Source organism: Ixodes scapularis, unplaced genomic scaffold (genome assembly GCF_016920785.2).
Source record: "Ixodes scapularis isolate PalLabHiFi unplaced genomic scaffold, ASM1692078v2 PGA_scaffold2__306_contigs__length_199485367, whole genome shotgun sequence".
Lineage (NCBI taxonomy): Eukaryota > Metazoa > Arthropoda > Arachnida > Ixodida > Ixodidae > Ixodes > Ixodes scapularis.
Genome location: NW_024609857.1, coordinates 197690422 through 197978779, shown reverse-complemented (window position 1 = coordinate 197978779; position 288358 = coordinate 197690422). Strand labels below are relative to the sequence as shown.

At 46.6% G+C, this 288358-nt stretch overlaps 1 protein-coding gene and 1 pseudogene across 1 annotated transcript; both read left to right on the top strand.

Moving 5' to 3' along the window:
- Positions 1-35496: 35496 nt before the first annotated feature.
- LOC115320283 lies at positions 35497-36151 on the top strand (annotated as a pseudogene).
- Positions 36152-50699: 14548 nt separating this feature from the next.
- Positions 50700-215817, top strand: LOC8025706 (protein 5NUC). The gene is made up of 9 exons (XM_040208991.3): positions 50700-51420; positions 85813-85950; positions 134188-134404; positions 142839-143039; positions 161028-161222; positions 196491-196750; positions 209362-209533; positions 212987-213190; positions 214734-215817. Exons 1-9 carry the CDS (start codon positions 51217-51219, stop codon positions 214940-214942), a joined length of 1800 nt encoding a protein of 599 aa, XP_040064925.1. The 5' UTR covers positions 50700-51216; the 3' UTR covers positions 214943-215817.
- Positions 215818-288358: the final 72541 nt, after the last annotated feature.

Genomic DNA, 288358 nt, shown 5'->3' with positions numbered 1-288358 from the left:
TGAATCATCTGACATGCGGCGATTCATTCCGCGTGGACGCCGCAGAATGTACGCTAAAGCTTGATTCACATGATGAGATTTCGCTCGCAATTTTCACTAGCGACGTCGCTCGGACTGCAAAAGCGTGAACCGTAGCTGAGATGTCGACGTCGATACTGAAAATCGCAAGCAGAATCTAACCAACTGAATCAGGCATAACAAGTCGGTGATGACCACTGGTAACAATGATCAACATCTCCTTGTATCTACTGTTTACGTCCAGCCGGCTTACCAACCTTCAAACTTAAGTCTTTTGAGGCCTGCACTTACTTCTTATCGCAAGTACCGGGCCCACGTTTGGTCTACGGGCCGGTGTCCTCTAAAAGAACAGACGACAAGCAGAAACGTTTGAAAGAACAGACGACAGTTCGAATGATCAGGCGGCCGTTTGAACTTGAAGGCGCACTGAACGTAGTCCGCAGGGGGTCCGCACAACTTGACGGTTTTCCGGCGTTCATTTTGGAACGAAACAAATAAATTTGATGTCAGAAGTATCCGTGAATTCAACCCAAAATGCATCCCGCCCAAGCAATCGTGGTCCGACGGCGTCTGGTTTTCCCTTTTCACGGCACATATCCACGGTCTCGGACGAACCGAGCGCATGAAAATTGACTTTCAAATCTTTCTCGGCACTTTTGGTACAGCCCCAGTCGCAGCATTTTGACGAGAAGGCAGGTTTTTGTCTGGTTCCTTTCAAAACAACGCAGGAATACGTCTCACATGGGCACTTCCGCCCACAGCCCCGGACTATGGTGGCTGGAAGGGGAAGTGTGGCGGCCGGGAGCGGAGGGCTGCACAGAGTTGCGATGAAAATAATAGAGGGCGCTGCGCGCAGCAGGCGAGTTAGCGCTGGCGTGCGGAGGATAGGAATAGTGCGCTTCGCGATATTTTCCCCTTGCTGCGAATACTGTAAAATAGTTTATACGCAAATAAAAGACAACTAGACGTTTTCTTCGAAAGCTGAGTCGACTGACGCCTTGTTACGCAATAGAAAGGAAGGAAAAAAAAACTATTTTTGATTTACATTTAGAACAAATGCGCTGGAGCAGGTGAACGTCCACTGGGAAAATTGGACTTTTTTTTACTTGATAACTTTATTAATCGTGAACACTTCATATGCTTCAAAGTGCAGCCGAAGAAAAATGTGACGAACAAGACTACAACAATGTAGAACTCACTTTTATTTACTGTTTCAGATATTGCGTCAAGAATACAAGCCAAAGGAAGAAACTACTTGCTTCTGAAGCAGCCTTTGTTTTGACATTTTTCTTTCTCTGAAGAGTGTAGGGACAAGCGTTAGTAAGCGCGCCGAGTATTTTATTTCAATAAGTTAGCAAAAAATGTACAGGAAAAGTGCGCATGCAGACACATGTTTGATTGCCGCTTGATGTGGAGATGCCACACGCTGAACTATATACAGGTTTTCCCGCTCATCCTAATCCAAACGACGTCCAATTTAATCCAAGTACCACCCAATTTAACCCAAGCGCCACACAATTTAATCCTTGCGCTACCCACTTCAATCCCGGGGTCAGTCATTTTAATCCACGATATATAGTATATGCACTAATTGCATTCAGTGGTCGTGTTTTGCTTACACATCTGGTAACTTAGAATAATTGTTTATACTCTCAGATTTTGTGGGGAACAACTGATCATTTGATTACTATTGTGACTACTTGGAGTTACTGTCCCACTTTTGACGAGGCAAAATTGTTATGTTTATTACTCTTTTTGTAACCTGGAGTTATTATGGCGCACTCGAATTTATTTTAGCTTGCAATTTATGATTACTTTTTTGATTACTTCGTGCTATTATTGCTCCAATTGATCTATAATAAGCTCAGTTGATATTGTTATTCCTCTTTTGATTACTTCAAGTTACTTTTGACCCATTGGCCATAAATTCAAATTAAACTCCATTGTAATGACTCTTCATTACTTTCAGCTAATATTGAGCAAATTGAATTTTTATCTGATTATTGGCATTATGATTACTCTTGATTGCTTTGAGTTATTCTGAATTCAATTGACTTTAATTCGGCCTAAATGACATTTGGTGACTCTTGTTTACTTTGTATAATTATAGCGCTAATTTATCGGTTGTAGCTCAGTCAGTCATTATTATTTGTCTTTTGATTACTTCGAGTTACTTTTATAATTTTTGGGGCTAAGATTTAATAAAAATATTTATCATTCGCTCAACTAACATTGCAATTACTTGTTTTATTACTTTAAGTTACTATTGACCAAATGGACTTTAATTCCGCCTAATTGACATTTTGGCTACTCGTTTGATTACTTCCTGGTATTATACCACCAAATGACCTATAATGAACTCAGTTGAATTATTTATTACTCTTTTTATTCATTTGAGTTACTTTTAAACCAGTAAACTTGAATTAGAACCAAATGACATTAGGACGACTCTTGATTACTTTGAATTTATCTTAATACACTTATTTATTATTAGCCTAATGTATATTATGATTACTCACAGCCAAAACAGCAGAACAACCAAAACAGCAGAACTTGTAGCAGCCTCAGAAGAGCGCCGGCGCCCGCGAACCAACAGATCACCCGATACCGCTGACTCTCCTGCAGACTGCAGCGCCCCTCGCGGTGGCGAAGATTTTCATCGCAACTCGCGCCCCTCTGAAGGGGTGTCCAAACAGGACACTACAAAACGCACGACTCCGACAAATCGTGAAAATTGAAGCGGACGCGCCCGCTTCGCGCCCGCTTCAATTTTCACGATTTGTCGGAGTCGTGCGTTTTGTAGTGTCCTGTTTGGACACCCCTTGACACGGCGCGCATACGGTGCCCGTCACACTTCCCCTTCCAGCCACCATACCCGGACCGGAAGTGCGTCCGACGCGCCACCACAGCGGCGTGAATTAACAGACATGAGTTCGTGTATATGCGCAATGCCCCCAGTTTTCGCGTGATTGCACGCTTGTTTATCATTATTGTTTTCGTTTCCCACAGCGATTCAGTTCGTGCTCTTTTGTGTGCTACATGAATTATTAGAGACCAAGGTAACCCAAGAGCATTTTTTTTCGCGGATTCTAAAAAAAAAACCTATACAACTTGCCACGTGTGCCACAACCAAAAGAAAATATTCTAAGCTTCACATATGACCGCTAGCCTGACTAAACATTGTTGTTTGTGAAGAACAATTGCGATCATATGAAATCACGTGGGAAGAACTCGTTCTAAGCATGCGACCGTTGGCATGCAGTGAATACTCATAACCGGCGCCGAGATGACTGGTGGCCGTCAGCAGGTGGAGTTTTTCTACCAACCCAGAGATAGAATGTTTCTTTCTTTCTGTTGCAAGCAATCAGGAGACAACTTACACCAGATCTGAGGGTAATAAATTACTATGAGCATTCAAACACAATGGCCTGTGCAGTAAATGTGTACAAGCTTTAGCTTTTGATGCACCCTTAACTTTCAACACGCTCAACGCTAGTGTAAAACGTAGGGCTGTTTCATTCTTAATCAGCGTACCATGTGCGTGCTTACACTATATTTTATACAACGTCAAAGCCTACCCGTTTGCATCGTTTTCATTTTTGCACACCACTACTTGCGCGCATGAATCACCAAATTAAGACTGGCACAGGATGTCACAAGAACAATTTACAGTTTTTTTTTTTTACCGCAAAAATAAACTACGCATTGCCTAACGCTCATTCTCCGCCCAAAGGTAGCGCTAGGTCATAACCAGATTCCAAAGTTTCATCCCGAACGGACACCTTATTCAAAAGTTATAAGGGATTTTCTGAAAATTCTAATGGGAAAAATGGAGCCCATTTTTTGCCTGTTTTTCGTTTCTGGCGCCATAGAGCTCTACGTATTCGAAAACTTCGTCGGCCGCTATTTTCCCATTTAACTTTTCAGAAAATCACTTTTTTTAAGAAGGTATCGTATTGGGCTGAAATTTTGACATCTGGTTGTACTTCTAGCGCTACCTATGGAGAATGAGCGTTCGGCGATGCCTAGTTTATTTTTGCGGTAAAAAGAAACCCTGTATTTTTTTCTTTTGTGACACCCTGCAAGTTGCTTAAACTATGGGCAAAAGCTATCAACAAACCCAGAATCTTTGCATGGTCAGTCATTGCATTTATCACCGAATTCGCATTAAAATTATTAATTGTTCTTTATTGCTGTGAGTTTATTTTTAACCTCGGCATTTTTTATTATGACCCCCGCACCAGTCCTACTTTGGGTTTACCAAACTCAACATCTAAACCTGAGTGTCATTTTTTGTGTTTTCCAGTCTCGTGGTTTGGGTCAAAATAAACACCCAGCTACCTAAATGAGACACCTGACCGCCCAAAAAAATAGTCTTTTCTTTTAGGTAGTTGATTCCTCAAGCCAGAATTTTGAAAACCAGACTATGGCGTCATCACATTTTGCTGGAAATCCACAAAGAGCCAAACACATGCACGACAAAAGTGCCGGCCCGTCATATTGCCGCCCGCAGAGCCGAGAAAGCAACGCTCGGTCACGGACTTCGGAAGATTCGCGTTCATTCTTGCACCAGACGGAACTTTCGCCGTTTTCTTGTCCTCGAAAGTGTCAGTTCATCCTCGCCCCGAACGCGCGACGCTCGAGCCTTCTTTGCCGAACTTTCGAGATGGTGACGTGACGCACTCTAGATAAGCAGCTGCCAGCGACCTTGTCGAGTCAGTCTCGCTCTCGCTCTTTGGTACGCTGCCGAATTGCCGCCTGCTTTTCTGCTGCCTCGAAGCTCTTTGTTTAATTTTTTTTTGGGACAAGTTCGCCGATTAAGTCATTTTTTTCAGTTTACTGTTTGTCCTCTCGTCACCTTCATTCGTATCAGTATAAATCTGATCACATTGTAATATGTGTCATTGGCCTCTGAAATCTCCGATAACGGCGCACAGGCAATTTTATATTTTTCAACGCGTCGGTAGTTTTGTTGTGCATGTGTCTCGCCATTTGGCTCAGGACGATTTTCGCGTTTTGTTCTGCCCACATTTGCTGGAGACGTGAGCTCGAAGCGCGGCAACTGGCCCCCTTGCACGAGAACTGGCGCAGCCGTGCGCGTTCTAAAGAAAGCGCGTGCAGAGAAAACCAAGCAAGGGACCAGGGATGTCAAATTCTGGATATAGAAGAATATCCAACTGTATCGATGCGCCACCACACACGATTTCTCACATTGATGTGCAGGCTTGGAAGGCGATCCCACCGCCATCTGTTGGTTCAGAATCACACTAACCAGGGGGGGGGGGGGGGGGTTGCACCTTAAAGGGGTACTCCACCGATTTTTTGAGCTACCTCAACTAACTATATTTTCCGACTCCCCGGCCTTTACCCTTTGTGGTATGGTATTTAGAATCCCGAAATTCATAATAGTTATTGCGAAATCGGCAAATGAAAATGATGCAAAAACCAACATTCAAATATACGCGCGCTTTTCAGGGCCGTGACGTCAGTGGCAGGCAGGCTTGCCAGTCGAGCAAGCAGCCAAAAAATAGAATATGCCAATCATTTGTTCCGTGCTGGAGCGCGGGTACTGCAGCGAGCTTCCCAGGCATTCATTTGACACCATGAAACTGCTTCGAATCAGTTTAAAACAAAATCTACAGCCCAAAGAGTGAACCCCTGCCTTCCACTGACGTCACTTTTTCATTGTTGCCAGTAGAGACTTCGAGCTTGAAAAGCACGGTGAGGACAAAAACTGTAAATTCAATAACTTCGCGAAAAAACAATATTTTGACCTAATATTCGCGATACTATTTTCGCGATGTTTGTTGGTTAGTTTAGCAAAATTTCAAGCAAATCGGAGACAATGAAAAAATCGGTGGAGTAGCCCTTTAAGGGGTATTCACACGAGGGAGAAATCCCGGGGATTTCTCCCCGGCACGCGCGCATCACGAGATAAAAACGCGAGGCTTTTGCACATCGCAAAGCCCGACGTTTTCGTCGTGGGATGCGCGTGCCGGGGAGAAATCCCCGGGATTTCTCCCTCGTGTGAATACCCCTTTAAAGGGGGGAGAATGCCACAGTTAAGAAACACCTCGATTGTTCGCGCATGACGGCGCGCCTCGGTCTTTTTCGGCTCTGCACGGGGCCCGCGCCTGGCGCTCTCTCGTGCCCCGCGCAATCTCGAAGAGCTGCCAGCAGATCGACCGGACCGGCCATTCGCCTTTTTTTTTTTTTGATCCTGCTTTGCAGTACGCTCATTAAACCCTTTTTGGGTCCTACTAGGGTGCCTCAATGTCCTTCTGTTTAGAGTGATGCCACCCTTTGTAGTACCCGATGCCGACAGCACGCGCCCACGGGGAAAATACAAAGAAATCGACGAAAACAAAATGCCGCCATAGCACAGTCAGCGCCACAAACGCGTGCAAAGACACGCTCTTTCACGCGCTTCTGAACAAAAAATACAAATAAACGTGTGGGACAAAATGGCGAGATGCCACCACCCTAAACAAAGCGCACATTAAGGCACCCTAAGTCCTACCACTGCCAACGTCTCCTTCGCCTACGTGACAATATATACTATAAGGTGGCTTCAATTTGGTTGGTTTCGGTGTCAGCGGGCTTGCGGCTGTGTTAGTACGCTATGATTATGATTCAATTAAATGCAAAGGTGCAAGCGAGCTGGACAAGAATGACGAAAATAATTTCTGGAGAAGGTGAACAAGAGAGACAAAGGACAAACACAAATCTCCAAGCACAGATTGGTAGCTGGTGCGCGACCGAAAAAATCCGCCTGGTCCGGGTATCGAATCCGGGACCTCTCCATTTCCAGTGGAGGGCTCTACCATCTGAGCTAACCAGTGGTTAGACGCCGTAGAGCAAACGGGTTTTATCAGCTGCCACCAGTCTTACACTCACAAGGGTGAAAGGCTTGCATTTTAAGGTTATAATTATAATGCAATTAAATGCAAAGGTGCAAGAGAGCTGGACAAGAATGGCGAAAATAATCCCCGGGGAAGGGATTATTCACATAGCTGCGTTACTAGATTTGTGTTTGTCTTTTGTCCCTCTTGTTCCCCTTCTCCAGAGATTATTTTTGTCATTCTTGTCCAGCTCTCTTGTACCTTTTCATTTAATTATCGCGAATCATTTGTCCGAATGCCTGCGAAGCCGTAACGCCGCTCGGCATATCCAACGCTGCGGCGTCAGACAACTGCACGCAGTTGTCTTCACCCAAAAGCTTCGCAGGACGCTGTATTTTGGAAAGCGGTGGCAGGGAACATGCTGTGCGCTGGCAGTATTGTTTCCACAGCCTGGCACACAGCAAACTGTACTGTCGGGCATGTTGCTGCTGAAGGGGATTTAAAGAAATAATATACCTTGAGCTGACACCTTGACAAGAGAAATAAAATTATCGAAGGAACTATACGAGTTCCAAGATAACTGCGTGGGTTACAGCACATTTCTGCACTTTAAAAAGGGTGTTTGCAACTGACAACCGCTTAGCAGGTAGATTAAGAAGGTATATACCATAAGCGCATACAAGCCGCGACGTCGGGCCACCGGCGCTTGCGAAGGGCTCGCGCCGCTGCGCGCAGTTTGTCAGGCACCGCAGCGTTGGATATGACGAAAGGTGTTACGGCTTCGCAGGCATTCGGACAAATGATTCGCGGCAACACATCTCTGCGCTTAAAAAAGGACGTTGGCAACTGACAACAGCTAAGCAGATAGATTACGAAGGTATGCCATAGGCGCATTCGAGCCGCGACATTGAGCCGTCGGCGTTTGCGAAGGGACCGCGCCGCAGCGCGCAGTTGTCGGGCGCCACAGCGTTGCATATGTCCCAGCTTCGCAAACATTCTGACAAATGTTGCGCGGCGACAAAGCGCCGTGCTGTATCTTGGTTAGGTAAGCGGCACTCGAAGGCATACGCTGCAGTGCGAGTCAATGGAGCGAGCGCGGGCGGCCAAATCACAGTGCACTCGGCTCTCGCGTCGCGATTGTTGATTAAGAGCTCTGCCTACTCCAATGACATGTGCGCGGGAGTTCATAAACGACTCCTCTCGACTGCATGCGGGTCAAATGAACCAAAATGAACAGCTAACAGCGCGATAGGAATCGGTAGCAACGGTAGTACTCACCCGGGGAACGACGCGCGAAGAGGCGTGTTGTCCGTCGGCACTCCCATCGAGAAAGGCAAAATAAAGAGACAAATGCTATATATATACAAGAAATATGGCGCGCAGAAGAGAATAGAAACACTTAGAAGCAATAAAAATACACTGTAATAGAAAAAAAATAGACAATGGAATCGGAAAACAGAGGATTAAGAGGAGACAAGTGACAAGGCAATGCGATCTTAAGGCAGAGTTACCAGGCGAGGGACAATTCCTTCCACAACTCCTCGCGCGCGGGCCGGGGCGCTTGGGGGATTTCGCTAAAGGGCTATTGCTCATGTGTCCCAAGCTTAAAGCAAATACCATTGACTACCAATACTGGAAACTCGAGCCAAAATACATGGGGTTGTCGGGATACACAGAAGTGCTGCCATCTCTCGGTGTGGGATGGTAAACTATGAGCTCGAAATTAAAAGCGCAACAGTCATTCACTTCACTATTCTTTTGTTGTGAATATATTGTGAATATATGGCAAATCGGTGTGCCGATTTCAATTGAGTAAGAGCTAATACACGGTATTTCTAATAATGAGGGGCGCTTCATATTAGCACTAAGTATTCAGATTATATGGACCTATGTATTGCACCTGGTACAAATGACCTACTGGAAATTAGTGACTTTCTGGTAAATTGACAGTTTATGGACCACTCTAAAGGTTATGGCTGTTACTAGCTGTAGTGACTGGCTCTTTACAGTTGGAAATAAAGCACAGCAATTCAAATATGTAATTGCTCCATGGGTCATTATTTTAAATTATATTATTTTAAAGGGTGTTGATATTCATGCAATGACGCTGGCAGAGGTACGAGCACTATTTTAAGGTTCTTTTCTTAGGTACGGCAAAGACATACGGATCACTGTACCATTGTATACCACAATGAATGTATTAATTTTATTTTTTCTCTTGTTTTTGTTTGATCTATAATCTGTACATTTAAAATAGTGTTCTAGATAACAGAAAGTATAAAACAGAGAGAGGACGAAACACAGACGAGTACTCGTCTGTGTTTCGTCCTCTCTCTGTTTTATACTTTCTGTTATCTAGTACATCGTACCAACACGCTCGTTAGGAATATAAAATAGTGTTCTTTCTCTCAATGTAGCTATTTTGTTCGTTTTTAAGATTGCTTAGGAATCGCCTGCTGTAAAGGGGGCCAGGACCTCCGTCAAGCTGCTGCAGCAGCTTTTTGTCTTGGTCCCCCGTTTCAGTGATGAAACAAAATATTTATTTATTATTATTTATATGTGATGCACTTCCAATGAGGCTGGAAATGCTACACCACGTAGTAATTACAGCCGGTAAATGCTACACTGGCTGTTTAACGAAGAGTCAGTATTTATAAGGAAGTAGAAATATAGTGTCCGGTTCAGTATTACCTGTCGTTTTGGGGGCCTGGTTAGCCTCTAATGACTGCAATGACTCTTGGATTGTACTTCTGAGTTATTTGGATAAGTATAAACTAGATTAGCCTTCCAAGGGTTATTAATGGCTCTGGGACAATATCCTAAGCTATTTCGAGGCATATAGACCAAGCAACTGTTTATTAGGTAGTTCCGCTTGTGATAGACTTTAATGACCATTAGTGACCATTTCGTGATATTTGTAATGTTATGTCTCAGATTTCATTTGATTAACTATTATTTGATATTTGATTTTATTTCCTAAGTGTATGGCGGATTTCGGTTCCAAATGCCGTTTAATGACGATCAATGACTATTTGTAACCATTTTGAGTTATTTGATTGCGCGCGGACTGAGTTGGCTTTCAATGGCTAATTTTGGCTTTTTGATCAAAATTTTACATGACAGAAATGTAGTTTAAATGACTTTAGTTACTTTTAATGACTTTTGGCCACTATTTTGAGTTATTTGATTGTGTTCAGACTGAGTTGGCTTCATATGGCTATTATTGGCTATGTGATCATGTTTATAAATTATATGGCAGATTTGGGGTCCAAATGACTTCCGTGACTATCACTCACTATCAGTCACTATTTTGAGTTATTTGATTGTGTGCAGACTGAGTTGGCTTCCAATAGCTACTGTTTGGGATCTGGAGAAACTACGACCCGATCGACGTGATGGTAACGGTTTATCAGAATAGAGAGTTTTAGTAGATCGTTCCGATACCTCCGATAGCCCCGATAACGATACTATGCATGCGCAAGGGAGGCAGTCGCGGAGTATCGGGATATCGTTATCGGAGTCATGGGAACGATCTACTAAAACTCTCTAATGAGAGCATGGCATATATCCCGCGCGTGACTTCGCGGCCCACTTCCTTGTCGTCCCGTGTTCATTCTCCAACATCCTCCCACCCAACAAAGTCAAACCGACGGTTTCATCGGAATTTCTAGACGGTAAAGAAGTTGTATTGATCTTCTTCTCTTCACGCGACTTACAGACAGGCTGCAGCTCGTGCAGCCTGTCTGTTGCCAGCTTGGACAGCGCCACGACCATCACCAATCCGACGCACAAGAACAGCATGTGCAGCCTGCGCTGGGGTAGGTGCGCCAACATCTACGGACGCTCAGAACAACTGTACGCGCCCGTCCGCCCGCTCGGTGACGCCAGTCCTTGTCGAGGGACGCGCAGCCTCCCCATGGGAACGTCTGGGAACGACCGCAAGCTTGCTTTCGTCAGGACGGATTTGGCTCCATGGTCGCCTCCAAGTCAAGTTCCTTTTTGCCGAGATTAGAAGCGAGCTGAAACTCGTCACAAACGCCCACGACGGCCGCGACGACACGATGAATGTATCGAGAAAAAATTACGTGACGCTTTTTGGTTCTTTACGCGCGATCGAACAGGAAAAGCAAAACTGGCAAAGCCACCAAGGTGCAGAGGTCGGGAAGCCTCTGCACCTAGGAAGTGTCAGTAACGAGTGCGGTGTCTAACAGCGTCGAAACAGTTCTTCTGCAAACCGCCACAATCTGGGCAGAAGGGGAGACTAAGCGCCGCCTATTCCGGTGTTTACTGGATGGAGGGAGCCAGCGGACGTTTGTGACGACCAGACTAGTCAACGAGCTGTCTTGTAAGGTTCTAGGAAAAGAGGATTTGAGCATTACACTCTTCAGCAATACTGCCCTTGGTAATGCGAGTAAACTCCGGAAGGTAGAGGTATGGCTCCAAAGCCAATACGATCGGAGATGTGTACGAATCGAGGCTCTGGAAGTTCCTGCCATCTGCCGTTCTTCCGCGTTCCCTGTAAGTCTTTGCAGGACAGCTCAAACGTGCACACTGCAATTCGCCGATCTTTCATGCTCGGGGCTCAAGAGAGACATTGACATTGATATACTGATCGGAGCGGATAATTACTGGAAAGCTGTCACTGGGTCCATCAAGAGACTTGACGGAGATTTGACAGCAGTAGAAACAATATTTGGTTGGACACTGCAAGGTCCAGTACGACCATTTCCGGAAGGGGGCTGGCACCAAGCAACTGTTATGCAGGTAATGACTCGACATCAAAGCAACCAGCCTTCTCAGCAGCTACGGGAAAAAAATACCCTACCGGTTTCTGAGGAGGATGTGCCAGAGCCCAAGCAGTCAAGCATCAAGGGTGAACTGGTGCCCGAGGAAGCAGTTCGGAAAGACAGTGATTTGGAATCCGACGAACCGGAGGCCCTGAAATGGGTGCCCTATACGGTACTGACACCTTGCAATAGCCCCGGCAAGAGCAGGAAATTTGGTTTCAAAGATGACCGGGAAGCAGCTGGCGCTAAGCCACTATCGGAGCCTGTCGGTTGCCAGCGCGAGCTGAGTGCCAGTGACTTTAAGGAGGACAGTGGAATCCCTGACGTGAACGTCGTGAGCAATGATAGGAAAGGGGATAAAGAGACTTCCATTGGTGCTGTTGAAACACGGGGGAACATTCTGAAACCGACCAGCCTCATAAGCGTTTTCACTGAGATTCAGGAGGGCAAAATGGTCAGCGTCGACTGCAAGAAATTTCGTACACGGGACCGACCCGGACGGATTATGAGTTCACCTTCGAAGACGTTTGCATCAAAGAAGGAACAGCTGAATGGCTCAGCAAATCGAAAGGCGGAGGAAGATGTTATCACAACCCGATCGACGTTATGGTAGAGGTTTATCAGAAAGAGAACATGGCGCATGTCCCGCGCGTGACCCCGTTGCCCACTTCCTCGTCGTCCCGTGTCCATTCTCCAACATCCTCCCACCCAACAAAGTCAAACCGACGGTTCCGTCGGAATTTCTAGACGGTAAAGAAGTTGAATGGATGTTTTCTTCACGCGACTTACGAGTCGAATAGTTCAGGCACGCACTTTCCCATCTGGAAAGTTCTTGTCGACGACGGCCAGATATCAAAATGTTCTCGGGCGATGGTTGTTCCTGAGAAGCGCAACATCTCTCACTTGAATGCCGCTTGAGTTAGATGAGCCTACCGAGTTTGCAAATTGCAACTCCAAGCGGCCAAATCTGAAATATTTCATATTACACGTTCTTCGCCGCTGGCTCCGTGTGAGCATTTGCTTCTCGGGAACGGGAGTAGGACATTTCTGCCACTTTCTGGTTATCCTGGGTGGAACTTCGAGCCCGTGATCGGATGACGACCCGTGGTCCGAGCTACCACGGCGACACTTTTGATTGCAATATCTTGTATTTCCATCAAAGGCTGTTCAAAAAGAGCACTTAAATTGAGCCCCGCTTCGTCACTCACAAAGTCCTGGTAGCGGTAACCGTTGCTCTCGCAGAACGTTCGCAAGAGATGTCTAAGGGTTTCGGTAGAGATTTTGTAACCCAGTAGTCCACTGGGCCCTCGCACACTCTTCTCTATGAGGCCACGAAGAACTTCACCAACTGCGTCACCATCTTCCTCCGCCTTTCGATTTGCTGAGCCATTCAGCTGTTCCTTCTTTGATGCAAACGTCTTCGAGGGTGAACTCATAATCCGTCCGGGTCGGTCCCGTTTACGAAATTTCTTGCAGTCGACGCTGACCACTTTGCCCTCCTGAATGTCAGTGAAAACGCTGATGAGGCTGGTCGGTTTCAGAATGTTCCCGCGTGTTTCAACAGCACCAGTGGGAGTCTCTTTATCCCCCTCCCTATCATTGCTCATGACGTTCACGTCAGGGATTCCACTGTCCTCCTTAAAGTCACTGGCACTCAGCTCGCGCTGGCAACCGACAGGCTCCGATACTAGCTGAGCGCCAGCTGCTTCCCGGTCATCTTTGAAACCAGATTTCCTGCTATTGCCGGGGCTATTGCAAGGTGTCAGTATCGTATACGGCACCCATTTCAGGGCCTCGGTTTCGTCGGATTCCAAATCACTGTCTTTCCGAACTGCTTCCTCGGGTACCAGTTCACCCTTGATGCTTGACTGCTTGGGCTTTGGCACATCCTCCTCAGGAACCGGTAGGGTATTCTTTTCCCGTAGCTGCTGAAAAGGATGGTTGCTTTGATGTCGAGTCATTACCTGCATAACAGTTGCTTGGTGCGAGCCTACTTCCGGAAATGGTCGTACTGGACCTTGCAGTGTCCAACCAAATATTGTATCTACTGCTGTCAAATCTCCGTCAAGTCTCTTGATGGACCCAGTAACAGCTTTCCAGTAATTATCTGCTCCAATCAGTATATCAATGTCAATGTTTCTCTTGAGCCCTGAGCATGAAGGATCGGCGAATTGCAGCGTGCACGTTTGAGCTGTCCTGCAAAGACTTGCAGGGAACGCAGAAGAACGGCAGATGGCAGGAACTTCCAGAGCCTCAATTCGTACGTGTCTCCGATCGTATTGGCTTTGGAGCCATACCTCTACCTTCCGGAGTTTACTCGCACTACCAAGGGCAGTATTGCCGAAGAGTGTAATGCTCAAATCCTCTTTTCCTAGAATCTTACAAGACAGCTCGTTGACTAGCCTGGTCGTCACAAACGTCCGCTGGCTTCCTCCATCCAGTAAGCACCGGAATAGGCGGCGCTTAGTCTCCCCTTCTGCCCAGATCGTGGCGGTTTGTAGAAGAACTGTTTCGACGCTGTTAGACACCGCACTCGTTACTGACACTTCCAAAGTGCGTGGCTCTGACGACGAATGAGGACTGTCTTTAGTGGCTTTCAGGTCAGGATCGCAGAGACAAGTCATGTGTCTTCCTTGGCAGCTAGCGCAGCGGAGAAATCTGGCATTGCGACAATCTCTTGCCCGGTGATATCTTTTGCAGCACCTGAAACATCGGCCGTCTCTCTTCAGTATTTCGTTTTTCTCACTGATGGAACACACGTTGCATTGGTCGAACGAGTGCTCACGTGCACCGCAAAACAAGCATGGGGCGTTTTGAGCGTCCGTTTTTGCAACTAAAACTGCTGCCGATGGAGTGATGTTTGCTTTGCGCACCTGGTTTGATGAGTCCTCCTTTTGGTCCTTTGATTGATTGGCTTGATTGAGCTTTATTTCCAGGACGCGCTCTCGGCTCTCTACCTCGGACTTCGGAAAATTCAAAAACCTTTGCAGACTACCGGTGCTATCCGTGATGTCGGTGGCTCTTTGCTGGAGGTAGCGGAGGACAAGATCGTCAGGAAGTCGCTTCTTCACGGCAGCATGTAGCAGCACACTGTACTCTTCCACCTTTACGCCAAGTGCTTCCAGGCTGCGGACATTTATCGTGATATCATCATACAGCCGTCTCAGAGCCGTGACGTCGCTCGACGTGGTAACATTTTTTAAATTCAAGAGTCGCGTCATGTGGTCGTCAATTATCGCCTCGGTCTGGCCGTACCTGCTCTTCAAGAAATCCACAGCGATGTTATAGTTGTTCTCCGTAATTGACAATCCCCGTATGCTGTCTTCCGCCTTTCCGAATAGATAGCTCGTCAAATATCTAAATTTATCAATTGGAGAAAGGTCGGGGTTGTTGTGTATAGCCCCTTCAAATTGATCCCAGAAAGGTTTCCAGTTATGGAGATCTCCTTCGAACTTTCGGATCTCTAATCTTGGAAGTTTGATTGCTATCGTTCTTGACCTTAGATGACCTTGGTCCCGATCCTGTAGTCGTTCCACAGCGTTTGATACGATGTTAGGCGTGCGCAGGGCATCCAGCTTGAGCGTGGCTCTTGTCCGTAAACGGCAGATCGACACTTGATAAGCCTCTACGCTTTCCATCTCTTCTTCAAGGTGATCAATATCAACCCCATCTTCAATCTCGCCGTCAACTGCCTTCAATGCTGCTTCCTTCAGTTCGAGGATATTCAAGTTTTCTGTGAGCTCACCAGCGGTTGCATCCGAGGAATCCAATAGAGCTTGCAACTCGTTGGTGGCTCTGGTCACCGCTGACCGGATGACGGCTCGTTTCCTCCGCAGTCGGTCCATTCTCTGAAGGCGAGTTGTTGTCCGGGTTCCGTGTCTGTCAGATGGGGAGCTGTCACTCGTTTTGTCGGGCGTCTCCTAGATCCCGGGTTTCGGCACCAGATGTTTGGGATCTGGAGAAACTACGACCCGATCGACGTGATGGTAACGGTTTATCAGAATGAGAGCATGGCGTATATCCCGCGCGTGACTTCGCGGCCTACTTCCTTGTCGTCCCGTGTCCATTCTCCAACAGCTACTATTGGCTATACATTAATATTTATAATTATACGGTGGATTTAGGGTCCAAATGACTTCTAGTGATTGTCCATGATTATCAGTCCCTATTTCGAGTTATTTGATTGTGTGAAGACTGAGTTTGCTTCATATGGCTATTATTGGCTATATGATTATATTTATAAATTATATGGCAGATTCGGAGTTCAAATGACTTATACTGACTTAAGTCTATTGGTCACAATTTCGAGTTATTTAATTGTGTGCGGGCTGAGTTGGCTTCCAACTGCTATTATTGGCTATGCAATCATATTTTTTATTTATATAACAGATTCGGGGTCCAAATGACTTCTAGAGACTATCAATGACTATTAGTCACTATTTCGACTTACCTGATTGTGTGCAGACTGATTTGACTTGATATGGCTATTATTGGCTATATTATCATGTTTGTAAATTATATGGCAGATTTAGGGTCCAAATGACTTCTAGTGACCATCGATGATGATCAGTCACTATTTCGACTTATTTGATTTTATGCAGGCTGAGTTGGCTACCAATGGCTATTATTGGCTATAAGCATCTGTTATTGACCTGGTTAGCTCGAATTGCCAAAAAATGGCTACTAGTGCTTATTGGTCGCAATATTCTGTTTTTCTATACTTATGAATGAAAAGGGCTTCAAGTGGCTATTGTTAGCAATAGCATATCATCTTAACAATATCCCCTTCAATCGCTTCAAAATGAACATTAGTGACAATTAGTGAGATGGTATTCATGATGTTTTGTTTATGAATGGATTCAAGTGTCTACTATTATTGGCTGCGGGCAGTTCTTGGCCAAATCGGCTTGAAATGGCTATACATGTCTATCAGCGACTATTATTGGCAATTTATGCAATTGCCATGTGTATAGATTTGAATGACTTCAACTGGATAATATTGGCTATAGGCATCTACTCTTGACTTGGTTGGCTTGGATTGGCTATTATTGGCTATAATCATCTGTTCCTTACCTCGGTGGCTTGAATTGACTACAAATGGCTTAAAGTGACTAGTATTTATAACTAGCAGCTATTTCTTTGTCTACAAACTGAAATGGCTTCATGTGGCTAGTTTTGGCTATAACCATCTATTTTTTACTGGACTGGCTTTAAGTGGCTATGAATGGCTATTCGTGAATATAGTTGACAATTCTATGCTATTTCGGTGGAGGACTTCAAATGGCTATTATTGGCTATTAGCATGTATTTTTGTTAGATTGGCATGAAATAGCTATACATGGCTATCAGCAACTATTATTCACAATTTATGCAATTAGGGTCTGTATAGACTCGAATGACTTCAACTACATATTATTGGCTATAGGCATCTATTCTTGACTTGGTTGGCTTGGATTGGCTATTATTTGCTATAATCATCTGTTCCTGACCTGGGCGGCTTGAATTGGCTACAAATGGCTTAAAGTGACTGGTATTTATAATTAGCAATTACTTCTTTGCCTACAAACTGAAATGGCTTCATGTGGCTAGTTTTGGCTATTACCATCTATTTTTGACCAGACTGGCTTCAAATGGCTATGAATGGCTGTTCCTGAATATAGTTGACAATTCTTGCTATTTCGGTGATTATGACTACTGAAAATGACTTCAAATGGCTATTATTGGCTATTAGCATATATTTTTACTAGATTGGCTTGAAATGGCTATCAGCAACTATTATTTGCAATTTATGCAATTGGAGTGTGTATAGATTTAAATGACTTCAACTGGATATTATTGGCTATACACATCTATTCTTGACTTGGTTGCTTGGATTGGCTATTATTGGCTATAATCATCTGTTCCTGACCTTGGTGGCTTGAATTGGCTACAAATGGCTTAAAGTGACTGGTATTTATATTTAGCAGCAATTTATTTGTCTACAAACTGAAATGGCTTCATGTGGCCATTTTTTGCAATTACCATCTATTGTTTTACCAGACTGGCTTCAAATGGCTATGAATGGCTATTCGTGAATATCAATTGAATGGCTATGAACGGTTATTCATGAATATCCATTGAATGGCTATTCATGTATATTTACAATTATACTTGCTATATTCATAGCTAGCCCATTGAAACCAATCTGGTCAAAATGAATGATAATAGCCAACAACTACTAAAAGCCAGTCCGGTTAGTAAGCACTAATATTGCTCATAACTATCAAGGCTAGCCACTAATAGCCATTTATAGCTATTTCAAGCCAATTTATAAAGAATAAATGCTTATAGTCAATAATAGCCACTTGAAGCCAGTTTCGTCCATAAAAGTGAAATACCACATAAGTGTCAATTATACTCACTAATAGCCACTGCAAGCCATTTGAAGTGAATCTGCCCTATACACGTTTGCAAGTCCGGCCTCAGGGCGCCGCCATCTTCCTCACTGGGGTGCGCTCTTGCGCGCGGCCATAATCCGATTACGACGCCTCAGCAAGGCTTCGTAATCGGATTATGATTCGCCCAGGCGCACCCCAGTCAAGTAAGATGGCACCGCCCTGAAGCCGGACTTGCAAACGTGTATTGAAAAATCCACCAGCCCGGGTCTGGTGTGTTTCTGACGTTTACATCAGAGCGGAAATTCAGACACGGGTCCTGGTGTGTTCTAGTGTCCTGACATGTTCTAGTGTCTTGGCGTGTTCTGATGTGATCCGGCCGACCTAGTGTCTTCTGGGGTGACCTGGTCATGCATGCACAATATAATTTAGATGCAGAAAGGACTGCTGATGACAACAGCTAGCAAATTGTGCAAAAAGGCTGCTAATTTTTTGCAGGGTTAGGTGTTCATTCTGCCATAAAACAAAACTACAAAGACAAAGAGAATAGAACTTACTATTTTATTTTTTTACCAACATGCACCACTCGCAAACATTCTCATGCAGACTGGGTTGTCCATGGCTCTTTTCTTCCATGCCACTTTTGCCAGCACATCTGGATGGCTAAGATGATGGCTTCGGCAAGTCGGTATTGCGTGATAAAACCTGCAGTGCATAAAAAGAAATACACCAGCAGTTATTCATAAAAAAACCTTAAAATAATAAAATCACAACTACAACAGTAAACAAGAGGTTATGTCATGTCGAGCCTGATAATCAGTCAATTTATCACTCGGACCGCCCTCCCACGTTCTATCTGATTTCGCCTACCTGTGGGCAACATAATACAGTCAAACCTGACTATATCAAACTCTCAAAAAACCGTCTACCACTTTGATATAGCGGGCAATTCTCTATAGAAGTTTTAATGAATTTGACAACGAACAAGCACGCCACATTTAGAAAAGTTGTTCGCGCTCGAAGGGGCATCTGTACATCATGAGGGACGCCGACTGCAGTTATATAGTGGCCGCTTCTTCATTTACCGGCTCACCCTCTCCCCCCACAGGACTTTTTTTTTTACTCCTGGGCAACCGACGCGGCTGCTCAAAAGAAAAAAAGCCAGCTTTCTCTGCAAGCTGGCTCTCCCCCAAGGACGATTCTCATGCTGGGGGAAAGCCAGCTTGCAGAGCTAAACAGCGCTCTTGGCAGATCGGTCCATGGGGAGACGCTGCAATTTTCGTTCGATGTAATTGCATTTTTCGCTATGCATTTTTATTGCAGCTACCAGTCCATTTACAAATAGTTTAAGGGCACAAGGTAAGTCCTGTACTCCCCATGCATTTGAGGCCATGTTGAGGAACAGTTTTCTCGGTGACTATTAGGAGTATTTCTGTCATGCATATATCATTTTGTTCGAAATATTGTGTTTTATCCACTGAACTAGAATTAGTTTTTTTCATCTATTAAAAACTTTGTAACTTAAAAACTGCGAGGTGCACATTGTTAATTTTAGTTCAGTATTTTTGAACACCCATGTATGTGGTAGGAATAAAAAATCAACCCTCTATAATGTCAGGTTAAGGAAAAAATGGTACCTATGTACTTAAAAACACTGTTTTGAGATAATTGAGTTTAAAGTAAAAAAACTGGTGAATAACGAATTTCTATTGGCACCAACAGCCTTAGTCATTTTTTCAATAGCCGCCAGCTTGAAAGGCATTGCTAAAGTCATATCTTCGCCTTTAGGCTTATCGCCTTGCTTGCCGGGCCTCTTTTGTGACCTGCCATGTCGCTTGGTCCGTAAAGTATATTAGAGTGATGTCAACTTCCCTCAGTCACTTGACATCTTTCCAAACAGGGTTCCATCCACAAAACTTCAAAACATTGGCTTGTGCAATGCTGCCACCATTGAATAAAGGAACAGCATTCAATGGCGCCATTTTGTCGTTATGAAAACACAAACACCTAAATGTACACACGTTACACAACTGGGAAAAACGTGCACAGCGTCTCGTGATTGTCTTGGTTGAAAAAAAGCTAAGCGATAGTTGCGAAATAATTTTTTTAGATTATCTGTTACTGGACAAGCTTTTAGGTCTTGTGTTGATTTTGTTTTGTTGGAGAATTCATCGATAAACAGGGAGTGTATCCCAAAAGGAGGCGTAGTCACTTGCTACTTGCTTTCGGAAGAAGTGTTTTCAGCCCGAAATATAGCTTTCCAAATGGAATATAGCTTTCCAAATAAACAATGTGCAGAAAGAACTAAACTTTTCAAATTGCGAAAAAAACTAAAATCAATTTTTTTTTTCAATGTTACCTTACTATGTGTTCTTAAATTAACCGGGTTCGACAATATCAGGTTTGACTGCAGATCGAACATCGTGGCCTCGCTCCCAGTGAGCAAAGAAAGTGCTGCACCCCCAGTGGCATTTCTCCTGCTCTGTCCACATTCCCCTTGTCTGACCTCTTTAGTGCCTCTCACTGTACATGTGTGCTGCACAAGGCAAAATCAACAATAGGTTCATAAAAATCTCAAATCATAGTAAATCATAACTCACACTATACAAACATTATGTTCAGAGCTAAACACAGCAGCCACAACAGATGCTGTGCCCTTCCAGGTTGATCAGAAATACCCACCTGGTGTGGTAGGGGCTGTTTTCCCACAAAACCCTCCTAGAGGAGACGCCTGCAGGCTCGTCCTGACACACCCTTGTCGAAGAGCTCCGCAGGCTCCCATAGTGATCGGCTGACCATTCTGAGAGAGCGGCCAGGAGTGGCAGCCTTTTCCACGGCGTGTGTAAATGCTGCCTCTCGCATTTTGATGCCAGATCCAAGATGAATCTGCAGTGAGTAACACTGTCAAGAAAATGCACAAAAAGTGGAGAAATACAGGCAACACAAATGGACTCTCCACTTTCGTCTGCAACCATGTTCCTGCTTTGTTTCACTGAAATGCTGAACTGTAGATATATATAAAAAAAATGAAATAAATTAAAGGGAAACTCTCTAGTATTCCAGGATGGCCTATTTATGTTCCTAACTCAACCTATGTGCTCTAAGCATCCCACAAGTCCAAAACTTACAATCATGTGTGGCCTATTTCACTAGTAAAAAATGTGATCAAAGATAGCGAATGCGGTTGAACCAAATCAAGGCTAATAAGGTGGAACGGCGAAAGTCATTTGTCAGTCAATTGCAAGCGAGGGCCTCTCGTGCAGACGAGCAGGGCTGGTTGGCTGCTTGTCCGGACGTGAAGCTATCGCTTGTGATTGGCTGATGAGCTCCGTTCGTTCCTCAGCTACATTCGGCCGGGTTCAGTGGCGCCATTTGTATGCCTGAGATTCACTATCTTTTATCACACTTTTATTAGTGAACTGAGCTGCACATGATTTAAACTTAAATATCTGGGATACTTAGAGCACATAAAATGTGTTACGGCCATAAATACGCCGTCTTAGAAAGCTCCCGAGCGCCTCTTTAAGAGAAGTAATTTCAGCTTTGGAATATGCATTAAGAAAGGAGGTCCATTATTGCTGTACACATCAAATACTAATAATGAAATAAAAAAATTGTTTCATGAAAGCTTGGCTTTTCACATATATGATATTTTAGGTAGACTTTAATAAACCATTTGACAATTTTTAAATTCGACATCGCAAAGTATGAAGGAAGTATACTGCTGTGCAATCCCATGTTTTGTACAAATATTTGCAACCTCGGGCAGCCGAGCAATGTGAAAAAAAAACAACCTTTGGCTCCACTTCATGACAAGACATGAAAAAGAAAACACGAATGAGTGTGCTATTACCATAGCTCACTACCTTCCCTTTCTGTGTTCCGAAATAGGCATCAATATGTTTCACCAGTCAGCTGCTTGTCAGCTGACAAAGAGGACGTGTTTTCCAGAGCTCCTGCGAAGCTAAGCAATATTTGGTGTATTTAGTTTAGTTGCGAATGTGTTTATGGGTACTAGAAACCACTTTTTAAAGTAGCAATAGGATAGGCTTGCTTGTTGGATCTGCTTTATTGGTGGTGTTGCACGGGCACACCCCATTGGGGTTGATCCTCCAGGTTTACCACCCTGCTGTAAAGCATTTTTGCTCTAACTCTGGTGGTTTTATGAGGTAGCAGAAAGCAGTTTTTAAAGTAGCGATAGGATAGTTGGGTTACAGCAGGCTTTTTAAATAGGGTCACGAGACCGAACCACCTGCACGTTTTAAACTTTTGGCGGGCTAGTTGGTTTTGTGGACAGAGACGTACCCAGGCTTTTTTGGTTTTGGTGCAATATTTTTCGGGGGGTCGCGCTGTGTGTCCGTAGGCAATGGTGAATATGCGACGGAAGAAAAATGCGCAGGCTAAAATAAAAGGGGGACCCAATGTAGAATCTGAGGAGTGTGGCCGTTGGTGCTGCATGATGGAGTTGGAGCTCAAAACTGTAGCAGAAGCCAAAGAGAGCAACATTACCTGTCGGAGTTGTGAGAAGGTAGAACTTGGTTTTGGGAGAATAGGACGGGAATGGGCGGATACGGTTCAGGAGTCGAAGTGGGAGATACGGGTAGAGCGGGAGAAGCGGGTTCAGCTCGAGGCGCAGGTCGGAGATTTAAATAAGAGGGCTGAAGCGGATGTGGTGGAAATGACCAGGGAATGGGAAAGTAAGGTAGGGAGCGTGGCGGGAGAGCTGAGACGATAACGGGAACAGAGAGCCGAGGTTGAGCGACAGGTAGAGGAGCTTAGGGGAAGAGTGGAAGGCGGAGTTGGAAGAGCATAAGAAGAAGTATGAGGAGATGGTGCAGCAACTGACAGGAGTAGTTAATAAGAAAAAGGGTGAGGTGGCAGAGAAGACGGTGGGGGGGGGGGGGGGGCAGACAAAGGGGGCCAGTTAATTAGGGACGAGGTGATTGACTGTGTAGGAAAGGAGCCTGCACAGCTGTCTAGTACTGCAGTACAGCAGGGCTTGAGAAAGGCAGCAGAACTTGAGGCAGGGAAAGCACAGAGAGCTGGAGGGGTGAGGACAGGCAGTCGGGGTTAAGAGGGTGCTGGTGGTAGGAGACTCATACATAACAAGGGTTAAGGAGGGGCTGCTGGACAGGTTGAAAGGGGATGGGAGGGTAACCGTATGGCTCAGTCAGGAAAGTGCATGGTAGATGCTATGGCCAAACCGAAGGTGGAGGTGTGGAAAAACAGGGAGGGAGAGAACCTAGTGTTTGTACACGCAGGACTAAATGATGTGTTAAAGGGACGGAGCCAGAACCTCGCCAGGCAGATAGAGTTGGGGTTACGTAAGCTGAGGGACGTCTCTGAGACTGTGCATGTGCAAATATGCACCGTCCCAGAGGTCTGGGGACAGTCTTTGCAGATAGAGAAGCGGGTGGTGGAAGCTAACCGGGTGATAAGGGGGTTGAGCCGACGATTTGAGTATGGAGTAATGAAAGTAAACAGGTCGGTGCACGAAGCTCGCTCCGACCCTCTTACAATGGGCATCCACTACAGTGGAACCACTGGGAGCACAGTAGGCGATAGGATTGGATGTCACATCATACATTTTTTGCGGAGCCCCGGAGCCCTGAGGGCGCCGGTGTAAATGAGGGTCAAAATGTAGATACAGCGGGGAAGGTTTGGGAGGGTGAGAGGAAGCCTCGCAGGACTAGGAAAAAGAAACAGCTTTCATAAACATGCCGGAGGGCAGGAACAGAATAAAGTGGGAAAAGATTGAGGAGCGATTAGAAGGTGACAACTTTGCAGTGTATGGATTAGCAGAAACACATCTCAGGCATATGGAAGAACCACCATATATACCAGGATATCATTGGATGGGATGCAGCCGGGCCAATGAGGAACACAAGGGAGGGGGATTGGGGGTGTTAGTTAAGGTTCAGGAATGGGAAAGGGAACGAGAGGGCTGCAGGGAACACATGTGGGTCAAAGGCAATATTGGGCGTTTGGACACAATCCTGGGTTTTGTGTATCTAAAAAGAGGGAGTGATGCAGGGGAGGAAAATGCAGAACACTTGACATGTATATCAGGAGACGTTAGGGAAATTGGCACTAGCAAGGAAATAATTATCTTGGGGGACGTGAATGCATATTTGGAAGACTTTGATGGACATACAGATACAACAGGGAGGATGTTAGAGGCGTTCTGCAAAGGTTAATGGGTTAATATTAATGGGTTAACGCTCAGGTGAAATGTGATGGAAAAATAGCACGGGAAAGAAAGAACTCGCACTCGACTATTGACTACTGTTTAATGTCGCGTAAAATATACAATCTGGGGAGCGACCATAAGAGAATCAAAATCAGATTTGGCACAATAAAACCAGAAATGCAAAATCAAAAACAAGAGGGTAGGAATAACTTACATGTTAAACAGTTACAAAAGGCATCTAAGCAGATCGAGAACATTGTATCCAAGCAACAGGAAAGAGAATGGACATATGAAGACTAAGTGTTTTCAAAAGAGAGTTAGAGAAATATTGAATCAAACAAGGATGAAGAAACTAAAACGCAAGCCCAAAAGCTGGTGGGATAAAGAGGTTAAGGCAGCAATATCGAGACGCCAAGCGGCATCTAAAGAACACAGATGGGCAAAGAAAAAGGGGGCCACACTAGCCGAAGTAGCGACGAAATGGGAGGAATTTCAGGAAAGAAAGCAGGAGACATTAGCATTAATACAGGCCAAAATTGGGAGAGCAGGGGTCCAGTGGATGATAGAGATAAGTCAAAAGGATAGGAATGCGGCAAAAAGATTCTGGGAACACATCAGTGCACAGGGAAAAATGACCGAGGCGTACCAGCAGGCACTAACAACACAGGAAGGGACAAAGGTAGAAGGGGATGATGCAGGAGAATACATTAGACATACAATCGAAGCAGTATTTTCGGAGTTAGAATCAGATCAGGTCGTAGGGAATGGTAGCGTCTACACAACACACGCGGAGGATCATAGTGAGGAAGAGGAAAGGACCACAGAGGAATGGGAAAAAAGCAGAAGGAAAGGTTCTGGCTGGCACTGAAACAGGTCCAGATGGCATACCAATGAGATTGATAAAAGTTCTAGGCAAAACAAGCAAATTGAAACTAAGGCAGGTGATTGACCAGATACTTATGGAAGGGAGGTACCCAGTGGACTGGAAATTGAGCAGGATGAGATTATTATATAAGGGCAAGGGAGAAAAAGACAGTGTCAAATCATACCAACCAGTCACAGTAACTTCAGAAATATACAGACTAGCTATGCAAATTGTAAAAAGAAGAATGGAAGAATGGGCAAAGAGAAAACAGATTCTGGGGGAGCTTCAAAATGGTTTCAGGAAAGGTAGACGACTGGATGAAAATTTATTCATAATCACTCAGTGCATAGAGATAGCAATGAGGAGTCAAAGGCCATTATGGGTAGCATTTTTAAACATCAAAGGGGCATATGACAATGTGAATCAGGAAAAACTCTGGAACCAATTGAAGGGATATGGGCTAGAGGGAACCATGGTTAAGTTTTTAGAATGGGTTTATACGAAGAATAGGGGTGATTATAACATGGGAAGCCGAAACTACAAGACCAGCAGCAATAAAAAGATATCTCAGGCAGGTTTGGCCATTGTCTCCCCTGCTCTTTATGATATACCTCAGTGAGATGGGAAAAAGTTAGAACAGTGCAACCTAGGTTTTGATCTGACTAACATGAAGGAAGGACATAAAGTAAATCAAATATTGCCACGGTTAATGTATCAGACGACATTGAACTAGTATCAGAAAGTCGTGACACAACATGGGAACTCATCAGGATTTGCAGCAGAGAAGGGGACAATTTAAGACTAAAATTTAGTAGGGATAAGTCAGGTATAATCGCAGTCGGTTATGAAGACGAGAAGGGGGAACCCCTTGAGATAGAGGACACATTGATAGAACACATAGAAAAGTACAAATATCTGGGAATATGGTTAAGTGAAGGAAGACAGTGTCTAAAAGACCATGAAGATATTGTAATAAAGAAGGGGAAACGAGATTCAGCTGTCATGAAACACAGGGCACTATGGAACTATAATAGATGTGAAGTCGTTAGGGGTGTAAGGAAGGGAGTCATGGTGCCAGGACTGTGATTTGGGAATACGGTATTGTGTATCAGATCAGAAATCCAGGCAGGTTTAGAGATACAGTAAAGGAGTGTGAGTGGGTTGGCATTGGGGGCACATGGGAATACTACAAATGAGAGGCTATAAGTAAAGTTAAATTTGAAATAAGACTAGGTGAAATTGAGAAGACACGGTGGGCAGCGAAAGTGTACAAGTAGCTATATATAAAAAGTCTAAACACTAAGTGGACAAACCGAACCCGCAAGCTGATATTTAAGTACATCCAACGAGATGGAGCCGATCAGAGCATATCAGAAGAAAAGGGAGTAAAGGAAACGGAAAGGAAATTGTGGGAAGAGAGAATGCAGGGGAAATCAGCTTTAACAATATACAGGGCATAAAAACAAAAAAATAAAGAAGGAACAGCTGTATGATAATTCAGTGGGGAGCTCTTTGTTGTTTGAAGTTAGAACGGGGGTGCTACAAACGAGAACGTAAAGGGCTAAATTCCAGGAAGTGGACGCTCTGTGCGACGTATGTAACCGCGAAAGGGAAACTATAGAACATGTAATTTTAAGGCGCACGGGGCTTCGTCCCACCCTCTTGAGCGGATAACTACGGATTTGGAGGGGGCACTGGGTTTTCCGGACATGGATGGACAAATGGATAGAGAAAGAATTGCGGTAACTAAGAGGAGATTGGAAGATTGGTGGAAAAGATCTAGGGAAGGATAAACAAAATGATATAAATAAGCAATATAATCACTTTAAAAAGGGGGGTGGGGTTGTGTTAGAACAAAAGTTTATACAATTAAAAAAAAAAAAGAAGGGATGACCAAATGTAAGGCTAGGTGGCACAAGTTGCCGCCCGTTACAAAGGGTATATATAGCCCTTACCGTCCATCCATACTCTGTCTTCTTTGCTAGTCTATACTAGTGAAGCGGGCTAGCCTACTAACCCCTGGATAGGTATTAGTGGCACTGCTAAACTGTAATTTGTGGGACACGGCTATCAGATAGCACTGATGTCACTGTCATCCGCATGTACACTTTTTCAAAGATAGTTCACCTGCTCGTCCTATGGCAAGACTTAAGTATGTTCTTTTATTTCTATTTTTAGAAGAAAAATAGGAATGGAACGAGCATAATTTTTTTGGATATTTAGGATGCTTAGAGCCTGTCGAATGAGTTATCACCAAGAACAGACAATCTGAGAAACATCTTTAGTGCACCTTTAAGTCAGTACCTGTGTTTGCCTTTTTGTGTGCCTGCCTGTTTGTGTCCTTGTTTTTTCTGCCATTAGTCTGTTCTCCTGAACAAGTCAATGAAGTGAAAACAATAGACAAAATGTCTTGTAGGCCCAGATACGTACCTCACCATCTTGGACAGCAAAGAGAGGTGGCCAAGAGGAGGCCACTGCAGCACCTAGGATAGCAAATTAAAGGTTAGAGCGACGAGTAACATCAAGGTCTTGATTTGTTTATACGCTAGGACATACTGTAGCTGTAATAAAGAAAAAGATAGCCGCACAACACATTCAAAATGACGTGCAATGCAGTATAAATAAAGCACAGTATTCCTTCACAACGTCAATCTAGCCCTATGTTCAGGAGCTATGTTAGTCAAAACATTGAACCCCATTTCTTTGTTGTAGTAATAGCAGGAAGCATGCATATTCCCAAACAAAATGTATGCTACAGTTGCTAATAGTGTGAGATTTCAGCAATGCATGCCCTCAAAATGTTTCGTAATTTCACTCCACCAGTAAATCACTTTCACTTGTTTTAGGATTTTCAGACCATTAGCAAATCGCTTTAACTTGATTTATGACGATGCAAACCTGTAGAGGTAATGTCAGCTCTTTCTTGCGGTACTTTTAGTAAGGTGACACAAGGGCTGTGGTCACTACCATTAAGGTGGTATTGTTGCTTATGATGTTGCCACAGCCAGGCTGCTTTATGCACTAAATAAATGAACACTACCTTTTGAAATCACGCCTTTAAGATAGTATTTATTCATGTGGGATACTGGCAACCTTACCAACTCTCGTTATTACAACTACTTGCCTGTCAGGTAAGCAATGACTGTATTGTGCTACGCTGCATAAAGAAGTCATGAAATGATGTCTTCCTGTTCTGTCATCAACCATTTGTTGAGTTAAAAGTCTGGCTATAGTAGTATGACAGTGTTGTCCTGCCCCTAAAAAAGCGACTTTTGATCCCTCTGCTCCTGTGTGCAAAGAGGGTGAAACACTATTTTCTTAACGGTAGAAGGGCCTGAAGCATGTGAATAACAGTACTGGGCAGAGCCTCTCCTGAACAATCAATTGACTTGCTCCACTAAATTGAGGTTGTCACTACCTGCAACTACATTATCAGCAGTTCAGATTGCAAATACATAATTAGATTTGGGCCCACCAGCACTGTCATCCTGTCAGTAAATTAATATCTGCTTTTATACAGATGAAAAACAAATTAAGATTTGCAATGTACAGTCGGAGGCGTCTTGGGCAACGACTCAGCAGAATCTCGATAATGCAAATCTCTCCCCCCCCATTCCACTCCCCTCACTTTAAGTGACCCAAATATTAACCGGCAATGCAATTTGTCACTACATATTGCGCCATCTAGCGGCTGCAAAATAAAAGACTGGGTAGGCCAGGACAGCCCGGATCGCAAGGACTGCAGGCGGGTGCATTTAGAAACCAAGTGTGAATGTGGCATTTTGGATCGGCATCAGCCTTTTTGGGAACCGTTCTTCTTAAAAGTAAGTCCCGGCTTCACGTCTCCATGAACCCAGCGGGTTTCTGTAGCATCTTGCCTACTCCTATAGGAGTAGGTGAGATGTCACAGGAGCCCGCTGGGGTTCGATAGGGTTCCCCCAAAAAATAAATGTCGCTACTGCTGCGTGAAAGACTGTCACAGTCACGAAGGCGACTCAAGCGTCAAACTATACCGCTTCCCCTCAAGATCTTCAGAAGTGACACGGCAACAGAAGTGGATCACTGCAGTGTGATGCATTAGGTAAGTAAATTCTACAGTAATTGTTGCTGTTGAAGTGAACGAAAATAGATGTGCAGGCTTGGAAAGTGGTCTGACGAACTTGTTTTGCAGACTACTCAGCAAAATAACAATTTTATACAGGTTGTTCTACGAGTCACTATAGTCAGTTGCAACCTAAGAACGAAGGGCGAGGGTAAGACGGGTCGGGGAGGAGGAAGCAGACGGAACGCTGGAGAAGAGAGGGGAAAACCCCCTTCTCTCTTTAGCGTTCCGCCTGCTTCCTCCTCCCCGGCCCGTCTTACCCTCGCCCTTCGTTCTTAGGTTGCAACAGACTATAGACACCACTTAGGGAAATACAATAGGAACAATTGGGCCGATTGTTGCTTCGCTGTGACGTCCAGAATCAGGCGATCAGGCCTTCAAGAAGCGAGAGGCCCGTCCCAGCAGTCGTAGTTGTATGTGCGCATAGCCGTTCGGCACACGCGCGGTCGTAACCAAAACCTTCCAAACCTGCGAGTTCTCAAATAGTAAATTTTCGCAGCACATAAAGCTTTCTTTGTTTCGGAAACAAAATTTAACGCTGGATCTGGTAACAAATGTGACGGCATGCAGAAAACAGGATGCGTAAGTTTTCCTTTAGAAAAAGCTCAAGTGAAGCGTAAATATCCTTCTCACGTGTGCACTTTGTTGCCTGTCACTTTTTCACACCAGGCTTGCATATCACGGTACAGCCATTGTAACGTGCATACTGTTCTCTAGCATGCAGAGTATGTTTCTAATTACTCACATTTTCTAGCCGGGGGCGAGCGCGAGGAAACAGGAAGAGCGTGCCGCACCAGGCTGGGGTCGCGCAGGAACGATGGAGCCGTTCTGGCTGGTCTGGCTCATGGCGACTCCTGGAGCGTTCCGCCAGCGAGGTTCAGATCAGGACCGGCGGAAACGACGAGCCCTGGCCACACCGACCTAGGCCATGACGATCCCGGAGTGGTTCCGCAGCGAGACTCGGGCTGTGATAGCCCGGAACAGCTTGCCTACGCAGCGCTGGCGTGGGGAGGACGATCCGCAGGCCTGGACACGGACAGCGACTGCGAGCTCTGAATGACGGGCGAAAACCCGGCTCGGCGGGCCGCAGTGCCGGCTCTCGAAGACGGACAACTGGGAAGTATAGTAAACCGATTCGCAATCTTCTCGTTGTATTGTGTCACTCCCTGGGAGACGAGCGAAGCACATGCCGATCGCGCGGCGATTATTACAGAGAGACCCCACAAGTGGTGAAGACAACTCAAACTGGTGTCCAAATGACAACTCTAGAATATGCTTGCCGGCTAGCAATGCTGGGTAACAAAGACTTTCGAACTGATAGCCGCCCGGAAATTTTTCTTCTGTAAAGCTATACATTCAGGCTCGAATCGTCCACTGAAAATAAAGCTACAAGTGTCTCAGCAGACCTAATAATGCGAAATCCCCACATGGTAATGCAGCAAGCACAAAAAGAAACAAAGAAATATCCTTAATCCTTACCTTTTCTCCCACGACCGTTTTTTCCTTCGCGCTCAGCAGGAGCAGCTCGCTGGCGGGGCAAATTGCCCAGTGTGCACAGACGCCGCCGACGATTCCTAGCACTTCTAGCAACACTAAAGTTTTCCTTTCGTTTTTATTTTTATTAACCCTTTTAGGTACTTTAAAAAATGTTTGTGTATTTTTAGGACACATTCCATATAAAAATATTGTTTTTTGGACCCAAAGCAATACTCATGCAAAATGTTTAACGTATCTTAGGAAATACATTTTCTGGTTTCGGTTTCGCGGTCTCGACTTTTCGCCGCGAGGGGTTTCCAGGTACTCCGTCGCTCCGTCGGCTGCGATGTGCATGGCTAGCATGGCGGCCAAGGTGCGTATCGTTAGGTATCGTACACGCCGTGCTACGCACTTCGACCTGTTATTTCAAAGGTAAGCAGTACTTTGCTCTGAAATATGTTAATTTTAAATTTTTACAAGTTCTGGATTCCATAGCGCTGACGTATTTTACCCTGAAACGTATGAAGGTCGGGGAAAAAAAAAAGTACATAGTAGATATGCGAAGGCTCTTTCACATTCTCGCCCGAAATCGGCGCGATTTCTAGTATATGTGCGATTAAAATCGCAGTCGCACTGTCGCAGCGGCTCTGCAACTGGTTTCCACCAAGTTGGTATTTTGCCGCAGAGCCGGTGCAATCGCTTTCTCGTCAATCAGCCGTTCATTAGCCAGCTTACATCCGCGAAAATAAATGTAGGCACATAAAAGCTTCTGATTTAATGCTTCGTTATTATAAATTTCTGGTTACATATTGCATTCCTAAAACATGTATGCTTATTAAGACGTTTTTGTTGTATTCTAGACAACGTGAAACGCGTCGCGTCCGTGTCCGAAGCGCCAGCCGCTCCGACAGAAATCGCGCGGTTGTTGGAGCATGTGAAACCAAACATTGCGATCGCACTCGCTGCGTCGGCTGTCGCACCGATTTTTTTTTTTTTTTTTTTTTTTGCACAGTCGCTGCATGTGAAACTGTCTTAAGAGAGGAGTCGCATAGTAGCTCTGTGATTTCTGTGGTGTTCCGTTCCGTGCTTAGATTTGGCAGTGTTTCAGTAGTTTACTTTAGGGGCGGGCGTTCACTCTGAATTTTACATACCTGTGCACGAGGAATCTGCTGTAATTGTCGGGAGAAAGCTTCCTGTTTGGCGTGGTTTAGTACATCCCTGTTTTCTGGTAGAATTTGACGTGGTGCTCTTCTCTTTTAGGCTTCGTATTCTACTGCTGCCCAAAGGAAATTCCATCGGGATCTTTCTACCAGACACGGTGTCGCGATCGTCCCTGTGTGGTTTTAATTCCAGAAAGTGAAACAGTGTCTGATGCGGGACCTAGTGATAGTGAAGTTAGTGACAGTGACGAGGAGAAGTTGCCAACGAAGGGCCTAACAACAGAATTTCCAAGCGATAATGAAACTGGAGGCAGAACGCCCGCCTGTCCACTTCTGTCAACGTCAAGAAAGAAGCAAAAGTCACCGCCGCAAGTTTTTGACTGGGGAAAAGAAGACCGATGTTTTCTGGAGCCTGCGGAACCCATGTTTATGGCCTCTGATGATGTCAAATGCCGACTGAAATATTTTCAAGTTTTCATTGATGACAAGCTGCTGACGATTGTTGACGAGACAAACCTGTATTCTTTCCATCAGGCTATTGCATATAGGTAAACGTTTGTTACACTGTGCCAACATGCTTACGCAAAGTACATATTATTTGAAGTGAATTGTTGCATTGCCCCTTCAATTAAGCACCTTATAAAATCAAATGTGGTGTTTTAGCTCTGTACATCTTATTTAATTTTACAAGAAAACATGTTTTCATTCAACACCACACATATATCCGTAATATGTGCTCACCAGAGGCACCCTGGTGTGCATGTCAGGCCAGTTTAGTGTGCCTTGGTGTGAACATTAGACCAGTCTGGTGTGGCGTAGTGTGCACATCAAGCCATTCTGGTGTGCTGTGTTGTGCACATCAGACCAGCCTGGTGTGTTTTGATGTGCACATCAGACCACACTAGGATGATGTGATGGGCACACCAAACCAGCCTAACGTGTTCTGGTGGGGACAACAGAACACATTAGGCTGGTCTGATGTGCGCAACAGAACACACCAGGCCGGTCTGATGTTTACGTCAGAAAACACTAGGACACACCAAACCGGTCTGGTGGATTTTTCAATAGGGAGAAATAGATGCTAATAGCCAACAATAGCCAATAAAAGCCATTCCAGTTAGTAAACATGAAACCTGCTTATAAATATCAACACTAGTCACTACTAGCCATTTGTAGCAATTTTAAGCCAATCTAAATGCTTATAGCCAGTAATAGCCACTTGTAGCCAGTTTCATCCAAAAAGAGTGAAATAGCACATAATTGTCAATTACACTCACTAATAGATATTGCAAGCCATTTGAGGCGAATCTGGCCAGAAATATATCCTAATAGCCAACAATAGCCACTGAAAGCCATTTCAGTTAGTAAACATAAAAACTGCTTATAAATATCAACGCTAGTCACTACCAGACTTTTGTAGCAAATTTAAGCCATTCTAAATGCTTATTGCCAGTAATAGCCACTTGTAGCCAGTTCCATCCAAAAACACTGAAATAGCACATAATTGTCAATTATACTCACTAATAGCCATTGCTAGCCATTTGAAGCCAGTTTGGTCAGAAATAGATGATAAAAGCCAACAATAAAAATAAAAGCCACTTAAAGCAATTCCAGTTGGTAAAGACAAAAATCGCTCATAACTATCAACAGTAGTCACTAATAGCCATTTGCAGCGAAATCTTGTCATTGCAATACAAGTAAATGCTTATAGCCAGTTATAGCCACTTGTGGCCATTCTCATTCACAAACACTGAAATAGCCCATAATTTGCAATTATACTAACTAATAGCCATTGCTAGGCGTTTGAAGCCAATTTGGTCAGAAATTGATGCTAATAGCCAACAATAGCCACTTGAAGTCATTCCAGTTAGTAAACACTAAAACACCCATAAATATCAACACTAGTAACTATAGCCATTTGTCGCCATTTCAATCAAATTTATCTAAAATTTGGTGCATAAGCCAACAATAGCCGCTAGAAGCCATACACATTTTTAGGTACCGAAATAGCACATAATTGTTTGATCATCTCATCAATATCCATCAGCAGCCATTTCAATTCAATCTGGTCAAACATAAATACAAATAGCCAAGATTATCCACTTGACGCCATTCCATTTCATAAATATAAAAATAGCTTAAGCAGTAGTTATCTACTAATAGCGGTTTGTAGCCATTTGCAGCCAATCTATTCCAAAATAGGTGCTTATAGCCAATATTAGCCACTTGAAGCCATTCTCATTCATAAACACTCAGACAGCAGATAATTGCTAGTAGAGCCACTAAATGAGCTGCGCTTATTTAGTGGCACTAATTGCTAGTATAATGACTAACAGCCATTAGTAGCCATTCAGCCAATCTGGTCAGAAATGTATTCTAATCGCCAACAACAGCCACCTGAAGTCATTCCAGTTTATAAACAGAAATAGCTCAGTTTTCATTACTCATTAATATTTGTAGCCATATCTATCAAATATATATAAAAGTGGAGGCTGATAGCCAATAATAGCCAGTTGAAACCATGTGCATTCACCAACGCCGAAAGAAAAGAAATAATGGTAAATTATCTCATCAATAGCCATTGGCAGCCATTTAAGGTCGATCTGGTCAAAGAAGATGCTAATAGCCAACAAAAGCTACATGAAGCCGTTCATAAGAGTAAGCAAACAAGAAAATCACATAATTATCAATAATAATCACTTCTAGTCACTTGGAGTCATTTCAAGTCGATCTCATAAAAAATTGATGCCTATTGTCAATTATGGTCACTTGGAGCCAAGCATAATAAATGTTTCGGTAGGAATAAAACAAATAAATCAACAAGCTCAGAAAAGGTTAATAATAGTCATTTAGATTGTACAAAATCGCTCTACAAATCCTGACTGGTCTATACAACACACTGCATTTTGACATCAAAATACCAAGAAATCCAATATCACGAGCTTATGCTCCCTATGCTCCGTCAAAAAATGGGAATATTTCATAGACTATCAATTTCTCTAGTGAGTCAGACCCACTTGATTCATTTCCGGGGAAAGTGGCGAGTTGTCCACTCCACACTGCCAGGATCGCTTTCGACTTTCGTCTCCACCACCCACTGGCTATACTCTCCCAATATACGGCCTTGCGGGACTCGATTTACTTGCGCCTTCTCTTGGCAAGTGTGCGATATCGCTGAAGAACAATTGAATCTGCCGATCAAAATAAAATAGCGCAAAGTTCCCTGGAATTATTGAGATAATTGTGATTCGTAACTCCCGCTGCTGCCCAGGTGTGACAATGAGTCCCAATGGTCAGTGTAAAAGTCGTGAAAAGCAATTCATATCCAACGCGAAATTTGTGTGCAGCAAATGTGCTGGTATCTTCCACACGGGAAAATGAAGAAAAGCACAAACTTCCATCAAAAACTGAACACATGGCAAAAAAAAAAAAGAAAAAAAAACGGACAAAGCAACAAGTTTCAAATGAGACTTGTTGTTCTTTCGTCCGTTTTTTTTTTATTTTGCCGTGTCTCCGGTTTACGACGGGAAGATGTTCTGGAATTTCTGACAAAGCAATCAAAACTAAGGACGAAGCGCACAGTTTAGCTTGGCGCCGCCCAGCTTGTCGTCATTTGAAGCCTTATGCACCAGCTCGGAATCCTACACCGAGTGACGATTTGGAAAGGCAGGATGTGCGACAAATGCTGAAGGCGATCAATGAGAAGCTTAACCAGCTCTTACCGCTCAGAGAAATAGTTGAGGGCATTGAAGATTCAATGCAATTCTGCGGCGAGCAATAAAACAAACTGTGAGAACGAACAGTGCAAAAGGAAAAGGACATCAAAGATCTCAAACGCAGAACGGAAAAACTTGAGGCGCAGGACGTTAAAGTTAATCAATTGCAATGCGTAATTGATAACGTTGAATGGCGAAGCCGGCGCCTTAATCTTGAGTTCCATTTAATACAGGTAACTGAAAAGGAAAATTTGCTAAACAGACTAAATGTACTTGCCACGTAGCTCGAACTGCAGCTTTTTGATATCGGCGTGGTGTCCATTCACCGTCTGCCACAGGAAAGATAAAACACCGAGCGTAATCTGCCGCTTTGCAAGACAGGCTGATAGAGATAGACGGTGGGAAAGCAGAAAGAAGTGACGTGATTTTAATAACACCCTGTTTGTACTTGAAAACTTGACAAGACGATCCCGTTCTCAGCTTTTCCAAGCGAAAGCCTGGGCCAAAAGAAACAGTTACAAATACGGGTGACACATCGATGGCCGAGTTCTTGTACGCAAATCTGACGGAAACCGCGCGGTGGTAATCACTAGTATTGCCGACCTAGATAAGCTTCGATAAGAAATGACAAACGACTATCTGTGGCAAGTACAGCCAGCGAATCATATATAGTTCCGAATTATTTTGAAAGGCGTCTAGAAAAACCGTTCTTGCTGTCGTTTAAATGTTTTCACTTGAATATACGCTCAGTTAAAAGCTTTCAGCCTTTCCACTCGTGAAGAAGGAAAACCAGCGAAGCTGTACTGGGGTGGAAATTAGGTATTTATAAATGTAAGCATTAAGGTGTGATTGGGTAATTGGTTATGTGACAACCGTATTGGTGTCCCCGGTTGTCTTTGTTATACCATGTCAACCGCCGAAGGCTCATGAACGGAAGTCGAGGCGCCACTAGTCGTTTTTCCACCTCGTTCAACCTCCGTAGGTGCTCCGGTACGGGTGGATACTTGTAGCCGTTCATGGTCACGAACCGAGGCACCACGCCTTTGAGCAGGGAATCTCGGCACGTTCTGCACGCCGGATCTTTGTAGACGTCCGCCGATTTGATACACTGCCGCAACGCACACGCGCCCGTTTCCCGATTCTTGTCGTCCGACACGCCGTCGATCGTGGATAAGTCTTGGGCGAACCAGAGTCGACCGCACACGGCGCACGTCACGCCAAACGGGTTCTCCACGAACTCCCTCCGGATCCTCGCCGTCGCACCCGGGAACTGTTCAGCCGGCGTGGAGTGCTGTCGTCGCCGGGCCTCGCGCTTGCGCTTAGCCACCGTAGCCCGCCGGCGCCGTTTACATCGCTGGTTCTGTTCTCGGCGGCGGCTTTCCAGGCAAGCGATGTGCTCTTCTTTCGCTAGGAAATCTGAAGCGATGGTCGCAGTGGAAGTCGAGGCGACAGCGGCTCCACGTCGGTTGCGGACCCATTCGCGCTAGTGCGTACGTCGCCGCTCTTTCCGCACTCAGTCTTCTTTCCCCGAAAGGGCACGCGCACGGTCCATCCTGAGTGTAAACCGAAACGTATAAGAGCGTAGAAAACAGCGCGCAAAACAGACGAGGGCGAGGAAACACACGTGACGAGCGCTGTGCTCGTTACGTGTGTTTCTTCTGCATCCTCATTTGTTTTGCACGCTGTTTCCTACGATGAATTCCCACCAACTCGCCCAACTATCTATTCTTCTATGATAGCTGGAAAGGTTGCCGCCATCTACGAGTGACGGCGGCAGCCAGACTGGTTGTGTGCTTGCGCCGTCGCTTATAGATGGCGGTAGCTGTCCAGAGGTTTGCGGAGGTTTCTGTCGGCAAGGATTTTGGTACCGGACACGATCTTAGGGAACCTGGTTCTTAACAGCTCCGCTGTAAAAATAAAGAATCCGATCTCTGTTTTTTGTCTTATCATTTTCGGCTACTATTTGTTGCAATATTGATAACCGAGACATGATCTACTGATGAAACAAATGTATTTCGTCTCCCATCGTATAATACCATCGTATAATAGCATCGCCCTCTTAGCCGCGGCGGTGGAGTATGCATTTTAGTGAAAAAATATTATAACTGTGAAATATCGTCACACTTTACTGCAAGTACGAGTGATTGAGAACTTCTGTTTATTAAAATACAAAACACGGTAATTGCGGTTTGCTAGCGCCTTCCCAGTGGTATCGTAACTACATGCTTGGATTACTTAGAAGCAATTTTTGATTTTATCACAAAAAATCGTTTCAACTTCATCTGCAGCGGGGACATTACCATTAATATGATAAAAAGTGATTCAACGAGGTCTAAACGAGACATTTTATTCATGTTGCATGATTAGTGGAATTTTTTTATGGTACCCACCAGAGTGACTGCCAATGTCCCAATGATCTGTTTTAACAAATATAAGCTCGGACCAAATAAAAGCGGGTGTTTGCCTGTGACCTAAATGACCATCTACCAATATTCATGTAATACGAAGGGGCACGTAAAAAATAAAATATTGCAGCCTGTACGCCCAATACAGAAAATAACAGAAACATACCTGACCATCTTTTGTGATAAAATTGCACAAACAATTTGTGAAATTGTACTTAACACTAATGACGCAAATGATGCCTGTGGTGTATTTTTCAGAATTTTAAAACCGCTACATGTAGCAAGTTTTTCTTTTGTACCTATTAGAAAAAGCAGAAAAAATCGTAAGCCATGGGTTAACTCCGAGTTTCTCGCTGTATAGATAAAAAAAAAATTAAAATCCGTCTTAAAGCATAATGTCTACTCCGACAAAGTCAACAAGGTAATCACAAATAATGGTGAATTATTTGGCAATGAACTTGCAGATGATTTTAACAAATATTTCGTAAATATTGTGAATAAAACCACAACGAGCAGTAGCCTTGTGAACATTCCGTCCAACCGAAATTCTGTTTTTTTTTCTTAACCCTGTAATTGAACAAGAAGTTATTATTACGATTACAAATTTTAGCAGCAGTATGGCTAAAGACGCTGATGGATTTCAGATAAAACCAATTCAGCACGCTGCCATCCCTCTTGCACCTTACATAACGCATATATTTAACTTTTACCTTAGTCAGGCTGTTTTCCCTCAAAGAATGCAGGTTGCCCATGTAAATGTGTTGTGTAGGAAGGTGATAAAATGACATGGGAAACTAGCGTCCCGTGTCAATACTTCCATTATTTTCAAAAGAAATGGAAAGAATTATTGTAAACCGATTTAAGGACTATGAGGAGAAACATACCCTCCTAAATGAATCCCAATTTGGTTTCCGTAGAGAACTATAGGTACACTGTTCGCATTACTCTCACAGGAAAAAACTAATCTTGACTGCACTTGAGGAAGGAAAATTCGTTCTTGCATGGTATCTTTGTCGATTTAACTATAAAGCATTTGATTATGTAATTCATACACTGCTTGTTCAAAAACTTGAACGTTATGGTTTCCGTGGGAAGGCTGCATCCTTAGTAATTCCTAATCTACATCATCGTATGCAAACAGTTCGTAGAGACGATCATTTCTCCCATCCACTTCGAGTTTCTTGCGGCGTACCACAGGGGAGTATTGTGGATCCCTTTCTTTTCAATATGTATATAAATGACATCGTCTCTTTTGGATCAGATGTTAATAGGATTATTCACGCCGACGATAGCAGCATATTTATAACCGGAAAGCTATCTAATTTTATAGTCGATAAAGAAAATTTAACGTTACAAAAACTGGACGAATGGTCATGTCAAATTAGCTTGAAAATAAATATAAACAAAACAAAGGCAGTCTTCTATCGGCGCAAAAATAAAAATGCGTTAAATCAGCCAATAGTGCTAAATTCGACACACATTGCATTTGCAACTAGTAGTTTTAAGGTGCGGCTAGTTTTTCAAGAAACTTTGTTGTGAGATGCATATATTGATTCCGGTAAGCTGTTCTAAATAGTCAGGCTTACATTTCGTAATTGAGATATACTGCCACGAAATATTATGATTTTAAGTTGTAACAGTTGGTTTTCATCTGGGCTTAACTACTGTCATTTAGTCTGGGTATCCACAACTCAAGAAAATCTACGTAAAATACGTGTCTTACAAAAATGGTTCCTAAGAGTTGTTGAAAATATTCCCTCTTTCTTTCACACACATAAGCTGTTTGTAAAATATAATGTATTACCAATCCAAACAATCTACGGGCAAGATACGTTGAAAAACAAACTACCAAGATTACTAAATGGATCAGCTGCCAAAAATCTCTAGCTTTAAGACATCACGTTTAAAGCATTGCGTTTTTATTTAAGTGGACTTTTTTATGTACAAAATGCTGTGTAATATTATTAAACTTGAGAGTTGTTGTGCATGTGCGCGATCCTGTTTTTTCTTGTTAATGAATTTCCGGATATTCTTCGTTTGCGTGGTTGGGACGCAATTTGACTGTATCAATTGTTGCTTCTCATTATTTTTGCTTCTCTCTTAATGCTGGAAACTGTATGGCATATTGATTATTGTTTTCAGTGCTGCATAGATGCGAATGTGGGGACAGGTGGCTTTGACAAGCTTGCCTTGGCAGCTTTTTTCACAGGCCTCCAATATTTTGTACGTTGTACTTGATGCAAATAAATAAAAACCAACAAGATCAGGAAAACTTTCAGCTCTTTGTCACTGTTTCTCTAGGATTTCATGAAATAAGAGTGATTTCTCCCATAGACTGGCAGTAAAATCTCATTTTATTTTTCACGTTCAGTGAGTTTATAAAACAGCCCCTTTGTATTTCAGTATAAGTTCCCAAAAATATATATTCCAGAAGATTTGTGTTATTGAAATATTCAAGCAGTTAGCCTATATATTAAAAAGAAGCTGAACCACTTCTTTAAAAAGAAAAAAAAAAAAAACAAATAGAGGTGAATTTTGACGTATTTTTATCCCATGAATATATGAATAACACGTTCGTTTTGCCCGAAGATGTAACTAAAAGCGAGAAAATAAGAAAAAGCTCCGACCATTCGTGACGTCATACTCTTTGGGCCGCCAAGCGCGTGTCGCTCATGTGGGCAGCGTGTGCAGTTGCAAGCTTGCCAAGTATATGCCCCCGAACTGACACCAGTCGCGACGTCTCTTTTTGACCTCGTTGAGAATAGGAAGAGTGCGTAGCTTTGATAGGCGCTGAAGATGCACGAGAGCGGAGATACCAGAAACTCCTGATATGACGTCACGCCCGGGAAGAGGGGACCTCAGCTGGTCCGAATTCGTGAAAAGTATTCCTGGCCGGAGTTGCCGAAGACCGTTCACCTCTACACACGATCGTGCCGCGAGTGCCAGCGACGCGAGAGACCGGCGACGAAGCCGGCAGGTCTCCTGCATCCGATGGCGTTCCCAACCGCACCGTTCCAGCGGATCAGAATGGATCTCCTTGGTCCACCATCGACTCGAGGAAACGGATGGATAATCGTCGCCACAGATTATCTCACACGGTAAGCCGAGACGAAAGCCCTTCCATCAGGTAAGGCTGTTGAAGTCGTTAGGTTTTTCATCGAGTCCATTGTCCTCCGGCACGGCGCCCCCGAAGTCCTCATTGCGGACCGTAGATCATTGTTTAGGGCCCAGCTGACGCAAGATATCTTTCGTCTTAGTAGCACCAGCCGCAGTCGAACCACTGCATACCATCCGCAGACAAATGGACTAATAGAACGGCTAAAAAAAACTATCGCCAACATGACCTTCATTAACATTAAAACCGAGCATGTTGGTAAATGTACTTAAACAACTGGAAATAATAAACACGAAAACGAGACGAAAACAGACGCCTAGAACTCTTTCAACTCTCAGCGACATTTATTTCGGTTGCGTTCAAACGACGGCCTTCCAGCAGGTTAAGAGGAGGGAGCATAGAAGGAAAAAAAAGGGGGGGCGGAGGGTTGAAAGAGGAGGAGGGGAAAAAACGGGATATTCGCGGCCTTCCCTCAAGGCCTTTGATCCGTTCCGGCCAGTTCGGGACGGAGGAATGTCATCTACATGTCGGAAATTGTTAAGGCCCCTTCACACTTTTGCAACCGAGTAAGACCGAGAGAGACCAGACCGGAGTTTAGGACCAGCTCCGCTCCAGCGCATCCGGTCCTAAGAAGTCGCAAAAGGCTTAAAAACCGGTCTGGTCTCTCTCGGTCGTACTCGGTTGCAAGAGTGTGAACGAGCCTTTGGAGAAGCCGAAGCAACGTTGCTCACCGAGCTCATGAAACGCTTTTCCAACTTTTTCCTGTTTAGCTTTCCTCCTCAACTGATGAATCGCGCATTGTACCACACAGTTCAAGAAGACGGAAAGGGCGAGTCCCCTCTTGCTGGGAATCTCGCTTGTGCAGCCGGACACAGCCATTGTCCCCCTAGAAGATTAGCGCGTCGCTCAAAATTCAGACAAGTTGCTTTCCCACCCTGTTCACCCCAAAGCTGACAGTGCTGTGGAAGCTGCGTGCTCGTTGGGCCGGCCACACTTTTGCCACGTGATCACGCTCTCTCGCGCACACTGACCCGCAGAGAATGAGGTCAGGTGATGAAAGGAAAGCGGCTGATTGGTCCGGCAAGCGCGTAGTTTCAACCACAATGTCAGCTTAGGGGTGAAGGGATTAACTGAGGTCCGGTGCCGTGTGACGTGAGTTTGGGCCCGATGACGCGCTGCGGGTGCCTAGTGACGCGCTGCGGGATCCGCGGATGTATGACAGTGAAAAGGCAGAGAGCTTACGAAGGGAAGGAGGTAAAAATAGTCCGCTGTGTTTTTAAAATTTTCGTACCAAAAGTCAGGCTTCTGACTTTCTACCTTTGTTTTTTGGCCCACTGAACAATGCGCTACTAGTAAAATCCCAATATAGATTGATTTATTCCAGTCCGAAATTCGTTTCATGGGCCCTTTAAGGCCCGTTCACACTATTACGACCGAGTAAGACCGAGATAGACCAGACCGAGTTTTAAGCCTCTTGCGATCTCTTAGGACCAGCTCCGCTGCATCGCATCCGGTCCTAAGACGCCGCAAGAGGCTTAAAAACCGGTCTGGTCTCTCTCGGTCTTATTCGGTCACATATATGTGAACGGCGCGTACGACTCGGTGACTTCCCTGCCAAATCTCTGCCGGTGTCCTCCCAATAAGGGATACCGCGAACTTTTTTCGAACCGAAGTTTTGATGACGAATCAAGCGGGTCTAAAGATTCGAAAGATTTCGAATTTTCGAACTTTTCCCCCTCCCCCTCCTCTCCTCCTCCCCCCCCCCCCCCCCTCGTTTTTTCTCTTCCGACGCCACTTGTGTGGTAGAACGCTCCTCGACCTCGAGTTGTGTCGGCTTCTGTGCTTTTCGCTCGGCGTTTCCTCCGTCCCGGAAAATAAACCTCCAGAACAATTACAAACTAAACTTACTATATGCCAGCGTCACTCGGGCGGCGTTCGTTCGGATTACTACCAGCCTGCAAGGGGGTAAAGAGGTAGTTCGCCAGATCGCTTCAAGGTTTTTCCGGGCCTCAACCTCCTGCTCGCCCCTGGCCGTTTCGAACTGGATGAGTATCGTAAAACAGTGCGTTCGTGTGATCAAAGCTGCTTGATGCACGTTAAAGACCCGCCCCGGGCTGGCGGTCACAGTTACTGATCTATGGTCACACATCACTCTGCACTGGCAAATATTCCAGAACATCCGGGACACTCGTCGTCTCATTTAATTGCCTGACCAACTTCGCGGAGTCTAAATATCACACCAGAACCTTTTTAAACTTGATTTCGTGAAAACCAGTGAGGCGTGAAAATGTTATTTGAAAGTGAAACTGTGGAGGAATATAAAAACCGGACTTCCGAACTTCGGAAACTTTGACTTAAAGGCAATCCGAAATGTTCGAAGTTCTTTTTCGAATTTAGCCCCAAAAGAGAATCGAAACCTTCGACCTTTTCGAACTTTATGTAGAAAGAAATTTGATATCCTCGATTTTTCGAACTTTATGGCTATAAACATTCGAAGCGTTCGAATTCTTTGAATTTTAGATCCAAAGAGTTTTGAAACCTTCGAATTTTCGACCTTCATATTCAAATAAATTCGAAATCTTCAAATGTTTCGAACTTCAGATCTAAAGAAATTAAAAATTTTCGAACCTCTCAAATTTTAAGTTAGGAAAGTTCGAAATCTTCGAATTTCTCGAACCTCGAACAAAAAAGTAATCGAAAAATTCGAACCCGAACTATTAGAAACCGTGGAAGCTTCGAACTTTTTAAATTCGAAACTCCACGGTGTTTGAAAGTTGCGAATTTGTTTAATTCGAACCTCGGTCGGTACGAAAATATCGAAGTCTTTCGAATTCGAACCTCAGTTCGGTACAAAAATATCGAAGCCTTTCGAATTCAAACCTACGGTGCTTCGCGACATCCCTAGTCCCAATAGGCGCGTACCTTCGTATCTGGGCGAACAACCGCCGCACGTCTTACGGTGCACGACCATTGGGTGCATGGAGTCGTCGGGGGGTTTGTTCACCTCCCGCGAGTGTTCCTTCAGGCGGTCATTGAGACACCTGCCGGTCTGCCCTATACACTCCCCCCCCCCTTACACACACACACGAAAAAGGGATGGTATAAACCACCTCCTTCCTGCACTTAACAAGCTGCTGTCCGCGCTTTTTGTTGCATTGGGTCGCGGTGGGTGGGGCATTGACCATTCTGCACATCTGGTGAAGTTTTTGCTTCTAGCTAAACCCCTACCTCGAAGCGAAAGGCGAGTCCCTCAAAAAAGCTGTGGAACGATTTTCACGTTGCAAGAATTGGCATCTTCTGCTTTTGATATTGCTCACCTTGTCACAAATGACAGAAAACACACCTCCTTTCATCGAAATGTTGCGATCCCGCCGCGTAATAGCGAGGCAAAACTTAGAATATTCCCCGACCTGCAGCTGCGAGCGGCGGCCATGAGAAACACGCGGCATGATGTCAATGGGGAATCTTGTAGAAAGATAGCAAGTTGTGCGAATATATACCTGCTCGATAAAAGGTAACTTTTCTATAAATCTTGTCGTTCCAACATATGTATAAATGCGTCAAAAACATGGTATCATCGACCAAAGTTTTATTATACGGAGTTTTAGTGGTGCCATCTATCCTAGATCCACAAAACCTTCAGCTCTCTCTGCTACCGCGAACAGCCGACAGAAGCCGGAGGGGGAGGGGGACAGGGCCGGACGGGTATGGCCGGACCCGGATGAGACTTTCCTCCTCTCACCATATTGTTTGCGCTGCGCCCGCCAGCACGTGGTCACGCGGTCGCGAGCGGATGAGTTCTCGCTGCTCACTGATGGCTCTAGAGAGAGAACTTTACCGGAACCCCGCGCCTACCCCATCAACGTCACTGCGCACGTGACCCGGAAGACGATGTACGAGTTGAGAGGCGGCAAAAAACTGATATTTTTAATTCTTTTAAAATAAAAACTAGGGCATCCAGGCAAAATCTGTTTTCATGTAGTTCACTTCAGAAGTGTCAGGCATCAACTTCCACAATTATTTAAGCAAAGCCCTGAAATTGTTGCACAGCTCCTTTAAGGCGATCTGCGGTGTTGTGCGAATATAGGGATAACTGCGAAACGTTTTTTTCGAGGAAGAGGAGCGGCTGTCGCTGCCCGGGAATGGGTGATCAGCTTCTTTAGACTATTTGCCACTACGTGTTCGGGGTATCCTGCCCTTGTTGCCTCTCTGTCTGTAGAAGCACGCTGTGCGCGGTGAGATGGGGCACGACCTGGTTCCCGAGGAGTTTAGAAGAGGCTTGGCGAGACCCCGTTTTACTCCTTTGGAGTAGGCACTCGAGAAGGGCAGGACCGGCTTTGTGTGCGCTGTCTGAACTCCCAGCATATCCCATCATGGTGCATCTTCAAGTACAAGTCCAAGTATTGAAGACATCGTTCAGGCGGGTCTTCTCTCTCGAAGGAGAGGCCGTTGGGGCTCGAAGCGAAGGCTTCAATGACACACTCAGGTGGGTTATGCCTTGGGTGCACGATCAGATAATCGTCTACATACCGGAACACCCAGCTCTCCGGTGCGTTCTCCTTCAATCGGCTCCTAATAGCCCGGTCCACTAACATCGATAAAATCTCGCTCAACATGGGGGCCAGACAGGAGCCTACGCATGTGCCGGTCCTCTGAGTGTAAACGTTTCTCTCGTACTCGACAAGTGTCGAGCGAAGGTAAAACTCCAGAAGAGAAATGAACCCGCTAGCAGGTATACTTCCCACAAATTCTGAAATTTGTAGGCTCCATGTTTGTGAATAGCGTTGCTCACAGAGTCGAGTAGATACTTGTTATCTAGACTGTAGAACATGTCCTCTATGTCCAACGAAAACAGGGCTAGTAGTGTAGGGGAGTCATGCAAGGTCTCAAGATAGATTAGCAACTCAGTGGAGTTACTAACACGGAAAGACTGGGAAAGTGTCAGTGACGACAAGTTTCCGAGAAGGTAAGTGGCTAAGTTCTTCTCCCAGCATCCGTTTTCGGAAATAATGCTGCGAAGCGGGACACCGGGCTCCTGTCTCTTGGCAGATGATACAGGTATCCAACAACCTTTATTGGGAAACAGGGGTCCCCAACAAGACACTTCAGTCAAGCGAGCCATGGACACGGAGTGCCCGCAGCGCCCGCCGACCTGTGAGCCGAAGGGGATCGCGAGCGGAGTCATCTCCGGTGGGCTGAGCTCACGCCTCTACCCGCCGTCGCAGAAGTTCGGGTCAGGGCTTTTGGCAGACGGACGTCCACTCGGAAAAGGGGACGCTGACTGTAAGAGCCAGGGGAACGCTAGCGTTGAGTGATCGCCCGTCGGACGAGCTCGTATGCGGCGACTCGACCGGTCGGCCGGAGTCCAATCCAGCACTCTTTGACCAGATCGCCGTCCACTTGCGGGCAGCCCCAACTGTCCCGCGCGACCTCGCTGGTCCCCCGAAAACGGTAGACGCATGAAGGAGTGCTAGAGGGTAGGCCATCATGCTGGCGTTCTCTTCCCGACACGATACGGAGTGAGCAGGCTCGAAGCCAGACGACTACGGGCGGAACGTCCGCGGCTTACGCCTTCTCGGGGGAGGGAAACCTGTGGCTCCCACAATCATCACGCTTCACCCACGAAATGTGTTTTTCTCTTTTGACTGATATCTCAAAGACGACTTGTCGACACATAAAAAAAAACGACCCTAAAATACACAGCTAATCTACCGACTCCCCGCTCATATCGGAAAGAGCAAGAAACCTATCGAGAGCCATTTCCAAGAAGAATACTGATATCGTTTGCTCGGGTGAAATCACGATAGCGTATCTCTTTTTTTTTCTACGTCCACATACTTCAGAGCAGAAAAGTCGTAGGCAAATAGTGCATGGTCAGATATGCCTTCTGCAATTGACACAACAGGTGCACCTTTGTTAACAATCTCAGATATGAATACAAGATAAGTAGCGACTAGCAATCATCTGACGTGCGAGTGAGACTTTTGACTAATTTACTTAAAATGTTGCTAAAAGCAATATCAAGAAGAAATCGGGAATGTTCGCAGTTCCCTTTGGGTATCACGCTTTCCCAGTCTATATTTGGCAAATTAAAATCACCAACCAGTATTGTACGAAAGTGCTTAATTTTGGTTTAAAAAATCGAATAGGTGTATCCTCCAACAAGCATTGTCTCGTCACGAATCAAATCAAATCAAATCAAATCAAGTTTATTTGTCGTCACATTCTACATGACGACAGGGACTCGGACAAAGAGCTGCTAAAGAGCAGCTTGACAAAGGTCCCAGCCCGCGTGCAGTTCGCGACAGTTTCAAACACAATTTGACAACTAAAATTTGGACAACTACAGAGTTCACAGAGACGAGTACAAACCAATGCAAAAGCCTGATTTATACAATACTAGATTTGTTGCAAACATATAGACGAAAAATACACAGGCCAGTAAAGAAAAACTGGAATAATTAAAGCAATGGTACAATCGTACATGGAATAATACATCCTGTTCATAACGAAAAATATCAGCAGTATTAAAAAATCGCATAGAAAAGTAAGTTCTTTTAATTCCCTATGTGATAGTGATTCTAAATGTCGACCTTTTCTATACAAACTATTTAACATGGTGAACAATATGAAATGAAGTGTCTGATTTAGGTAATTTGTACTCGTTAGGCGAATCATCCAGGGCTCATTTGTTTTAGGTTGCGTAGGATGGTGCGGTGTTTTAGGTTGGCTAGTTTAATAAAATGAACATTATTGTGCTGAAGAGCCCTGTGATACGTTGACAGAAGCTTGTAAGCATACATTTGCTCGACGGTTTTGACGTTTAGGGATTTAAATAGTGATTCAGTGGGATGAAGAAATGGAGTTCCTGAAATTGCACGTATTGCCTTCTTTTGTAATAGATGCCACATATTCAGATTACTTTTTGTTGTAGTGCCCTATATCGGGTTACAGTAATTTAAGTGAGAACAGGTTAATGTATTATATATAGTTAATTTAATTCAAGCAGGAAGTAAACTTTTAAGTTTTGTAAGTAGGCCTACATTTTTAGATATTTTTTCTTGCACATAGTCTATGTAAGCATTCCAGCTCATATCATGAGAAAACATCACTTCCAGAGTTTTAATACAATCTGCGAGCTCAGTTTCTTCATTGTTTATTGTAAGATGAGGTAGTATATTTATTTTCTTATTTTTGGGCCTAAACAAAATAGCTTTGGTCTTTTTACAGTTTAATTTTAGTTTGTTGCTAAACGTACAGGCGGCGTTTTGTTTGAGCACTTCATGCACTGTAGCAATAGAAGTACGAAGATTGTTAGGGGAGAAAAAAATACTTGTATCATCAGCGTAAATTATCAGCTCTACATCACCGCTTTTGGCCACATGCGCAATGTTGTTTATGTATAATGTAAATAGCAATGGGTCTAAATTGCTACCCTGGGGAACACCCGATTTGATAGAAAGCCTATCCGAATAAAAATTCGGAAAAGAGACGTATTGGTTCCTATTTATTAAGTATGATTTTGGAAGACCAAACCGTTTCGAAATCTTTTGTCATGTTCAATAAAAGTGCATGAAAGGCTGTCTTTAACCAAAAAAGCAACCCCCCCCCCCCCCCCCCCACCCCTCCTTTTTGCCGTCGACACTCGATAGCATCGAAGTCCGTGACCATAAGGAAAAACATCACATCAAATATTTGGCTGCGCAACCAAGTTTCAGTTATAATATAAATATCAGGATCGGACATCAATCAAATACTTTCTAGCTCAACCGCTTCTTTGGCGGCACTTCACTCATAAATGTTTAGAAATATAAAGGGGCGATATAATCTTTCTCTGGTTTTTGGATAGACTTCGTAGCACTACTCTCATTGTCAAGCCTGAGCTGACCGAGGAATGGCCGAAAAAGGCAACCCGCCGACCACAAGTCAGGACAATCTTCAAATACTCATCCTCATCGGCAGACAGATGAAGCAGGGTGTATGTATCGTACTTAGACGGTAGCTTCATACAAAAGAAATCAGGGCTCCCTAGCGCACTTGACGCAATTTCCGCGAGTTTATCGCATGAGGAATCAGGATGTAGCCTGGATACAAAAGAGCCGTTTTCCTCCGAGGTCTAGCCACGGCACGCAACGTAGCAACTTAGCGGCCTTGCACGAGCCAGCCTTCCCACGTCTGCGTGTCAGGATTCGCTGAAAGCCGTCCGCATCTACAACCGTCTTGGGGTGCACCCTTGTAGCCTTGTGGATTCGAAAACGCAGGCAGAGCTCTGCCCCCGTCGACTCCAGAAGAGCCGCGCTTCGGGCTGCTCTCTTCGCCGCTCGTGGCCCCTGTTTCGTAGATTTTCAAGCATACAAACCTTCTATTGCTATATTTAATACTCTCTGAATATGTTAAACCTTTCATAAAATAGGCAGGAAACTTTTGACTACGTGCATGATTCGGTGTGAAATTGACAGCTGTGCTAGGTGCCATAATGAAACCTTGGCAATCTCCACGCCCCGAGCCTCGAAAAATCGTATCTAGGAAGAAAATTAGCTACAACATTTGCATATACCTGAATGCTCCTCAGATAAACGTGGCTTTGACATATATTTTCGTTTTACATAAATATAAAAAGATATCACTTTCATTGTACTATTTGATGTGGAAACACCCTCTCGACCCCGCGTGGTATCTGGCGCCGTTGGTGCGTTTTGACAGCTGGGAGTTGATACGGCGGCATGGTCTTTGTGTGGGTCGTTTCTTCTTTTGTGTGCCGGCTTTTCTCCGCAGTTAATCTGTACTTTGTTGCACAGGCTCTCAGCCAGGATAAAACTACTTTTAGAAAACTATTGCTCCCCGAGGAAGTCTATTGAGATCCTCTTAATGCATTATCGATGGAACGTTATGTACAAGCTTGAGCGGTACAAAGATTCGTTTCCCACCTACACACTCGATGCTGATCAGTCGTTCTACCCCGAGCCGATGGTTTCTCGAAGTTTCGTGTTCTTTGCCATCGAACTGGATGTTCACTTATTTCCATGTTACGTGAGACGTCTGAGCAGCCGGAGTGCTCGAGTAGAGGCGTCTTTGTTTTTCTCATAAAGCACACACATTCTCGTAAAGCACATACACATTCTCATAAAGCACACACATGAGAGGAGAATCCAAGCCGACGCCGGGCATCCCAAACGAATATGTACAATGGTGTACGTGCATTGCAGCCCTATGCAGCGGGGAAAGTAGAAAAGCAAAGACTAGAAGGGCATGGCGGCGATACCATTTTCGGAATGCGAGCCCCTGCGCCGTCCGCTTGGTGAGGCCGGTTTCTTGAGATGGACATAGGCCATTATTATTGTGGGCGCACGTTTGTGTAAATGGGTGTTGTAGCATCAAAAACCCTGATATTGGCGTTCCATTTGAAGTGGGTTCGATTCGTTTGAGTTGGCTCTATATATGTTCTTTTGCCAATATTTCATATTAATATAAATTGAGATGCGCGTATAGCGTATCAAATATCCCTAGACGTACACTCACGCCATATACTAATATAGGTTTGAAAATGGTGTGCCGGAAGAATCCAGAGTAGGGCTGGCCAATAGAGAAAGTCACTTTAAAATCCAAATCCGGAAGTCAAAAGTAACTTTCTCCTCCCGGACGCAGGCGCGGCGTTTGTTGTTCTCGATGTGAAGGCAGCCGTGGCGAGTTCTCCTCTCCCGACTGGATCTTCGTGTTTGCGCTGTAGCGAACACCTGCCGCCGCTGTTTGTGTAAAGCGCGCTGCCTCGCGAAGAGGCATCGTCTGTACCTGTACCCGATGACCGTGAAGGGGCGAAGGTCCCGTTTAGGGCAGCCTATCGCCGTCATCAGGTGCACGCCGGTATGAGCGGCCGCCCTTGCGCCCAGCTGATAGCCGGCGGCGCTTGACCGACTGCTCGTCGCCGCGCTGGCCGCTCGCCGCGGACACCGGCGACTGGTCGATGCCGGCAGCGAAGTTCCAGTCGTCGTTACGTCATCGCCTCTGCTCCTCCCTCCCTCGCTGCGCTCGCCAGTCGGCTCAGGAAGGCAGCGCAGACCGTGGAATTCCCAGCGTACTCCGACGACACAAGCGTCGTTTGTTCGCTCGTAGACGTTGCGGCCGGCTTGAAGCACGCGGCGCCTCATCGAGATTGCAACTGGGAAAGCATGGCTGCGCCGGTGTGCTGGTTGTTGGTTGCGGCGGCGCTTGGCGTCGTTAGCGCCGATGGTGCGGACTTCACGATGACGGTGCTGCACACCAACGACGTGCACGGGCGCTTCGAGGAGATCAGACCCGACGGCACCCGCTGCCCCAAGACCGACGCTGAGAAGGGACTCTGCGTCGGAGGCATCGCGCGCCAGAAGAACCTGGTGAGAAATAATGGCTCCTTCATTTTCCCTCTTTGTTTTCCCGACGCGGTATGGCAGCTTGCAAGTAAAGCTTAATGCCTGCAAATCGGCATAAAATTTGTAGACCAATGCAAATACCTCGGTGTAACCTTCGAGGAAAAATTATATTGGAGATAAAATTGGCATGTTAAGAACATTGAACTAGGGTACAGGTCAGTTAGTTTACTCTTAAGCGAGCCTTGAAATGAATAAATAACCGAGCAAAAAGTTTGTGGCATATAAAGCACTATACTTCGTTCACCCTTAAGCTGAGAATACAGTGGGAGCTACGTGCCCGCCGGACCAATCAGCCTCCTCCCCCTATCGCCTGACTCGGCTCTCTGCTTCTCGGGCGGGAGCGTAATGACGGTGGCGAAAGAGAGGCGGAGGACTGGTCGAAGGAGGACTCAGCTTCCACCGCAGTCCCAGCTTAGGAGGAACATTGTTAGACCCATGCTAACAATATTTGCTTAACAATATGTTATATGGTTAACAGTATGGTACGCTGACAATAATTGGTTTTCCCACACGACCGACGGGCTCAGCAAACTCATGAATATTTTTCGCGAGTTTCTGATAAAAAGTTATTGACAAATCCCATGGAACGCATTTGACTTTCTTTAGATTTCTCGTTGAGTTTCCTGACGAGTTCTTGATGTGCGTCTAAGACATTCGCCACCCAATGTCTAAGCTTCTTTCTTTAATCAAATATTGCTTTTGCTTCTTTGTCGCAGATAAATCACGTCCAAGTCAAGTGACTTTCTTCCGATTTCTTGAGGAGTTTCCTCGCGAGTTTTTGATATATTTGTAGAACATACTCCTTAACGTTTGACAAATGAAGAAACAATATTAGGCGAAGCGTTAAAACGAGAAACACATTTGGGGCAAACTGTTAGCAGGGAAACGAGCCCTCGTTTAATACTATACACAATATGATTGGCTACTCATTGGAATTATCTACCTCTGATAATATCGGAAATGCCGAAAATGCCTCTTAGGAATGAACAATCGCAAAATAGCGCAAGGAAAACTTTATTTGTAACGACCATTGCAACCAGTCTGCAAAACTAAGAAACCAATACTATTTCCAACACTCTCGGAAATAGGGGGTGTAGGAAGGTACACCCCTTCTCCCATATGTAAAAACCCAAAACTACATTTCGACGTTCAGTTCACTGACGTCAAGCTGGCGATACCAACTTTTGTGAGCGGCTTGATAGCTGTTGGATATAGCGTACTAGATAGCTAAGGTGCCGTGCCAATGACTACAAAAAAAAAAAAAAAAAAAAACACTGAGGTTGTGCAGCAGGGCTAAAAACACCCTGATTGTCTTATCTCTAGCCTTCAATACGTACATTAGTTATTTTTGTAAGTTGTAGCGCTTGACTATCAAGCCGCTCGTGAAAGTGGGTACCGCCCTTCGACGTGGGTGGACTGAACTTCGAATTGCTATTTTGGGGTTTTACATATGGGACAAGGGGTGTACCCCCTACACCCCGATTTCTGAGAGCGAAAAGTGGCCTCGGGACGCGACACATCGCACGGATTTTGATGACGCAACGCACGAACGAACGTGACACGTGAATACAACGTGACGGGGTACTTGCCATAAAACAGCAAACACGAATGCAGGTGCCGCATAGCACACGCAGAAATCAACCCTTTGAATCACACTCGACAGCGCTTGAGACGAAGCGCGGTCAAGTTGTACAACCCATCCCGCTGCCCCCATTTTCGAAATGGACATCTGCCAGAGTCTCCCGAAAGCAAGTGCCAAAAAGGCTGGAGGACTTCGAAGTCTGTAGGCAGTTGGACTTGCGACTAACTCCGACCCCGGGCCTACGATCCGGGTCAGCCGGATTGCCTCTTCCTCGTCCTCGCCCCACGCCGTTTCTTTAGGACAAGTTCAGCGCTGGTTCATCGGCAACGCGCGGACTGCCTTTGCCCATGCAACCGGGTGCTTACGTGCTGAACATCCACTAGCCACTGCTGCTGCGAAAAGGGCAGCATCCCGAAGCGCCACTTGCGGAGCCGCGGAACAGCCAGCCCAGGCCTGGCTTGTTCAAGGGAGACCCAGACTCTCGTGTCAGACGCGGCCGCGGAGATGCGTTTCGCGACCCTCGCTTATTTTTTCGACCAGGCGGATTTTTTCGGTCGCTCACCAGTCACCTAGCTGTGTTTGGAGATTTATGTTTGTCCTTTGTCCCTCTTGTTCCCCTTCTCCAGGGATTACTTTCGTCGTCCTCCATGTATACAAGATTGCGCGCGTTTTCCGCTGCGTCCCCCGTTCCCTCCGGGACTGGTGGTCGGAACTCAGAACCGCGGGAAAGATTAGAGTCTGCATCGAGGCTGCGCTCCCTCTCCTCGCTGTTGATTTTGTTAAAAAGCAACTCGAAAGAGGGTGAGGGTGTGCTTGACGTTTAGGCTGCCAATCAGAGCGCCCGTGCGCAGTCTTGTAAACGTTACTGAAAAAAAAAGACAACTGCTTAAAATAAAATTACTTTATTGACAAAAAATATAACTGATTACTGCAATCAATTAGTGAATCATAAACGTGATTTTACCAAAATGTAATAATTATTTTTGTCTTAATTTCTAAACTTTTTAACACGAAATGAAAAATGCATTTCAAAGTGGTGATATTTTTGTATTTTTATCATTCACACTTTGTTAAGCTTCAACGGCAGATGTCGCTTAAAGTTCGTCAGTCATTTTACCACGTTTCCTGGTGAAAACATCTGCTGCGACCCTGAATACCCTCTCGACGGTTGCGCTTGGGGGAAGGGCGGTGTTGTAGCACACAAACGCTTTGCGTACCAGCTCGTAGTTGCGCAGTGCTTCGATAGACGCTTCCAAATACTCTACCCTCCACAGATGGAGTTTAGAATAATATTACACCCCCTTCATGTATGTTGTGGCTGGCGCCGCACCCTTGGTTATAAAGGGTGTTTTAAGCGGGTTAACACCTTTTGTTATTGGGGTGTTAGTAGGGTGCAAACTTCAGGGAGCTTTACGCCCCCTATATTATGTGCAATGAAGTGGAGAGTTGGGCCAGTTGGTTCATTGCAAACAAAAAACTGCGCCAAAAAACACAGGGACACAGACGAAGGGAAACAGTACAATGCGCACTGTCAACTGAAGTTTATTGAAATTTGACGAGTTAATATAGCCAAAAAACCTTGTTAATTTTATCTATTCAGCCCAGGTTTCAAAAGTTCAAACTCATCTGTAGATAAAGATAAGGACGTGTCACTTATACATTTCTTCTCCCTGGTCCTAATTTCAAATGCCTCGTGTAATTCTCGCGACACTTCATCTTTGTATCTAGCCAAAATCTTAGTGTCTTTAAAGGCCGGGGTGCACGACCATCTATTGCAATGAATTGCAAAATGCCCTGAAGGCGTCGTTCTTGTAGAGGCAGCGTGCTCGCGGGTGCGATCATTAACGCACTTGCCCGTCTGGCCCACGTAGGTCATCCCATATGCCATAGGGATTTCGTAGGCGACGCCAGTAGCGCATTCGACTAAGTGCTTATTTCGGTGTTTAGTAGTGCACGGGTCTGAAGACGGCTGTGAATAATTTATCTAGCGACGAAGTCCCGCCACCTTATTGGGTGCTGAAAAAACTACCGGAACATTGTAGTCAACATATAAATAAAACAGCGCAAACGAACACAATGACAAGTAGGAGAAGGGATACAGACACAGCGCTGACTCACGACTTACTCTTTTTCGTCTCTTAAAACACAACCACACAAGAAGACAAGGAAGTAAAAAGAAGAAGAATTCAACATGTAGGACATCTTCACTAATGTGCCATCAAAAGAATTTCTAACAAAAAGTATACCATTACAAAAAAAAAAAAAAAATCAAAGAGGAAAGTAAATAGTAGAGAAATATATAACTATACATTTTTTTCACCTCAGGTCTGAGCAAAGGCAAAACTACAGCGCGAGTCCTAAAGCTTTGTGCGTACCTGTCTCGCGCGCGGCCCTTCTTCTACTTGTCCTTGTGTTTCTTGCGCTACTTTACTTATATGTTTACAATGCACCACCGACTAGCCCACCTCCAAACTTTACTGCGGAACATTGTAGCGCTGGGCTACCTTTTTTTAGTAACATGATCTGGCGGTCTAGTTGATTGTCCATCGTGAGAATATATAGCGCAAAACAACAAGGAAGAAAGGACGAGGGAGACAGAAGGAGCGCTATTTTTAGATTGTGCGTGACATTCTGCACATATGTAATGACAACAGGCCTCGAAGTCGGTCTATCACTGTTCAATTTTTGATTACCTTTAATCGTTTTTTAAGCTTTCTGTCACCTCAATCAAAGATCTAAGCGGAAAAGCAGCCTTCTGCATGCGCTCTATTTGCCCCTCAAAGCTGCCTTGCGCACTCTGCCAACATGACTTTCTGAGGGAAGCCCCCAGGCACGAACACGCCCCTTTTCACAACCTTCGAATGGGCGGAATTAAAAAGGAAGGATGCCCTTCTTTGTTCGAGGCGCATACTTCCAACAAGCATGATCCCCCCAAAACGATGGCTCGAGGTCCCAGAATTGCAGTGTACTTTCTTTTGACAATTCATGCGTTTTTCTGTTTTTGCTGCTTTATATAACAATGTTCTCCAGTATGTAACCCACTTTTTGTTTGTTCCTTTATATAATATTTCTTCAGCAGGATACCCCCACCTTGTGTAATGCCCATAAGGGCCTTCAAGATTTAATAAATGATGATGATGATGCGTAAATGTCAACCCGGAGCAACACAATTTAAACACGTCTAGCATCTGAGATACTTCACAGCTATGGAGCCCCGCCGAGCGGCTGAGGATGAGGAAATCGTCAACGTATCTAAATATCTTAATATTGTCACCGTCCGAAATTTTCAAGGCAATGTTTTTTTCACAGCTGCTCAAAAAAAGGTTACACAAAACAGGTGCAACACTGGACCCGATACAAATGCCTTTTCTTTGCACACAAAGGCTCCCTTCGAAATATACAAACGTGTGTTTTAAGTAAAAACCCAGGAGCTCAAGAAAGCTATCAACATTGATGCCCGAAGAATTCTGGAAGGCAACAACTCCGTTCTGGTCTATGCATAGTCTCACAGCCGAGGATAGAGGTTCATAAGGAATCGAGTGAAACAATTCCTCGACGTCGATGAAAAACCCAGCGCGCATACGTTGCTCCCCTCCCTCAAAAATTCAACGACGTATTCTAAATTCCACACAATGAACGAGCCTTGCAGCTCAGGCGCACACAAATGTTTGCGCAGAAAATTACCCATGCGAAACTGTCAAGCCCCTCTTTCCGTAACAATGGCCTGAAGGGAATTTCAAGCTTATCTGTTTTAGCACTAAAAAATAATTTTACTGCAAAAAACATGAGCTTGAAATTCCCTTCAAGGCCATTGTTACGGGAAGAGGCGCTTGGCAGTTTCGCATGGGTAATTTTCTGCGCAAGCATTTGTGCGCGCTTGAGCTGCGCCCGTTCATTGTGCGGAATTCGGAATACGTCATTGAATGTTTGAGGGAGGGGGGCAGTGTATGCGCGCTGGGTTTTTCATCGACGTCGAGAAATTGTTTTACTCGATTCCTTATGAACCTCTATCCTCGGCTGTGAGACTACGCATAGACCAGAACGGAGTTGTCGCATTCCAGAATAGACCGATCTCACCAGCCAGATCGAGGGAACTTTAGTCTTTAGGCACGTGCGACAACCTCGCTGGAGCTCTGCGCGTGTAGAGCATAAGATGGCACGAGCCCTCGCGTGCACGGTCGCCTGCCTCTTGTGAACTAAAGTTATGGCGGCGTCACGCATGCGCCAAACGCTTACTGAGATCGGTCTATTCTTCGGGCATCAATGTTATTAGCTTTCTTGAGGTCCTGGGTTTTTACTTAAAACATACGTTTGTATCCTTCGAAGGAAGCTTTCATGTGCAAAGAGAGGGCATTTGCATCGGGTTCAGTGCTGCACCTGTTTTGTGTAACTTTTTTTAAGCATCTGTGAAAAAAACAAGAACAGAAAAAAAACACATTGCATTGAAAATTTTGAATGATGACAATGTTAAGATCTTTAGATAAGTTGACGATTTCTTCATCCTTAGGCACTCGGCGGGCTCCATAGCAGTGAAGTATCTCAGTTGCTAGAAGTGTTTAAATTGTGTTGCTCCAGGTTGACATTTACGCATGAATTACCAAAAGAGGGTACACTGCAGTTCTTGGACCTCGAGCTATCGTTTTTGGGAACCTTGTTTATTGGAAGTATGCGCCTCGAACAAAGAAGAGCACCCTTCCTTTTGAATCTGCCCATTCGAAGGTTATGAAAAGGGGCGTAGCCAGTTCGTGCCTGGGGGCTTCCCTCAAAAAGTCTTGTTGGCACAGTGCGCAAGGCAGCTTTGAAGGGCAGATAGAGGGCCTGCAGAAGGCTGCTTTTCGGCTGAGATCTTTGGTTGAGGTGGCAGAAAGCTTAATAAAAAGATTGAGGGTAATTAGAAATCAAACAGCGATAGACCGACTTTGAGGTCTGTTATCATTCCATATATGCACAATGTCACGCACAATCTAAAAAAGGTGGCCCAGCGCTGTAGTTCGGTAGTTTTTTCAGCGCCCAATAAGATGGCGGGACTTTGTCGCCAGATAAATTCTTCACAGCCGTCTTCAGATCCGTGCACTACTAAACACCGAAATAAGTACTTACGTCGAATGCACCACTGGCGTCGTCAACGAAATTCCCATGACGGGATGACATCCGTGAGCCAGACGGGCAGGCGCGTTAATGATCGCACCCGCGAGCACGCTGTCTCCAGAAGAACGACGCCTTCAGGGCATCTTGCAATTTTCGTAATAGATGCTCGTGCACCCCGGCCTTCAGTGACACTAAGATTTCGGCTAGGTACAAAGATAAAGTGTCGCGAGAACTACACGAGGCATTTGAAACTATAGACCAGGAAGAAGAAATGTATAAGTGACACGTCCCTATCTCTATCTACAGATGAGTTTGAATTTTGAAAACATGGGCTGGATAGGTAAAATTGACAAGGTTTTTGTGGCTATATTAACTTGTCAATATTCAATAAACTTCAGTTGAGAGTGCGCCTCGTCCTGTTTCCTTTTGTCTGCGTCTTTGTGCTTTTTAGGCGCGGTTTTTATATTAGCTGGATGCAGGGAAACCATTAATTTCAACAATGCGTTTTGGTTATTGATACAACGTCTCATTGATGCATGCCTTCTTTTCACGGTCACTATACTGTCACATAGAATGGGGCCTTTTTAGACTTCGTTCGGTTAGTCCCAATAAAGATTTAATAAACAACTGGCATAAAGTTAAACATTAAAATACACACATAAGAAATTAGACTTTGGGGGAAATAATTTTAACCTAAGGAAACTTTCCCTGCCGTCCTCCCTGACCACACACACCCTCAGCAGGGGCCCCAACCACAGCCAAACTCGACAAACAAGGTTCCCCAAAAAGGCGGGCGAGCCGAACTCCTCCACCGCCGTAAGGGGGACCAAGTTTCCGAGCTAGCGGGCGGACGGCTCCACAGCCGAAGGGGGGTCGGACGTGCAGGTTGGTTTTCCAGAGGCAGGGTGATGTCCAAGGCTTGGTATCCAGGAGCCAAGTCTTTTACGGTTGGTTGGTTAATACGTTTATTGAATATCTGCCTTCTGGCTGGAGGGCCTCAAGGTAGGCGGGGGGATAAGGGAGGGGGTGGGGGGAGGGGGGGGGGGGGGAAGTGAAGGGTGATGATGATTAGATGAACCTACCGACCCCGGAGGATCGCCCTTCGGTGGCCGCTTATATTGAGTTCAGCAGCATTCTGGGGTCCTCCAGTTCACCAATCAGAGAGGTTTGGAAGGACCAATCAAGAGGGGTTTTCTTAGCACCAATCAAAAGGCTCGGAGCCCAAAGCAAATACGAACATTCCAAAAACACGCGCATATACGAGACAGAACACATTCCAAACGAAGCTCACAAGAGCAGCCATAAGCAACAGAAAGCACATTCGTACGTAGACGAAGAAGTTACACATACACAGCGCAAAACCACCTCGGAAGTAGATATCCCAAATGCAGACATACGCAAGACAAAACGTTTCCAACGCGGGGTTCTGTAAACTAAGTGTAGCGTTACAGCGTTCACGTTCGCCCCCATTCGGGGCCCCCCGACTCCGGTGGAAGCCATGAGCCGTCCCGTGTAGACGGAAAGAACTCTCGGAGAAGGCAAAAACATAAAGTGAAGCTAGACTAAATACTCGCGCGAGCAACACTTCGCGACAATACACTCAAAGTCAAATCTTGGAGTGAAATCAGGGAAAGTTCTAGGTAAGGAAATAATAATTTGACTAAGGTAGAATGACTGCCGGTTCTTACCATGAGGGGTGCAACATACGAGGACAAGGTATCGTTAAGCTGTTCGTAGCTGTCGAATGTTCAGGCACAAGCGTTTTAAAGTCGTCATTCCAGTACTGGCCAAGGACTATCGTTTCAACAAAGAAAGATTGGAAGTTGGGCATAGATAATATCTGAAATATATCCAAATAAGAAGTAACCGGTTCGTAGTAAACAGTAGGTAGCATTCCTTTAAAATGTTTTTTTTTTACTTTGCACCTCCATAATTTCGAGCATTTTCCCAAAACATTTTATACTACAGGAGAGTGCCATATGCCAACGAGGGAACTATAAGCATTCAGAAATTAAAAAGGAAGGAACGTCTTGATTGTATACATTAACAAAAGGGTGCTACTGAACTTAGAACACAGTCCTGCAAGGTGTGAATTCAAGGATATATCAGAATCGGAAATAACACCTCGATATTTCAGTGTGTCTGAGAGAAATATTGGGGTACAATGGCAGGTGACACAATGTGAGCTATAGAGGTATAGATGAATATTTTGGTCAACAACTTTAAGGGGATTGCGAAAACATACCAATTTTCCTATCGAAGAATTTATATCGGTAAGAGTATGGGGCCATCCAGGCATTAGTTCTTAAGAACGTTCCTGGGGCATTCCCGTTTCCCTTGAATAGGAGAGATGACTCGTTAACGACTTTCTGGCACCGAGAAAGCAGGCATAAAAACAGATTAATTTCGAAACCTAAATTCAAGTCGTCAGATAGTAAATCAAGAAGGGGGAATTCTGTCCCACGTACCGGCACAAAACCGTATTGGGTGGAATATAATGTTATATTTGTCTAGAAAATAAGACATACAAATGAAAATAACGTTTTTCAATATTTTAGCAGGGTATGTGGAACAGATATCGGCCGATAGCTTTCTACCTAGCCACGGTGACTTCTCTTAAAGAGAGGTTTAACAATGCCAGTCTTTTAATTTAATTGGTGTAGATATTTACTCAATTCTTGTATTGAACATAATAAAAAATGTGTCTTGTAAGTGCCTAATATTTCAATGAATATCGCTAAGTCAGATCCCATTGTAAATCAGTAATTGGTTTGAAGCCTAATATTATTGATTTCAGGTCGTGAATTGTCATTTGAGGACGAAATGCGAAAGCTGAGTTTGGAGTGGGGAGAGAAAAAGACGACGTAGCGCTTTGTCGGGATCTTCCTGACAACGAAGCAAATGCGTTGTTGAAATTACCGACCGTAGCCAGCGACACAGGCCCCAGGGCGTTGTCGAAATTTTGTACGCGCGGGGACGGAAACTCCATGTAACTCGTTGATCAACAGTCAGGTTTTAATCGGGTTGGATCTACGCTCCGAGAACTGCTTGTGAAAGTACAGCCGTTTAGCCGAGCGAATTAGCCCGCTGACACAGTCCCGGACGGTTCTGAATTCGGCTATAAGGCCGGAGTTGTGGCGACCGACGGCATCGCTTGAAGGCAGTTTATTAAAGTTTTGCAGCACCCAGTATTTTGTTATTTAACCAGTTTAGATTCTTTTTTGCTTCAGTGTAGTCATTTTTGTGAGGCAATACGAGAATGGGACACGGATTGGTTAAATGAATGCCAGTTGTGAAATTGATAAACATCAACAATTTTAACCCGTTGATTTTTGTTGGAAACTGGTAACAATGCATCTCCGTGGAATTCCAAATGATATCCTATAAAATAAGTGTCCGATAAATTGTGTGAGATGACTGCTGCGCTTGTTGACGCCGAAGATCTTAAATTAATATGGCAATCGATGATATGAAAAAATATCTCTCCCAGGAAATCCTCTCTTGCAGGGCTGAGAATAGCGGGTTCTATTCTGTCATCTGCAAAATAGTTGGATATACACAAATCAGTGCTTTTGAAGGTTTCGTTATGTCAGTGATTAAATCACCTACAATACGGAGGGTCGAATTATCAGGCAAAGTTTGGATACAGTGTTGCATGTAGGAAAGAAAATCATACTTATTTTCAGAAAGCTGTCTATAGGAAACTAGCAAGTGCAAATGATGGAATGAAGTTAGTATTTTCTCAGATGATGGGAATGTTAACTTTATCTCCGGAAAAGAAAACAATTCGATTTTATAAATTTCGCAAGATCACCACCGCGCTTTTTGACAGGTGTATAAAAATAGCTATTAAACACCGACCAAAAAAATTGCATCGTTATTAGGAATATTAATTTTAGCGAGCACAAACAAATAGGCGATTGGACACACGCAGTCAGTGACTTGCTGAAATTCCATCCAGTGCTTTCGAACGCTCCGGATATTAACATGTAATAATGTGAAATCGATGCCCTTGTCTTGGAAGTGTCTTTAAATGATTCTAAGGTTTGAGCTAAAAAACAGCTCATAGACGCCTCGGTGGTTTGCTCCAGTGCACCAGTGTTTATGATCCGAAGGAGCGGAAAACCCTGGATTTTATTTTTGCGAAAAAGTTACCGCACTGCACCCATACACAATTGAAACTTTTTTGTTTTCCACAAGTTCGCGCCCTCAAAAAGAACTTTCTGTTGGCTTCTGTTAAGTTATGAGTAAAGTATATCCTAGGTTGAGAATCGTCCTGACGCATGGAACAGAGGCGTCCACGGCAAGCCATCCCGCGTTCTTTTTGGGAGATTGTGGAGAAGGATGGAAGGGACTGCACCAGTTTCTGCCGGCAGTCGATGAGCCGCCACCATATACGCGGGTTCAAAGCCCTCCAAGCCCAGTTGTCCTGCAAGGTTTGTCTTCGTATTCACGATGTTTTCCTGAGCCGAAACTGGTATTCCGTGTTTCTTTAAGTTAGAGAGACAGTTTGCTTAATCTGACTTATTGTGGTTTCATTCGAGCTGTCGGATTTCACATGTCTGCTCTGCTACGACAGATCGCAATGTGATCGTTTCACATTGAAGTCCTTGGGTAATTTTGTCTTTGGTCTTTTCTGACAACCCTAGCGGATCATATGAAATGTAGAATTCAAGTCTTCATCTCACTGATGGTGAGCCGCATTGTCTCAACTGTCTCCTTCAGTGATAAAAGCGCATCGATGCTTGGGTGTAGCTCGTGTAGAGCAACAAAACTATCCTTCCACAAAAGTAGAATGTCGAGTTTTTGATTGACAGCCGAGAGTGCTACACGAACGAGCTTAACTTGACCTGAGATGGCATAAGCTCGCCTTCAGTGGTAGACTTTGTGGCCCCTCCCCCACAGGCTAGACAGCTCTTTTTCTCAGGTTGTCATGCGGTCATACAATCAAAGGTGCTTTCAAATAATACCAGAGCACTTCTTTCCAAATGATATGCTTTCGTGATATCTACACATTTTATAAAACGACCGTCATTTGGCGTAGATTCGGAACAGAGAGCACAAATCATCGGTGCAGCCATCATCACGACGAAGAAGTTGAAGGTAAAAATACCAAGTTATATCCAAATAAGAGAAAAATAGACGGTTCCAGACCGAACCGAAAAAGTGAAACTACAGTTAGCGCTGAACATACAACCAGCCCCCAAGTTTCATCGTTTCCGATGTGCTCCGAAATTCCAGGCGCTATGTGTATGCGTCCCTCGACGCTTGTGTGCTCCATGTGTCTTCCTTTCTTGTCCTGTTCTTTGTGCGCTGCTTTTAATCACGTCTAGAAAAATGACCATATACGCCCCAGATGACCTCTTCCAAATTGAACGGATCGAAACGACGTCCCTAAACGACCTGCACTCAATGAAACCATTAAAAGTGGGGCAAATATCCCACTACGGAAAATGGGAACGTCCGCCACACAAAGATTTCTTCTCTCTTCTTTCTTTCTTAAGTTTTGTCTTTACATTTAAGTGCCTCATAAGTAACTATGATGGTTTTGTTTTTTGTTGCACTCAAACGTGATAAAAAATAATTTCGTGCTTACAAGGAAAAAACAACAAAATAACAACAACAACAAAACAAAACGAAAACCTTTTTTCTTCTAGGATAAAAGGTTAAAAAGAATTCGGGAAAACCTTCTTCTACCTCTCCCCACTTGAGCAGAACGAACGCTGGAGAGGAGGAGGCCTCCTTTCTGATGTTCGCTCTGCGAAGGTGGAACGAGGAAGGAGGAGCATGCCCTGAACTCTTAACCTGCCACCAACAATAGTGGAACGTAAATGTTCCAATATTCCAATTGGGTCGCAGGCTTTAGTTGATTTAGTTGGTACATATTCGTGACAGGGGAGCTTGAATTTACGGGAACAAACGTAGAAAGGACGGGACAAGACAAAACCAGCTCAATACTTCCGCAAAAATAAATAATTTCGCCGTAATTTTATTTCTTAATTTGACCGTTTCTTGGCGAGCTTCCGGGCTTTCTTTTGAAAGTGTCGCAAATTCATTTTCTCTGCCTCTTTCTTTTTACGACGACACGGATGGTGCCGATGTATACTAACTGGCTGAGGCCAGGGGCCGTCGTGAATCGTGGCGTGTGAGCACACGACGCGTGTGAGCTTGCGAGCTTCGATGGCGGACCAAGTGATTGACAGGTGGTCAACTATAGCTGCCCGAGTGCACGCTCCAGATGACAGCAGACCTGAGTCAGCTGCGGGAAGAAAGCAAGACCGCATTCAAAAGCCCCGAAGAGCCCACTCGGTCGACAGAGTGTCGGTTCTGAGGAGGGATCACTCCAGTCTCCTAACCTCACTAGGAAAACAAATCTGGCTTATTAACCTTTTCCGTCTTGGGCTGGTACGAGGTGGGAACTGTCGAGCGGGACATATGCGTTCAAATAGGAGAGAAGCTTGGATGATGCTGCTTCTCATGTACCAACGCCTAAATCAATAAACAACTCTCTGGTGTCTGCATAGTCCAGATTGAACGCGACTAATAGAGACCGAAATCAGTATTGTATTTTGTACTAAGGTGTATATTAACAACAAAACGTGTAATTTGATGCGGAAGGCTCTATTAAACCACCCGAAATTGTGCACTCCTATTCTTGAGAGCTTTGTGTGAAGTTTATACCGTTTAGCAGTGTTAATCACTGTACTATATATAAAAAAAAAACATTCACGTATATTTACATTGTTGTGTGCCCCCCAAAAGGCAAACAAATTGCTTAGCAAGCACGCGGCAATGTTGCGAGAAGATGAATTTTTAAACAGCCGCTTTTCAGCTCAAATATTGAGCGGAATTTGTCGTCAGACAAATTATCTTAAAGCCTAGACGCCAGACAAATAATCTTAAAGTCTAGGCAAGGCAAATGATCTAAGACGAAGAGAACATATTAGACATCTGAGAACGATACAGTTATACAGGGCGTGATAATTGGAGGTACTCAACATCACAACCAACGACCCTTTCGAGGAATATCTTGCCACTGAAGAATTGGCCTGACACTAAAACATCAGAGGTTTGGATGGTCACGTCATAAAGTCACTCTTGCTTGAAATTGTATAATTTCTGAGCTCGAGATATATTTCTATACAAAGCGTCGTTTTTGAGATTGGTAACGGCAAAAATAAAATATAATAGTGCCTGGTAATTTTTTTTTTGGTCTTGTTTACAAAGGAAACACTATTTTTGATATGGTGAAGAAAATTGCTCCGTTTTATTTTAAAGGACACGCAATTCGTGAGGAATATTTTGTAATGTTTTTATATAACACGTCTATCACCAAAGCAACTTAAAAAAAAAAAAAAGAATTTTGTAGCGAATATTTTTTTTTTTCATTTTGAGAGCCATTTGAGTGATTCCAAAACTGAAGTACTTTTCGTGGTCGACGTCTCGAAGTAGAAGCTAATTTAGAAATCGCTTTTAAGTTAAAATGTGTTTCGCGACGTTTATATTGCGCTACAGGATTTTTTTTTTCGTGGGAAGTTTCGCTTGGAGCATACAAGCCGTATCGTAAAAAATATTCGTGAACGCAAAAAATAAGACCTGCCGTAATCTTTTATATTCCCGCTGTTTCCCATAACTTCAAAAAACTAGCGGAACGTTACGACGTTCAGGTCGTCTTTTCAGCCCCTAATAAGCTCTCTGCGTTATGAAAAAAAATCAGTGATGCCGAGGAGGGGGGGGGGGGGGGGGGGGAGAGAAGAGAGAGAGAGAGTGAAGAATGTGGGAAAACAACAACATTAGAACAAGTTAGTGGAATGTCGAACCGATGTTGTTTATGACATACCGCTTTCCTGCGGTGGCTCCTACGTAGGCTAAACAGGCCGTAGTGTGAATGATCGCACGAGAGAGCACGCTACCTCCTTAAAACAGTCACCGTCTGGGCATTTGGCTCCGCATTGCAGCCGATCTGTGTGTACACCAGCGTTCGACGAAATTGCTATCCTTTGGCGTTAAAGCAAAACGATTACCAGGGAAATACATGAAGCGTACGTTATAAAAACAAAAGGGTGCAGATAAGTGTATCAGTGGACCTTCAACGACCCTGAATGATAAAGAGCGTTTATTTTTAGGTTAAGAGTGGGCACGTGCAAAATGACGTGGGGTGTTTTAAAGTGTATTTAAGACAGTGTTTTTTGAAATAAAAATTCGATAGTGAGTGCGCCTCGTGTTGTCGTCTTCTTTCCACATTGTTTGGCGCTTTTCCTCCGTACAATGAATAAGCAGCTGGCCCAACTCACCATTTTGTTCTATCCAGGAACTTGAAAAATGTTTTCTTAGAGTAAAGGGCCTCTTTAATTTCTTGGATCTGTACGTTCGGGCAGCAGGTAAGTGTTTGTTCGCATGCTGCCAAGAGGAAGAACTAAGTATTACAATTACCATCGGATAAACATACCTTCGTTCGCTGCATACGCGTAAATAAATTTTAATCGGATTTTCTTTAGAGCAGTTTCACGTTTATGTAGGTGAGCTGTCAGAAATCCCGACGACACACGCTAGTGCGCATATTCAGAACAGTCAAAAGCTACAACCTCGGTAGTGCTTGTCATACACTCTAAAAAAAAGGGAGGAGAAAGGGAGGAAAAGAACGATGTTCCTCCCTGTCGCCAACGGAAGGGAGGAAATTGCCCTTGTTCCTCCCTTTCACCGATCCACATGCAGCGCGACCTAGCGGTGCTTGAAAAAGGGACGAAAATTCCTCCTCTATATTCGTGGCGGCAGCGGCGGTCGAACCGCCGCTGCCACCGCAAACATGTTTAATGGCGGTGACGGCAACTTGAGCGCTTGGTAGCTTGGTTGCCATCACCTCCGCGAGAAACGTATACTCTTGAAATAAAGCGTACGCACCATACAGCGAAAGGTAATCCGTGAGGCGTATATTTCAGTTCTGTATAAAACAGAACAGCATATCCAGTCGATAGGAACGAGCACTGCGTTGCGGCGAGCGACTCCGTCCGACACACGCTGTAGTCCGTCCACATCGGAAAAACGACCGGCTTGCGGGAACACGCGTTTTTCAAAAACCATATCCCCGCACAAGAAACGACACTGCAATGACGATTCGGGGAAGGGACGAGGCAACGGATCCGGAAAGCAAGGTCAACTGTGCATTCGGGAAGAGTCCACTTGGAAGAAAGGGTAGTACAGACATTCCATTCTCTTTGCGGGGCAAAGTGCGGGCGGAGGGCAGATCCGCGGGCTTGAAGAAACGCATGATTCGACAGAGCCAACGGTTCACCGCTGCTTCTTTTTAGCTTGCGCTTCGCCCCCATCTCCTCCTACATGTCAAAACTCGCACTAAAAAAAAAAAAAAAAAAAAAAAAAAAAAAAAACTATGTTTTTTACGTTTTTTTTTAAAATTCGGCTGGCTTAGTCTATTACCACGCGGTCCCTTTTGTGTCGCGAAACGAGCGCAGCTAACCCGGCGTAACAACCTGGATCTCAAACTCGTCGCAAACGTACTGGACGTACTTATAAAGGAAGCAAACATGAACACAAGCACTCGATAATAAATTTAAATACTATTTAGATAGAGACATGAATAGGAGATTACTAACAATTGCTTTACGAACCTCTATTTTAGCTTTAGTGTCCGAAAGAGTTCCGTTGCGTTAGCTCTCGGAACGCTATATTCTGCACCGGGCTGCACACGTTCTACTAGAAACGAAAACGCGGCTCCGCTACAGTATATATCGCGGAAGCCATAACGGATCGCGTATGGAGTTGCGGGAGTGACTAAACGATCTATAAAACTCTCAACATGGGCTTTTTAACTTTCTGACTCGGGCAATGTGATGTTTTCAAGCGGTTGCATTATATCACCAAAGACAGTCTTATTTTAGTTGTCTGCTGATGATACCAAAGTCATGGTTCGTGCGCCTTTATCACGCCCGGCACTTACTTTTTATAGCAAAAACGCTCCAGATTAGTAAATTAAAACAATTCTAAATTTCTGTAACACCGGCGACAAAGCATGAACCAAGATATCTTCTCTGCTGTTTCAAGAAGTCTTGTTAAAATCAGTAATATTGTTTAATGAAAATCCCTTGAACTTGTGCAACAATTAAATGATTAATTACCCCACCAAAACTGAAAATAATTACACTGGCACTGAACACCGCAATCAAGCAATAGCTTGATTGCAATGTTTAACACAGCATTTCAGCACTGCATTGTCAAGATAATTCATCGAACTTATTCAGAAGAAAATTATTTAATTTTAGTTAATTAGCCTAATGATCTACATTTGCTTTGCTCGGGGTGTTGAATTAAGAGATGGGGGCTATTCCACAAGACAATTCAAATAATGTATTAAGTAAGAGTAATATTTACTCCACCTTTCCGTGTTTATGTGCCAAATGAGAGCAGTCACCGAAAAAGTCGGATTCAAAAATAAGACTGCCATATATAGAGGTAGTGCGAACTTGGCGTACGTAGAGAAACGAAGGGGCCCGGTGTTGCTGCGTTGTTGCTGTTGTGTGCGTGGTTGATCTGCGTGTGTTCCGTGTATTATGTATGTTCAGTGATGTATGTGCGTCTCAACTATGTAGCGTTCGAAAGTCGGCGAAACCTAAAAAAGAGAAAAAAAAAAACGCCTCTCAGACTTTTTTTTTCCCCCCGTTTTGAGCGCCATCTGTTGAAAGCTATATCACTTACACGAGGGGAGGAAGTTTCCTCCATTGAGAGAAAAAAAGGTGGCAATTTTCCTCCCTTCTTAGGGGAACAAATTTCCTCCCCGTTTTGTAGGAGGAAATTTCCTCCCTTTATAGAGCAATATAAGGGACATGCGAGTTCCTCCTTTAAGGGAGGAAGTACTACTCCCTTTTTTTTTAGAGTGTAGAACTGTCACCTTTAATTGTGGTCAAGCTGCGTAATAGAGGGAAAAAAAATTAGGAAGCCTACTCAAGTCGTAAATTTTTAGACATTTTAGGAATATAAAATCGTTGTATAATTTAATCTAACTTCTTTACCTACACGAACAAAATAGTACTAGCTAGCCGTAATTTGTAGCTACGCACCGCTAGATGTTTCATGGCACAGGGCTAGCAGGTGCACTCCGAGACTCCTGGATCGTCTCCTTTCTCGCAAAGTGCTTGGGAAAGTTCACCGACGCCTTCCACAGAGAGAGCCGGGCCAATTCCGAGTCTGAAAACAATGACTAGATTCTAAGAAGCTGTCTGCGCCGTGGCACTTAGAACGACGTTCTAACAGGCTCGGTGTCACAACGGAGACTATCGTTTTTAGACATAATACCAGCGTCGTCATTTGCCGAGCTATTTCACTCGATAGCACCGATTGAGTCTCTCATGTGCTTGGCGGAAAAGTAGACCGCTGTATATGGAGGGCGTTGTGTATCATGCCGTCAATTGTATATAAGCACATCATCATCGGAGTGTTCAGCGTCCACCCCCGTGCTCAAAGCTACGCAAAAAAAAAAACAAAAAAAAAAAAAAACGAAGGCTTTACGGTTTGCGCACAATCGCTACAGTTTGATGTATTCAATATCCGAATTATATGTCCTGTCAGGAGTGCGTGATCTAGCGACGCGACGAAAAATAGATCGACTTCAGTTTCTTTTTGATAGTGTTCATGGTAATCTGCAACTGTGCCTGACCGATTATTGAGAAATTGACGAAGCTACAAGAAATAAACACAAAGAAACAATTATCGATTCATTGCGTAGATCCCCATTGTTTGAATCGTCCTTTTTTCGTAACACAAAATGCGAATGGTCTAATTTTTAATTAAAACTTGTTGTTGGCCTAGTTGGTTCATGATGCAGTCTAGAGGGTTTTTGCGCGACAGAAGGGACAATCACAAGCGAGTAGACACGGACAAGCGCTTGTCCGTGTCTACTCGCAAGCGATTGTCCCTTCTGTCGCGCGAAAAACCTCTAGACTGCGTCTAATTTTCGCAGTAGTGTTCTCAATTCAGAATCACTGACCATTTTTAAAGACGCACTACTCAAACATTTCTTTGTCAGTTATTTTGCCTGTATAGCATTGGAATGTTTTTTTTTCATTTTTGTTTTATGCATTTTCTGTCATGGCGTTTATATAACAATGCCGACAGTATGGACAAAAATAAATAAATATTGTTACTTGCTGCGGCGGCCGGTAACATCGGCCGGTAGCAGCACGTAGACGCTCAAGATTTTGGGGTTTATTGTCTTGCCATCCAGCCTTAAAGCAAAGTGCTCAAAGACATAAGAAATTTGAACGTACGCTATTAAGGAAAACGTTATCTGGTTCCACAATTGCTTAACTCGGTGGTTCTCAACCATCAATGTTTCGCGGACCCCTTCTGGATATCAGATGATATCTGTTGAGGGGAGTAAAAAGGTATAAGTTAGATATAATAATGATATAAAAATGGATATAACAGGCCTAGTGTGAGGTAAATTTCTCTTATTGACATACAAAAAAAAAAAAAGAAACTCGCCAGAAAATTGAAAAATTTCTTATTTACGGTATTTGAAAAAAGACGACTTTTATTGCCGGGTTTGACTGATGAGGCAGGGCTGCGCGGACTCCTAGAATGCCTGCGCGGACCCCAAAGTCTCCGCGGACCCCCATTTAAGGACCACTGGCTTAGCTAATGCTATTTGAACGTGACGTGTTTTCTCTGAGGATCCGGATTATTGTATTATATCAGCTTGCCCACGCAAGTTCACACTTAATGTTCAATCCGAAGGGCGCAAAAGGCGCAGAGCATCGGCACGTGTTAACCGGCTGCGCGGGTAATAAATTAGTATTTACTAAGTTCACCGTATTTAGTTGTTACATAATTCTTCAAAATTATGCTAATTAAAATGCTAAATATCCAGAGTTAGAAGCGTCTGGCAGGCCGCGGTTTTAGAGGCGACCTATATGAATCGAAGTGCTTCATTTCGCGTGTCGTGTTGAAATTATTTTTAGAATTGTGAGGAAGACGTGGCTAAGTTTGTATTACCTATTTCGTAATATCTGTTATATTTTGTCCTATTTGTACCGTTTCACTGAAGCCAGCATTCCTGGGGTTTAGAGTCAAGGCGGAAAAAAGAATATGTTAGTGCTTTAGCCGGAAGTTAGCCAGCCCCAATGGACCTCTGGTGTCTCAACTGTAGATGAGCAATTTAGCCAGTGCAGTACAACCGCTAGCCTGGGGTCTTTAACGTGCACCACGCAGTAGTGACACACGAGCTCACGTCGGTACGGTTTGGATAGAAAAACTGTTATTTTAAGTAATTCCTCCAGGTAGAGAGCAAGTTATTACAACCAATAATTATATTATGCAATCTTGTGATTTTCACTCTTAAGGATAATCAATATGGACATCAAACTAAAATAAAATCTGGCATTAGAAACAAGCCAAGTCAAATATTTCAAAATTTTAGATTTTACGTGGCATTTGCATTGATCTTAAATCAAATATACAATACAGATGGCATAGTTTGACGCAACCTTTGTATGACGCCAAAAATGTTCAGACGGGAATTATGAAGCGCATTAAATTCAAGTTTAATTTCATCCGCAGCCGTGAATGGCGGACGTAATTAAGGTTGAGGTAGGAATTACACCTAACAAATTGCGCTCAATATTGAAATGAGCTCGTTAGCAGGCTGAGTCAGCTGCAGAAACGTATGCAAACATAACATATCCATGGGGTCACTTAATATACAATATACAGCTGCAACAAAATGCCTACACGGGAAGAAACCGTGTCATTCGACTGCTAAAGTGTCATAGGAATAATGGTAGCTAAGTCAACTCTATCTGAGAAGCATAGAAATCGGATCAAACGTGTCGAAGGGCCTGCAACGTTTTTTTGCAAATGCTGGTTTTAATTGTGCTTAAAATAATAAGACATCGCACCAATGTTCTCATAAAACTAGAAGTACATTTTAAAACTAATTTGGACACGAATAATAATAAGAAAAGCGTTCATACGGTTTTATTTACACATCGTATTTGATGCTTACGCTATCAATGCAATAGTTGAAACCAATGTTAATAATTATAACATCTTTATCAATCGCAATGTAATACAGAATAGTACATGGCAGTTTTACAGGGTGTTTTATTTTAATTCGAACATATTTAAAAATAGAGGTTGGAAGTACGAGTGTCGTCTTCAAGACGAGTGTCGTCTTCACCATGTATTTATCAGGCTCGGCGAACATTGGATGACGGGAATATCCGTCATGGTAAGTTGACCAATTAACTAAAATTCGTTGATCAACATTTTTAGTTGCTTGATTTAGGGGTGACATTGCAATCACAGTATTGAAATTAACTAGGCCACACCAATTGAAATAATTTGCAAAAATGTAAGGCTTTTAGATACTGATAAATGATCACGTCTTTTAGTCCGATTTAAAAATTGCGCGCCGGATTCCTACCCAAAATGGCGCGTAGAAGAGAGACGCAGTCGTGTCAGTCGCATCGTCTCCTGTGTCGCCTGCGTACCTGCCAGGAACACGGATTGACGACATGATTGGACCTCCCTCTTCTAATTGTCATTGTGGGCAGAACTCGCAGCCCGTTTTTGAACGAAATTTTTAAATCTGGTAAAAAAAAACGTAAAAATGTTTGAATCAATATATATATATATATATATATATATATATATATATATATATATATATATATATATATATACCGGGTGTTTTCTTTAAGCTTAACACAATTTTTAAAAAGAAACCATGAAAGCTAGGTTAATGCGGTCTGCACAGGTGAGTTATACGGCCAGGGGGACATAGTATAGTGGGCTAATTGTAAAGATCAGTCGGCTAATTAGTTAAGATTTGTTAATTAACTTTTTAATTAATGAGAATAGACATATAGTTCCAATTATAAACTTGCTCAGCGTCATCGAAAACCACTAAATCAGTAATTTTCAGAAAGACTTTGAACACGTGAGAAGTGTAGTAGTGCACTAAAGTTACCACTCGTGGAGCAGGTACAAGGCTAGCGGTTGCGGTAAGGCGCCCGCGGGATTTTTCCGGCTCTTATCTAGCCCCATCCTTATATATATATATATATGGAATCTTATATATATATATATATATAAGATCTTATGGATGGAATCTTATATATATATATATATATATATATATATATATATATATATATATATATATATATATATATATATATATATATATATATATATATATATAAGATTCCATTTTGCGTGACCTCTAATATCTTTTTGCCGTCAATACTGCAATGGCTACATGACCGCTCAAAACCATTAATTATAAAGTGAATTCACGAAGCCTATTTAATTAGCACACCTACCTTGACGATATCCCGTCATCTAATGTTCGCCGAGCCTTATACACGAACTCAGCTCTTTTACGTCACTGCACGGTTGTGGCGCGTCGGACGCACTTCCGGTCTGAAGCTGTGGGCGGAAGTCACCAGAAATCACCATGCGGGACGTGCGTTCCTGTGTTGTTTTGGAAGAAACCAGACAAAACCTCGCCTTCTCGTCAAAACTCCGAGGCTGGGGCTGTACCAAAAGAGTGGGGAAAGTTTTGAAGGTCAGTTTTCACGTGTTCTTTGCCTGCTTGGTTCGTCCGATAAGGTGAATAGGTGCCGTGAAAAAGGAAAACCAGACGCCGTCGGACCACCACTGTTTGTGCGGAAAGCATTTTTGGTTCAATTCACGGATTCTTGTGGTCGTCAGACTGATTTGTTTTGTTCCTACATGAATGCGGGAAAACCACCAAGTTGTACGGACCACCTACGGACTACGTTCAGTGAGTCTTCAAGTTCAAACGGCCGCTTGATCGTTCGTAGTGTCGTCTGCTCTTTCGAATGTTTCTGGTTGTTGTCGTCTGCTCGTTCAAATGACAGCGTACCGTTGACAGAACGTTGACCCGGAAATTCCGATAAGAAGTAAGTGCAGGCCTGAAAAGACTTTTAAGTTTTAAGGCTGGTTGGGGTAAGTAGGCTTGGTGTAAACAGTACATACGAGGAGATGTCGATCATTGTAACCTGTGGTCATCACCGACTTTTTATGCCTGATCCACTTGGTCCGATTCTGCTTGCGATATTCAGTATCGATGTCGACCATCTCAGGTACGGTTTACGATATTGCAGCCCGAGCGACGTCGCGACTGAAAATAGCGAGCAGAATCTCATCATGCGAGTCAGTCTTTAGCAATAAAAGTTTGCTTGGGCCTAGTTGGTTCATATCGATTAAAAGGTTAAAAGGCGCCAACAAAATAGGACGAAAAAAGACACACGCACGATGCATGGCGCCTGTCCGTGTCGTACGTGTGTCTTTTTTCGTCCTGTTTTGTTCGCGCCTTTTAACCTTTTAACAGGCTTTAGCGTCCATTCTGCGGCGTCATCACGGAATGCATCGCCGCATGCCACATTATTCACGCGAAGGTTTGCGGTGTAACGCGCCTCGTTTATGTCGCTGAGGCTGCTGAAATAGTCAGACATTGATAAAAAGACGAAGAATCCACAATTCGAACGCGAAAAAGAGCACGGGAACTCACACCGACGCCGACAACATCGCATTCCAACGGTTTGTTTATGGGCGACGGTGAGCTTCTTGCCCACACTCTATCGCGCATGCGCGGCACCGGTGGCGTCCACTAGGGGCGCTCCGGTTCGTTTGTAAACATGAGTTAGTCTATAACTACATGGTGAAAATGGCTCTCGTCTAATTTTCACCACTTTTAAGAAGAAAAAAAATATGTTCGAGTTAAAATTAAACGCGCTGTATATTATTCAACTAATTTGTTTTAATATGGAAGCAATACTCAGCCTGATTGGCAACAACAAGCTTGAATAGACATACTTGATTTTTTTAATAGTTAGTAGCAGGGTATTTATACCTTCGATAAAAAGAAAAGTGTTCAAACGAAAAACCAAACAAAGAATAAGGGGATATACCGGAACGAAATGTTTGCTTCAAATATATTTGTTTACTCGAATGTTCCCGCTTTAACTCTCCCGGTTTCAGCTCGGCTGAAGTATGTTGAGTTCCGGCGAGTCTAAAAATGTCCCCCGAGACTTATCCGCGCACATGGAACCCACTGACTTCCCTTCAGATATGAAGCACGGATAGCGGATAAAGAGAGAGAGAGAGAAGTCTCGCAAAAGAGGAAAAACCAAAGTTGGAGATACAGTCAGAGGCCGAACGGTCATCGTTAGATGAATACAATAGCTTTATCTACGCTGACGTAAAAAACGGGGATTAGCATTTTTGCACACATCTGAATAGCTGAAAAACTATAGTTTGTTTCCTTACATCTGTACACGAAGCGGAAGCTACAAGCGCGAGCACTTTGCCCTAAAGCAGGGGTCTCCAAACCCCTGGTTTTGAGACCCTGGCACTCGGGCAGGGGCCTCGCAACCCCGGCCCGCGGGCCTTATCCGCCCCGTCTTCCGACAATGAAGCCCGACCCGCGGCTCGCTTCCTGCAGACACGCTTCTATCTGCGCAAGATCAAGAGCGCGTAAAGGAACGGCGTTGCAACGTGTTTCAAATGTGCGAACGAAGATGCCAGAAAGAACGAGAGAAACTGCAATGTAACGCGGCTCCTCTCGCTATAATATTAATTGTCATTACCAGCGTCACCATTCTTTGTCCCCGGCGTCATGTCTTAGTAACTATGTTGAAATGTTTTTACGTTGTCATTTACGTTGTGTTTAGTGCTCTTTGTCTCAACTATTGCATATTATCAGCATTAGTTTTATTCTCATTTGCCCTTTGCACAGGCTGAATGTGCTGAATTTCTCAGGCGCAGGCCTGGTGAGTTTTCTTGGTCAAAATTCTTGTGTAAGGTCGTAATTAGAGGTGGGGCGAAACACCGGAGGTTCGGTTTCGGACTGTTTCGGAAGATGCCGTAATTTTTAGGACGAAATTTTGGTTGTTTCCAAGGTTCGGCAGTTTCGTTGCTATCTATAGTCGGTGATAGGTCAAGAAGGAAGTGGAAGCCCCTCCCTTTTCCACTTCAGCGGAGTGAACGGTGGAGAGGTCGCCTTCTTTCCAACGTTCGCTCCGCTGGAGTGGAAAGGGGTGGGAGGGGCTTCCATTTCGTTCTTGACCTCTCACCGACTACAGTTAGCTTGGCGTCATTTTGGTTTTTCTGGGTGTTGTGAATGTTTAAAGACACTAAACGTTCACACAAACCGAAATTGGATAATATCTTGGTTAATTTTCTGCTCTATAGGACTACACACCAGGTTGCCCGCCATGTGTGGGTGATCTTTGTAGATCCTACGATCCCATGCTGAGACTTGCGGGCGCGTCGACCCATCGAGCGCGTTCTTGATCCGTGGTCGGAGTGACCGCCAAACTGACGCTAGGGGCTCAAAAAGCAAAGCTTGTGTGCATCCAAGTGTCAGAGCTCTGGGTGCGGTGTGTCGGCCTCCCGAACATTTCGGTCACGAATCACGGTTGCCTGATCAGCGATTTCCTTTTCACTCTGAAAACACGCTGCCTGTGGTGCCTGTGCGCAGTACTCTGTATGAAAGGCGTCTAACTCTCATGCAGGAGCAATAAATGCGTTCGGGTAAACAAGGGATCTTTCTGAAGGACTAGGAACAAGTTGCATGTCCACTGCAGCAGGTAGTGACATGGAACGAAGCAAGCGTCGTTAATCTGTACTGTGCAAATCGTGAAATAGCTTTAGCTTCGCGAAGGTCTCGCCGCCATTTGTTTCCAGCCTTTGCTGCTGTAAAAAATAGTCTCTCGGTGCGTGGAAACGGACGTATATAAGTATCCGCGTTGAATGTACAGTTATCAAGTTCGTCGGAATTTAGAACCAACTTACCTAGATCTACAATGTTTATTTCTTATAAAAATGGTGTACATATACGTATACCATGTTTATAAAAAACATTGTACAGGAGGTTTAGTGAAGCACGTCCGCATATCCTCTATTGCATATCACAGGTGTCGGAGGAGTTCCGACTCAATCACGTGGACATGCCAGCTGTGTTGTGTCAACGTAAACCGCAATGTTCCCGGCGCTTGGAGCGAACACCAGACGCATCGTCGAGCGGTTGATGCGATGAAAACGAGGGTCGCGATTTGGGATAATCGATTTCACCAACCGCTTTTTTTTGCTCACATGACGACGTGACTATGGAAATTGTGAAATCGAAACCATTTGGACCGACTTAAAATCTAAATATTTTGTGTCGTGTTGTCCGTTATTTTGCTTCTTCTTATCTTAGATTTTATCGGAACGAGGCTATTTTGTTAACTTAAGTATTTATATTTAAAGCTTTAATTATTTAACGTAGTTTATAAAATTGTTTTGTTTAAAAAAAGTTACAACGCTCAACAATGCGATCTGGCCACTATGGAAACGGTCCCAAACTATCCGAACCTATTTGAAACACATCAAAGTTCGGCCGTTCTTCCGAAACTTTCCGAAACCCCTGTTTCTGGTCCGAAGCTTCTTTCCGAAAACGTTTCGCCCCCTCACCAGTCATAAATAGCTAAATACTAAACTTGAAATAAAAGTATCGAAGTAGACGTATGTATCCACCTTAACGTACTATTTTTAATACTTACTACAACAGTAATTTTTGCGCTGAAATGTTTTTTTCTATTTTATAACTACTTATTTTTTCCGGCCTTCGAGACTGGGACCGATCCTTCATCCGGTCCCTTTGCCAAAAAGTTTAAAAACCCCTGCCCTAAGGATGCTTGCACTGCACGAGCGGACATGCTTCGCAGGGGAGCTGAAATCCAGAAGCTGGCTCCTGTAGCTTCTGATACGCACCCAAGTACATTCCGTGTCACGAGTTGTGTTGATAGAGAACCACGCCTCCTCGATACCAATGCCGTAGTGCTGCTAGAGATGTCGTCATCAGCGCACCTCAAAACTGGTCACAGATTGGACTCGAGGACTGCACCAACGTTCGGGTCACACTTGACTGGAAACCTGACGCAGCACTCCTCTCCAATCTGGTCCAGCGTTGACCTCCGCTGGTCACGCAGAAATGGCAGCACTACGGCCTTCGAGGCGGTGTTGGCCGGGCAGGCAACGCCAGTCGGACAGAGAAAGGGCGACCACTAGGAAGGCGGGAGAGGAGAGAAGGAGAGAGCACTAAGAAGCGTAGAGAGCAGATTTCTCCTCCCCAGCCTTCCTAGTGCTTGCCCTTTCTCCCCTCGCCTGACGTTGCCTTCGCGCGTACTGTATGCGCGCAGCTAGTCACACGGAGTAGACAGGGAAACGCTGTATAGTTATTCTCCGTTAGTAAGCCGCGCTTACAACTTTAGATCTTTAATACGTCACCCAGCGGTTCTAAATTTGAATTTAAGTGCACGTTATAGAGAGAAGTATTTCCCATATGTAAGGAACCAGGAATATGGTACACGGTCTCTTGAGCACTTTCGAATGCGCCTGAAATCATTTGTTTTTCCTTCGTCAGCGCTGAAACTTACGATGTCCAGGCTTGCGGCCATTTCGTTGACGCATGCAGATATCCTCGGGCGTCGTATTTTACGCGGATGATTTTGGATCCTTATTGTAACAACCGTTTGCAGCTGGCTAGTGAGACATGAGTAGTGTTCCTCGCAAAACGAGTCATGAATAGTGACTTTAAATTTTTAGTTTTTATGGGTCGGAAATTTTAATGGGATGTTCGTGTTGTGCAATATTTCTTCTATTAGAAGAGGAGGAAGGAGCGCCAACCAAAAATAAAAAGGAGCCCAACGTTTCGAAACCTGCTTGGTTTCTTCTTCAGGGGCGACTGTGTGCGCGAGGAGCAAGTGGTCTTCTTTTACGGCGGTGGACGTGATGTTTTCGCGATCGTAATGTGGTTGAGCCCGCTGACGTAAGCGGACGGTAAAGCGCCAAGCGACCGATTGATGTTTTGCGGTGTGGTTTGAATGTGCCATGACTCGACGAAGAGCCTTTGCCGGGAATCGGTCTCAATGTCGAGGATGCGTGTGTTGTCGAAGTCAATGCGGTGGTCATTCGAGTCACTGTGTTCCGCAACCGCGCTGCGCTCATGATCGAATTTTCGCACGTCGGTTTTGTGCTGGCGAAGTCTTTCTTTAAAGTTTTTGGTTTCGCCGATGTATGTGGCAGGGCAATCCGCACAAGGAATCTGGTAAATAAAGACTTCGCCAGCACAAAACCGACGTGCGAAAATTCGATCATGAGCGCAGCGCGGTTGCGGAACACAGTGACTCGAATGACCACCGCATTGACTTAGACAACACACGCATCCTCGACATTGAGACCAATTCCCGGCAAAGGCTCTTCGTTGAGTCATGGCACATTCAAACCACACCGCAAAACATCAATCGGTCGCTTGGCGCTTTACCGTCCGCTTACGTCAGCGGGCTCAGCCAGATTACGATCGCGAAAACATCACGTCCACCGCCGTAAAAGAGGACCACTTTCTCCTCGCGCACACAGTCGCCCCTGAAGAAGAAACCAAGCAGGTTTCGAAACGTTGGGCTCCTTTTTATTTTTGGTTGGCGTTCCTTCCTCCTCTTCTAATTGTTCTTACCCAACCAGGCAGATTTCTGCCAAATGTTTACTTTTAAATATTTCTTCTGGAAGATAGCGCACCCTGAAGGTTCACAATGTAAAAAAAAAAGAAGAAAACTCGGACCTGTCGTACGTACCGTAAGTTCGTTAAACTGAAGTACGAGAGCTGTGTCGGGACCCGAGGGTATTGTTTACATATTGGCAAAAATACCAAATTAAGGTTCGGTAAGACGAAGAAATATATGACGCATTTCGGACGGCATTTGAATATGCACATAGAAAGAAACCAGGGCCGTGCAATTAAGATCATATTTTGTTAATTCTAGTTCTGATAACTGTTCCTACCACCGAGAGTAATGTAAAGATTTAGGCAAAGAATGAAAGCAGCCAATAGAGTCAGCCGTAAGAAGGGCCTTTAGGGTTCTTGACCTCAACATAGACAACAATGGTTGTCGGTGAGGATAACAAAATATAAAAGTCTGAAATACATCGCGCCAAATGAAAAAAATAACAAAAACGGGAGTTACATGACCTTGGTTTTCACTTTTTAGTGTGTATTTTATGAGTAGTTTTGGGACATTTATTTTTAGTCGCGTTCTCGGGCATTTTTGTACCGTATTTTCCGGACTATAATCCCGACCCGGTGCATAATCCGCGCAAGGTGCTGGGTCGGCAAGAAAATCTTCTCGTACACGGCACACCATGACACATGTCTGCTTTGTCAGCTCACAAAAAAGCCTATAATATACATAAATCATAATTAACATACTCTTTCATTCACACATTTCATCTCGTCTCGTCATAATCCAGGATAATGAAAAAAAAAATCCTATATAATCCACACGCGTAGATTGTCCGCACAGCCGAAATTTCCACGTTTTAACATGTATAGTCCGCGGGCTATAGCCCGGAAAATAGGCCAGTTATATTTTGACGACGAGATAATTTGCCGAGCTGTAGGGACCAGTGCGAAAAATTCATCGCTCAATAAAAAAAAAAAAAAATCACGATTGCATTTCGGTCAACAATCACAATTTGTTCACTGTCGCGTTTTGTGGTTGTGAAGATCAAGCATGTTGGTAGCATCATAAAAAAAAAAAACACTATGTATTGAAAGCAGGTTTTTCAATCGGCCTTCTTATGAAAGAGGAAAGCACATTCTCTCCTTTTCGTAACTGAATCCTTTCTCGACATTCAAGCTCGAGGCTAGAAGTGCCGCAATGTCCAGTTCCGTGCCGAGTAAGCATGAGTGGTCGGTCTTGAAAGCCGATTGTATTTATTCTAGAGTTCTAAAACACAGCGCACGTATTCCGCAAACTCATTTCCCGAAGTCTTGGAAGTTTCAGAGAAACGTGAAAGAAACGACGGAGGAGACAAATGTCTGCCAATTGAAGTCCCTCGAAAGTTCGAGTTTTAGCGTGAGGTTCAGAATGGGTGCTTATCATGGAAAGAACTATAATCGCCGTTAGACCACGTCTCGTGCGGCAGGCTCTGAGCTGAAGCGCTCTGTGTTACACCGACCTTTGAATGTAAGCATGCAATTAAGAACTGCTCGGGGTTGCTGCGACTTGACTCGACGTCTCAAAATCGAGCATAGCGTTTACTTCGACGCCGAAATCGCACAATTCGAGATTATTTAATCCCAAAAGAACTACCCTAACACATTGGCGTACCGACCGGGGGGCAAGAGGGGCGCTTGCCCCCCCCCCCCCCCCCCGCAAGTTCTCAGAGGGGGGGCGGGGGGGGGGGGGGGCAAGGCATGCGTTTTGTCCCCCCCCCCCCCCCCCCCCCCCCCCCCCTGAAAAGGCTGCCACTGGGCAGGGCAAACACTGGCCGGCGGCGCCCAAGGAATACCAAGGGCATCGCCCCACGACCCGCGCGGGCATATTTTTAACGCGCAGGCGATACATACCCTAGCAACGGCGCTCACGCCGGATTGGCTGGTTCATGAAGATAGGCACTGCCGCCGTCAACATAGGCAGCGGATGCAATGCGAGTTTCCGAAGCGGTAGCATAACTTAGTGGTAAGATGACTGCCTCATACGTATCAGGCCCGGTTCTATCCATGTTGTGGGCTTACCTCTTTCAATTTTTTTTTCTCGACCATTTTGTTTTGTCGAGGCATTTGGCGATATTTACATTTCTTTTTTTTTACGATTAACACTGAAACAAAACCAATGTTGTTGACGAAACATCGCTGAACTAAATCGTATGGGACTCTATTTACAGAAGTGCCTGGGGGACAGCGGAACTTAGGTTGTCGACGGTTGTCGACAACCTAAGCGGAGCTTAGGTTGTCGACTAGAAAAAACTATTAACCAACTTAGCCAAAGCCGACAACCTAAGCGGGGCTTAGGTTGTCGGCTTTGGCTAAGTGGGTTAATAGTTTTTTAATTAGCAGCCGCTCACTGTCGCCACAAAGCGGCGTTAACGCACGCGCGGGCGTGGTTTAACGCGCTTCGAGTGATACACGCGCCGTCCGAATCCGAAATTTAAGTTCCCGCGCCGTTGCCGAGCAGCCAATCCGGCGTGAGCGTCGTTGCTAGGGCGTCTATCGCCTGCGCCGTAAAAGGAGCCAGTGACCAAAGAGCCCGGTGCGCATACACAACTGGCCCTCTCCTCTGCCCCCCTTCCCGCCCCCCTCTTTTACAACGCCTAGACACACACACGCCGTAAAAGTTAGTGCCGGACCGAACCTGCCGAACTTGGAATTCGGAAAAGTTCCGCAAAAAATTTTGAAAAGAAAGTTCGGCAAAGATTCGGCAAAAATTTGGCAAATGTCTGCGCACGCGCTCGAAAGTGATGGGGTCATGGATCGCAAATGGACGCGGCGCATTAGCGCGGTTACCATCGTACAGTTTAGTACCACCAGCGGTTACGGCAAGGTCTGGAGTAGGCTACACGGTAACTGTGCGTTTGTGAGCTTTTGCGAGTGTGGTTCTCTTCAATATTTTCTGCGTCAAGAACAGCAGATCGACCAGTAATTTACGCCGTCCACTGCGCAAGTGACAAATGACGCCGTGCATTCTGGATAACGTGATTTTCATTTGACCTTTCCATTGATGCAATGAGGTAGTTGAAACATCGACTGACAACTGAGCATATCACGCGCAGTGTGCGCAGCCCACTGCCGTCAAACGGGGCAGAATCACGACAGCTTGCCCGAATGTACGGGATGCAGCTGGCATCCTCGACATAATGTGATACATGTTTTCCCCCCTCTTTTCTTTCCCTTTTACGTACTTTCTGTAGTGTGTATATTCTGCACATTTATTTCTCTGTCTTTTTATATGTGGTGGCGGGCTGGCAGCAGACATGTACGAGCTACTAAAAAAAATAATTAAGTTAAGTTCTGAGTATTATCCTCAAAAGTAATTTGAGTAGAGTAGAAATTACGGAAATGGAGAGTAAGTCAGTAAATTACTAATTACCGTAAAAAAGGAGCAAATTACTTTTGAAGTTGCTTTTATTTTTTCTATGCTAACAAGGAAGTACTTACATACGTTTTGATGCGTTAACGATATACTGCTAGCCGAATATAAAGCGGCTTGTGTTTTCACAGAAACACTTTAAAAGCTGGTTCTGCTTCTCCATGCCTAATTGTTGTGTACTTTTTGGTCAGGGATGTACTGCGGATGTATAATTTCACCTTTGAGGATAGCACTGCCTGAGCTTGATTTTGCAGACAGTGTTTGATTGCTTACAGTGTTGCGTAAAGTACGTCTAAACACTACTTGGAACTACAAAGTTCATTAGAGATTATGTACTTCAAGTAAAGTAGTAAGTACAACGGGTGCAATGTACCTGAGGTGAAGTACTATAAATACAATGTACTTCCAAAGTAAAGTAGAAGTACTTTTTAACACACTATTTCAGAATGCCCTTTCATTCCCTATACAGCGTTTTTTTCTTTTTTTAACTTGGCGGTCCCGGTATGCATTGCTTAGGGGAAATCGGAGGTGCACCAGTTTCTTTCAGAAAGAGCAACAAAATCCAAGGTGCATCAGTTTTTTTTTAAATAGCGGCGATTAATACGTTATAGAGTAATTGCTCTATTCTCGCTGACGAACCATTTAACACAATCAACTTATAAGGCACTTATTTGTATCGGTATTATAGCCGCCATTTCTTCACTCAGAGAAATGACCAGATGACGTCTCGGAAGACAGCTCAAGCTTTACAGGAGCACCAGATCAACTTCAGAGCGGGTGCTGCACTTTGTTACCTCCTTTGAGTGAGGATGTAGTGTGTATACCTCCTGTAGTGGGCGAAATTCCTACATTGTGGAGAAGCGGAGACAAGCCCTTTCTTCAAACGCGTCAAGTCTCCTTGAGCTTCGGGAGACAAAGAAACGCCAGTCTTCGGAGCTAATCCCACAGTTACTCGACCTCTCTTGCGTCGTGTCCTTTCGCTCCCCGCGCCTCATAGCAGTGTTGTTGCACTGGGGGGCTGGTTAAAATATTTTGAGGTTTTGGACTATCCAAATTGCTTTCTTCCTCCCCCCCTTTTCTACGCCACATGCTTCCCCCTCTGCAAATATCAGCTGGTCTTCTAACATCTTATCCCTCTTCATAGGCAAAACAGTCACTCGGAAAACTAGTTAAGGTAAACTACTAATTACCACAATAGAAATGTAATTGAAAGTTACTAAACTACCCAGAAAAGTAGTTAAACTACAGTAACTTAAGTAAAGTAGTTGAACTACGTACAAGTCTGACTGGCAGGCGCTGTGCGTAAGGGTTTTCACCTATCTGCCTAGCCCCGCACACCATCACATGGGCACCTTCCAGTATGTGCAAATAAAATTATTATTGTTATTATTATTATAACAATCCTGTTTTCGGCTCACAAGTAGTTTGTACTAAAACATAATAATATTGCTTTTTAGTTCGCGTTATTTCGCGATATTTATGTATCTGCATAAAACTATACACAGAACTATCATGCTCGACATTGCACATCCGACATTCCTAACTCTTCCCATCTTCGTGAATGTCCGTGTGTGTCCTAGCACCAGAAACCGAAATTTTAAAGGTTAAAAACGGCACGTTGCGAATATGGAACGCACACTTTCATCCAAAGCTGACGTCGAGTGACTCTAATCCAAAAACATGCATATTTACAATTTTGTTATCTCTTCTGGTGAAGGCTCAGTAACCGTTGCATTCGTTTTCGCGCATGAAACGGTGACTCCCAGAGAAAGTAAGAAAGCAGTGATTGGCCTTTATTTTAACAATTATAAACACACTTGCACGCCTGCGCTGATGAAGTCTCAAAATCAAAACTCTCGTAGCGTGATTCGTGACTGCGTCGGCTACCCAACCTCGTTGTCAAGCCACTTTCTACAAGCTAACACTAAAATTGCCAGTAAACACACAAAAGCGACATCGATACCATTATCTTGTAGAATAGCACCTTATTTAGTCATAACTGTGTCAATAGGCACTCCATGTTGTATTTATGTTAAGAAAAAAAAACTATTTTCTTTAGAAAAAAATAAATATCAATGTTAGGTCTGGTAACAGTGTATGTTTGCCAAATCATTGCCAAATATTTAGAAAAGTTCGGCAAAAGTTGCGCCGAATTTGCGATTCGGCAAAAGTTCGGCCATCACTAGTAAGAACATGCGACCCCGGGGGGGGAGGTCTGGTTTGCCCCCCCCCCCCCCTCCCTAACTCGAAAACAAGTTGGTACGCCACTGCTCTAAGACGAATCCGAGGGAAAGCATTTTGATTCGAAAGTTTGTTTCTGACTAAAAAAAGCGAGTGAATATTGCTGACGAATGGAGTAAGGGCTCTCATTAAGCGGATTCACGCACGCTTATGATCCTTTATTGAGCTTTTTATTACTCAAATGTCATCCAGCACAAACCATTATGTCTGCCCCCTTTCGTCTTATGGTGAGTTTGTCGTCATTTGATTTTGAAACCTCCCTACTGTCTGCGCTAAGGACAAATACAAAGTAAACGATGTTTTCATCTTTTATTTGAGGTTGACGATTTTTGTATTTGCGATTTGTTTTTGTAAAAGTAAACTTAAAAAAAAAGAAGAAAAACATTCGCCCAGCAATTGCGTTAGAGCCATACCAGCTATCGTTGTAATTTATTTCGCAGTCAGACTCACCTGTCAAGTCACTATGGTTTCTTATCTCGGCGGTTGCTTTCTTCACAGGTGGACCAAGTTCGGAAGAAGGGAGGGAACATGTTGTTCCTCAACACGGGGGACTACTACCAGGGCAGCCTGTGGTACTACCTGCTCGGCGCCGAGATCGTCGTCAAAGCCGTCAACTACCTCATGCACGACGCCATGGTCTGTATACTTCCTTATCGTGCCGAGAACGTGCGTTCTATCGCTGAAGCATTGCCGATTCGGGCGCCGAATTTCGCCTTGGTAGGCAAATTTAAAAACACTGAAAATAGTTGGGGCGTACAAAACGCAATACTCTCGTGTTCGAACAGCGCAAAGACGACAGGAAGATAGAAGAGAAGAGGACAGGACGAGCCCTGACTATCAATGGTCTCCAGGTGGCAAAGGTTACCACGCCTGGGTCAGCAAACTATAGCACGTGCTTTTTCTCCTTTTTCTCTTTTCTTTTCTTTTTTTCTTTTTCTTTTCTTTTTCTTTCTTTTCTTTTCTTTCTTTTGTTTTCTGGTTGCGCTTTCGGTTGAAGAAAGGTGACGCCTGCTGGCACAGGCCATTCCCGTGCAAAAAGCTGCCGCGCGTGTGTCTGATGAAAAAAAGTGCATTTTGGCACTCTCGAGTCTCGCGCACTTCATCCTCTTTTGAATAAATAGCATCAGTTGATAGTCAGCGCTCGTCCTGTCCTCTTCTCTTCTATCTTCCTGTCGTCTTTGCGCAGTTCGAACACTAAGTATGAACCAACTAGCCCACCGCAGTACCTTGTTGCAATACTCTCATGGACTACAAGCTATCGATGCCGAAACCACCGAGGAGCAATATAGCTTTGATTTTATTTTCATTTCATTTTATTACCTTGAAAGCTTCTAGAGGAAGCATTACATAAGGGGAATACATCAAAGTCGTATGTTTAATAATAAAATTGGGGAAAAAACGAAGGACACGAAGAAAAAAAATAACATCCTTATACAGACATTATTTACCAACTGAACAACCTCTGCATGAAAAAGTGGTAGTCACTTGTTACCACCAGGCTAGAGGGCAGGCTGTTCCAATCAGAAGTACATAGTAGAAGAGGCGAGTATTTGTAGGCGTTAGTTCCAGAAAACATGGCGTCAACATTACAAGGATGATCTAGGCGAGGTGAAATATCATGGGCCGGCAAAGAAAGGCTCTAGCCGACCATGTCTTATAATACAGTTTATGGATAAAAAAAGGCCGGTCAACGGACCTTTTCCGAGAAGCGTTCTGCGCACGCGTGAGCGCCCGATGCCAAGCGGCGAAAGTCGGCACGAAAAATCGAGGAAATTCGGAAGGAGGCTGTGGATCAGCGAGTAGAACACATAATTGCAGCACATATATAATTGTGTTACACAAATAAAGAAAGTGGACGGAAAGAGAAACACGACGTTTGGGTGGACGCCACCGATGCCCCTCTTTAAAGTCGCGTTGGGCACGCGCTGCAGCTCAGAAAGCGAAGAAACTGGTAGTAAAATATTCTGGCGGGCTAGGTGGTTATACATAGTAAATTACAAATAGCGCTAAAACAAGGACGGACGAAGAAGTGGACATGACGGTTTTAGATACAACGATAAAGAAGGTGAAAGAAGTGTCTGGTGTTGAAAAAAGAAGAAATAAGTCTATTTCTAGCCTTTTTATTTTGTTTTATTTTTAATATTTTCGTTTTTGTCTACTGTGCTTTAGTGTTTTTAGTCTAACAATCTTCTTAGAGCGCCCCGGCTAGAAATAGACTTATTTCTTTTGTTTTCAACACCAGACACTTCCTTCACCTTCTTCTTTATCGTTGTATATAAAACCGCCAGTTGTGAGTTAGCGCCTGTCCTGTCCACTTTTTCGTCTGTCCTTGTCTTAGTGCTATTTGTAATTTAGAAACTGGTACGTAGCTTCCATTATCGATATGTAGCGCAGGTAGCTCACTTCCTTGATTTTTAGTTGGTGCAACCACCGCCTGGTGCCGTCGGTATGTGGAAAAGGTCCATTCTTCTGCGAGAGTCGAAAGTTACGCTATTCCGGGAATAATCGCGAGTAGTAAAACGGGCCACACGGTTCTGGACTCGAGTTGATTAAAGAGGTATATTTGATAAAGGTTCGACATGATAAATGCGTATCCTAATTTAGTCCGCACCAACGTGGTAAAGGCTAAACGCTTGACATATGAGTCGGTGAGGTAGAAATGCTTTTTTAAAAATCCTGATGTTTTGTTAGCTTTTGGGGCTAGGGAACGTGACAATTTCCATATATATCTTCAGTGAGGTACACTCCTAAATACTTAAATGTGGCCGCTCGTTCGAGCTTGCGAGATTAAATAGTATACAAAAAACAGGCTTAATTTTTTTTTATTTTGAAAATAACTGTATTTTAAATTGATAATGGTTAATTTTCATGAGCCAAGAGTCACACCAAGTTTTTAATTTTACTAGATTACTCTGTAGGATAACGCAATCGTCAATGAAGGAATTTTTGCGTTGGAGGAAAAGGTCTTCAGCATCCAGTCTCACGAAGGAAGATAAAGTGCAATGGTCGTTTACGTAAACTAGACAAAGAAGAGGGCCAAGAAATGAACCCCGATGGACGTCAGAGACAAGAAAGCCCTAATCCAAGATAGAAGAATATTATTCACGTTTAAATGAAAAATATTGGATATTAATCTGCTATGAGGGACACGGTCAAAAGCTTTTGAAAGTCTATGAATATTGCATCAGTTTGATTCAAAGAGTGCGTATTACAATGAAGGTCGTAGGTGAGGTTGAATATTTGAGTTACGCGATATAGGATTTTACGGAATTCATGTTGATTAGGACACAACAGCTTGTTACTATCCAAATCTGACGTTATGTTGCTGAAAGCGATGTGCCCTAAAATTTTGCGTAATACACTAGTCGGTAAGATAGGCCTGAAATGAGCTCATTGAGATTACCTGATTTGAAGATGGCTACTACGTTCGAATTTAGCCAACCAGATGGCAGTTGAGAAAGGGCTAGACATTATTAAAAAAGTAAGGAGCAGAAATTTAGCGGATGTAAATTTCGTCAGTTTTAAACCTCTGAAGTCTGTTCCTTCCCAGCCAGGAGTACACTCTAAAAAAAAACCCGTGCGTCAGCTTTCCTACACAACACTCGGAGAGCCAATCAGCGCAACTTACTGAGGCAGCTCAGCGAATGACGATGCCGAACACATGTTGAGACCAAAAAACGCAGTGTGAGTTGTGACATTAAGCAATGAAAAACGTCACGCTTGCATTGCTTAATGTCACAACTCAGACTGCGTTTTTCTGCGGGGGAGTAGCAGCAGAGCTGAGAACAGCGCTCGGTGCAAGCGCTGAATCTCGGCGAAGCGAGCGATAAGAAACAGAGCCGTCACGCCAGCCGCGTCATGGCGCTAATAGCTCGCACCGGTCGACGTTCCGGCGTTTACCTTCATATCGCCGGCATGTGTACATAAGACAAGGAGATGCGAGATGGATCAAGAGTAAGCTAGATATAACAAAAATTGCAAAACGTTATCCCTAGCTGTCTGATACTTAAAGTTTAACCCGGGGTCACACTTTTTAGCCCAAAATCTCCAAACATACACTACAGAGCCATGGATCTGCACTTTAAAAAGGCGTATATTCTTACACTTTTGTCCCATGTAATACATTCCAACACATCAGTTCAACCTTCAGCGCACTGACGTTGAACGGACGGTACCAACTTTCACGAGTACTTTGATAGCTGAGTTGTACAACTTAGTAGAATAGCTCAGTTACTTGTTACTTACTCCAACAAAAAAAATTACTTGTTACTTACTCCTACTGCGAAACCTGTGTTTTTTTCCTGTAGTCTTTGATACGTACTTTAGCTTTTTAATATGTTATATTGTCACGAATGACAATTGGTGAGGTGACGATTGATTAACGGAAACTAAACGTTTAATGGGACGAACTTGTGCCCAGAACAAAACAGAAAAAAAAGGCTAGCGCCGAAGGCGTCCGTGGCGGCGTGATCGAGCGCAAGAGCGAGACTGACTCGACAAGGTCTCGGGCAGCTCCTTATCTAGTGTGCGCCCCCATCTTGAAAATTTGACCCTGAAGGTTCGAGCGTTGCGCGTTCGGGGTGAGAATAAACAGCCATTTCCGAGAAGAAGAAAGAAGGACGAAATGATAAAAGTTACGTCCCGACTAAGAATAAATGCAAATCTTCTAGAAGTCTGTGACCAAGCGTTGCTTGCTCGGCCCTGCGCGCAACTTTATTCCTCCCTTAAAAAAAAAAAAATTGTGGAGCCCATTTACTTCGCGTGAAGATGGAGGACGAGCGAAGCTGTTATCTTTACGACAAATTTACGACAACTTTACGACATCTATACGATTTACATATGATTCCAATGACGACACGTACACAATTTTGTCCTTATTTAATTTTTAGTGACTAAAGTGATCATTGGCTTATGGCCACTCATAGACAAGCCTGCGCGCTCTCAATGCTTACAATTCTAAACCCAATTTTTTGATTCACATTTGGAGGACCGTTTTTTTCCGATTGGAGCCCAAGTCTCTTTATCAGCATCGCGGACGCGAAAAAAAAGGAGGTTAGATCGGGGCGTTCTGCCCACAGCCTCGTCCCAGTGCACTCTTAGATGAGATAAGTCGGGGACCGTAGATGATAACGAGGGATGATAACCAGGGCCAAGGAAGGCTGACTCACGCGGGTTGCCCTCTTTTTCATTTATACTTGCCATGGCCAATCGGAACGAAGGAACGCCGTTTAAACGGGACTGTTTTTTGTTACCATCCATGGATGCATTTTTTCCAGACCCCAGGACATAACAGGTTCTCTATAAAACGCATCGTACTTATGCAACGGAAAAAAGGATAATAATAAAAGAATACTGCGAAACAAAATAAGCAAGAGGAGTCCTAGCGCGCGCAGGACGGCTTGAATCGAACTACGTGGACTACTTTGGGTTGTGGCTGGCGGCGTCCTGAAGGTCGGGCTCCGTCCTGGACCACCTCGTAGTTCCAGTCCCCAAGGGGCCGAATGACCTTGTGCGGTCTGAATTAGCGTCTTAACAGTTCCTCACTGAGGCCGCGGCTACGAATGGGCCTCCACACCCACACACTGTCTCCGGGCTTGCACTCCACGTCGCGGCGACGAAGGTTGTACCAAGCAGCGTCGGCACGTTGCTGGTCCTTTATGCGAAGGTGGACTAGCTGGCGTACACTTCTGCCCGTTGGGTGACCAGCTGGGCGTTGGTTTCTTGAACCGCCGTGTTGTACGCAAACGTGAGCTAGGGCAGCACCTGATACCATGTCTTTTGTTCCACGACCACGTACATCGAGGTCATGTCGGCAATGGTCATGTTTAGTCGCTCCGTCAGCCCTTTTGTCTGCAGGTGGTATGCCGTGTTTTGGTGGTGGTCGGTGTTGCTCAGGCGGAATATCTCTTGTGTCAGTTGCGCCATGAACGATGAGCCTCGGTCCGTAATGAGGACCTGGGCAGCGCGGTGTCGGAGGACGATAAGCTCAACGAAGGACTCGGCTACTTCCAGAGCGGTTCCCGACGGGAGTGCTTTTGTCTCGGCGCACCGGGTGAGATAACAAGTTGCCACGATTATCCATAGGTTTCCCTGCGTCAACGGCGGGAAATGTCCAAGTAGTTATACTTCAATTAGAGCTGCGAACTTGATTAACCTACCGGTTACTTTAATAACGCTTTAATTGCGATTAATTTTTTAACTACTTAATCAACTAAATTTTGACAAGAAAAGGTAAAATTTAACGCTTTCATCACACGGACGTGGACGAACACACCTGTATGAAGTCAAACTTTAGGTGAAACTTTGACCTAAAGCAAACTGTAGGGGTGAGATTTCTCTCCCCAAACAAGTGGAAAAGGTGTTACGTGTCTCAGCCGCTTCAACGCCATGCGGGTGTCCGTTTAGCGCAGCAGAGACTATTCTGAACAATCAAAAGAGTTCGCTATTGTCGGAGAATATCGACGAACATCTTTGCTTCTAGGGTTGAGGTAATGATTTGTGAGTGGGTGCCTTTTGACTTTTCTCAACTGCACATCAAAGTTGATTGAAAACCTGATATTGTACATTTTGCCGTTTCTCACACATTCAGGGAAGGTAAAATGTAAATTTGCCTTGTTTAAAAAAAAAACTGTTATGCGTGGGAATGAACGAAAGTGAATAATCGATTAAGTAATCGATTAAAGGGTGGCGATCAATTGGGTTAAAATTTTTAATAGACGCCCATACCTAATTTTAATCTGCTGGAACGGTGCAGTCGGGGGCGGGATCGGCTGAAGGAGGTCTGCCGGCTTCGTGGGCGGTTTCTTCCGTCGCTGGCACTCGTGGCACGGTCGGGCCACGAGTGGACACTCTTTGGGAGCTTGGGCCAGTAATACTTCTCTCAGATACTTGCGAAAGTCCTGCTGTAGCCGAGGTGACCAGATATCGGGTCGTCGTGGCAGGCTTGGAAGATCTCTTCTCGAAGACACTGTGCGTGGCAAAACAGTCACTGTATACAGCGTTGAGATCAACCAGTTTTCGGCGCTTCGGAGCTGGGATATCGGGGTCAATGTCGAGCTGCGGGGGCGACGTGCTCATGTGCTGTGACGACGACGTTTCCTCGGAAGTAGCGTCCCCGCAGGGGGCACCTGTGAAAGCAGATGTTTGGAGAGTGGCGTCTCCACGGACCCCGAGCCCCGCAGGGGGCGCCTGCACCTTAGGTGCTAGGTGCTTGGTGAGTAGCGTCACCACGGACCCCAGCCACGTGGGCCACCATACCCGCACGCAGGGGGCACCTGCCTTGGTAGGTGCTTGGTGAGTGGCGCCACCGCGAACCCCGAGCTATGTAGGTTTACCCACCCACGCCTGGCTGTGTGTGGCTTAACCCGTGTCCGGGGAAAAGGGGACCCTGGTGGTTGAGCTGAGCCCGGGGTATGTTTGGACCCTTCGGGGCCCCCCGGGCGAGGCAATACACCGCTTCGACCTCTGCTTCTCGTAGACGGGTGTCCTGGCTTGGCCCGACCAGGATGATTCAGTCAGTCGCCTCTTCTACCCTCTTCTTCCTTCTTTCACTTTTCCTCCCACCTCTTTCTCTTTTCTTCTACACTTTCATCCTTCCTTTTTCACCTTCTTAGGCGGCAAGGGCCAACCTTGAGTGGAAACAGGTCCTGTCCCTGCAACCACACTAGGGTATAGTGCCCGGGCAGCACTGGTAGAGTAATTGTGTCAGCCAAGCCTTTCTTGTTATGGCACATTACCTACCCCCTTGTTGGGCTCCGTGGTGGGCGGTGCACCCGGGCACTGAAGTTTCTTCCCCATCTTTATGGGTCTGCAAACTAAAAAACCTTCTGATCGGGCCCCGAAAAGGGTCCGCACCGAAGTACCGCTCCAGTCTGAAAAGTCATTTGTTTCTGAAAAATTTCCAAGCTTTCTTGTTCTTCATTCTGAAAATGAAAAGCCACTGGGCAAACTGTCCCCCTTCCTTGTAGCTAAGGCTCTAGAGGGAGTTGTTAGCAAAAACTTCAATGCAAAGAAAATGGCGTCTGGAGACCTCCTTGTAGAAATCAGTACAAAGCAGCAGAGTGATGCCCTCTTGGGTCTCAACTCTGTGTCAGACTATAAAGTCAGTGTCGCCCCTCACCGGAAACTGAACACCGTCCAAGGAGTAATCTCCGAAGATGACCTACTAGACACATCTGACACAGAGCTGGTGGAGGGCCTCTCTAGCCAAAGAGTTGTCGCTGCACGACGAATCACAATTCGTCGCGATGGCACAGAACACAAGACAAAGCACATAGTCCTAACATTTGAGTCCGCCACACTTCCAGAGGCCGTAAAAGCTGGCTATCTCCACTGCAAGCTTCGGCCCTATGTGCCTAATCCTCGAAGGTGTTTCAAATGCCAGAGGTTTGGCCATGGTTCCCAGCAATGCCGTGGAAAAGCCACTTGTGCGAAATGTGCCAAGAATGACCACCTCACAGACACTTGCACCAACGACGCACACTGTGTGAACTGCGGTGATCCCCACCCTGCATATTCTCGATCCTGCAGAACGTGGAAGGAGGAGAAGGAGATACTTACACTCAAAGTCAAGGAAAACCTCTCCTACCCAGAGGCACGCCGTCGCTTTGGATTCTTGCGTAAAGGCAGTTTTGCGCAGGTGGTGCAGCGGGGACCTGTACCACTGATGGTAGCAGCGGCCACCCAGACATCCTTTCTGAACTATGGGAGGCCACTGCGGTCCCCCACGCCCCAGCTGAAGATTCAGCTTCCGGGGCGGGCATTTTCAGCTGGGCGGTCCACCGACCCTCCCAGCCAGAGTGCGGACCTTCGCACTCAAACGGGACAACAGCCTTCGTTCTCTCAGGCTGTTTCCCAAACCCAGGATGGGCCGGTGGCTACCGCAACCGTCCCTCCTCCGCAGTCTCCTTCCAGGGAGAAGGGTCGACGCTCTCGCCCACGCTCCCTGGAGAGAGCATCATCGAAGGAGCGGCATGGCTCTCGTGCCGCTCCTGCAGCGCCTAAGGGGCAGGAACGGATGGACCTGGGTGACGCCTCACCCAGCACCTCCTCTGCCCCTTTGGCTGGTCGTGGGCGGGGCATGGCGCCCCGTTCCCCAAACGCAAACAAACCTAGAGGAAAAGCCTCGCCTCAGGAAACTGAGGCCATGGATGAGTGTAGAGAAGTCTCCACTCATGCGCCTGACCAGGACGACATGGAGTGGCAGACTTCTAAGAGTAAACACAAAAGTAAAAAACCTGTGATCCCTCCAACGTGACATTGTAAATTAATCTTTGCCACATGCGGCAGCTTTAGAGCTTTTATTTATTTTCCCAGTGTTTCTTCTTTATTCGTATTTTAACTCCTTTTTAAAACGATGACCAATTTTCATTTTATGCAGTGGAACTGCCGGGGCCTAATCAGAAATATAGATGTAAATTTTTTTATGGACGAGCTGAGACCCATTGCACTCAGCCTGCAAGAAACACATTTAAATAACACTCATACACAGATTTTACGTCGGCACCAAGTTTTTAGAAAAGATAGGCTCTCCCCTAACATGTCCGGAGGAGTGGCACTAGTGGTGCAGAGTGGTGTTGCTTGCTCGGAGGTCCACCTTTCTACGCCTTTAGAGGCTGTAGCGGTGCGCCTTCTTGTTGACCGTTTGATCACTGTAGTTTCTCTTTATTTGCCACCGAACTCTCCACTGCATTTCAGTGAACTTGAGTTACTTGTAAAACAATTACCTCAACCTTTTTTAATTTTAGGCGATTTTAATGCCCACCACCCTTTGTGGGGTAGTTCTCGCCAGGATTCACGCGGAGGTGTCATAGAGCGGTTCTTAGTATCATCTGGGTTGTGTCTTTTAGAGCGCAGCTCTTAGGGGCCCGTTTCCAGCCTGAGCGGCGTCGGCGTCGCCGTCGGCGTCGCCGTTGGCGTCGCCGTTGGCGTCGGCGTCGGCGTCGGCGTAACCGCGCCCCTCCCCCTCCTCCTCCCCTCCTCCTCCTCCCCCCTCCTCCTCCCGTCCTCCCCTCATTATCTAGTATGGTCCGAGGGGGTCACGTGACCTTGGGGAGGGGTCACATGACCCGTTTCCAGCCTGTGCGGCGTCGGCGTCGGCGTAACCGCGCCCCTCCCCCTCCCCCTCCTCCTCCTGCTTCTCCTCCCCCTCGTCCTCCCCTCTTCCCCTCATTATCTAGTATGGTCCGAGGGGGTCACGTGACCTCGGGGGAGGGGGTCACAGGACCCGTTTCCAGCCTGTGCGGCGTCGGCGTAACCGCGCCCCCTCCCCCTCCTCCTCTTCCCCCTCCTCCTCCTCTCCCTCCTTCTCCTCCTCCTCCCCTTATTGTCTAGTATGGTCCGGGGGTTCACGCGACCTCGGCAGAGGGGGTCACATGACCTTGGGGGCGAGGAGGAGGAGGGGGGAGGTGGAGGGGGAGGCGAAGGCGAGGGGAGGGGAGGAGCTTGAAGGACAAGGAGGCTGTGAAGGAGAGGGAGGGGGTGGAGGAGGAGGAGGGGAGGAGGACTACCAGGCATGATCACGAGGGAGGAGGAGGAATATACCCTCCCCTCAGTACCCTTCCCTCCTCCTCCTCAAAAGCTGCGCTCCAATTCGGCGTTACAGGAAGTTGTAAACGGCTTTTTTAATGGGAGGGAACCCACATTTTTAGAGCGCAGCTCTTAGGGGCCCGTTTCCGGCTTGAGCGGCGTCGCCGTCGGCGTCGGCGTCGGCGTCGGCGTAACCGCGCGGTGCATCATGGGAAATGTCCCATAATGCACCGCGCGAGCCCCCCACCGGGGTCACGTGACCCCCCCGAGGTCACGTGACCCCGGTGCATCATGGGAAATGTCCCATAATGCACCGCGCGAGCCCCCCACCGGGGTCACGTGACCTCGTGGGGGGCACGTGACCCCCCGAGGTCACGTGACCCCCGAAGTCACGTGACTCCCCTGAGGTCACGTGACCCCCTCCTCGAGGTCACGTGACCCCCCGAGGTCACGTGACCCCCGCCGATGTCGCGTGACCCCCCGATGACGTCATCCTCACTGATGACGTCACCGGCATCCACATCGTCATCGTCATCATCACTGATGACGTCACCGGCATCCACATCGTCATCGTCATCATCACTGATGACGTCACCGGCATCCACATCGTCATCGTCATCATCACTGATGACGTCACCGGCATCCACATCGTCATCGTCATCATCACTGATGACGTCACCGGTATCCGCATCGTCATCGTCATCATCACTGATGACGTCACCGGCATCCACATCGTCATCGTCATCATCACTGATGACGTCACCGGCATCCACATCATCATCGTCATCATCACTGATGACGTCACCGGCATCCACATCGTCATCGTCATCATCACGACGTCACCGGCATCCACATCGTCATCATCACTGATGACGTCACCGGCATCCGCATCGTCATCGTCATCATCACTGATGACGTCACCGGCATCCACATCGTCATCGTCATCATCACTGATGACGTCACCGGCATCCACATCGTCATCATCATTGATGACGTCACCGGCATCCGCATCGTCATCGTCATCATCACTGATGACGTTACCGACATCCGCATCGTCATCGTCATCATCACTGATGACATCATCAGTGACGTCACTGATGTCGTCACCGGCATCCGCATCGTCATCATCACTCATCACTCGCTGATGACGTCATCATCACCGATGACGTCATCAGCGACGGCACTGATGACGTCACCGACATTCGCATCGTCATCGTCATCATCACTGGTGAAGTCATCAGTGACGTCACTAATGACGTCACCGGTACCCGCATCGTCATCGTCAGTGATGACGTCATCAGTGACGTCAGTGATGACATCATCGGCACTGGGGGTCACGTGACCCCCAAGGTCACGTGACCCCCCACTGGTTAGTTTAACCCCCCCCCCCCCCCAGTGCCCTTCCCTCCTCCTCCTCAAGAGCTGCGCTCTAATTCGGTGTTACAGGGAGTTGTAAGCGGCTTTCATTTTAGAGCGCAGCTCTTAGGGGCCCGTTTCCGGCTTGAGCGGCGTCGGCGTCGCCGTCGCCGTTGGCGTCGCCGTCGCCGTCGGCGTCGGCGTCGGCGTAACCGCGCGGTGCATCATGGGAAATGTCCCATAATGCACCGCGCGAGCCCCCCGCCGGGGTCACGTGACCTCGTGGGGGGCACGTGACCCCCCCGAGGTCACGTGACCCCGGTGCATCATGGGAAATGTCCCATAATGCACCGCGCGAGCCCCCCACCGGGGTCACGTGACCCCCCGAAGTCATGTGACTCCCCTGAGGTCACGTGACCCCCGCCGATGTCGCGTGACCCCCCAATGACGTCATCGTCACTGATGACGTCACCGGCAGCCACATCGTCATCGTCATCATCACTGATGACGTCATCATCACTGATGACGTCACCGGCATCCACATCGTCATCGTCATCGTCATCATCACTGATGACGTCACCGGCATCCACATCGTCATCGCCATCATCACTGATGACGTCACCGGCATCCGCATCTTCATCATCACTGATGACGTTACCGACATCCACATCGTCATCGTCATCATCACTAATGACGTCATCAGTGACGTCACTGATGTCGTCACCGGCATCCACATCGTGATTGTCATCGTCATTGATGACGTCACCGGCATCCGCATCGTCATCGTCATCATCACTGATGACGTCACCGGCATCCGCATCGTCATCGTCATCATCACTGATGACGTTACCGACATCCGCATCGTCATCGTCATTATCACTGATGACGTCATCAGCGACGTCACTGATGACGTCACCGACATTCGCATCGTCATCGTCACTGATGACGTCATCAGTGACGTCAGTGATGACATCATTGGCATTGGGGGTCACGTGACCCCCCCCCTGGTTAGTTTAACCCCCCCAGTGCCCTTTCCTCCTCCTCCTCAAGAGCTGCGCTCTAATTCGGCGTTACAGGGAGTTGTAAGCAGCTTTCACTTTTTTTTTGTTTAGTGCAGCTCATCAATCATTTACATCTATTGACCTTTCTATATCATCACCAATTTTACTTCCATGCTTTTCATGGGAGGTTTTAAATAACCCTTTTGGGAGTGATCATTTCCCTATTGTTTTAGAAAGCACGATGCCCGTTCCTTCTCTTCCGACACGACTTCCAAGGTGGAAATTGGAAAAGGCTTATTGGTCTCTTTTTTGTTTGGAGGCTTTTATTGATTCATCTGTTCTTGTAAATATGAGCCCCGAAGATGCCACGCTGTACGTTACTGAAGCGATTATAGATTCCGCATCACATAGCATTCCCCAGGCTTCTGGATGACTCCCCAAAAAGTGCAAGCCGTGGTGGAACAATGACTGCACCACAAGACGAAAATCGCAAAACAAGGCGTGGTGCATCTTTAGACGATATCCCACTCCACAGAATCTGCTTGAATTCAAGAAAAGCAGAGCCAAAGCTCGCTGGGTGCGAAGGCAAGCTAAAGGCAGTTCTTGGAAAAAGTATGTCACATCTCTGAATAGTTTTGTTTCATCGAAGGAATTGTGGGATCGTCTTAGGATGATTAGGGGAGACTATCGGTCTTTCAGGATACCCCTTTTTTCATCAGCAACATCCCTTAAGGAGCAAGCAAATGTTCTTGGTGAACACTTCCAGGAAGTCTCTAACTCAGCCAACTACAGTGAATCCTTTAAGAGGTTTAGAGCAACAGCAGAAAAACAAGCTATTTCTTTTTCTGGTGCCCAGGGTGTTCCTTATAACAAGCCATTTACACGGTGTGAGCTTGAGTTGGCTCTTGGTGTCAAAAAAGAATCTGCAGCTGGGCCGGATAGGATTCAATACGAGATGCTAAGGAGACTATCACCTGAATCTTTAAACAGTTTGCTCACCTTTTTTAATTTATTGTGGGATGCTGCTTGTTTTCCTGACTGCTGGAAAATGGCACACATAATTCCTCTACTGAAACCCAGCAAAGACCCCTCCTTACCGACGAGCTATCGCCCGATTGCATTGACAAGCTGCCTGGGCAAAACCTATGAGAGACTTATTAATCGCCGTCTTGTCCACTTTTTAGAGGCAGAGGGTGTGTTTGATAGGAATCAGTGCGGCTTCCGAGCGGGCCGCTCTACGGTTGACCACCTTGTCCGCCTGGAAACTTCTATTCGGGAAGCATTTGTCTATCGCCAGCATTGTGTTTCTGTCTTCTTTGACCTACAAAAGGCTTACGACTCGACTTGGAGATATGGAATCCTTCGAGACTTGTACTCGTATGGTGTCCGAGGTCGCATGCTTCGCTGCATTCAAAGTTTCTTGACGGGTTGGATCTTCCAAGTGCGTTTGGGCTCCATCCTTTCGGATGTCTTTCTCCAGGAGAACGGCGTCCCTCAGGGTGGAGTACTAAGCGTTACACTTTTTGCCGTGAAGATTAATAGTCTGGCTATGGTTATACCACCATCTGTATCCTATTCAATGTATGTTGACGATGTGCAGATATCATTTTCCTCTTGTAACCTGTCCAGCTGTGAACGGCAATTGCAGCTCACTATCAATAAGATGAGCAGGTGGGCTGATCAAAATGGCTTCAGGTTCTCTCCCGAAAAGTCAATCTGTGTTCCCTTTTCACTCCGCCGTGGCCTGTCTCCAGATCCAGTGTTGCACTTGAATGACGTTGCGATATCTGTAAAGGAAGAACACAAATTTTTAGGAATAATATTTGATAAAAAAATTCACTTTTATACCACACTTGAAAGATTTGAAACATAAATGCCTACGTTCATCAAACATCCTCAAAGTCCTGTCGCATACGTCCTGGGGGTCTGACAGACGGTGCCTCTTGCGACTTTATAAGTCCTTGGTGCGGTCCCGCCTGGACTATGGCGCAATTGTTTATGGTTCGGCGCGTTAGTCTGCCCTAAAAATGTTGGACCCCATCCATCATCTGGGGCTCAGACCTGCCACGGGAGCGTTTCGAACATCACCTGTACTTAGCTTGTATGCTGATACACATCAAATGTCATTGGAAAGACGAAGGCAATATTTGAGTCTTTGTTATGCTTACAAGATATACAGCTATCCTCAACATCCCACTTTCGACGCCCTTCAACCTTCTACATCGTTCCGACTCTATGAAAACAAGCCGAGCATTGTTCGGCCCCTGAGTTTCAGAGTGCAGAGCATGGCAACATCGCTCCATCTCCCCTTTAGTGAAGCTGCTTTGCTGAGGAGCAATGAGAGAGTTGCGTCTTGGGACCTTCTGCCAATCTCTTGTGACTGATCACTGGCCAAGTACAGAAAGAGAGCTACTTCTCCACTCGTTCTTCAGCGGGAGTTCGCCGAATTGGAACAGAAATACAAGGACTACTCACACTTTTACACTGACGGATCAAAAACATCAACCTTCGTGGGGTGTGCGGTTTACTCCACTACCTTTAGGAAAATTCGACAACTCCACACTTGTGCAAATATTTTTACTGCTGAATTGTACGGTATTTTAATGGCTGTTGAATACTTATTAGAGAACAATATTATGAAAGCAGTTCTGTTTGTCGACTCCCAGAGCGTTCTTCTAGCCGTTTCGTCCTTAGCAGACAGCAAAAACCTTCTCGTGCAATGTCTTCGGGTACGACTAAACCGAGCACTTCATCTAGGACACCAGATCAAATTCTGCTGGGTCCCGAGCCACGTGGGCATTTCTGGCAATGAGAAGGCAGACTTGCTTGCTGCCTCTGCAAAGGAATGCCCCAAACTGCCTCTTGGCCTGCCACACCAAGACCTGAAACTGATCATACAGAAACCGATTATCAACTCATGGCAGTTGGATTGGGATTTTGAAAAAGAGAACAAGCTTCACAATATCAAGCCCCAACTGGGAGTATGGGAGAGTTCGTTCCATAAAGTCCGTCGGGTTGAGGTTCTCCTTTGCTGCTTAAGAATTGGTCATACCCGTTTGACTCATTTGCACCTGCTCTGTGGTGAGGATGTTAAACTTTGCTACAACTGTGGGAAAGCTATGACTGTTTTGCACATCCTGTGGCATTGCAAAGCCTTAAACCAGGAGCGCCGATCATGTTTTCCAGAACTCTTTCGAGATCACCTTCCCTTTCATCCATATTTTCTGCTTGGCGATCAACCATTTATACCATTCGATCGAGTTTTAAAGTTCCTTCATAACACTGGCCTTTTACACCAGCTGTAGCTTGCAGTTCTTTTAGATTACACCTCTAAGCCCTTTGGAAAGAACTTTGTTTGGCGCAATATGGCCTTAGTTGCTCTTGCGCCATAAAACCCCAATCATCATCATCATCATTGGAAGTAGCGCTGACCACGGCTGGCGCTTGAAGCTCCTCGACGTAGCCCATGGTGGTACCCTTCGTCAGGTGCTACGACTCCTTTCAAAAGTTTGTCACGAGAACAGTTGTACGTCCTTCTTAGACATCCGTTACGCCTCGTGCGACGCAAATTTCTTTCTCAAGGAGCAGTTGGACGCTGCCTTCTAGAAGAGCTTCAGCATACATGACTGCGTTGGTTATGCTGGGTTCGAAAACACTTGACCGCGGCAGGAGATTCACATGTTCGGCAATAAGTTGGATCGCAACTGACGTCCTGTTGGGCTCCACCGGCAGCAGAACAGGTTTTCGTGGCGTCAATTGGTTTGACCAGAGGTCGATGACGGCGCCATACTCGCAAAAAAGTCCATTCCAAGGATGACGTCTCTGGCACAGTGTTGTACAACGAAGAATTTCACAGGACACGTCTCGCCGTGAATTTCGACTCGGGCAGTGCACATTCCGAAGGGCGTAATAAGGTGTCCTCCGGCGGTTCAAATTTGGGGTCCACCCTAAGGCGTCGTAACTTTCGGCAGGCGGCTTGAGAGCCTGCCACTCAAGACTGAGTAGTCCGCTTCGGTGTCCACGAGTGCCGATGCATCGTGGTCGTCGATAACAACGTTTAGTTTGTTGGTCACTGTTGCAGACGCGTCGTTGCAATGCGCGATGTCGGGAGTGTGGGAGCGCTCCGTGGTTCTTGAAAGCTCTTTATTTCGGTCGTCTTCGGCAACGCCACCTCCAGGCGTCGTCGCACTTAATTTTCCCCCCGAGATAGAGGGGACAAACTGTCACGCCGAGAGTGGCGAAAGAACAAAAGTGGACGTCGAGGCCAAGGTGAACGGGAACCTTGTGGTAAAGTCGGCACCGGGGAGAGGGGTCGTTGGAGGCACCCCTCAATGTCCAAGGCGTGGTTCCGGATCGATCAGCGCAAAACGCAAGCCCATTTGTCGGTATGGAAACCTCCGGTAGACGTGGTCGGCCTCGCCGCAGTGATAACACAGGGGTCGTCGGTCGGCTGCGCGCCACACATCCGTCTTCCTAGACGCCGGTTGTTCGGTGCGGACGAGCTAGGACTGCCGTTTCCGACGTCGGAAAGTCCGCGACGCTGGTAGCTCACGTGGAGGCAGCGTCGAATACTGCCGGGCAGATGCCGCCGGTCTCCTAGCTACTGCGGCGAAGGTCAGGGTCGGCTCTTCGGGTGCGGCTTCGCTGGCTGGAACCAGCTGTTGGATTGCCGGCTAAACTTCCTCGCTGACAGCTTCGGCTATCGACAGCGAAGCCGGCTGGTTGGCATCAGGCAGAAGCTTCCTGTACTCTTCTCGGACGACGTCGTGAATGATCTCGGGAATGCCTCGGATGCCAGGGTCAAAATCGCAGCTAGACGGCCCGCGGGCAGCGACGCCGGGTAGTCGCTGGTAGCAACTGGGTCGGGCTTCCAGGGTACGCCCGTTGTTCGTTGCCTCGGTGACAAAAATTTTTGACTGTTGTCGGAGGGCTGTGGACGAGGCTTCCAAAAATATTGTCTCTCACCCCACGCATGAGGACCCGCAGCTTTTTGTCGTCGGTGGCCCGCGAATCAGCACGGGCGCTCAGTCGCAGGACATCTTCCACAAAGGCGGTGACGCTCTCGTTGGGACCTTGGGTTTTGGTCCAAAGTAGGACTTCGGCTCTCTCTTGGAGGTGTATGTTGACAAACGTCCCCTTCAGCCCCTTTCTGGAAACGTCCCACGATGGGAAAGAAAAGTCGCGATTTTCGTACCAGTGTCTGGCAGTCCCCTCCAGCGAGAAATAGACATTTTTCAGACGCTGCTCTTCGGTCCAGCTGCTTTGGCGGGCAACGCGTTCGTACTGGTTCAAACAGTTTTCGACGTCTTCGTATCGTTCACCGTGGAACGGCGCAGCCGTCCGTGGTGCAGCGGGAAGGTAAACAATGGGAGAAGCGGCAGAGGTCCGCGACTGGTCGGCAATCGTCGTTATCTTCAGCTCGGGCTTGTCCAGCAGCAGACCAAATTCAGGAGCCTGTCCCTGGGTGCGGTGGCTGGGCCGAGCCCCAGTCTCCTCGAAGAGGGGTCTTCTCGCCAGGCTTAGAATCGGACAGGGTTGACGAGTCCGCGGAGGCTAATGAGTAACCTTAGGCATAGGGTACCTGCATTTCAACCCAAATGCCATGAATGACAATTGATGAGGCGACGAATGACTGACGGAAACTAACGTTTAACGGGGAAAACGTGTGCCTAAAACGAAAAGCCAGCAGGTGTTGATATCGGCGTAATCGAGCGCAAGAGGGAGACCGACTCGACAAGGTCCCACTCAGCTCTTTTTCTAGTGTGCGTCACCAGCTCGAAAATTCGGCACCGAAAGTTCGAGCGCCGCGCGTTCGGGTTGACAATGAACGTGTACTTTCAAGTAGAAGAAAAGAGAACGAAATGATACAAGTGACGTCCCTAGCAAGAAAATTCTTAGGGTCCCTTATGTTATCCCTAAGTTGACTTGAAGGCGAAAGCAAAAGTGCCGATGCATTAAAGACAGACACGTGATTTACTTCGCTTCACGTTTTCTCTTTTTTCACATTCTATTTTTGAAATTATTTGCTTTATAGTCCTTCTTAATTCCCATTGATTACTCTTACTTCTCTTTCATTACTCTCGAGTAAATTCGATTCCTCTTAAATCACTCTCATTCGTCTTAATTCGCTTTGTCATCCATCTTAATTTCACTGCCTCTAATTCGCCTGAGTGGTCACGTGAACGTTTTGTTACCATTCGTGTCGCAGACGTGCTTTCGCTCAAGGGCGTTGAAGGTCGACGGAACGATGAGACATAGAAGGCTTTCGGCGTAAAGAAACGCCAATCTTCTCGAAGTTCGTGACCGAGCGTTGCTTCCTCGGCGTTGCGCGCGGCACTATCGCACCGTTATCAAGCCGCTTGAAAATGTCGGGGCTGTCAGTTAGACGTTAGTGCACTGTACGTCGAGCTGAAGGTTTGGGGCTTAAAGCTTCAAACTTCTTTTAGTGTGGTTGTCATCATACTGCACTAGATAATCATCCGCATACCGAGATACTTTTAAGAGCCGGGCACTGACATATCTGTTATTAAACAATAGCACATCTCACCAGGTATACATTGCTAAGAATATTCGCCGCACTGGATCAATTCCGATCCCACTTTTTTGCAAAAAATGTTCCCTCTGAAACATGACGTAGGTGGAGCTAAGGTAAAAGGTCAACAATTCCAAAAAAAGATTCAGCCGCTTCCCCCGTCGAGTTAGAAAAAAGCTACCGACGCACTCAACTGAAAACGCTCTCCAATTTCCTTCATCAATTTACCTTGAAAGTTGGAATAAAACATGTCCTCGACGTCGAAGGAGACTAATTCACAACTTCCAGCATTTTCCTCCCGCAGGTATGCCACCAGGGCCTCTGAATTGCTAACCAGAAAGGGGTCGTCCAAGTTAAGCATAGACAGTTGGCACTGAATGAAAGAGGACATACACAGTTGACCTTTCCCTTCCTTTCCCTCTCTTATGTGTACTTTTCTGGTTCGCCAGGAAATACAGCTTCAGCTAATAGTCAGCGCTGTTTCTGTGGCCTTCTTTATTGTGCTTTGTGAAATTGCGCTATTTCCACCCTGCATGGTGATCAACCAACCCGCCCAGCTTCCTGCCTTGCCCCTCTTGGAGTGTCTTACGTTTTATTCCATCATTAGTGATGCATAGACATCTTTTTAGAGTAAAAAACGGGAAACCCATATTTGATATTGTCACATTTTTAAGACCGCCCAGCATGAATATGATAATTTATTTTATAATTTTGTAAGAATATTTTGCAGTCAACCTGATTCAATTCTATGCCATTGCGGCGAGCTCTGACTATATATTTCGTGTGGTTACAAAGAACGCCGGTCTGGCAGTTTCAGTGCTGTCGGCGTTTTCTTGAGCCTACCAGCGTGGTATGTACTACCACGATCAACATGAGTGCGAACACCGGTCCGCGTGTCACGCTGTACTATCAGTGCCCCCTGTCGACTTCTCTTTGAAGTACACGTGCACCTTGGTTTCAAGACGTATCGTCTCTAGCGATTGCCCCACCACTCTGCACTTCTGAGTCGTCTGCTAGCGAGAAACGGTCGGCGAAACCACGAAACTGTTCACCACTGACGAAGAGCATTTTTCGCTAGCAATGTGCACCCGGAACGATATTTGTATAAATATTTTAGGGTCATCCTTTTGATTAGGAAGTCTTAGTAGATTATTCCCCTGAGAAATGTGTTCGAGCTGCAAAGTAGTGGTCTGGTTATCGCACGATAGCCCGCAGCGACACTGAAGTTTATGGTCTATCATGTTGCTTTTACAGTGCTAGGGAGCGAAGGGTATCATTTAGAAGAATGGATATTTGGGCGAGTCGGTGAGAATTCATCATGGAAAACAGCGCGAAAAAAACGACGAGGACGTCCCGTCTGTTTCTTAACGTCATCGTCGTCTCTTTTGCGCTGTTTTTTATGATGAAAGGTATCCCCCACGCTCGCACGGCGCTAACGTCTTGCCTGTGCGAGTTGGTGGTCCTTTGCTATCGCAAAACTCAGGCGAAGTAAATAATAGGCAGTCTTGGTTGATTTTAAATATAGTGTAAAAAAGATGGGACAAAAAGGGCGAAGCAGCACACAGGACAAGCGCTTCTTCGTCTTTTTTGTCCCGTCTTTTTTACGATATTTTTAATATGAATGTTAATTACTAACTCGACCAGCAGAGCAAGCTTTTATTAAGCTTAGTTGATTGTTTTGAAACCTCCGATAACAACATAATGCATGCTTAAAGTCGTCGGCGAAGTATCGGGTATAGACCCTTTCCGAAATTCAGTGCCATCTGGTGGTTCGTGAAGCAGTTTAGGTTTTGCCATATCAATGGCGGAAATTAACTTGTATCGGCACCGTCACTTTTGCAAGTCAACGGCACGCGAGGAATTCTTCAGTGTGAGTTCTTTCTCGATCACTTTCAGTTCGATGGTGACCAAGAACCTGCATTCAGAACAAAGCTCCAACCCACTCAGATGCCTCGGGAAAATTCTATACACCAAAGTGCTTTAAAGCCGATTGTGTGCCGCCCGCAGATTGACTGAATCTGAGTTATTAGAAATAAACGCTTACGTAGCTCTTGTGTTCCATTCCTACGTCGCGCCGTACTGACCCCCCGAATGTACAGGCCTCGCATCATCCGCTTAGAAGCACATTCAATGTCTTCCTTTATGAGTTACTAGAAGGCCGCCATTGGTATGGCACAGATGCCTTTCCACAGATGATGATAGGAATCAAAATGGCCAGACTGAATTTCGGGAAGGGTCTATTGTCATCGGAGTCAGGGGAATATTCTACTAAAACGTCCTAATCAAAAGGATGAACCTAAAGATGTTCATACAAGTTATTTTTGCTGGCGCACATTGCTAGGGAAAAAATTATCGTCATTGGCGAAGAGTCTCGCGGTTTCGCCGACCGTTTGTCGCAGCAGGCGACCCGGAAGTGCAGAGTGGTGCGGCGATCGCTAGAGACGAAATGTCGCGAAACGAAGGTGCAGGTGTACTTCAAGGAGCAGTCGACAGGGGGCACTGATAGTACCGCGGGCCACGCGGAGCGGTGTTCGCACTCATATTGATCGTGATAGTACGTCCACAATAAAATACATCAAGAAGAAAACACATCAAAACACCAGTTTTTCAATGACATTGTACAATATAAAGTGCATCTTGCCGTAGGTGAGTTCCTTACTATGTTTCTTTATTGCGCATTTAAGTCAGCTGCTATTGACAGAAAAGCAGAATCGACAATTGAAAAAAAAAGCTCCAGGACCCTTTATAAAATTAAAAAAGCGAACGCTGTGTGTTTCCATGCCGTTCATTTCATGTTTAATATGAGTGGTGATCGTCATCTGCAAACACTTCTCCTCAGACACGCAAGAACTTGTGGAAAAAAAAGATCAGCTCTAACGCAGTTGCTGGACGACGAGCGCTGTTAGGAACACTCATGCAAGCGTAGGGGTCACGCATCCGTGTTTCGGTGTTGCACAAAGGCGCAGATGGTTTGGGTTAGCATCGACTGATATCGGTCAATGTGTTCAGATCGTGCCTTGTTATCACGCTGCGAGTGTCGGCATCTGACCGATAGCAGTCGCTCTCTCAGCAGGCTTTTGTGAACGGCGGGCGAACATCGTGTAAAGAAAGAGAAAACAAAGAAACATTCAGGGCTATCTGGCCTGTTAAAATGGATGAACACATTGGTACACAGGCGTTAGATATTATTGACGATAATAATCACTGGAGAAGGGAAACAAAGGCTCGGCGAGCGTAAACTGAAAAAAAAAAAGTTTAATCGGCGAACTTGTGCCAGAAACAAGAGAAGGAATGAGCGTCGAAACAGCAGCAGCGGACGTCGCGGCTTCGGGGTGACAGCTGGCTGGAGCGAGACTGCGAGAGAGAATGAGTGGCTCCTTATCTCTCGGTATCTCGAATATTCGACCTGGAATGTTCGGGAGTGAGCAAAGACGAGCCTGACTCAGCAAGGTCATGTTGGCTTCCTTATCTTTCACACTTGAGGTGAGGAGTAAACACGAATCTTCTAGAAAAATGGAGTGGAATCGATTGATAAACGTTATCTCAAAAGTCGGGCACTGAAACCCGGACACCTGCGTGGGAGCCACGTTTCTTACCTCTCGACCACGCACGCGGCATTAGTTCCCCATTTAACAAGTGTATCGTCCCGGTGCAACCCTCAATATGTAAACACGAAGCTAAACCAAATAACAGCAAACAAATTGACAGGTCTTCTGAATCATAAATAGCCGTCAGTTCTATCGAGCATAATACACCTTGAGACCAACGATGTGCAACACTTCGGGTCGCGGCTAGCAGCGTCCTGACGGTCGAGTTTCGTCAGGGAGCACCTGGTAATTCAAGTCTACAAGGCGGCGAATAGTATTATAGGGCCCAAAGCACCATTTTAATAGTTTATCGCTGAGGTCATGGCGACGAATAGGTGTCCACACCCGCACTCTGTCGCCTGGTTGGAAGTGGACGTCGCGACGGCAGAAGTAAGGGCGGCCAGCGTCGACACGTCGTCGGTCTCGAATCCGATGTCGGGCGAGCTGGCAGACCTCTTCTGCCAGTTGAATGACCATCTGGTCGTCGTCCCTCCAGTCGTCACTAGGCTCGTGGGGCAGGATTGAGACAAGCACCGTCGTCACCTTTCTTCCATTCACCAGCTAAAATGGTGTTACTTCGGTGGTCTCGTAAACTGCCGTGTTGTAAGCAAACGCAACGTAAGGTAACACACAAAAGGTTAGGGCGCAAACAAGGTGGTCAAGGTTTAACATTTTAGACAAAACCTCGTCCCATAACTTGTGTTGTACGTCGTCGTACATTAAAATCATGTCGGCAATGGTCTTGTTGAGCCTCGCCGTTAACCTTACGAACGCGTTGGTCCACAGCTTTCTCAAACTGGCCAATGGACCCCGGGGATGACGTCCGTACAACAGCCCGAATGTTGAAAAACCGAGACTCGCCTTTGGCACCTCCCGGCAGGCAGATAGCAAAGATGCCAAATACCTGTCACAATCCTTGGGCATTTCGGCACACATGCGTTTCAGCATCAGTTTCAGCGGTCCATTGAACTTCTAAACCAGTCCGTTCGCCCTGGAGTGGTAGAATGTGGTGCGCAGCTGTTTTACGGAAAGGAGTCGGGTGATCTCGTTCATCAGTATTATGGTAAATTTCGACCCCCGATCGCTTAGTATCTCTCGGGGCATCCCGACGCGAGCCAACAACTCTAATAATGCTTCTGCCACCCATTCGGTTTCGGTGCCAGGCAAAGCAACGGCGTCTGGGTACCGAGTGGCTTAGTCTATCATGCTCAGAATGTATCGGAATCTATTTGCCCGAGGTCGGCATGGTCAGTCCCACGATGTCGATCGCAACCCTCTGGAAAGGCGGGACGCGAGGAACTTTGCCTTCGGAGTTGTTTGCTGGGACACGTCATAAGAGAGGACAAATCGCCGCACATCCGCTCCTAATCCAGGACAGAAGATTTCCTCGAGGACACGGCTCTTGGTTTTTGCCTGTCCCAGGTGCCCTGCCATAATGGCGTCGTGTGCAGCCTGTAACACCGTTTCGCAGTGGGTCACCGGGACCACGAGCTGTCGTGTCTTTCTTACCGACCGTTCCCGATAAATTCTATTCTAGAGGAGCCCGTCCTCTTCCCCTCGTACATAAATGATCGTCGCCGTCTTGCTCTTCATTTTTTCTCCAATCCGTCAGAAGCAGGAGTGGTAGGGTGATATCATTCTTCTGCTTCCAAGCGAATTCCAGAGTGTTGACGGTTACCCCTTCTATTTGGGTTGTTGGTAGCTTCTTTAGCCCCGTTTGTTGTTTTTTATTCTGAATACGGGTTTCCACCGTGCATACTGGCAGTTGGGAAGATTGTAGTTCCGCCTTATTCCTGTAGCTTGGTGTCGGTTTCGGGACCTTGATCCACGTCCCGTGCTCCTCCTCTTGACTATTTAGAACCTTGGTCAGCTGGGCCACACTTCTACACGTCGTCCGCCACTCTGACCCTCTCTACCGAGTCATGCCCAACTTCCTAGTCAGTCGCAGGGTCGTCTGGGATCCTAGAGCCCGAAACGTTCCCGAGTATTAGGTCGCACAAGGGCTTGTTCGTGCGCAGTGCTGTGAGTGCCCCGTCGAAGCAGGGTGTTTTCACGTGAATATTGGCCTCCGGTAGCATTTTCACCGTTCCGTCGACGAGATACACCGGCTTCTTGGTCTCGGTGAGCTGTTCCTCTTCGACCAATTCTCTTCTTACAATCACCGTATTTCTGCCAGCCCAGTGTCACGCAGAACTGATATCTTTTTTTGGCCTGATGTTGTTCTCGCCAAATAGCATTCCTTCCACCAAAAACCTCAGACGCGATGTCAAAACCGCGTTGTTGACAGGTATCTTTGCGCCATTATTTAGTTCCACGAACCCACCCGTAAGGTATCCGTCCTTCTCATCATTTCTGGGCATATAGATGCCGGACGCCCGAGGTTTCGGTTTACTCAGGACTGGCTCGGTTTTATGCCCTTATTTGCCGCACTTCTGGCAGGTTGGCACATATCCGGTGTGGTAAGAGCTGCGGCAGTGCGCAGCCCTGTGCCCAATCTGATTACAGATGTGACACCTCGTCGCTACCCCTTGTCACCTGCTCCGCTCCATTTTTTGTTTCCGAATACGCCGAGGCCTCCGTAACCCGGGGCCTGCACATATAGGTCCGCCATTTCCAGTAGTCTGCCTAAATCGTGCTGTTGCCTCTCCATAAGGTGGAGCGCCAGGTTTGGATGATAACACTTCAGGAAATCCTCCCTTATGACTAGCTATCGGAGGCTATCAAAGTCCTTCGTGATCGCGGTAAGCTCGACCCAACGGTCGAAGCAGTGACCCAGTCTGGCCCCGTACTGAGTTGCCGTCTCTCCAGCATGCGGCTTCCCATTCCGGAATTTCTCGCGGAAGCCCTCGACGGTAAAGCGGAACCTTTTACGGAGCGCGCCTTTACCCTGTTGTAGTTGACTGCCATCCCCGGACGTCAACCTCCCATATACACTAAGGGCCTCCCCGGTGAGGCAGGTACGCAGGGCTGTGGCCCATTGATCTCCTGGCCATTTCTGGATCAAGGCTATTCCCTCGAGCCTTTGTAAGTAAGTGTTCAGATCGTCGTTCCTTTCATCAAAGTTCATCAAACGCAACCAGCAGTTACGGTTTTCCCTTCTTCCTTCTTGCTTTCCAGTTCGATCCTCAGTCTCAATGCTTCAAGCTCAATCCCGGCATCTTTTTTCGCAGCTTCTCGCTTTCTTTTATCAGCCTCTTTAGTTGCTACTGAGTCGAGGGCTCGCTTTTTTCTTTGCTTGTCTCTCGACCTCAATTTATTTCCTTTGCTCGGATCCTGCGAGACCTAGCTGCGCTTCTAAAGCCGTAAGCTTTTCTAACTTCCTCGCAACCGCTGGTCGGATGATGTTTGCTACAGAGCGAACTACGGAATCAGAACGGATTGTCTAAACACCCGCATGTAACTCACATCCCTTCAAAGGCAAGTCTCCGCCGCCAGTGATATATTCGCAACGCCTACTGCCGGCTGGCGCAGCAACTGCGCGTTGCAGTGTCTGACGACGCAGCGTCCTCTTTGAGGAGTAGTCAATCCGGCGCGAGCGACGTCGGCATACCGCGCATCATCCACCGATATACGCCGACGGGCACCAAACCCCGTACGCCTGCGTGGGAGCCACGTGCATTCCCTCTCGGCCACGCACGCGGCAATATATTAATATATTGTGGCACAACTCGACAAATGCCTGCAACAACAATAATAACAGTAATAATAATAATAATAATAACAAAACAGGAACAACAAAAAATAATAAGTAGTAATGGTAATAATAAATCTCTATTTTTACAACAAAAAAAAACATATTGTTTGTGTAGAAATTGGGAGAAAAGCTGTAGATAAGCCGCTTCACAAGTTTTCAGCCCCCTAGATACCGAAGCAGAAATCATTTTAAATAAAGCATAGATATTTACATATAACCAAAAATAAAGTTACGTAATATAGGCCTATACTCTATAGAAAGCACTCACTCATTCTTCTAGAAAAAGTTTAGAAAATAAGACCGACTATACAAGAAAGCACCGAGCGGAATATATTGTCACGGGTGGTGACCAATAAACAGAATAATAAACAGAAAGAAATAAACGTTTAATGTGGCGAACTTGTGCCAAAACTAAAAGGGTACAAAAGATAATAACGGAGCGTCGCGGGCGTCGAAGTCGGCGTAGTAGCAGAGTCGAACGCTGAAGCGAAACAGACTCGACAAGGTAGCGGGCGGCCTCTTATCTAGAGTGTGTCACTATCTCGAAGATTCGGCGAAAGCGGCTCGAGCGTCGCGTGATCGGGGCGAGAATGAACACGCACTTTCTAGAAAACAAAAGCAGGAATAAATGATAGAAGTTACGTGCGGTACATGAATAGACGAGCACTTTCTGGGGGTCCGTGACCGAGCGTTGCTTTCTCAGCCCTGCGCGCGGCATTATCCCCCCCTTTAAAAGTGCATCGTCCCGATGCAGCACAAAAACGGAAAACAAAAAAACAAAAGGACAGCAGAATTGCTAGCCGGAGTTCACAGTCCACAGTTCACTCGTCGACGAGAGTGGAGAGTCCTATCGTTCGTAATACGGCTTCAGCCGGACGACATGCACCACCTCGGGTCGCGGCTGACGTCTTGCAGATGGGCGCGTTCCGTCGGGTAGAACTTCGTAGTTCAGATCGCCGAGGCGTCGGATGATCTTGTAGGGCCCAAAGTAGCGCTTCAGCAATTTCTCACTGAGGCCGCGGCGACGGATGGGCGTCCATACCCACACCCTATCTCCGGGCTGGAAGTGGACGTCCCTGCGACGAAGGTTGTAGCGGCCGGCGTCGACGCGTTGCTGGTCTTGAATCAGGAGTCGGGCGAGCTGGCGAACTTCTTCGGCGCGTTGAGCAACCGCCTGGGCGTCGTCGCTCTCGTTGTCAGATGGCTCATGGGGCAGCATGGCGTCCAGCATGGTCGTTACCTTCCGACCATGTACCAGCTGGAAAGGGGTGAATCCAGTGGTCTCTTGAACCGCCGTATTGTAGGCGAACGTGACGTAGGGCAGCACCTCGTCCCACGTCTTGTGCTCTACGTCGACGTGCATAGAGATCATATCGGCGATTGTCTTGTTGAGTCGCTCCGTCAGCCCGTTGGTCTGCGGGTGGTACGCAGTTGTACGACGATGGCTGGTATGACTGAGTCGGAGGATTTCTTGGGTCAGTTGTGCCATGAACGATGATCCGCGATCTGTAATCAGAACTTCTGGAGCGCCGTGCCGGAGGACGATGGACTCAATGAAAAACTTCGCAACTTCCACAGCAGTCCCCGAAGGAAGAGCTTTCGTTTCGGCGTACCGTGTGAGATAATCTGTGGCGACGATGATCCAGCGGTTCCCCGACGTCGAAGGCGGAAAAGGACCAAGTAGATCCATTCCGATCTGCTGGAAGGGTGCAGTTGGAGGAGAAATAGGCTGCAGGAGTCCGGCCGGCCTCGTCGGAGGTTTCTTGCGTCGCTGGCACTCGTGGCATGATCGTGTGTACAGGTGGACGGTCTTGGGGAGCTTGGGCCAGTAATACTTTTCACGAATACGGGCCAGTGTCCGGCTGTATCCAAGGTGTCCGGATGTCGGGTCGTCGTGACATGCTTGAAAGATCTCCCCTCGAAGGTCGGTCGGTATTACCAGCAGCCACGGCGAGTTGTTGCCCCCGAAGTTCTCTTTGTAGAGTACACCTTGTCGAATGGCGAAGGTCGACACGGCTCGTGAGAAAACACGGGGTACGGTATCGCCGCGCCCTTCTAGGTGCTCGATTAAGGCTCGCAGCTCCGGATCGTCTCGTTGACGTCGTGCCATGTCATCGGTGTTCACTGCCCCTAGAAAGCAGGCGTCATCATCGTCGTCGCTGCTGCCGGAAGGTGTTTCGACAGGGGCCCTGGACAGGCAGTCAGCGTCGCTGTGCTTGCGTCCTGACTTGTAAACCACAGTCATGTTGAACTCTTGTAGCCGGAGGCTCCATCGAGCGAGGCGTCCTGACGGGTCCTTGAGGTTCGCAAGCCAGCAGAGCGAGTGGTGGTCCGTGACTACGCGGAACGGGCTTCCGTACAAGTACGGACGGAACTTCGTGATTGCCCAGACGACCGCAAGGCATTCTTTCTCAGTCGTGGAGTAATTTCTCTCTGCCTTGGACAGTGTCCGACTTGCGTAGGCGATGACTCGTTCGGTGCCTTCTTGTACTTGAACTAGTACCGCGCCAAGTCCTGCGTTACTTGCGTCAGTGTGAATCTCGGTGTCCGCATCCTGATCGAAATGTCCAAGAACCGGAGGCGTCTGGAGTCGTCGCTTCAGCTCGTCGAATGCCTGCTGCTGTTCCTCGGCCCATTCGAACCTCTCGGCGTCCTTCGTGAGGTTTGTGAGCGGTGCGGAAATCCGTGCGAAATCCCGAACGAAGCGACGATAGTAGGCGCAAAGTCCAAGGAATCTTCGCACGGCCTTTTTGTCTGTCGGCGCTGGAAATGACGCGACGGCGCGAGTCTTCTCAGGGTCTGGGCGCACGCCTTCGTTGCTAACCACGTGACCTAGAAACTTCAGTTCGTCATAGGCGAACCGACACTTTGACGGTTTGAGGGTGAGTCCAGCGGTCCGTATGGCTTGAAGAACAGCTCGGAGTCGTCGCAAGTGCTCGTCGAAGTCGCTGGAAAACACCACGACGTCATCGAGGTAGACCAGACAGCTCTGCCACTTCAGTCCTGCCAGTACGGTGTCCATAACACGCTGGAAAGTTGCTGGAGCCGTGCACAGTCCGAAGGGCATCACCTTGAATTCGTGCAGCCCATCTGGCGTGACGAAAGCTGTCTTCTCTCGGTCCCGTTCGTCGACTTCGATCTGCCAGTAGCCGCTCTTCAGGTCCATTGATGAGAAGTATCGAGAGTGGCGCAGCCGGTCTAACGTGTCGTCGATTCGGGGGAGTGGGTAGACGTCTTTCTTCGTCACCGCGTTCAGCTGCCGGTAGTCCACGCAGAACCGAAGCGTTCCGTCCTTCTTCTTAACCAGTACGACTGGAGAGGCCCACGGACTGCTTGATGGCTGGATTATGTCGTCGTTCAGCATCTCTTGAACTTGCTCCTGGATCACCTCCCTTTCTTTAACGGAGACTCTGTACGGTGATCTATGCACAGGGCGCGCGTCCTCCTCGGTAATGATGCGGTGCTTCGCAACGGCTGTTTGGCGTACCTTCGAGGACGTCGCAAAGCAGTCACGGTATTCGGCGAGGAGGTTAATCAGCTGCCGTCGTTTCGGGTCCGGAAGCTTAGGGTCGATGTCGAGTTGCGCTGGCGACGTACCGTCTTGCTGAGGTGGCGAGGATTCATCAGTAATGGCGGCGATTTCGGCGGAGTATCGGAGATCCTCGACGTGGCCAACGGCTGCACCTTTTGTGAGGTGTTGCGTTTCATTCCGGAAGTTCGTCACGAGGACCACAGTGCGGCCATCCTGAAGTTCGGCTACTCCTCGTGCGACGCCTATTCCTCTTCCCAGGAGCAACTGGAGGTTGCCTTCCAGAAGAACTTCGCTACGGGTAGCTGCATCGGTCACGACGGGTACGACAACACTTGATCGCGGCGGCAGATTCACGTGGTCGGCAGCGACTCGGACGGCGGCTGACGCAGTTTGGAGTTTCTCTGAAGGCGGAACAGGTGTCCGCAGCGTCAATCTGTTTTCTCCAAGGTCGATGACGGCGCCGTATTCACACAAAAAGTCCATGCCGAGAATGACGTCTCTGGAACAGTCTTGTAGAATGACGAATTTCACAGGACACGTCTCGCCGTGAATTTCGACGCGAGCGGTGCACCTTCCAACGGGCGTGATGAGGTGTCCTCCGGCGGTTCGTATCTGCGGTCCATCCCACGGCGTCGTGACTTTTCGAAGGTGGCGGGAGGGCCTCCCACTCAAGACTGAGTAGTCTGCTCCGGTGTCCACCAGAGCCGATGCGTCGTGGCCGTCGATGATGACGTTTAGGTTGTTGGACACCGTTTCAGGAGCGTCGTTTCGGTCTTTGGTAGCGTTCGAGTGGGGGCCCTCCGACGTTCGTGGAGGATCTTGGCGTCGGTCGTCTTCGGCAACTCCACCTCCAGGGGTTGCCGCGCCTAGTTTCCCCGGCGTGGAGCGAGGGGCGACAGGCTTTCACGTCGGGGTCGGTGCATCGGCGAAGCTGGACGTCGTGGTGAAGGCGATCGGAACTCTCGGCGGGACGCAGGCTCGGGGGACTGGGGTCGTCGCAGATACTCGTCGATCTCCCGAGGGCGTTCACCATACCTGGGGCGCGGGTCGCTTGGGTGGAATCCGCGCAGCCCGAGTCGTCGGTATGGACATCGGCGGTACACATGGTCAGCTTCCCCGCAGTGGTAACACAGCGGGCGTCGGTCGGCCGTCCTCCAGACGTCTGTCTTCCTCGGCGCAGGTCGGTCTGGGTGAACGCGCGCCTGATCTTCCTGTCGTCGGGGATACTGCGGCGTTGGGGCGTCTCTTCGGGGTGGCGCCGCGGCTTGGCGGGGAGCTTGCGGCGGTCGTCGGGCTATGGCAGCGTAGCTCAACGTCGGTTCCTCCGGTGCCACCGTGGTGACGGGAACCTCTGGTTGGAGCGCCCGTTCTACTTCCTCGCGCACAGCCTCGGCAATGGAGAGCGTCGCTGGTCGACTTGCGGCTGGCAGCAACTGGCGGAGTTCCTCCCGGACGACCTCCCGGATAATTTCGCGGATGTCCGTACCAGGAGCGTCCTCACCGCCAAGCAGCGCGGTTGCAGCGACACTTGGATGTCGCTGGTAGTGGGACGCGCGCGCTTGGAGGGCGCGCTCGATGTTTGTCGCCTCGGTAACGAAGGCTTCGACGGTGCCCGGCGGGTTGCGCACGAGGCCTCCAAAGATGTCGTCTCTCACCCCGTGCATGAGGACCCGGAGCTTCTTGTCGTCTGTAGCTCGTGGGTCGGCACGGGCGCTCAGGCGGAGGACATCTTCTACGAAGCTTGTGACGCTTTCGTCGGGGCCCTGCGTTCGAATTTGGAGGAGATCTTCTGCCTTCTCCCGTCGGTGTAGGGTGGCGAACGTCCGCTGCAACTCGGCCACACAGATGTCCCACGACGTAAGCGAAGCCTCGTGATTCTCGAACCAATACCTCGCAGTACCCTCCAGCGAAAAGTAGAGGTTCTGGAGGCACTGCTCCGCAGTCCATCCGTTGTGCCGCGCCACACGCTCGTAGTGCTTGATCCAGTCTTCGACATCCTCATGGATCTCGCCGTGGAAGGGAGTCGGCGTACGAGGGGCGGTGGGCAGGTAGACGACGGCAGGAGCGGCGGGGGTCGGCGACTGGTTGGCCATCGTCGGCTTCGTTGGCTGCTTGGTCCTGGGCGGCAGAAGTCCGAATTCCGGGTGTAGGCCTTGGGTGCGACGACTGAACCGGATCTCGGTAGTGCCTTCGTCGGTTCTTCGTGGGCTTGGCGTCGGACTTGCACTGCGGTCCCTCGGAGGGGTACGCGGCAGGGGCATGCGTTACCCCGCACCTCCACCAAAATGTCACGGGTGGTGACCAATAAACAGAATAATAAACAGAAAGAAATAAACGTTTAATGTGGCGAACTTGTGCCAAAACTAAAAGGGTACAAAAGATAATAACGGAGCGTCGCGGGCGTCGAAGTCGGCGTAGTAGCAGAGTCGAACGCTGAAGCGAAACAGACTCGACAAGGTAGCGGGCGGCCTCTTATCTAGAGTGTGTCACTATCTCGAAGATTCGGCGAAAGCGGCTCGAGCGTCGCGTGATCGGGGCGAGAATGAACACGCACTTTCTAGAAAACAAAAGCAGGAATAAATGATAGAAGTTACGTGCGGTACATGAATAGACGAGAACTTTCTGGGGGTCCGTGACCGAGCGTTGCTTTCTCAGCCCTGCGCGCGGCAATATGAATTAACCAGTAGTTACGTAGCAAAAGAAAAAAACAAGCAAGCAGACCAACCGCAACCGTAATATGGGCCCTATTTGTTGAAAGGAAATTTCGTAAGCTGCTTACGGATAATGTGTGAAGTTCTATATATACCCGTATCGCAAAAAAAAAAAAAATATAAAAATGAGCAGCACAGCGTGTAAACATGAAATTTCAAATATGCAATAAAACATTGGTTGGGGTTAGTTGGTACTTATCGATTAAAACGTTAAAAGGCGCGAACTGAGACAGGCCGAAAGAAGACACACGTACGAAACGGAAATCACATATAACTATAAAAAAAGAAACTGATTCAAATATAATTCGCATACCGCATAAATGTCTAAATTGTCCAACTACTGAAAAAAAGAACGGCATAAATATTCATTGTCAAGCAGCGTTATATGTTTGACGAGCTGGCTCAAACTATAAAAGAAATAGCATAAGAATTACCAATCTATCAACGACCAATAAACCGTCCCCAATCCACCCCTCGTGTAAATACTTCCTTATCTGTTATCTTTACCAACATACGGAGCTTTCTTTCAAAGCGGGATCTTGTATCTAATCTCGTGTCGTCATCCAGCAGCAATATATGAGTACTAACTGAAACATGGTTAACTGCCGACGTCACTGACGCTGAAGTCCTTGCTGACTTGCCAAGTTTTCACCTCTTTTGAAATGACCGTAAAGTCGCACGAGGTGGAGGTGTACTCACCGCCCTTAGCCAGCAGTTGTCCTGTGCTCCCATTACCAATCAATCTGATATTGAAGCATTGTGGCTGATCTGCCGGGCTTCTCCGCAAACAGCTGTACTGAGCATATGTTACAGACCACCAAGTTATAGTACCGACTTTCCCGTAAACTAAATGACTTACTATGCCAACTTTCTGCGGAGTACCCAGATGAACACATTCTTCTTTTTGCTGACTTTAATCTCCCAAATATTAATTGGATTGACCCATCGCCTTTATCTGTATGCAAACCGAAAGCCAGAGAATTCATTGAGGTTTGTCTGACTTTTAATCTCAGCCATCTCAACCAGGGGGCAACAGAACCAACACGCGTCGCTCGCGAATCTCCAAATATTCTAGTTCTTATATTAGCCAATCATCCTGGCAGTCTATCATCCACAAGCTACCCTCGAGAGATTAGTGATCATAAAGTTATTCATGCTGTCTTTGAGCAAAAAGTCATACCGAAAAGAAAACAATTCCCATGTACGATAAAGTAAATTATGAGACTATAAATAACGAACTGAACACCTGCTTTCCAGTTTTTGAAGCGACATTTCACAACCGGTCGACTCAAAAATTGGTTGATTTTAAAGAATAAGTTAAAAGTACAAGCAAATAATTTCATCCCCTTGTTCAGTTCCCACGCATACCACCAAAAACCGTGGTTCACCAAAAAACTTCCAAAATAATAAAAAAAAGGATATAAAACAACGCTTTTGCCGCTCACCTAAGCTGACGACTGGCCCTAGTGCATGGGAAAAATGCTAGGCGGCTGAGGGTGCATATTAAACCGCAATCCAAAACGCCAAGTACTTTTTTTTCCACATGAACTTACTAAACATGCTGATTAAAAACGCCCGGAAATTCTTGCAAGTGATAAACCCTCCGCAAACGCATATTGTTGCCTTTACCAATGAATCGGGTGAACTTAAAAACGATGCTGAATGTGCAAACGTTTTCATCACCGCGTTTTTATCACTTTTCACTGCAAAATCTAATGTGTCATTTGCGATGCTACCTACTAACACCGGGTGTCCCATGTCTCCCGTCACTTTTTTGCTGATGATACTGCGTCTGTAATCGATAACATGATACTGTCATCCTCTGCCGGTGTAGGCGAAATCAATTTCAAATTTCTGAAAACATACTAAGCACATCTTCGCAACACATTTGTCCCTGCTCTTCTCTCAGTCACTTTCAGCAGGTCACATAGCGGAAGATTGGAAGGCAGGAAAGGTCATTTCCGTCTACAACTCAGGTAATAAAAAATCCTCATCAAACTACGCAAGGCATCTCTCTAACTAGCGTGCCTTGCAAAATCATGGAACACGTCATTTTCTTTCAAATCATGAATTTTCTGGACCCGCTCAACTTCTTCCATTCTCCACAGCACGGCTTTTGTAATCCGTGCTGCGCAAGTAAGATTTACCTGCGAAACCCAGTTAGCGCTCTTTTTTCATGGTATTCACATTAACCTCGACTCTAATATAGAAACTAACGCCATTTTGTTTTAATTTTTCAAAAGCATTTGACAAAGTACCTCATAAGCTCTTGCTACTAAGACAGCCAGCGGTCGCACCATTGCAACACTCAACTTCGAGCATGATATCTTAAGATAGATTAAAGAATTTCTTAACAACCACTCCCAATTTGTCCTAGTTCATAACCCGTCCTCTAATCGCATACCAGTCACATCGGGCGCATCCCAAGGGCCTGGTCTTGGTTCGTTTTTATTTTTAATATATATTAATGATTTACCGCAAAAATTATCCTGTCATATTTGAATGTTTACAGACGACTGCGTCGTCTACCATTCAACCACTAAGGCAGTGGTTCTCAACCATTGATGTTTCGCGGACCCCTTGCGGATCGCCGGAGATGATGGGAGACCCCGTCCGTGGTGGGGGGAAGGGAAAGGTTTAGGTTAATTATGATAATGATGTAATAAATCGATATAACTAAGGGCTAAACTTCTGTCGGTGGCATACACACGAGAAAACTCACTCTAACATTGGAACGTTTTTTCAACATCTAGAAGAATGCAGCTTTTATTGCCGGGCTTGAGAAATGAGGCAGGGCTTCGCGGACCTTTAGAATGCCTTCGCGGACCCCAAAAAGTCCGCGGACCCTTATTTGAGAACCACTGCACTAACGTATCGGACCAATCTGCCCTCCAAAACGACCTTAACCACGTGTTGCAATGGTGCGACCGCTGGCTGATGTCATTTAATTCTAGTAAATGTAAAGTTACGTCCTTTCAACGCCGCCGCAATCCCCCTTTTTTCCCTCTAACACCACTACCGCCGGCAGAGAATTAACCGAATCATATAAATGCCTTGGTGTCACCCTTTGCAGCGATCTATCTTAGCGTATGCATATTACTAGCATCCCCTTATCTGCTAACAAACCCTGGGATTCCTGAAATGTCAACTACACCACACCCCTCAGGAAGTAGGACTACTCGCATACAAATTACTTATAAGATGAAAGCTTAAATACGCATCCGCAGTCAGGGACCCTTATCCAGTATACCTCATCAACGCACTCGAAGCAGTCCAAAATCGCGCTGTTAGATTAATTCATTCTTCATACTCGTACAACACCACCGAATCGCCCCGGAAAGCCGAATCAGGTTTGCTTAGTCTCGCTTGTCGTCGCTGAATCGCCACCCTCTGTTTGTTTCACAAGTTATTTAATGCCCCCCTCTGAACGTCAGCTTACATCTTTATTCCCACACGCATATCTCACCGCACCAGTCATCTTGTTCTAGTTGCTCGCCCAAACGCTCGCACTGCCATTTTTCCCGCGCCAATCTCTCCCGAGCACCTCCTGACTGGAGCGGCCTTCCCCATCACATTGCTGCCATCACCTGCCCATCAACCTTCTTCGAAAATGTTACCAATCATTTCTCATCCTGAAGACTGGCACCTATATTCGATTATTTTTTGTAACCCCACCCTTTTGTAACCTCACCCCTAAGGGGGGTCCTTTAAGGTGATAAGGTGAAGTGAAGTGAAAGAGGACATAATACGTCGCCTAAAATATAGCTGGGCTCTTTCACTCGCAAGAAGCTTCGTAGCAAATATGACAGGTATGATTCGTTTCACATAAGCACCACCGTTGATAACTTTATCGTATCAACGACGCTTGCGTGTGGCCCGAGGGGTGCTTGTTTAGGCCTTTCAGGGGTTCGCTCGTAGATTCTGCATCTTTCGAGACTTAGGATAACGTGCCATAACACAATGAATAGCACACAAATTTATTATCAGAATGCGCGTGGTTTGCGGACGAAGTCTGATATCGTTTTTACATCGGTTTTGGCCTCGAATTTTGACATTTTATGTATCACTGAAACTTGGCCAACCAGTTCTATATCTAGTGCTGAGTACTTTAGCTCCAATTACCAGGTTTTTAGATGTGACCGGGATTCGACACGTTCCTCCTAAACCCTGGGGGGAGGCGTGCTTACGGCTGTACGGAAATCCTTGTCGTGCTTTCGGCGGTCTGACCTTGAGATAAATGAACGCGTTTGGTTGAAGTTCGAGTCAAGAACCGACCAAATTTGCTTATCGGGAACTATTACTTTCCGCTTCGTTCTGGTTCTACCACGCTACACTCTTAGAAAAAAGAGTCAGTATAGTCCTCCCTAAATGGAGGAACGCTCTTGACACATATGTTCCTTCAGAGAGGGAGAAACTTTCGTCCCTAAAGCAGGGGAGCAAAAGTTCCTCCGTCGCCCGCATCTCATTATGGCGGCCCCGAATCGAGCAAATCGAGCTCAATAAGGCTTAGCGAGAACACTAAGTCTCTTGTACGGAGCGAGAGGAGCAGAAAATAAAAAGTAAGACGAGCTTTCCGCGGAGTGTATTTATTTCCGAAGCCGGCTTCCCTTTACAGGTAAAGAAACTTACGTTTCGAAAGCATGCAGTCACTCAGTCTTCTCATCGTCGGCACTGCGATGTTAAACGGAGACAACCGGCACCCAGTTCGCGCACTTTATGTCTTACTTTTGCTATTCCTCGAGCCACAATTCCTTCGTCAACCGTTGCGTCAACCGTTGCGTCAACCGCACAACATGGAGGAGCGGTAAACCATTCGCCCGCAAAACCAAAAGCCGCTCTCAAAAAAAAAAAAAAAAAACATATCTGAAGCAGTTTTTTGGCTCATTTCAGGACGGTAACACGAAATTATGGCCTAGCCACGTTGGCCGCGTAGAGTAAAAGGAGGTTAAATCGCTTGCCACCAGATGGCAGGGTCAAGCAGAGTAATCGCAAGTAGCTAGGCTAGGTGGCGCTAGGTGCCGCCCAATTCATGTTCTACAGAAAATATTTTAATCTTCTCACGCCACCATTGCGTTTCGGGAACCTCTATCATACACACATGTAGACACATTAGGCATACCCAGAGCCGTATATGTAGAGAGTTTGGCCATTTGTTGGGAAGTATAAAAGACAAATGAGGAGGCGTCATTGGCCGAAAGCGGGCTGGGCGTGTTGCAGGGCGTCTTCAGAAATTTGATAGTGACCAACCAGAAGCTCGAAATAATACCCTAGCGGTGGTCGCCAGAAACAAACCTGATAACTGCATTGGATTAACTCTCAATGGCTGAAAATATGGTACACGTGATGTTTCAATCACGTTCATCCAAAATGATGGTGGAAGAGTGCGACTGGCGAAACGATCGACATAATCCGTACGCCAATCGCCGATGGCCGGGAATCTGCCGTGCGAGCGGTCACACTCTGTCCGCGCTAAAACAGAGTTCCGCGGCGCATTCGTTTCTTACATCTTTCTGCATGCACCCTATTTTCAACCACAAAGAGTTGCTACATTTAACTCTTACGCGCTTATTAAAACCATATACGAACATAGACCTTTGATCAGAACTGTTTGTCGCTACCACCGCTAGATGATTCTTTTCGGCTTCTGGTTGGTCAGGAGAGCATGCCAAGCCCTCTTTCCGCGACTGCCGCACGCTCTGGCTCTGCCCGCGCCTCCCATTGACCAAACACTATACATATACGGCTCTGGGCATACTACACGCATCAGCTGAACATACACATGCATACATGCATCGCGCACAGACAAACATCAATCACACTAACCCGATCACTACTCCCGAGCTCTGCGTTTCCGTCTTTTATATTGGTCGTTTTGAACGTACGAAATTTCTGGGTGACTCCCTAAGCAATAAAAAATATTCCCAGCATGTTGATTTTTTTCAAGCAATGTCATACATCTGAGAATATTTATAATGGCTCAATGGATGAATCTCTTATAAAAAAGAAAACGCTCGATCATGCCGTAATTATTTGAAAGCCAATAAATCGAGCCGCTCCAATGCGGTTCCAAGCCATGAGTTTGTTTCCCCGTACGGCACTTCGTGGCCAGTATTTCTATTGTAGTGTTTGTTTTTCTATTTGTGCTGTTCGCGCACGACTGCAATTGCCGTTTTGAATTAATCTCTGTAGAGCGGATATTCACTCAGCTGGAAGTGATGCTTCACGGGCAGAGAAATCGCTTTTCGATCAACTTGAGTGCAGTCAAAGCCACGACTTGCGGCAAGTGTTAAGGGGGACACTACCTTGAATTGCACCTTTTTTTAAAAAAAAATGCATATTCAGAATCGCAAAATTTTGGCATGTATGGATAACAAAGAACACTCTCACAAAGTCTTGTCAATGTGCACTGACCAACAATGTCAAAAATAATTATTCTTTATATGTTGGTGAGGTGTGCTGCACTGCGTAGCACTCGTCATCCACAAGTGAAAATAGTTGAAAGCAATGTCAGTACATCAGAAGAAGTTTGAGGGAGACATCACCTACACTGGTGGAAAGAATTTCTGACATTTAAGACGCAAAAATAAATTTTTAAAACGTCATCATGAAACTTCAAGTGCATTCATCTCAGCTTCACTTTTTAGTGTCAAATATCAGTTCAGGGAAGCTATCATTTCATAATCAAATTATGCGTGCAGATATATTTTGTTTTTTTTTTATATTAAAATTTCTGGAGAACACGACTGTGAACTTACTTTCAGCATTTTTATGCCCTTTTGTTATGAAAAGTTTATAATTCTTTTAAATCAAATGTACACAAAAAAAAACTTTTTTCCATATTTTGTTTGTGAATAAAATTTATAATTTTTTTAATTTCTTTTCATAGCCGTCTGAAGCAAGTATTCTGCTGTATGTTCCAGCAAAAGAACTGGTCATTTTCATTACCCTTCTAAACGATAACTTTCCTCAGCAGATACACTTTTTTATTATGAACTTTTATTTAACTCATTGTGCGATAAATTTATAGGGTTGAAACTTTTCACAGCATCCTTGTCCAGTGCTATGAGTACACCCCGCAAATTTCATGCAAATAAGACAAACGGTTCAAAAGTTGGCCTTCCGGAGCTACGCCGTCGCGATTTCGAAAACTTCTTGCGCTCATCCCAGCGCGCCACTTGGAGGGCAGTTTCTCCAGGAACCGTAGTATATTTAAACAGCAAAACAAAGGGTAGCTTTTTTTTTCGATTTTATCTGCTTTTTTTCACGCTAAAATTCCACTGTAAATAGACGTACTTTCCGTCATAATGTCGTACTGTTCAGTCTTTTCCCCAGTGCTTAATCGCTCTCGGGGACCGACAGTCACACTGGCCACTGTACGATAGGAGCTTACCGTTCAGACCAGCGTTCTAACATGACTATCCGCAGGTCGATCGACTGCACCTAATTCCTCAAGTGGTCTTAAACTCTTTAATGTAAAACGGAATGTGAACCTACGACACCCCACCCCTTCCGATTACGGCCCGACCAGCGGCATCAATGCCCGAAAGTCTACGTCATCTCATCTTGTTGTTACACCACTGATACGCGAACAAACGGTCACATCGGCGATAATTCCAGTCTTCTGTTCACTACGCACAACACTGCCGTCACGGTGCTGCTGCTATGTTGCTGACACGCAGAAATACAGAATCACGTTGAACGCCGGTTGGCACTCGGCACGGGAAAACAGAACCGAACTCAGCACGGAAGGCACCCAGGCAGCCAACAGGAAAAGCTGCCTGCCTTGGACGCAGTTCCCGCGATTTCCATAACGTCAAAAACGTCGACACAGTTCCGCGTGGTTCCGCTACTGTAGTTTCGCGTGAGTCCCGCAAATCAGATGACGGCCATCTTACTCAGTGTACATAGCGCTGCTGGCACTGCTCCGGAACTTGGCTGTTTCTGGCGGCTTTGTTTGCTCGTTTGATAAAATTAGTGGTAAAAACGTCAATGCAACCGAAATGTTCTGCACGTTTCGGCTAGAAGACGGAATTACAGGCGGCCTTCGCTGCCGCTGAAGCTCAATCAACTCAACAACATTTATTGAACAACGTGCGCGACGTGCTCCAAAAACGAAACCGAAAGAAGATGAGTCGGGAGGGCGAAAGCTTTCTCCCGTCTGCCTGGAGAAGGAGGAAAACGTCTCGTTCCTCCCTTCTTCTCGTGTCGGCTTGGGGGCGCGTCAGTAGAAGGGAGGAAGACGCGCCGTTGCTACCTTTTTTCTCCACTTTTTCTTAGAGTGTAGGTCATGGTCTCAGCCACACCTCTAATTCGGCCGATTTTTTTAATGACAACGTTTTAATATTAGGGGACTTTAATGCACCTGGAGTTAGCTGGGATTTAAAGATGTCCCGTGCAGATTTAAGCACTGGATTTGAACAGGAGCTACTCGATTTCGTGAATTTTAATAGTTTTCAACAAATTAGTCGTGCTGTAAATAGGGTGACCACCTTCCTGCCGGTGGAATGCGGGACACCCTGACCGGGGGGGGGGGGGGGGGGGGGGAAGTAAGAGGAGGATGGTATTTTCACGACTCAAGAAATAAGTATTAAGGGAAATTCACCAACGCGCACACCCCGAAATCTTGTGCTGTCCAAAAGCGTATTATACACCTGAAAATTGTGCGCGGCAATTAAACTATGATAAGTTTCACTCACAATGATATACGTTTGTTTATTTGTAATGGTAAATATTTTATTAAAAGTATCTAAGCTGAAAACATAAATATCGACTGCACCAGACCCCAAGACATCAAAAGGAAATAAAAAACTAAACATTTTTCGGCTTATTTTATCCTGTTGATACTTTCTCTTATATTAACATGCTGCTACACAAAAATAAAACCTTATGTTGTTTTTTTGACCGTGTGCCAGTGCACATATCTGGAAGCTACACGTCCATCGATAACTTCAGCCTAATTGCATTGCTTTTTGTTTTCTGGAAGGTTTTTGAAAAAGACATTTTGAAGCGTCTGAGTTTTTCATTTTAAGCAGATGTACAGTCCAAATCAGCACGGTTTTTGTCGTAGACGATCTGTTGAAACAAATCTTTTAACTTTTTTGGAGTTCGCTAAACTTATAGTTAGGTCCCGTGGTCAAGTTGATGTTATTTATTTGACTGTTCGAAGGCGTTTGACCTCGTAGATCATAAATTATTGCTGTCGAAGCTGCTGCATATGGGTCTGTCTTCGGGTTTCTGCGACTGGTTTGCTAGTTAGCTTGGTGAACGCTCAAACATGGTTTCCTGCTTAGGATGCAAATCACCACAAGGGTCGAACCTTCGACCTTTGCTTTTTAATATTTTTGTAAATGATCTTGTAACTAGTGTGAGTGACTCAATGATGCTTCAGTATGCTGATGACGTGAAAATTTATTATAGTATCCACAAGCCTGTGGACTGTGAATTGTTACAAAAAGATATTGATGCAGTTCATTTGTAGTGCTGTACGAACTCGCTCGTTTTAAACCCCACCAAAACTAAGCTTGTTTCTTTTTCCCGTGAGACAAATGTTGTTTTTCATTCTTACACATTAGACGGCTCTGAAATTTCAAGATCTTCTGTTGCGCGTGACCTTGGCATTTTGTTCGATTCACGCCTGAATATTAACTATCATGTTTCAAAGGTTATTAGTGATTCCTTGCGCATCCTGGGGATAATGGACCTTTTCCATATACCGACGGCACCAGGCGGTGGCTGCGCGAACTAAAAAATCGAGGAAGTGACCTGCGCTACCAATCAATAATGGGAGCTACGTTACCAGTTGCTTCGCTCTCTGAGCAGCGTCGCGTGCCCAATGCAACGAGGTAGGCCTAGCGCGACTTTAAAGAAGGAAATCCGTAGCGTCCACCCAAACGTCGTGTTTTTCTTTCCGTCCACTTTCTTTTTTTGTGTAACACAATTATATATATGCTGCAATTACGTGTTCTACTCGTCGATTTACAGCCTCATTCCGAATTTCCTCGATTTTTTCGTGCCGACTTCCACCGCTTGGCATCGGGCGCTCGCGCGTGCGCAGAACGCTTCTCGGAAAAGGTCCATTGCATGCATTACCCGTGACTTCCGGAATTACAGCTGTATACTGAACTTTTCTCGGGCTTTGGTTCTTTCACGGTTGGACTTTGGTCTACGGTATGGAATTCTTTGGGTGTTAGTCAGGCGCTCAGGTTGGAGTGCATACAGAGACGACTTGTGAGAATTGTCTACGATCGCCACATTGGAAGGAGTGTTTTTTATGATTATGTGCTTCTTTTGGGCACTCTTGGTCTTCTGCGTCTTTCAACTAGGCGACTAGTTCGCGACATGATGTTTTTATATAAGTTGATCACTTCTGTGTTCGATTCCCCAATGTTATTGAGTAGAATCTCAATTAATGTCCCCCAGCGACAAAATAGGTTACTCATTCTTTTAGCCCCCTTATCTCAAGTCCAGTCCCCCGCTGACACGGATGATGCTCACGTACAACAGGTATTTTAACCCTCACGTGAACTTTTTTATACCTTTTAAAAAGTTCAAGAATAGTATTGTGGTTAGGATTGCCGTATAGTTTCTTTAGTTCAGTGCTGTTTTCTAATGTTAAGTGTAACCCTAAAAAGGCCCCTAAAGCTTTTTGGGAAGCGCAATAAAACTGATTGATTGATAGCTGCTCGTCTTGAATAGTAGTAAAATCAGGAGTACCGAAAGAGATCGTGCTGGGACCTTTGTAATTTCTAATTTACTTTATTGATCTGCCGACCCACGTCAAGTCAACAATTAGCTTGTGTGTTTGCAATTGTGTCCCTCGCTCAAAAGTAACACATCATTCAACAGTGTGAGGAACTCCAAGCTGATATAAACTATATTGAATCTCAGTGTGAAAGGTGGCATATGCAAATTAATGTAAATAAAACAAAACATAGGTTCTTTCTCTAAAAAAAAGTACAGTGAACTTCTGCTATCACCTTTCCCGTAACATCATAGAAAAAGTCCCCAGCTACAAATATATTAGGCTTCATCCAACAAGCAGTCTATAATGGGAATGTCACATAACTCACATTATCAGCAAAGCTAGCCAGAAACTCGGTTTTCTGCGACTATAACTAACACAGTGTCACTATAACTAACACTCAGGACAACACTACAAGACACCGAGACAGAAGTTCCTGTCAACAAGAACGCAATTCTTTCCATGTTCGATGAAGCGGTTGAGCTTCGTGAACCAGTCAATCTCTATGGTCACTATAGTCACGCAGAGTTGAAATTCGCGTCCTTAAGCGAAGAACAAAAGGCATCCTAGGAACACAACATTTGAAACAAGATAGGATGGTACTGTGATAAAAAGACGTACGTTGCAACGTCGACGACAACAGTGGACCAGAAGAAAAAAAATTACAGTGCACGTGTGCAAGTGATTTGAATTTTGAATGACTGACAGCTTGCCCGACAACAGGAGGCGAGAGGCCTCGCTGAGGACGGCAAAATGAAGGACAGGGTTAGAAAAAGTGAGAACGATGCCGGGGCGGACACAAAACTGTTCTACCCTTGGGGTAAGGTTACGTTAGCTCTAATTTTCTCACCTTGTAAGGGTATGGATAATGTTAAATTGTTATACATTTGTACAGCGGCCTGCATGGGATTATGGTTGGAATGTGTAAGTTAATGCGATATAGCAGAAACAGAAGATAATTTGTTGGAGGTAAACGATTACCCACAAAGTTGCCGGACTAAAGGAGCGCTTCAAAGGCGTAACAGTGCCCTCGTGAAGTCCACTTTTGTGCCAACTCTGCCCCCAAATAGCCGATGTGGTACCCATGGGGGCATTGCATGGGCAGCCCATGTTGAGCATGCCCCAGTGGAGCCCATCTCTGTGCTAACTCTGCCCCCTATAACCGAGCTGGGACCCAGGTGGGCTTTGCGCGGGCAGCCCAAGTTGGGCATGCCCACGCTTTGCCGAAGTGAGACCCGCGGGGGTACTTCGTCGGAAGCCTAAGTTGCTGTGCCCTCGCTTTGCCCATAACTGCGCTAACTTCGCCCTCGCATATCTGCAACGCCCACGGGAATATTTCCCCCTTTGATGTGATACTTAGCTATATACTATTTTACAGAACACACAGTAACTGGAGCTGGAATCGTTCCCGGAAATGTCTCAACAATGTCATGACACAAAATATTTTCAAAAAGTTACTTGCAAATAGGTGGAAATGAGGCCCAGTGTGAAGTACAATTGTACCATTTATTACGTGATCTATCTTTAGTGTTTGTGCTTCGAAAACGTTCGCTGTTGTTTGACCTCTAGCAGAGACTTTGAATTTATGTATACAAAAAAGCGTGTGCAATGATATGGAGCTGCACACGGTGCTCTTTATGATCTCGGGGATCCTAATCTTGTTTAACAAAGAAGAAAATTAGGCTCGCTGGTAAAAACTTAAGATGCCTCCCAAAATAAAACTAAAACCAGAAGAGAGACTTAAGATTCGTCACCTTCGTTTGTGTGCCCTGTGCTCACACTTGTACACGGTGGCACTGAAAAGTAACCGATGGAAATTTCTATTACTATTGATAAAGAATATATGATCACACCGCTTGAAAACTTAGTGCAAGAAAGTAACCGAATTACTTCCTTTGGAGAAGCCGTTACTCTAGAAATTGTAACGCTAAAGCCTGAAACTAAACCTTTAGCTCAGGTCTGACCCTAAAATTTTTCGCTCAAGACACAAGAAGCCCTCAGATAGCCGTCTGAGCTTATCATTCGCTCTACGCAATCCCTGTATGGCGAATGACCTAGTTTACGCCTCGGCAACATGTTTTATGGCATAATCGCGTCCGCTAGACAGAGGAGCCGTTGATGGCTGTTCCACATGTCGAGACTTCCGCGCGACTCTTTCGTTGGGGAACCTTCGCAATGATTTGGATTACTCAGTTCCTCCGTAAAATTTGAAGATAAGATTAGAGGTCAGGGTAAAGGTAGACTTTACCCTGACCTCTAATCCTCTAAGCAAATACCTTTAAAAATACTTAAAAATAAGGTGGTGGAGAAGAAAAAAGAAAGAAAAAAGAAATACTTTCAAGGAACAAACTGCCTGCCATGGCGGACGGCAAAATTGCAAAAAGACAAATTAGTTAAATAATTAGCAGAAATTTACTAATCAGCTCTTTAAGCAGTGATGGTACTCATATGGATCTTAATAAAAACCCGATTATCCTCAAAAATCACTAAATCAATCCATTAAAAAGTATAAAAGGCACATGCAACATTTTACGGCGTTCCAAGAAAACGCTAAATTAGGACGCGTTTGTAGGTTTCGGTTTTCTTTCGGAGCGCATCTTCGAGCTCGTGGTCCTGCTGCCGGGCGTGCAGATTTAAGCACTGGATATGAACAGGAGCTACTCGATTTCGTGAATTTTAATGGTTTTCAACAAATTAGTCGTGCTGTAAATAGGGTGACTACCTTCCTGCCGGTGGAATGCGGAACGTCCGCCATACTTCCTTCCATCCTACGAGGGATCGAGGCGGTAGCTTCGGACCTCGTCCACGTGGTGGCAGGGCGGCTTGCCCAAATCATGCGCTCCGATAGAAGATGCAAACCTGGAACCGTGTTCAAATTCAGAGCTTTTTATTACATTTACTGTACTTAGGTATTTGCTGTCATATATCAGTTCTTTGCTATCAGTCTTCGCAACATGAAACTGTGCGAACATAAATGAGACAGCCTTGCCTAGCTTCTCTTTGTTACTTCGCGGTGGCAAGTGCAGCGCCCCGTGCGGCTGTTTCACCCCCGATGGCCTGCCCCATCCAGTCTACTTATTGTTTGTCCGACTGTAATCACTAACTAAATTAAAAGCAAATAAGAGAAATTATCATAGTTTCGGAAATAATATTTAGATAACACTATTTTCTTCCAGCACGTCTTAACACTGATGTAGTCACCCCTATGACATGATACTATTTATAATGGCTTAAAGGGACACTGTCAATCCCAACATCTATATTTTTTACTGTTGCGAATGACTGATAATGATCACTAGGCATGATGCCAAACATTTTGAGCTTGAAAATACGCAGAAAAACGAAAAAATTAAAAAAAGTCAGTTTTGAAACACCCGTCCTAATCAATGACGCAGACGACGAAATGGTGCACCGTTTGCCTTTTTGGATGGCATGAAAAAGAAAGCACCGTTTAACTTTCTCTCTTCGTATCTCATTCATCAGGAAAATCGAGGGCACACTCGCCTGCCAAAAGGGCAATCGCGCACGTTTTTATCTCTGCGCTTGCCACGTGCCTTTCTCCTCGTGCAGATGACGGTCACTCTTCAGTTTCCGTTGTGTTTTTTAGCACTCTGTTGTTTAGCGGATCTAAAGTTTTTAAAGAGGTAAAGCGGAAGACCACGTATTGTTCATTTTGGCGAGCGACGTGTGGGGTACCTCAAGCTTCTTGATCGCTCAACAATGTCCGCTCTTTCTCGCGTGAGTTGAAACGTGGTGGCGCGCAAATAGCCCCCAACCACTTCCGGTTCTGAACTAGACGGCGGATTTCGCAGTATTCTTGATATCAAATATGCACGCTTTCTTCTGCGAATGGCCACTTATAGCATTGTCAGACTTAATTCTCTCTTATGATAAAAGAATTGTGAGTAATAAATGAGAAAATATGCGTGCAGCGGAGGTGTTAGAAAGCAGAAATCTAAAATAAATGGCACTTAATATAAGTTATAAGAACATAAAACACAAGGACGTACGTCTTATACGTCCCTGTGTTTTATGTTCTTTCCATTATTTATATTACCCTTACCAGCACGCTTTCCATTCCAAGTGAATGGCACTTAACACGTGCGTTCGTCAACGCCTTATTTTGGTTATTTACTTATTTATTTACTCTTACACAGGGGAGCGACCACGCGTGCGTTCCTACCATTCTCTTTGGTGATTTGAAAATTTATCGAAAGGTTTATTGCTCTCTCAAGATCCGAAAGACTATCCGCCCCCTTAAAAAAAAAAAAAAATACAAGTGCTTAATGTCGCGGACTTCCCATTGGACCTCATCTTTTTAAACACTCTCAGCAGAGTCGCTGAAAATCGCCATGCTGAAAGTAATGAAAAAAAAGGAGTTAACTTATCCTAATAAGCCATCAAAAAAAAAAAAAAAAAAAACGGGAAGGAGCTTAGGTTGGCGGAAGAGGGTGCATTTTTGATAGACTTATTCGCACGCTATAATTTTTATCCGCGATGAAACGTTCTTGAAGTTATATCACGCGCTTTTGAAGAGCACGGAATAATAAATGAATCTATATACTGGTTCTCAGTGGTCTTGTAATGCGGCGTCTGTGCGAAGCGCCATCTCATTTCATAGTAGGTACTTTAACTTCATCCCCACTTACAATACTTTTATGAGATCAGTCCTTAATCATGACGTTTAAACACTGAGACTGGGAAGGAACATTAAGATACATGAGAAAGATACAGGAAAAAGATCACAGACGGTGTCTGCCATCTTTGTTCTGTTCCTATCCAATTTATCTTCATGTTCCTTCCCAGCGTCAGGGCTTAAACATCATGATCAATATACACCAGCTCGGCCGCACATTTGACAATTTTTTCGCTGAGATCTTAATGCTCATTTGCGCACCAACTTTTTGTTGGTACACCCTTTATTGTGACGCTGTCACACTGCCCATACATGATACAAAAGACAGGGTGTTCGCTGAAGACACGACGACACAATGGTCTGCGGACAGGCTTCAAGCACCATTGTGCTTGCTTCGAACATGTCTGCAGACAGTACGACCAATGGGACCTGCATACAACGTCTAGATGATGCATTGGCAGTGTGACCATCGCTTGAGTTCTTGGCCTCGCTGAGCCACCGTCCTTGATTCCCAAGAGGGAGCGAGACTCCAATACCACTCTCTGGGGGCATGCAGACGCTGGGCAACCACGAGTTTGACAGGGGCGCCGAGGGGATGGCGGACCTGGTGCGCAACAGCACGGTGCCCATCCTGGGCTGCAATGTGGACTTCTCCGGAGAGCCGCTGCTCAGGGACATGCCGCTCAAGCCCTCCATGACCGTGACGCAAGGGGGCCACGAAGTGGGGCTCATCGGATACGTCACGCCCAATACGGTCTTCCTCTCGCGACCGGGTGAGTCCTTCGTGGCTAATCGGGGCTAAGGGCATAGAAGACAAGGCCTCCCCCAAATGTCATCAATAGTGAACTCACGTCAAAGTTCCCCACAGCTCGCATTGCAGCGTCGCACGACGAGCGAGACCCACGCGGCGACGCGAAAGACGCGTCTGTCGCTTTGCGGCTACTCTCATCCAGCTTTGGCGTGTTTTCCGCTCGGGGCTCACCTAATAATGACGTCATGCTCAGGCCTTGTCTTCTAGGCTGCATTGGCTAAGCTCCTTGACGTGTCTGTCTTCCAAGTAGCGACGAATGCGCCAATGCTGTAGGCGCCTGCCGTGCGCACCCCCCGGATGGCGGCGCACCATTGGAGCGAGCCATTCAGTAGCCACCGACTGGACGAGGGGGGCACGGCGTCCAGTTCACACTCCGGGCCTCCAACTAGCAATAAGAGGGATAAAGAAAGTTAAAAGCAAAATTCATATTTTTTGCTATTCTGACATCAATATTGCATGAATACCAAAGCCCAATTTATTGTAGGGTTAGCGAGTCTATTAAGTAATTTTCTCCGAGAAGCGCTAAAATTAAAATCATTGACAGCGTTAAAAAGTGATATCGCACGTACGTTTTACTGAGCTTCGTTGGCAATGCAGATGGAGGATTGGCTACGCTATATCATATATTTGTCCGTAAGGAAAAGAAACAACGTGGAGATGGGGCATAGGAGAAGATGGGAGAAAGCACAAGCACCTCTGGCTGTTTGCAGCCTCGTTTTGTCGTGAAATTTTTGCATCGCCATAAAAGCACTCCCCAACCTACCCCAAAGAGCATTGTTCTACTGTTCACTATGGCTTGCGTAGCAGTATTGCTGTAAAGATATAAATCATATCCGGATAAAATTTAGAAATCGTTTGGATATGTGATAACTTAGCTAAGGTTGCTTCATGTAATAGGCGCACGCAAGTGAAGAAGCCGATCGTCCAGTTTCCCTGTCGGATATTTTCCTATTAATATTGTCAAAGTTTAATCAACGAAAATTATGGGAGTCTTATAACACGCAACCTAACCTCCACTACTGCACCACCGTGTACGTCTTGGTGTGATATGGCTTCATGATTGGCGAACTGTGACTGCGTGCTAACCGTTCTTGGAAGCCCAGTGAATTATTTAGTAAAATGAAGAGTGTATCACTTTGCCATATAATTTTTAAAAGTCGGCTACGTTGACGACGCTCTCGTAAACACTAAAACGATTATAATACAACGGTATATTGCAATAAAATGGCGAAAAGGAATAGCGGTTTTGAACTATGTCAGTATTGTTTCTGGGCGGCGAAACCTCATGTTCTTGCACGAGGCTCAACTTCGTGAAATTCAAAGGCTGAGTTGTCTCGGTGTCATAGCTTACAAACCAGCCATAGGGGATGTCGATAGAAGTTCCGTACAAGTTCCGCCTCCAGCACGACCTCGTTGCCTCCCGCCGCACTTTGGGGGCGCCAGCGGCCGAGGGTTATCGAAGGGACTCCGCTGCAGGCTGCGCATTTACGCAATTCTTTGCTCGAGTATAGATATTCGAATTACAGTTCTTAGGGTTTGGACGACGGCAACTGATTGGTTTAAACATGCGCGTGCCGCGGAGAAAAATTCCATTCGAGCGAAAGGATTTAGCGAGTGATTTGAAAATAGGTTATTTTAAACGCACGAGATTACGCGGAATCGCTTTGAACATGGTTATATTGTTGAAAACTCTAGACCATTGTTCTCCAAGGGCTAAAGGGTTCGGATCAGAGATCTGTTGCTGCATCGAGGGTTTAAAAATATATAAATGAGAAAGAAAAAAAGAGTCATAGCTATATAAATTGAAAATCTAAGTTATAGAATATATGAAAAAATCCCAGGTGTATGAATACTACTTTATTCTTAAAATCAATATTTAGCTAAATATAATATTACTCGATAATTGGTACCCAGAAGAGACACCAGACATAACTCAAAGCGCCTATAAACTTGGACATTTTCGCACAGGGCAGAAGACAAGAGATAGTAATAGGACTAATGCTGACAATATGCAATAGATACAACGCAGGACACTAAGCGCAATATACCTTTCTTTGTTTTAGCATGCGTAATTACCCAGACATAAAACAGGGGACTAAGAATAGCGATGCTGGTGATGGCAATCTCCAATGCATAATAGAAGACAACACGCGTTACGATGGCACTTTTTTCTTCTGTTTTGTTTTTGTATCTTTGTTTACACGCTTAATGCGCAATACGGTCGCGTTTTTTTTTTTCGCGCGATAATTTTTGAGTTGGTAGCAGTGGGCTTCCTGGGAGTGGGCTGCGGGCCGAACTTCATTGGAAGGACCGCGGCCAGCCACGGGCCGGTCACAAGACCTCCGCGGGCTGAATTCGAAGAACCCTGATCTAGACTAGAGTTAGAATCGATTTTTAATTCGTTATGAATGCACATTGAATTTGCTGGCGTTAAAGAGATGGCAATAAATGAAATTCAGCGCTTGACTGGACAAGTGTATCGGCGTAAAGTTTATAATACTAATACTACTACTACTACAACTACTACGACTACTACTACTAATAATACTAATACTAATAATAATACTATTATCATTCCCTTTCTTCAATAAAAACAATACCTTTTTGGCGGAGATTGGGGAAAAAGCCATTAAAACAGCTTGACTAGCCCCAAGTCCGAAGACACAGCAGCAGTCTCATAAAACTGAGATGTCAATATATAACTAAAAATAAATAATGTAAGATAGTACTCTATACAAAAAACACTTACACTATCTTAAAATAAAATTTGCGAAAAAGCCACAATACAGGGAAGCACCAACATACACTGTAAACTTACTAGTAATATAGGAGGCAAAGGGAAAAGAAAGCAAACGGACGAGGAGTAGCCGTAAAAAAGAATACAATTCAATTACATAATATCAATTCGAGCCGCTTACCGACAGTGTGTGGAGTTCTATATGTTGTGCACTAAGTTTATTAGGAATCGTTGGCAGGGTGTACGCTAAAGTTTGATGAACGTGATTTGTTATAAAAGAAGCTACAGGGCCAGGGGGTTCTGTAGCACGTGTTGGATATAAGTGTACTTTTGTTAGATTATTGTGAGATTAGCGAAGACTTCAAATTGACTTGTTTGCATGTGCCATTCACTTATTCTCTCTTATATATTAAGCACAGGCGATATCTACACCGAGTTCACTCAAAAGGATATAAATTGGATAGTCTACTAAAACAATGAACATACGTCTCCGTACTTTCTTTTGCAGTGGGTATACTTTTTCAAATGTACTGAGTAGTCGTACCACATATTAAATCGCAATTGTTTATATTTGAATGAAATAATGAGTTATATAACAACAACTTTGTTCTAAGAGGCAAAATATGGTTGCGGAGATATATCTGGCCAAGGATGCTGGATAATTTGTATGTAATGTAATTAATATGACCATTCCATAATATGTTCTGTGAAAAAATACACCTTATTCAATTGTAGTATAATTCAAAAGAATGGCATTGCTTATAGTAACATATTCTATATTCTCCAACCGAAAAAGAACTGCCTTAGTTTTATATTCACATTTGTTTTTAAAGCACTTGTTCGTTTGTTTAATGTCTCTAGTGTAGCATTATTTATGAGTTCAGAGGCGCTATAATCAGTGAACAGTAACCTGGTATGGTCGGCAGAAATAACCAGCTTCGTTTATTTGCTTACGTGGACGATGTCGTTTATATAAAGATTTAATAGAAAAGGCTCCTAATACTCCCTTAGAGAACGTCTGATTCAATTGCTTTTATTACAAATCTATGACCGTTTATATGAACATATTTACTAGGAAAAGACAAGGACAGACTAATAAGCAGTGACCACTGACCACGACATCTATACGTATCTATTTTTTAATCAGCAAATTAAGGTCAAGATAGTCAAAGGCTTTTTGTAAAATCATGAATAAACCAAGGGTTAGCCTTTTTGTATCAAAATGAGCTGTTAGGCTAGCTGGTTTTGCATAATATCAATGTAGCGCAAAGACAACACCGGAAGGGGACAGAAATAGGAAAGAACGCTACTCACAATTAGGTATTTACTGTATGTGCAGTAAATACCTCGTTGTGAGTAGCGTTCTTTCCTATCTCTGTCTCCTTCCTGTGTTGTCTTTGCGCTACACTGTAATTCGCTTTTTTTCAGAATGTCTTCGAATATTTTTTTTCTTGCGCAAGAAGAGCACATTCAGTGGATTTTTTTATTACGAAATCCTATATTTCAGACGAATTTAAGTTATGACGATTCGAGAATGATTTCATTCGAAGAAGTATTTTTTCAAAGCCATTAGCAAGCCACTGGCAAGATTGCAACAGATATGTAGTTGCCAATGTCATTTTATTACCTTTCGTATATAACTATTACTTTTGCCAGTTGCGTTTGTTTGGGAAACGCAACATTTAGCAAGCAGTGGTTGAAGATATGCGTCGAGCGAGTGGCAACAAAGGTCAATAACCTATTTCCCGGGTTTCATATCTGTATGTCACCGGAATCGCAACGTTTAAGATTTTTAATGAGTTTTTAACGTGATGGCTAATTTTTTATCTGTAACTGCCTGACAATTCTATCTTATTTTTTCTAGGTGTTCTGGAGACAATATGCGGTTTAAAAGAGACTAGTTTTCTTCCTAGAGCATCGGATATTTGACCACAAACCAGATAAAAATTGCAGAAATATTTTCATGAAGCGTTTTGAAGTGTTTTGTTTTGTTGGTTTTGGTAACGTTTAAGGACGGCAAACTTTTTAATCTCTTGGTTTTACAAATATCTTGTATAACCTACTTTTTGTGCATATGTTTTCAGTAATTATTTCGTGATCCATTGTTTACAAGCTTTTGCAGAGGCGCCTATTAATGTAGAGGGAAAGCAGCTTGCATAAAGTCGTCAAAACTTAGTCTAAAACATTTTACACGCCTTATTGGCATCCGCTTTTGAAGGACATCGGTCAAGTTCAAATAAGATCATTGAAGTCTAAAGTCGGGTAAGCTATCTGGCGTTATGTTGTAATTAGTTTATTGGCCACAAATTACTTTTTTATACTGATCGCGTATGTCGGCTATTGCGATGCCAGATTTAGTTTGTGAACTTTTGAAAGTCAGTTCATTGTTAAAACCGATGGTTTCTGGCCAGCGCAGAACAATAAAAGGCGCGTATTGCTAAATCGCTCAAGTTTGCACGTCATTTTACCCATGGTGTATTACGAACGGATTGTATATTAATCTTATCTTAATGCGTTCCCTACATACCGCAATAAATACGTTATAATATCTAAAAATCAAAGACTTCAGCGGTCCTTTTTAGTGTCTTTTATTTCTCAAACTCACAGTTCGCTCCTTTTGTTTTTTAGTGTTTTCATCTTACTTTTTCAAACTGTCGCAGAATACAACATTTTTTCATAGCGTTTTTCCAATGGTTTCTAAAATGTCATGCCACAGCCGTCATTGAAGGTTCCCATAGTCGTTTCTTACTAACTTCTCATTAAAATGGAGATTTGGGCCAGTTGGTCCATTGCAAACGAAAATAAAGAAAGCGCCGAAAAACACAGGACAGAGGCGAGGGAAACATGACATGGACGCCTCAAACTAATTTAGGGCTGTGCACAACTTTTTGCACTTTAACTCCGGGACATATGGGCACCCTGCAGAAGGCTCCTTGAGACCTGCTTTGTGCCTGGAAACAATAGACGCTTTCAAGGAACACAGGAGGCAAAGCCACGTCGCCGCCTTTCAGTCGACGGAGGTGAAATTGTGATGATTGCAGGAGAAGTTGGCGGTGTTTTTTTTTTGTTTTGTTGCAATTTGTTTTGTTGTGGGTGCAGTTGCCATTTTTTAAGGGCGCTCTAAGAGTGATCAACGGAATATGATTCTATATTTATATGTGCCCAGCACTGAGATGGCAAAGGCAAGTTTTTCTAAGAAGTTGGAAAAGCCTGTATACGATCTTCCCCAAAGGAAGAGGTGTTGTAAAATAAGCTCTTGAGATTTTCTGTTGTAACTATCCGTTGTGATGATGACTCTTGGTTCACCCTCAAATTAAATTAATGCTATAATTTTGTCATATATTTTACGTGAACGGGCGAGTAGATGCGCGTGTTAAAATGAACTGTGAAATTAATTTTACTGCGTTTTAGGGGCAGGAGCAGTGGAAATATTTCGAAACAAAATAAATTGATGGCGTAGTTTGTTGAACATCCTTAAAATATTAGTGCAAAAGAGAAAGGACAATGTAGGACAGGACAGGAGAAGCGCTGTAAAATATTTGGCGTTTACCTTTATTGGTCGAGTAACTTTTTCCGTTCAGCATGAATGAAATTAGTTCTACAGGATAGTCAAAATCTGAACCGTTTGCGTTACTAATTTTCAAAAAAAACTAAAGCTACTTTTATAAAATACCGTAATAGGATTATTATGGTCGTGCTGACTGCCGGTGTACAGTGATTTTCGTTTAGTTCAAATTTTCTGCACAGAGTCACATTCAACTCACAGTCAACACTTCAGTAAGCCACAGAATATATAGGAAGATGTTTTGCCAGCCCTGTTTCGTACTTTTGACTTGTGAAGTCATGGCAAGGGTATTTCGTAGTACCTCCGATCGCAGGGTCACAATTTCTCAATTGAGCGCGGGAAATTTAAATCTGTTTACGATAAAAGCTTTCAGTGTATACCATTTGCACTATTGCCACCGACGAAAACATAAAAAAACTCTTACTAAAGATGGCCAGCAATTAAGGTAGCCTTCTCGTAAATAGCCAACTACAGCCGCCTTTTTTTGTATCGCTCAACGCTGTGAAGTATTACTAACGAAAGATGTCTCTCAGAGCGGTGTAAGCTATAAGCCCGTTGAAGCGGTCATTAGAGCGCGTAACTCCCATCGCAACCAGAGTGCAGGGTGTAGCACAAGTTCAGTGACTTTTGGAAGGGTAGCAGTGCGTGTCCAGTCTCGAGGATTTCTCTGCTCAAGGCCCTAACTGATGGTTGATAGCCGGATCCGTGCGCTGCTCTCCCTTGAGGAGTCTCTGTTCTGAAGTAGCAGTGAACATAAACGTAGAATTAACGGTTTAACAGGTTCGGTGGGTAGGTCTTAACATAAACCGTTTATAGATGGTTAAGTGCGCTGGTTTCTAATATGCGATAAGAAAACAAGGACATTGAAGACAAACAGAAGAGACAGGCTTGTCTGTCTTGTCTGTCTTCAATGTCCCTCTTTCCTTATCATAAAATAAACCGTTTGCTTATTATTCTTGTAGTTTAATGCTTTGCATACTGCATCGCCACTGCGGAATATTTGTAAATGCTAGAATTTAAGAAGCAAACACACGACAACGTATCTTGGAACTTTGCCCAGTCACACATTTGCTTTGCGCGAGACGCTACAGCCCGTTTTCCTATGTCACGGTTGCGGTGATGAGCATAAAACCCTCCGATTAGTCGCATACTAGGTCTGTAGTAGGGGGGTAGGCTATACGTCTCAACAAAATGTGTATTATCAGTTTACCGGCATAATGAAAAAATCAGGAAGTAAGAAGTAGTGTAGTGTGAACCCTAGACTCGAGCAGTCATTCTGGCAAAGCACGCTGGTTTGGTAAAGAATGGAGGAAGCGATTGTATAAGGCACACAGATTAAGCAGCCATTTTCATGCATAGGATGTGAGATACATTTAATGAGATAGGAAACCTAATAGTTTTCTTACATCGCTGTGAAGATTATAAAACTCATATTAAGGATTTTACTAATGAAATTAGTAAAATCCTTAATTAAAAAAAAGCTCTAAGAATAATTTGCAATGTCGGCTATGACTTTCACACAGAACCCCTTTTTCGCAATCTGAATGTCATCAAAATCTTCACACTCTACAACTTTAAGTTCTGCATGAAATATAAAATAGAATGCAGTAAAAATAAAAGGGTTCAGAATTCGTTGTTCTGAACCCTTCTATTTTTTAAAAAAATTCCCGCTCTAACTATGGTTTTCAGAGAATCAAAATAACTCTCCCGAAGTCGCTAAATCTGCTAACCCTAAAGCACATAGACATAACTACTCTTTCACCCAAAGAATTGCGGTCTTATTTTTTGTGTTGCGGGTGATATGGTTACACCTGAGTTTCATTTGTATTGTACTTGCTTTGTTGCTTGTTTTTTTGGTTTTTAAATCCACTGTTCTCTGCATTCGCTAAAATTGTATAACTTTTTATCTTTTTACTTTTAATATGTATACCCTGTGTGTGAACTCGCATTGCCGCTGCTGCTGAAACTTTTGTGGCGCTGGAAACTCGTCAAGCTGTCCATGCAGCATTTTTCTCAGCCCCCGCCATTGTAAAAAATGATAAATAAACATTGAATTGAATTGAATTGAAATGTCTTCTGCACGTGTCACTCCAGGCAAGGTTCGCTTCACGGACGAAGTGGAGTGCGTCCGGAGGGAGGCCAAAAAGCTCCGCGCCCAAGGGGTCAAGGTCATCATCGCTATGGGACACTCCGGTCTGCCCAAGGACAAGGAGATTGCTGAGGCTGTGCCGGAAGTCAGCCTCGTGGTGGGTGGACACACGCACACTTTCCTCTACTCCGGGCCCACCACGGGAGGTAAGTAGCGCCTTCTGGCGTGGTCCATCAGCAGAATGCGCTCATTCAAGATACCGCGTCCATCACAACAGTGTTTTTCTTTTAATACGAAAGCACTAGCTGTCTCATAGAGCGAACCGAGGTAATCAGCTTTGAAACCACGCCAAACGTTGGTCAAAGGGAACCTAAAATCCCCTTTCCCAAGTGAAGCCGATTTCTGATGGATTATGCTCCCATTGGCTGGCGTCATCAAGGAACGAGGCTCCCATTAGCGCTCGTGCGGCTAAGTCCAAACAAAAGCCACCAGAGAAGCGCTCTCCGTGGCGGCGCAGCGCACGTAGCGGCCCGGCCGCCGGTAAGAGGGAGCGGAGGCCGCAGAGCTGGCAGAGCCCGCCCGGGCAAACTTCGGAGAGGCATCACGGCCGAGCTCAACGTGGTGCGGCCACTTCACGAGAGCGCCCGCTCGGCCGTCGGCCGGTAAAACGTTGCCGTCCTCGCCACTATGTTGCGCACGAACTAAGGGAGCGGGAGAACGGCATTCATGCTTCGCATTCACAACTCATAAGAAGCGCTTAGGTGTCCACGGACTTTTTTCAGCCCGAACATATTTTTCTAAGACAATCCCTGAAATCTAATGCAGTCTCTGTAAGTGAGTCTACGGCAGAGAGACAATATACGGAGCTAATCGTCACGGTAATTAAAATAATTTTTTTTAAATTAGTTCATGAACTTTTATTTAATAGTTAGATGGGTCACATTGTAATTGGAGTATTGACGCTAGTCATGTATATAGGCTAAACCAATTTAAAGCATTTTAGAAGTGCCATCGTGCTTCGAGATAATTGTCGATGAATTCCACCCCTTTTCGTTTCCACAGCCATGCGTAGGAGCTTGACGTAATTTGTTTTGGTATTAATCAGTATCTTGGCCTCTCACAGTTGGTGGATCCGCCAAGGACGCGCTTCCGAAGTCTCGTGCGCACTGACCAGAAGGTGTTTGCCCTTCAAAAGCACTTTGCTTTGAAATCGATATTTTTTTACGCTGCAGCAGAAGGAATGTAACGCGTTTCGCGTGGTAAACGGTGAAACCGATCTCGTTTGGTCCCCTATTTTGTCTCGCCAGCAAGCCTTCCAAGGTTGTTAAAGTCACCAATTGCAGGCTTAGCAAAAAAAAAAAAAATGTTACAACGAAATTACTATGCCATGCACAATTTTTTGCTAGCTGAGATACGCAAGAAAAGCAATTAAGGGCAAATGATGTAAAAAAAGAAACAATCTCCTACAGGAATGTGCTATTAAAGTCAATATATTTAATGCATGCCATTGAAGTCGGAATGTGGGGAGGCAAAAACATGTCAGAAGCCCGTGAATTCTGGAAAGAGCTGTACCACTCTTTCACATAACACGACCGCCAAGGGAACAGTTTGCACAAAAACATCGGCGCTTTCCAAAACAAGCAATCAAATCCGGTTATACCTGTAGAACTTTCAATTTTGCTACGTGTGCCGTTGTTTAAGGGAGGGGGAGGCCACCTGTCTCACTTGCTTGTCTTCATAGACCTGAAAAGTATTGATCTTAGATGCCAATGATGAAAGGAGAAACTTCGAAGACCAAAAGCGTTTCGATTATGACGTGCGTGCCAACCGGTCGTGAAAATATATTTGTGTTGTTCTCTATCTCGGTTAATGTTGGGCAAGTAAATGTATTTCATCTGGATTTTAACACAAAAATGGGTCATTATTTAGAACTTGAAATGCGTTTAATGTAGATGTACGGACAAAAAGAAAGCTAAACAACTTGATGACCAGAATGCCGAGGGCTTCTGATGAAATCAATGTTTTAATGACCTTTTCAACTTTTTCTTTCGCGTCCCCCCCGCCAGACTATTAAATACTTGGGAACCGCGAGTTCATTTTTGTTAATGGTGTGATATTTTTGTGGGTGCAAATCGAAGGTGCCACTTAATGTACAAACCGACATTTTTGAACTGCAACATGTTTTGAGTCCTAGCTTGGATCACACATTGATGTTCACTAAATGCAACTTTTATAATTTGTTATTTTTATATTGAGCTTTATCGATAATTCTACTCAAATATCTTTACTGACAGAGTTAGGGGCACGACGTTTGACTAGCGATGCTCTGAGCTTAGAGGCGACCTTAATGAACCCGAAGCCTCATGTCGGCCATGCTTTTGGAAATGTGCCTTCAATTGAGAGATATTACGCCAACAAGCTCAAGTTACAAAACACTTTTGTGGGAAACATGTCTTCGTTGAGCCCACAAGAAACTTTGAGATGGAGGTTGACAGGACTAGAGTTTGCCTTTTTTCTGCATGTCCTAGAATACCACAAAATCTATGTACCAGAACAACGGACATGAAGAAAAGCACGGAATCGCGCAGTCTTTCAATCGTCGAAGTGATACCGCTTCCGGAGTTTCTTAATGCTCTTCTGACAAAAGACGGAGAAAAATAAAAGCAGGTATGCTTTAGAGCTAAAGTTTACAGCAGCGTCTTGGCAAGCTCTGTAGGTTTGGTGGCGATATTAACTTTCCGCTACCCTCGTATTTTTTTTATTTTTTTCAACAATTTTTCAACAAGTCAACAATAGAGATTCGTGATTTTCTTTGTCATTGCTTTTGCTGAGCATCCGGTTATTAATTCGCGAAAACATGAACATGCTTTTAACGAGGAAGCCGAGATAAAATATTATATGAGGACATTGAGACAAATAGAGCAATTCAAAGCCTTTATGGTCGCGGTGGGGATAAAGACGACGGAGAGGTCTTCCAGTTTCCCGCCTCTAGCACGAGCTTCCTTCCTTTGATAACAATTGGGCGCCCCGTGAGGTTCGAACGAGGACGCGCTGCTAAAGCACAATAGAAGGCAGCACAAGTCGAAATAAAAATAATAGCATCAAGATCATTTGGTCGGCTAGTTGGTATACATATTACGAATCGGATAGCGCAACACGACAAGAAAAAGTAGAAGAGCGAGACAGGACAGAGCGCTACAATCAACTGACGTTTAATGATACAGGAAGAGAAAGATAAAAAAACAAATTGAAGACTGCTATTTAAAAAGAAAAAAAAGTAGGTGACCAAACGTGAGCTACACCTGCGGTAGTTTATTTTACATTATTATAAAAGAAAATCTATAGAGTTACATAGCTTTACCTAATGTCACAAAAAAACAAATAATTTCGACGAAGAAGTCGTAAAACTCTCCGACCGTAACTATGAAAGAAAAAGAACGAAGAATGAAAATGATTTATAAAAGAATTGACTAAAGATTAAAAAGGATTGAGTATCTTCAAGGGAAGAAGACTGAGGCAGTAAAGTTCTTCTTGTGCTAAAGCCACGATGCAGGCATTACCACGGGTCGCGATGCCTTGCGCCTCGTACAGCTCTCAGCTCTGTCTCGTCTCCCTCATCTACTTTTCCTTGTCGTGTTGCACTATCTGATTGATAAAAAAAAAAAGAGCGAACTACTTTTTACTTCTCTCCTTCAGGACAGCTTGCTGGCTTCATAGGAACTTGCCCACACCCAATCGAAGTGTTAGCGCTCGATATCAATCTATCCGTCAGTGCCAATATTCTCACGGGTGGTGACCAAAATAACAATAAATAAAGAGGAAGAAACAAACGTTTAATGTAGCGAACTTGTGCCCGAAAGCAGAACAGAAAAAGGATAGCGTCGCAGGCGTCGATGGCGGCGAAACAGCAGGATCGAACGCTAAGGCGAGACTGACTGCAAAGCGCCACGTGGAGCCCCAATTATGTACGCGCGTTGGCTTCTGGAACAGTCGGCCTAGAAAGTTCGGCGATTAGAACATTCAGAACTCGAACAGTTGAGAATGTTCTCGAATTCACGAGAACGCAATGTTGAAAGAATAAATAAAAGAACATTCCACCGACTGGAACCGAACCTAGACTTTCCACGCGACAGTCAAGCGCGGTAACCACTCGGCCACACACGCGGTCGCTCGCCGACGCGCGTGGCATTACTCCCCCCTTTAAAAAGGCATCGTCTCGATGCCACGGGAAAGGCAACTAAACAGAGCAAGACAAACAAAAAAAAAAGAAAAATACGGAGGCTGGCAGAACACAATCCTCTCAAGCGTTGCACAAGATCACAGTTCACAGTCTTATCGCGCGTAGTACGGCTTGAGGCGCACGACGTGAACGACCAAGGTCGTGGGGGACGGCGTGATAAGGTCCGTGTTCTGTCGGGCATCACCTCGTAGTTCAGATCCCCAAGTCGACGAACTACTTTGTAGGGTCCGAAGTGGCGCTTTAGGAGTTTTTCGCTTAGACTGCGTTGTCGTATTGGGGTCCAAACCCACACACAGTTTCCGGGTTTGAAGCGAACGTCGATCCGGCGAACGTTGTATTGGGTAGCGTCGACACGTTGTTGATCTTGAGATCGGATTCGGGCGAGCTGACGAACTTGTTCGGCTCGTTGAGCACCACCTGGGCGTCGGGGATTCCACCGTCATGCTGGGTCGTAGGGTAGCATCGCGTCGAGCATGGTCGTTACTTTTCTGCCATGCACCAGCTGAAACAGGGTTACTCCTGTGGTCTCTTGCACCGCCGTGTTGTAATCAAACGTGACGTAGGGTAACACCTCTTCCCATGTCTTGTGCTCTACGTCGACATACATGGCGATCACGTCGGCGATAGTTTTGTTTAGCTGTTCTGTTAGTCCATTTATCTGCGAATGGCACGCAGTGGTTGGACGGTGATCGGTGCCGAAGGATGATCGGTGCCGACGGTGATCGGAGACGAAGGATCTCTTGCGTCAGCTGGGTCATGAACGAAGATTTACGGTCTGTAATAAGGACTTCAGGGGCGCCGTGCCGGGGGACAATGGACTCGATGAAAAAATTGGCGACTTCAACAGCCGTACCTGATGGAAGGGCTTTCGTCTCGGCGTACCGTGCGAGATAATCTGTGGCGACGATTATCCAGCGTTTTCCTGACGTTGACGGCGGGAAAGGGCCATGCAAATCAATTCCGATCTGCTAGAACGGCGAGGACGCGGGAGAGATCGGATGCAGGAGTCCTGACGGCTTTGTGGGCGGTTTCTTGCGTCGCTGACACTCACGGCATGATCGAGTGTAGAGGTGAACAGTTTTCGCTAGCCTTGGCCAGTAGTACTTTTCTCGAATCCTGGCGAGCGTCCTGTGGTAGCCAAGGTTTCCAGCCGTTGGGTCGTCATGGCATCCTTCGAAGATTTGTTCTCGAAGACTGGAAGGAATAACCAACAGCCATGCTGTGTGATTATGACGAAGTTCTCGTTGTACAGCACCCCTTGCCGTATGGAGAAGATAGGCAGGATTCGTAAGAAACCATGGGGAACAGCACTCGCTTGTCCCTCTAGGTGCTCGATGAGCGCTCGCAGTTCAGCGTCGTCACGTTGGAGTGCTGCCATGTCGCTGACATCCAGAGCACCGAGGAAACACTCATTGTCGTCGTCTTTGATGCAGGCAAGACCGGCCTCTAGTGGGGCCCTTGACAGGCAGTCGGCGTCATTGTGCTTCCGGCTGGACTTCTACACCACGGTCATGTCGAACTCCTGCAGTTGTAGGCTCCAGCGTGCGAGGCGTCCGGAGGGGTCTTTGAGTTGGCGAGCCAGCAGAGCGAGTGATGGTCCGTGACGACGCCAAAAGGACTTCCATACAAATATGGGCGGAACTTCGTTATTGCCGAGACGACAGCGAGGCACTCCTTGGCAGTCGTTGAGTAGTTCGTCTTCGCCTTGTACAGCGTCCGACTCGCGTATGCAATGACTCGCTCTGCTCCGTCTTACATTTGGACTAGTACCGCGCCAAGTCCGGTGTTACTGGCGTCCGTGTGGATCTCTGTTTCAGCGAACTGTTCGAAATGGCCAAGAATCGGGGGTGTCTGGAGTCTTCGTTTGAGCTCATCGAATGACCACTGGTGTTCTTCTGCCCATTCAAACTTCACGGCGTCTTTCGTGAGGTTCGTCAGCGGTGCAGACAGCTTGGCGAAGTCCCGAACAAATCGTCTGTAGTAAGCACAGAGTCCGAGGAATCTTCCCACGGCCTTCTTGTCAGACGGCGGCGTAAATGCAGCTACGGCGCGGGCCTTCTTGTGGTCAGGGAGAACACCTTTGTTGTTCACGACGTGTCCAAAAAACTTAAGTTCACCATAGGTGAATCGACACTCTGTTGGCTTGAGTGACAGGCCGGCGGTCTTGATGGCTTGAAGCATGGCTTGAAGTCGTCTCAGGTGTTCGTCGAAATCCCGTGAAAATATCGCGACATCGTCCAGGGGGAACTTTGCCATTTCAGACGTTCCAGCACGGTGTCCGTGAGACGCTGGAAGGTGGCTGGTGCTGTACAAAGTTCGAACGGCATCACTTTGAATTTTTACAGTCCATCGGGAGTGATGAAAGCAGTTTTCTCCCGGTCGCGTTCGTCGACTTCAATCTGCCAGTAACCACACTTCAGGTCCATCGACGAAAAATATCGGGAGTGGCGCAGTCGGTCTAACGTATCGTCGATGCAGGGGAGCGGATAGACATCCTTGTTCGTCACAGCGTTCAGTCGACGATAGTTCACGCAGAACCGCAGAGTCCCGTCCTTCTTCTTTACAAAGACGACTGGGAACGCTCACGGGCTTCTTGAGGGTTGAATGATGTCGTCGTCGAGCATTTCCTAAGCTTGATCTTGAATCACCTTCCTTTCCTAGACTCGGTAAGGCGACTGGTGGACAGGGAGCGCGTTGTCGTCGGTAATAATGCGATGCTTCACCATTGGTGGTTGGCGAACTCTCGACGATGTGGCAAAAGAGTCACTGTATTCGGCGAGGAGATCAACCAGTTTCCGGCGCCTAGGAACTGGGAGCTCGGGGTCGATGTCGAGCGGCGACGGCGGCGTGCTCTTCTGCTGTGACGACGAGGTTTCCTCGGAGATTGCGGTGACCACGGCAGGCGCCTGAAGCTCCTCGACGTAGCCCACGGTGGTACCTTCGTTAGGTGTTGCGGATCCTCTCGAAAGTTTGTCACGAGAACAGTTGTACGTCCTTCTTGAAGATCCGTTACACCTCGTGCGACGCCAATTCCTTTTCAAGGAGCAGTTGGACGCTGCCTTCCAGAAGAGCTTTACCGTGCATGGCTGCGTCGGTTATGACGGTGACGAAAACACTCGACCGCGGCGGCAGATTCACATGGTCGGCTATAACTCGGATCGCGGATGACGTCGTGTTGGCCTCCACCGGCGGCGGAACAGGCTTTCGCAGCGTCAACTGATTTGCCCCGACGTCGATGACGGCGCCATACTCGCAAAGAAAGTCCATTCCGAGGATAACGTGCCTCGAACGGTCTTGCAGAACGACGAACTTGACAGGGCAGGTCTCACCGTGGATCTCGACGCGAGCAGTGCATCTCCTGACTGGTGTGATGAGGTGCCCACCGGCGGTTCGTATTTGAGGGCCTTCCCACGGCGTTGTCACTTTTCGCAGGCGGCGAGAGGGCCTCCCACTCAAGACTGAGTATTCTGCTCCGGTGTCCACGAGTGCCGATGCGTCGTGACCGTCAATAATAACGTTTAGGTTGTTGGACACCGAAGCAGGAGCGTCGTTGCAATGCGCAGCGTCGGGAGAGTGGGAGCGCTCCGTCGTTCTTGGAGGCTCTTTACTTCGGTTGTCTTCGGCAACGCCACCTCCAGGCGTTCCCCTACAAAAATATGCATGGACGTCCTATGTCCATTCTTTTGCCGTTCCATTACCCCTTTGTCCATCCTATGGATTCCTGTAGACAGTTCTTAGACCGTCTAGTACCACTGGTTTGCCACAGAATGGACACAACAACGCTATAGACCGACACGCGGAGCGGCTCTGTTTACCAACACGGCCGGAAGGCCGCGCATGCGCGGTAGCTATGTGGGCAAAAGCAGCCCCGCTCTCCGTGTTTTCGCCATTGCGCTCTATGGCGTGCGCTCGTTGTTGACTATGTAGGGACGCTTGTATCTTTATTTGTGCATCGTATTTCCTCACAACCTATATCGTATGCTATGCCCGACTATTTGAGCTGGTTGCCCGAGCCTGAACGGCAGCGGTATCGAAACAAACTGTGCGTGGACGGCGTTGACTACGAGGATCCGTACGCCCTATGAACAAGACCTGCTGGACTTCCGACGTAAAGTTGCTGCCACCGACGTCGACGGCTCACGTCGTCGTTTATTTAGTTTTTTCGCCAGGCCAGTTCACGGCCGACACGGTGCAGGCGTACACGTCTCTCGAGGTCTACGATTACTTCTAGTTGATTTCCGCACTGCCGGCGGGATCAGCAGCCTGTGGGTCCGCGGAAGTGTGTGTATTCATTAATTGATTAAATACACACAGCGTCTTCAAGACAAGGTATGATATTTTCCCTGCCCTCATGACCACAAGGCATGACAATCAGTAACGCTTTGTCCGTTCTGCAGTCTTAGCGGTAACAGGTTACAAGTAACGGCGTTGTTGGTAACGCGTTACTTTTTTCAGTAACGTAGTAACCCACTCGTTACGTTTTCGACACAGTAACGGGTAACGTACTTGTGTTACCATTTCAAGTAACGTAGTTACGTTGCTCGTTACTACTTCCTAAGTCTTAAAGAAATTACACTTCAATTTTTTACATGTTTTAGGAGTCAAGCCATGATTTTCTGTGCGTTTTTTCTCGTAAGTATTTAGGTGAAACCGTAGAAAGAGATAAAGTAATTATGTCCAGTTTCTGCATGAACATAATGTTTCTTGATATATTACCTGTATCGTCAAAACCGTAAAATGTGTTAAATCATAATTTAAAAAAGTAACGCAGAATCAGAAGTAACGTGCGTTACTTTATATCGGTAGCGGGTAACGCGTTCCTTTTATTTTTAGGTAACGTAGCTCAGTAACGCGTACCTTTTATTTGCAAGTAACGAGTAACGTATTTCGTTACTTTTTTTCGGTAACGCCTACAACACTGCTGTTCTGTCGCCGTTCCCCTTCTGCTGGGTATATCACGGGCATAACGAGCCTCCGACGAGCGCTTGGCCGGTGCTTTGTGCGCGAACACCATGGGAACAAAATCCGGGTGGTCTCGATCAGACAACGGTTTCCCTGCACATAAGCAAGCCTCGGGACGGAGATTGAAATGGAAGCCGCACTTGCCTTCAAGAAAGTGTTTGCCGCACAAACGGTCGTTCGCGCGAGGCGACCATACTTTTCGATCCACGGATATTATCCACCTTGTATGCCTTCCAGAGTCTGCCGGGAACTTGTGGAAACTCACTCCGCTGCTTTTCTTGTACATTTTGGCGCAATTAACGGCAACACAGCTTCGCGGCATGCTGAAATGCTATGACGCCCATGCGAAACGTGCGCGCTTTTGCCCACACCCCCCGGCTCCGGCGCGATCGCAGCGCCGCCGCAGCTCCTTGACGTCAAGCCCGCGTGTCGGTCTATAGAGATCTTCGCGAAAGAAAAAGTTTTTCATTCCTTCCTATTTCCGTTCTATGGTCCCGGAGAGTCTGTGGACTTCCTATCGCCTGTCTATGGTGTGAGCTATATATTGGTACATTAATAAAATGATGCCGGGTAGACGTTTTCTTTAGGTGTAGCGAGGTGTCCGAGTTAAAGAGTTGTTAATTAACTTCCGGGTATCAATATGTTACATTGATGTCTGGAGGCATATCCAACCTCAGGGTATATTCATTGTGGAGATGGAAGTGTTTAGTATGTGCCGGAATAATGTTTTTACTTTCTCAGTGGGAGGGAGGTATATGTGGGTCGCTGCGGGACCCGTAGATATTCGCAACTTTCACAACCCATAGGGGGCGCTGGTGCCTATCAAAATTGCGGTCATCTGGATGATCGTCGTAAAACAGCGGTATACTAGGCTGAGCCTGCGCGCGACGCGTAATTCTAGTTATGCTGTATACGCGCAGTATCAAAACCTTACTTTATGTTTTTTTTCACGTCAGGAAAGTGTAGGCAAGCCATTTTATTATGAGGCCAATCATCCAGGAGCTAGGGAGTGCGATTCTCACACCGCGGTACCACCATCGCTTAAAGTGGCTTTTCTATGGACCCCGTAGGGACTTCGTGCAGACCCTGTATGGCTTCTCTGCAGACTCCATAAGGAGCCCGTGTAGACCCTGTATGGCTTCTCTGTGTACCCTGTATGGCTTCCCTGTGAACCCCGTACGTACTCCTTATAGACCTTGTAGGGCTTCTTTGCAGGCCCCTAAGGACCCTACACTCTTTAAAATGACTTTTACAAAGCACGTTTTTGCGTAAAAACAAATGAGAAAAAGCTTTTTTTGTAGAACCATTTATTGGAAATGAGTACAAAATAACGAGAGCGTGATGTTTGCATACACTTTTAGCTTACAAAGTTTTGCGGCACAATTATTTTTTTTTTTTTTACAGCCATGCCTAACCGGCGACTTCAGGTAGCGCGTCCCAACTTGGGTGCCTTCGGTTGCAATTCGCGGCGCGTCCGCCTGGGAAACGGGGGTTGGCATCCCTGAAACCCCTCTATATGTTTCGGCGCCAAAGTGGCCGATTAAAGCCAAAGCAAAACAGTCACATGCTGTCAAATATTGATAGTCCCAAACCAGCACACGCGGTCGTGCAGTTATCCGAGTTGCCACTGCGGGTGGAATGGTGGCGTTGCGATCGCAATTAGTTCGCTTTTCGTGCACAGATCGGTGCCGCTTTTTCAGAGCAATCTCTTTAGCCGTTTCCCAACTGACTTGCTCTAGAAACGTTGGAATGTTCGGACCCCGTAGCAGACCCCCTGCAGACGAGTGGCTTCTCTGCGGACCCTGTAGGGACTCCCTGTAGACTTTGTATGGCTTCTCTGCAGACCCTATGAGGACCCTGTGTAGACCTTGTATGGCTTCCCTGTGGACTCCCAGGGACTCCTTGTAGACTTCGTATGGGTTTTCGGCAGGCACCCTATAGACACCGTAAAGACCCTGTGTAGACACCCTATAGAGTCCCTATGAACTCTATATGCGTCTTACCATAGAGAGGGTAGAGGAAGACCACATATCATACATAGAATAGGACGTCCATAGAACGTCCGTTGGCCAATATTCTATAGGGCAGCCATAGGACGACTTCACGGAGGCAACAGAGGTCATGGCCTGCCTATAAATGCCTTTTGTTCTGCCTACGGACGCTGCTCTATAGAACGTCCTAGAAGTGGCGATACATATTTTTGTAAGGGTTGCCACGCCTAGTTTTCCCGGCGACGCAGGGGAGACAGGCTCTCTCGGCGGGATCGTGGCGCTGGAGACGCTGAACGTCGTGGCGACGGCGAGCGAGATTTACGGCGGAGAGACGGCACTGAAGGGGGCGAGCGTCGGAGGTACTCCTCGATATCGCGAGGGCGTTCGTGTGGAAACCACGCAGCCCAAGTCGACGGTAGGGGCAGCTGCGGTAGATGTGGTCGGCTTCCCCTCAGTGGTGGCAGAGCGGGCGTCGGTCGGCCCTTCGCCACACGTCGGTCTTCCTCGGCGAGGGTTGCTCCGGGTGGACGTCCTGGACTTGTCCTTCCTGACGTCGAGGATACTGTGGCATCGGAGGGTCTCGTCGGGGTGGCGCCGCGGCCTGGCGGTTAGCTTGCGGCGGTCGTCGGTCCATGGCGGCGTAGCTCAAAGTCGGTTCCTCTGGCGTCGTCGTGTTGATCGGAACCTCCGATTGGAAAGCTCGGTGAACTTCCTCTCGGACGACCTCGGCGAGCGACAGAGAGGATGGGCGATCCGCAGCGGGAAGTATCTAGCGGAGTTCTTCCCGGACGACTTTACGGACGATCTCCCGAAGGCTGTCGACACCGCTTGCATTCAGGTCCAGAAGGGAAGTAGCGACAGTTGGAGCTGCAGGCGCGCCGGCGATTCGGTGGTGGTGGCTTACTCGGGCCGTCAGTGCGCGGTCGATGTTGGTGGCTTCACTCCCAAAAGCATCAACAGTCATTGGGGGGTTGCGGACTAGGGCTCCGAAAATTTCTGCCTTGACGCCACGCATGAGAGCTCGACGTTTCTTTTCCTCGGCGGCCTCCGGATCGGCTCGGGCACTTAGCCGCGGGACATCCTCAACAAAGCTGGTCGCGCTTTCGTTGGGGCCCTGCACCCTTGTTTGAAGTAGGTCCTCTGCTCGCTGGCTACGGTGGTGGTTAAGGAACGTCCGCTTCAGTTCGGTGACGGAGGGCTCCCATGTAGTGAAGGAGGCTTCGTAGTTTTTAAACCAGTGCCTCGCAGTGCCTCCAAGCAAAAAGTAGAGGTTGTGGAGGCACTGCTCCGCCGTCCATCCGTTGTGGCGGGCTACTTGTTCGTAGTGTCGCAGCCAGTCTTTAATGTTCTCGTGGACCTCCCCGTGGAATGGCGTTGGAGTTCGGGGTACGACGGGCAGGACGACGACGGGTCGAGATCTTCTTCCGGTTCTCGGGCAAGAGACCCGATTCGGGGGACTGACCTCGGGTACGACGGCTTCTTCGAACTTCGGCGTCTTTGGCGAAGGGTAGCCTTCCGGGGCTGAGCACGTCGCTTGGCCGGGATGACTTCGGAGGGGTACGCTCAACGTGCATAGATTGCAATACCCCTCACCTCGACCAAAACTGTCACGGGTGGTGATCAAAAGAATAAAGGGAAGAACGAAACGTTTAATGGTAGCGAACTTGTGCCCAAAAAATTGACCGCATCTCCACGTGGTGAATGATGTTGATTGGGGCGAAGCTCTGGTGGTGCTTGTCTGCGTAGGCGCTGAGTCGCAGCATGCCGAGCCTTTCGTTCGTTTTCATCCATGTCAGAAAGAGAATGTGTGGTATGGAACGTGGTTATATACGCATTTCAGCATTTGACCGCAGCGCCCTCTCGTCTATAAACGTTGAGCCAATGCATGCAAAGTTTAACGCGATTATGTACGCATTTGACCGCAGCGTCCTCTCCTGTGTAGACGTTGAGCGGCTACATGCAACGTTTCATCCATGACATCCCCAGCTCTTGAGTTACTACCACATCTCAGAGCACCCTACTCGTCGCGCAGTCGTTGCCGAGTGGTTAAGGCTATGAACTAGAAATCCATTGGGGTCACCGCGCACAGGTTCGAATCCTGTTGACTGCGCAAAAATTTCTTTTCTTTCATCATTTTTTTAAATATTTTGCCTTACACGAGAACTAGAGCACGTGAGCACGTGAGCTCAAGAGCACGAAGACGAGCACCAGCAAGATCGATGTGAGCACGGACGCCGGACGGACAAGGCTAGACCCTAATGGCCTTGTCACACTGCGGAAACAGTCGAAGAACTTTGTCCTTCAACGCGAGGAAAACATGTTTTCGGGGACCCTGTCATATTGCGGAAACAGCAACAGTCCGGAAACATGTTGCTGCCGTTCGATAACCATGTTTCCTAACTTGTTCTCCGACACTCGGGGGACATCCTGTCACACCGGGAAAGCGTGTCGGAAGAACACAAGTTGCCTTCTCTCCTGCGCGCTACCTCTCTGTCGCTCTCGCCCCCGTTCGCCCGGCCAGATCGGATCGGCTATACTTGGTTTCAGCTTCGGTCCAGACGAAGCCAAAGCCACAAGCGCGAGCTCCGGCCTTTCAGCATCCCTGCCAAGCACGCGCGCTCGTGCAGTGCAAGCAGTGTTCTGGGCCACATGCTCGCGCCTGTAGCATCGGCTGCGTCTGGACCGAAGCTGAGACGAAGTATAGGCGGCTAGGCTCAGATCCGCTGGCTCCGCTCGCCTCTTGAATCGTTGCCATTTTGAATAGCCGTCTCATCGCCGTCGCTCTACCGTAGTCGATTCGTCAGCCGCGCAAACCATCTCGTTTTCTCTGGATTTGGCGGTTGGGTTCTGCTACAGGGCTAGACCCTTACAGAATGGCATACGCGCCGGCCACAGCAGCAGCTTCTGCTTTGGTGCTTCTTTGTGACATCGATTCAGATGATTTTGACGATCAGCTGCCGCCGCGCAAAAAGCCGCGTTCAAAATGGACCTTTGTCTTTAAGATCACGTCGGTGATATCGCTCATCTCGCACGTCCCACAAAGATCGACGTTCCTCGACCATCGTGATCATTTTCGACTCCTCAGTCGAAGTAAACGGCACAGTTGAAGGCTTCGACGGCATCTCGAGCGAAACACTGAACTGCTCGAATAAACTCGACCGCTCCGCGACAAACCACACAGTGCAAGAAGGGATGTGCTAATTGCAATAGTGATGGGGCTGCTTAGAAATGGGGAGTTGTCAATTATTGAAGTATTCTCGTGCGACTGCCTGTACTGCAAGATATAGATGTTGCCGTGTTGCTGGAAAAAAATTCGCTCAGCCACCGAAATGGTCAACACGTGTCGTCCAACACAAGTTGCCGAGGTTTCCGTTTCGAAAAGCTCACACCGAGACAACATTGTCGCTGTCGTCCATGTTCTGGTGCTGTTTCCTCAATGTGACAGGGTTGTCGGGCAACAGAGCCGACAGCCGACATGTTGCCCGACTGTTGAGAAACATGTTTTGTTGATGTTTCCGCCGTGACAGGGGCTAGCGGAGCTTCACCCCTAAAACAGAACAGAAAAATGATAGCGTCGCAGGCGTTGAAAGAGCAGGATCGAACGCTAAGGCGAGACTGACTGCAAAGCGCCACGCGGAGCCGCTTATGTACGCCGTTGGCTTCTGGAACAATCAGCCTAGAACGTTCGGCGACTAGAACATTCGGAACTCGATCAGTCGAGAATGTTCTCGAACTCACGAGAACGCAATGTTGAAAGAATAAATAAAAGAACATTCCACCGACTGGAATGGAACCTCGACTTTCCGCGCGACAGTCAAGCGCGGTAACCACTCGGCCACACACGCGGTCGCTCGCCGTCGCGCCTGGCAATATCCGGAGCACAGCACGCGCCAACCGATAGATGTGCTTGTGAGGAGCGCTCGCGGAATTACTCACAGATTGTTCTGGCCACGAGTTGACCAGTTTAAAGGCCGGTTCAGACACTTGCGTGCGAGTGCGTTTGACTGCATTGCGTCGAGAACCGAAAGCGAGTCACCGGCACATCTGTGCTTCGTATGAAGCGTGGAATGCAATTGAAGGAATCATCTTGGCACGCGATATAAGCAGCAGGGATGTCGTGGTTTCTCGCTGCCGCAACGCAGTCAAACGCAACTGTCTGAACCAGGCTGAAGGATGCTCTATTTTCTTCTTTCGTTCTTTCTTTTCTAGTCGACATCAAAGCGAACGTCTAACTCTTATACATTACGAACATTGTTTGGAGCCGTGTTTCGAGAATAGAGAAGAGCGTTTGACGGCCTTTATTAGGAAAATGCACATTCACACTGGAAAACTCCACATACATAGTGCAGTCATATATAAAATATAATGTAAGCACGTAAAATACAGACATGACTTCCAAAGCAAACGTCGGAGGGTGAATGTGGCGTGCGTCCTAGTGAAGGTGGAAGCTGCCACAGCGTTAAAAGGTACAAAACCAAAATTCTGGGGTTCATCACTTTTCTTAAAACATGAAGAGGGTTAAAATACGACTTCATTAATACAAATATTTCGTAGGATAACGCAAGAAAACGAGTTTTAAACTGAATAAAACGATAAAGAAAAACCACTTCGTGGTTTTTGATCTGTGAAGCTTCGAAGGAATGTCGTGACGACATGCGCCGCAGCGGGAAGTACGCAGTCATAGAAATTATTTAGGCCTGAAAGTAATACCAAGGTGCTTTGGTGAAGAAAGCAACAGCTACGTTGGCCACTATTAGTTTCAGTATCGGGTGGTCTTTCCGGCAGCGCTTGTTCGGGGATCGTTTACGTGCGATGTAATGTCGACGCTATATACGAAATGTCCATTTAAACCGGCCCGAATGCCCACCTCTCGAGATGATGGGATAGCCGCCTTGGTCGACTGCAATAAACTCGATCACTACGAAGTCAACACAACATAGTTACTAAAAAGAGACGGCCCACACGGTCCTGCAAAGTGGCGCACATGTAAACATATCCCTGCGACGTTTTCCGTGGCTTCGGGATGCGGGAGGGAGCGGACATCGAGGAAGATACGTTTGAAGTAAAAGGGTGCCATCAAGATCTACGTAAATACCTGTTATCACTGGGAGCGAAACCGCGCTGGCACCGCGTTCTTGGCAACCGCTTCGGGAACGACCTTTTGCTACTGATTTTAACAATTGCTGGGCCACTAGACAATCGCAACTCGATGCTGACGTGACGCTCGACAGAGAAAGATTGAACCAGCATTGAGTATTTCCCAACAACTCCCAACAACTGCTCCTACTCAAAATGTGTTGGCGTACCGTCATGTCAAAATAAACTGGACATACTGAAAAAAAAGTTTACGTACCCATGTTCCGAAGGCAATCCTTATGGCGTTTATTCGAGCCCTATAACAAAAAAAAAAAAAAGGAGATAGAATCGAAAATCGTGTGCCTTTTCGACGGAAGCGTTCGCCACCGCTGCATTCGAAAACAAGCTATAGGCACGACGAGGGGAAGGGCTGGCCTTCTTACCCCGAACTAGAAATCTGGGTTCAAACTATTCATACGGGAATGGTTCACGAAGGTCACGTGGACATATGCCATTCAGCAAGCTGACCGGTCGTGTGCGGATGGTCTTGTCCCTGCTCGTCGGAGCAGCGTTACGTTGGAGTCGTCGGAGTGCCTCGCTAGGCCTAGCGTTCCTAGCTAGTCCTTGCCGGTCGCTTGGTTGGTGGGATCCTTGTTGTTGTAGCTTTTACGGGTATCCGTGGTTCGAGCGTTTGTCCCCGCCGCGGCGTTCAGTTATAAGTAGCGACTTTTCTTTCTTCTTTTCTCTCGCTGCTTGATGTTGGGACGCGCACTGAAAGCACATAGAAATGCACGTTGGTCGTCGCGACAACGTAAGCGAGCGATGTTGCCGGCTCTGTGGATTTGATCATAAAGAGTACATAAACCTCTGCAGCTGTCGTAGGCGTGGTCGTAGGATTTCATCGCAGCTTACAAAAAAACTTGCGGTTATATCGCTTCGTGAGTACGATTTTTTTTTTTTTAGGTTTTCTCGTAGGACTGGTTTGCGAATAGGCTCTGTTACCTGTTGCGGACGGCGAAGACGAGGCAGACGGGTCATACTCTAATACGACTACGGTACCCTTGGCCCTTTATGGCATGATGACGTCAGGGCTGCGCAGGATTTGCCAGATCTCCCGACAAGCATTGCGCCCTTCGATGGCCGATTTTGAAGCGGTCGCCGAAATCTCGTCATTTAGAACAAAAAATATAGCCATGCTGTTAAAGTACAAGCATGCAATTACGAATTACAGGTTTAGCTGATCCTATTCGACTTATTTCTTTACGTTTCCTCTACATTTTACTTTTCGAATCAGTTTTCACTTAAAGCATGGAGTCGGGATGAAAAGTGCAAATAGAAACTCAAGGAAAATAAGAAGTAATATTAAGAACCAATTAGAATTCCGCAATATAGTACCGATGTATTTTTTTTTTCATAAAATACTCCTCGATTATAATTTGTTTCCCGAGAACATTGCATCGATCAACTGTCCAAATGAATTGGCGAGTGTTATTGTTAGTATTTGGGATCAAGACTGTTGAGAGGAAGTGTTGACTGTTATGATTTAATTTTGACACTATTAGAGTAAAATATATTTTTATTATTGTGTCATTTTATTGTCTTTTTAACTGTAGATTCTTTCTAGGACTAATGAGCTGTATTATTGTAGTAATTGTTTTGCTTTCTATTGCATATTGATTACAAACTTCCATCCCACACTTGTCAACCTCGCTGAGATGTGAACAGTGTTCATAAATAGAGAGATATCGCAAAGACACTTGAAAGGTATATCTGCAACTCTGGTCTCTTCGAAAGTTAAGGTAACCCGGAGCTCCGCTTCTTTTTCGGTAGCACTATCGGTTAGCCAAATCTCGTGGCCATATTGCGGGCTGTGGCCCCGACAAGGCTGCACGTTGAAGTGACCCCTCGCTCTTTTCCCGGCGTAGGCAAGATCTCGGGCAACGCCCCCCAGGGACCGTACCCGGTGGTGGTGGAGCGGGCCGACGGCACGCGCTGCCTCGTGGTCCAGGACTTCTGGCTGGGCAAGTACATGGGCTACATCAACGTCACCTGGAACGACCAGGGACAGCCGCTGCGCTGGGAAGGGCAGCCCCAGCTTCTCGACAACAGCATCAGGCAGGGTGAGAATTGCCGAAACACACGCGTCATGGTCCACTTTCTGGAGTATCCCGTGGAATAAAAACATTTCGAGAAAGTATGAAAATTGGAATCGATTTGCGTTCTATGATAACCAGGCAATTGCACTCCTGGGGAATATAAGGATCTTTTGTCAAGAAAAACAGAAATTGATAATTTTGTGAATCTGGCCTATATACTCGATGTCACAAAAATTGTAGAGCAGTGGAATTAAAAGTATACTTGTCCAAAAGTATGATAACTGCTTATTGATATTCTACGACTGTCATTTAAAAATATTCCCGGGACGCATTGCGATGTTTGTTGTTCAGTTGAAACTCTTATTTTAGTGCATGCGTTCAGGCATTGATATCCAGGGTTAGATATATTATTCGAGACTCCAGCAGCGTGCATTGAATTCCCTTCTATAAGTTTCACGATTCTGCCACGAGGCGTCTCGAGTTTTCGTTGCATACTTCCAGGGAGCCTAGATTGAACTGAGGTCCCATTTCAAACCACGAGGAACGTTTGCAATAGAATGGTGGACGCCTTGCGCGGAAATTGGTTGGAAGTACGCATGCGCTGCGTTGTCTTGTGGCGAGGAGGAAAGCAGGTGGAAAGGGGGAGACGTTAGCAGACGGTGGTTGCTTTCGCCTCCTCCTCGCAGCTCGTTTTGCAAACGCGGCCCATAATCATAACCCACGTGGCGCTCATCGAGCAGTTGGAACTCTATGTAATGCAGGTTCTCTACATACTTCTTTCTATAGGTGGTATTTATTTATTTATTTTACCCTCTAGGCAGACGGCATTACAGAGGGGAGTATAGTAAACATGATCAACAATTGGAACAAAATATACGATACTTAAATAACAGGGAACATGAAATTGGCTATAGATGTACAAAAAAGTGCGTGGTCATTAATTGATGTGAGCGATGCGGATGTGAGCAATCTTCCTGCTTCTGTCCTTCACGTCTTTTCCGTTGGGTGGCGTCGGACCTCCTGTGGAGTTGCAAATAACTAAGGATTTCTTTGAATTTTTTTATTTGTTTTACACCAAAGTTAAGCCTTCTTTGCACTTCGTGTCTTCGTATACTAAAATAATTATGAATAAATATATTGATAATAATTGATATATTGATAATAATCTGCCTCTTCTCAATGAGGCAGATTTCTGTCTGTCCGAACATGGCGACATTATGCTACCCACTGTAAATGACAAATGTAGCCAGTGCAGCACAGCCGCTAGCCCGGAGTCTTGGACGTGCACCACGCAGTAGTGATACTCGACCGCACGCCGGTGCTATGCCCATCCAGGTCGAAGCGGGCAGGGGTGGGGATTGAACCCTCACCGACTTCCGTTGATTTCGCTATATTTAAGGAATGACATACGCGTAGAAATTGCGGGAGAGACGGAGAGGAGATCTGCGCGCGGGGACATCGGAACACCAAGCTCTTGTTGGACACCGGCATTCGGCTTTCGAATGCTTTCACAAATTGATGAGAATAAAAAGCAGCTAGCTTTGGGTCCACTCACTATGTCTTCCCAAGAAAGAGCTCGTGTTTGGACGTGCCGCGCGCTCTTCATTTCCTCCTCGTACCCAATTTCTACCCGCATAGTTTCTGTTGTTGAGTAGCCAACGAGCCAGTGGCGGTTTTTTTAACCCGTGGTCTATGATTAACAGGGTAAAGCTGTTCACTGACGACAGGTTACCTGATACAAAAAAAAAAAACAAAAAACATCGGCTTTTATTGCGCTCACAATAGAATTGAGCTTACATTCGGTGTTTTGTTTTTATAAGTATTGAGGCACATGTTTCGGCTGGAATTGGGGATCATGTTTCTGACTGGAGCGTAAAGAACGTAAAGGTTAGAGAAATAATTCCGTGGCAAACAGGTTAATAAATGATCGTGCGGGCGTTTTACTATTTCCCAATCAAGTGATCAGTTCCATTTAAAAACCGGGAAGACAAAACTAGCAAAACTATACATTTGCGCAACTGATTCGTATATTCTAAAGAATTCTTGAAATAATGGATCTGCCCATTTTAGTTTTTTGTTTCTGGTTTGCTCCTGAGCTTGCCTTTACCAAATTGAAGGAAAACATCCCGTCAGGGTTACTGACAACGTCAATGTTACACAAAATGTGCTGCTAGAGCAAAACTGTGCTGGGCGTGGTTAATGTTATATCCAAAATGTCACGAAACATTTGATGGCGTAAAGGCTTTCATTATATGGTGTATGTCGTTGCAATTAATTAAACTAAATAATTAAAATCTTCTCGAGTATACATGTCCTTCTACCAATGTGGCATCTTAATTAAAATATTTGATACGCAGCGTGCATTCACCGAATCTTATTTTGGTTCGGGTTTTATTTGGGGAAAGCAACCAATTTCTCCCGCAAAAAAAAAGAAAAAAAAAAAAACTTTGGAGATTTTAATTTAATTTTAATTTTGGAAGATGCACTGTACCGAGTTATTGCGTCTAAAATGTACAATTTGGTCACTGCTAAAACCTTAGATCTCCTCAGCTGCGTCTAAAAACTTCGGTCTCACTTTGATATTCCTGCCCACGTTGCTTTGGTGTCGAGCGTTTGAACTCTTGTTGCTGCATTGCTGTGTGGCGCCGTCTGCTCTGATCGACCGCGTAGGATTGTAAGTACGTAATTTTCATTAAAAAAAAAAATTAAACGGGTTTGCTTTCAAATATCTTGAAAGTTTGCGCCGCCCTCGCCAATTTGGAAGAACCACGCGCGTTTCCAAGCCCTTTTATTGACAGAATATGGCGCGTGATCCAGTTCATTCCGCTGCAGCCTCGCCACGTCCCCTTAGATGCTGCTTTACCCCGTCAGACACAGACGCAATTTTGTTATACACGAACTCATCTCTGTTACGTCACGGCGCGGTGGTGGCGCGTCGAGCGCACTTCCGGTCTGGAGCTGTGGGCAGAAGTCCCCATGCCAGACGTGTATTCCTGCGTTGCTTTGAAAGGAACCAGTCAAAAACCTGCCTTCTCGTCAAAACGCCGCGACTGGGGCCGTTCCAAAAGTGTCGAGAAAGGCTTGACGGTCAGTTTTCACGTGCTCGGTTCGTCCGAGAATATGGATAAGTGCCGTGAAAAGGGAAGAGCAGACGGCATCAGACAACGATTGCTTGGGCGGGAAGCACTTTGGGTTCAATTCACGGATAGTTGTGGTCATCAGATTTATTTGTTTTGTTCCAACATGAACGCAAGAAAACCGCCAAGTTGTGCGGACCACCTGCACTACGTTCAGTGCGTTTTCAAGTTCAAACGGCCACCTGATCGTTCGAACTGTCGTCTGCTCTTTCAAACGTTTCTGCTTGTCGTCTACTCTCATAGAGGACGCCGGCCCGTAGACCAAATCTTGGCCCGGGACTTGCGATAAGAAGTAAGTGCACGTCCCAAAGGACTTAAATTTGAAGTTTGGTAAGCAGGCTCGATGTAAACAGTGGATACAAGGAGATGTTGATCATTGTTACCAGCGACCATCACCGACTTGCTAGGCCTGATTCGCAAGGTCAGATTCTGCTTAAGATTTTCAGTATCGACGTCGACGATCTCAGCAACAGTTCAAGGTTTTTGCAGCCCGAGCGACGTTGCGACTGAAAATTGCGAGCGAAATCTCATCATACGAATCAGGCTTTAGCGTAAATTCTGCGGCGTCCACGCGGAATGAATCGCCGTGTCTCACATTATTCGCGCGAAGTTTTGCGGTGTAACGAGCCTTGTTAATTTCACTGAGGCCGTTCAAGTAGTCAGACATTGCCAGGAAGACGTAGAATCAACAATTCGAACGCGAAAAGAGGCAGGGGGACTCACACAGACGCCGACAACATCGCATTTGAATGGTTTGTTTATGGGCGACGGCGAGCTTCTTGCCCACACCCCCATCGCGCATGCGCGGCGCGGTGGCGTCCGCTAAAAGCGCTCTGGTTTGTTTGTAAACATGAGTTGGTGTATAGGAGCGTTTCTCTTGGCCAGGGGGCGTAAGCGCGTCCACGAAACGCGACCATGGAACGCTGGCAATCTCCCAAGGCCAGGCCAGGACGCGGCCGCGCTGTGGCGTCCGATGAGGCACGAGTCACGCTCGAATACAAGCCTGTGCCAGCGTCTCTCCTCTCACTCTGACCACGCGTTTGAAAAAAGAAAAGAATGTTCAACGAAACAAAAGTGCAGCTTGACGCTGCAGTGACCTTGAGCGCGGAGGAGTCGAAACAAATATTTGTTTCGACTCCTCCGTGCAGCAGGGCGTAGAGTTTCCATTTTCCCGGGGGGGGGGGGGGGGGGGGGGGGGGGGGCAGACCCGGAATGTGGCTAAAAAAAAAAAGGGGGGGGGAGGAGGAGAAGGTCCTTGTTTTATTTGTTCCGTGGGTTCTCCCCATAAGGGTCACCTGCAGCAGTCGGAGCCTTTACCGAGCATTTTGGTAAACCCGAGACTGGAGAAAAAGGGACAAGGACATAAACAAACGGACACGGACATTGTGACAGCTAACTAACTACCTGGTGTCCCCAAATAAGACGCTCCGCAAAAGAATGACCCGGAAACTTCAGCGGTTTGACGCATCCAGTAGAAATTTCTCTGAATACGTGTTTTACTGGCCACATTTATGCAAACATATTGCAAGACTAAACTACCAGTACAAAAAAGCGAATATTTTTTTTTTCTGCAGGGGTAGTTCGGGTCTAAAATTTTGTTGCATAAATGTGACCAGTAAAACACGTATTTCAGGAATATTCCTACTTGTTGCACCAAGGATCTAAATTTTGCGGGCCATTTTGTGTGTAAAGTGTATTTTGAGATGCCCATATAGTACCAAACTCCCCGAGTGGATACGCAGGCGCACCAAAAGTGTTAATTTTGAAAATGGTGAACAGGAGAAAATGAATCTGCTGTAACCAAAATATTTTAATATTTTTATTTTCGTGTGGTACATTTATAATGAACAGACACACGAGGCACACGTTGAGCAATTCTCAATGCAACGGTTACAAAACGCTTACAATTAAAAAAAAAAGTATAGAGCAAACATACAAGCATTAACGACGTATCTGCTCGCGCATTTCATCGTACACTGCTGTTTTTGTTTTGCACATTTCCTTAACGTGCTCACTCACAAAAGCAGGAAGTAAGAAAAAGAAACAGAATGAACAGATTGTAGCAACGAGAACACGTGCATAAAAGAGACAGATAATTTCAGCCTTTCGCGGAAGCACGCAAGTTAAAATAAGAATTCTTCCAAATAATATGTCAAATAATGCTACGGAAAAGACCCGAGAAAAATATGTATGCTTCACATTTAAATTTGATCAGCGTCCAAATAGTTGGATCGCGAGCACAGCATTTGACACTTCACAGTGGTGTTTTACACTCTCAGAACACACAAATAAAAAAACTATTACAGTTCTTCGATTATATACAAATATAATCTATACAAATAGATAAAAATAGATACACACGACTGAGAAAATAACAAGCTTCAGGAACGGAAGATATTTCAGAGCGTCTTCCCGAGAAGAGTGGTCTTAGATTTCAACATGAAACGTGTTTTCTCTAACTACCGTTCGATGAATGAACTCGTTAGCCACAAGATCTAGATCCACTTGCCTAGCGAGCTCTTTGTGGCAGTGGAGCAAGGCGGTATGGTTGAGTCTGGCCTGTCCCATTGTTGAGCGCAGGTAAGTTTTAACTCTCCGGAGACACGAGAAAGATCTTTCTGACGAACAGGAAGTCACAGGAATCGTCACTGCGATTTGTAGAAGCTTGACAACTTCTGGAAGGAGCACCCTCAAGGATTCACCTGCTTTTCCCGAAAGAAGGTCCACCACATCTTGAAATGTGACAAGACTCGTTGCACGTTGCTTTGCTATGTCCAGTAACATATCGCGGTGAAGCTGAAGACGCACAGCGTTGAGATCTCCTTTATAGAATTCGCAAAGGTACGTGCTGTCAGTTTCACCTGTTACGAACTGCTCTACTTGCGTCATGGGTTCTGAGTTTAGGTTTCCATTTGCGGTGTTCGTGTCGGCTCACGGTTTAAGTTTCAATTGAACTTCGCTTGGCCCCGCTCGTTATTCCGGGACTCCATCCACCATCCTTCAGTTGCTTCCGTCTCTTTGTCAAATAAGCCTCAACCCAGGGAGTTAATATAAAATAGTTTCCACAGGTAATAAGCTCCGGTGACCTTGCCTCAAAGGAAGTGATCAAGCACTTGCTATTCTACTGACTGTTTGCGGCGTATATGTATGAATGACTTCCCTGGGAATGTTCGTGAAGCCTATTCAGAATAAAACGGAAAAGGGGAGCGGATTGTGCCGCCTAGCGCCGCACTGTCCATACAAACGTTTTAAAAATGACAAAAGGAACACGTATCGGGCATGATGATTATTCTTTCCCCAAAGTTGGCCTTCGTAGAGACTCCGAAGGCCCAATCGCTCTCTTCCCCACAGGCTTTTGTTTCAAAGCAGTGTCCCTTTGTTTTTGTTGTGTTTTGCGATGCTGTTATTTGGCTTCTGGTGTGTATTTTATTGTCATGTTTTGTTTATTTGGTTAACACATGCAGCAGGGGAGAGTGGGGTAATGGTGGCACAAGAAGCTTTAATTATACGACTGACTTCAATTTTAAGAGGGCCAAAAATAATTCTCAGACGGTAGCAAAGACCATTTGATTACCACTATACCTTGTGCGAAGCTGGGGTTACAAATTTTTCCGCCAAAAGTTGTTTTCTGGATGAGTATTCGAGTCGCTGTTCGGTAACAAGACTGGTAGTAAAGCCCTTCACTGACCAATCAAAAATGTGTACAATATTTTCTTGGCCGAAAGGGCATTCATTTGTAGACACGCAAGAAATTAAAATTTTTTTCTTGGCGAGCAGGTCTGCAGAATCAGTCACTGACTCACTGTGTCGGGGATGCTTCCTATTCTCAGAAGCATTTTTGTTGTCTAAAAACCGACAGAGATGTCGCGACGCTTTCAAGACTTTTTTTAGCCTGTCATAGCTGAAGCGGGCACTTCAGCTGTTCATTGAGACAACATATTCCGCGCATCTAACTCCGTCTGAGGGGAATTTTCCACTGAATGTCTGACCTGTCACTGTCCCGAGATCCACCATTTAAAAGCCTGAAAGGAAATAAGAAGCGGGAATAAACAGGCCCCTGTGAAATAGCTGCCAGTCAGGACGGCCAACAGTCCACTGTCGATGGGCGCAGACCCAAGCCAAGCTCTTTAAAAAAAATCCCGGGCCGGGGCCGGGGGGGGGCTCTGCCCCCCCGTGAAGCCGTCCGGGGGGGGGGGGGGGCACGAGCCCCACTGCCCCCCCGTAGTTGGCGCTTATGCCTCCGTGCTTGTTTTGATATAGGCTTCGTAAGCAATCTTGGGCAGCTTAATCGCACAGAACAGAAACGCGACATAAATACATATTCGATTTGGCACGCCACAATTCGAAATGTGACAGCTACAGTTCTACGAACGTTCGGGAGATTTATTAGGAAATGCGGAAGCGTAGCGATGAAGTCTGGGCCGGTTTGTTAGAATCAACGTCTCAGCTAAACAAAAGGTTAGGGCGCAAACAAGCTGGTGGTGGTTAAACATGTGACTGAAAACGCCGAGACTGGGACGAGAAGGGACGGACAAACACAAAGTTTCAAGACTTTGCTTTAAGACTTTGTGTTTGTTCGTCCCTTCTCGTCCCAGTCTCGAGGTTTTTAGTGAAATGTCTCAGCTAAGACTTCGCGAAAAAAAAGCACCGCCAAAGGTAGCCCATCAGTGGAGTGGCACATGAAGTCGAGTTTCGAGCGCTTGCGCCCCGAGGCTCGGCATGCTTTCTTTCATGCACAGTCTAAGCTGAAAACTGCTTCACGCGGGACCGTTTTCTTGCGTCTCGTTTTGAGTCACCGAAATATTTGTTTCTGCAATGTCGCGTGCCGGGCTATTCGCTTAATTCAATAACTGTCTTAATGAATTCAAGAACCACTTCGTTCACCTAGCTAGGGACGCTTTTAGCAGTAATGCCTTTAATTATATGAAAAGTGGAATAGAGAAATCTTTATTTCTGATCCTTGATACTGAGATGAAATCTGAGCTTTTTTGTCGTGACTGAATAACAGTGGAAGCTGCGATGGAGACGTATACATATTAAGCCCGTGAAATGTGTTTTAAATTTGCTATCGCCATGTTTAACTTATTAATTTATCATCTGCTTATCAAAACGAACCTTCCCTAAGCGAATTCAGCTCGAAAAGGTGACACACTTTTATGAAAAAGGAACCAAAACGACCATTGGGAAACTGCAAAACTGTATAGATATTAACTCTTTTTTTTTTCGAAGGGACTGGAAATTTTAATTTTTACCAGAATGTCTAATTTCTGCGATGGGCATGGTACACTTAATGTATCACAATTTGGTTTACGGAGAAACATCGGTAAACAGATCCCGCTCGATCGGAACAGTAATAATTCATTTTAAACTCGTTAAAAAACAAAACATTAACTCTAGGCATTTTGGTAGATTTCACGAAAGCCTTCGATTACTCAAATCATGATCAATAAGTAAAGAAATTTTATAGGTATTGGTTTTGTGGAAAAGATTGCAAGCCCTTGATGTTGTATTTACGCAATCGAAAACTATTTGTGCAACAAGAGGTCATTGTTCCGATATAAAATCAATTTTACAGGTGTGCAACAAGAAATCATTATCGGTCTGTTTTTGTTTGATATACATTTGAACGATATCATAAACATAGATAAAATTGCAAAACTCGTTATTTATGCAGATGACATTGCATTATTGTTTTCAAGTAAATATCCTTCCGAAATAATTACAAATGCGAATAAAACCCTTCTAGATATGGAAAATAAGCTACATGTAATGCGTTAAAAATAAACCCGTACAAAAAAAAAAAAAAGCCGCCCTAAGAACAAAAGTATCTGTATCGATAAAGATATCAGGTTGTGCAACTCAAAAATGGAAATTCCGTAAAATCCCGAGAGGTGCCCCAATCCCCAAAGGTAAACCACCCCTCTTTTTGGCTTTATTTGCTATTTTCTTTTAAACACCGGCAAATAGGCCACTCCTAATAATCGTAGTGTTCGAATCAGTGATGACCCTGGCGTAAATGTGTCTGGTTAGCTATGGTAGGATATAAGCTAACATTGCTGACTGTCAATGCAGTCATCGTTGCTTCATTGCGCCTCGCCGCAGTAACATGTTTAACAGACACATAATCTAAGATAGGATTTGGTGAACTTTTTTATGGCACACCGAAAGTTAGCCCACTCATTATTTTCATCCGATTTGCTCTCGAGTTTAGGTGAGCAGTCTCTAGGAATATTACGGTAGTCATCGTCTTTAAAACGCTTGGCATGCTATTCACAAAACGGGCGACTTGGGATGACCATACAAACTACGTCGCGTCAAAATGATCGAGTATCGTAGGCTTAACCCATATACATCTTCACATTGTACCTACTACAGTGAAACTTGGTCTACACAGCACACTATTTTATTCTCACCTGAATTACTAGCCTTAAGTGTGGGGAAATACCACTCTCAAAAAACGTACAAAACGTTTACACATAAAAAAACATGCTCTGAAAGATAGAAAACGTTTCATAACACCACCCTTCTGCTCCACTTTTTCAGAATAATGAATAATGTACAGGGTCCGATCGAGAAAAGTAAACCCTACTTTTCGGATCGAGTAAAAAAAAACTACACATCGCAGAGCGCTCAAACTCTTCCAGAATGTAACCCTAGCGATCCGAGCAAGATGCCAAAGTTTCAAAACATGAGCTTACCTGGATCAAAAGAGAATAGAAAAAAAAACTAAAAAACGAGATATTCCTACGGGAAGGTTTCGACCACGGAGAGACGCAGACGGAGACCGTCTGCTTTGCGGTGCATCGCATAGGTGGCGCCACCACCTGTGCGGGTTGGCGGGTTATCACGGGCGTCTGCCGGGCTTGGCGGCAAATTCGGAATTGTTCTCTATCATTTCTGAAGTTTCACTTACGCACTGCTTTTCACTGCGACGGAAATAAAGATTACACGCTCTATTCTCAGGCATAAATATCGTGCTAAATATTTTAGCAGATGTCGTCTGTTTTGCTCTTCGCAAACCCGAACACCGGTTCTCCCGTTGATTACTTTTAATCTGTACCGTGTTTCGCTGCACTTTCCTGCCTGATGAGCCAATTAACCCAAAAGCAACGCGCGGACGTTGTGGTTCGGTATTTAAAGCGCAGAAGCTTTAAGAATGCTCACCGCCGATACTTTCGAGTGCACCGTTCCAGGCCGCCGTCAAAGAGAGCCATCTGGAAGTGGGTCCAGCGTTTTGGCGCAGTGGGCAGCGTCGCGAACAAGAAGCACGTCTTCGCCAGCACGCCAGAGAAAGAGCAGCTCGCGTACGCGATCACGGGTGCTTTTGAAGCGGACCCTCACCTGTCCACAAAGAGAGCGGCGAGTTCGTTTGGAGTTTTAGATTACACTGTGCGCCGGATTCTTCGCCGACACAACCTGCATGCCTACAAGGTTCACGTTCTGAGCTGAAGCCATAAGAATATAAAAGACGGCTCGATTTTTGCCACGAAGAGATCCTAAAGGTCCAGGCCAACCCCTCCCATCTGGACTTCCTTCTGTTCTCGAACGAGGCCGTCTTTCACCTCGACGGAAAAGTCAACGCTCAGAACTGCCGGTACTGGAGCAACGGCAACCCGCACTGGACAATGGAGAAGTCTCAGTACTCTCCCAAGGTAACTGTCTGGTGCGGGATCTGGAGGGAGGGTGTTGTTGGGCCTTTCGTTTTCGATGAGTCTGTGACGGGCAGACGTTATCTGCGCATGTTGAGGGAGGAGTTTCTTCCCAAGCTCGAGGCCCTCCACATGCATCAAGTTTGCGTATTCATGCAAGATGGAGCGCCCCCACACTGGTGGACCTCCGTCAGTAAATGGTTAAGTGACACCTTTCCTGGACGCTGGATGGGAAGAGGTCTCGCCTAGCGTGCCATGCCCACCGCGACCCCCTGACCTAACAATCTGTGATCTTTTTTTGTATGGGGGTTCATCAAGTCACAGGTCTACACCGGCCAAATCTCCACCCTCGACATCCTCAAGCAACGCATTGAGGCTGCGTTTCTGCTCATTACGGACGAAATGAGAGCTGCGGTGTTTGCCGAATACAAGGCGAGACTTGGACGTTGCACCTGGCAGCTGGGAGGTCACGTTGAGGCAGAACCGTAGGACTACGGTCTTGCCTTCCAGTGCTTGCCCCTGACACACTCTACATACTTTTATCTGGAAGCAAGAATATCTTCCGGCATGTGCGCGGTATTTTCCCGTTTTTATTTCGTTTACCTCTGACAAATGGCCCTTTTTAGGGCTGCCAATTACGGTTGTCGGCTGCTGAGCTACTGCTGCTCGGCGCTCTCTCGTGTCTCTTTCATCTGGTGTCTCCGGACCATGCAAATGGTGAACCTGGTTCTTTGACGGGGCAGCCTTATTGTCCAGCATTTAATCTGAATACTAGCAAACCAAAAGTACTGAATTCCTTTAATCATATTATTAATAATAAATTCGAACGTGTCCGAGACTCGACCTAATGACTAAACCGGGTGACAAAGTCGCTGACTTGGCATCTTCTGCCTCTCCCTTTTTTTAATTTTCATTGCCAACAAAAAACAGAAAAAAAAGAACCAAGTACGCAAACATAAAAAAAACGGTACAGAAGTTAAAAAAGGAAAATATATTGGCCCAGCTGAAGTTCATCTGCAACCAAAAGGAGGCTCCTCTGACGGCGGAGCCCAAATATTGTAACTTAAAAAAAAAATAATTAGGTTATAAACGGTCTATTGGTAGTGAGCAGACTTGGTCACTAGGGGAAGCTACCACGTCCATACCGAACTTCACATAATCTGCAGCACCAAGTGTCGAAGGTGCTACCGAACGGGAAGAATAGGTCCACCGTGGCGTTCGGGTTTGCGAAGAGCAAAGCAGACGACATCTGCTAAAATAATTAGCATGAAGAAATGTTATGCCTGAGCAAAGGCACGGAAGTATCACAAATTACAGCGTGTAATCTTTATTTCCATTGCAGTAAAAAACAGCTAGTGCGTAAGTCAAACTTCAGAAATGATAGAGAACAATTCCGAATTTGCCGCCAAGCCCGCCAGATGCCCGTGATAACCCGCCAATCCGCGTAGGTGGTGGCGCCACCTATGAAAACAACCTATGCAACGCAAAGCAGGCGGCCTCCGTCTGCGTCTCTCCGTGGTCGGAGCCTCCCCGTAGAGATTTCTCGTTTTTTTTTCTTTTATCGTTCGATCCAGGTAAGCTCATGTTCTGAAACTTTGGCATCTTGCTTGGACCGCTAGGGTTACATTCTGGCGGAGTTTGAGCGTTCTGCGATGGGTAGTGTTTTTATGCGGGTCGAAAAGTAGGGTTTACTTTTCTCGATCGGACCCTGTACATTCACAACATCTATACCTATCGTTGAAGCTTGGGCTATAAGCGCGAAATATGAAATCATGCGTATTTTCTTGTTCGATTAGCGTGTTTTTATAGAAAAACGGTCACTTATTCTACGCATAGCACCAATATTTGGAACATTAATTCGTGCAAAACAAGCTAAGGAGAACAAACGATGTATCCTGAACTTCCAGAACTTTCAAATGTTTGAAAATTGGAATATACAACTTGAGTCAACATCCATAAGACATTTGAAGTTATACTTTTTTGATGCGAATATGACCAATAAAATTGCAAAGATTGATTTGTTCTAAGCATTTATGCTCACTGTTTGTGTTCTTTCATTCTGCTGTAGATCTTTGCTTCTGTTCAAACCTGTTGTATAAGGATGTGTTTTTGTTTTCGCTTTTGTACCGAGTACCTTTGCGTAATGTGTGCAACTTACTGTATGCCTTAATTCGTGATCTTTAATTGTATAACTTTCTAGGAAAAAGAGAGCTCGTCAAGCTGATTTTTCACCATTTTTTTTCAGCCCCCCTATTTTTTTTTTAATGAGAAATAAACGTATTATTAACTGAAAGCCACGCTTAATACGAAGTACATATGTCCCGGTGACTTGTGCGTAAGCAGACGTTATCTTACGTAACGCAACATAACGTAAGAAAATGGGGCAGTGTGAACCAGCCTTAAAGCCTAAATGGATACGGGACCGATATTTCGGGGTGAAAATTGTTGGCCGTACTGGCGTTAATGGGACACTGACAGCCATTGCTGTGTGCGCGACTGCTGAGCGCGTGCTGACGGCAATCTTCCACAGTTATTTCCCTACGTGCATTCTGCACCATCAATATTGCCGGTCTTAGTAGCCTATTAATGAGAGCTCGTTTTGAGCATGCGCTCTAAACAGCACCCTCAGATATGGCGTCCAGGGAATACCCCCTATAGACCGATCTTACGATCACGCATGGGTGATAAATGTAGTTGGCGGGATGCAGGCGCCAGTGACACCTGGTTTCGTTTCGTGCCCAGCTCGTGCAGACCCGCAGGGCGGTTGTCGCGCGTGCAGAAGGACTACACTTCCCACAATGCATGCCGGCAGCGGCGACTTAATGAAACATGCTGGGGATATCAGTCGATTGGTTGTAACTTGAAGGACTCCAGATTTTCGGATTTTATTTTATTTGAAATTCGAGAGGGTTTTTTCGGAGTTTATTTATCGTTAAGCATTCCTGGTTTATCGGAGTTCTTGCACGTTTTAATCTGCTCGTAGATATGCACACCAAACGTCTTCTAGACTCCACCACCAACCTAACTGTGAGAGAAATTATCAACCAACAACCTCTCATCAAAACCGCGATTCATTATTTTACATCCTCTTGATATAAAACGCTCCTTAATAGATACACGCAACTGACATGACTCAACAAATTCGACATGCATGTTAAGCGCAACGTAGAACACCATATCGCCAATAGAGGACCACCAGTGTATATTCGTCCTAGACGCGTGTCTACAGGACGGCTTGAGATAGCTAGAAAGGAATTCGCCCATATGTTAGAACTGGGAACTTTTCGACCCTCTAGCAGTCCATGAGTCTCTCCAGTACACATGGTGCCTAAGGAAGAACCCGGCGGTTGGCGAGCGTGTGGAGATTACAGCGCGCTTAACAACGCGACTGTGCTTGACAGGTACCCACTGCCACGCATTGAGGATGTCACCGCCTCACAGCAAAGATCCACGATCTTTTTGAAGGTGGATTTAGTGAAGGCATATCACCAGATTCCAGTGGCAACAGAAGACATCTCAAGAACAGTTATAGTGACACCCTTTGACCTTTTCGAATACCTACACATGTCGTTCGCTTGAGAAGCGCCTGACAAACGTTTTAGCGTTTCATTGACCCTGTCGTCCGCGGCCTTCCTTTCTGCTTCGCGTACCTTGACAACATTTTAGTTTTAGCGGAAATGAACAAGAGTATGAACAACACCTTCGCACGCTTTTTGATCGCCTGGTCAACAACGGCATTGTCATCAACAAAAGGAAGTGTGCCTTTGACGTCCGCGATATAGACTTTCTCGGCCATCATACGGACAGTCAAAAAATTTCACCCTTTCCCGCTATGGTAGAAGCTATCGCCGACTTTTCACCGCCGTCGTGCATTCGAAAACCTCCGAAATTTCTCGGACTAGTTAGCGTTAACAGGCAGTTTATTCCAAAATGCGCACATACCCTTCGTCTACTCACTGATTTATTTCGGGGCCATAAAAATACTCTACTCCTTTCGCTTGGAGAGACCACGCGCCTAATGTTTTCAAACAAATCATAAAACACCTTTCTTCGGCCACAATCCTTCTTCATCCTTGCCATGATGCTCCAGTATACATCATGGTTAATGCATTAAACGAGGCCACAGGAGCTGTGTTGCAACAACATGTAAATAACAGCTGGCAACACTTGGCATTTTTCCTCAATAAAGCTTCTACCATGCCAGAAGAAATCCGGTACCTTTGGGAAAGGGTTGTTAGTGATCTGCATCACCATAAAACGTTTTCGTCATTTCATCGAAGGTCGTGTGTTCCACGTACCTGCTGACCAGAAACCACTTACATTTGCTTTAAAATTTCTGAACGACAGTCATACGCCTCGCAAGATTCGTCACATGGCTTTCATACCAGAATTCACCACCAACATTGGGCACGTAAAAGCGTCAGACAACAGCGTGGCAGACGCGCTTTCCCGCGCTGTCATAGCTTTGCAATTTTTACTGCCACCAGCTGTTGACTAGTTAGCGCTAGCACTTGAACAGGGAGAGGATGAAGAGCTCAGAAACCTTCGTGCATATTCGTCTCATCTTATTTTTGAGGAAATACATCCAACAACTGGCGACGAGGCAGTTACTTTCCGAGATGTCGACCGGCTCTCCTCGTGCTTTCTTTCCACCAAGTTTCCGAACGGAAATTTTTGAGTCTGTATATGGCTTGTCACATCCATGGATTCGCGTAACACAACGACTTTTGACTGAGATTTATCTGGACAAACATGAATCGTGACGTAAGAGCATGGACACGTGCTTGCCTACTTTGCCAACGCTTCAAAGTTACTCGGCACAACTTTTTGCCCTTTTCTTCCTTTGCCATCTCCTACCTCCGACTTCATCACATCTACATAAGTGCAGTTGGATCATTGCCACCATCAAATAGCTATGCCTACTGGCTCACATGCCGATGCAGGACATCCGTGCTGAGACACTCGCCAAAGCTTTCATCAACGGCTGGGTAGCCAGATTTGGCGCGCGTTTATACCTCACTACAGTTCGTGGTCAACAGTTTGAATCTCCACTTTCCGTGAACTTACGGCCATTTTCGCAACTTAGAGAATCGGCGCAACAGCATATCACCCCATATTCAAAGGAGTTGTGGAAAGGTTTCACCGTTCCCTCAAAGCATCACTGCGAAGACAAGAGACAGAAGCTGGCTGGACTTACGCACTTACACTTGTTCCTCTCGTTCTACGCACAGCTTTGAAGACCGACATCGGTTTGAGCCCAGTTGAAATGCTATACAAAACGACCCTACGCTTACCAGGCGAATTTTTCACAGATGGGCCAGAACATCCAGCACCGGATCCAACAAGCTACGCACAGAAATTCAAACAAGTTACGCGCCACATCCATCCCACTCGTCCGCGCCGACAGCAGCGCTCACCCATGTATGTCTCAAGTGACCTCTTCACATGCACACAGGTGTTCCTTCGTCTTGATGCTGCACAAAAACCACTCCAACAGCCCTACGACGGTTCATACCGAGTCATAGCTCGGTATTGTGATAACAAGGCTTTTACTGTAGACGTCAAAAGCCAACACCAAACCGTGTCTATTGACCGCTTGAAACAAGCCTGTCAAGAATACATTAGCTCCGAACATATTTATGATTTCGAAAAAAAAACATCTGTCTCCGCCCAGCAAGAAGTGCTGCGATCTTCAAACGGAACGCCGACACAACAACGAAGTAGCCAAGTGCGTTTTCTGCTTCCACACACCCGAACATAATGAACACGTCCTCTTGCGGAACCTTTGTCGAGGAAGGGGAGCTATTGCGGCGTGCTTCCAAAGATAAAAAAGCAGGAGCGCGAACACGAGGCCTTGGAGCTAGGGCTACGCATTTCTCCCGCGACACCGTGTAAAACCAGTACATGTTTTTTTAACTTGCCGTTCAGTCTGCCAGTTATTCTGTTTCCACGCCTTTTTCTCCCAGGCGCTAGCAGATCAGGTCACGTAGTGTGTGCATGAAAGACGGCGGCTACACAGGACTTGCTGGTTATAGAGAGCGACGGCGCGACTGTAGTATATCTGATCAAACGGCGGTCAGGGGCCCGCCGCTGAGCTGAAAGAAGGAATGACACCTGTCCTGGTCATGTTCTCTGCGTTCCGAGCACCCTGAGCGCGGGTGCCCGGCCCTGTTTATTTCACACGCAGCATCGCCTTCTTTTAAAGCGCAGCTCTTAGGGGCCCATTTCAGGCTTGAGCGGCGTCGCCGTCGCCGTCGGCGTAACCGCGCGGTGCATTATGGGTAAATTTCCCCGCTAAATCTAGCGGAAAAATTTGCCCGCTATATCTAGCAGAAAAGTTTTCCCGCTGAATCTTCGGAATTAAAAGCAGCGCGAAAAGACGAGGACCAGACAAAGAAGTGACACGCACAGACGCAGCGCTGACTTGCAACTGAGTTTATTGAACGCAAAATAGCACTATATATTTGCGGTGTCACGAACAAAAGAGAAGAAAAACTTCAGCCCATGTGATGCATCTCCAATATAAATAAAACAATAATAATAAATAATGTATATATATATATATATATATATATATATATATATATATATATATATATATATATATATATATAAATAAATTAAAAAATGCGCCATGACACAGCTGTACCGGGTAAGTGCTAAAAAACGAGCAAGTCAGGGAACCAGAAAATTCATCTCTTTGGGCCACAGAAGGACTGCTTACAAATGCTGCACCCAACCTCGCTATCTCGACAGCCTCTAGAATTTCCCGAGTAAGCCCTATGACGCTTAACAACCTCACACCGTTGGAAGTCGGGTAGGCAACAACAGTCGCGGCAATGAATGCCCAGATGACCAGACACGGTTGTGGAGACACTCTAAGAGTGCTCTCTTAACCTGTCATTGAGACAGCGGCCCGTCTGGCCAACGTAGCGGTTGCCACACGTCAGAGGGAGAGAATAAACCACCCCCTCAGAACACGAGACGAAGCGATCTCGATGCCTCGTACTCAGGGATGGGCAAAATACATGCAATTATGTATCGAAATACAAATACAAAATACTTCGTCAAAAATGTATTTAATTACAAATCTAATTACATTTCCAAAAACTCATTTAAGTACAAGATACAAATACAAACAACCAAATGTATTTCGTCTCCTCAAAATACTTCTCCAAATACATTCCTCAAAATTTGCGTCAGCGACTTCAGGGCACCTGCAACGGGTTTTTGGGTATCTCATTTTAATTTTGCATCGCACACTCGGGAGCAGGGTATTGAACCGAACCCGAACCGTGAACCGAAAACCGAAAAAAAACCGTTATTTTCGCGAGAACCGGAGTTGAATCGGAACGAAATCATGTTTTTCAGTCCGGAGCGGAACCGCTACATTTTTCATGCGGTTTCCGGTTCATACGCGAAGTCAGGTCACGTGAAAGTGCGTGGCGAAAAACACAGTAACCTAAATAATGAATAAAAAATGCAACAACAAAAATTATTTTCGCGCAAACCGGAGTTGAACCGGATCGAAATATTTTTTTTTTTCGCTCCTGGGCAAAACTGATAAATTATTTTTGCGGTGTTTCGTTCATGTGAGAACTCAAAAAGGAGAAGAAAAAAGGTGGCAGAAAGCTCTGTAACTTTGCATTATCAGGTTTCTACTTAACGGTCGTCTTGATATTTTTATAAAGTTTGTCTCGAGAACTCAAACGTAATGTGCACAGTAACTATAAATTCTCCAGGATTTCTGGTCTTACGTTTTTCTTTATCAAATGCCCACTTTCGTCCCAACCTTTTCTTGGGGACCGGAAGTGGTTCATCCAAGAGCATTTATCACTAAAAGATACCGAATTTGTACGTCAGAAATAGTGACCAGTTAATGAGCCGGTTTGGTGGCAAAACGGTGAGTTGGGCTAGTTGGTTTTTTCATCTCCAACTAAACGTCAAAAAAAAAAAAAAAAAGGACGAAGAGAGGTTTAGACAAGACGCCTAGTGTTGCCTATACCTCTCTTTGTCCTTTTTTTTACGTTTAGTTCAAGATCTTTGTGGAGTTTTTGTCTTCAAATTTGTAGAGTTGTACGCAATTTACTTTCAACGCCTTGATTTCATTGTAGAACTGGTCGGATAATAAGGCGATAGAACGGCCGATGGATACGTTAGAACCTGTACTAGCTGACATACTGTGGCACATCTAATCTGCTTTTAAAAACCCTCAGCGGATTTTATAATCTGACTGAAATTAAAGTCTAGCACCAGGAAAGGAAGGGGCGATTCCTTAACATTTACAACTACAAAAAGAGCAAAACAGCTTCGATCTCTTGTAGCAGAAACAGCAAGGACCAAAACGTTTTCTCCTCAGAAACACAAACTTCAAGACGCACAGCTCTTCTGAGCATTGCTTCATTTCCACCCTCAAAATGCGGTCTCGTGTTTATTTTATTTTTTATTTTTTAACCAACGGCGGGCGGCCGACGCTCCTCGCGATTTGCCGCTACTCTGTCCAGACTCTAAGGTGCGTTCAGAGGCACGACGACTCTCGTTGCTTATGCTCAGCCTTAACGTATGGTGGACCGCGGCCAATCCTACGAGCCATCCTCAAACTTCAGCGCTATGATCGTACAAAGAGACTTCACGTTCCGCGCGCCCCTGCTCAACTGGCAATATAGACTCTTAGCACTGTATATGCTAGGCGAGCTACTAGCGTTCGCTGCAGTCCAGCTTAGCGTGACACTTTGTGCCACGCAACAAAGTGTTGCGTGGCACAAAGTGCGAGGCCTTCAGCTCGGTGGTTCAGCTGGTTCGGGTTGAAGCTAGGGTTGAAGAATCTAGTGCTTGATTGTCCAACGCGGTAAATGTCCATGAAGCATATGTTCACCAGGCTACTTGAACTAAAAGGCTTTGCTGGAGGCTTCCTCCTAAGATAAGAAAGTTCCAGATTGACTGAAGGCGTATGGGACGTTCGCAGTATCGCTTCGCCCGTCAGAAGCGGCGACGAAGACATTGCAGAAGGAACAGCTCAGTGTAGGAGATTTCAACGGAGCATGGCTGAGATGTTCCATGGACACTTCCAAGATATTGTCGCCGTTAGCAAAGGTCTTGGTGCAGTCAATGAACAAGAGGGAGCGACAACTTTTTGACACGGATGTCTTCTGTGCAGCAGTGTACATGGATCCCCGCTACCGCCTTCTTCTCATCCCTGAGCAAAATGTACCGGGCCACGTTGCATTTGACAAAGACTTGGAGGCGAATCACAGCTCTGCTTTGGGAGCAGGATTCTACCCTTTCTTCTGAATTGCGGCGGCTCCAGATGATTCGGAAGACGCCCTGGAAGTGCTCCCCAAGAAAAGAGAGCTTGAGGCTGGCGTGAACATTCGAGGTACCAGTAACCCACTTGATATAGCATGCCTCCTGGAAATGCTAGACAAGGGGCCGCGGCTTTCAAAGGACGCTAACGTGTTACAGATTTGGGCGGGGGGAAGAGAACGCTATCCGGAACTGCGCATTGACTCAAGTAGCTCTGGGGTTGTCTGCGACCCAGGTGAGCGTGGAGCGAGCCCTTTATGCACCCAAGTCAATTTTATTGTCTCAGAGGTGCCGTCTTTCCCCGGATATGCTTGACGACGTCTTGCTTCTGCGGTCAGCGGCCTGACATTGAACTGTGCTTTCACCCACGTTTCCAGGTGCCCCAGCACTAGGTCGTTCGTTCCATACAATAATGTGAGCCTTTGCTTTTTATATGTAACACTTTTATAAAATATGCATAGTTTATCTTTTGCTGTCGTCAATTGTTTTTGTAGCACATGAGCACGAACCGGTTCGAACCGGTTTGAACCTTTATTTTTTCACTCCGGAGTTGAACCGGAGCTGAACCGTTTTCTTTGAATAGGAACGAAAACCGGAACGAAAAACATTTCGGTTCGACACCCTGCTCGGGAGTTAGTGTGCGAGGCTCTGGTAACGTAATAGAAATATAATCACAAAAAAATGTAATCAGCTTGGACGTAATAGGGGAAAAAAGTACAGAGCTTCAAGCAGATTTTTTGTCGATTACATTTTGGTATAGACCAACAAAGAACCGAGACGTCCAAGACGCGCAGCACTAGCTAGAGAATTTTATATTGTTGCAACTCGCACCAGTTACGAAAATCTGGACGACCGGCGCACTTAGAATGTTCCAGGCAAAAATGTGGATGGAAGTCAGGCTGGAGAGCATCACAAGTTGTCACAGGCACTTATTTAGCCAGTCTGCCTGTGAATGTCGATTTCGTCACTGTTCTTGCCCTGGACTGGCACCGTAATCACAAAGTCAATAAAACGCTTGTGCTTGATTGAGAGACACTGCATTCGGTGCAGAACGTAGTTTTCCTCCCGCTCTGGACAGTGACAATAAATTTGAGGAATGTATTTTCGCCCACAAGATTGTATTTAATTACAATTGTATTTGAAATACCCACGCTTTAGTATTTAAATACACACGTCAAATTCATTACCAAATTTGTAATTAAATGCAAATGCAAAATACACAAAGTATATGAAACACGCATTTAAAATACTTGTATTTGAAATACTGCCCATCCCTGCTCGTACTGCAGCCGTGGCCGCCCTCGGAGAAGGGTTAACAGCTCTGCACAACCTGGACAACTTGTCCGGAGCAGAGAATAAAACGTCGACGTCACACCTGCCCGCAGTGCGTTATAGGTTGTGGGACAAGCCGTGTATGTAGGAAATGACCACAAACTTTTTTCTTTCCCTTCCCTTTCTGTTGTTGGCCTCTTCTTCACTTGTCATAGGCCTGCTCTTGATATCTTTCAGCAAAGACTCGGCGACCGTTGTTAACACGTGGGAGGGAAATCCAGCATCTGCGAGGCGTTCAGTTTGCCTGTCAAAGCTATATTTAATTTTATGATAACAAGACCTACGCAGCGCATGTGTATAGCAAGTCCTCGCCATCGCCCGCTTGACAGTTTTTGAGTGAGCGGACTCGAATGGCAACAGCGGCTTTCCCCCAGCACGGGGTTATAGCTCCAACAAACATGACCTGGACAAATAGTTAAATTAGTTAAAAGTAGTTAAAATAGTTAAAAAATAGTTAAAACCGCTAAATCTAGCGGAAAAATTTCCCCGCTAAAACTAGGGGACAAATTTTCTCGCTAAATCTAGCGGAAAAATTCCCCGCTAAATCTAGCGGAAAACTTTTCTCGCTAGATTTAGCGGAAATATTTCCCGTCTAAATCTAGCGGAAACATTGCCCCGCTAAATCTAGCGAAAAAAATTCTCTGGGGGGTCACGTGACCCGACAGTTCATGTGACCCCCCTCTCCCGAGGTCAGATGACACCCCCAGGTCACGTGACCGGGGCCCCACGTGGACCCCCCTCCCCCGAGTTCACGTGACCCCACCAAGGTCACGTGACCTCGGGGGGGGGGGGGGGTCACGTGACCCCCAAAGTCAGGTCCCCCCACGTCACGTGACCCCCCCCGGAGAACACGTGACCCTCAGTGCCCTTCTCTCCTTCTCCAGAGCTGCGCTCTAATTCGGCGTTACAGGGAGTTGTAAACGGCTTTCACTTTTTGATTGCTGCCATAATGAACTAGATCAATTACCGCTAGGGCGTTTCTGTGTTAACGACTAGTGGTACACGAGCAACGAATGCCACAGTATCCATACTTGGTCATATTAATGCCCAGGCGTCATGAAGCACTATAAAACTAGCACGTGAACTTGGTTTCATCGCTGATATGTCTGATATTGCTAATAAAAACTGAACTTTACGGCGCGTACGATACTTGTTTGGGTGTTATACTTTGATTGTTAGATGTTCATTGTTGCTAGCATTTAAAGTTAGTACTTCAATATTAGTACCTGGCTGACACAGTGATTTGATTCGTATTTCTAGGCACCGCTCGAAAGCTTGCTGACAAGATAGTTTGATTCATTTCTCTAGGCATCGCTTAAACAAGAGACATTGCGGAAACTTCTGCCCCAATCGATGGCGCGCGTAGCTAGGGCGGAACGAAAACAGTGTATTTTTCGCAAAACAATGGCGAATGAGTAGAAATCAAAGCTGAGTTAGAGGGGATTTAGGTAGCGTAAGCGGTTCAGTGCCGGAGGCAACAACCAAGTGTGCGCTGAGGCACTACTCAAGTCGCTCCAACAGGATCTCCTGCGACGCCTCATCCTCGATCAGAAAAGTAATGATCTGTGACTGGGTCGAAGGGGGCAAGAGAGTTGTCGATCGGGGGAAATATTTTTATGAAATTCCGAGAGGGTCATAGAGAGTCCAAAAACCTGCATATGTTTATTCGCAAATAGAACGCTCTTGGTGAGAATCAGCCAGCGCCGCCACCGAGTGCCGTAAGCCGTCACACGCGCGCAGGTTCGTGATTCAGTAACAGAAAAGGAAGAAACATATGCTGACCAGACGATCGACCTACATCGCGGTGAGGTCTTGTCAATAAAGAGGACGTAACACAATTTTTTAAACAATGGGAGCTTAATAAAAACGATGATTTGATTACAAATAGAAATAATATTTTACTATTCACAAGTATCGAGTTCGCATGCACGAGTATCGGGTTCACAAGTATCAAAACGTGGCAATGAATAATAGTCTTAGCACTTTACCCAGCTGGTGCGCGGGCGGCAAAATGCAAATATACCTAGCAAATACACAGAAGAAAAACAATTACTAGACAATTGAAAGCTGAACTCTTAAAATCCTGAATTACTACAAACCAGATTGCCATACTGAGGAGCTAGCGGGTGGAGGGAGTGTCTAATCTGTCGCTGTCCGGGAGTTGCGGCCTTTTTCCTTGCATTGTCCGAAGGGGGTGGTACGAGTGGATTCCACGGTGGGCTTGTGGGAAGCTCTATGAGGCCAGCCAAACACACACACGCACATATACACGCACGCACATACACGCACGCACGCACGCACACAGGCAGACTCACACGCACTTGCGAAGGTCCCCCAGCACAGACCTGGCCCGCCACTGTCGCTTTTCCCAACTCGATCCGCTTTTTCGCAGATCGAATCTCACGGCTCTAAGCCGAGAGCAGACTTCGTGTTCACACAGGTCGCATTTCGTGCGAGACGAAAAGAGCGTGGTTGGAAGCGCGATATGTCAAACCAGGTGCAGGAAGGCCTTTGAAACGCTCGTCCCGCGGGGTCTTGTTTATATTGAAGGACATAGCAATTTGGAAACTGTGATGTACTCCTGGGTTGGCCTCCGGGCAATTCGACGAGAGGAGTTTCTAATACATCCGGGCGCAGCCCGATTTGGTGAAACAAGCAACCTACTAGAACACTTTCAGGGGACTCTGTGGCTCCTTCCATTTATAGTCCGCGCTGCGTGCTACGTACAAGGAATTCGCCATATCTGACTTTTCATATTTCCACATGTGAAGCGACTGGATCCTAGGCACCCTCTTGGCGTCCTTCCACTCCAGTTTTTGTCGTTCTGGAAATGCCTCAAGCTCGCCATGCACAATGTAGAGCAAGGAGACGTTTTTCATTTTTCCCTTCCAGTGCCCGTACAAACCCACTCGTACCTTGTATGACGTCAGTGGCCGGCGCCCGCAAATTTTGCAGGGTGGCTTGGAGCTTTTACAAGTCCCCCTACTCCGTCGCATGCATTCTTGCTGTGCCCTGTTGCCGAAAAGATCCACTTCGTCGTCTGGAGCTCACTGCAGTGCAACTCGTGAAATTGGTACCGGTTCTTAAAACGAGCGGTTGCTCCATCGCTAACGTAAGTGAGGCGAGAGTAGATTGATGCGTTGTCCTCGAGGTGTGCCTTAATTTTTGACAAGGCCAAGGATGCATGCGCCGAGTCACGAGTTAGATTGTCGCAAATAGCGGCATAGCTCCGCGTTGATTTCTTTGACGTTGCAACGCACGGAATGATGCTGTTTTGGACCATAGGCGGAAAACCTTCCTCGTGCTCTGGAGTGGAGTCAGCGGACACAAGGTGCAATGGCGTACCTAGGCCGCCGGCGGGGCACCGCAAGGCGACGTGTACGGGTGGCGCAAGATGGGCAAATATTTCATAAGAAATCCGCAGACTGTCGCCACAATCGGCGTAAACGGAGGAGGGATTTAACACGCGCCCCAGTGATACACCCGCCTTCCCCCACAGCGCGCCGCCGAAAGGTCGTCGCCGGCGATCTTCGGATGTTAGTTGTTACGTCTCAACGTCGCTCCCTGTAACCAGCCAATCCTGTTCGGCCTCCATTGCTACGCGTCGTCCTATCTCCAAGCCTCTCGATATCTGTACACCGCCACCATCTGTCTGCGCTTGCAGAAGCGCCTGCGACGCTCCTTCTGGAGCGACCGCCCTGATCCAAAAGGGTTCTGGTGCAGCTGAATACTGAATGTGTTTCGTAGCCAGTGTCCATCCCGTGATGGTGTTACAAACGTTATATACGTGTGCGCCAAACCAGTCCAAGACTAGCGCATGTACCAGGCACTAATGCTAACGCAATAAAAACAAGATCAACTAAATATAGCGTAATATTGTCACGGGTGGTGAGTCGTGACCAATAAACAAGAAATAAACAGAAATAAATAAACGTTTAATGTGTCGAACTTGTGCCAAAAATAAAGAAGGAAACAGAAGAAAGCAGAGCGTCGCGGGCGTCGAAGTCGGCGTGTCAGCAGAATCGAGCGCTGGGGCGAGACTGACTCGACAAGGTCGCGGGCGGCCTCTTATCTAGAGTGAGTCAGTATCTCGAAGATTCGGCGGAGAAGGTTCGAGTGTAGCGCGCTCGGGGCGAGAATGAACAAGCACTTTCTAGAACAACAAAAACAGGGATGAACGATAGTTATGTCCGCAGCAAGAGTAAACGAGAACTTTCTACAAGTCCTTGACCCTGCGCGCGGCATTATCCCCCCCCCCCCCCCTTTAAAAAGTGCATCGTCCCGATGCAGCACAAAACGAAAAACAACAAACAAAAACAAATCCAAAACAAAAAAGGCAGCAGAATCGCGAGCCGCAGTTCACAGTTCACCCGTCGACGAGAGTGGAAAGTTCTATCGTTCGTAATACGGCTTCAGCCGGACGACGTGCACCACCTCGGGTCGCGGCTGACGTCTTGCAGATGGGCGCGTTCCGTCGGGGAGGACTTCGTAGTTAAGATCACCGAGGCGACGAAGCACTTTGTAGGGTCCAAAGTATCGTTTCAGCAATTTCTCACTGAGGCCGCGGCGACGGATGGGCGTCCATACCCACACCCTATCTCCGGGCTGGAAGTGGACGTCCCTGCGACGAAGGTTGTAGCGGCCGGCGTCGACGCGTTGCTGGTCTTGAATCAGGAGTTGGGCGAGCTGGCGAACTTCTTCGGCGCGTTGAGCAACCGCCTGGGCGTCGTCGCTCTCGTTGTCAGATGGCTCATGGGGCAGCATGGCGTCCAGCATGGTCGTTACCTTCCGACCATGTACCAGCTGGAAAGGGGTGAATCCACTGGTCTCTTGAACCGCCGTATTGTAGGCGAACGTGACGTAGGGCAGCACCTCGTCCCACGTCTTGTGCTCTACGTCGACGTACATAGAGATCATATCGGCGATTGTCTTGTTGAGTCGCTCCGTCAGCCCGTTGGTCTGCGGGTGGTACGCAGTTGTACGACGATGGCTGGTGTGACTGAGTCGGAGGATTTCTTGGGTCAGTTGTGCCATGAACGATGATCCGCGATCTGTAATCAGAACTTCTGGAGCGCCGTGCCGGAGGACGATGGACTCAATGAAAAACTTGGCAACTTCCACAGCAGTCCCCGAAGGAAGAGCTTTCGTTTCGGCGTACCGCGTGAGATAATCTGTGGCGACGATGATCCAGCGGTTCCCCGACGTCGAAGGCGGAAAAGGACCAAGTAGATCCACTCCGATCTGCTGGAAGGGTGCAGTTGGAGGAGAAATAGGCTGCAGGAGTCCGGCCGGCCTCTTCGGAGGTTTCTTGCGTCGCTGGCACTCGTGGCATGATCGTGTGTACAGGTGGACGGTCTTGGGGAGCTTGGGCCAGTAATACTTTTCACGAATATGGGCCAGTGTCCGGCTGTATCCAAGGTGTCCGGACGTCGGGTCGTCGTGACATGCTTGAAAGATCTCCCCTCAAAGGTCGGTCGGTATTACCAGCAGCCACGGCGAGTTGTTGTTCCCGAAGTTCTCTTTGTAGAGTACACCTTGCCGAATGGTGAAGGTCGGCACGGCTCGTGAGAAAACACGGGGTACGGTACCGCCGCGCCCTTCCAGGTGCTCGATTAAGGCTCGCAGCTCCGGATCGTCTCGTTGACGTCGTGCCATGTCATCGGTGTTCACTGCCCCTAGAAAGCACTCGTCATCATCGTCGTCGCTGCTGCCGGAAGGTGTTTCGACAGGGGCCCTGGACAGGCAGTCAGCGTCGCTGTGCTTGTGTTTTGACTTGTAAACCACAGTCATGTTGAACTCTTGTAGCCGGAGGCTCCATCGAGCGAGGCGTCCTGACGGGTCCTTGAGGTTTGCAAGCCAGCAGAGCGAGTGGTGGTCCGTGACTACGCGGAACGGGCTTCCGTACAAGTACGGACGAAACTTCGTGATTGCCCAGACGACCGCAAGGCATTCTTTCTCAGTCGTGGAGTAATTTCTCTCTGCCTTGGACAGTGTCCGACTTGCGTAGGCGATGACTCGTTCGGTGCCTTCTTGTACTTGAACTAGTACCGCGCCAAGTCCTGCGTTACTTGCGTCAGTGTGAATCTCGGTGTCCGCATCCTGATCGAAATGTCCAAGAACCGGAGGCGTCTGGAGTCGTCGCTTCAGCTCGTCGAATGCCTGCTGCTGTTCCTCGGCCCATTCGAACCTCTCGGCGTCCTTCGTGAGGTTTGTGAGCGGTGCGGAAATCCGTGCGAAATCCCGAACGAAGCGACGATAATAGGCGCAAAGTCCGAGGAATCTTCGCACGGCCTTTTTGTCTGTCGGCACTGGAAATGACGCGACGGCATGAGTCTTCTTAGGGTCTGGGCGCACGCCTTGGTTGCTAACCACGTGACCTAGAAACTTCAGTTCGTCATAGGCGAACCGACACTTTGACGGCTTGAGGGTGAGTCCAGCGGTCCGTATGGCTTGAAGAACAGCTCGGAGTCGTCGCAAGTGCTCGTCGAAGTCGCTGGAAAACACCACGACGTCATCGAGGTAGACCAGACAGCTCTGCCACTTCAGTCCTGCCAGTACGGTGTCCATAACACGCTGGAAAGTTGCTGGCGCCGTACATAGTCCGAAGGGCATTACCTTGAACTCGTACAGCCCATCCGGCGTGACGAAAGCTGTCTTCTCTCGGTCCCGTTCGTCGACTTCGATCTGCCAGTAGCCGCTCTTCAGGTCCATCGATGAGAAGTATCGAGAGTGGCGCAGCCGGTCTAACGTGTCGTCGATTCGGGGGAGTGGGTAGACGTCTTTCTTCGTCACCGCGTTCAGCTGCCGGTAGTCCACGCAGAACCGAAGCGTTCCGTCCTTCTTCTTAACCAGTACGACTGGAGAGGCCCACGGACTGCTTGATGGCTGGATTATGTCGTCGTTCAGCATTTCTTGAACTTGCTCCTGGATCACCTCCCTTTCTTTAACGGAGACTCTGTACGGTGATCGATGCACAGGGCGCGCGTCGTCCTCGGTAATGATGCGGTGCTTCGCAACGGCTGTTTGGCGTACCTTCGACGACGTCGCAAAGCAGTCACGGTATTTGGCGAGGAGGTTCATCAGCTGCCGTCGTTTTGGGTCCGGAAGCTTAGGGTCGATGTCGAGTTGCGCTGGCGACGTACCGTCTTGCTGAGGTGGCGAGGATTCATCAGTAATGGCGGCGATTTCGGCGGAGTTTCGGAGATCCTTGACGTGGCCAACGGCTGCACCTTTCGTGAGGTGTTGCGTTTCATTCCGGAAGTTCGTCACGAGGACCACAGTGCGGCCATCCTGAAGTTCAGCTACTCCTCGTGCGACGCCTATTCCTCTTCCCAGGAGCAACTGGAGGTTACCTTCCAGAAGAACTTCGCTACGGGTAGCTGCATCGGTCACGACAGGTACGACAACACTTGATCGCGGCGGCAGATTCACGTGGTCGGCAGCGACTCGGACGGCGGCTGACGCAGTTTGGAGTTTCTCTGAAGGCGGAACAGGTGTCCGCAGCGTCAATCTGTTTTCTCCAAGGTCGATGACGGCGCCGTATTCACACAAAAAGTCCATGCCGAGAATGACGTCTCTGGAACAGTCTTGTAGAATGACGAATTTCACAGGACACGTCTCGCCGTGAATTTCGACGCGAGCGGTGTACCTTCCGACAGGCGTGATGAGGTGTCCTCCGGCGGTTCGTATCTGCGGTCCATCCCACGGCGTCGTGACTTTTCGAAGGTGGCGAGAGAGCCTCCCACTCAATACTGAGTAGTCTGCCCCGGTGTCAACGAGTGCCGATGCGTTTTGGCCATCGATAACAACTTTTAGGTTGTTGGACACCGTTGCAGGCGCGTCGGTGCAATGCGGGGCGTCGAGAGAGTGGGAGCGCTCCGGCGTTCTTGGAGGCTGTTTGCTTCCGTCGTTTTCGGCAACGTCACCTCCAGGCGTTGCCGCACTCAGTTTTCCCGACGACGCAGGGGAGACAGGCTCTCTCGGCGGGATCGTGGCGCTGGGGAGGCTGAACGTCGTGGCAATGGGGAGCGGGCTTCACGGCGGAGTGACGACACTGCACTCTTAGAAAAAAGGGTACGGATAGTCCTCCCTTACGGGAGGAACGGTCTTGTAACCTATGTTCCTTTAGAAAGGGAGAAACCTTCGTCCCTGAAGCAGGGGAGCAAAGTTCCACCGTTGCTTGCATCTCAATATGGCGGCCCCGAATCGAGAAAATCGAGCCCAATAAGGCTTAACGAGGACGCTACGTCTCTTGTACGGGACGAGAGCAGCAGCAAATAAAAGCGTAACACGAGCTTTCCGCAAACTGTGTTTATTTCCGAAGCCAGACTCCCCCCACAGGTACAGACACCTGCGTTTTGAAAGCACTTACTCAGTCTTCTCGTCGACAGCACTGCGATGTTAAACGGAGACAACCGATACCTAGTTACTTCGCGCACTTTGCGTCTTACCTTTGGTGTTCCTCGAGTCACAATTCCTTCGTCAACCGCACATCACGGAGAAGGGCAAACTCACTCCGCGAAACCAAAAGCCGCTCTCGAAAGAACGAACTCGAAGCCGCTGTTTATCGCGTAGCGTGATAGAAGGTTAAATCGCTAGCCACCAGATGGCGGGGTCAAGCAGAGTAATTGCAAGTAGCTAGGCTAGGTGGCGCTAGGTACCGCCCAATTCATGTTCTACAAAAAATAATTTGCTTCTCCCAGGCCACTACTGTGCTTGAGGACCCTCTACTATACACACATGACACCCATACACTTATTACAAGCATCAGGTGAACATATATTAAGCACATGCACTGCACACACAAATATCAATACAACCGAACACCACACTAACCCGAACACTACACCCGTGCTCTGCGTTTCCGTCTTTTATACTGGTCGTTTTGAACGTGCGGAACTTTTCGGTGACTCCCTAAGCAATAAAAAATATTCCCAGCATGTTGATTTTTTCCCTGCAATGTCATACCTCTGAGAGTATTTTGAATGGCTCAGGGGTTGAATCTCTTATTAAAAAGTAAACGCTCAATCATGCCGTAATTATTTGAAAGCCAATAAATCAAGCCGCTCCAATGCGGTTCGAAGCCATGAGTTTGTTTCCCCACACGGCAAGTCGTAGCTTGTATTTCTATTTGTTTTTCTATTTGTGCTGTTCGCGCGAAGCTGCAATTGCCGTTTGAATTAATCTCTGTAGAGTGGGTATTCAGTCAGCTGGAAGTGATGCTTCACGGACTGAGAAATTGCTTTTCGATCAACTTGAATGCAGTCAAAGCCGCGACTTGCGGCAGGTGTTAAGTGTACGGAACTACGCCAGCGCTCATCCCAGCGCGCCACGGAGGGCAGTTTCTCCAGCAACCGTAGTATAATTAAACAGCAAAATAAAGGGTAGTTTTTTTTCGATTTTACCTACTATTGTTTTTAATGCCGATATTCCATACTGTAAATATACGCACTTTACGTCACGCTTTCGTACTGTTCAGTCCTTGCCCCTGAGCGCAATCGCTGTCGGGGACGAGACAATTCCGACAGTCACATTGGCCACTGTACGGTAGGAGCTTCTACTGTTCAGACCAGCGTTCCAACATGACTATCCGCACGTTGATCGATTGCACGTAATCCCTCAAGTGGTATTAAACTTTTTAATGTAAAGCGGAATGTCAACCTGCGACACCCCGCCCCCTCCGATCACAACCCGACCAGCGGCATCAATGCCCAACAGTTTACGATCTCATCTTCTTGTTACACCACTGATACGCGAACACATGGTCACATCGGCGATAATTTCAGTCTTCTTTTCACAACCCAACACTGTCATCACGATGTTGCTGACACGCACAAACACAAAACCACGTTGAACGCCGGTTGCACTCGGCATCGGAAAACAGAACCGAACTCAGGGGGGAAGGCACCCAGGCAGCCGACAGCAAAGCCTGCCTGTCTTGGACGCAGTTCCTGCAGTTTCCATAACGTCGAAAACGTCGACACAGTTCCGCGTGCTTTCGCTACTGTAGTCTGTAGTGCTGCAGCCTGCAGTGGCTGTAGTTCCGTCGTTCCGTGCCGCGCGAGTCCCGCAATCCGGAGACGGCCATCCCCCAGTGTACGTGGCGCTGCTGGCACTGCTCCGAACTTCGCTGTTTCTAGCGGCTTCGTTTGCTCGTTTGATAAAATTAGTGATAAAAACGTCAATGCAACCGAAATGTTCTGGACGTTTAAACTAGAAGATGGAATTACAGGCGGCCTTCGCTGCTGCTGGAGCTCAATCAACTCAACAGCTATTTATTAAACAACGCGCGCGACCTGCTCGAAAAACGAAACCGAAAGACGCTGAGTCGGGAGGGCGAAAGCTTTCTCCCGTCTGCCTGGAGAAGGAGAAAAACATTTCGTTCCTCTTTTTTTCTCGTGTCCGCTTGGGGGCGCGTCGGTAGAAGGGAGGAAGGCGCGCCGTTGCTACTTTTTTCCTCCATTTTTTCTTAGAGTGTGGGGAGGGGGAACGTCGGAGGTACTCCTCGATGTCGTGAGGGCGTTCGCCGTACCTCGGGCGTGGGTCGTTCGGGTGGAACCCACGCAGGCCCATTTGCCGGTAGGGACAACGACGGTAGATATGGTCGGCCTCCCCGCAGTGGTAGCACAACGGGCGTCGATCGGCCGTCCTCCACACGTCGGTCTTTCGTGGAGCAGCTTGCTCTGGGCGGACGTACGTCCGATCTTCATGGCGTCGTGAATACTGCGGCGCTAGAGGTTGTAGGGTTCGGTGCTACTGCTCACCCGCAAGAAGGACCAACGAGGCAGATCTCATAGAACACACCTTTACTGTCTGGCGGCAGCCAACCAACTGCCCAGCCCCCCGAGCCTCGAGCGTGGCTCGCGCGCACGTTGCGCGCCGGGCGCGGAGCACAGGTTCTTTTGCCCGATGATGGGCCGCAAATCCCACAAACTCCCCCCCCCCCCCCCCCCCCCCCCCCCACCCCCGTTCTCTGTCCTCTGGCTCCGTGGCTGTTCTCTCTGGTTGTTGGTGGTAGAGGAGGAGGGGGTTGTCACGATGCAGGCGGCCGGATGCGGTTTGTAGAGGCCGCCTCCGGATTGGTGATGCGGTTGTTGCAGTTGCCCATGAAGTCCTTGAAGGGCGACGTACTCTCAGGATGCTTAAAGGGCCTTGCTCACTCCTTGGCAAGGTGATCCTCCATCTGCTCGATGGCACGGCCGTTCCTGTTCTTCGAAAACTTGATCTTGACGACATCGTTATACAGGCAGAGCAGATTGAAGAGCTTCTCGGTGTTCATCTTGTCAGAGTTGAGCACCATCACCGGAGACCCCTGATGCTGGTCCGCCGCTTAAGGACGAGTGGGTACCCCCGGGGCCTTGGCTGGCAACGTAACGCTCAGGAGGACCTTCTTTGCGGTCCTGGTCTCCGTTTTTGTGTCTCGTAGCCGTCGTTGTAGCCGCAACCGGGGCTGCTGATCTGGCGGCGTAGTTAGGGCCGGTAGAGGGTCCTCGGCTGCCCACTGCGTTGCCGTAGTCCCCGAAACCACGTGGCTCATCGAGGACGTTGATAGAACCTCCCGCAACGGTTGGGGCAGTAGCGGGACATGTCGAAGGTTCAAAAAGAACAGAAAAAAAGAATCAACAGTTGTCTTCTGGAGAGGCTTCTACAAGAAATCGTTGGTAACGTTGGGCACGGCAATGGACTAGCTAAATTTGCGAGCACACTATTCACAACGGCCAAGCCCCGATGGCAAAGATGGCGTCCGGTGGCCGAAGCCTAGTCGAACGACCACGTAGGCCTATCGGGGATGGCGAAAGCGAGAAAACCGGTCGAACACGCCTAAAACGGGCTAAAAGCCTGCGGTCCAACCCGCGGGCGAGCAGTAGGCCCCACGTTGGGCGCCAAATAATGTAGGGTTCGGTGCTACTGCTCACCCGCAAGAAGGACCAACGAGGCAGATCTCATAGAACACACCTTTACTGTCTGGCGGCAGCCAACCGACTGCCCAGCCCCCCGAGCCTCGAGCGTGGCTCGCGCGCACGTTGCGCGCCGGGCGCGGAGCACAGGTTCTTTTGCCCGATGATGGGCCGCAAATCCCACAAGGTTCACGTCGAGGTGGCGCCGTATACGGGTGAGCAGGGGGCGGTGGTCGTCGGGTAGCTGCGGCGTAGCTCAGCTTCGGTGGTTCAGGAGCGGCGCTGGCGAGAACTTCTGGCTGCAGCGCCTGCTGAAGTTCTTCCCGGACAATCTCGGCGACTGAGGGCGTATCCAGGCTTGTGGCAGCAGGTAGCAACTTCTTCAACTCCTCCCGGACGGCTTCACGGATAAGGTCACGGATGTCGGGGAGGGTGGTGCCCAGGTCGGATCCAGATGTCGCTAGAGTAGTTACGCCAGGGTGTCGTTGGTAGTGTCTGGCGCGGGCTAGCAAGGCCCGTTCCATATTTGTCGCCTCCGTGATGAACTCGTCGACTGTTGTTGGGGGATTCCGGATGAGACCGCCGAAAATCTCGCTTTTCACATCCCTCATCAGGTGGTGCAGCTTCTTCTCCTCGGTAGCCTGAGGATCGGCGCGGGCACTTAGGCGGAGAACATCCTCCACGAAGCCGGTGATGCTCTCGTTGGGGCCTTGAGTCCTGGTACGCAGTAAGTCTTCGGCTCTCTCTCGGCGGTGCTGGTTGACAAATGTCGCCTTCAGCTGGCTCTTGAAAATGTCCCAGGATGTCAATGAAGACTCGTGATTTTCGTACCAGCTTCTGGCAGTCCCCTCGAGCGAGAAATACACGTTTTGCAGCCGTTGCTCGTTGGTCCAGCTATTGTGGCGGGCGACGCGTTCGAATTGGTCGATCCAATCTTCAACGTCTTCGTGGAGTTCGCCGTGGAACGGAGCCGGTGTCCGAGGAGCGACGGGCAGGTAGACGACGGCAGGAGCGGCGGGGGCCTGCGACTGGTTGTCCATCGTCGTCTTCTTCGGCTTGGGTTTATCCAGGAGCAAACCGTACTCCGGATCCTCTCCCTTGGTGCGGCGGCTGGTCCGAGTTTCAGGTTCCGCGCTGAGTGGTCTTCTCAGCGAGCTTGGAGTCGGGCTTGCACTGCGGGTCCTGGGAGGGGAACGCTGCACGGGCATGCGGTACCCAGCACCTCCACCAGAATGTCACGGGTGGTGAGTCGTGACCAATAAACAAGAAATAAACAGAAATAAATAAATGTTTAATGTGGCGAACTTGTGCCAAAAATAAAGAAGGAAACAGAAGAAAGCAGAGCGTCGCGGGCGTCGAAGTCGGCGTGTCAGCAGAATCGAGCGATGGGGTGAGACTGACTCGACAAGGTCGCGGGCGGCCTCTTATCTAGAGTGAGTCAGTATCTCGAAGATTCGGCGGAGAAGGTTCGAGCGTAGCGCGCTCGGGGCGAGAATGAACAAGCACTTTCCAGAACAACAAAAACAGGGATGAACGATAGTTATGTCCGCAGCAAGAGTGAACGAGAACTTTCTACAAGTCCTTGACCCTGCGCGCGGCAATATTTACGCCGCGAGGCACATTTTAATTAGGCGCGATTCGAAAACTAACTTCGATTTCGAAGCCAACGTGTCGAAACAGTCATAAAATAAAAGTGAATAGACAGTTTGCAAAAACGCTCGCGGCGCCGGAAAGGTTACTGGGAATATCCCGGTGAGAACCGGCTGTAGCGGAGAGCGGAGGCGACCTCGGAGACGACGGCAGACAGGGCAGGCAGGCAAGCAACTGTGCTACCCTCTTGCTTTTCCTCGCTCTCCTCAGTGCCAGGTGTTAGCAGGCGTCAGGATACAGGGCGTCCCCGTGCTTGGTAGCGAGCTACACGCAAGGCCTTTGGGATTTTTTGTGCAAGGCCTTTTTGGCGGTTTCTTCATGCAGACCCCGATGGACTCGCGCTTCTAGACCAGTACCGGCCTCTGTTGGAGTCCAAGCGTAACGACACCGTGGCCAGCACGCAGGTGCTGCTGCAGGGGGACAAGCAAGCGACGCGCTTCGGGGAGTCGAACCTGGGCAACGTGGTCACCGAGGCCTTCCTCAAGTTCCTGGCCCAAAGGACACTCAGGGCGAACGGCTCGTGGAGTTCGGTGGCTGCAGCCATCGCCAACGGCGGAGGCTTCAGGGCGCCCATCAGCGACGAGGTGCGGGCGGACGCGTGCGAACTACCCCCAAAGCTTAGTGGCTGGTATCCCTCCTGTCTATATGAGTTGAAAAACCCAATGTGGCCTTTTTCTGCATCTGCGGTTCTCACGAGATCTATCATCTCTCAGTTTACCAAAAAATCCAAAGCATAGGACGTCAGTTTTGATGCCTAGATCGGACAACAACTTTTCAAAAACTGCCAGGTACGCCAAAGACGCCTGAAGGGCTGTTTCAGTCCATATTGTCCGCGATAGTACGTTGAGCTCACAACAAACTCAATTTAGGTGCGCAAGTAGGAAACGAATATACATAAATTTGTTTTTTTCCCACAGACAAAGTAGTGCGTAAAACGCCGTGATGCACATTTCAAGCTAGCTGCCATTCTAAATTTTTTTTTTCAAGGGAGACCTTTCAAAACTGACCTATCTGTCGAGGTTTGACGCCTCAAAACAGGATTCAGTTAGGGTACGAATGGCTCCTGCTCAAAATGTATTGTGTAGGCGAGCTGGTGGACTGTTGTCACGATATAGAGTTTTAATAGATCATTCCGATGGCTCCGTAACGATATCCGAAATTCCGTCGCCGCTTTTGTACATGCGTATTATCGTTATTGGGGGTATCGGAGGTATCGGAATGATCGTTCAAACCTCTCAATGAACCCCAGGCTGAAACCAAAAAATAATTATAGAAATAATTAAAACAAAATAAACAGTCAGTGTTTTCCGCCCTCACCTTTGTTTCTTTACCACTTTATTGTTTTTGTGTCGTGCGCCAGTTTCGCGTCCAGATCACCAGAGTCAAAATGTGTCTGGGGACGTAAATAATCCTCTAAATTGTGCGCACGGTGAAACTATTCTTTAAAGCGGTACTAAAGAGGTAGCATTACTGGTCCAACCAAGCTCAGGAGGCGAGTAAGCACGTAAGATGTAGGTGGGTCAGTCCGTAGCTACTGAACGAGATTAAAAAAATGAGCATCATGCGTTAATGCACACAACGCTCAGAGCAATAACTGCCACACGTCATGGCGGAGTCGTTGGACATCGGTGTCGCGTTCACGCACTGCGGCGTCTTGACGGCGAAGTCTCAAGTGGCTTTGTTCTCGAGAGTACGCACCTCTCAGTTCTCCCTGCGACGAACGGCGAGAGGTATCAGCGTCGCAGCCAGCGCGTCCTTTAGTGTCTCCCAACCAGCGCGCCGCTAGCACGCGGAGACGCCAAGACATCCGCGTCTCTCGCCTTGGGCCGTACTCTCGTCATGCTTCAGCGCGTTGGCCGTTTGAGGCGGCTCAGGGATCCACTAACGATGAGGTAATGCGCAGGCCTGTCTTATACGTGCTCTTGCATGAACGGATAAGGATGAGCCCTTTGAATCGGGCAGTGGCTTACGCCACCTAGCCGAAGCTTATTTCAGATATTAGTTCCGATGATATTTGGAATTAGTTAAGAATTACTAAGAATTGTTATCTCCATGTCACAGTAACTGTGGCCATCTAGCGGGCTCCACGCGAGACTCACAAGCACTTGTTTTATTTTTTCCGCAAACGCCGTATGCAAAGACGCTGTGGTGGCGTAGCTCCGTGCTAACGCGTCCGTTTCACACTGAGGTTCGAATACCGAGAGCACAGGACGATGTTTTTACGAGCAGTTGGCAATATCGCGATGAACACCATACGCTCTATTACATCAAATAGAACATCGACATCGACAACGGGCGCCATTATCAGTGGTGAGAAGAGCTATCTATCGAACAGTTATCCATTTAAACGACGACAACTGGTGCTAGGGATCCAACCCCACTGACCGGCGCGGAAGCCGAGTGCGCTGCTGACTGAGCAGAAGACGCAGCGTGCAGGAACGGTAAGAGCAGAAGCAGGTGGTATGAAAAAGAGCGCGCGGAACGAGGAGTGGAAAGGGGAAGAGAGCGCTTCCCCTCTCTTGGTGACCTAGAGAATCCAGCGCAAAGGCTCCAAATCTGGACGGTGCCGAAAAAAGCACGTGCAGCGTGAAAAAAAGAAGAAAGACAATGGTGTGACGTAGTCTGTTCCCATACAAAACCCTGCCCTAGGCAGCACCCAAACAAAGAGCACCACCCACCCCATAAAACTACCGCATTTAAACGCGTTTGGCAGAATGACCAAACATGCAGCCACTTGTTTTACGTACGTGTCTTATCTGGGCACTTAAAAATGTTTTGCAAGTGATCAGCGTGCCTTTAAGTAACCGAGTATAGTTGTTCAAAGCACTTAAACCACAACAGAAATCTGATAACCAGAGCAGCAACTAGGTAAATTACCAATTAACTTGTCACTTTCAAAGGTGTTCTTTGCAACGTGGCATTAATTTTAACTAGATATGATTAGAAGTTCTTTAATGATTAAAACCGAGCTTGACAGAAAAAGGGTCATGTACAATCGAATCTAAAAAAAAAAAATCAGATTTTTTTGTTAAATTATGTTATATTGTTGTATATCACTGTAGCTAAGAAAGAGTGATTTTTTATTATTAGACGTAATTTTAAACATGAAATATTGATCATTTCGTCCGGTCATTCAAAGCAATGCGGAAGAAAGAGTTACATAACATAAATTATAGTTTAATTAGCGAGGCTTTAATTATGTAAGCCCAGGCATACTAAACAACAAGAGCTTGTATTTTGTAGCTAGCTTTAAAGCTTCATGTTCTTTTTTATTTAGAGTTCTGATATGCTTGCGAACGGACGTTGCATAACCGACGAAGGTGGAAGGAAAACTCACCGCTCCGATTTGCCAAAAACAACGCTGCTTTTTGCTCGTGTTTAGCCTGATATTAATTTTCTTTGCTGGACGAATCTGATTTAAATGCAAAACAAATTCACATAGACACCATCAAACGATAGCCAATCTGTAAATAAAGAAATCATTTTCGGCATTATTTTTGCGGGAAAGGTTAAATTATCATAGTAAAACTGATATAATGTAAATCACGATTTGAATCGTGATTTCAATCACAATTTAGTCATGCGTTTTATTTTCCATCCTGTCTGCGATGTTAAGACAGAAAATGACTGCCTTCGAAATATCTTGCTCTTCTGAAGAAATTTATTGCATTTCGCCATAAAGGGACTCTGCAATCAATTTCCGCCTGGTTCCAAATTTGTGCAGATACTTATCCGTAGAAACATGGTAACACGCAGATAAACATTTTTGTCTAAGATTTATGTTCTTTAAGGTGTTATAAAATATTAAGTAAAAAATAATTAACGTTCATGTTTTGTAATGAGGCTGTTGAACGCTGGGGCAATCGAGTTTATTCGAATCCCATTGCTCCCGACCGAAGGAATTGCGAAATCGGTTAGGCGGAGGAAAGGAGAGATTGAATTTCAAGAGTTGTTTACATCTTTAAAGGGTTCCTTTGCTCTGTTTGTACTGTTGCGTCCTGCTGCATTTGTTTTCTGTTTGCACGTGGCGTTTTGGTGTTTCCGCTTCAGGCACAAATCGCTCATCGCCCGGCGTCTACACCATTCAGGACGGCATCCTTTATCAACACAAGTTTCGGGCAGATCCTTGGCTTAGAGTTATTTCCAAGCATCTTCAGACCACAATGCTCACAGAGCTTCATGACTCTCCATGCTGTGGCCATTTGGGAGTCCTTCGCACCTACGCCCACGTGAAAGAACGGTTCTTCTGGAAAAATATGTACCGTATCATAAAGCACTGTCTCTTCCTGTGACCCCCTCCAGCGTCGAAAAACATCATCCAGGCGACCAGGAGGACAACTCCAGCCCTTGACCCTTCCCCACCACCCGTTTGAGCGTGGAGGAGTGGACCTCCTGGTACCGTTTCTAGTCTCCTCCACTGATAATCGCTGGGTCGCAGTTCCAGTTGATTACGCCACTCCGTACGCAGTTGCAATGCCACTTATGACTGCCACAGCCATTAACGTCGTTGAGTTTGCATTAATGAAGGTCATTCTGATGCATGGTGCGCCAAGTGGACTCGTCTCTGACCGCGGCCGTCCTTTTGTTTCAAGAGTTGTTGATTAGATCTCACGCCTCTGCGCCTTAATCAACAAACGCAAAACGGCGTACCACCCACAACAAAGGAGATGGTAGAACGCCTCAAAAGGGCAATCTCCGATATAATATCTATGTACACATCATCTGGCCTGCGCAATTGGGATGCTCTTCGCGCCATGACATAACCGGTTATTCTTCATTTTATATTCTCTTTGGCCGCGAACCGTTCCTCATGACTGATTACCTTCTGCCATTACAAGACGAGTGAACGCTCGCGGATTACGTGTCGTAGAACACATGTCGGGCTGAAGAGGCGCGGCAACTGGCACGCTTTCGAACACTCGACTCAATAGATTGCCAATGAGTGTGCTATGATCAAACTCATTACGTCGTCTCATTCTCCCCTGGAGACTTTTCCTGCTGTGGACACCACAACGACGCGTTGGCCTTGCTAAAAAGATCTTTCCTCGCTACAGAAGCCCATACGAGATTATTCGACAAGACACCGAAGTCAAATATTTAGTTAAGCCTTGATAATCTTCCGAAAACTAACATGCTAATCAACCGCAGACCGTCCACGTTCTAAGGCTCAAGTCCTACATCCTTCCGCAAAACGGCGGGACGCCGTCTCCTTCTGCGGGGGAGTAATGATACATCGAAGAAAGAAGTGAACGGGGTAAAAAGGAGCACTGGACCAAGGCGAAAAAGAAGCAGAGAGCTTCTCGGAGATCTTCGCTAGAACCGCAATTTTTATTATCTCTCCCTTCTGTGCAATTAGATCTCTTCATAAGCACGTATCAATACGTTGCACTAAAAAATAGCAGTATACGCTTTATAAAGGTCAATTCTTGTCAAGACTGAAGCATGGACCAATAGGTGGGACATGTTTTAAGACGAAAAGATCAGCGCACGAAACATACGATCAGAAAAGAAAAGAGCAAACATCTGTGTGACCACTCCTTTCTTTACTGGTCGTCTTTTGTGTATGCTGTTTTCATTATCTCAAAACAACATAAGCTACCGATTATTGTTATGTTAGACAGCTGATGTCACAAAACTAATTTGATGGACTAGTTGGTTAAATATTGTACACAAAATTAGCGCAAAGGACGAACACAGGAAGGAGTAGACAGGACAGAGCGTTCTTTCCTGTCTACTCCTTCTTCCTGTGTTCGTGTTTTGCGCTAATTTTGTGTACTACAATTAATGTCAAAGGTTTTATTTGAAGGACGAGGGTAAAAACACACTACACTCTTCGTTGCGTTAGTTTAATTTTCTACTATAAGGTAACAACGTGGAACTGTTTTTAACACGAAGATACATTAGCACCCGAGTTGTGCATGGTTGGGCATGGTCATCTAAAGCTTCCACAAGATCTATGAGCTGATTACCTAGCGATGCTACACATTCAGCACCGCTATTTTGATGGAGGAATGGTGCGCTAACCGTCCAACGTTAATCACACTGACGTTTACTCCTCTTCCTCTGCAATATTTGAGTGTTGGTAATGTAAATCAAAGGGTACGTTTAATATGCCAGTGACGCGTGTTTTAATTGCGCTTGGACCTTGGAATTTGTCATAATAGATATGACCTAATGTGTGACCATCGCTACAAGATACGCGTATCACCACGGGCAACAGAGCATCGAAATTGATTAGGAAAAGTGTCTCCCACCCCACGTGAAGTGTGCGTTCAGGATAACCACTTCAGAGAATTGCAGTCAGGGCATGCTGATTTCTTTTTCCCATAGGGGAACAGCAAAATAAACGGTTGCATTATCCTGACAGCTGCCCCAACCGGACACTGCGATTCGCACTGCGTGCTATGCCTTATTTTTCCATCCCTCATTCCAGTTCTCTCCTAAGCGATTGGGGAGAAGGGTTAGGTAGGATAGTGGTGGTGTGTCGTTAAATAATAGGGCGATGTAGTCCTAGCTGTTAAGACAAAGTCTGAAAAAATGTGAAAGAATTAGGCAGATAATGAGAAAAGTAAATGAAAGAAGGGAGGGATACGCCAGAATAAATTGACTTCCACCTGGCATGTAAAAGACGGTTCGAGTGGAGTTGCATTTCAGGTGGAAGTCAGTTTATTCTTGCTCAAAGGGCAACTCCGCTTCATTCCGAAGATTTCGGGATAATGAGTGATTTCGAATTAAAAAGCCCTAGTAAAAGACACTACGTCTTTTGCTTCGCGAAAAATGGGATATAAATTTTTAAATCTAATTTTAAACACAAGCGGAAATCGAAACCGAAACTTCGGCTCCGTCTGGCAACATTGGCCTCGGGCCGCCAAGTACATGGCCATCACGTGGTACGAGAGGTCACGTGATCCTCGGCCCAACGACGGGCGGGATGGGGGCGGGCGAGCGTGCGGCGGGGGCGGGCGAGCGTGCTGCAGGCGCGAGTGTCGTCTGCACCGCACTCTTCACCACTTTTTGGTGTCTACGGCATTCGACGACGTTTGCACAACTGTGGCATAAGTCTGGGACTCTGCGCACGTGGTGTCCAATAGTGTGGACGAAACTCCGAGAGGCAATAATCACAAACGGTGAGACGACGACGGTGGTTGTGACGCGGAAGACGGCCGTAACGGCGGGACCACGGCGGGCGGTTGGTCTGCTCCCAAGAAGCGCGCTGCGCAGGCGCGTACGTCAATCACGTGGACACCGCTGAGCGCCGAGAGGAAACGTTGCTGACGTCACGCGCTACGCTCGATCGGAGAAGTAAAAACAAGCAAAAGGGGGCCATGTGGATGGCGTTTAGCTCAATGTTGGCTCCGCCCATGCCGTAGCCTTGACAGCGCTGTTGGTTGCGCCTGAATTCGCCCGCTCGAGTCAGCCGATTTCGGCAACTTGGTGAGTTGCAAAGTTTGCCGGACCGTTTAAGAAACATTTAGACAGAACTGCGTCGTAATATTTGACGTGTGGTCTTCCTAGGCGATACTGAAGAGGACTGCGTTGTTTTTTTCAAAACCAAAAATGAAGCCGAGTTGTCCTTTAAATCTTCTCCACCTTGGGGTACTTCCCCTAAATAATTACATCTAAGGAAGAGGAAGTCTGTCTCCTGCCGAATGTTCAGCCTCGGCCACTGTGCCTCTTCATTAAGGGTGGCTGTGAAGACCCGATAAGAGTGGTTGGGGTGTTTTACGAATATAACTCCTAATATGTCTCAGAATAAAAGAAATCGCGAAAGAAGAAAATATATCCTCGAGGTACTTACAAGATAGTAAAATGTAAATCCTTAAGAAAGAAAATAAAATAACGTCAACACGTTAGTTCACTTTTCTTGCGCGGTGTGGTATTTTTCTTGTCTCAAGGTTTGGGTTATGACAACAAAAAAAAAAATGTTTTGGCAAGGAAGCTAAAGCTATTTCTTCATTTCACACCTTCGAAGCAACCTCGAAGCAAAATCATAAAAATGTTATATACCGGAACACCAGCATTATTTTTTCTATGCACAATCTGCAAGTCAGAAGGAATATGTTGTTGTCGTCCTTGAGAGTTCGGCTATATGACGTCATGGCTTCCCACAGTTCCTCGCTTTTAAAGCGACAGCTTTAAAGAACCTGTGTCGCAGAAAAGCCGGCGTCGGTGTCAGTGGCACCGGAAAATTCTGATTGGTTGATAAGTAATTAACTTGCCATAAGAAAAAAAACTGTAAAGATTTTTACGTCCCTTCGGTTGAGAGCCAGACTCGCTACCGACTAGACCACGCAGACCAGCATGCACGGCTTGGAAACGAGCGTGGGTTTATATTGTGGAAGCGTCTTCCTATAAATTTGTTTTATTCCTTTAGATAGTACTACTGGCAGTACAGCCGCTCTGTTCTGACCCTGGCTCGTGAAGATCTCCTTGCACGAGCTCTCTTCTTCTTTCTCCGCTTCAGCAGCCGCGACAGATATTCCCCCTCCGCAGAAACGAAGCTTGATAAAAATAAAATCAGTAGTTCCGTCTATCCCAATATACATGCAAGTTGTTTTTCACCTCGAGTGGTGACTGGAGCCCACTGGATGTTCTTCTTGTCCTGAAGGTAGAATTCGCAGTGTGTTTATTTGTAAAAGCTGGTTTTAGTCTATCCGTGGATATTCTCTCTTGGCTGTCATCGATGTCGATGGTGAAGAATTTGAGATCACGGTTGATGACCTTGAATGGGCCTTGACAAGGTTGTTCAAGCGGTTTTTTTGGCTTGTCTGCTCGCACGAAAACGTGGGTACAGGTGTCAAGGTCGGGATTTATACGGCTAGGGCGATTTTTAGCTTCTTGTGGCGGACGAGGCCGAAGCTGTCGGAAGTGTTTCCTGAGGCGGTGAGCGTAGCTTGTGAAATCATAAGATAAAGGAGGAGAAGAGTCAGATGATGTAGAGTGAAGGAATTCGTCTGGGAGACGTAGCTTAGTGCCATAAACAAGCTCATCTGCAGAGACTCCGATGTCTACTTTTATCGTGGAACGAATTTCTACGAGAACCACTTGAAGAGTCTCGGTCCAGGAAATAGAGTTGTGGGCACGTAGTGATGTTTTGAGTTGTTTATGAAACCATTCAACCATTCTGTTTGCAGCTTGATGGTATGCCGTTGTGCGAATACGGGTTACGCCGCGGAGTCGCAGGAGGTCGGCGAAGAGGTGGGACTCAAACTGCCGACCGCGATCTGTAGTGACCGCCGATGGGACCCCGAAATGGGCAACCCACTCTCTGACGAAAGCTTCGGCCACACTGGCAGTGGTGATGTCTGGAATTGGGATTGCCTCAGGCCATCGTGTGGAGCGGTGTATACAAGTCAAAATATATGTGAAACCTCTGGAATGAGGTAAGGGCAACATGATCAAAACGTCTTGTAGTTGGCGGAAACGTTGCAACTGGCATAAGGGCGTGATGGTGAATCTTAGACTTTTTACAGGAGCTCCATGATCTTGTCCAAGTGTGGGTATTCGTGTACATCTTCGGCCAAACGAAACGGGCGACGATCAGTTTTTGCGTAGCTCGTATTCCGGGATGTGACATTCCGCGCAGAGTATCGAACACTTCCTGCGGAAGGCGGCTGGAAGGTATGGCCGTGGGGTTCCATTTGAAAAATCGCGAAAAGGAATGTTTGTCTGCGGTACTAACGTTTTCTTCATCTAGAGAAATGTGCCTTGTGTGTCAACTTGGCAATACGCGTCCTGTTGCTGGTGTTTTGCAAGAGCGGTAAAATCAACTTGTTCAACGACGGGTAGAATAAACGCGGCATATCTACGATTGATAGCGCATCAGCGAACACTTTCTGTTTTCCTGAGTTATGTCGGATATCGGTGGTGAATTCGCTGATGAATGTTAAGTGCCTTTCCTCTCGAGGAGTGTCAGCCTTTCATTTTGATGTTAGGGGGAAAGAGAGGTTTGTGATCCGTGAGAATAAAAAATTCACGACCTTAGACAAAATAACGAAAATGTTTGACTTTAAGATATGTGACAAGCAGTTCACGTCCGAAGGCACTGTAGCGAGTCTCGGTTGCTGGTAATTTTTGTGAAAAGAAAGCGAGAGGTTTCCATTGTTGTCCAATGTGCTGTTGTAGTACTGCTCGTACTACTGTGCCCAAAGCATCTTCCATGATGCTGGTAGGCGCATCCGGTTTGGGGTGCACTAGCAAGGTGGCGTTGGCAATCGCGGTTTGGATGAAGGTAAGTGCCTCAGATGCGAAGTTTGGCAATAAAAATTAAGGTTTGGAATGCTTGAAAGCCGCCGAAAGGTCATTTAGCGGTTGGACGATTTCAGCGCGGCCAGGTATGAAGCGACGGTAAATATTTAACAATCCTAGGAACTCCGGCAGCTGACGTGCGCTAGACGGTGTTGGTTAGTTTCGAATAGCCTTAACCTTGGCGTCGAGTGGTGGAAGTTAATACTTATGTCACGGTGTAAGATAGACAGGTGGTGAAACGAGAGCCAAATGAGCGACCGGATTGTGTCCCTTTTGGTTTTCTCTTTTTCTGTGGCGCCATCTATTTGGAGCACCGCGAACTCTCACTCCAGGTGGGCAAACGGTGGCGACCGGCTAAACTGAAGGAGAAGGTTTCTCGTGGATTTTCAATGAAGGACTGTCGTGCTCTCGGTTTATTTTGCTCACTTTCACACAGAGTTTCGTGCAAATTCGATTCCAATTTTTTTCTTCTCGCCGCAGCGCCATCTGTCGCAAAAAAGGGGGGGGGGGGGGTACCCGCAAGCGGACGAGTACACAATCTGGTCACGGCGCTGCGGTAGGTTTCTATGGGCCGTTTCCCCACCTGTCTATCTTACACCCTGGCTTATGTCCATGATGCCCCAAGAAATCTAGGTTCGGTAGACCAAACTCGCATTTGGCGACATTGATGACAACTCCATACTGGTCAAGACGTTTGAAGAGTTCATAGAGGTGTCGTTCATGTCCTTTCTCGGATGCACTGGCCACTAGGATGTCATCCAGATAAGCAAAACAAAAGTTGAGTCCTCTGAGAACCTGGTTCATGAAACGTTGAAAGGTATGCGCAGCATTTCGTTGCCCAAATGGCATCCGAACGAATTCAAAGAGACCAAATGGAGTTACAGTCGCTCTTTTAGGGATGTCGTCAGGTGCGATGGGTATCTGATGACGCGCTCGAATGAGGTCTATTTCGGAAAACACCGACATACCAAAGAGGTTTGAAGAAAAGTCTTGCTCGTGAGGTATAGTATATCGATCTGGGATTGTTGTGTTGTTTAGAGCACGATAATCTCCGCAAAGCCTCTAGTCTCAATTTTTTTCTGTACTAGGTCCAGTTGGGATGCCCAGTTGCTCGACGAAGGTCATATCAATCGCAAATCTATCATGTCTTGAAATTCCTGAAGTGCAACTAGACATTTTTCTGGAGCTAGAAGACGGGCGTAAACGTAAACGGGTGATCCGGTGGTGGTGATGAAGTGCTGCACGTCATGTTTGAAAGGTTACTCTGTGTTGGAGGGCTGGGTCAGGCTGGGAAAGTTGCTAAGAATGGCGTCTTACTTGGTATTGGTCTTTGCGCAAAGCAGTGTAGGGCTCAGTAATGATAAATTTGAGAGTATTCCGAGGTAAATGCTTTTAGATGCGTGGCGGCATCTAAAAGCTTATGGTGTGTCATGTCAACCAGAAGTCTGAAGTGAGTTAAAAAATCGGCACCAATAATTGCATAAAAAACATCTGCCACTATGAATGCCCATTTTAGTGTACGGCGCAATCCAGGATCTACGGTTGTGGATCTCTGCCCGTAAGTTGCAATGGCAGTTCAATTTGCTGCTTGGAGAGCATTAATGGGTGTGGTAATCTTACGGTCATGTGAGTTTGCGGGTATTACACTAACTTCTGCTCCTGTGTCAATAAGAAATCGAACCCTTGTCTGATGATCGGTGCTGTAAAATGCTGTAAAAAAGTGCGTGGCGGCGGGTAGATAACTCAACTTAACTGGCCGCCGTCAGCCGTTGGTTCGGTTGTTTTTCTGGAAAGAGCAGGGGTCTTGGCATTGACGTGCCTGGGTACCAATCGTGCGATGGTACCAGCAGATGGCACCTTCCGGAGATCTGTCTCTTGTGGTGCTGCAATGAAGGCGACGTGGCGATGGGCTGCTTCGTCTAAGTCTAAAGTTGTTTGAGCCACGTTGGTTTATGCTGCGAGGGCTGGTGAAACGCGGTAGCCGAAGTTTTGACTCGATCAGTTGTGCGAGTTGGCGTACTTCGCCTCGAAGTTGTTGAGTTTCCCACGCCTGTATGTTGATGGGACTTGTGTGGCGGAGGCTACAGATGGTACAGTGGTCTCTAAGATCTTGTCTGCAAGCTCGGCTAAACAGTCCAAAGGTATATTACTGGATGTTTCCAATATCATCCGTGCATTATTAGGAAGTATCTGAAGAAAAAGTTCGCGCATCATAGCTTCATCAGAAGTGGTTGCGCGATCTCCGAGAAGCTGCAACATAGATCGTAGCAGTTAAGGCGGTCTGCAATTTCCGAATTCTTCGGTTGTAAGCATTTGTTGCAGACGCCATTTCTCAGAGGCCGTTGTGCTCTTACTGAGCTCTTCGTTGATGATTTCGTACGGATGTTCAATGGGAGGATTCATACTATGTCCCGAACTTCGCCGACCTCGTTTGCTTGAAGTGCGTTGGCCACATAGCGAAACTTTGTCTCCTGCCGTGTTATGCTGCGTGTTGCAAGTAGGGAGTCAATATGTGCGAACCAGAGAGCTGAATTTGCAGGCCAGAACGGCGGAAGCTTGACTGTAACAGTAGCGATGGTCGTCGAGGGCACTCCGGTAGCTTGCTTGTTGCGTTTATAAATATGTTTTATTCCCTTACCACTGTCAGTACCACTGGCAATACAGCCGCTCTGTTCTCTCTCTGGCTTGTGAAGATCTTCTTGCACGAGCTCTCTTTTTTCTCCACTTCGGCAGCCGCTACACACACTTAAAGGTGAAGTTTAACGTCATCTCGTAACTGTTTCATACAACCGGACCTTGATTGAATGTGCTATCTGTTTTCTGAGGTGCCTTTGACTTTGACGATTAACGTCCTTAACCAGTGTCTCACTGCGACAACCCGTTCTTTCTCTGTATTTTTGCAATCGTTTTCCTGTGAAAGTATAAAATCGAAATTCCTTCGACGCAGAGCCCCGGCGGAGCGATCACTTTCGAGGACGTGGTGAATGTGATGCCTTTTGGCAACACCCTGGTGCTTCTTAATGTGACCGGGGCCCAGCTGAAGCGGGTCGTCGAACACGGTGTGGCTCTGCACGACATCACGGGTCTCATCTCGAAGGGAGAATTCCTCCAGATGGCCGGTAAGCGGGGAGCAATGCTCAGGAGAGAGCGATTGCATCAAGCAGCTCAATAAAATGAACAAGGAGGGTTGCTGGGCCTCAAGCCAAAATTCTCTGGAAAAGGGAACAGTGCCTAACGCTAGTGTCGGTGTCGCTATTATTTGCTCTGGCAGGGCTCACTGTAGACTTGTCTAATGAGGTTCTCACCAGGCTGTGGTTCTCGTGACAGCCTCTGACCACGGCACCCTAATCGATCGGCAGTTTTCCTTGTCAGTTGGCGTTCTGCTGGTAGGACCGTCATCCAGGAAGGTTGCGCGCTTGCTCCTGAACTCACTGGCTTGGGCAGTCTCGTTGTGCTTCACTTTGCCAGTGAATCGGTGTTATTCTTAGTCTGTGGGATGGCTGCCGGTGTATCGTACCACTGAAATGTCGCCACTTACATTCATAGTCTCTGAAATGTTTGATCCCTAGACGTGGTTTGTTCAAGCATCATCCCAAGTGCGTGTCAACGCGCTGGCGTATGTTGAAGTTTAAATCTGTCATATTGTAGAGAACGGCACTGCCCTTGTATGAGGCTCTCCTATCGCAGAGTCTACCTGCTGTCCGTTAATTCTGTTCTATTGTTCACAGGCAGCTCCATGGCCTAAGGCGGCCAATATCTATCAATACTTTTTTGATATGATTAAAATAGCTACATCCTGCGAACGTCATTTTCTTATTATTTTGATGTTCAGAGTATCATAACGGAGTCGTAGTAAATAGTTTGTGACGAAAGGTATTAGACTTGCAATACCATGCGTTTTTGATGGAATGTTACCAAATTATCTTAATTAGCACTGATATGTAAAATTTTCCTTGTGGACAGAATCGCTTTGGGGAAACAATGTGTTATATCAGAAGACTTCGGAAACGTTTTGCGACAAAAATAATGTAAGGACAAAAGGTTTATATCTAGAACAAAAATGTGTTAAACAAATCATCAAAATGTCGAAATTTTTGTATAATAAACATTTTGCACGCCTTTTTTATAGTTTAAATGAGCGTCACAAATAAAAAAGAAGGGAACCAGATACCAGCAAACAAATGCCCCGATCTTCAATTTAGACCATCTTATTTATGGATTTGCTAGGACCTTTCCACTGGGAACTTTTACCACGGCCATTTTGTCCGAGATAATTTTTTGGGGGGCCTGACTAAAACATTTTAGGCCATCGGGGAATCCAATGAGCCGCTTTGGTTTTGCCCTTGATAGGGTCTAGGACTTTTTATTGCAGGACGTTTTGTTGAGGTCACTCCCGTAAGGACTTTTCGGTCCAAGAATGTCTTGGTGTAAACGTATTTTGGTGCACGAACGTTCAGGCAAACCCGTCGACCATTCGGTTGGATCTTCCATGGGACAGCATTCCTTTCGGCAGCGTCCCTCCTTCCCCCTCCGGGAAATTCTCATCTGTGACACGAAGCGATCTGTCCTGTCCTGTCCCTGTCGCGGGCTCCTGCGGGTCGTGGGTCGCTCCGCGTGTGCGTTATCGTATTAGGGTTGGCGTATTACGCAGCTGGTTAGGTGGGTACGGGCATGTCGCAGTTGGCTTCGCTCTATGATAGAAGACAGTCACTTGATAAAACGGTTCCAGTTGCCTTCACAATGCCTCGAAAAAAAAAAAAAATCAATTTGAGGGCTGAACAGGAAATTGCTAAACAGAAGTGGCGGTGCACTGAGGGTCAACGTGTTGACCGTGCCAAGGACACGCCGAAAAAAAAAAAGAAGTAGATGGCGTTTGGCTAAAGTGCAAAAAAAAACAAAACAAGGCGGCCTCGTTCTGCTCACGAGCGAGGATCGAGTGAGGGAACGAGATTCGTCTGATTTTATTCGGCGGAGTACGTCCGTCACAGATATAAAAACAACAACAAAAACGTGCTTTTAACGTAGTCTGCTCCGAAGCACCGCAGAAACACAGCCCCGTTTTTTTTTTCTCTCGTGCATTATTCATACAAGCCATTTTTCTTTGCAGTAACAGATTGTACTTACACAAAGCGTTGATTTCAGAGCAGTATAGTTTTTCTTCTGAGGAATCAAATGTGCCGTTTTCCTAAGGATTAAGAAAGTCTAGCGAAACCTAGGGCACGATGTAGTTTTTTTATTCGTAAGTTCCTCGGTAATTTTTTGACTTCTGTGAAAACGCAATATGGTGAGAAACACATTGATGATTTCATAACAATTCAACGGACACGTGCTAATACTAAATGTATAGTGTCAAATTATAAATAAAAAAAATTGATTAATACTTTTAAACTATTGCGAGCAACCCGGGAATGAGGAACACGAAAGTTGACACCAAGAGAAGGAGAGCGTTCTCCTGCTCTTCTCTTGGTGTCAACCTTCGTATTCCCCAGCCTCGGGTTGCTTCGAAATTTTCAATATAGACCAGCTCACTGGCGCCCTTACGTTCTGTTTGTTAACATCTTTTACATGAGCAAAGTATGTTTGTGTACGTTTTGCACAGATTTTGAGTGTCAGGCTTAAACAGTCGTTCAAATTGAAATACAACCATTGATTTAAAGTACCTTCTGAATAACAGGATACAAACTAGCACAGAACTGAGTGAATTTTAGTTCCATCGTGTTTTCGAATGTCACTGAAATACCGACGCGCTCAAGTCCTTTCATCAAAATAGTTGAAATAACCATACACTAAATTTCGTCTACTCTGTGCCAAAAACTCGGCGTGTCGAAGTATCTGGAAACCCAAATGACCATGTGCTAACCGTCCAGGCACCAAATTACCTACGTGCCAAAAGGTCCATGACCCGAAAAGTTCGTGCACCAAATTGTGTGTGCACCAAAATCTGTACACCGAAACATCCCACAACCGAACTATCATCAATTTCTTTGTGATGGCGACGTGCGGAAGCACGAAGTGCTCTAGCGCTTTTCCGTCGGTAGTTAATGACGGCAAATTGAGACAGGCATCGTTACCGCCTGCCGCAGCAGTGCCCCTTCCTCGAACCGCAGGAACCGAAAATAAGCCGTTAGGAAAGCGTCCCTTTAAAGCGCCCGCTGCCGCCGAAGCCAGAAGACATACTCGAAGAGCCACCGACTAGGCTTCGTAATATGACATCATGCATCCTAATGTGCGAAACGTGAACACAGAAATGTTTAATTGCAAGCACGGTGAAAGAAGGGAGGGCTGTTTTTAACGGCGGCGCCCCGCCACGGACCAAAGAAGTCAAAGCGTCGCTCTCCTTTCTGGCAAAAGCCGTGTGATGCTGCAACATGACAGGATCTCGAGTAACCGTTTTCATTTTTGCGCAAGGTTTAAGCACTGCAGTGCTCGTGCCGGGAGATACGCGAAATTTGAGTAGAATTTCACCCCCCTTTTTCGCCTTGTTCCTACCACTGCCTTTCTTCACCATTGTTGCAAAGTTTTCGCGTATGCGCGAATACTTGGCACGTTTTCCTGTGCGGCTCTTTGCGCAGGCATGCGCGTGGTATACGACATTAGTCGTAAGCCATTGGACCGCGTGGTGAGCTTGCGGATCCTGTGCACCGCCTGCCGGGTGCCCGTCTTCGAGGATGTGGACCCGGACAAGTGGTACCGCATCGCTGCCGTCAGCTACATCGTGAACGGAGGAGACAACTTCGACTTCTCTTTCGTGAAGCCGCAAGACCGCCTTGACACTGGTAGGTGCACTGCCTTTACTTCTGCAGCCACCACAGCAAGTGTCAGCTAAAGTCCTTGGATGCGGAGATGGTTTAAAACCCTCTGGTTTCTGCGCCGTCTTTTGCTCGCCCTAAAACTCGTAACAGTCCGAAATATAATTAGGGCGACCGCGTTGCAAATATTCATCCGCTATACCCGACTTACTACAATTCACTCGCTTAAAGACACTGGAATAAAAGGGTACATAAAAACATAGATAAAAAAACTTGTAAAATGTTTCCAGAACAACAAAACAAAAAACTATTTGGCACAATATTTGCGTTTCCATCTGAATTTTAGGTACACGTAGCCGCGCTCCAGGCCCCCCCCCCCCCCCCCCCCCCCCCCCCCATAACAGAAGGAGCGCAGCTAGCTATGCTCCTTTTCTCGGTCCTCATTGGTTGGAGAGATAATCTATATGTGAAATGTTGTTGTAAAGTACTTTCTCCGTGCCGCGGTAGTCATTTATTTGGCATACTTTAACGGGATAGCGTTAGGGAGCTCGTGTCGAAAAAAAGCCGGCGTCGGTGGCTTGCGCAAAAACACAGGATTGGTCGACTGGGTCATGACGTCACAGTCACGTGACGTCGCCCGGGAATTTCAAAGAACCCACAACGCTCACGTGAAACGTGACGTCAGCCGTGGAACGAAAGGGAATGAAAAATATGACGTAATGCGAATTAAAGGCCTTAGCGTATCTCAAATGATTTCACTCCACAATGTAATTCATATGCCTTAAGAACAATTTGGAAGAATTTTAGAGGGGTTCGAACCCTCGACCATATTGTTGCGAGCCAACTACGCTACAAACAAACTTTAAAGAAAAAAAATTACACGCTTCCGGTTAGGCTACGCGAGGCCTAGTCAGTAGCGTGTCTGGCAACGAGCCGCAGTTTATTTGTTCCTATGCTTCACTATCGCGTTCCACTCTTAAAGGCGAAGCTTAAGCGTCCTCCGAGTTTTTATGTTTGGTAAACTAACTATCAAGGTTAAGCCATTATTGTTTCCAACGATATCACCAGATCGTTCTTTCCGCTTCAATTTCAAACTATCGCAAACATGGCTTTCTCACGCATTGTAGCTCGTTGAGGAACAACACGAGCCACTGGGCGGAGCTAGGTTTCTTTCTCTCTAACTAGTTGGGCTATCTAGCCTCACTTGCTCAGGGATTTTGACTATAGTTTCGGTGTATCCTTTCTTTCAACCTTATTTGTGTTATTTTGATTTGGTGCAATACCTCTTCGATATAGTCATCTTTCTTTTATTGAGGGCTCTCGATAAATTCTGAAGTGGTTCTCGTATTCCTCCCTTTATCTGAGGGTGTTCCGTTTATTTTTTCCTGACACACTTTGATTGTATCTGTGACATTACGACGTCACTTGACAGTGCAACGTCGTAATGCCACGTGACGTTAGGTGACAGCAGATACAATGACGTGGCGTTAGTGGCCTCCCTACTAAATGGTGCGCATTTAGAACGCCTTTGGGAAGCTCCTTTGACGAGACGCATCTCCACGGTTCGCAGGTTACGAGGACGTGGACGTTTTTGTGAACTACCTGAAGGCCATCTCCCCCGTGACCATGGGCCTTGACGGGAGGATCTCCTTCGCGTCTGCGGCCGCCGCGGCGACCAAGCCCAACCACGCGGGACGCCCAGCGCCGACCGCCTTGACGGCCTTGCTGTTGCCCGCTCTAGTGCAGGTCGCCATGCTGCTTCGGCAGTCGCTGTCGTGATCAGGGAAAAGCAGTGTCACCGGCTCACGTGGGACTTCGGCAAGCCGCCGCCTCAACGACGCGATACCAAGAACGAACAGCGAGACTTACGTTAAAGGGACGTTCTGAACTTGCGCTCTGAGAGCGTTTCTGCAGTACGGGTAGGGCACAAGCGACACTAAAGGCCCGTTCACACACGCAGCGCAGCGCTGAGATAAAAGAGAGTCATGCGCTGCGTTAGCGATACTGTGAGCACTAACTCAGCGCTACCCCAGTGCTGCATTGCGTGTGCGCGCTGGATAAGGCGGGGTCACGTGCGAAACGCTCATACATCGCTGATACACTGCGGAGTCAGCACAGTGTCTATAGAGCTATTTTAGTGCTCTGGTGTGCGTGTGTGAACAGTACTTAGTGGATTTATACATATTTTGTGACGGTAACTCAATCTATGCTCCCTGCGTCCAAGGTAACCGAAAATTAAGATCAGGAGTGAACTTTCTTTCCTATCGAAAACGCGACCAAAGATCGCGACATGCCCCTTTACTAAGGTGCAAATCTAAGAAGAAAGGGCCTGTCTCCGTGTCTCCTAACATTTTCAATAGGGGAAAAGGCAACCCGCGATGGTAATTTTTGGTTTGCTTAGACGATCAGGGCACTTCGACCGCGTTTGCGTCCCAAGACGACTATGTCGATAACCAATTTTGTGCCCTTTCGGATTAGGTTACGCCCGTAAAGTCGAAATATATGTCCAATGATTCACTGTTCTTGTTGAGTGTTATTGCCATTCGTTTTTATGTCGGTTGCCGAAGCCCTTAGTGGTGAATGTTTCCTCTACCAGAAAACGTTCGTATTTTTAGAAAATTACTTTTTTACAATAAAACTTTTTACAACTTCTTGTTTTGGTGCCAAATTATGAAAACCACACTTACGTGCTTAGCGATAGTACTCTACATTGTAAAGTAAAAAAAATAATATCAGCGAAACCTTAACTACGAAGGTTCAAACATTTTAAGACCAACTGCAGCGCCTCATTAGCTGCGTCGATGTCCGTTTTGTAGCAACAGTTTCTCCTGTACGGAGGCGCTTTTTTTTTTTTTTTTTACGTTTTCATAACTTTGTGACTGCTAGCCCGTTAATTAAAAATGACTTTTTAACTTCAGAGAAAGAATTCGCCGGCAGAAAAACGAAATATTGATATCTGACAATGACCGCTGCGCGAATGCCGAACGATTTACATTGAGAACGCGGACATAACTGGGACAGACACTAACCCCCGGCAGACGCGAGTGGTAGAAGCTATACGCCCCCATCAGAGAAACAGAAAGAAAGGAAAAGACTTCAGCCGCAGAATGAGAAGCTTCAGCTCCTAAACGGACATAATCTCCCCTGATGAAAGATTTGAGTCGGTCTTAGAAAATTGGTAACCTGGAGCCTTCGTATTTAGTGCTTGTTTTGTTGCTATCTTTACTGTTCGGACTCTGTCCGAAAGACTGTAAAATTTGTTTAGGTTTATTTTGTATTACACCTTTTGATCTTAGGACGCCAATAAAAGTATTTTCATCCAAGACATTTTAGAGTGCACCAGCATTTTAACTGTGTTTAAGGATTCCCACATTTATAAGGTAAATAGTGCAAAGCGCGCTAGAGCTCTTGATCTTTTTTTTTTCCTTAAATAGGGGTTTGTAGATATTTATTGTCCCTCGAAGAAACTGGTTATGCTGTAGATTTAGATTATTCGGATTACGTGTATATGATGCACATACGCAAATGTTTAAGCAGCTGCAACCAAACTAAAAGATCAAACTGCCGGAAATATGCGCTGGAGGCGAGTTTAAACGCAAAAACCTAAAAGCAAAAAAAAAAAAAAAGATATTACGCAAGAAAAAATCTAAAAAAATGTTCTTCGAATATATAAAGGAATTATTACTTACCATAGTCACATCCCAGTTAAGATTGCATCAAAAACTCTTCCCACGCCCTCGTTAATGCCCGTCAGTCAGACATGTACAAATTACTCAAAAAAGGTAGTTAAGTCAAGTTACTGAGTATCGACGCCAAAAGTAGTTGAAGTAGAGTAGAAATTACGCATTTGTAATAGTAATTGAGTAAACTACTAACTACTGTAAAAAAGTAGCGAATTACTTTGAAGTTACTTTCGAAGTTACTTTTTATGTTTTTGTGGCAGCAAAATGAACAGAAGTTTTGATCAGTGAAAAACCCTGCGAGCCGGAAATAAATGCAGTCATTTTATGACTTCCAAACTAGTTTTTTCGCTCGCCGAAGTAATTGTCTTTCAAAGTTGTTATCGGAGAGTTTTCCTCTTTTCCTTCTAATAACGTCCTCGGTCAAGCTAAAAAGACGTTCCACCGTGGCGCTGGATGCAAAGACAGCGTCCAATTTCAGAAGCAGGCTGTGCAGGGTCGGGTAAGCGAGTATCGGCATCTTTGGTGTCCATGAAGAAACATGTGAGGCTTGCCTCGGCTAGAGGGCCTTTTATAACAAACTCTTCTCTTTTTTTTTTCTCTTTTTTTCTTCGAAAAGTTGAGATTGTAAAAAAATTGGCTTGCTCTTTATGTTTATACAGCCTTGATGGAGACGGGTAATCGGTCTCTTAGCTGTAGATGAGAAATTTGGCCAGTGCGGTACAGCCACTAACTTGGGGTTTTTAACGTGCATCACGCAGTAGTGATCACACGAACGCGTGCCGGTACGAAACTCATCCAGATCAAAACGGGCGGGGGCGGCGGGGATCGAACCCAGGAGGTTCCCAGCGCAAGCTTTCGCTCCACGCTCCGAGCTGAGACGCGTTAGCCCACTCGGCCACTTCCTCCCCTGTTGAGATTGTTATGACTGGCCCCTTTTTATTCTCACGACGTTCGGAGATTTCACTGAGCGAGTGCACATGACCTTCAAGGGATCAAGTCTCGCGCAACGACGATGAAATGATCCGGACGACTGCGCGTCTCGTTGCAATGTTATAACTACGCCACTTAAAAAAAAAAAAAAAATTGTTTTTTGCCGTTGACGTTAGGTCCAACAAAAGGATCTCTCAAGGGTGACTCGAAATCCTCGCCGGCGACTACGGTATCCTGACGCGCCTGACAAGTAAAACGTTTTCAACAAAGAGGTCTCCCTGGCGTGGAAGGTCGGAATGGCGCGAAGCATTACGTGAACAAGCATCGGCGCTCGTACAGTCGCAGCAGAAAGCAGGAACGTGCTCCCATGGCGGATTATCCATGTCTGCGTTTATGCGCGGGGGAGTCCGCTTTTCAAGGGAGTATGCGCTGACGACGAGGCGACCATGAGAACAGGCGCCCAGCTGCGAGGTCATCCCAGTGGCGCCTACCGTGGAACCTACCACTTGAGTCAGAACTCACTAAAGGCACACCATGAAAACAAAAACAACCCTCGGAGTGTCCCCGTCTTTCACGTTTGCAGCTGGAAACGCGGCGCCTGCGTGCATTACCGGATTAGGTCAACACCCGACCAAGGCTTGTCAAGCATCTCTGACTGCGTTCGTGCGCGCCGGTGTTATGTTTTGGCTGCTCGTCGTCGCCACCTTGGCCCAAGGACGCCTGTGATGCAGTTTCTAGGGCTGCCGAGTGTAAGTGCGTGGGAACCGAATGTGAGGGGGCCCATTGTTCCTGAATACCACTTAATCTGCCAGCGTCTTAGTTATTTCTGCACTTTTGTGATGAAAAAAAATAGGATTAAATTTCGAAAATAATTAGTAATTTGAGTAGAAGTTACCCGAAAAACGTAGTTAAATTAAACTACTAATTACCCAAGTAGAGTTGTAATTGAAAGTTACCAAGTTACTCGGAAAAGTAGTTAAACTACAGTAGTTTGAGTAGAGTAGTTGAACTACGTCCAAGTCTGCCGTCAGTATTCCTCCGAAATGCTCAAGTGGTTTCCTAGCAAGGCGCACGTCGCGTTGACATCTGTGTGGATCGGTGCATACTGCTCACCCGCAAGGACAAGAGCGAATGGAAGCAGAAAACACGCACCTTTAGCCCAAAAGACGAAGCAGTTGAGTGCTCCCCCCTTGCACGCCTTGGGCCCCGACAACGTGCTTGTCCACTTCCCCATAGGTCTGACATCTCGTTTTGGCTACTTCCTCCCCTAGTCATCCGCGGAGCGATTCGATGCCGTGGTTGGTACATGGTGCTGTTGGTGCATCCTTAACTTGTGTCTGAATATAGATGCAACACGAGGATGAGATGTGCCATTCATTGCTCCCATGGCAGCGAGCTTTCGGTAATTTTGTGCCATTGTCAGTGCCTTTTTTGTGTGTGAATATTGACAATACATTTTGAAACATGAATTGCTTTTTTTATGTGGTCGTCTCACTTTCAGCACCAAGAAACAGTTCTAAAAAAGAAATCGAACATTCGCAGAACGTTAAGTGTTTCGAAAATGACAGCTACCGCAAAGTTAGTCAGCTCCCGAGTTGATTTCGCATCTCGCTCCATCTGCGTCGTGGCGTCTTGTCAAGGCCACGCTACCGCGTCGTGTGTCCACATGCCTCTCGCTGGGAATACTTTTGTTACTTTTTTAAGCGCGAAACACAGGTACGACGAAACCTTCCGATCCGACGTGCGGACTGCCGGAATGACCTCGGGGGGCGAGGGTTTTCGTAGCATCGGAGAGCGTTGAAAACCCTCGCCTCCGAGCGTCGTATTGCGCGGTAGGACGTCGGATCGGACGATTTCGTCGTACATGTGTTTCGCGCTTTAAGGCAACAACTTTATGCTTTTGGCCTAATTCTGTGCCTGAAAAAGGTTTGTGATTTTTTTTTTTGCTGGTAATGTGTATTGTTTTATAGATATATAGGAACCGACAAGTATGCGTATGATTGTTGGGTGGTAAAAATTAAAAAAATATTTTCCTGTCGTTTTGTTCACCTTCTAGCACCCAAGATGGGTCTTCCACTGTCGTCTTTGCTTTTAGCGCCACGCCACTTCGACTTGCTCGCGTTGGCTAAGGTTGATACGTGGTCAATATGGCTGTACCAAAAAGTTTTGAACTTTTTCTAAATAGTGATGCTAATTAATCGCGAGTTTTTGTCCAGCCTAGAACAGATATCGGCTTTGGTTCCAATATTTATTTTTAAAAAGTTAGCTTTTTTTTTACTTAACTTATCAGCAGATTGAGAAATCACTTGGTCATGACACAGAATTTCGCCGGAAACGGAAGTTTTAGCAGTCGTGCAAAGGTCAGCTGTGTAATCCGTGCGTCTTCCTTGCGGCATGGTGGGATTGCCGTGAAAGGTGCAGTTACAGCAACAGCCCTCCCTGCCTTCTTGCCGACGTCACCGGCATGCCACGATTGGCCAGGAACTGAATATTATTGTTTTTTCAGATACCTGCAGCATCAGTGACTTGCCGGTCCTGTTTAATTGGATCAATATTTAGTTTCATCAAGATAAATAAATTTCATGTCAGCCATGTTGCAACTTAACTCGATACTGGGGTATGAGATAGAGATTTAAACGTAGAAGGGACAAAAACAGGAAACGAGAGAAGTCTCAAACGCAGCTAAAAAATATTCAGTTCCACCTTCTTATATACACAAAGCCGCAAGGTCACCAACCACACAACTTGCCCTTTGCTGGGGCACAATACACCAAGACAACAACCAAAACTGGACAAAGGAATCCCGGACAAAAGCTCTCCGGACAAAAGCTCACCCATTTTTTCACAGACCAGAACAAAAGCTCACCAGGAGAAAATTTCATGTTCGTCTTAACACGAGTGCGGAAAACTTAGGTTTGTGCGTGCGACACTAAACTTCAACGATAAATTAAATCTGACAGGCGCATGGCTTGTTGATTAGCGTAGAAACAAGTTTATTTATCGATTGGTTAGAAGCGAGAGCAGTCCCTACTAGCTCTAGCAGTCTTGGTAGATCTCGGTGTACCTGGAACCTCTCGGAAATATTTTTCAGACGATTCTGGAGGCGCAGAGTTGTTTTTCGCATCGACTTTTCTTAGGGGTTCACCCCTCCGGGGTTGTGTGAATGTCGTGGCAACGAGCGCCTGATTATCCCTAGGCACTCAATCAGCCTCCAGACGCTTGGATAGGCGTGGCCGACAAGCTTATTAAACCAGGTATGCCATCCTTCGCAGGTGTTGATCGTCCGGTCTTTATCTAGAAAAGTGGCGTCGTTCATATTCCACCGTTGCGGGGGAAACTCCAGTCGTAGTCGGCACAAAGTCAGGCAAAAGGAAGAATTCGCTCTGGGTGCCGGCGCAGGAGCAGAAGCAGGTCGCCGATGTCACCGGTAGACTTTTCCCTGATGCAGGTTAGACCAGTAGGGTACGTTGTTGGGCTAGTTAGTTCATCTTAGTACAAAATATAAAATAGCGCAAAAAGGACAAGGACAAGAAGTATAGAGGACTAGCGCCTGTCCTGTATACTTCGTGTCCTTGTCTTTTTTGCGCTATTTTATATGTTTTAGTAGGTTCGTCCTTTGGGTCCAAACTGTAACGGAAGGAACGCCAGCCTATCCAAAATCCCGCACAGCTTTCTCTTCAAACTATTTTTAAAAATTCGAAACTCAATGGTTTGTATATTACAGTTTTGCTTCACTTTCCCTTTCACATCACCTTGACATAATCCTTGATTTCAAATACATTTACGACGCTTAATGACGGAAACAATTAATTTTTTCTAGCCATTCACTTCAAATATTACCCTGAACCCCAAGAAAACCCATGCAAAGTAATGAACAGACATTGTGCCTAACCTTTATATGCGCGTTTAGCGTGACATAAGCACAATGAAAAAGCGAAGATGCCAAAGGGTGACTTCGCTTCTTCGGTCACTCTTCGGGTTCAGAAACTTGGGTTCACGGAGTTTCTTGGGCGTGACACAAGTGTGCTCCGGCATAGCTTGAGTCGAGCAAGCTTTATCTTATCAGCTCCACTCAGTTTCCGTGACCTAAATTTTGGTTCTAAATTGTTGTCTGCTTGTTTTGGCTTATCTGCCGACACCTTTGCATGGAATGGGATGCCAGTTCTCCTAAAAATGGTGCAATGTGCAACGCGTCCGCCCTTTATCGCAGCCCGTGCTTCACCCGGGTACACAAAAAAAAAAGAAGGTGGTGAGCTTTTGTCCGGGTCTGTGAAAAAACGGGTGAGCTTTTGCCCGGTGAGCTTTTGTCCGGTGAACTTCTGTCCGGTGAGTTTTTGTCCGGTTACCGGACAAAGGGATGCCCTCTCAACTAACAAAGAAGATAACAACCAGGTCGAACCTTCCCAACTTAGGCTAACCCTCCACCTTAAAAAGATGTTCATGCTTTGTGAAACATTTGACACTACGCCTGCAAAAAACATTGTTCCGAACATAAATACAAAAACCAACACCCTAAAAAAATAGAATATGAAAGGGACCTTTTGAAATTTACCAATACAGAACACCAACTTAAAAAAAGTAGTCGGGATTGCTATACACAAAGCTTTGCGGAGGTCTTGTTATCACAAAATTCAGCATAGCTTTGACAGGCAAACTGAACGCCTCGCAGATGCGCAGACGTGTTAACAGCGGTCGCCGAGTCTGCTCAAAGATATCGGGAGCAGCCCTGTGACAAGTGAAAAAGAGGCCAACAACAAAAAAGGAAGAAAAAGAAGAAAATTTCTTGTCATTCCGTATATACACGGCTTGGCCCACAACGTAAAACTCATTGAGAGCGGGTGTGACATCGACCTGTTTTTCTCTGCGCCGGACAAGTTGTCAAGGTTGGGCAGAGCCGTTAAAGGGACAATGAAGACGATTTTATTTAATTTTTTTAAATGGTGTTTTAATGCTTCTTGGGAACATAGCATGCCGCCCAATGTTTTGTAGACATTTATGACGCGTATTTATGTGCCTACGAAAGAAGTGAAGAAACCGAAACTGAACCATCTCCAGTCTCGTTTCTGGGTCTCCGAAAACGGAGGTGACGTAGGGAGTGACGTCAAGTGTGAATAGTCGGTATCGGTAGTATTTAGGAGATCGAGACTCTGGTTACCGCGGTGGGTTATAGCAGCGCGGTGGCGCGGTCGTTGCGCCGACTCTGTCAACATGGACGAATGCCGCTCTCGCGAGCGAGTTCGAGCTTTTGTTCAGTGACCGAACACCAACGGAACGGGAGTACGTGTGCGGCGGCCTCTGCCATCACCCGACGGAGACCGCCCAGCCGGCAACGAGCGGCCCGCATGCCGAAGGACGGACGCGGGGGAGATGCCGAGGGGAAAGCGGCAGCGATCCCCCCGTTCCGGGACCCGGTTCCTCCGCGGACTTCCTCTTATCGTCGTCAAAGAACACGAACAGCAACCCACACGTGAAAACTAGCGCCGCCCGAACGAATACTGGTCTTCAGTCGACCGTTAGAACAGCCATCTACCGCTACCATTTTGCAAAATCTTTCGAGTACCGTGTTCTTTTTTCATTTTATTTGTTGGCCCATAGTTGCTCGTTGCCGGTTTCGTGTCCAGCGTAGCAAAGAAAAAAACAATGATGCTGCTTTATTTACGGGTTAGTAATCATTTCCGATCCCATTTATACTTTTGATGGTTATTCAAGCGGAAAGTAGAACAGTATTTCTAAAAACCGAGAACCAAAACGTGACCGAGGGCACGTTTCCCGTTTCGACCAATCGCTGACGCGTCTCTTGTGACGTCGCGCTCCTTGGCCCCGCATCGGTCACGTGAGCTCCGCTTCTCCTGGCTTCTCCCGCAACTCTTGGGGCGTCGCCCCAGTCGATCCCGGTACGATTGTTACCGCGACTGTTTAATTGATTTGCGCGGCACACAAGCGCCGGTTTCGGCTGAAATTTGGGCAACGTGGCCTGAGACGCGCCTGGAACCAGACATGTACAAATTACTCAAAAAAGGTAGTTAAGTTAAGTTACTGAGTATCGACGCCAAAAGTAATTGGAGTAGAGTAGAAATTACGCATTTGAAATAGTAATTGAGTAAACTACTAACTACTGTAAAAAGTAGCGAGTTACTTTCAAGTTACTTTCGAAGTTACTTTTTTATATTTTTTTGTGGTGGCGAAATGAACACCAGTTTTGATCAATGAAAAACCCTGCGCGCCTAAAATAAAACAGTCTATTTATAGCTTGCGTTTTCGCCAAAATAGTTTATTCGCTCGCAGAACTTACAAAGTTCTTGATAGGAGAGTTTTCCCCTTTTCCTTTTAAAGACGTCCCCAGCCAAGCTAAATGGACGTTCCACCGTGGCACTGAATGGAACGGCAGCGTTGAATTTGAGAAACAGGCTGTGCAGGGTCGAATAAGCGAGTGTCGGCATCTTAGGTGTCCATGACGAAACATGTGAGGTTCGCCTCGGGTAGAAGGTCTTTTATAACAAACTACCCTCCTTTTTTCTTTTTTCTTCGTCAAGTTGAGATTGTTATGACTGGCCCCTCCTAATTCAGACGTCGCTCTGAGAGTACGCTGAGCGAGTGCACCAGACCGTCAAGGGTTCAAGTCTCGCGCCACGACGATGAGATCATCCGGACGACTGCGCGTCCCGTTGTAGTGCTAGTGCTACGCTACTGAAAAAAGAAATGTTTTGGTCTAACAGAAGATGAACCGAAGTATACTTCGCCGCTGACGCCGGGTCCAACAAAAGGATCTCCCAAGGGTAACTCGCAATCCTCGCCGGCGACTACAATATTCTGACGCGTCTGACACGCCTGACAAGTAAATCGTTTTTAACAAAGAGGAGGTCTCCCTGGCGTCGATGGTCGGAAGGACACGAAGGATTACGTGAACAAGCGTCGTCGCTCGTATACAGTTCCAGCTGGAAGCGGGAACGTACTTCCATGAACGGATTATCCGTGCCAGGGTTTGTGCGCGGGGGAGTCCGGCTTTGCAAAGGCGTATGCGCTGACGACAAGGCGACCATGGGAACAGGCGCCCAGCTGCGAGGTCATTCCAGTGGCGCCTCCCGTGGAACCTACCGCTTGAGTCAGAACTCATTCAAGACAGACAACAACTCTCGGAGTGTCCCCGTCCATCACGGTTGCAGCTGGAAACGCGGCGCCTGCGTGCATTACCGGATTAGGTCAATACACGACCAAGGCTTGTTAAGCATCTCTTCCTGCATTCGTGCGTGGGGTGTTATGTTTTGGCTGCTCGTCGCTACCTTGACCCAAGGACGCCTTCCCGAACAAGGGGGCCCCATGTTAGGGAATGCCTCTTCATCTGCCGGCGTCTTATTCATTTCTGCGCTCAAACTTTCGTGATGGGCAAAATTAGCACTATATGATTTCGAAAGTAGTTAGTAATTTGAGTAGAAGTTACCTGAAAAAAGTAGTTAAATTTAACTACTAATTACCTAAATCAAATTGTAATTGAAAGTTACCAAGTCACTCAAAAAAGTAGTTAAACTACAGTAGTTTGAGTAGAGTAGTTGAACTACGTCCAAGTCTGCCTGGAACCCAGTTCAATCGCCAAAAAGATCTCCGAAATTGCCTTCATTGTCCCTTTAACCCGTCTTTGAGGGAGACCACGGCTTGCAGCACAAGGCATCGGAATCGCTTCGTCGCGTGTTCTGAGGAGGTTTGTTTATTCTTTCCCTCTGTCCTGTTGCAAGCGTTACGTTGGCCAGACGGGCCGCTCTCTCAATGACAGGTTAAGAAAGCACGTCTCCACATCCGTGTCTGGTCATCTTGACATTCATGGCCGCGACTGTGGTTGCCTGCCCGACTTCCTACGATGTGAGGTTGATAAGCGTCACGTACTCGTAAAATTCTGGAGGCTGTTGAGATAGCGAGGTTGGGCGCCGCATGTGTAAGCAGTCCTTCTGTGGTCCTATCAGGCAAAGAGATGAATTTTCTAGTTCCCTGACTTCCTCGTTTTTTAGCACTTGCTCTTTTCGGCTGTGTCGTGACGCCTTTTTTGTTGGTGGTGTATCACGTAGGCTGAATTGCTCCTTTAGTTTCTTTTCTTCCTTTTTTTTCGTGACAACACGTGCATATATTGCGATTTTGCGATCATCATACTCATTTGTAAGTCAGCGCTGCGTTCGTGTAACTTCTTCGTCTTGTCCGTCGTCTTTTGCGCTGTTTTTGAATCCCAAATAATGTCGTACCAACTCACCCAAGCCTCAATTTTAGTAAAAAAAAATACTTCTATACTCACTCTAAGTTCTATCGTGCTTAATTTTGAAAACATAAAAAATGCACGCACACAAACACATACACGATTGGCTCAAAAATGATTTGGCATTGTTCCCCAGCTGAAACGATGCCTGACTAATACAGTTACCAATTGGATTTATTCGAACGGTTTACGTTACCATTATTTTGCTGTCATTCACTTCTCTATGTCTTTTTTCCGTTCCTGACCACAAAGAAGTGCAATTATTACAATCATTTATATGCTTTGCTATTTCCGAATTGGTCGCTTTAATCCTTACGTTTCTCTTGTGTTCTGTCAAATGTTCATTAGCACACCTCGAAGTTTGGCTTATATATGCAAAAGCGCATGCCATCGGAATCTCCTAAACTACCTTATTTCGATTTATCAATTTTTCGAGCTGAGATTTTTGACGCTCATGCACTCCCGTATCAAAAGGAGTTAGCCTATTCAACCTGAAATCGAAACTAGAAACAATTTCCACTCCAAACTGCTTAGCACACTCAGTGAAGTAATGAGAAATTTTATGAAAATACGGGATTACAGACGTCCGGCTTACCGACGTGTTTTTTCTTTCTTTTTTGTCTCCTTGGTGTATAAATTTAAATGCATTTTGATGAACTAATCTGCATGCTATGACCCACCTAGTCTCCTCCATTGACGTTCCAACGACTTTGAGATAAAATGTATGAACGACCGGTCTAGAGTATTTCTGATCAAAGACTTTACAACACCCGATTTCCCCGTTTTTGAACGGCAGCTCATTTTTGACAGTACTGGTTGGGTTTTTTTTCGCCGTACTCCATGCACAGATCTTTCTCAGTGCGAATTCTCAGATCCAAGAATTGTAATACTCCATTCTCCGGTTTCACCAGAGTGAAGCGCAGTTCATGGAGCCGCTGACTTTATGAATTGCTCGATACCATTCGGCATATCATCCCGGAAAGTGCACTCGAAAATATATCGTCCCCATATATCCTAACAATACACGTGTCCTCTTCATTCAAGCACAATATAATCCAACCAATTCAGATAAACCTCCGCTAAAGCCGGTGCAACTGAGGACCCAATGCACACGCCTTCCTTCAGCACAAACCTTTTTACTTCAAACTCGACAACTCCAGACTGAAGATAATAATCAATAATGGTGAAAAAACTGCCAAGCGAAATGCCTGTTTGAAATTAAAGCTGAGCAAAATTAGATTCTAGCGCATTCTTCACTCTCTTCACCAGTCTATGCTTCTCCAGGCAATAATATAGGTACTTAATATCAAACGAAAGAGCTGAACCTTCCCTCCCTTGGTTGACTTCCGGAATACTGATTAACACGTTCGAATTCCTGAGAGCAATTCATCTTGATGAGCGCAATTTAAACCATTCTGAAGAAACTTTGAAACTAATTTGTTCCACCTACCACATTCTTTAATCACCGCATGAAGAGGCGTTTCCGGTAATGATCCATTAAATAAGTGTTAAACAGCGCTGACCGCGTTGGACCAAACAGATTCTCTGCCACGCTTTCCAACTCATCCTCCTTAAAGGCGGGCGCTCAAAATTTTCTTCAGCGTGGCAGAAATTCCCCCTCTTTTCTTTTTTTCCTCCTCCCTTTCCTCCTCTATTATCCTCCTCGCTTTTTTACGGCCTTCTCGCACGAGTGCTAATGGGCTTACCGGCCCCCCGACAAAATCGCTGTAGCCCTTCAAGGTTCTCTGCTTCAATCCCAAACATCAAGGATTAGTTAGGCAGCCTGGACATGAGCTCGGAAGGGTTCGGGCTGGCTCGCTTTTCTTCCTTTTTTTTTTTTCTCTCTTTTTCTGCAGTTCTAAAAAAACACTCAGATAGTCAACACCAACTAGCCCAACAACAAGTTATTTTATATTCAGATACTTCTGCGTGCGGCCACATACGCTACAACACCGAATACGGTATATTTATCTCGAGTGAACGGAACTGGAATATCACAGCAGAAGAAAAAAACGATGGGTATTTTTATCTGAACTTTGAGCTCTACCCAGAGAGTTGAAAATTTGTCGTTCTAACAACGGCACACTGAAGAGTGATTGTATCATTATTGTGTTGTTGTTTTTCTGTTTTTTTTTTGTACAAAGTAATAATCATGAGTAATTACAAGTCAAAGATATTGCAGTCAGAGGGACATAGTCTGACCATTACAGGGGCATAATATATAGGTTCGTACTACAGGTGTTTTCTAGAGTGACGGCCGCCTCGTCGAAGCTACCAAGAACAGTAAAAAAAAACTTCCACAAAAAGTGAAACGGTTTATGGTATATTTTATCTATCTTCAGCCTTTGAAAAAAATTTCTTCGTGGCCAAACGTGCATTTAGTTTCTGTCAACAAATGTAGCTGAAAACTTGACAGCCGACAAATATCTTGCTTATCAGCAAAGAGAACGGGAAACACGGAGATTGAACCGCAATATCACAATTTTCTTCGCGTAAAATAGTGCAACTAGCAATAGTAGCATGTTATGCCATTTATTAAAAGACAGGAGGTATTACGAAGTTTTCATTCTCTTCTGTTCCCATTTGTTCGCTGATTAAGAAATGGAATGCCCAGGTAGCCTCTGCAGCCCTCACATCATAATTGTTCGGGGCTCTGTCAGGGTGGGCGAAGGCCAGCGACCATCTCCAAAAAAAAAAAAAAACAGGATTTCGGAAGGTGTACTACCACAAGTTTTGGGGCTGCTTGTCTAATTTAGGCGTGTGGCGTTGCCCGGCCCAGTTAGAAAGGAAGCGGAACAGCGGCCAGCTCAACGTCGTCACCAAGCGGGAAATCATGCCGAAACGTGTACTTGAACACGTGCGAGGTCTTTACCCGAACCCAGCCGGGATTCGCCACAATTCATCTATGAAAAAAAAAAAAAAAACTATAAAAAGGAATAGGCTTAAACGATTTTGCAATTTTTGAATATAGTCATGCGGTCTAACTGTCCACCAGTACAGAAATAAATGCAGTAGAATTGCAGAGCTCTATTGTGGTCTTTATGTCCATACTTGTCTTTCGCGCTGTACGAGAATTAAAATAAATTCTGCAATATCTGTAGATTATGCCTTGTTATGTTGTCTCTAAAAGAAAAGTAATCAAGCAAGTTCGGTATCGTGCCACAATTTGTGCAAATACAGTTTTATGTGGAATTCAACGTCAAAACAGTACTTCCGTGGGAAATAATGCATCCATTGTTCTTCGCCTTCCTGAAGCTATGAACTACCGATCTCGGCTACAGGACTTTTGGCTCCACAAAATATCACGCTCAGTAGAAAATTCGTCTTTTATACCAAAAGTACTGGAAATTATTTATTTTTAAAAAAAGTTCGGGTGGTGATGCGTGTTTGAGTGTGGGATCTATGACTGGGCACTGGTTTGCGCCAAGAGTGCAGTGCTTCCTTTCATGCTGCCTGCGACGAGTGTTGAAATTTGAATATAGTAGAAATAAAATCAACTGACACTCTTAGAATTATTTTAAACTTGCGCTTTCTTCAGGATTTAAGATTTTGATCGTACCTTTTATTCATTGTCGTCTTCGATGAGGGAACAACTTGCCGAGGAGGCCGCGCTGTCCGCGTACGCGGCTTGACAGATAAGGTCGCGAATGCTTTTCACGAATCTTTAAAGAGCAAGCATAAAAATGAAAGACGCTTACAAATCTCTGTAACGTGAAATTAGAGTGCGGCCACTTTACGCCAATGAAACCAACTTTATGTTTTGGGCAGACGCCTTGCGAAAGTTGCAGTATTTTTAATTATGCCTCATAAATTAAATGTTTAGGACTAAGTACCAAACTTTTTCAAATGTATTAAGAACCGAAATGTCAATTGGAAAATTCTAGAGCTCCTTGAGAAACACCAGAATTAGCTGTTTGCAACGTGATACGGCTCGCGTGGCTTCCTTCTGACCTGTAACACAGCTTATGAAACATGACAAAATACACCGTGATAAAGCCCCCGCGCCATCATAAACTCAATTTCGAATGTCCCGGGATTTGTTTTTATAGGCCGGAAAAAAAAAAGAGATGCATGCAAGACACGCTGCCTCACGCTTTATTTATATCAGAAAAGAACTGCCCTCTGTTTTATATACAGCGTTGTTTTTTTGTTTTTTTTTCACCTACTAGATATTAGAAAAAACGTGCAAATTAACGTTTTGTGGATGTGAGATATACGGCCAGGTGAAGATTGGGTTCAAGAAAGAACACAACAAAAACCGACTGCTTACCGAACATTTGTTAATGAACTTTTTGATTATAAAAGAAAACGGGATAGTTGATTCATAAAGTTGTTGGGCATAATCGAAAGCCACCAAATTGTCCAGTGAAAATTAGCGCCATTGCGGTTTGTGTAGGTGAGCTATACGGCCAGGCGAGGATTAGGTTCAAGAAAGAACGCAACTAAAACCGACCGATTGCCTAAAATTCGCTAATTAACCTTTTAGTTGGATAAGAAAAACGACATCGTGTATTTAGAAAGTTGTTGGCCATAATCGCAAGCCACCAAACCGTCCATTCTTAAAAAGATGTAACGCGCGAACACTATTATACGGCGTCCTGATACGGCGTCCTGATACGGCGTCCTCCTAATTTGGGCGCGAAAATATAGTTCTGATTTTATGTGGGCTCCGCCTCCACATGGCACAGCCTAACGCCACGAAGCCAAAGCGACAAATCATGCGCATCGCTGTGACAACGCCACTGTAGAAGGGGCGAGGAGTGCGGCGGCCGAAACGATTGCGGTAACACGATTTGCGTCCAAACTATAGCTTTTTAAGACGCCTTGAACCACGTCATGAGCACTAGATCTCTTTAAAAATGAATGATTTGGTGTTTTTGATGACTACAGATAAGGCACAAACCGAAATTGCGTAACTCAGAAGTCATTTTAAAAAAAATGTCTAGTCGTTAAAAAAAAAAAATCGCCCTGTATAAGCACGATTGTAAGGCAGTTTTTTACGTCCGGCGACATCATTACGGCATGGGAGGAGACGTTGACCACAGATCATACGCTGTGTATGATCTGTGGTCACTGTTTTTTTTTTTTGTTTGTTTTTTTCGTACGAGAATGAGCAAACATTTGATACCAAATAAAATAGATTTAGCATTCACCAAATTCGGCTTGTTTTACTTGATTCAAATTGATATTTGATTTTATTACACTTATTTTGTACCCGCACACGCCTCCTTTATTCCCTAAGTTACAAGTGATAATTACATTGTTTTTTTTTGTTTTTGTTTTTTGTCGTGCGAGGTCGTCACAATTTATTATTGACAATCGGAGCTGTGCGATTACGCGGAGGAGGCGCATTTGAAGATATTCAAAATTGTTCAGAATACACAAACAACCTCAAACGTCTTGCTGTTTGGGTGCTTTCCTACACGTAGGACCTATAATGAAGCCAAAACCTTATATAGGAGACTATCTCTATCAACTCAACGCGCAAACACGATATGAAGCGTGTCTGCGTACGTTGGAAAAGAGGTACCGGCGAGCAAACCATAGCGTCGAATGTCCATGCATCAAAATGTCCGTGCACCGAAATATCCGCGCACCGAAAAGTCCCACACCAAAAAGTCTTTGCAGCAGAAAGTCCGTACACTGAAATGTCTGTGCACTAAAAAGTCCGCACCGAAATGCCCTACAGCAAAACGCTCTACGCCGAAAAGTGCTAGACCGACTACGAATGGGGTCCTCCGTCACCTCTGGCGGTTTACGAACCATAATGATTCAGAACCACTGGTCTATGGAGCGCCATCCCTGATATACGGAAAACGCCGCTCGTACTTCCCGTTGTCGCCATGAATCCGACAGCGAAAGATGCCAAATCAGATATTTATATTTGAATTGATACTTTAATGACTACTTCTTTGAGCAGAACGAGGTATTTGTGCTCTCACAACCAGCAAGAATCATCCTCCAAACCAATGCTAAAAAAGCCAATGCAACTCGTTGGGAAGAGCAAGTGCCAAGCTCGCTCAAAACAGCTACTCGGTTGGTTCAGCTCCTTGTCGCAGGTGTGCCGGCTGGCTTCTGGATAATCTTTTCAAATCCTCGAAGCTTTCATTTTCCTCCACCCCACACTTGCCAAAAAAAGAAAAAAAAACAACAACAAAAAAAAACAAGCAGTTAGCAAAAAAAAAAAATCGCAAAATGGCGAGGAGGAAGCGAGTGGCGATTTCCTCCTTTCACAGGTGGCGAGAAGGAAAGTGAGGGTCGGGTTCCTTCTCTCTGCTTGCGGGCCGGCCTTTAAGAACCGAACTGATCGTTGTCCTTAGTCAAGCAATGTTTTCACTCTATTCAGAGAACAGCGAATTCATTGTTGTGTCCGTTTTCATTTGGAAGACCAACCTGGAAAGGATGACAGACTTCCAGATCTTTCGTTTGGAAAGCCGTTTTTCATAACTTTTTTATTTTGGTAATTGCAACATCTTTAAACGCTACTTTCTCATCAGGGTTGACTTACTGCATGGACGAAAACAGGTCCAGTTTTGACGGCTTTACGTTTAGACAACATTTCGATCCTGTCCGTAAAATTTCTTCTGATTTTGATGAAATAAGCACGTTGCACGTGTTAACAAACAAATTCTGCGGATCAGAATTATGATTACTGTGGAACCAAGACTTCCTGCCTTTCTTATTTCTGGAGTCACACTTAATATAGTCAAAAACATGTCTGCGCTTCACATACCAAAGACGGTCGAAACGGGCCTTCTTCTCCTAGTTCTATTGATGAAAGTCCGATAGGCACTTGAACTGACTTCCCACAAGAAGGAACCACTGTCTTTCACAGGCGATAAGAATGCCTTGGATTTTTTACTTTGCGCTTTGATGATATTGTTCTTGAACCGCCACGGTATCTTTGATGTCAATAGATGCTTGAAGACTTCTTAATCAATAAAGTTGTTCCGCCGGGGATATGCTAAAAAACGCAACGTCTGCTTCCAAGTCGAAAGCCGACGGCAACCCAGTTTGTCCAGTTCGGTGTACTCTTCATGAATTACGGCGATTGGCTTCAGTGTGAATGTGGGAGCATTCGAAAAAGGGGGGGGGGGGGGGAGGGAAATAATCTTGCTTTTGGTACAATTATTGAAAACACATTTAAAGCACAGCCGAGCTGGTGGATGTTTACCATGTCGCAACATAACCCGGGACTGGAGCATGATATAGAAACTTAAATATAAGAGGCAGAAACAGGGAAGAAGAGACGTCTCAAATGCAGCTAAACGATTTATTCAGTCCCACTTCCTTTTATATACACAGCCACAAGGGTACCAACCACACAACTTGCCCCCTGCCGGGGACACAATACACCAAGACACCCAAAGGAACTACCAAAACGGGACAAAGGGATGCACGGCCCCTTCAACCAATAAAGAAGGTAACAGTCAGTAGAAAGCTCCCCAACTTGGGCTAACCCTCCGTTTTACAAAAAAAAAAAAAGTTTATGCTTTGCGGAACCTTTGTCACTACACCCGCGAACATTGACCCCGAACGTAAATACAAAAACGAACAGCCTAATCAAAGTAGACTTGGAAAGAAACCTTTTTCAATTCTATCAATCCGGAACACCAACGTAAAAAAAAGAAACTTCTGGACTCATTCTAAGTGCTATCACGCTTCCTCTTCAAAAGAAAAAAAAAAAAAAAACACGCGCACACAGACACACAAAATTCTTGTCTCAAAAATGCTTTGGAATTGTTCCCCAGCTGCAACAATGCCCGACTAATACAAATATACCGATCTCACCAAGCGGTCGGCGCATGCGTGACGCCGCCATAACTTTAGTTCACAGGAGGAAACCGGCAGTACACGAGAGGGCTCGTGCCAACGTTACTAAAACCTTCAGTTGGGAAACTCGCCTTTGAAACTTGGGCCGCTGGCGTCCACCGAGACCGAGCTAAACGCGATAAAGGAGCCACCCTTTAGCGCCGAGTTGAAACATGAAAGCTGCTTTGATATGGTGAATTCGGGTTGTCACCTCTCTCCTCTGACCTTGATTCAGCAGAGCGCCCCCTCCTCGCCGCCAGAGCTACTCGGGATCCTTTTCAGCCGATCACAACTGCTGGCTTCAGAGCGCTCCGTGTTCTTAGACCAGTCACGGAATTAAAACTTCCGGACACAAAGATCGTGTTGTTTTTAATGCATTAAAAACAACACGATCTTACAGCGTACGGTGGACGATTGAGCAAAATTTACGCTCGCAACGTGATGAAATAACGGTTGTAACGTAAATTGTTTTACGCATCAGAATGTAAAAAAAAAAAAAAAAAAAAAAAAACAATATGCGAATTGATTTTTGCAGAACGGAACGAAGGCCAGCGCTTGGAAACAGTTGTCGACTCATCGTGTTTTCGACAGTGAACGCGCTGCGATAGCGCTCATGCGTACGACTGAGCAGGCGAATATAAAATGGCTCACGGCGAAATATCGTGCAAGCATCGCAATGTGACACAAATCACAGTGCATTACATTCGGCTCTCTCTTTATTTTACAACACAAACCTTATAACGTACTTTCACCAAACGTCAAACATTTCTTGAAGCTACTAGAAAATCCGGTAAAACAGCGGCGAGCTCTGCGAGCTGTTTCGTCGTCGGTTAGGCTTAGCGGATTCACCACCGTGAGATGAACGATCTTGTGAAGGCACTGTAAACAGTTCACACGTCGGTTTTTCCTGTCGTCCCGTCCGTTGTAAACCTCGCACCGTCGAATGCACAAGCACTTTGTAGAACCACACATCAATCACCGTCATGCCGGACCCCGCACACCACCACAGACCACTGCCGGTCATCGTCAACAAAACCACGTGATCACCGTCCAGCTTCCACGTGCCGCCTGCGCCGCTCCGCACTCCGACGGCTACAGACGGAGTAGGGTGCTTACATGTCTGTCTGTCTCAGGGTGAAGACATCCATTGTTGCCCCGAATGTGCCAGCGCGTGAAGCTCTCGCGCACTCGGTGCGTGACTTAAGCGGTAAAATGGCGTCTATGCATTAGCCAAAGCTACGCGTTCGAGCTGAGTGACACCGGATTGCGCGCACTTCAAAATGCATAAAAAAACGATTAGGCGGAAAAATGGCTGAGATGTCACCACTCAAGCAAAAGGCGCGCGTGTGTATGAAGGCACTCTAAGACGGAGTGCCAGAGAGCGCTCCGAGAGGGAGAGGCGTCCGCGGAATGAACCACCCGATCAGGCCACAGCACTCTCTTTCAACCACCGATTTCGCGCGCTCTGGAGAGAGCGCTCGAGAGTGCGCAGAAAGAACCACGCGAATTCGCCAATAGCTACGGCGAGATGGCCCTGCGAGATGGCGCCACCGGCCCTTGACGGACTCGACGTGCAGCCGTGCTGTTCCCGGAGTGGACGCTTCGGGAGAAATGGCGGCGTTGCAACCGCCATTAGCTCGGTCCTCGAGTACGGATCGGAGCCACTTTTTCAAAGCAGGCTCTATGGCAGTTTCCCAATAGACCGATCTCACCAGCCAGTTTGACTACGCCACCACTGCCGCAATGCATCGAGGGAACTTTAGTCTCTCTGGGCGTTCGACAACCTCGCTGGAGCTCTGCGCGCGCAGGGCACGAACAGTCTCGTGCACTGCCGATTGCCTGCTGTGAACTAAAGTTATGGCTGCCTCGCGCATGCTCCGAACGCTCGGTGAGATCGGCCTATTGAGTGGTTCTCGCAACGTTGGCTCGTGCTGTCTCGTACTCTACACGCGCTGAGCTCCACCGAGGTTGTCGCAAGTGCAGAAAGACTAAAGTTCCCTCGATGCATTGCCGCAGCGGTGGCGTAGTCAAACTGATTAATTAGATCGGGCTATTGATTTTATTCAAACGGCTTTCTTCACCAGACTTTTACTGCCATTCACTTTTCTATGTAGTGTTTTCGATCCTGATCACACAGCAGTGCAATTATTACAACCATTGTCAACTTTGTGTTGCTTTAAAAATGCGCTGACTCTAGCATCTACATGTATCTTGCACGCATGATTGAGCTTTTTGTTCGGTCCTGGCTCCTATACGGCAGAAACATATTAAATTTTGGTGAGTATTAGAGGACGAAAGCCAGTTTTCTTAATGTTTTGCCCGATGGATTGCCTTAAAAATTTACGAGCTAAATATCATGTTCTTTATAAAATGTGGCCTTTCAGTTGAAATCATATCTATTCCCCCTTGATTTCGAAAAGCCAATTTCTTTAAACTAAACTGCTAGTTATTGTCTTTAGAGCTAACCAGACGCCATAAGTTCAAGGTCTCCATCACTTGAAAAGATTTTTCACAAGCTCTTATCCAACCCCTGAAAATAGAACGGCAACTGTAGTCAAGTCAAGGTCAAATTTCCTTACTGCGTGCGTATATTCAGCATACCCGTGAAGGTATGTTCCACAAAGGTGGTGTCACATTAAAGTCCACGTAAATGAGCATAGACAGTATCCTGGAACAATTTGCTAAAGAAAATATTCTAAAAACGAGCAAGGTTAGGCACATTGTCTCTTCATCTCTAATGCATATGTTTTTTTGTTTTTTTTTGGAGGTTCAGAGTCATACTTGAAGTGAATGGTGTGGGTTTCCCCTTTCATGGGGGTACCACTTAGAAACACATAAGGTTCCTTGGGTCCGGCAAAAGACGTGTTTATTTGACTTAGATGCCACACGCTTGCCCGAAGGCCAACAAGGGTGGAGATGACGGCGCTGTCTCTTTTGACAGGATCGCCAGTCGGAGTCCGCGCTGCCGCTATTGACAGTGTCACGGAGGGGGAGGATCAGATAAGGATATGAAGGCTAGGTCGAGCAGAGCCTCCGCCAGCGAGAGTCCCGCCCGTTGGATTAGGGTCGTCTTATATAGTATGCGGGAATGAACTCGCCCGGGTGGGTCGGATGTAGGTGGGCTCCCCGGAGGGGCTGACGCGTCCAAGTCATGATCCCGTGGGGTGTGCCTTAGGCAAATCACCCGAGAAGTGCGAGGGAAAGCCGCCCACCAGGGAATATGGCTTCGCCCTCGCATCCGGGACGCGCCCCACGTGGCGACGCCCCACGGCCTGCCTGAGCTAGGCCTAGATAGGGACACGGGGAACACGTGGTTTCCACAATGGCTAAGAAAATAAAATTGTTTCCATCATTATGTATCGTAAATATATTTGAAATCAAGGATTATCTCAAAGGTTATGTCAAATGGAAACTGGAGCAGAACTGTATTATACAAACCATTGAGTTGCGAGCGAAGTACAAGACAGCCAACCAATTTAGAAAGCTGTGCGGGATGCTGGAGGGGCTGGCGTTCCTTCCACCACAGCTGTGCCCGAAGGACTAAGCCAAATCAGTGAAAAGACTACCGGCGACATCGGCGACCTGCTGGACTACTTTGAGTGCGCGTCCATCAACTGCCCCTTCCGTGTTACTTCTGCTCCTTCTGCTGGGGCACATAGAGCGAATTATTCGTTTTGCCTGACCGTGCGCCTGACGACGACCGGAGTTTCCCCGGCACGGTGGAATATGTACGACGCCAAACTACAATATTAAGACCGGCCGAACAACGCCTGCGAAGGATGGAATGACGGGTTCCAGAAGCTTGTCCGCCACGTCCATTCAAGCGTCTGGAGGCTGGTTGAATGCCTACAGCAAGATCAGGCGCTCGTTGTCATGGCATTGACACAAGCCCGGAGAGTTGAGCCTCCAGTGAATCGGGTGTGAAAATCCACTCTGTGCTTGCAGAACCATCGGATATTATTCGCGAGGGGTTACAGGTGCACCGCGACCTACCAAGACTGCTGGAGGCAATAAAGGACTGCATTCACTTCTAACAAGTCAATAAATAAACTTGTATCCACACTAATCAACAAACCAGGTGCCTGTCAGATTTAATGTTTAGTTGCATTTTAGTGTCGCACGCACAAACCTAAGTTGTCCACGCTCGTGTTAAGACCAGCATGAAATTTTCTCCTGGTAAGTTCTTGACCGAGTTTGTGAAAAAATAGGTGAGCTTTTGACCGGCGAGCTTCTTTCTGGTGAGATTTTTTTTTTTCGGTGAGCTTTTGTCCGGGATTCATATGGTTTCACTGCAGATCATCATACGCTGTGCAATGAGCAGGAAACATTGGTGCCACACGTAGAAACTTCAAACTTTCATGAAATATGAAATGAAATGAAGTGTTACTTCGTGAAATGTCAAGGCGTAGTTCTTTTTCTGTAAGAATGAGACCAATAAACTTGCTAAAGCCAATGGCGGATGTATTCGGAGACAACCCAGTTAGCGTTTCATGAAACTTTCAGCACCACCTCCCAAATACGTGCCGCAAGGAGACAAGAGTGTGCGTTGTCAGCTCCTTTCCGAAAGTAGGAGCTGTAAAATAAGCGTAAGGAAAGCACGAAAAAATAAAAGCTACGTTAGGCGTGCTTTCTTTGCCACAAGGGTTCAAGTAGTTCGAGTGAATGTTTTTTTTTTTTTTTTTACATCGGTGCGATTTATCGGTCGTTCACGAGGATGTTGCGAAAGGGCGCAAAGTCTCCGAGACTACATTTAAGAGGGAGCAACTGGAACCATGGAAAGCGTTTTCAATTTAATGGCGGACGCTTCGGCGCAGATTGATCAAAGGAGTGCATGCGCTAAAGCGGCATGGTGAGGGAGACAGCGGACAGAGGGAGAGGATGGGCAAAGCTTCGAGACGCTTGAAAACGATCGGCGCTTTCTTCTCCTTTTCGCTGCTTGTATTGCAGACGCGGCCTAGACGCCACCTGACCTCGATCGACTCCTTCGAAACACTGCTCCGTTCGGTTATGTCTCGCTCTCGGGGTAGTGCTGCCGCAGTCTCCGTGGCGCCAGAAACAACGGCCGCCATTCCCTTGGAAATTGCCTTCTTAAAATTTTCACACACATCCGACATTATCAGACCCTTGATAAAGTGTTAAGTGCTTTACCAACTTCACGACAGACTAGTTTCGAGAAGTGTGAACTTGGCGTTTCTTTTTTAATCAACCGTGTTGAGTCGATCTCCATGTATAGGGCGGGCCGCCTCCCGGAACCCTGGGTACCACGTGACTCGCGCTGCGCTGCACTGTCGGTCATGTTGTCGGCGAAACACGCGGATCGAAGGATTGCGCTACTCTGCTCCGTAGGAACTATATAGCCCGAGGCATAGCCCACCTCGAAAACACGCATAACCCCCCGGAACGACCGCAGCATTGCCGGCTATCGAAGCACCGAAATGCTTGGGGACACACCTAGAAAAGACCGTCGAGACAAATGCCGCGGAAAGAAACATGTCTCGGAGACAGATATGCACCAAAAGCAATTGCACCATGTCACAGGACGTTGTCGAAGCCCGCGCTCCTCAGGCGCTGCCATTGATTCTGGTCGATGGCAATGCGTCTTCCCTCATGTGGCCCATGTTTGTATTTATTTTAGGGGTCTTGATAATAGTTTCTTACGCATCACAGATAAGATTATGGGTCTAATTACTCGTTCTAAACAGTTAAAATGGATATAAAAAGCGTGTCCTAGATTTGAACACGTGACATTGCGGTTGGTTTCGTTTTGGCTTGAGCCCTTCAACTGCAAGCGAAACGGCCGTGTAACACCAGGGGGGAGGGGGGGGGGGGGGAGGTTCCGCCTCTTCCCATGCACCCTCCTCAGAATTTACGGTGCTCCGTGATGGCCATCATATTAATACTTTATACCAGTGTTGCTGCATCTATTGGTCATCTTTAAATTGGAGCTGACATAAAAAAATCTGGCCACGGCGCAACGCCGATGTACGCTGGAAGCTAGAGCCGGTTTGCTTTTGTTGTTTTTGTTTGGTCGGAGAAAATCTGGCAACAACGCACGTTTAACATGGCGCCGGTATCGTTTTGGTTTGACGGGACGCGAGAAGCTCTGCGGTTTGCGAGGACATGTAGCGAAGATGTGACCGGAGAAGTGCCCCTGTGATGTTCCCCGAGAACGGAAAGTGTCATTCGTAAAAGGGTATCCACACGAAGGAGAACTCCGCGGACGGATGTCATGACGTCAGCAACCCGGGAAACTCCGTCCTCGGCTCCGCAGCCCACCTGCGGAGCTTTCGTGTTAACAGTACGAAGCCTCCGCGCCTCCGCCACGGAGAACGGCGCCTCAAGGCGTCAAAAAGGGACGACGTATGTCTCACGTGATGCGCGCTCCGCGGAGGAAAGGGGCGGATTTCTCCTTCGGATGAATACCCCATAATTTTCGCGTGTGCTTTGAAAGCGAAGTGAGTCACAGTGTCCACCAGTGTGCGACCACAAGCCAAGGTTCACGACAGCGCTGCGTTGACATCGGAGATCTCGTTCTGTTTGGTGCAACACGGCGATGCGACGAAAAACTGAAACGTTCGCGTAGAAACCAGGGTGTCGAACCGGACCAGAATCGAACCGAAAACCGGAACCGAACCGTTTTTCTTAGTTGAACCGGAACTGAACCGAACCGAAAGCTTCGTCGCCATCTTAAAACTGAACCAGGACCGAACCAAAAAAAAAAAAAAATATATATATATAACGGCAACCGGTTCAAAGCGGTTCAAGAACATTTTTTTTTGTTAGTATCACAAAATAAATATTTGGGAATAAAAATTTGGCGGCTGTATTTCTATGTATTGATCAAATCGTCACATACAGAATTGCAATGTATGGTAAATTGTGAGTTTTCGTGGCGCTTTTGTATTGGCACTATGATTAACCATGTGTCACATGGTAACGTGACATCATGGTGTCAATACATGCTGTCAAGTAATGTCATGTGACGCATTGCGTCGAGTCGACTAATTTGACGAGGTCACTAGATTTATCAACTTTGTTGACAGCTTGACGTAACATGACATCACAACTTCGCACCGAGAGTCACGTGACACTGTGACGTAAGCGATTTTCATCACCCCGATCCGAGTGCTCGAGTTCATGACGACCAGCACCGCCAAACATTGGGATAACGGCTCGTGTTCAGTTAAAGATGATGATAGCCCAACTCTACCAATATCTGAAGCTCAGCCCAAGCTCTTTGCTTTCCAAACCCCAGCGCATGACTATGATGAAAACTGACGGTATGTAATTAGCGTCAGATCACCTGTCCGCTTGTTCTAATTGCAAGTTGAGTAGCAGAAAGCTGTTTGTTTCCTTTATTTTTCTGCGTCTACTATTGCGCGGGGGTAAAATCTAATGGATGTTTTCGCAAGCTATCAACGACAGGGATTACTTCTTAAAGGACAACTCCGCATCATTTTTGGTTTTGAAAAAACAATGCAGTCCTCTTCAGTATCGCCTAGGAAGACCACTAGTCAAATATTACGATACAGTTCTGTCTAAATGTTTCTTAAACGGTCCGGCAAACTTTGCAACTCGCCAAGTTGCCGAAATTGGCTGACTCGAGCGGGCGAATTCAGGCGCAACCAACAGCGCAGTCAAGGCTACGGCATGGGCGGAGCCAACATTGAGCTAAACGTCATCACCATGGCCCCCTTTTGCTTGTTTTTACTTCTCCGATCGAGCGTACCGCATGACGTCAGCAACGTTGCCTCTCGGCGCTCAGCGGTGTCCACGTGATTAGCGTACGCGCCTGCGCAGCGCGCTTCTTGGGAGCAGACCAACCGCCCTCCGTGGTCCCACCTTTACCGCCGTCGACCGCGTCACAACCACCGTCGTCGTCTCACCGTTTGTGATTATTGCCTCTCTGAATTTCGTTCACACTATGGACACCACGTGCGCAGAGTCGCAGACTTATGCCGCAGTTGTGCAGACGTCGTCGAATGCCGTAGACACCAAAACGTGGCGAAGAGTGCGGTGCAGACGACACTCGCGCCTGCCGCACGCCCTCCCCTATCCCGCCCGTCGTTGGGCCGAGGATCACGTGACATCTCGTACCACGTGATGGCCATGTACTTGGCGGCCCGAGGCCAATGTTGCCGGACGGAGCCGAAGTTTCGGTTTCGATTTCCGCTCGTGTTTAAAATTAGATTTAAAAATATATATCCCATTTTTCACGAAGCAAGCGACGTAGTGTCTTTTACCAGGGCTTTTTAATTCGAACTCAATCATTATCCCGAAATCTTCGGAATTGAGCGGAGTTGCCCTTTAACGGTATTTACTGATAGTACAAAAAATGTTGCACGACCAATTTTACATTATTCAGTCACCCAGACATGTTTTCGTTCGTGCTGTACTGCCTCGGAAGTATGTCCTCGAGAATAGAAATATTGAAAGGAATAAATTAGACTTATTAATATTGCCGCGCCAAGTAGGCAGCGCGGCCGTAGCGTATAACGGTTATCGCGCTTGTCTCCCACGCGAAGGGCCAGGGTTCGATTCCTGGCCGCGGCTATGCATTTTTGTTAACACTGTAATGTGATGTTCTGGTGAAATCGAGAACCGTCTAGCTGATTCGAGGTCAGAATGTTCTACGCGTCCAACCTTCTACGTCGAATACTCCAGAAGCCAACGTGTGTACAAAAGCGGCTCCGCGGGCAAGCCGGAGTCAGTTTCGCCCCAGCGTTCGACTCTGCTGACACGCCGACTTCGACGCCCGCGACGCTCTGCTTTCTTCTGTTTCCTTTTTTTAATTTTGGCACAGGTTCGCCACATTAAAAGTTTATTTATTTCTGTTTATTTCTTGTTTATTGGTCACCACCCGTGACATTTTGGTGGAGGTGCGGGGTACCGCATGCCCGTGCAGCGTTCCCCTCCCAGGGTCCGCAGTGCAAGCCCGATTCCAAGCCCGGTGAGAAGACCACTCAACGCGGAACCTGAAACTCGGACCAGTCGCCGTACCCAAGGTCTACACCCGGAGTACGGACTTCTGCCACCCCGGCCCAGGCAGCCAACGAGGCCGACGATGGAACACCAGTCGTCGCAGAACCCGTCCACCGCCGCCGTCGTATACCTTCCCGTCGCACCCCGGACTCCGACGCCATTCCACGGGGACGTCCACGAGGACGTCGAAGATTGGCTGCAACATTACGAACGAGTGGCCCGCCATAACCAGTGGACACCAGAGCAGTGCCTTCAGAACGTGTACTTCGCTCTGGAAGGCACTGCACGCACCTGGTTCGAGAACCACGAAGCGTCGATTTCGTCGTGGGAAGAATTCCAGGCCGAGCTGCGACGCACCTTTGCCAACCAACACCGACGACAGCGTGCCGAAGAATTCCTGCGAGCGAGAACCCAAGGGCCGACCGAAAGCGTCACGAGCTTCGTCGAAGACGTTCTCCACATGATGAATCGGGCCGACCCAAACGTTCCCGAAGAGAAAAAGCTCCGGGTCTTGATGCGCGGCGTCAAGGAAAACATTTTCGGAGGCCTTGTTCGGAGCCCGCCTACCACTGTTGAAGGTTTCATCACAGAGGCCACCAACATTGAACGTGCCCTTCAAGCACGCGCCGCCCACTATCACCGAGTCTCCGGCGTCGCTGACTTTTCATCTTCCGGCTACAACCCCACGGACATCCGCGAGATAATCCGGGACGTCGTGCGGGAGGAAATCAGGAAGCTGCTACCTGCTGCTACAAGCCCGGCTACGCCCTCAGTCGCTGAAATTGTCCGGGAAGAACTTCAGCAGGTGCTGCAGCCAGAAGTTCTCGCCAGCGCCGCTCCTGAACCACCGAAGCTGAGCTACGCCGCAGCTACCCGACGACCGCCGCCTCCTGCTCACCCGTATACGGCGCCACCTCGACGTGAACCTCTAGCGCCGCAGTATTCACGACGCCATGAAGATCGGGCGTACGTCCGCCCAGAACAAGCTGCTCACGAAAGACCGACGTGTGGAGAACGGCCGATCGACGCCCGTTGTGTTACCACTGCGGTGAAGCCGGCCACATTTACCGTCGATGCCCCTACCGACAACTGGGGCTCCGCGGGTTCCACCCGAACGACCCGCGCCCAAGGTACAACGAACGCCCTCGTGACATCGAGGAGTACCTCCGACGTTCACCATCTTCAACGCCGCTCCGCCGTGAGTCCCGCTCACCGTCGCCCAGACGTTCAGCGTCTCCAGCGCCACGACCCCGCCGAGAGAGCCTGTCGCCCTTGCGTAGCCGGGAAAACTAAGTGCGGCAACGCCTGGAGGTGGCGTTGCCGAAGACGACCGAAGTAAAGAGCCTCCAAGAAAGCCGGAGCGCTCCCACTCTCCCGACGCCACGCATCACTACGACGCCCCTGCAACGGTGTCCAACAGCCTAAACGTCGTCATCGACGGCCACGACGCATCGGCACTCGTGGACACCGGAGCAGACTACTCAGTCTTGAGTGGGAGGCTCTCCCGCCGCCTTCGAAAAGTCATGACGCCGTGGGAAGGACCTCAAATACGAACCGCCGGAGGACATCTCATCACACCAGTCGGGAGATGCACTGCTCGCGTCGAGATCCACGGTGAAACGTGCCCTGTCAAGTTCGTCGTTCTGCAAGACTGTTCGATGGACATTATCCTCGGAATGGACTTTCTCTGCGAGTATGGCGCCGTCATCGACCTCGGAACAAACCATTTGACGCTACGAAAACCTGCTCCACCAGCGGAGGAACCCCAAGCGACGTCACCCACGGTCCAAGTCCTCGCAAACCACGTAAACCTACCACCGCGGTCGAGTGTTTTCGTACTTGTCGGGATCGATGAAGCTTCCTGTGGCGAAGTTCTTCTCGAGGGAAGCCTCCAATTGCTCCTGGGAAGAGGCATAGGCGTCGCAAGGGGAGTAGCTGAACTTCAAGATGGGCGGACTGTGGCCCTCGTGACGAACTTCCGAAACGAAACGCAACACCTCACGAAAGGTGCAGCAGTGGGCCACGTCGAGAAACTCCGAAACCCCGCCGAAATCACCGCGATTACAGACGAATTCTCGCCGCCCCAGCAAGACAGTACGTCGCCAGCGCAGCTCGACATTGACCCTAAGCTTCCGGACCCTAAACGGCGGCAGCTGGTTAACCTCCTCGCCGAATACCGCGACTGCTTTGCGACGTCGTCGAAGGTGCGCCAGACCGCGGTTGCCAAGCACCGCATCGTTACCGAGAACGACGCGCGCCCTGTGCATCGATCGCCGTACAGAGTCTCCGCTAAGGAAAGGGAGGTGATCCATCAGCAAGTTCAAGAGATGCTGAATGACGACATAATCCAACCTTCAAGCAGTCCATGGGCCTCTCCAGTCGTGCTGGTTAAGAAGAAGGACGGAACTCTTCGGGTCCGCGTGGACTACCGGCAGCTCAACACGGTTACGAAGAAAGACGTCTACCCACTCCCCCGCATCGACGACACTCTAGACCGGCTGCGCCACTCTCGATACTTTTCATCGATGGACCTGAAGAGCGGCTACTGGCAAATCGAGGTCGACGAACGGGACCGAGAGAAGACAGCCTTCGTCACGCCGGATGGACTGTACGAGTTCAAGGTGATGCCCTTCGGACTATGCACGGCGCCAGCAACTTTCCAGCGTGTCATGGACAGCGTACTGGCAGGGCTGAAGTGGCAGAGTTGTCTCGTCTACCTTGACGACGTCGTAGTATTTTCAGCTGACTTCGACGAGCACTTCAGACGACTCCGAGCTGTTCTTCAAGCCATTCAGACCGCCGGACTCAGACTCAAGCCGTCAAAGTGCCGGTTCGCCTATGACGAACTGAAGTTCCTTGGCCACGTGGTTAGTAACGAAGGCGTCCGCCCAGACCCCGAGAAGACTCGCGCCGTCGCGGCATTTCCAGCGCCGACAGATAAGAAGGCCGTGCGAAGATTCCTTGGACTTTGTGCCTATTATCGACGCTTCGTTCGGGATTTCGCAAGGATTTCCGCACCACTTACGAATCTCACGAAGGACGCCGAGAAGTTCGAATGGGCCGAGGAGCAACAGCAGGCATTCGACGAACTGAAACAACGACTCCAGACTCCTCCTGTGCTTGGACATTTCGACCAGGATGCGGAAACAGAAATTCACACGGACGCAAGTAACGCGGGACTGGGCGCAGTACTAGTCCAAATGCAAGAAAGCATCGAGCGAGTCATCGCCTACGCAAGTCGGACATTGTCCAAGGCGGAGAAAAATTACTCCACAACTGAGAAAGAATGCCTTGCGGTCGTCTGGGTAATAACGAAGTTTCGTTCGTACTTGTACGGGAGCCCATTCCGTGTAGTCACGGACCACCACTCGCTCTGCTGGCATGCGAAGCTGAAGGACCCGTCAGGACGCCTCGCTCGATGGAGTCTTCGACTACAAGAGTTCAACATGACAGTGGTCTATAAGTCAGGCCGCAAGCACAGCGACGCCGACTGCCTGTCCAGAGCCCCCGTCGAAACCCCTTCCGGCTGCAGCGACGATAATGACGACGAGTGCTTCCTAGGAGCAGTGAAAACCGACGATATGGCACGACGTCAACGGGACGATCCTGAGCTGCGCGCATTAATCGAGCACCTGGAAGGGCGCAGGAGTACCGTGCCACGTGTCTTCTCACGAGTACTGCCGACCTTCGCCATCCGACAAGGTGTACTCTACAAAGAGAACTTCGGCGACAACAACAGACCGTGGTTGCTGGTAATCCCGAGTGACCTTCGAGAGGAGATCTTCCAAGCCTGCCACGACGACCCGACATCCGGACACCTTGGTTACAGCCGGACACTGGCCCGTATTCGTGAAAAGTATTACTGGCCGAAGCTCCCCAAGACCGTCCACCTATACACACGATCATGCCACGAGTGCCAGCGACGCAAGAAACCGCCGACGAGGCCGGCCGGACTTCTGCAGCCCATTTCTCCTCCAACTACACCCTTCCAGCAGATCGGAATGGATCTACTTGGTCCTTTTCCGCCTTCGACGTCGGGGAACCGCTGGATCATCGTCGCCACAGATTATCTCACGCGGTACGCCGAAACGAAAGCTCTTCCTTCAGGGACTGCTGTGGAAGTCGCCAAGTTTTTCATCGAGTCCATCGTCCTCCGGCACGGCGCTCCCGAAGTTCTGATTACAGATCGCGGATCTTCGTTCATGGCCCAGCTGACGCAAGAGATCCTTCGTCTCAGTGGCACCGGCCATCGTCGAACCACTGCATACCATCCGCAGACCAACGGGCTGACCGAGCGACTCAACAAGACAATCGCCGATATGATCTCTATGTACGTCGACGTAGAGCACAAGACGTATGACGAGGTGTTGCCGTACGTCACGTTCGCCTACAATACGGCGGTTCATGAGACCACTGGATTCACCCCTTTCCAGCTGGTACATGGTCGGAAGGTAACGACCATGCTGTACGCAATGCTGCCCCATGAGCCATCTGACAATGAGTGCGACGACGCCCAGGCGGTTGCTCAACGCGCCGAAGAAGTCCGCCAGCTCGCCCGACTCACGATTCAAGACCAGCAACGCGTCGACGCGGGCCGCTACAACCTTCGTCGCAGGGACGTTCACTTCCAGCCCGGAGACAAGGTGTGGGTGTGGACGCCCATCCGTCGCCGCGGCCTCAGTGAGAAACTGCTGAAACGGTACTTTGGACCATACAAGGTACTTCGTCGCCTCGGCGAGCTGAACTACGAGGTCATGCCCGACGGAACAAGAACATCATCACGCCGCCCACCACGACCTGAAGTCGTCCACGTCGTGCGCCTGAAGCCGTACTACGCTAGATAGGACTGTGGAATCTTATGTGTTTCAAGTGACTCTTTAGTTTGCCGTTCTTTTTATGTGCTTTGTTTTGTTTTGGGATGCATCGGGGCGATGCACTTTTTAAGGGGGGAGTAATGCCGCGCGCCATGTAGGCAGCGCGGCCGTAGCGTAACGGTTATCGCGCTTGCCTCCCACGCGAAGGGCCAGGGTTCGATTCCTGGCCGCGGCTATGCATTTTTGTTAACACTGTAATGTGATGTTCTGGTGAAATCGAAAACCGTCTAGCTGATTCGAGGTCAGAATGTTCTACGCGTCCAACCTTCTACGTCGAATACTCCAGAAGCCAACGTGTGTACAAAAGCGGCTCCGCGGGCAAGCCGGAGTCAGTTTCGCCCCAGCGTTCGACTCTGCTGACACGCCGACTTCGACGCCCGCGACGCTCTGCTTTCTTCTGTTTCCTTTTTTTAATTTTGGCACAAGTTCGCCACATTAAAAGTTTATTTATTTCTGTTTATTTCTTGTTTATTGGTCAGCACCCGTGACAATATGACGTTACATATATCTACATATGTGTACGGAATACCTGAAAAAGTAAAAGAAGAGAAAAAAGCCTAGTGGCCTCAGAGGTTCGGCCGAACGTTAGCAGCCAACGAGCGACATTCTCAACACGCGCGTCATTCTCAAGTTATTCGCCAACTTTCAATGAACTCGGTATTTTGTTTAAAGGCACAATGAAACGATTTTTCTACCGTCACTAAATACTACTTAGAATCCCTCCCTATCGTTAATAACTGCATAAATTTGATTCAAATCTTTTTTTTTCTAGGCAATGGAAGTCTCTAATAAAAAAGAAAAAAAAAAAAAAACGACAGAAAAATATCAGCGTCGTTCAACCCCTCGATTCGGACTCAGAGGCGGCCATGTGGCCGGGTGCCTATCCGATCCTATGCTGCCAACGTTAATCATACCCACGCACTGGATTGGAAGAGTAGAAAACACGGGGTGAGCTTCCGGCATTGTTACCTAGGCAGCGCACAGTATTGGGCCAACATTGGATTTGATGTGGCAAAGAATGCCCTAACAATGTTCCAACTCAGCCGTATGTTTCCCAGGATTGGAATCACATTGAACAATGATGGACTATCAAAGCCAACGGTTTTCCAATATTGGTGATACGTTGGCATAGGCTGGTCGACATTGGACTGTTAAAGCCAATAGCTTTCCAATATTGGATATACCCCGGCATAACCTGTACAATATTAGACTGTCCAATGGCTTTCCGATATTTAATATACGCTGGCTTAAGCTGGTTAATATTAATCTGTCACAGCTAAGAGTTTTCCAATATTGGTGATGTCGTGGTTTAGGCTCGTCAATATTGTACTGTCATAGCCGATGGCTTATCGATATTTGTGTCGCCTATGCTATAGACCCGTGACCTTCATTTTTGCATTGCAGAGGTATTAAAGGGGAAATAATAGTAATAGTGACTTTATTTCCATCGAACATTGATGGTGATGGTGGTGATCAAGGAAAAGTCATTCATGCACTCGCTCGGGGCGAGAATTTTATTTAGCCAACTTCATGGGGCGTACGTCTACGGTGCTTTATAACCGCGATCACATATACGTCCTTAGCTGCCTAGAGGACTATTGCAGTTTTTGACGGCTGCTCTCCCTTTGCATTGCCTTACCTCCGCGTTGACAACTCAATTCCGTTTTTTAGATTTAATTTTTTTTTTGTTTCTTCCAGTGTATTTTGTATGTATATGCATTACGTAGCGTTAACGTCTTTTACTTTGTCCGTGCCCCTGCCATGTTTGCATTTCTTTCTGCGTGCTCTTTTTATGTTTAATGTTTCTGTGCATATTTCTTCATTGTCGACGCAGGTGTCAAGGAACCTAAAGCCGCCGCTTACGCCGCAACCGCAATGACTTCTACTCTCAGTTTTGCGAGAGTCTATCGCGCTATAAGGTCGTCTATTGGACTCCAATGAAATTTCGAAAGGGCTGCTTCGACTGCCAGTGCACATGTCATCAGTGTAGGCAGAGCAACGACGTAGCAATCGCGACGCGAGAGCCGACTGCGCCTCGATCTGGCCGGCCGCGCTCGCTCTGCGGAAATGTGAGTATGGAGCTCTCGAGCATCGTTAGCTTACTGAAGTTGCAAGACGCTACTTTATCGTCGCAAATCCTTTGCCCTTCGAACGGTCGCGAAGCCGATGCGCTCGGCGTACTCTGCGCAGCATCTTTCAGAAACCGTTCGCGCAGTATCGCATTTTACTCTCTACGAGCGTCGGCGATTTATCGTCTGTTAAAAATCGGACGATGTGCTGCCTGGTGTCTTTTATATGTAACTCTTTCGTAAACAAAATTTCAAGTTTAAAACCGCGAGCCTGACAGTGTACAAATAATTTTTAATTTATTGAAAAAAAAAATATATATACACATTCATTTGTATTTATTTATTTATTTGGGGGACATCGTGCGCAAAATATAGTGGCGCTCAGATCTTCATTTTAAATTTTAATGTGGATTATACGACGTAAAACATAGTGTCTTAAAGCTTGCCCCGTTTAGAATTGCTTTTGGGCTGGACAGCTTCTTTAGAAGTTCAAAAGCTGGCCTTCAAAGAGCTGGCTTGTTCAATCGGTATTGACAGCAGTGTAGACGCTATGCGTGTTTTAGGCCAATGGTGTCTCCGGTTAAGGTCACGTGACTACAGTCTCGAAGCTGGTGATAAGGCAAAGCACGGAACCCGCCTGAAGCCCAAGGCCACGCATAACATCCACTGCACTATCAACCTTGGGTACAAGTGAGAAATCCTCTCGTTGCGTTCATTCTTGAGATGCCCCTGAAGATTAATTAGCCTTTGTAACCGCACCCCCGTTCTAACCTGCTTCCTTTCTACTCCTTCTCTCGTTTTCTCTCTCTCCCTAAGCTGAAGGCGTGGTAGACGGTGCGTACTCGCCGGACGAATGAACCGTATACTTTTCATCACTTGACTCCGCTCTCTGTGCGCGGGTAACGGCAGAAGCGTGATCACGTAGTTTGACGGATGGCGCATTCCCGTTGACAATCCCTGAATGCCTGCGAAGACCGGACCTCGTTTCGCGTGTGTTGCGGCCTGCGGGCCTGTTGTGGACTTCACTTCTGTGGTAAATGGTTTCTCGTTCGAAAAGTCCTACCCATATCCATTTCTTCAAAGAAGCCCAAGACATTCTTGTGGATCGTTTAATGTTCGGTTCGGCGAATGACAGCTTGTGCTACGTCATGTTGAATTTTCACGAACACCTTTGTTCTCGTTCTTTGGTTTGAGGGAATGTCCTGCCGTTCCCGTGTCGACATATATCACGGATTACAACTTTCAAGTCCGGTATCGTCAACGTAAGTGCGCTGCAACTTACTTCGCGACAATTGATCGTTTTTTTACGGGTATTTTTCTGGACTACCTCTAGAATTAGGCAGTGTCTATCTCCTGGCAGCCGGGAGAATAATTTCCTCAAAATTGTGCCAGCAGTCACCTGCCATTGGCTGTCTGACATCATGTCACGACTGCAGGTAAAATACTGAATTTTGTATTCTCCCTGCGTTTCGTGATAATACGTTCCACGGGCTCTGTTTTGTGGATAAACGTTTCATGGACACACGTTTCGCCGACTTTAAGATTTTATCGACATTCGTTACGCGAATTGCACGCTGTACGGGCATTTTGTCGCACGTATATATCTAAGGCGCGTGCTCGCCGACCCAGCTCACCCTTTCACGCCGCTTCATGATGAGTCTGCAGCGGCTCATTAAAAAAATAAAAAAAATAATCTATTCTGAGTTTTTTTTTTATGAAACATCGTGTGTTGATGAAACGATCTGTCGATGACACGACGTTCGATGAACTGATTCCACCCCCAATGAGGGCGATTGCCGGTAGAATTTTGGGGAAAACATTCTTCCAGCTGCCGGGAGACAAGACGCTCACTACCCAAGAATTACCCATGTTGTTGTTTGCTTAGCGATCTTCTCAGTTGTATAGGAACTGAGTAGTACCTCTTCACATATCAAACTGCTTAGTTTGTACTTATCTACAGAATAGGCTGTGTGTAATAAAGTTCTAGGAGATTTCAAACAATTCCTTGTGTCTGCTTACGTTCCTTTTTGCAGAGCTTTGCGAGTGCATTTGCAAACAGCTGGGCGAGTACAACGATGGCACAACATCAGCACCAATGACGGCCAACATTAGATGGGGTAGCGCTTCCTGTATTGTCCAATATTACGCCGGTCTTTGCCAATTTGGAACCACCATTGGCTGGAACCATGGTTTAGCAATGGCCAACATTGGCACCAATGACTGGGCCAACGTTGAATAGGGTAGCACTTCCAATATTGTCCAATATTGATGCCGGTATTTGCCAATGTTAGGCCAATGTCAGTCCAACATTGGTGTGCTGCCTGGGCAGAGTTCGGCTATTCTCATCACCGCAGTAATTGGACACGAGCCTCTACCCAAGTGTCCGCCGAGGCATCGAAGGTAACGAGCCGAAGTCCAGTGCTCACGCAGTTCCCGTGTCCTATCTATGAGTCGCGGGCGGTGGGGGGGAGGGAGGGGGGCATCGGTAGGCTTGTGGCCTATAGTACAAAGATTAAGAAAAGTTTTCTGGCTGGGAAGGGGAAAGCAGCCGGAATGCCGAAGAGAGTTTCCTCCTCTCCAGCATTCCGTCCCTTAGCGAAAACTAATACGTTTGAAATATACCACATTCTAATTTCAGTGTATTTGAAATACAGTTCATAATTTTAAGTACACAAAAAATAGACCGAAAATATAAACTTTTTTTTTTACTTAGTACTAAAATATACTTGTAAAAATCATTTTAAAATACCTTTACTTAAACTACATTTGAAGTTCCCTTCATGCGCTTTGAAATATGTAAGTACTAAATTAATAGGCACAAAATACCTTTCACATATATTTCTTGAAATATTTATTTAATTCATGCAAAATATACTCCAACCTTAAAAAAATGAAGCATTCAAAAATACGTGCAGAATACTCTTAAAACACCTGAAAATCGTAAATACTGTTGTGTTATACTCTAAGTACCTTTTGACTGCAATACTTTGGTAGTTTGACGTAAACTACCAAAATATTGAAAAGCTCCACTTCTAGAAGGTGTTCTGCTTGAAGCGAACATATCTGCTTGAAGCGAATTTCTAGAAGTTCGCTTCAAGGAGATATGGAGTACACTGAAGCGCCTAAATACAACATTTGATTAGTTTGTCAACTGAATTGCGGAGCATCGCACTGATAAATCAGCCCAGTTTATGTTATTGTTTCCTTTTTTCTATCAAGAACACACCTGATCAGTTCCTTGCACACCAATCACAAACGGGGTTCGGGAACTACAACCACAACATTTCCTGATGCTGGAAAGCTTCAGCAGGTGCTGTGAACAGATACGTTTGGCGTGGTTTTGTTAGCACAATGTTAGTTCACTGAACGTGTATACTCACCATTGTACGTGATGCGAATAGTGACTTTAATATATATGATATTAACTACCATATTAAATAGTCAACTACTAAAATGGAAAGACAAAACAACTACTGTAAAATATTTTTTTTTTTGCGGGCTCAATATTTTGCGTTTTAGGTCAAAGTTGGAGTTTTGGAATAATTCGCAAATTCTAATTTTCGCGACGCGCTGGGATCGCAAAATGTTTTTACATTTTGCCGGAATTATTCACGGGACCTATTTTTCGGAATTGTAAGCGATTCGCGAACTTCGCGAGAATTTGGTCCTCACAAAAATAAAGTCGTTTACAGTATTTTAAAGTGAAGATACTGCCTTGATTCGCTTTGTCTTGTGAGGTGCTACGCAGAGAAGCAATAACATGTATTTTATCAGCCGTTTGTGTGGATATTGTTTTAAGGACTGCACCGAGTTGTTATTAATTCCACCAATGCCTTTCACTAAGAGATATCGTCCACGAACATCAATACACTGTTTCCCCTTTGACAGACTCCCGAGGAGAAGATCGAATACTTGGAACCTTAATAAGCGCAGAGGTGGTCACCGAAAAAATGATTACCTTCAATATGTATGCTATATAAGGCTCTAGAGCAGTCAACGGGACTGTGAATGAGCTGTTCAGTGCGTCATGGTGTTTGTGTGTGTGTTCGTTTCTAATGTAGCTTTGTGAGATGTAATTTAGTAGTGCCTTCAAATACCACAGGGACACCATTTGCTGACAAAATCGAAAAAAAAAATTGTGTAACCGGTTTTTAAAGGGACCATGAAATGATTTTAAAATCGAATTTCATCCACCGCACGTCGTAAAAGGTGTGAAAAGGAACACAAAAACACAAGACTAGGGAGCCAAAAAAAAATTATTTGCTATAGAACTTTTAAAAGAGAACTGGACTCTTTTGCGAGTTCTTTCCTTCGAAAGCTCTGCCTTTTCACTACGATGCATACGCAGAATCGGTGCACGTCAGCCGAATCCACATCGCCTATTGGGTAAGAGCCTACCTCACCAGCACCGCGATCGTAAACAATAAATAGCCGGCGAATGTTTCCTAAAAGTTTTGTTAAATAATATTCCGATCCACATTTTGTAGCATAATTAGAGATGTGTGGCGAAAATTGCCAAATTTGATAATGCTGAGAGCCAAGCGCCATCTATCGTGTGGTAAACGAAGCAACTACTGCGCGTGCGCAGTAGGGCAGGGCCAAGTTCATTCAGAACGGTTATTTCGTTTGGTTACCTTCCTCTCAAAACTCTGACTGACTGAACGTTTATTTTTCTACGTGTTCATCTCGCGCGTGCCGACTTCAAGCAGCAAGAAAGAAATGTACTTAAAACAAACCACGACGAACAAGAACGCTGGATCCACAAACACCCGAGAAGAGCGACAACAGCCGCGAATCCCGCTCCGACGCAACTCTCAGAATATAGGCCTAGCAGGCACTCCGACTCGGCGCAGCGTTGCTTCGTCGCAAGACCGTCTGCCTACGACCGGCTGGCGTACTGAATGGAATATGCCCGCGCTACCCTTGTGGACCCTTCCGTATTATAGTTTGATCGCTGACCTCAATTTTAGGTTAAGAGGTGAGGTCAATCTCTTCCCCTTGTTTTCCGAGGCAGTGTTGACGAACACTCGTCGAAAAGGGACCCTCGTCTATCCTCTCCTTGTTTTGTGTGATATAGAGCTGAAATAAACGCTGTATGGATTACCTTCGTAGCACGGTATGTACACTTTGTTATTGGTATGCCATTTTTATTCTGACAGACTGCACGTCACTGTCGAGCTGTAACAGTTCGTGGGAGGTATACGTGCAATACCGGTCCAACCTTTCTTTGCCGAGTGTCGCGTCAGTATCGAGTTGCAATTGTAAAAGATCGGTCCCGAAGCGCTTACCAACAGCGCGAATACAGCACTTCATCAAACGCGCGCGTCCGCTCCGAGTGTGAACAGGTATTTACGTGGCTCTTGCTGACAGTTCAAACGTATCTTTTTTTAACGTCGGCTCGCTCCTGCATCTCCGAGACCGCGAAAAACGCCGCGGCAAATTGTTCCCATCTGCACTTCCCAACAGGCATACCGGCGTATGGGACTAGTCCCATGCTGTCGCTGTAGCGCAACGTATCTCATTGAATTTCGTTCAGCTGCGATGCGGCGATGAGAGGCGCCGATTCAGAAAATACGTCGGTGACATCGGCGCAGTAAAACCCACCGGCGCACCCCAACTCGCTAACGCTCCCATCTCCTACTGCAGAGAGAACTTCCGGTTCCGGAAACATCGTACGTCACGGCTTGTTTTGCGGTCAAAAAAAAGTCGATATTTCATTAATTTTTTGTGTAGAAGTTAATAAACCGAGACGAAAACGGATGCCTGTTCGGCATTCAGTGAACATTGACGGTTTATTGTAAAAGTTATGTGGAAAAAGTAAAAAAGTCATTTCATGGTCCCTTTAATGCACAAATGGCATCTTGAGTGTGAAGGGATAATATTTTTGGTATATTTCAAAAATTTTTTTATTCATATTTATAATGCATTTTGAATACCTTACGCGCGTATTTCGAATGCGGCCAAAATAATACGGAATAAATACAAAATGAATATTCGTACTAAATATATTTCAACTTTGTTTGAAGTACGGCCTCTTTTTGCTAAGGGGTCTGCTTCTTTTTCTCCTTCCCTCTCCCTTGAAAACCTTTCTTAACCTGTAACTGACTATAGCGCACACCAGACGGGAGCATGTGGAGCGAAAGCTCGCGCTGCAGGACCCAAGGATCCTGGCTTCAATCCCCACCCCTGCCCATTTCGATCTGGATGAGCATCGTACCGGCGTGCCGTTGTGTATCAGTACAGCGTGGTGCACGCTAAATACCCCCGGCTAGCGATTGTACACTCTTAAAAAAAAGAGTCCAAAGGGAGTCGCTGCCTCCATGTCTCTCTTTGACACTTCACGACTCTCTTAGAGAGTCAATGATTCGCGTGACTCTGTTTTGACTCTTCCCCTTCCCAACGGGAGTCACAGGTCAGCAGCATTTGCCCTGACGAAAAAACAGTATGAATGCTGCTTCGCGGCGTCCAGCCGGCAACCCAAGCACCGCCGTTTCCCTATGCACCTCTAGAAAGGGAGTCCGACACCATTTAGATCAAAGCTTTGTCGACAACATTTTTTTTTTCAATAATAATTGTGCAAACAAAATATTAAAAAGGCAAGGAAAAAATATGCACGAAGTTTCGTCGACATTAATTTTTCTCAAAAATAATTCAAAAAAAAAAAAAAAAAAAAAAAAGAACGCGGACGTTTATTTTTTGCATCGAATCTGGGTTCGCTCCGTATGAAGCGGGCATCTTTCCATATAGCTACACCTGCGAGTAGTCGTTTTGAGAATTCGTTTTATACGAGATTCAACAAGTTTCGCGTCGTGCATAATATTCGAAACCGACTCCTTCGTCTGCATTTTACATATTTCTGGAACTGTCATGGGGTGCGTCTCTGGGAGTGAGTGAAGGTGCAGCAGCTTATTCAAGACTATACTCCGTTCCATACATAGCATGCAACGCAGTCAAAGCTAGCGCAGCGGTTTGCATCGCCGACCGTGTCTACGTTCACCCCATAAAATACTGCGTCCCCTGCAAAAACACTTATAAAATAGTCGAAAAATGTGCCTTCTTGGAGCTAGTAACTGATAGTGGTGTTATGATTTCGACGGAGCACAAATTTTTTTTAATAAAAAGAAAAAGATAATCTCAACTACTTTAAATTGTTTTCGTTTTCGTCCTTGCGGCAGCCGCGGCGGGTTTTCGGGTTGTGTGGCACTGGCTGGTTTTGAGAAGATGGCGTCTTACGCAACAAGCTCAAGTACCTCTCCTGCTCGGATATTTTCGAAGATTCGTTGTGCGCAGACCTTGAAAGAGTGCAAGCAGGTGATCGCCAACGTGTACGCGAGTACAAGCACGCATTTCCCGGAAAAGTCGCTCGTGAAGTCCTGGAGACGGTCAGTAACAACACCGGAGTGTGCGCCCGTACTGTCGCAAAGTACAAGGCGCAGTGTCTCTCTGGCAACGTGGCGTTCCCGAAGCGAAGACCTCGCCATGTAGAAGTTTCGAGCACGGGGACTGTCGAGCATGCCGAATTCACACACAACGCCATTCGCCTGAAGGTGCATCGGAAGTACCCCGAGAGGGGGATTCCTACCCTTGACAGCTATTTCAATATAAACTGTTCAGGCCACAACTATTGTCGATTAAGTCCTATTATAAATTTTGGGGCAAGGCTGCCATCAGTGAGATTCCTCATTCCACGCTGCACGCAAGAAAAATATAACTCGGTGCTGGAGGCAAATAACACTTGCAGAGCGGCAGAGCAGATGGTAGAAATGTGGCCTTTCGGGGACATATAAATAAAAAGCAAGAAGAAAGGAGGAATTGAAATGTGCAGTTAGGCAATGCGCACACTCTTGCACAAAAAGTATGTCTAAAAAAACAAAAAAAAAAACTGCGCGTCTAATGGGTTCGAACCACTCCCGCCGAGACGTCGGTATCGCCAGAGCAGCGCTACCACTCGTCCACGAAACGCGCGCAGGAACATTTTTTTTTCTCTATTTTCATGCGCACCACTTCAGTACCTTTGACAGCTTTGCACGCTATGTATGAAAAGGAGTATAAGTGCCCATTTTGAGAACCACACCACCACACTGCGAGTTGAAGCAACGCCGAAGGCTCGCGTCTCGCAGCGCCGCCTGTTGAATTCGAAGAGTTTGCACACTGTGAAGGTAAGAGCGTTCACACCGAAGAGCTCTCTTTACAACGCCTACACACACACAAAGAGCCCACAATTGAAGCGGGGCCACTGAGGTTTTAAGAGCCACTGATCGTAGTAATCGTATTCCAAGGACGCCGCGTTGTCGTAGATTGTTTTTCACCAGCTAGGTCCTGTAGGGATGATGCCAAGGCCAAGGCTGGGGGATTAGTCGCCGGAAACGTAAAGGAACCAAGCAAACGACGTGAGGCTCGCGGACGCGGCTCGTGGGAGCCGACGCCGTCCGAGCCACAATCCGAGCAGCCCTAGTAGCAGCCTTGCTTCCGAGAAGACTGTATATTCTTTCCAGCGGGCACACAATACTCCGACAGCATGCTTGCGGCTGATGTGGATTGCAGGAGGTAGATAACAGGACGACCAATGCACAGAAAATAGGTTGAGCACGACACAGCACCATAGGTCGGCATTTTAAGCTGTCCTCACTGAAACTCACGATCACGATTTATTCAAAATAGGGTCATCACCCGGACTCACCCTCACGGTTCAACACAAAACCAAAACTCACTCGCCGTCGTCATCACGGTCGTCACGCTCACATATCATCACGGTCATCACGCTCACAGGTCATCACGAATCATCAGACTCACAAGTCATCAGACTCACAGGTCATCACACTCGCAGGTCCTCACGGTCCTCACACTCACAGGTCATCACGGTCCTCACACTCACAGGTCATCATGGTCCTCGCACTCACAGGTCATCACGGTCCTCGCACTCACAGGTCCTCACACTCGTAGCTCTTCACGGTCCTCACACTCACAAGTCATCACGGTCCTCGCACTCACAGGTCCTCACACTCGTAGCTCTTCACGGTCCTCACAGCCACAGGTCCTCACGGTCCTCACACTCACGGGTCATCACGGTCCTCACACTCATAGCTCTTCACGGTCCTCACACTCATAGGTAATCACGGTCCTCGCACTCACAGGTCCTCACACTCATAGCTCTTCACGGTCCTCACACTCACAGGTCCTTACGGTCCTCACACTCACACAGGCCCTCAAGGTTCTCAAATTCACAGGTCATCACGGTCCTCGTACTCACAGGTCCTCACACTCACAGCTCCTCACGGTCCTCACACTCACAGGTCATCACGGTCCTCGCACTCAAAGGTCTTCACACTCATAGCTCTTCACGGTCCTCACACTCACAGGTCCTTATGGTCCTCACACTCACACAGGCTCTCAAGGTCCTCACATTCACAGCTCCTCACGGTCCTCACACTCACAGGTCATCACGGTCCTCGCACTCACAGGTCCTCACGCTCATAGCTCTTCACGGTCCCCACACTCACAGGTCCTTACGGTCCTCACACTCACACAGGCGCTCAAGGTCCTCACATTCACAGGTCATCGCGGTCCTCGCACTCACAGGTCCTCACACTCACAGCTCCTCGCGGTCCTCAGACTCACAGGTCATCACGGTCCTCGCACTCACTGGTCCTCACACTCATAGCTCTTCAGGGTCCTCACACTCACAGGTCCTTACGGTCCTCACACTCACACAGGCCTTCAAGGTCCTCACATTCAGAGGTAATCGCGGTCCTCGCACTCACAGGTCCTCACACTCACAGCTCCTCACGGTCCTCACACTCAGGTCATCACGGTCCTCGCACTCACAGGTCCTCACACACATAGCTCTTCACGGTCCTCACACTCACAGGTCCTTACGGTCCTCACACTCACACAGGCCCTCAAGGTCCACACATTCACAGGTCATCACGGTCCTCGCACTCACAGGTCCTCACACTCACAGCTCCTCACGGTCCTCACACTTACAGGTCATCACGGTCCTCGCACTCACAGGTCCTCACACTCATAGCTCTTCACGGTTTTTACACTCACAGGTCCTTACGGTCCTCACACTCACACAGGCCCTCAAGGTCCTCACATTCACAGGTCATCACGGTCCTCGCAGTCACAAGTCCTCACACTCACAGCTCCTCACGGTCCTCACACTCACAGGTCATCACGGTCCTCGCACTCACAGGTCCTCACACTCATAGCTCTTCACGGTCCTCACACTCACGGGTCCTTATGGTCCTCACACTCACACAGGCCCTCAAGGTCCTCACATTCACAGGTCATCCCGGTCCTCGCACTCACAGGTCCTCACACTCACAGCTCCTCACGGTCCTCACACTCACAGGTCATCACGGTCCTCGCACTCACAGGTCCTCACACTCATAGCTCTTCACGGTCCTCACACTCACAGGTGCTTACGGTCCTCACACTCACACAGGCCCTCAAGGTCCTCACATTCACAGGTCATCACGGTCCTCGCACTCACCGGTCCTCACACTCACAGCTCCTCACGGTCCTCACACTCACACAGGTCTTCACGCTCATCTTGCCGACAGGTCCTCACACTCGCAGGTCATCGCGCTTACAGGTTGCTTTCTTTGTTTTTTATTTGTTCCTCGCAAGCCGTTGGTTTGTCTCCGCGTGAGTTGTGCGACGGGGAAACTACCCGAAAACAGTGAACTTCTGACCCGCCTATCCGAATTGAAAGAAATGTACTATGTTTATGTTTATGCTCCGCACATTTCTACCGAATTTCCTTCACCGGATTAATTACGAAAATAACTAAATGCAAGCTGACTAAATTGGGTGTGTTAAACTTTCGCCTGCGGACAAGGGCAGCGCAAAAAACACAAACGCGCCTTCCGACAGGTTACACAGATTACGTCGCAGTGATTAGAGCATCGCCTCGCTGTGCATACCTCGCTCATTTGTCCACAAATGAACGATTAATACATATATCAACCCCGTTACTTTTTTGTGCCACCCACACGTACTTCTACGGACGTTTATGCAGCATGTCTATAATAAACATATGCATTGACCAAGTTTTTTTCCTCTTTTTTTTTGAGGAGGGGGCGGTAATATTAGGTAGGCTGACGTATCTCTGCTTTGAAATCTCACCATAATCCCTGTTTGTTTATTGGGTTAGGGTTTCCGCAGTTCTGTGGTGTTCGTCAGTCGTATGCTATTCTATGAGCAGAGACCGTTAGAGGCCGAGTTTTCATTCTCACTCGAGTTGTTTCTGCTTTTGTTGATCGACGGTGCTTGTCGGAATAGGCTGCAATTTAAGGAGTCATCAGCCGGCATTGCTTTTCAGTCCTCTCGGCCTTTATAAAATAATGTCAGCATTTATTATCTTCATACATGCAACCGTCCTTGGATTGGTTTCATTTGGATTGGTTTGGCATCGCTTAGCTTAATTTGGTTTGGAGTGGATTGGGGGTTTGGGGTAGTCCCCGTGTGTCTCTTTGTCGCGCTCTCGATCACGTAGGGTGCGCTAGTTTTCATGTGCCAAGCCGCGTCATTCTTGGCGCGCAGTTCATCGATCAAGGTTTCATAGACAGATCGTTTCATTGACACTGCGATGTTTCATCGGCAGATCGTTTCTTCGACATTCGATGCTCGACAGAGTTTGCTTCATTTCGTCGACACGCCTATTATTTTTTTTTTTACTTGGACGTCTAGACGACATTTCTCTTTCTCTCTCTTTCATCGACGCGGCGTTGGCTCCTTGACGTCACGCGTTCTTCGCATGTTCGCAGCGCACTACGGTGGTGTCCGCTACGGACAGGGCACATTTGGCGCAAGCGCAAATGCTCCGCACTCTCTGTACGCAGTCCGCTGTGCGCTTACGTTGCTGGAGTGGTGCGTGCGGCGTGGCGGCCTTTTGGATACGTTTGGCCGTACGGGCGCGTGCTCGGCCTGTCTAGCGGATATTTGTTTACGTAAGGAGCGTGCCTACATTAAGCTGAGGCTCGGCGCTGGGCAGCCAGACGGCCGGACGTAATTGCTGCTTTCTGTCGTGTTTTTGGCTGCGTGCACACTCGAAGCTCGCGAGATGCATAATCGTTCCTAACTCTTTCTAAAAAGGTGTGTCTCGACGCGGTAGTGGCTTCGTATACCGCTCTTCTTTTTTCTTTTTTTTTTTGTAGAATTACGTGAGGCTTATTTTGTGCCCAGTAATGCACGCGAAATACCAAAACTGATGTTTTGCATTCTCGTCTTGCAAGTGTTCCGAAAAAGGTAGTGACGTAGAGGTTAACCTGTCGGTTTCGGTAGTCTTTAAGAGTCGATGAACGAGGTATTTACATTCTTGTAGCTTGTAGAGTCGGAGCTGGCGGAGATCTATCGTCTACGTCGTCTTCTTTGCCATTGGGCAGCTACTGATTCTACGTGCTCGAGCTCTCGCTGGAAGCGTAATCCTATTTATATAGTATTCAACAGTGCTCATCCGTGTGTAGTGTAGCGAACATTTCAGGTCCGACATATCAATAGTTTCTTGTTATTTACAAGGACTCACGGAATATCTGTAAACACTTCCAGAGAAACAAAGAAAATCAGAGTCCGCCGTTCGCTTTCACCAATATACCGATCTCTCACACTTTCACGGCTACCATAATGACAATTGTGGTAGCCGTAAACCGCAAACTTAATCGCGCCGCCGCTTCGCGGCGACGCGACAGACCTGTGTGAATCATATGAATCTGAAAGAGACACAACTAGATTGCGCGCGTCGCGGTTTCCCATGAGCTATGATCTGCAAACGCTCTACATTTCCTTTCCAACTTCGCAATAGCGCAAGAGCTCGGGCTCGCAGCGCTCGAGCTACGAGGACCGACTGCGAGACCACGGGCGATTCTATAAATGTTTTTCTTATCGTAACAGTCGGTCGGCCGATTCTTGTGTCTCTACAATTGATTGGCACCCTTCCGCATATTTGCGGCCAACTATATTTAATAAACCCCTCTCACATCTTTCTTTCCCTTCCCCGTTGCCTATGCGAGTCTTTCCCCTTCTTGGAGGATAACAATCTGCATAGGCATTAAACCCCCTTTTCCCGTCAGTTTCTGAACTGTTGTTAGTTCATCCTTTTTTTCCGTCAGTTTCTGAACATCGTTTCAGAGTCCTTTAATTTCATTTCTGATTTCGTTGACTTCGTCACAAGTGTCGTTACAAAACTTCACACTGTCTTTTAGAGTTCCAAGTTCAGCTCTCAGTTCGCGTCTTAGATCTTCAATGGCTGTCGCAATGTCTTTCGTTTCCTTACTCATTATAGATCAGGAATTAAGAAAGCAACACCCAGCGGAACTTCGTCACTCTCACAAAGACAGTTTCAATATACTAAGAGTTGTTGCTGTGTTCGGCAGCAGGGCAGAGACGCTTTACTGAGTTTATACAAGAAATACGTGGTTCTCACCTGCAGAAATACAGATGATTAGGTGTTCCTTTGGTGCGCACTGCTGCCGAACTGAGGTCTGGGATGTTGGGCAGGCTTCTTTTGTAGACTTCGGCCGTCAGTGGCGCGCTGATCTTGTCCCGTCCAGGCACGTGGTGTTGTCGGCGTTGAACGATGACGGGCGGTGTTTGGCGAAAGGAATCCTCGCGTGCCAAGGGTACTGCAGAAATACAGATGAGTAGGTGTTGCTTCGGTGCGCGCTGCTGCCGAACTGAGGACTGGGATGTTGGGCAGGCTTCTTTTGTAGACTTTGGCCGTTAGTGGCGCGCTGATCTTGTCCCGTCCAGACACGTGGTGTTGTCGGCGTTGAACGATGACGGGCGATGTTTGGCGAAAGGAATCCTCGAACAAATAGTAAAGGCGCAAACGAGCTGGTGTACATTGCACATGGTTGAAAAAACCCCGAGACTGTGGGTAAACGACACAACACTAAAAAGTCTCTAAAAAGTATTTTTAGTGTTGTTTCGTTTACCCGCAGTCTCGGGGTTTTTTCAACCATGAGGAATCCTCGCGTGCCAAGGATACTGCAGGAATACAGATGATTAGGTGTTGCTTCGGTGCGCACTGCTGCCGAACCTACGTGAAGGGGACTTGTGAAATCTCAACAGATCATTTTTGACGAGATAGTTGGATGAAGTAGAGTCAACACATTCCTCAACTTGCATTCGCACAACGCACGAAGTTCTACCATGTAATGTCTGAACGTTTGTGGCACAATAAACAAATTCGCCAGTTCCGTCCGAGTTTCGTCAACACTTTCAGCCGTGCTGGGCAGAGCCTCGCCGATCCCCAAGACGAGCGAAATATCACCTGTCATCCTGGCGAACATTCCGTTTCCCTTCGGGGACTAAATCCTGCAGACGCACCCTTTCTGAGGGGGACTAATGGCTGCTTTTGCTCGCGCACGCCTATCGGTTAGTCCCAGTCGAGCGCAGTTAGTCTTCAGCTTTTGCGCACGGTACCTAGCTTGAACCAGATGGTCCTTTCGGGGAGCAACTGGAAGTTCAGAGGACCAAATGCTGCCGTTTGTCCCTTGAGATTAACTTTTTTCTTAGAGTGCACGTCCGCCGCTTGGAAACTGTTTTCTGTGTATAAAATACATCGAACGAGAGCCAGCGTGTCCTGCGTGTCTCACTTCGGCGGAAAGGCACGCGGCTTGCTGGGGCCCTATGTTGCGCTTTTTGGACTCCCATAGGTACTAGGGAGAAGGAAGTGACGTCAACAACGCAGCAAACGCAAAGTGGTTGTTGATTGGTGAGAGTCGCTGATGACGAATGTGCGCAGAAGAAAACAAAAAAAAGTGAGCTTAGTTTTCTTCTGCGGAAATATTTCACAGCGACTCTCACCAGTCAACATCCAATCGGCGTTTGCTGCGTTGTTGACGTCGCTTTCTTCTCCCTAGTCTTCATGGAAGTCCAAAAAGCGCAAAATAGGGCCCCAGGGCTCGTCTCTTGCTTATTCTCGGCTGCTGGCCGCCATGTTTCATGAGCAACACGCTCAGTCGTGTTTCGCGGACACGTTGTATCGTGTCAAATTTTAGACGGCACCTGATGTGTAGAGGAATAAAACACACATGGCTGCGTGTAAAACGAACCAGTTTTGACGTGTCCGCTATGGGACAGCGTTTTTCGTCTGGGCGTGTTGTTTTTGCGTACAGTGTAGCGCCACGACGGGGTGTCGGTAATCTAGTCATTTCTGGTGTTAGGAATTGGACCTCTGTCTTTGTCAATGATAATGAAGGTGCAGAAATGGTGTTTACAGTCCCCATGGCAAATGATTCAATGATTTCTGTCCGAAATCTGTTGTTTTGCCCGCCCAGTATTTTATAATCAGAAAAATAAGGAGTACACTCATCGCACATGCGGCTGTGAACGACAGTTGGGTGATACGACTCACTTGAAGCCTTTGATGCTTCCAAGTTGTGTTCTCTGAGTCGATGGTTGACGTATCTCCCAGTCTTCCAATAGTGACTGCCACAGCTTAGTGGAATTGAATAAACTGTTCTTTCTTCGTATTCTACGAACTTTTGCAGCGGGGTTCTTAAGGGCTAGTTTCCCCAGGATCGTGTTTCCCGCAAAGAAATGTCGACACAAAACTCTGGTTACCGCCGTCGCTGTATAGAGTGTTGTGTTTGCCGGTTGTCCGCTTGCCGCCGTCGCTCATAGATAGCGCGACCTTTCGAGCCTTTCCACTCTGGCTTGCCGACTTGCGGCCGGCCATTACTTCATTCCCACCATAGTACAGCTTCGCTGGTCTTCCTTCTTCACCAAAGTGAAAAAGGTAAAATTGTTTAGATGCGGAGCATCTCTTGCTCGGGTCTATGTCCCGCGGCGTCGGCGTCGTAGTCCGCACTCACACTACGCATGCGCCACTCTCCTCCTTCCCTCTCTCCAACATCTGCGCGTTAAGCGCCGTTCACATTCTTGCAACCGAGTACGACCGATAGAGAGCAGATCGGTGTTTAAGCCTTTTGCGACTTCTTAGGACCGGATGCGCTGCAGCGCGGAGCTGGTCCTAAGAGACCGCAAGAGGCTTAAAAACCGGTCTGGTCCATCTCGGTCGTACTCGGTTGCAAGAGTGTGAACGGACCTTTACTGTCTCCGCTCTACACTACGCATGCGCAACTCTCCTCCTTCCCTCTCTCCAACATCTGCGTGTTACTCTCTCCGCTCTCTCTCTCTACCAGCCGCGTGCACTTCGCGTGCGTTCGCTTCTGCTCACACAGCGCGCGCATGCGCAACTCTCCTCCGCTAGTTTCCTCTCCTTCAAGTGTGAATATAAGCAGCGGTAGCGCGCTGCGCGCGTTCAGTTCACCCGCTGTTGACTACACTTCACTCCGTTCTTCCGATGAAGTGTGATGGAAGCAACAGTCCCGTCAGTTAGTGGGTTGGCGCAAGCAAGCGTCAGCACCACGCCACAAACTAACAGCAACGCTACGTCCATTGAAGACAAAGCTGCGCACGAAGGGCACGCGACGCTGAGCGCAAACGCCTGAAGCGAGCGGCAGACCCTGAACTACTGCAACGAGAAGCGGCGTCCATTCGTCAACGTCGAGCGGCGTATGCTGAACTACGACAACGTGAAGCAGCGGCGGTTCGAGAACGTCGAGCAGCAGAGCCTGAGGTTCGGGACCGTGAAGTTCAACGTAAACGTACGAAGCGAGCGGCGGAACCCGACCTCCGAGAACGGGAAGCCGCGTTGGTTCGTGAACGTCGAGCAGCAGAACCTGAGGTTCGGGACCGTTTGGATAGTTGAGTACATGTCATCACACCACTCGCTGCAACACGTATCATACGACGACCGCACACAACAGCCAACTACCATTCACGGCACATGCATTGATCACGTCTTCACCAATTTCAAGATCCACCCACTGCACCAAGATCCCCTCAGGGTTCACTTCAGCGACCACAAAGCCATCCTTATCAAAGCAAAATGCACACCTCAAGTACTAGACGCTGCTCAATAAAGACCTTCGTTAACCGTTTCACCTTCGTCTACGCAATTAAAAAAATTACACCATCTTCCCGAGGGGAACCATGGGGTGATGCGGAGCATCGCGGAGTTTCCAACGACGTTCACGCGATGTGTGGTAACCAACGCAAGTTAACAACGTAATAACACGCAAGTTAACAACGTTACTAACAACGTTACTAACTGTTAAGTGCTGAGTAATCAGGAGTCGCTTACGGAAAGCACAACGAGTAGCTTTACTCTGCCGATCGTGATGGCGGCGTGACCGAATGTCCCTGCATGCGCAGGCACGTACACAGTCTGATTGTCGCAAAAGAAGACGAGGCGCGTCTTCTTCTTTTTCCATATTATGCCGGACATAACACCTCCCCCCACTAGACGTCATATCCGTATCTTTGAGGTGGTCGCCGGTCTCGGGAACTTCTTCGAGTGCCTGAAGTGTCAGGCTCTGCCGGCGGCACAACAGGAAGCGATTCCTTGGGAATAGCAGTTGTGCTGTTGTCCCTGATGGTTGTCGCGGGTTGCGGAGCCAGGTCATCACGGCTGTTAATGTCCCATGCGGGTGCCACAGCTGTCTGTGGAGGTTGATTATGCGATGCCACTCTTCGCGGCCGTATGTGGTTGGTGTGCCGGCGAATCAAACCTTGCTCTACCCGAATCATCCAAGAGCGATGTCCCAGCTGACGTTCGATCACTCCCGGTATCCACTTTTTACCGTCTGGAAATGTTTTAACCCACACTGCTTGGCCCACATTCAGCTTGCGTGGGTTTGTAAAGGTGGCAGTGCTTTCAGGTGTCTCGGGGCTGAACGTCTTTAGTCGCTCGAGAGCAGACGGAAGTTCTCTTCCAAAAAGCATCCAAGCAGGTGTCTTTCCTGTTGCCACATGGATTGTTGTATGTTGTTTGAATAAAAATCTGGCAACCACACAATTCAGATCTTCTCTTCCTCTTTTAGCTAGTGCCATTTTCAGCTCTTGAACCATGCGTTCAGCCTGGCCGTTAGTTGCTGGATGGTATGGTGCGCTTGTGATGGATATTACACCGTTACTCCGATAGAGTCTTGATGTCGTCGGACACAAACGCTGTGCCGTTGTCCGAAACCACCACCCGGGGAACGCCGAACGTTGCGAAGATAGCCCTCAATTCTCTAATGACGGCAGCCGACGTCATGTTTCGAATCACTCGGACTTCCACCCATTTAGTGTATGCGTCCACGACCACCAGAAAAACTTGGCCTTCAACAGGACCCGCAAAGTCCACGCGAATAGTATCCCAAGGGTGGGAGGGTCTGTGCCAGACTGGCATGGGCTCCTTCGGTGGTGTCTTGCGGTGGGTCTGGCAGGCAGTGCATTCTGCGACGAATGACTCTATGTCTGCGTCGATACCGGGCCACCAGAGGTAGCTCCGTGCGCATGTCTTCATTGCGATAATTCCACGGTGCCCCGCGTGAATCAACGTCAACGCGTCCGTCCTCAGCCGCGTGGGGATCACAATGCGTGCCCCCCATGTCACACAATTTCGGTGTGTCGACAGTTCTGCCGCCTTTTTTGTGTAAGGTGCGAACTCTGGTGATTTGAGCCGATGAAGAGTGCCCTTCTGAATTGCTTCTAACACTTCAACCAGCACAGTGTCCTTTGCTGTCGCTTCGGCTACCTGTTGCGCTGACAGAGGAGGCCGTGACAATCCTTCAAACATCAGGATGTCGCCAGGTGGATTTAGTTCGTCTTCTGTGTGTGGTTACGGAAGCCGACTGAGAGCGTCTGCGTTCTGGTGACGATTTCCTGGCCTGTATTTCAGGTCGTAGTGGTAGGCTGCCAGTTTCACGCACCATCTAGTCATCCTTGGTGATAATGCTTGTGGAACAGGCTTGTTGGAGCCGATGATACCTAGCAGAGGCTGATGGTCTGTGAATACGGTCACGGACCTCCCAGCTATGTATTGATGGAAGTGGTGAACTCCGTACACGATAGCGAGGCCTTCACGATCCAGTTGCGAATAGTTCCGCTCGGCACTGCCTAGCGTTCTGGATGCAAAAGCAATCGGAGCCTCCCGCCCATCACTTCATATGGTGAGGCGTCGCAAGACAACACTAGAGGTCGTTTTCCATCATAGTGTGCGAGCACAGTGTAGTTCGCCACTAGATCTTTCAGCTTTTTGAAAGCCCTTCGGTGTGTTTCTTCCCACCTCCACTCTTTGTTCTGTTCAAGTAGTTCGTACAGTTTCTTCGCGATTGTCGCGCGATCCTTTAAAAACCTGTCGTAAAACGCCAGGAGGCCTAAAAAGGACTGTAACTGCGTCTTGTTCTCTGGTTCTGGGGCTTCGACTACTGCTTGGATCTTGTCCTGGGTTGGATGAATTCCCTCGGCGTTTATGCGGTGACCTAAGAATTTGACCTTCTTCACGCCGAGGAAGCACTTGCTTTGCTTGAGCTTCAGCCCTGCCTTTTCCAGTCGTGAGAGTACCTCATCCAGCCGACGCGCGTGCTCACTTGGAGTTGTTCCGCTGATGATTATATCGTCAAGGTAAACGCTAACTCCTGGAATGGCCGCGAGTGTGGTTTCCATGACTCGTTGAGATATCGCCGGGGCGGCCGCGATTCCGAAAGGTAGTCGCTTCACTCTGTAGAGCACCTTGATCGTGTTGATCGTCAATATTTCGGCGGTCGTATCCGTTACTCGCAGCTGCTGATACGCTTGCGCGAGATCAAGCGTCGAAAAGACAGTTCCTCCTTGAAGGTTTGATAGAGCCTCCGTCGGTGTCGGGAGCGGGTAGGATCCCGGCTTTGCTGCGTCGTTCACGGTACTGCGGTAATCCCCGCAGAGTCTCACGGATCCATCTTTCTTCCTGACAACCACGGCAGGCGTTGCCCACGCGGAGTGTTGAACCGGCTCTATAATGCCTTGCTTCTGCAATGCTAGCGATTCGCATTCAACTACTGGCCGTAGTGCAAATGGTACTTGTCGGGCTCTAAGGAACTTGGGTGTTGCTGTTTCTTTCATCTCCAAGTGTACCGTTGGTCCGATGTACCCTGTGATCTCAGACTTGAAGACCTCACTTTGCGCGCTGAGCACCGTTGTGATAGTACGGTCTTGCTCAATGTGGTGAATACCACTGAGTCGAATCTGCAGTGCTGAGAACCAGTTGTGTCCCATCAGGTTGCATCCTGTTCCGGTTGTGACTAGGAGTGGCAGGATATAGTCCTTAGACTTATGCTTTACGTGTACCTGCGCTGAACCGAGAACTCGGAGTCCTTCAGCGGTCCACGTCTGCAGCGTCATATCCTCTTTCTGTAACGGAGGTGGCTTGTTTGGCCATGTTCGACTGTAGGTCTCTTGACTGATGACCGTGACTGCTGCTCCAGAGTCAACTTCAAATTCTAGTGCTCTTCCTTCTACTTTAAGCCTTATGAGGTACTTGGGAACCACGACGCTGGCACGAACAGCATTAAGTTCCTGCATGTCAAAATCACCCACTGACTGATCAGTCTCGTTTTGGTCATCGCTCACCAGGTTGGTCGAGCGTTGTCCAGCTCCGGATCGAGCCTTCATTCGGCAAGCCTTCTTAATGCAACCCGCCTTTCTGCAAAATCGGCACGATGCTTTGCGAAGTCGACAAGTTTCTGCGCTGTGTTGCCCAATGCAGCGGTAACACGGCGTCTCCGGCTGACCACTGGAAGTGGTGGTTGCCCGGTTCGTAGTTCTACACATTTTGTTGAGGTCTGGTTTGGGGAGTTTCAGCTCTTGTTGTTGTTGCACGGCACTCTCAAGTCTGATGGCAATATCGTAAGCTTGCTTGAATGTGAGTTTTTGTTCTGCAAAAAGACGTTGTTGAATACGCTCATCTTGAACTCCGCAGACGAAGCGGTCACGAAGCATCACGTCCAGCGGCAGCATCGTTGGATTGGAAGCCAATATGCCTCCGGAGCTCGACAACCCCGCTGACACTGTGCCGCCGGCACTCGACGAACCCGCTGTTGTCGTTGGCGATGTAGCTGTCGTCAACACGCCAACGTTACAGTCAGTTGCTAATTTCTTAAGTGCTGCCATGTAGCAAGCAATTGACTCCCCTGGATGTTGATCACGCCTCTGAAATTTGCTTCGACAGAAGAGTTCGGATGGTCTTGGATTGTAATGGTCCCCTAGCAAGGACATAATTTCGTTGAAAAAAATTTCTGCTGGCTTGTGGGGTGCAACTAGCGCTCGAACTGTGTTGTAGGTCTCTGCGCCGCATAAAGTCAGCAGTAGCGCCCTCTTCTTTCCGGCGTCTTGCACATTGTTCGCCTGGAAGTAGAAGTCCAAGCGCTCCGCCCAGGCCGACCACGCAATACCGTCGAACTCTTCGACCTTGCCTTGCAGCGCTGACATCGTTCAAACGATGCAAGTCTTCCCTTGTGCGGTTCTGGTCCGCCTTCGTCGCCAATGTTAAGTGCTGAGTAATCAGGAGTCGCTTACGGAAAGCACAACGAGTAGCTTTACTCTGCCGATCGTGATGGCGGCGTGACCGAATATCCCTGCATGCGCAGGCACGTACACAGTCTGATTGTCGCAGAAGAAGACGAGGCGCGTCTTCTTCTTTTTTCATATTATGCCGGACATAACACTATAGTTGGTTGCAAGCTAAGAAAAAAACGGAAATGCCTCTCAGAGGAAAATGTAATCCTACGCCGAGAAACGCCAGCCAATCGTTTTCATGACGTCACGATTCCATGTACCAATCGCGATCCTTTTGAAAAAAAAAAAAAAGAAGCTCAACATGGCTGCTGGCCTTAGCAACGCGACGCTAGCTTCTCGTGACAATTATTCTGCTTTTTTGCACCGTGTCTTACGTGCCCGAGGTTACGCCACGAAATCTTAATGGTATCGGCTTGCGTTTGCAGCAGTTTTTGCGCAAAAACGTGAGAATCCAGCGACGCTATCGCCAACAAAAATTTCTAAGCGGGCGCGAGGCTTAGCACTGCTGAGAGGTATGTTAGACGGTATGTCAGACAGTATCTTGGACAGAAAATGAATTGGGAAGAAGGTACATTGGACATGACTTTCTTTCTTTACTAAACAGCAATTTCGTTGACACAAACGTATTCTAACTTATTTAAATGTCCTGAATGAATTAAATAAATATTGTAGTAGTTTAAGACACGTTTCCTGAAGGAAGAAAAAGCAACGTTGCTAGCGAACTACTTTCTCGACGGCGGAGGCACTTCACATGGGCGCAATGCGCTTGTGGGTGGAGCTAAAAGATTGTTCTTAGGTTGCATCCGACTATAACACCGTTAATAGAGAGTTTTAGTAGATCGTTCCCATGACTCCGATAACGATACCCGATACTCCGCCACCGCCTCCCTCGGGCATGCATAGTATCGTTATCGGGGCTATCGGAGGTATCGGAACGATCTACTAAAACTCTCTAATAGAGAGTTTTAGTAGATCGTTCCGATACCTCCGATAGCCCCGATAACGATACTAGGGAGGCGGTGGCGGGAGGCAGTGGCGGAGTATCAGGTATCGTTATCGGAGTCATGGGAACGATCTACTAAAACTCTCTAATAACACCGTTAATAACGATCCGCGATGCTCCGCATCACCCCATGGTTCCCCTCGGAAAGATGGTGTAATTTTTTTTGGCATGCTTTACATTGCACCCTCTGGGACTGTCGCTCCCATTAACCTTTGTACACATCTGTTTAAGGCGCGTACGGCAGGAAAAAAACAACACTCGTGTCGAACTTGGACGCGATAGATCTTCCGCGCACCATTTAAGATCTATCGCGTCCAAGTTCAACACGAGTGTTCTTTCAAGTTTTCGTATCTATTAACCAACACGCTCGTTTACGATTGTAACTCGTGAGTATAGGAGGTACTGGGGGGAGTATCCTGTCGTGGCTTGGCGGCAGGTGTAGTAAGCGTACGTTATATATGGAAGGATTGTACCAGTTTTTATGGTCGTCTGTTATATACATTGTTATCATGTTGGTAATGTGCGATACAAACGTTCGGTGATGCCATTGGTTTGTGGATGATACGCTCTTCTGTTGCTTTGAACGCAATTGGTGAGATGTGTTGTCCCGTACCTTGTCTTCACACACACACACACACACACACACACGCAAACACAAAAACACCCTATATATATATATATATATAACGGGCATGGTGGCGGGAGGCCGAAGGCGTGGGTATAAAACTGAGAAGAAAAAAACCCTTTGTGAAAACAGCAACCTTTTTGCGTTGCCTTTCCTCCCAAAACTCAGAATATGCCACCAAAGGGCCCGGTGAAACTGACTCAGTGAACTGCTGTGTAAAGCTTTATAAACAAGCTCTTATTAGAAGAAAAAAATAATTACAAGGAAAATTTTCCCACCCAAATTTAGCGGCACTATTTTCTCGATAAATTTAGGGGAAAAATCTTTCCCTAAATTGAGTTGAACCATTTCCCCGCTAGGTTTAGCCGGAAATTTAGAAAATCAATGTGTTTGTCCCATAATAGTTTATTACTAAAATATAACCCCAAGTACTTATATTCTTCGATAGTCCGGCCGAAACGTCGAAGATTAAATCGTCCGTTGTTGCTGTTTTCACTAAGGGTTTTTTTCTTCTCAGTATATATATATATTTTGTTTCCCCGGATTGGGATTTTCAACTTTGTGTACTCCACGCCTTCGGCCAACCCTACGCGACCATGCCCTATATATATATATATATATATATATATATATATATATATATATATATAACTGAGAAGAAAAAACCCTTAGTGAAAAACAGCAACAACGGACGATTTAATCTTCGACGTTTCGGCCGGAGTCCGGCCTTCGTCAGGCCTTCGTCAGTTTTATACCCACGCCTTCGGCCTCCCGCCATCATGCCCGTTATATATATATATATATATATATATATATATATATATATATATATATATATATATATATATATATACAGTGTGTTTTTTTAAGCTTAACAGTTTTTTTTTTAAAGCCATGAAAGTTACACTTATGCCGCTTGTGGAGGTGAGTTATACGGCCAGGGAGACATATTATAGGCGGCTAGTCGTAACAATCAGTCGTCTAATTAATTAAATTCGTTAATTAACTTTTTAATTAATGAAAATAGACATATGGTTTTAATTAGAAACTTGTTCAGCGTCATCGAAAACCACTAAATCAGTCATTTTCAGAAAGAATTTGAGCGCGTGAGAAGCGTAGTAGTGCACTAAAATTACCACTCGTGGAGCATGTACAAAGCTAGCGGTTGCGATAAGGCGCCCGCGCGATTTTTCCGTCTCTTATCTAGCCCCAGCCTTGTAAGAGCTCCACGAGTGGCAACTTTAGTACAATACTACGCTTCTCACGCGCCGAAAGTCTTTCTCAAAATGATTGATTTAGTGGTTTTCGGTGACGCTGAGCAAGTTTCTAATTGGAACCATATGTCTAGTTTCATTAATTAAAAAGTTAATTAAAAAATTTTAATTAATTAGGCGACTTATTGTTACGACTAGCCCCCTATAATATGTCCCTCTGGCCGTATAACTCACGTCCAAAAGCAGCATAAGTGTAACTTTCACGGCTTTTTTAAACAAATCTGCTAAGCTTAAAAAAAACACCCACTATATATATTGTCACGTAGGCGAAGGAGGCGTTGGCAGTGGTAGGACCCAAGAAGGGTTTAATGAGCGTACTGCAAAGCAGGATCAAAGAGAAAAAGGCGAAAGGCCGGTCCGGTCGATCTGTGGCAGCTCTTCGAGATTGCGCGGGGCACGAGAGGGCGCCAGGCGCGAGCCTCGTGCAGAACCGAAAAGGACCGAGGCGCGCTGTCATGCGCGAACAATCGAGGTGTTTGTTAGCTGTGGCACTATCCCCCCTTTAAAGCGGTATTCACACGAGGGAGAAATCCCGGGGATTTCTCCCCGGCACGCGCATCCAACGACGAAAACGTCAGGCTTTGCGATGTGCAAAAGCCTCGCGTTTTTATCTCGTGATGCGCGCGTGCCGGGGAGAAATCCCCGGGATTTCTCCCTCGTGTGAATACCCCTTTAAGGAAGCAGCGACCCGATGCTTGAAGGTAAATCTTCGCGGGAATAGACGGGCACATGTTCTTTCAACGTCTATCTGGCATAGTATGGTTTGAGGCGGACTACAAGAACAACTTCTGGGTGTGAATGGCGTCGCCGTGATGGCGAGTTTTCTTGGGGCATGACCTCGTAGGTTAATTGTCCAAGACGGCGGACGACCTTGTACGGGCCGAAGTAGCGACGGAGGAGTTTCTCGCTGCGACCTCGTTGGCGAATGGGGGTCCATACCCAAACTTGGTCGCCAGGTTGGTATTGTGTGTCATTTCGTCGAAGGTTGTAGCGTCGGGCGTCGCGTTGTTGCTGGTCTTGAATTCGGATCTTTGCTAGCTGACGGGCCTCTTCTGCGCGTTGGAGGAACGCATCCACGTCGTCGGGATGGACGTCGTCTTGAACGTACGGTAACATGGCGTCTAGTGTACTTTTGGCCGCTCTTCCGTATACGAGACTGAATGGCGTCATTCCTGTCGTCTCTTGCGTTGCCGTGTTGTACGCGAAAGTAACATAAGGTAAAATGTCGTCCCACGTTGTATGCTCGACGTCCACATACATTGATAGCATGTCTGCGAGGGTCGCTGTTGAGGCGCTCAGTCAAGCCATTTGGTTAGGGGTGGTAGGCAGTTGTCCGGCGGTGAGCGGTTTGGCTGAAGTGCAGAATGGCTTGCATGAGTTCGGCCGTGAAGGCTGTTCCTCGATCTGTGATGACGACCTCGGGAGCACCATGTCGCAGGAGGATCGCATGCACGAAGAATCGTGCTACCTCCATACAGGCGCCGCTGGGAAGGGCCTGTGTTTCGGCGAAGCGGGTTAGGTAGTCGGTAGCCACGATAATCCAGTTGTTAGCGGTAGCAGAAGCAGGAAAAAGACCCAGCAAATCCATTCCTACTTGTTGGAAGGGCTGCATGGGCGGCTCTATGGGCTTCAACAGTCCTGAAGGTCTTGTAGGCGGCGCTTTTTGGCGTTGGCATTCTCGGCAAGTGCGTACGTAGTGAGCGACGTTGGTAGCGAGGCGTGGCCAGAAGTAGCGTTCCTGGATCCTGCCGAGGGTACGCGTAAATCCCAGATGTCCCGATGTTGGCTCGTCATGCGCCGCTTGAAGGATTTCGTCGCGGAGGGCTGTGGGGACCACGAGTAGGTACTGTGCCTTGTTAGGGGCGAAATTCTTCTTTACGAGCATGTCGTTTCGCAGACAAAATGTGGATACGCCGCGCTTGAAGACTCTTGGGACTATGGTGGTTTTGCCTTCGAGGTAGTCGATCAGCTTGTTTAGGTCTGGATCAGCTCGTTTTTGCTGAGCGAAGGTACTGGCACTAATCGCACATAGAAACGTGTCTTCGTCGTCCGTGTTTTCTGGTGGTGGGTCGACAGGTGCACGCGAAAGGCAGTCGGCGTCGGAGTGTTTGCGTCCCGACTTGTGTAGGACTATGAAGTCAAACTCCTGCAACCTCAAGCTCCAGCGTGCGAGGCGTCCGGAGGGGTCCTTTAAACTGGCGAGCCAACACAAAGAGTGGTGATCAGTGATTACCTTAAAAGGCTTGCCATATAGGTAAAGCCGAAATTTGGAAATCGGCCATACGATGGCGAGGCATTCCCTTTCAGTCGTGGAGTAGTTTTTTTCGGCTTTTGACAAAGCGCGGCTGGCGTAGGCGATAACTTGCTCAAGTCCGTTCTGGTGTTGAACAAGAACGGCGCCAAGGCCTACAGAGCTGGCGTCGGTATGAACTGCTGTTTCGGCGTTCTCGTCGCAGTGGGCCAGTAACGGGGGCGACTGTAGGCGCTGCTGAAGCTCCCGGAATGCGTCTGCTTGCTCTGACTCCCAGGTAAACGGTACATCATCGTGCGTCAAGCGCATGAGGGGCTCGGCAAGTTGAGAAAAGCCCTTGACAAAACGTCTGTAATAAGCGCAAATGCCTAGAAACCTACGAACAGCTTTTTTGTCGACTGGCTGCGGGAAGCGTGCAATAGCTGCAGTTTTCTGGGGATCCGGATGAACTCCACTTCCGCTAACGATGTGTCCGAGAAATTTTAGTTCCTCGTAAGCGAAGTGGCACTTCTCCGTCTTAAGTGTTAGTCCTGAAGATTTAATTGCTTCGAGTACCGTTTCCAGTCTCCGTAGGTGTTCATCGAAGTGCGTGGAGAACACGACAACATCATCGAGATATACGAGGCAGGTCTGCCATTTGAGCTCTTCCAACACAGTGTCCATAACTCTTTGAAACGTTGCTGGCGCTGAGCAGAGGCCGAAGGGCATGACTTTAAACTCATACAGCCCGTCGGGGGTTATGAAGGCTGTTTTCTCCCGATCCCTCTCGTCGACCTCGATCTGCCAATATCCCGTCTTGAGGTCCATCGAAGAGAAGTATTTCGCGTGGCTTAATCGGTCTAGAGTGTCGTCGATTCGGGGCAAAGGATACACGTCCTCCTTAGTGATCTTGTTTAGCCGGCGATAATCAACGCAGAACCTGAGGGTGCCATCTTTTTTCTTCACAAGAACGACAGGCGACGCCCAAGGGCTTTTCGAGGGTTGAATAATGTCGTCAGAGAGCATCTCTTTAACTTGATGTCGAATTGCCTCGCGCTCCTTGAATGAAACTCGATAAGGAGATTGTCGGAGGGGGCGTGCGTCCTCGTTAGTTATGATTCGATGTCTCGCAATCTGGGTTTGCCGGATTTTCGAAGAGGACGAGAAAGAGTCGTGGTAGCGTTGAAGTAGGTGTTGTAGTCGGTCCTGTTTTTCCCGAGACAAAGCAGGGTTTACATCGAATGCGGGAGCAGCTTCTTCCGTCACGGAAATTGTCGGGCTTGTATCGGAGAGGGTCAGAGCATTACTGACCTCTGCGGTGTCCTTTAGGGAAGCGAGTGAGGTGCCCCGGCTGAGATGTTGGTATTCCGAAGTGAAGTTTGTTAGCAGGATAATCGCTTGTCCTTGTTCAAGGCGAGCGACTCCCCTCGCAACCGAGATTCCTCGTTGAAGCAGCAGAGATCTGTTGGTTTCAACGACTCCTTCGTAATCTCTGGATACGGCAGCTGTTACCGAGACAAGGACACTTGAGCGGGGTGGTAACGTAACATGCTCGTAGAGTAGTGTAAGTGACGTCGGCTGGACGTTGGGCGGGATGGCGTGCTCTGTAGAAAATGTGACCAACTTTGATTTGAGATCGATGACAGCGCTGTGCTCAAGAAGAAAATCCATACCCAGGATAACGTCCCGCGAGCACTGGTGCAAGACGACGAACGTCGCAAAATAAGCGAAATGGCGGATTGTAACCCTCGCTGTACATCGTCCGGTGGGAGTCACAAGATGGCCTCCCGCTGTACGAATCAGAGGGCCGTCCCAGGGGGTCGTCACTTTCTTTAGTGCTCTTGCAAACTGTCCGCTGATAACGGAGTAGTCAGCGCCCGTGTCGACAAGAGCGGTTATGTCGCGTCCGTCGAGAGATACGTTCAGGTCGGCAGTGGTCGGCAGGGCGTCGTCGGGACGTCGTGACGTCGAATCGCGGCTGCGTCGGTGCTGGTTGGGAGGATGTTCGCGACCGTGCTGTACAGCAACCCCACCTTTAGGGGTTGCTGCCCTCAGTTTCCCCTACCGGGGCTGGGCGACCTGCGTCTCGCGCCTTCTGAAGAGGGACGGCGTTGTGGCGAAACGGATCGACTAGGCGATGGAGACCGTTAAGAAGCGCCGGGGTCCTCGCCCAGGCTCAGCTAAGTAGTGTTGGATTTCTTGTAGTGGCTCTCCAACCCGAGGGCGTGGAGCGTCGCTAGAAAAACTTCGAAGTCCAAGTCGGCGGTATGGGCAGAAGCGGTATACGTGACCGGCTTCTCCACAGTGAAAGCAGAGAGGGCGGTGATCAGGCGTGTGCCAGACTTCGCCCTTCGGCGTGCCAGGGCGTCGTGGGGTGGCTTGCTGCAGTTCTTCTCGTATGACCTCCGACAATAATGAGGCTTAAGGTTGCTGCGTCGTTGGAAATAGCTTCCGCAGCTCTTCGCGCACGACGATTCGAACGGTGTCCCGCAACGTCTGGGCGTCAACTCCACGGGTTTCGGCGTAGGTGGCGGAAATCACTGGCACCTGTCGATCGTACTGCCTCGTTCGCATGTCAAGGGTCCTCTCAATGGTTGAGGCCTCGGCGACAAACTCCGCAATAGTCTTTGGAGGGTTGCGTACTAGTCCGGCGAAGAGCTGTTCTTTCACTCCCCTTATAAGGATCCGGATTTTTTGTCTTCGGTCATGTCGGGGTCGGCGCGCCGGAACAAACGCTTCATTTCTTCAACAAAGACCACCACTGTCTCGTTGGGGTGCTGAAGACGTGTTTGGAGCAGCAGCTCGGCTCGCTCTTTTCGTAGGACCGTGGAAAATGCTTGTAGAAAGCAAGCCGTGAACGAGTCCCACGTTATCAATAGGCGTTCCTGGTTCTCAAACCACGTCCTTGCCGAGTCTTCTAGCGCGAAAAACACATGGTTGAGTTTCTGTTCAGCACTCCACCTGTTAAAGGCAGCCACCCGCTCGAACAGTTCCAGCCAGTCGTCGGCATGTTCTTGCGGAAACCTGTGAAAAGAAGGGGGGTCCCGTGGTCGTTGGAACATGACCGGTGATGGTGTGCACGTTCTTCCCGGTTGTTGGCCATTGTTGTTTTTCTTGTCCTCTTCACAGAAAGAAATCCGCACTCCGGGGACAGACCTTGGAGGCGACGGCTTCTGCAGTGCACGGGGGTGACGTCAATGGGGCTTGGTCGGCGAGGACTGTTATCTCGGCTGCTAAGAGGAGTCCGGGGCGTACGTCGTACCCCGCACCTCCACCAGATGTCACGTAGGCGAAGGAGACGTTGGCAGTGGTAGGACCCAAGAAGGGTTTATTGAGCGTACTGCAAAGCAGGATCAAAGAGAAAAAGGCGAAAGGCCGGTCCGGTCGATCTGTGGCAGCTCTTCGAGATTGCGCGGCCCTTAGCGAAAAGTCGTTTAAAATCAGTACACTCGAAGTGTACTGAAGTATACTAAAAGTATACTTTCAGTGCGGTCTTTGTATTGATTGTATATTTTAAGTGTACTTAAAGTATACTTCCAGTAAAAATGGCGGTGGACTGAAAGTATACTCGTCCGTACAAAACTAGTACATGTACTAGAATCGTAGTGCCCGCGGCAAAAAGTAGTTCAAATCAGTATACCGAAAGTGCACGTAAGTATACTAAAGGTCTACTTTCAGTGCTTGCAGTTGGTGTACTCAAATTATAATAACGGGTATATATATATATAGTGCGATTTTTAACATTAACACACTAAAAACGCGATAGATAGGCCGATGCCGTTTTCACAAAATATTTGTGGTGCTCGGTGGACATTAGATGAGTAAATAAACGTCACAGTACGTTGTCTAATTAGCTTTTTTAATTGACATTGTAATTGACCATGTTGAATTTTCAATTTTAAAGGGGCTATGAATAAACTCTAGCCCAACTGAAACAATTTGCGAAAAGGTGACGAGTTTTAGGTTATTCATAGCTAAAACTCTGCCTTTCGTCGCCTGATTAAAAACAGCGCACTGGACAGAGCGCAGGATGCTATTCTTAATTATTCCCTTCAGTCGAACCGTTGGAAGCATGATGCTGGAGCATCCACCAAAGGCACGCTTTCAAAAGAGTGCAACTTCGTTCATGCTGAATGCGACAGCACTTTATGAGGGTTGTAACTTCACTAGAAAATTAAATAATGCATAGAACTCCAGTATGAGAAGTTCTCGCTAACACAAACGAACATGCCATCACCGATATGCCATGTCAAAACCGCTAATTTCACTCTCCACTTTGCCCGCCCCTGCCGCGCGTGGTTCTTGAATCGAGGGAAAAAGTGCGAAATTTGATAAATAAACATCTTAAACCCCTTGCTGTTTCGTGAATAGTTTTGATTGTGTTAGGCTCCAATAACGACCGCCTCTAAAACAGCAATAAGAATAAAGAAGTAAATTTACGGATTTTAATTACTTAAAAAAAATGTTGCCACGCTTATTCACCCATGTAATGTCCGCCGAGTCGCACGACACACATGAAGAGTGCATCAACATGACATACGCTGGTTCAGATATCTGCATCCACAGCAATCAATAAAACAGGAGGCAAAAGAAACCACGGCTACTAATGGGGACATAAGATGCTCCACCTCGCATAGTCGCATGCAGCGCAAATCAACTTCCGAACCGCGTAAGCGAAGTGATGTTATGAATGGAAGCTCGCTCTGAAATTGGCTGGAGAAATCGGCGCCTTTATGTAACAACCTCAAGCTTTCACCGAAAGTGTTTCATGGTGTAAATTTATCTTGCAAAACTCTGACATCTCAAGTAACGTTAAAAGAGATCTACAATTGCAACAACGAACAACACTGTCGATCGAGATTCCGCACTGTAAAAAATCGACGTAAATTTAACGTGTCTTTCCCTCGTCAAAAAAGACGGACACGCTCATTGTTTCAAAACACGAGGTTGCCCTCATTATTTATGTGCCGCGAGAGCCGATCCTTCCAGAAAAGCCGAAATACCAACGGTGCAAGCATGCGCTGATGAATCAAAATAGCCTTGGCGACAAGGGAGAAATTGCTTGAGATAGTTTCGGTTTTACACTGAAAAAGAAAACCGAAAGTTTAGATAACACCTAAGATAGACTAAACGTTTTGTTAATTTTTTACGAATATAATAAAGTGACATTATTATTATTAATATATTAATTTGCTTAATTTTGTCTTCAAAAAAAAAAAAAAACAACAAAGAACAAAAAGAAGAGACTTTTGAAAACTTCGCAAGACCATCGCTATTGCAATCAGCTTCCATTCGGCCGCCGTTGGAATTTCGGAGAGTTCGAGCAACGCTTCCTTTTTACGTTTTAGCCGTTTTTGCGGATAATTTAGATATCTTACTTACGAATACCGTGTTCAATATTAGCAAGCGATTACTGAGAGCTGTGAGACGCAGCGTCGCAAATAGCGGACAGTCATGGCCGACTGGTGCAAGCGAAGGTGAGGAAGTTCCTTTTGTTTCTGCGAAGTGCGCCGCTGTTACAAACTTTGACTTGTACCGTGTGCTTGCTAAGCTATGCTTGACTCTCACTATGCGCTACCCGGTTTTATTTCGTTATTTGAAAAGAGCGTATCTTCAAAATTTATGGCTCTCTCCGCAGAGGGAGAAAGATTCGCGTGCTGCGGAACCGAGGGCCAGCCGAGGGCCTGTCCTGGTCGCCGTCCCTACGACGGTCGCCCGACGACGCTTTTGCGGAGCGTTAAAGTACAGTCTGACGGCAGTTCAAGCAATCACAGGTCATGCTAGTTCTGACGTGTGGTTCCAACAGTCTCTCGTCAACGATTTGTTTGATAAAGCGGGAGCGTGAAAACGTTACAAGAGCGAGCAGCATGATTTCTTGCCCGTGCTGATGCCTGTGCCGTAGAGACGGACGATCTCTTTGCGTATGCCGAAGCGGCACGCTTTCCAGGTTTGCGATTTTGTGTTGTAAATGAAGTGAGTTTGGATGTCACGTTTTTTAGTGGCGGCGAAAGCCGCTACAAAAGGCAGAGCAGTTAGGTAAAGCAAAAGCATGACAAAAATATTAAAAGGACCTGAATATTCGATGGAGTTGAAAGACTACCAATGTACAAACTCGCCCAGTTATTCTTTTTCAAAGAATAATAGCCAATACTAATAAATTAAATAAATGCCAACTTTTAAATGGTTAGAAATTTAAAATTGATGCAGTACAGCCCTACCCTGCTCTAGTGCTGTTATGATATCAGATAATGTGTAAATATCATAAATGTGTATATCATAGAGTGGCATAGGGTAATTTTCTCTTCTCTTTTTACGCAGGATGTAATGGCATACCATCATCACAAAGGAGAGTGTACAGTGAGGAAGGCTCCGAAACTTAAATAAATTGATAAGTAGGATTTCAATTTCTGTCTTATCAATTACGCGAAGAACTCTGATCATAATATTTGTATGCTACACATACAGACTTTTAGTTGAAAAATGCAATGCACCTCTTCTTTATGACTTTTCTCAGACAGTTTCAGAAGACGCCAGTACGTCATTCTCCTGAGGAATAGAGCTGCCATAGATTTCCTCGTTAATTTCCTGACTCATTTTTAAGAGTGCATCTCCCGATGGTGGCGCCTCTGTATTATCATCATCAATTGAGTTGTCAACGGCGTTTCTTAACATTTCACGAGAATGGAGCTGTATGAGATGAAATTTCACAGGTTGGTATACAGCCGTTCAAAGAAACACCTTTGAAAAGTCAGCTTTTTAAATACAGGCGCCAATTTTTCTGCTCAATTTGAGAGCGTTCTTTCCATTCAGAACGCCCGACATACACGGCGTCCCAGATATTTTGCACCATACTTAAAAAAACACCAGAGGGCTCTGCAGGAGTGAAATCAACTGTCGTTAGCAAGTGTCTTGAGAAAGTGCAAAGATTTTTTTTAATGCACCTGGTTATGTAATTAACTAAGATTAATGAGCTAACCTTTCGAATATTCTTTTAAGGGCCAAGATATCAATTGTAAAGTTGCAGGGCGCATTGAGAAACACCCAATTAAAGTGTTTGAAACATAATACGTTTTCGTGCTTTTTTCCCGCCTTCAAAGAACGCACATTCGCGGCGGGCTCGCACGCCGTGATTGGTGAAGCGAGTTGTCACGGGGTATTTTTTTGTATTTCGCGAACGTTTTTTTTTGTTTTTTTTTGAAGGCTAGGGAAAAGGAGCATGCAAAGTGCACCTTGTTGAAAATGGTTTCATTGGGTGTTTCTTAATGCGCTCTACAACTTTCCCTTTCACACTTCGGCTTTTAAACGAAGATTTCAAAAGTTAGCTTGTTACTCTTAATTAAATAAATAGGCGCACTAAAACAATTTCGTGCACTTTCACAAGAGACTTTCTAACAGTGTACAGTTGGTTTCACTACCGCAGAACGCTTCGTTTCTTCCTTTTTTTTAAAGTTTGGTGCAAGTTATTTGGGACACTCCGCCTATATGTACTGGTAGTGTACATGTAGTACACCAAAAACATACATGTAGTGTACTAAACGTGCACTTATAGTATGCTAAAAGTAGTCTCGAGGTGCACTTATGGTATACTACATATGTACTTTGGGTGTACTAAAGATATCCTATTTTGTTTCATAAAAGTGTGAAACTAGTACGGTTTCAGTACATACCCTAAGTTCACTATTAGTATACTTTCAGTATACTAATTTTGAACGACTTTTCGCTAAGGGGGGGCACGAGAGGGCGCCAGGCGCGAGCCTCGTGCAGAACCGAAAAGGACCGAGGCGCGCTGTCATGCGCGAACAATCGAGGTGTTTGTTAGCTGTGGCAACCCTTAGCGAAAAGTCGTTCAAAATCAGTATACTGAAAGTATACTAATAGTGAACTTAGGGTATGTACTGAAATCGTACTAGTTTCACACTTTTATGAAACAAAATAGTATACTTTTAGTACACCCCCAGTACATATGTAGTATACCAGAAGTGCACCTCGAGTGTACGTTTAGCATACTATAAGTGCACGTTTAGTACACTACATGTATGCTTTTAGTGTACTAAGTGTACACTACCAGTACATATATGCGGAGTGTACCAGATAACTTGCACCAAACTTTACAGAAAACAAAAAAACGGAGCGTTCTGCGGGAGTGAAACCAACTGTACGCTGTTAGAAAGTCTCTTGCGAAAGTGCACGGAATTGTTTTAGTGCGCCTATTTATTTAATTAAGGGTAACAAGCTAATTTTTCAAATGTTCATTTAAAAGCAGAGGTGTGAAATGCAAAGTTGTAGAGCGCATTAAGAAACACCAAATTAAACCATTTTCAACAAGGTGCACTTTGCATGCTCCTTTTTCCTAGCCTTCAAGAAAACGCCCGCGAAATACAAAAAAATACCGCGTGACAACTCGCTCCCCCAATCACGGCGTGCGAGCGCGCCGCGAATGTGCGCTCTTTGAAGGCCGGAAAAAAGCACGAAAACGTATTATGTTTCAAACACTTTAATTGGGTGTTTCTCAATGCGCCCTGCAACTTTAGAATTGACATCTTGGCCCTTAAAAGAATATTTGAAAGGTTAGCCCATTAATCTTAGTTAATTACATAACCAGGCGCATTAAAAAAATCTGTGCACTTTCTCTAGACGCTTGCTAACGACAGTTGATTTCACTCCTGCAGAGCCCTCCGGTGTTTTTTTAATTATGGTGCAAGTTATCAGGGACGCCGTGTATGTCGGGCGTTCTGAATGGAGAGAACGGTCTCAAATTGACCAGAAAAATCGGCGCCTGCATTTAAAAAGCTGACATTCCAAAGGTGTTCCTTTGAACGGCTGTATTCCAACCTGCGAAATTTCATGTCATTAAGCTCCATTCTCATGAAATGTTAAGAAACGCCGTTGACAACTCAATTGATGATGATAATGCAGAGGCGCCACCATCGGGAGATGCACTCTTAAAAATGAGTCAGGAAATTAACGAGGAAATCTTTGGCAGCTCTATTCCTCGTGAGAATGACGTACCGGCGTCTTCTGAAACTGTGTGAGAAAAGTCATAAAGAAGAGGTGAATTGCATTTTTCAGCTGAAAGTATGTATGTGTAGCATACAAACATTATGATCAGTGTTCTTCGCGTAATTGATAAGACAGAAATTGAAATCCTACTTATCACTTTAGTCAAGTTTCCGAGCCTGCCTCACTGTACACTCTCCTTTGTGATGATGGTATGCCATTACATCCTGCGTGAAAAGAGAAGAGAAAATTATCCTATGCCACTCTATGATATAACATCACATAATTCGCTCAAAGGACCACTATGTGAGGAAGGCAAGATAGTAACAACTTCATCCTGACAAAAGGGTGAGGAAAATCAGACAATATCGTTTCTGAAAGCCTGATATGCCAGGTAATAGTGTTCATTGCAGGGCACAACATTTATTACCCCAAATCTTAGGCACCATAAAGGAAAAAAAAGAAGAAAAGATTCAAGTTTGCAGCTTCTACATTTTAAGCACATTTGATGAAGGGCACAACGAGAACATCTGAGAATGGCCAATTTCAGGGCTGTGTGTACTAATAATAAAACTGTATTTTAGAAGTTTAGTATAATACGGTATTCGATATTGGTTTCAAGATTAACTGTACTACTGCAAACGACCTAATTTTTGCGAAGGCTTAGTTTTTGCGAGTTTATCGAAATTGCTCAAAATTGGTCATGCAAAAAAGTAACCCCATGGATACGAATGCATTGAACATTACTCCTGATTGCAAAATTTTGTACCTGGAAAGAATTCTCAACACTAACACTTCATAAAATGAATAAAATATTGAGCTTGCGCAAACAAAGTCGCGTATGCCATTCAAACCTTTCAAAGTGCTCGCAGAGTCACCATTGCGATAGATTCGCTTTGTTCAGTGCGCTTCTCCGCATGTGCCAGTGCGCTGCAGAAATTGGTTCTGCATGAAATCCTAAGAATAGGGGGACATACACACTTTTTGATAAAATAGAATCTAAAAATGTTCACGTCGAATGGCTTCCCAGGAGACTTCACGGGTCCGGATGCACTGTTACTCCTCAACAAGCAGGCTCTCTTTGGATGACAAGAAAAAACCCAGCGCCCTGAACGCTGTTCGAACCAGCATTCGGGTGATTTGAAAAGCCTGTCAAGCGCTCGCTATCGGGACACGCCGCTTACTTACGGTGGCTTCAAACCTGTCTGCTCGATGCATCATCCAGCCACCCATAATAGAGATCAGTGGGCGGATGCCACTTTTACTCTTGTGATGCAGGTCCCTGCTGGTTCTTATAGGTTGCAACCTGCTAGCCCAACCGAGTCAGGCCTGCAGCCCTGCGGGGAATGTCAATTACACTTTTTTAGATGTAGACACCCATATTTTGCGTGTACCTGAAAGAAGCTCTAACGCAGAGCAAACAAAATGATTGGCCTTTTTTTAATGCCTTCTTTTCTTTTGCTGAGAACACACAAACAAGTCCTACGCTATTACACATTCAGTGGTGCGGCTTAATTTATGATAAGCACTTTTTTATATAACTTCGAGCTTTTAGAGAAATGATTCAATATAATGGGTCGGACATAAATGGTTGCTATGAGCTATCCTATACATTTACACATTATCTGATATCATAAAAGCACTAGAGCAGGGTAGGACTGTAGTGAATCAAGTATATATTTATAACCAATTAAAAGTTGGCATTTATTTATTAGTATTGGATATTATTTTTTGACAAAAAATAACTGGGCGAGTTGGTACGTTGGTAGTCTTTCAACCCCATCGAATATTCAGGTCCTTTTAACATTTTTAATGCTTTTGCTTTTTCTAACTGCTCTGCCTTTTGTAGCGGCTTTCGCTGCCACTAAAAAACGTGACATCCAAACTCACTTTATTCACAACACACAATCGCAAACTTGGAAAGTGTCCTGCCTCGGCATACGCAAAAGTATCGTCCGTCTCTACGGCACAGGCGTCAGCACGGGAGAGAAATCATGCTGCTCGCTCTTGTAACGTTTTTCTCGCTCCCGCTTTATGAAACAAATCGTTGTCGAGAGACTGTTGGGACCACACGTCAGAACTAGCATCACCTGTGATTGAATTGAACTGCCATCAGACTGTACTTGAACGCTCCGCAAAAGCGTCGTCGGGCGACCGTCGTAGGGACGGCGCCCAGGACAGGCCCTCGGCTGGCCCTCGGTTCCGCCACACGCGAAACTTTCTCACTCTGCAGAGAGAGTCATAAATTTTGAAAATACACTCTTCTCAAATAACGAAATAAAACCGGGTAGAGCATAGTGAGAGTCAAGCATAGCTTAGCAAGCACACAGTACAACACAAAGTTTGAAACAGCGGCGCACTTCGCAGAAACAAAAGAAACTTCCTCACCTTCGCTTGCACCAGTCGGCCATGACTGTCCGCCACTTGCGACGCTGCGTCTCACAGCTCTCAGTAATCGCTTGCTATTATTGAACACGGTATTCGTAAGTAAGCTATCTAAAATATCCGCTAAAACGGCTAAAACGTAAAAAGGAAGCGATGCTCGAACCCTCCGGAACTCCAACGGCGGCCGAACGGGATCTGATTGCAATAGCGATGGTCTTGCGCAGTTTTCAAAAGTCTCTTCTTTTTGTTCTTTTTTTTTTGAAGACAAAACTAAGCAAATCAATATATTAATAATAATAATTTCACTTTATTTTATTCGTAATAAATTAACAAAACGTTTAGTCTATCTTAGGTTTTATGAAAACTTTCGGTTTTCTTTTTCAGTGTAAAACCGAAACTATCTCAAGCAATTTCTCCCTTGTCGCCAAGGCTATTTTGATTCATCAGCGCATGCTTGCACCGCTGAGATTTCGGCTTTTCAGGAGGGATCGGCTGTAGCGGCACATAAATAATGAGTGCAACCTCGTGTTTTGAAACAATGATCGTGCCCGTCTTTTTTGACGAGGGAATGACAGGTTAAATTTACGCAGATTTTTTACAGTGTGGAACTCTCGATCGACGGTGTTGTTCGTTGTTGCAATTCTCAATCTCTTTTCACGTGAATTAATATGTTTTAGGGTTTTGCAAGATAAATCTACACCA

Excerpts from the sequence above, each read along its gene's own strand:
- LOC8025706 (XM_040208991.3), top strand. The coding sequence starts at position 51,217 with ATGGCTGCGCCGGTGTGCTGGTTGTTGGTTGCGGCGGCGCTTGGCGTC. Across the intron at positions 143,040-161,027 it reads CTCCGGGCCCACCACGGGAG|GCAAGATCTCGGGCAACGCC; the intron begins GTAAGTAGCGCC and ends TTCCCGGCGTAG. Across the intron at positions 196,751-209,361 it reads GGGCGCCCATCAGCGACGAG|AGCCCCGGCGGAGCGATCAC; the intron begins GTGCGGGCGGAC and ends CCTTCGACGCAG.